The 285,438-nt window shown below is 49.9% G+C and overlaps 5 protein-coding genes and 2 pseudogenes across 8 annotated transcripts; 2 read left to right on the plus strand and 5 right to left on the minus strand.

Annotated features, from left to right (window-relative positions):
* Positions 1-22,829: 22,829 nt before the first annotated feature.
* On the minus strand, positions 22,830-23,457 carry LOC308526313 (large ribosomal subunit protein uL22-like; annotated as a pseudogene). The gene is made up of 2 exons: positions 23,406-23,457; positions 22,830-23,314 (listed from the first exon to the last, which is right to left on the minus strand). The product of its transcript is annotated as a large ribosomal subunit protein uL22-like (transcript).
* Positions 23,458-43,830: 20,373 nt separating this feature from the next.
* On the minus strand, positions 43,831-44,745 carry LOC308526406 (rRNA methyltransferase 2, mitochondrial-like; annotated as a pseudogene). The gene has a single exon. The product of its transcript is annotated as an rRNA methyltransferase 2, mitochondrial-like (transcript).
* Positions 44,746-67,728: 22,983 nt separating this feature from the next.
* LOC308533869 (cytochrome c oxidase subunit 5A, mitochondrial-like) lies at positions 67,729-68,403 on the minus strand. Its single transcript, XM_081112043.1, has one exon. It carries the CDS (start codon positions 68,311-68,313, stop codon positions 67,855-67,857), a length of 459 nt encoding a protein of 152 aa, XP_080968169.1. The 5' UTR covers positions 68,314-68,403; the 3' UTR covers positions 67,729-67,854.
* A 1,814-nt stretch (positions 68,404-70,217) lies between these two features.
* CYP11A1 (cytochrome P450 family 11 subfamily A member 1) lies at positions 70,218-82,758 on the plus strand (the record flags this gene model as incomplete). Its single annotated transcript, XM_081082301.1, has 9 exons — positions 70,218-70,486; positions 74,287-74,442; positions 75,974-76,173; positions 77,151-77,354; positions 78,109-78,266; positions 81,048-81,214; positions 81,468-81,546; positions 82,020-82,217; positions 82,627-82,758. The coding sequence occupies 9 exons, from the start codon at positions 70,218-70,220 to the stop codon at positions 82,756-82,758; spliced, it is 1,563 nt and encodes a 520-aa protein (XP_080938427.1).
* A 1,724-nt stretch (positions 82,759-84,482) lies between these two features.
* On the minus strand, positions 84,483-183,472 carry CCDC33 (coiled-coil domain containing 33; the record flags this gene model as incomplete). Its single annotated transcript, XM_081101617.1, has 18 exons — positions 84,483-84,689; positions 85,523-85,636; positions 86,004-86,090; positions 87,959-88,107; positions 89,048-89,357; positions 89,544-89,632; positions 89,893-90,058; positions 131,542-131,736; positions 144,118-144,189; positions 145,116-145,249; positions 145,822-145,951; positions 151,674-151,794; positions 152,902-152,993; positions 155,633-155,749; positions 157,299-157,408; positions 160,933-161,066; positions 176,742-176,905; positions 183,452-183,472. The coding sequence occupies 18 exons, from the start codon at positions 183,470-183,472 to the stop codon at positions 84,582-84,584; spliced, it is 2,313 nt and encodes a 770-aa protein (XP_080957743.1). The 3' UTR covers positions 84,483-84,581.
* Positions 183,473-251,911: 68,439 nt separating this feature from the next.
* On the plus strand, positions 251,912-273,693 carry STRA6 (signaling receptor and transporter of retinol STRA6; the record flags this gene model as incomplete). 2 transcript variants are annotated; one of them, XM_081099937.1, is made up of 18 exons in its annotated part: positions 251,912-252,021; positions 256,837-256,903; positions 257,230-257,324; positions 258,596-258,699; positions 259,340-259,363; positions 259,536-259,702; positions 261,078-261,200; positions 263,471-263,538; positions 263,711-263,787; positions 264,051-264,112; positions 265,031-265,193; positions 268,684-268,759; positions 270,122-270,255; positions 271,347-271,464; positions 271,547-271,648; positions 272,372-272,535; positions 272,866-273,015; positions 273,524-273,693. In XM_081099937.1, 18 exons carry the CDS (start codon positions 251,912-251,914, stop codon positions 273,691-273,693), a joined length of 1,974 nt encoding a protein of 657 aa, XP_080956063.1. The 2 variants fall into 2 exon arrangements, with proteins under 2 accessions (XP_080956063.1, XP_080956062.1); XM_081099936.1 differs by having other exon boundaries at positions 257,230-257,315; positions 258,560-258,699.
* A 5,693-nt stretch (positions 273,694-279,386) lies between these two features.
* Positions 279,387-282,413, minus strand: ISLR (immunoglobulin superfamily containing leucine rich repeat). Its single transcript, XM_081111240.1, has 2 exons — positions 282,171-282,413; positions 279,387-281,373 (listed from the first exon to the last, which is right to left on the minus strand). The coding sequence occupies exon 2, from the start codon at positions 281,363-281,365 to the stop codon at positions 280,094-280,096; it is 1,272 nt and encodes a 423-aa protein (XP_080967366.1). The 5' UTR covers positions 281,366-281,373; positions 282,171-282,413; the 3' UTR covers positions 279,387-280,093.
* Between the last annotated feature and the right edge of the window lie 3,025 nt (positions 282,414-285,438).

A 285,438-nucleotide genomic window follows, 5' to 3' on the forward strand; every position in this document is an offset into this window, starting at 1 on the left:
TTCCAGAATGACCTTGAATTCTTCAGAAGCGTCCTGGACACCCACCCCCACCCCCCATGCCTCTCCTGCTCAGCCCGGAGTTGGGGTTAGGGAATGGAGCCTTGTGGCCGGTGCATCTAGAATCAGGCCCTGGGGTACAGCCCTTTCCCTCAAGCCCCTCAGAGCCTGGTAGGGGAGGCAGGTATATATGTGGAGCTGGATGGTGGTCATCTGTGTGATGATCCTCTGTGGTACCCAACCCATGGGCAGATCAGGGAAAGGTGGGTGTTAGAGGCTGAGTTCCCCAGGTGGAGAAGGCACTAAAGAATAGAAGCGGGAACAGCCTTTGCCGAGGCCTGGGAGTGTGCAAGAGCTTGGAGCGCTATGGGCTTGGCTGGAGTAATATGAGCTCCAAGAAGGCAGAGAGACCCTTCTCAGTTTTCGTCACAGCTGCAACTCTATCACTGAGAACAGTGCCCGTATAACCCACCCCTCCATTCTTTTAATATTGTTTCTGTAAAAAATGTTTTTGTAAAAGGTGAGTTGTTAGCTAATATGTAACACATAGATAAATAGCATATTTGTGTAAGAGTTCAAAGGAAGCTGACTCCAGTACCTGGACGTTCTGGCTCTAGGAGACTTGTTGATGGTCAATCATAAAAACTAGAACAATTTCAAGATAATCATCAGAATGGACTGTGCTGACATACACATAAAAAATTTTCAACTTCCTTCTCCCCTGATTTTTTTGTTCTGCTTTCCCTATCCCTCCCAATAAAAACCCCACCTGCACTGAGATGTAAAGATGGTCTTTTTTGTCGTTGTTAATCCTCACCCAGGGATATTTTTTCCTTTTTTTTTAATGTTTTTTTTTCTTTCTTTTTTTATAAGAGAGAGTTGAAGAGAGGGAGGGTGAGAGGGAGCGAGGAAGAGAGAGAGAGAGAGAGAGAGAGAGAGAGAGAGAGAGAGAGAGAGACATCAATTGGTTGCCTCCCACATGCTCCCTGACCCAGTATATGCCTTTGACCAGAAATCAAACCACAGACCCTTTGGTGTATGGGTGGATGCTCTAACCATTGATCACACCTGCCAGGGCTGAAGATCTTTAGGACAGGAGTCCGCCATCTTCTCAGGCTGCCGGCATTTGAATAAACTACCTTTCCTTACATCAGAACCTATGTCTCAAGTATTGGCTTTTAAAACAGCAGGTAGTCGAACCTGAGTTTGGTATCATCTGGAATACATTCTTATTGAATGAGTGAATAAGATGAAAGAGGGAAGAGTATCTGGAAGTGAGATTGAATAAGTTTGTTTGTTCCAGCTCCTGGGAACTAAGGCCCTAGATCTTTATCCTGCCAGTTATAGGGCACCATTAAAGAGTTTTGAGCCCTAACCGGTTTGGCTCAGTGGATAGAGCATCAGCTTGCGGACTCAAGGGTCCCAGGTTCGATTCTGGTCAAGGCCATGTACCTTGGTTGTGGGCACATCCCCAGTAGGGAGTGTGCAGGAGGCAGCTGATCGATGTTTCTAACTCTCTATCTCTTTCCCAGGCCCGGAGGGTGGGAGGGGGGACTGGGGGCGGTGATGATGACAATGCTAATATGGATGATGGGAGCCTGAGATCCAATTTTTCTCACACCTCATCCCTGCCTGCCTCATTGCAAGCTCAGCCCCTCCCCCATTCTCAGGCCTTTCCGGCTGCCTACACAGTCCAATTTTAGCCTCATTGTCTGGAAAAGCAAATGGAGAATCTGGGTTGGGCCATTCCAGTAAGGGTTCTGGCCAGGAGGTCTGCAGATGTGGGTTGGTGAAATGGGGCTGGAACCGCTAACTTAGGCTCAGGAAACACTTTTATGTTGGTATTGGTTAACATTGGGAAAAAAGGCCTTGGGGAAAAAACAAAAACAAAACCAAACCCACATTCCCAGAGTGAAGGAAGGAACATGGGACCACACCCAGAAGGCACTTGCCCTCTCAGTGTGGTGGTGACTTTCTGGAGGATGGTGCCCATGCCAGAACTGACTCAAGACCCAGAAGTCAGACTGGCAGTTTTTTTCACATTGGGCAAAATGAATGTGCTCAGAAGGGCTCTGAGGACTCTCCTGATACCCAGGAGAGGGTTCCTGGAGGAAGAAAACACATGCTTGGGGTCAGCCCTGTAATACAGGGGCAAACACATGGTCTGCAACTTTATCCAGCTCCAAGACATGTCCATGCTCATAGCAGACATCACTAATCAATCGTCCTTTCTCAGGTGAGTGATTTCCTCCGAAACTGCATTCTCCAAGGGCTACTGATTGAGATTTGAAGACGTAATATGAAAAAAAGAGTTTATCTTATTAATAAATGGTTATATTGATTACACAGACATTAAAATGTTTTTGACATAGTGGGTTAAGTAAACTATTGTAATTGTTAATCTTATTTGTTTCTTTTCATTTCTATGTCATGTGGCTGCTAGAACATTTAAAAGTATCTGTGTGATTCACATATCTTTCTATTGGCCAGCACTGCTGTAGAAATATGTCCCACCAGGGCAGAAAATTTTGTCCTTTTTTTTTTTTATCTCTCTTTTTTAATATATTTTATTGATTTTTTTACAGGGAGGAAGGGAGAGGGAGAGAGAGTTAGAAACATCGATGAGAGAGAAACATCGATCAGCTGCCTCCTGCACACCCCACACTGGGGATGTGCCCGCAACCAAGGTACATGCCCTTGACCAGAATCGAACTTGGAACCCTTGAGTCCACAGGCTGACGCTCTATCCACTGAGCCAAACCGGTCAGGGCAATTTTGTCCACAGCTAAATCTCCAGGATCTAAATAGTGTCTGGAACATAGTAGGTGCTCAGTAATTATTTCTGTAATGAATGAATGAATCCTCATAAACACTGCTTTTCAGGGATCCCCCAGATGGACTGTCTTTGCTACTCTGAGCCTATGTAGTAGTTCCAGCATCATGCAAAAATCCCCTGTGTGTGCTTTCTGATTTTAGAGCTGGTATCACCCTCTGGGGACTCTCCTGATACCCAGGAGAGGGTAGCTGGAGATGGACTCTGGTGAATACACTGCTCCCCAGAGGGTCCTCTGAAAGGGGACTTTCTGTTCCTTCTCATGAGGAAGCAGGGCAGCATGGAAATGATATAGAAATCACCTCTCATGTGCATTTGCATGCCTGGGGGTTGCTGGGGATGTTCCTGTTCACATCCTGACCCTAACCCTTGATCCTAAGGACAAAATAAGAAGTTCTGGAGACCTTAAGCTCCTGGGGAAAGCAAGACCACCTTAAGTCTTTCCCCAGTGAGCAAGGGCTGTAGCCCACAGCATCCTTGTCTCACCCATCCAGCAGGAGCCTAAAAATACTCTGCTGTTCCAGCCTCCCCCACAGCTGCCCTCCCTGAGCTGGGCCCTGTGCCTGCCAGCTCCTACAAAGCCCAGACTGTCTGCATAGTCCTGTCTCAGCCACCAACCCCGACTCTTCGCTCTCTGTCCCATCCTGGCCCCTGGGGACCCTGAACTCAGTGCTCCCACTGTAAGGCCTGCTGAGGGTCTGCCTATTGCCCTGCCCTCCTAAGGAGACTGGGCTCTGATCCCCTGGACCTCCAAATCCCAGGCTCTGTCCACTCTCCTGTTCTTGAGGGCATACTAGCCAGATGCAGAGGTAGGTGAGGGAGTTCCAGGCAGTGGAACTCAGGCCATTAAGCCAGGGCAAGCAAAATAGGGAAACTGAGACAGATAGCTGAACTAACCAGCTGAGCAATTTACAGCAGACACAGAAGGTCCCCTCCCTAGAGATAAATCTAGGCCTCAGTTGTATTTCAGCTCCAGGCCCAGAAAAGCAGCAAAATCAGGTGAGTGAAGCCAGGACCAGCTGCGATGACTAATGACTCCCTGCCCTGGAATTGATCCATCAGTGGAGACCATGACCCTCAAAGGAGCCACCTGGGAAGCTATTGAGATCCTCCCCTGGGACCTCCCCTAAGATCTCAACCCTTAAAAGCTTTTAGGCTCTGGCTGGTGTGGCTCAGTTGTATACCAAAAGGTGGCAGGTTTGATTCCTGGTCAGGGCGCATACCCAGGTTGTGGGTTCAATCCCCAGTCGGGGCTTGTGTGGAAGGCAATTGATCGATGTTTCTCTCTCATATCAGTGTTTCTCTCTCTCTAAAAATCAATAAAATTTAAAAAAAAAAGAAAAAGGCTTTTAGGATGGAAGACACAGCATGTGGAGCACTCTTGCTCCATTCCCTTCCCCCTCCTCTTCCCCCACTTCTCCCTCCACAGGCCTACATCTCCAAAATTCTAAGGGTCCCCACGAGATTTGCAACCAGAGCAGCAACCTTGTCCCAGGCCAAACCCCAGAACCTATCCCCAAGGCCCCCTTTTCTCTGACTCCCTAGCGAGCTAAGAGGGGCAGCCCAGCCTAGGCTGTCCTGTTACTTCTTCTATGCTAAGCCCTTCCTTGTTTTATTGTTCCCAGCTTTAATAAATGTACCCTCATAGTCACCTGGACGTGTGTTGTGAAATCTTTCCTACACGAAGTCAAGAATCTACATACTACTGGCTGGCCCTAGACACACCCGCTCAGAGCTAGGTCCCTTGTATGGGAACAGAACCAGCATATGCAAAACCAAGTGGACAGACCATGGCAGTTGGCGAGTCCTTTGGAAGGAATTGTTGAACAGGATGGAGTGGTGGGACCAGGCACAGGCTGGAAGGCAATAGGGCAGGTCTGCTGGCACATGCATGGGTCCTCTAGGCATCTTTGTTGTGCTTCATGGGAAGGGAACTGCCATTCTCAGATCTGAACCTCCCTCTCCCCTTCCCTCCAAGGTAGAGCTATTGCTGTTCTGTCCATACCGCCTATAGAACCAACGGGAACTCTCAGTGCCAGGGCTCCTCAGTTTGGGCCTTCCACACCTCTGATTTGTGGGCAGCCCTGGTGCCTTCCAGATCTGAGCTTTGGGACTTCCTGTCTGCTCATCAGGGCTGCGGGTAGGCAAGCAGGGCTACTCACTGGACCCTTAGAAAGAAGGTCCTCAAGGCAACATGGAGCATCTGGCAGAGCTGGGGCCAGAACCTCTAAGTCCTGATACCCAGCTGGGACCCAGCTCCTCAGCCTGAGGTCGGGCCATCACTGTCGGAGCCACATCCTGGTCTGAGTGAAGAATGGAATTTGGGGACCCACGCTATGGAGAGCTTCCTGGTGGCAAGAATGAATGTACAGGTGACACCGCTAACCCATGACAGTTTCCCCACTCTGAACTGATCAGGGTCGCAGCTGCAGGAAGTGAGGGCATCGGAAATCATACTTTCCTCTTCTGGGGGGTGACTTTGGAGGAAACACTGAGTTCATGGGGTGGTTGTTTCCACAGCTGGTGCTGGAGATTCTATTACCAAAGCCCCTTCTAGCCCCAGCATCTCCTGGTAGGCCAGCCATAGTCCTTGGTGGCAGAGTGCCAGTGTGAGCATTATTGTCCCCATTGTCCCCAGTAGACAGATGGGGGATGAGGCCAGAGGAAGGGAGCTTCTTGCCCAGAGCGACCTGGCCCATCAGAATCTGGCCTAGAACCCAGGACTCTTGCCTCTTCCCGTCCCCACACAGCACCTCCCCCAAGGAAGTAGCTGTGAACTAGATGCTTCTTGGCCGAGGTGTAGGTGTTGGGGAGGTTTTCAGACTCTTGAGGTTTTCTCACCCACTAGACCCCTCATTTCTGAGCACATAGGAGCCCTCCTCAGAGTGCACATTGGCCACTGTGGAGAGTTAGACAATCTTAGGACATTTGGTTCTGGCTCTGGGGCCTGTCAGAGGTGGCTCCCCCACCCCAGCCACCTCAAAGCTCAGAGACACCTGGAGCTCCTCTGTACCCTGGATAGCATCCCTGGGACCCTAGAGCCATTTCTCAGCACGAGGAAACTACAGCCCTTGGAGGAAGCCCAGACTGGCTGTGTGAGCGGGGAGGTTCGGGTTGTGAATTCCTGGACCTGATACAGCCCTTTCTGCTGCCTGATCACCTCCTCTGTGCCCAGCTCAATCATGGATAGAAACACAGGTGTAGGAGGAGGAGGGCTTGTACCAGGGAAGATGGAATTGTGGGGTTCTCTATCTCTACCTATGCTTTTCTGTATCTCAGTCTTATTTCTTCTCTGTTGGCCTCTTTGTCTCTTCATGTCCCTCCTGATTCTCTCTGTGACTTGTTCTCTTGTGTTCACTCACATGGAACTATGGTAGGCAGTTAGATAGACATGAGCAAAGCCAGGACGATGGACCAGGTGGACAGCCCCAGGTGCCTAGCAAAGGACAATTGTAGGGTGAGACCTCACCCCGGGGTGACCTTTCCTCCCCTAGCAGATGACTGGTCATGGGGTTTGGACCCCCTGGCCTTTCCTCCCTAGAGACAACATCTAGGTCTCAGTTGTATTTCAGCTCCAGGCTCAGAGAATCAGCAAAACTGACAAGTGACCCCATGGCTGACCTCAGGACCAGCTGCATTGGATAATGACCCCCTGCACTGGCACTGACCAGCCAATCAGTGGAGACAGACCCTGAAAGGACACCTGGAAAGCTGCTGAATACTCTATTGAGATTTTCCCCTGGGACCCCCTTAAACTCTCCACCCTTAAAACCCCTAGGACAGAGGACCCAGACCCTATCCCTCCCAGGAGAACACCCGTGCCTTTCCTCTCCTCCTTCCCCTCCCACTTCCCTCAGGCCTGCATCACCTTTACCTTCTTCACTCCTAAGCTCTAGGGCCCTTCCTTTATCTCTATAACTTGCGTCCTAAGCCCATTTCGGCTACAAATTACTTTTACCTCTTTGATTTTCCAAATAAATGTTCTTTTATAGCTTGAGTCTTGGCTTTGAATTCTTTCCTAGCCAGAACTCAAGTACTGAGGCTGCTGACCCAGGTCCAGTCTGACCCCACCTAACACCTGGTGCCGTTCCCACCACCCACAACAGAACAAGCATGTATACACATAACACACAGGCACAGAGGACCACACACATGACCTGCTCACACATATGCACATGCAGGCATGCACATCTGTGCACATATGCACTCCCCACAGAGTTTTCACTCCCAGGTCCTGACCACATATTCAGAGAAGGGAGGCTATGAAACTTTCTGTGTCCACAGGCTCAAGGCAAACCCACAGCTGATGTCCAGGCTGTCCCTGCCTCCCTGGCACTGGCAACTGGGAACTTGAAGGCCTAGGCTGAAACCGCCTCTGGTATCTGAGGAATCTAGTGGGGTCACTGGGCCAATAGGAACTGCAGAGAAAGAAGGAGAGAGAGAGAGAGAGAGAGAAAGAGAGAGAGAGAGAGAGAGAGAGAGAGAGAGATTGCTCTTCAGGTGAGCGCAGAGAGTGGAACATGAAGATGTGATGTGGATTTAATGATGAACTAGCCCAGGTCTCCAGCCCCTGCCCCATTTGATGCACCTTCCCTGTGGTCCTGCTGAGACGCCCTATGACCCGCCTGGGAGCTGGGAACAGGGGTGACTAGACCACGGGAAGTTCTAGGGGAGATGGCTGTAGGGAGGAAGCGAGACTGTATTCCTAGGGGAGGCCATGGTCATAGGGGCAAGGCCTTGTTCTTTTCTTTTCAGGACAATGGGCCGGATGAGGCCCTGCCAAGTACTTAAATTTCCTGGGCGTGTTGGAGCTTTCCTGGAATGCCCAACTTTCCTGGTCTCCCCATGTCAAAATCATATAACACATATAACAGGGGTGCAGGGAAAGAGGCTGTGCAGGCAGGAAGCCCTAGCATCTGGACTAAGCCTGCCTCCATCGACCACCCTCAACGCATGGGCCCGTCTCTGTCCAGACCAGCCTACTTCTGAGCACCTACCTCTTAAGTGCAGGTTCTGAGTGCAGGAGGCTTGCAAGGGGCAGGAGGAGTCATGGCTGAGCACTTGGGAAAGGGCACCTCTCACTGCTGGCGCAGAATTCAAAGCCCCTCCAGGGACTGAGGCTAACCCAGCAGGAGCCCAGAGGTCTTTCTGAAAGGTGTCACTATCTCCACCCTCTTTGTCAGAGATTCACATTGGCTTCAATGGGCAAGACCATAAAGACAATATCACAAATAGTGATAGTGGTGGCTGTACAGCATATATCCTGTGAGTGTCAGGACTGTTCTAAAAGTTTCACATGAATTATTTTAGTTAATTTTCTCACCATCCCTATGAGGTTGATACCATTATTGTTTCCATTTTATACTTAAAAGAAGTGAGGTGCAGAGAGTGTAATCAGTTTACCAACATTTTGCAGCAAAAAGATTCTTCTAATCTTTGTCATCAAGAAACTGGGGTTTGAGACCACTTTATTTGATCACATTCACTCATCTTACAGGTGTTTAAGCTCCTCTTCTTTGCTGGCTCTCGGTTGACACGGGTTATACGGGGAGAGGTAAGCAGACAGCGGGATCACTCTGATGCTCGGACCTCTGAGAAAGGTCATGGAAGCACCAGTCCCAAGAAGCTCAGATAGGAGAGGGCCACTTGCCAACCTGTCTATCCTCTTAGTGATCAGAAGCAGGCTGGGTGGTGGCCCAGCCCCTCTGCTCTGGCTGGGAGGTGGGGTGGGTGGGGAGGGGGTGGGGAGGATGGGGAGGGGACAGCCTTCTCCTTTCACTGGCTCCCGCCAGAATCATTCAGGGAGCAACTGTTTTGGGGGTCTGAGGGAGCCCACCTCCTGCTCCATCACTATGAAGTGAGCATCCAAGGACAGGGATCCCCACAGGGAATGAATCAAGCTGACTCGGTGGAAACCTCTCCAAGCCAGATACCGCAGTCAGACCAAAGGATGAACTTCCCAGTTGTTTGCAAATGAGAGGCCTTTGGGAGGATCCCAGTGCCCAGGCTGTGTCACACTCATCCTGTCCTGTGAGGCACATTGCTGATGGAGACACGGAGGGCGGGGCAGGCCCTGTGCCAGAGCCGAGACCAGAGCCACACCTTGGTTTTACTTGTGGGAGCACCTGCCCTGAAGCTGAGGGTACAGAGGGGGTTTCATCCCATAACAAGGCCCAAGGTTTCCTTGGGGCCCTTCCCCTCCCACTACTCCTCACAGGCTACTCTGGAGGCAGGATTGGGTGGGAGGTGGGACCTCCCCAGGACAAAGAATGCCTCCTGTGGGATGATGTTTTCAGAGACAGAAATAGACAAGCAAACCAACCAGACAGACAAGTTTGGCCTTCTAGCTCTTTCCTAGAGGGAGGGAGGTTGCCTTTATTTTATTTTATTGAGATTTTTAAAAATCACCATTTTAAAATGTACAATCCAGCCCTGGCCAGTATGGTTAAGTGGTTAGAACGTTGGCCCGTGAACCGAAGGGTCTTGGGTTCAATTTCTGGTCAAGGTCATGTACCTGGGTTGCAGGTTTGATCCCCAGCCCAGTCAGGGTGCCTATGGGAGGCAACCAATTAATGTGTCTTTCTCAAATTGAGGATGTGTGTGTGTGTGTGTGTGTGTGTGTGTGTGTGTGTGTCCCTCCCTTCCTCCCTCTCTCCCTCTGTTCCATTCTCTCTAATAATCAATGGAAAAATATATCCTTGGGTGAGGATTAACAAAACAAAACAAAACAAAACCTAAAATGTACAATCCAGTGGTTTCCAGTTTATGCATATTCACCACTATCTACTTCAGTGCAATTCATCACCCAAAATAAACTTTATACCTGTTGTCCGTTCCTCCCTCTTCCCTCGGCCCCCACTACTTTACTCTGTCTCTGGATTTAACCATTCTAGACATTTAATATGAGTGGAATCATACACTATGTGGTCTTTGTGTCTGGTTTTCTTTCACTTACCATAATGTTTTCAAGGTTCATCCATGTTGTAGTGTCATGTATCAGTACTTGCCGTCTTTTTATTGCTGAATAATATTCTATTGTGTGGATATCAGTCACTGTTCATAGACCATGGGGTTGTTTACACCGTTTGGCTATTATGAATGATGCTGTATGAACATTGGTGTCTGTGTTTTTGTGTGGACATATATATTTTTTTATTCTTTTGGGTCTATCTATCTAGGAGTGAAACTGTGGAATAATATGGTAATTTTATGTTTAACTCGTGGGGAACTGCTTTCTACCTCCTCACCAACACTTGATTTCTGTGCCTTTACTCTTTTAACACACATTTTGTAGAGAACCTACTTGGTGTGAAGCCTGCGCTTGGGGTAGGGGATGCAGAGGGACTGAGATTCAGGCTGCTCGTGCAGGGTCAGGGGACATAGACAGGAAACAGTGGCTGCTGGTTATGAGTGAAGTGAAGGATGGGGAATGGGCACCTGATCCATGAGGGATGTAGGGCGGACTTCAAAGGAGGCAATGTTTACGCTGTGGTTGCTGGTCCCTGCCGTTGCTCCCTTCCCAGCACCCATGGCCCTGGGAGGGCTGGTGGCCAAGGTGCCAAGTATTGCCATCTGAAATGTCCCATCCTTTCCTGAAAGCCACCCATTAGAGCCTGTTTCTTGGTGTTGAAAAGATCATATGCCAGCAGCACAAACCAGATGAGGAAACTGAGGCTCAGAGGGGATGATGTGCCAAAGGTCACTTGAGAAGACCAGAGCTCTGATCTCCAGAACCCAGCCTGGGGTCCTTTGAACTCTGATGGGGTGAGCCCCAAGGTGGATGGAATGAGGCTGGTGGTAGGGAAGGGGAGGCAGCAGGAGGCTTAAAGGAAGGGGGAGGGGAGGCCCGGGTAGGAGGAAGCCAAGCTTCAAAGACTTTCCCAGGCTTGCAGGAAGGGGTTCTGGGCAGGGTGTGTGGGGAGAAGGGGTAAGCAATAGAGGCTCCTGGGGCCTGTTCTGACCTATTTCTCTTCTGTCCAGTTTCAGTTCTGCCTCACTTGCCCCCTGAGGCCCCAGGGTTGGGGTGGGTTTGGTGTATGGGGGATGGCTCTTAGTCAGTCCCATCTTGGTCCCTAGAGGGTGGGAATGGAGGGATGAGCCCAACACTAGTCATCAAGCCACCTCCCTCAGCCTGCCTTGTCTCTGACAGGTCTGAGGGAAGAGGCTGGAGGCCTGGCTGGGTTCTATCCTCACGGGGTAAGAGTGAGCTAGGGCTGGGACAATGTCAACGGCCTCTCCTATTTTGGAGATTGAAGCATCCAGTGGGTGGTGACTGGCCCCAAAAGTAGACTTGGGAAATGTTTGTTCAATTAACTAATAATATATATATATATATATATATATATATATATATATATATATATATAATTATATATAACTAATAATATATATTATTATATATATAACTAATTATATATATATATATATATAGTTGATTTCAGAGAGGAAGGGAGAGGGAGAGAGAGACAGAAACATCAATGATGAGAGAATCATCAATCAGCTGCCTCCTGCACCCCCCACACTGGGGATCAAGTCTGCAACCAGGGCATGTGCCCTGACCAGGAATTGAACTATGACCTCCTGGTTCATAGATTGATGCTCAGCCTTTGAGCCATGCCAGTGGGCAATGAATTAATACTTCATAGGACTAAGTTGAAATTCACTCACTCACTTACTCTTAGTGACTCACAGGTCCTCAGGGTACGTCCCTGGCCACATCAGTTGCGGTGAGTATGTGGGGGAGGGGTAGGATGCAGCCCCTGCCTTCCTGGACAGCAGAAGAGGTCCTGATCCTCCTATGACCAGTGTGCTCAGTGGCAATGGCTCTGATGGGGTTGCAGATAGGAGGGAACAGCCTCACCTGGCGCTCAGGTGGGTGGGCTGGCAGCCCCAGGCCCTGTCTGAGCCTGGAGGAAGACTTTCTATTCCACCATGGAGTGTGAGCTCAGAGATCATGCACCAGATTTACCAAATATGGTGCCAATTCAAGGTCTTGGACCACCTTTGGGTTTGCAGGGGTCTTTGTGGCCCTGTGGGGGAGGTGTCTGTGGCTGCTTTCATGTCTTTGGTTCACTTGAATCTCTCCAGGGTTGGGGTACTTCCTTCAGGGGCTCTGGCCACTGACAGAAAGAGCTCAGACCTTCCTCCTCTGGGGCTTAGCTCACTCAGGCTGATGTTATCTTTTGATCTTGTTCCCTGGTAGCCTCCAGGCCTGTCCCAGCAGCTGCTGTGAAGAAATGTGAGTAAAACTGGAGTCGTGGGGGGAAGTCCAGATGACGATGTCCTTGAAGTGCCTCTTGCCACTCTGGCCTCCTGAAGGCCTCACTTCCCCATCATGTGGGGCTTTGAGGGCACTTTTTAGATCTTTAGCAAAGGGCCTCTGAGGGACTGGCTTTTCCTTGGGGCTGCCCTGGTGTGTGGCACTGTGGGGTAGGGGATTTTGGTAACTCCAGGGGCTCAGTGTGGCTGAAACTCCTGGAGATGGCTTAGCTGCCCAAGTATAAGCCTTCATGCTGTGCCAGCCAAGCCTGTACCACTGTGAGGACAGATATCAGGACATCATTCATGCCTTTGGGCCAAATCCAGGGAGAGGGCATTAAAACCAACTAGGTACTGTAAGTACAGGAAGTGATTCTTGCATTCTATTCTTGTGTAAAAGCAGGACTTAGCTGGGCAAAGAAAGAGCTGAGGGAAACTACATGGTCAGAGGCACAGAGGTAGGGAGTGTTTCCATAAGACTGGAGAGGAGTGGATATAGGGGGGTAGGAGGGCAGGGCAGCTCAGAGGGGACCCTGAGGGCTCAGGCAAGGAGCAGCAACCTTCCCTGAAGCCAGCAGTGGGGTGAAGAGCTGGGAGGCCTCCCGCATGAAGCTGGCATGGACAGCCCCACCCTGTGGCTGATGGCAGCCAACTCAGCTCTGCCTCTGTGAGGGCCAGGGGCTGGTGGCCCACATGAGCAGTGGGATAGCCTGGGCTGGCTCCACAGGGCTGCCCTCGGTCCCTCCATGGCTCAGGCCCTACTTCTGAGGGAGGTAGGTTGGTACAGAGGGGAGGGCATGAGTTTGGAGTTACCCAGCCCTGGGTCCAAATCTGGACTCTGCTGGGATACACACCAGGTTGGTAAGGCTGTGGGAAAGAGGCACCTCACACCTTGCTATCCCACTTCTGGAGTCTGTCCTACAGCAACACCTGCATGCATACGCAGTAGGCAGAAGTATGTTCACAGTTATCTGTATTGAAAAAGGCACGTGAGTTATGATTAATACAATAGCTTTGCTAACTCAGAAGAATGTCACCCACAACTGTAACCCTACTTGCACCCTGTATGCACAAGATGATTCACAAGATTGGAAATGCCCTCTATACCCATCCACATGGAACTGGTTTAGACTGTGGTATATTCACATGATGGAATACTACACAGCAGTAAAAAATATAGATGCTTTCTACGTATGAACGTCCAAAAAGCCCTGGGATTTTTGTCAAGTTAAAAAGCAAATGTGAGCCCTAGCTGGTTTGGCTCAGCGGATAAAGTCTTGGCCTGTGGACTGAAGCGTCCCTGGTTCGATTCCGGCCAAAGGGCACATGCCTGGGTTGCGGGCTCAATCCCCAGTAGAAGACGAGCAGCCAATCAATGATTCTCTCTCATCACTGATGTTTCTCTCTCTCTCCCTTCCTCTCTGAAATCAATAAAAATATATTATAAAATAAAATAATAAAATCCTTTCTGCTTTCTGTGAGATGCCTTTCGCTTAAAAAAAAAAAAAAAGAAGCAAGTGTGAGTTTGTGAAGAGCAGAGAGCAGCTCATTCCAAGGCCAGGCTGGAAACTCAGGAGACTGGGGAGTTCAGTGACGGAAAGAAGGAACGTGCCAGGGCGGTGAGATGGAGACCAGCTTTGGGGGGCCCCTGGCTCAGAGAAGAAACTGGAAACTACCAGGAGTGAAGCAACAGTGTTCAGCAGGTGCTGACTGGCTTTACATGGCCCAAGATCCGGCATCAGTAAAGCAATAACCACATGTGAACTGTGCTCTGTGTGCACTGTCTCACTGAACTTCTCGACAGCTCCAAACCCCACGAGGGAGGTGCTGTCCTTATCCTGCTGGGCAGAGGCTGGAGGTGGGGTGAGCGGCTCTGAGAGGGCTCCTGACGGCTGCGAAGACATGAAAAAGGGTTTGATGTTAAGAGGCAGCAACGGAAGGTCGAGGAGGTTGGGACATGTGAGACAGGATGAACGTCATTTTCTCTGGGGCCTTTCTGGAAGAAGGTTGAGGTGACTTCCTTACTCCACTCTGGCTCCTGAGTCCTGAGTCCTGAGAAGAGGAGACTATGGGAGGGGAATGTGGTCAGAGCTAAAGGAGGGACAAAGGCCCAAAGGCAGAAGTGTCAACATCTCTTACACATAACCTGATGATTGTTTCCACTGCGGTGAGAAGACCATACAGGAAACCCATTTAAGGAGGGGAATCTTTTGAAATACTTTTCTGAAGTGAGGGTGTGAATCCCTTTCCCAGCCTGGCCCTACCTTCAGGCCTAACCCTGGCTGTTCTCAGAGGACCCCAAACAGAAGGGCCTTCGAATGGGGCAACTGTGCAGGCACAGAGGTGGGAGGAGCCTGGCAGGGCCAGAGGCAGTCTGGGTCAAGACAAGGAGGCAGGGAAGCCAGATGACATCTGGGAGAGAGGCTGAGGCTTAACTGCAGAGACCAGCTGGCCAAGTAGGGGCAGGTGGGTGCTGCTCGGCAGGCGTGGGTGCTGAGAGTCTTTGCTGAGTGTGACTTGACCGGCGATGCCTACAGGCGCTCAGCACCCTCTCCAGGTCCTGGGCGGAAGGTCTCAGGAGAGAATGGATGTCTGGAGGCGGGGCTGGGGCCCACCGGAATTTAGCAGACAGGTGCTGGGTTTGCTAGCTCCTGTCTGGTCACCTGTTCCTTTCTGGGACTACCTGGACCTCACCTATTGAATCATCAGAGCTAGACACTTGCCTGGGGGTGGATATTCCCCTCTGGCTTATCATTTCTCAGGAATCCACCTATTTCCTCTTTTCTGAAAATCGGAAATGACTTTACCTTCAGAAAGAGGAATTAATCTTTGTTGACAGCTCTCCCCACACTCGCCCCTCCCCCCGACACACGCACTAACACATGGTGTGTGAGCAGGTACCAGGCCTGAGCTGGTACCCACCTGGTGTTATCCTCATAAAGCCTCACAGAGAGGACACTGTTGTTGTCCCAGGTGGGGAAGCTGAGGTCATGCATAGGAGGTGCAGTGACACCCAAGGCTGCACTATGTGGGGAGTCTAGTGAGGCCGTTGTTGTGAGTCGAGTATGGAGAGGCCTGGCCATAGCATTATCTGTCCCCTGCGCCCCATGTGGCCGGGTAAATTCCTACTCTTCCCTCCTATCTGGAGTGCTCATTTCATGTATGCCTGGGGCTTCTCATGGATGAGAGTTCCTCCATCTCTGGTGACAGGCACTCAGGGCCTGAGAGAGGCTAGAAGGGGGGACTTGGTCCACAACCTACTTCCCAATAAACTGAGGGGGCTGGCGGCCAGAGCATGGGGTCCACGCATAGTGGCTGGACCTGGCTCCCCCGTGGTGACCCACAGATCCTGCTCTCTGCTTCTACCCAGCACCCTACAAACGCCCCACACTTCTCTCTGCCTGCTCAAGTGCAAAGAGCACAGGTCCTGGGCTCAGAGATGGGGCTTCAAAGCCGCCTGTGTGCCTTGGGCGAGTCCTGTGAACCTACAAAGCAGGCCTCCCCAGAGGGTTCCTGAGGGCTGCGGAGCCCGTTAGAGCCTGGCTAATTGGAGGTGTGCAGTAAGGACTACTTCCTTCCCCTCAGACGCCCAGCCTCCTGGGACCACCCTGATTGTCAGCCCCTTGGTGCCTAGACAGCCAGCTCTGAAAAGAACTGCGGACTAGAGCTTTAGGACTGCCTCTGGTTGCTGGGAGTTTTGGCATTTACATGCCTTCCAGGGCCTCACAGGAGGCCACGAGCTTCAGAGCAAGAATGAGGAAGCACTTGTGATGGCGGGCGTCAGGCCCTGCCATCAGGCACCTGCACTCCAGGCATTTGTGGGGCTCAGGGCAGAAGTACAAATGGACGCCCACATAACAAATGTGTAGATATTTAAAGGCTATAAATCAAGCAAGTAAAAGGCTAAATAGAATATGTTCTAGCCCGGCTGGGGTTGCTCAGTGGTTCAGCATCAACCTATGAATCTGGTTCAATTCCCAGTCAGGGCATATGCCTGGGTTGCGGGCTCGATCCTGGGTGTCCAGGAGGCAACAGATAGATGATTATATCTCATCATTGATGTTTCTATCTTTCTCTCCCTTCCTCTCTCTGAAATCAATAAAAATATATTAAAAAAAATAGAGTATGTTCTAGCTTCCCACATTGACAAGTCTACTTTCACAACCTGGAAGGCCAGGTTGCATTTAGAACTCTTGGTCTCCTGGATTCGGTGCTGCAATGTGGCAGCACAGAGAGAGCCATCTCCAGCCCCTCCTCCAGGTCAAACCTTGGGAAGCACATGTGGCCACCTCAGGCCATTTGTCCATGGTCCATTCACACAGCTGGAGCAGCTGCCCTTGGTCACACCGTAGCCTGGGGTATGCACACCAGCCACAGGCCCAGAGGAATTGGGCTCTGGACCTTGTGGGCAGGGAATTCTGGGGTCCTGCATTTGGGTAGGCATGCACCCTCCCCACCATGAGAGAGTGGCTGAAGCCAGAGGAGGGCCAGAGTGGGTTCCTCTACAGTGGGGGGTCCAGAGCAAGGACGCTTCTTGCCTGGGTCTAAGTTCTATGCCCTGGGGGTACTGCCAGGATCTGGTTCCAGAGTGAATGCCACCCCCTGCCCCCTGCTTACACCCCAGCCCTTGAGCCCCACTGGGCCATGGTGACTCAGGCCACATTCCTTGCTGAGCCCCCAGTCTAGGGAGCTGCCCCTCCGTCCCCTGGACAGCAGGGCTTCTCTCCAGCATCAGTCATCCCCTTCCTAACCAGGATGACTCACTTTTATCATGGAGGGGGGGGAGGGGTTTCCACTACCATCTGCTCCCCACCTCTCTGGAACCCTGATATTGCCCTGCCTAGTCTGGCTCTGCGGACTGCTCAGTGCTGGGTGCTGCAGCCAGTGGGCAGCTCTCCCTAGCTTCTGCCAGGAAAGTGGGGCACCAACTACACTTTAGCCAATGTTTCTTGCTCACTCAGCTGAAAAGCTACAGCTTTCTAACCCTCAGGCTCCCAACCCTCACTGGGAGCTAGCTGCTTCTTCCCTGATTCTGTGTGACAGTCCCAGTCAGGGCTCCTGCCCCTGTCCTGCTCCTGAGTGCCTCTCTCATGGGGGCACATCTGCCACAAGGCTATTGGTGCCTGCACACCCTCTCCCACTGGTGCTGGTGGCTCTTTCTGGGCTCCCTTGCCACCACCCTAGAGAGTGTGGGGTGGAGAGGGCAGGGGGGGGCGGTAGAGGTAGTGAGCAGATTCTTCTGTCAGGGTCGAGAGGAAATTCAGAGACCTTTTCCATTGAGAGAGAAAGGCCAGGGCTCTGGGCAGGTGGGGGGCGGGGGAGTGTTGACAGGGTTTTCCCAGAAGGCTGAAGCGTGCCCCAAACTTCAGCCATGAAGGGCCTGTACCACTATTTGATCAGGAACACACTGAACTGAACACCCAGGGAGAGTCTATTTTGTGCATCCTTCCAGTGTAGCCACTGTCCTGTGGCTAACACAGCTCCCATGGGGTGGGGGCTCCCTGTTGGTGGGGACCAGACCTGGAATCTGGTGAGAAGGTGCCAACCCCATCCTGCCAGGTAAAGGAGGGAGAGCACCTGTCACCCTCTGGGCGGCGGAGCCACCCTGGATGGTCTCTTCTCCTTTTTCATCGGCTATCCCTTGTCTCCCTCCTGGCAAGCTGCCCCCTTCCCAGCTGGCCTGACAGGGACCAGTAGCCCAACCTGTCAGTCAGTGAAGAGACTTCAGGATGAGGGGAAGTGCCCAGGACAGTTAACACAGTAAGGGGGCGGGGGGCATTCAGGCCAAACCTGTGGTGGACCATGTGCCCAGATTCTTCCCCTGTGGGCCAGCCTACCTGGATGAGATGGGACATGGGCCAGGGTACTCTGATCTGAGTGGGAACCACTGAGCCCCTCCTTTCCTCCACACCTTTACACCTGTGGTGTCCCAGCCTCCATGCCATCCTCCTGCCTCACTGCCCTTGAGGTCCCCCAGCCCCTTTCTGAGAAAACCTCCCTACTGCAGAGCTCCCAGCTGAGGTCCAGACAAGGACCCAGCACAGGCCTTTTTTCTGTGAGCTGAGACTCCAGGGAACTGGCCCAGGTACCCTCCTCAGCAGGTGCTGGGTCCCAGGGCTCAGCGCAGGCGAGGGAGGGGTTCATGGTGCTCACCAGGTTCAGGGGTGAGTCTCAGTGTGTCACACACTGGCTCACCTCATTTCCTTGACAGAATAGCCCAGCTGCATCCGGATGGGAAGCACCTCCCTCCTCTGGGAAGGGCTCAGGAAGCAATCCAGGATCTGACCTTATGTTTGTGTCTATCCAGCCTTGTTGGTGCCACAGGATATCCCAGAAGCTTGTGCAGGACGGGGGGCAGGGGTGGGGGGAGGGGGGAGGGGTTAGGGAGGAGGGTAGGGAGTAGGAGTTGGGGCTGCAGGATTAGGGACTGGACACAACCCAGGCCCGTCCTGGGAAGAAGTTGTCCTCCATTCTAACTAGGGTTCCAAGTTGAGGGATGGCTCAAACTGGGCTGCCATGCCTCCTTGCCCTGAATTATCCTGGCACATCCTGGAGACCTTCAAGAAAAACCACCAGCAGATACCAGGCCTCAGGGCTGCCTGAGGCTCAGGAGCTGCCAGGGGCAGGGAGGGACCAGAAGCTGCCTTTAGCTGGGTGGGTGGGGTAGGGGACCCCCTGAGGAGAGCAGACTACCTGAGTGAGAGGCTCTAAGCCAGGCCCTGGGGAGGGGAGCCTCTGGGACACTGCATTCCTCTGGAGCATCGCTGAGTCCCGCTGGTGGGCTGGGCTGGAGGACTAGTCACTTCCTTTTTCTGGACCACACCTTTTGAATGAGATCACCTCCTACTTCACTACTAGACTACCTGGCTATCGCAGGATCAAATAAGGTAATGAAAAGGCTAAAAAGCATAAAGGTGGTATTATTAGCAGGAGTCATATTTGACTTGCTAATTAGCTTCCTAAAAATAGCCACATTTATTATAGCGCAGGGAGAACCGTAAACGAGCCAGCGCCTGGATTCTTGATGTGGTGCTGTGGCAGCCTTGCTGTGTGAATTTGGCTTGGACCCTGACCCTCCCTGGGCATCTGGTTCCAGATGGACAGGCTCTGAAGGCCATAGGCCTGAGTCTAAAACAGTAGCCAGATGCAAACTCGGGGAGGAGGTCTCCTCCCATCTGGGGCTGGGTTCTGGAAGACTGGCTTCCTCTGAGTCACTAGGTCAGAGCAATTGGTGACGCTGAGGCTGGCTATCCCTGGCACCTGTTAGGGAATCTAAAGGGGTCCTGAGTCTGGCCTTGATCTTGGAGTCTGGGGGCAGGCTGCCCACTTTCCATTACAGAGCCCAACCATTAGCAGGGGCTGCAGACAAGAGGGCTCACAGAGAGGAGTGGGGCCTGGGGAGGCAGGGTTAGGGGTAGGAGGAGAGGGGCTGCAGACTCAGTGGGACATCTAGCTGGCTGGATTGCTTCCTGAGCCCTTCCCAGATGAGGTAGGTACTTCCCATCCGGATGCAGCTGGGCTATTCTGTCAGGAAAATGAGGTGAGCCAGTGTGTGACATACTGAGACTCACCCCTGAACCTGGTGAGCACCATGAACCCCTCCCTCGCCTGCGCTGAGCCCTGGGACCCAGCACCTGCTGAGGAGGGTACCTGGGCCAGTTCCCTGGAGTCTCAGCTCACAGAACAAAGGCCTGTGCTGGGTCCTTATCTGGACCTCAGCTGGGAGCTCTGCAGTAGGGAGGTTTTCTCAGAAAGGGGCTGGGGGTCCTCAAGGGCAGTGGGACATCCAGCTGGCTGGGAAATCCATTCACTCAGTGCATGTTTATTGAGCACCTACTATGTGCCAGGTACTGTGCCACATGTTACAGAGATAATATAAGGCTAATTAGATCCAGTTTCAATCTAGTGGGGGAGGCAGGCACTCATTGCTAAGCACTCAAGTAAACCTCACAAAATACGTGCAGCTCTGACAAGGGCTACAAAGAGGCATGTATGGTGCCAGGAGCATGTGTAATGGGGAATCTGACTTAGTTGAAAGGTCAGGGAAGGCTTTCTGGAGGAGGGGACATGGGTTGAAACCTAAAGGATGACTACGCACTCTCTAAGCCACGCAAGAAGTGGGAGGGGAATTCTGAGCAGAGGGTGCAGAGGAGCAAAGATGTTGGTGAGCAGGTGCATTCAAGGGGCTGAAGAAGAGCTGGGGTGGCTGGAGTGGAGATGGGGGCACCAGAAGGCCTGCTTTTACCTTTAGTGTGATGAAAGCCCCAGACGGGGGGAGATTTCAATTTGAAGAAGTCTTACTGTGGTCGAGGCCAGAGGTGGTGGCGGCTATGGGACCGGGTGGGTATTCAGGCGGTAAGATCGAGAGCACTAGGACATTGCCAGACTCAGATGTCAACATAAGACAGCAGGAGGATGTCACATTGACTCATCAAAATGCTGCCCTACAAGTACACCTGGGCGGACAATGGCTGTGGGATGGGTATTCCTCCCTCCCAGGCTTCCCTCTGTGATTTCTTAAAAAACAAAACAAAACATTTTTATTGATTTCAGAGAGGAAGGCGAGAGATAGAAACATCAACGATGAAAGAGAATCATTGATCAGCTGCCTCCTACATGCCCCCACTGGGGATTGAGCCTACAATCCGGGCATATGCCCTTGACCGGAATTGAACTCCAGACCCTTCAGTCCGAAGACCGACGCTCTATTCACCAAGCCAAACGGGCCAGGGCCCCTGTCCGATTTCACTGCTGAGAGGAAATGTCCCCTTTGTCAGTACCTGTGAATCACCAGCCCCTCTGGCAGTGTAAGCTGCATCCTGCCGGGATGCTGCACCCTATGTGTTTCCATCTCCATTTACCTTGCCCTTGTGTCCAGGGAGCCTGATGGGACTCCCCAGCCCCTTGCACCTTGGTGTCTGCTCTCTAAGGGTGGAGTTTGTGAGAACTGAAAGGCTAATGGGGACAAGTGGCCCTTACGGAGGGCAGTCCTACAGACAGTGCCTGGACTTTATTATACGCGACATCAATGGGAACCCGAGGAGGGTGATGAAAGGGTCTCTTAGGAGGCCATCTGGTTTGACCTCCTGGGGCACAGCCAGATGAGTGCTGAGGACCAGGGCGGGTCTGACTTACCGCAGCAGAGCACAGCACACCTGCATGAGAACTCCAGCCTCCTGGGCGTTTTAAATCTTGGGGCAGGCAGGGCTGTGGGTTCTCTCTGGGCCGAGGGCCCCCAATATCCTCAAGGCCCCGATCTTGCATTGCTTCCTGCCCTGGAACTTCTGCCCCTAGAAGCTGGACCTCTGAGACATTGAAGGGAGACTCAGGAAATAGTGAGCTCCCAGTCAGAGCAGGGATTCTTGCTGCAATCAGAGTCTAAAAGACTGGTTATAGGAAACCTCACCAGTGGGAAGGGTTGTAGGGCTGCTGGGAGTGACATGAAGACCCCTCACCTGGGGAGGCCAATTGCCCTGTACCGGGATTTCTCCTGGGCCCTGGGATAGCTCATCCCCAACCTCCCCGCTCACCTAGGGGAGGTCTGAGACAGCAGCAGACACCCAGCCCCTTTCCCACGCAGCTTGACCATCCTCCTCACTTCCTAGGGTAGGATTTTGGTAAAAGAACAGTCCTGGAATCCACCAGGGACACTCAGTGTGGAGACCTCACAAAGTTCCTCCTTAGGTCTAGCCTCTCTTCAAGACAACTTTCTGTGCAGGTCTGTGGCCTGGGCTGCATGCGCTTTTCCAGGAAGCAGAGATTGGATGGAGCTGAGTTCATTTCCAAAATGTTCTTTAAGCTGATGGGCATGTAAGGGAGCGGGTAAGAGTGTATGAAGACCCCTCACCTGGGGAGGCCAATTGCCCTGTGCTCGATTCCTCCAGTGCTCAGGTGATGGAGTCCTGATGTTCAGCCTTGTGTGCTCCCCCTCTCCCCCTCTCCCCCTCCACACACTGGAAATCACTTCTGCCTTTCCCCCAGACCTTGGGTATTCCCACCCTCACACCTCCCTGAGACCTTGGGTATGACCTAGGGCAGTGGTTCTCAACCTTGGCTGCACATTAGAATCACCTGGGAATCTTTTTAAAATCCTGATTTCTGGGCCTCATCCTCCGGAAATTCTGTTTCTTTGTTATGGGGTGGGGCCACAACATTAGTAACAAAGAAACAGAATTTCCGGAGGATGAAGCCCAGAAATCAGGATTTTAGAAAGATGCCCAGGTGATTCTAATGTGCAGCCAAGGTTGAGAACCACTGCCCTAGGGAGTCTTACTGGTGAGAGCTCTCACTCCTGGGACAGCAGTGCCCCATGTGGCCATCCAGAGAAGCTCCGGGGAATAGAAGTCTCATCCTGTGCCCAATGTCAGTCAGTTGTGAGGCGCCCCCCCCCCCCCCCAGGGCCTGGATCCTTGTTTCTCCCCAGGTTGGGGGCACCCCGGGACACAGCCTCTGCCTGGCCCTCCTCCCCATCAGGCCCCTGTCTGGTTCAGGACACAATGAGAGTGGAGTTGAAGCTGCTGTGGGAGAGGAGCTGGATCTCTCGGCTGCTGCCTCAGACCTCCTTTAGGGGAGGTCCCAGCTTGGCCTCTGGCAGGCTGAGTGATCTTGGGCAAATTTCTGTTCCTGCCCGGGCCTCAGTTTCCCCATCTGTACAATAAGTAGGGTGACTCAGGGAGACTTCCTCCAGACCTTAGGTTTTTTCCCCACTTTTACTTTTATTAATATTTACTTTATGCTGAATTTACTCCAGGGCCATAAGTTTTTCTTTCTTCAGGTTCTTCTGGGATATCTTTTTCTTTTGTGCAACCTCCTGCTCTGGTTTAGGAACAGTCTGCTCCTTTGTAGTGAGGATCAGGTCAATGTGGCAGGGAGAGCTCATGTATGGGTTCATCTGCCCGTGAGCTCCACAAGTTCTGGGAGCTTTGTTCACCTGGTTGTGCTCAATGACCGGAGAATGGACATCTAAACCCTGAAGTTCAGCATCAGTCCCTGCATTTTTAAGCTTGTGCAGCAGAAATTCAGCACTCTATTTGGGCCACTCACCCTGGTCCAGCCCCACATTTGGCCTGGGCACACCTGCCAACTGCACCACTGTAACAACGAAATGGCACACATTGCTTCTGTAAAGTGACATCGTTCAGATACTTGGTGGCTTTTCGAAATGCATACGCTTGATGGCCTGGGAAGTCCTATGAGTGTTCTTAAAGTGGACACAAAGGTTTGAATCTCTCTTTCTCTCTCTCTCTTTTTTTGTTTGTTTGTTAATACTCACCCAAGGATATTCCAACCACTGAGCAACACTGGCCAGGGCTTGCACCTCTTGATTTGCATGATTTTGTGAGGTTTTCTGGGTTATGTGAATATCGAACAATTTTCAGAGGTCACCTCTGGCTGTGTTTGGAAAGAAAAGACCTCAGCTTTAAAGCCCTCTCTCAACCTACCTCTCATCCTCTCCCTGTTCTGACCCTGCCCCAGCTCTCTCCCCTCGGTGTCTGCCAGGCCCCACTCTGGGAGCCCTTACCAAAGGAACACCCATGCTCTCCCACCTCTCTGTGACCCCTCTCCTGCCCACAGGCCCTCAGCACTTGGCTTCTATTCTGTTCTGGGCCTGGCTGGCCCTGCTGGTTCTGAGCAGACTCCTGATGGGCACCTAATGGGACCATAACATTCAGTTTGCCCACAGTAAAATGAATAATGACACCCAACTCCCAGAGCTGTTATGAGGATTAAAAAAGCTAATAATATGTTTGTGAAAGAGCTTGTAGGTGGTGGGCCTGTGTCAGAAGAAGGGCAGTAATTCTGGAAGGTGCTGTGACTGGTCCCTGAGGCCACTCTTCCCCAGACCACTGCATGCAGGGCCATGCCAGCACGAGTGGCACTCACTGGCTGGGTTGAAATTCAGGTCAGACCCTTGTTGTCCAGTCCTGGCCCCCTGGAGTGAGACAGGACTGTAGTCTGGTGAGAGGAGAGGACAGCTCCATTACCTACTGGTACAAAAGTACACATGATGGTTGGTGGGGGCTGAAGCCATACCTCCAGCACCCGGGCGGGGGGGGTGGGGAGGGGGGCGGGTGGGCAGGGCAGGCTCTCAGCTTCTGCAGAAGTTAGGACATGCCCTAGGCACCATTTAAGATATAAAATTGATCAGAGCAAGGTCACGAGCCTTAGTTGAACACTGAAGGTCTCAGGGACCTGGCCCCCATGCCTATTTCTGCCTCATTTTATCCCCTTGCCCTCATCTACTATTGGCCATTCTGAATTTCTCAGTAACCATACTGTTCACACACAACCCTAGGAGTGGGAAGACCAGCTAGGGAACACTGCAGGGGTCCAGGTGACAGAGGAATGGTGGCCTGCGTGGGGCAGGGCTGAGGGCCTTGGGAAAGAGATGGGGTTTAAATACACTTGGGAGAAGGACAAGGAGGTGCTGGAGTTTGAGGCTTTAAAGGCTGGATGAAGAGGGGCAGGGCTGAGGAAGCTGGCGGGCGGGTTTGGGTATAGTGAGAGTGCAGGCCTGAGGCTACTAGGAGGCATGGGCCGGGCTCAGGGGTGGAGCCACCTGGGAGTTAGGAGCCCGTGCTGTGGGACTGGATGCAGGCACCCGGAGCATGTGTACAGGGAGAAGTCCCAAGGAGCCGCAAATCAGGTGCCTCTCACACTGGCAGGGTTGAGGAACAAGACAAGGTTCAGGAGGCCGGACAGCTGCCAGGAGAGGAGCAGTGAGTATCAGGCCCAGTGTGTTTCCAGGACACAGGAAACAGCAACTCTAGGGGATGAGAGGGGGTCTGGGGGTAGGAATTGCAGAGGGAGGTTCCCCATGGTTTGAGGAAGACCTTCTCAGAAAGGGAGCCCCCAAAGATAACAGGCTTCTTCTTGAGGTCCTGAGCTCCCTGTCCTAGGAAATGTGTGAGGCAAAGCTGGATGGCTCCCTGAAGAGTAACGGTCATTGCTGAGGGGATTTCTGCAGTGGGTGGTGATAGGTATGAGGCCAGAGAGTCTGCATATAGTAAAGGTTCTGGGGTGGTGGTGGCGGCATTGCGTCCTAAACAGTAAACAGCCCCCTTCCTTGGCTGCAAAGCTCTGACTTGCACTGACTGGCCCGCCTGCCGCCTGGCCTGCCGTGCGAATGGCAGCCTCCTGCCTCTCCAGAGACAGCCTCTTCTTGGGGCACTTCCCCTTCCTCCCTTCTCCCTGCACCACTCCAGGCAGGTCTCTGAACCAGGTCTCCTGCCTGGAGAGCCACAGAGAAAGGTCCAGCAGCAGCCACCAGCCTGCCCTGCCCCCATGACATTCTGGTTGGCCTGGGGGCTGCAGTGGACAGGCTGGGTGGGGAGGGGCTCCTGAGATGTTTCCTTAGACACGTGATTGGAATTGCACACACAGCTTGGTAATTAGGAGGCAGCGCTTTACTCTGTAAATGACTGTAATTACAGTTACTGTCTGCTGCCAAACCAGGAGTTTTGGGGATCACCTGGGATCTGGGTGAAAGGGGGAAGGGAGAGAGGTAAAGACTTGGTTTCGGAGGGCCAGCTTTATATAGTCACGAGGCCCCTCCCTAGATGCCTGATTGCTCTAGAACATCAACAAGCTTGGAGACCCAATTTGACAAGGGAGAAACCTTGAGAAGGACAGAGTGCCTCAAGTGACAGAGGTGTCTACAGCAGAACCTGCACTGGAAACCAAGCTTCCCTCAGCCAGACTGAATCTCTCATTTTTTATTTGGTCCATGCTTTCTCCTCTCCTGGTCTTTCCTCAGTCTTCCCATCAGCCTGGCACATTCCCCACCTACTATCTGGGACACTTTATCCTTCCCTTGGTCTCTGTGTGACACTACCTCCTCCAGGAAGCCTTCCCTGACTCCCAGGTTCTCCATCCCTCTGTCCGCCACCAATGACCTCACAATGAATAGGCCTGTCTTCCTTAGAAAGTGTAATCTTGAGGTCATGGACCACATTCAGTTTCCATTGGGGAGCTGGGGTTGGCTTGTACTGGCATGTGAGAGCTGATGATTACATTCGCAGGAATTTTGTGAACTGGTTGTTAAACTCAGTCATTGTTAACAATTAAATTACATAAATTTACAATCAAATACTTTTTGTTAATGGGCAATGGACACTAAAAAACATCACTTCCTAATTATTTTGTTATCTATGTTCATAAGGTTATTTATGTCTATCAGATCTGGTGGTAAAGATGTACTTTATAATGGTGCAAACCAACTCAGCCATATATATATATAAAATAATTTATTTCAGAGAGGAAGGGAGAGAGATAGAAACATCAATGATGAGAGAGAATCATTGATTGGCTGCCTCCTGCCAATCCTACTGTGGGGGATTGAACCCGCAACCTGGGCATGTGCCCTTGGCTGGAATCGAACCTGGGACCCTTTAGTTCCCAGACCAATGCTCTATTCACTGAGCCGAACCAGCTAGAGCCCAACTCACTCTTAAGAGACATTGCATTGGTGGCGTGATACTTGCCATGGTAGAAATACTGACACCAGAGAAGTGGGCAAGTGCCACAGATCAGAGCCCTTCACTGCATCCCAGAGTTGGTTGTTAAACATTCTTCAGTTCACTGATGAATTCATTGCTGACCTTGACCCTTACAGCCAAGCCTGGCACACAGCAGTGCTCAGCAAAGGGCTGCTGGAGAGAAAGAACACAGGTATTGCCTTGGGAAGTGGGGTTACCTGCTTCCAACATCTGCCACCAATACTGGCTCCAGCCCTGCCCACTCCTCCCAGCTCTCTTGGGGCACAGATAAGGCCGCTGCTGGGGCCTACATTTGTGGGCACTGGGGTAGAGGGGAGCCACCTTTCCCAGGACAGGGCTGAGGGGCGCCAGAGAGTCAGCAGGTGTGGGCGGCCTTGGCAGGGCACACAGAGACCTGGGTTGGAGGAGGTCCTGTTGCTTCCTCCCCCATGGCATCGTGCCACCTTTCTGCACCCTGGCCAAAGCAGGAGGAGCCGTGGAAAGGTTGTCTAGCTGGGCTGGCTTCAGAAAGTCCCCCTCCCTTAGAACTTTGGGTAAGAAATGGGTCCTCTCAAGATCTTTCTTAAAAGTTGCACCCCCCTCTTTGGGTAACAGACCTTTTAAAATCCGGGAAGGTCAGGGATAAGAAAAGAGAGGGAGACCAAGATGGCGGCATAGGTTAACGCCAGAGTTTGCTGCCTTGAACAACTGCTTCAAAAGTGAAACTAAAAGACGGAACGGACATCACCCAGAACCACAGGAACGCTGGCTGAGTGGAAGTCCTACAACTAGGAGGAAAGAGAAACGCATACGGACACTCAGAGGAAGCGCAGTGCTGAAGTCAAATTCTGAGGTGCGGAGTGCGCAGAGCGGGCTGGCGGCGGAGGGCGCAGTTGGCGCTTTCAATCGGGAGGGAGTCGCAGACTCTGAGCTCCAGACACGGGCGAGTCTTTAGGGACCCAGACTCAAACGGGAGAAGTGGGACTGACTGGCTTCGGTCAGAGAGAGTGCAGCTTTCTCTCCGAGGTTTGCAGCGGTCACTGGGACTCAGAGAGGCAGAGCCCCTGGGGACAGGACTGAGAGCCGCCATAACTGCTCTCTCTGGCCCACCCTGTTGATCCTGTGCGACCCGCCCCGCCCAAGCCCTGCACAGAGGCATTTGCCGGATAGCCTCAGGCAAAGGCTAGATTAGCACCTCCCTAGAGGACAGAAGTTCTCTCACTGCAGACACAGCTGATTCTCATAGCCACTTGGCCTGGAGGTCAAACCCTCCCTGGTATTAGCTACAACAATCAAGGCTTAACTACGAGACTGCGCACAAAGACCACTAGGGGGTGCACCAAGGAAGCATAACAAAATGCGGAGACAAAGAAACAGGATAAAATTGTCAATGGAAGATATAGAGTTCAGAACCACTCTTTTAAGGTCTCTCAAGAACTGTTTAGAAGCCGCCGATAAACTTAATGAGATCTACAAGAAAACTAATGAGACCCTCGATGTTATGTTGGGGAACCAACTAGAAATTAAGCATACACGGACTGAAATAACGAATATTATACAGACTCCCGACAGCAGACCAGAGGAGCGCAAGAATCAAGTCAATGATTTGAAATGCGAGGAAACAAAAAACACCCAAACGGAGGGGCGGAATGAATAAAGAATCCAAAAATGCGAGGATAGTGTAAGGAGCCTCTGGGACAGCTTCAAGCGTACCAACATCAGAATTATAGGGGTGCCAGAAGATGAGAGAGAGCAAGATATTGAAAACCTATTTGAAGAAATAATGACAGAAAACTTCCCCCACCTGGTGAAAGAAATGGACTTACAGGTCCAAGAAGCGCGGAGAACCCCAAACAAAAGGAATCCAAAGAGGACCACACCAAGACACATCATAATTAAAATCCCAAGAGCAAAAGACAAAGAGAGAATCTTAAAAACAGCAAGAGAAAGAAACTCAGTTACCTACAAGGGAATACCCATATGACTGTCAGCTGATTTCTCAACAGAAACTTTGCAGGCCAGAAGGGAGTGGCAAGAAATATTCAAAGTGATGAATACCAAGAACCTACAACCAAGATTACTTTATCCAGCAAAGCTATCATTCAGAATTGAAGGTCAGATAAAGAGCTTCACAGATAAGGAAAAGCTAAAGGAGTTCATCACCACCAAACCAGGACTATATGAAATGCTGAAAGGTATCCGTTAAGAAGAGGAAGAGGAAGAAAAAGGTAAAGATACAAATTATGAACAACAAATATGCATCTATCAACAAGTGAATCTAAGAATCAAGTGAATAAATAATCTGATGAACAGAATGAACTGGTGATTATAATAGAATCAGGGACATAGAAAGGGAATGGACTGACTATTCTTGGGGGGGAAAGGGGTGTGGGAGATGCGGGAAGAGACTGGACAAAAATCGTGCACCTATGGATGAGGACAGTGGGTGGGGAGTGAGGGCGGAGGGTGGGGCGGGAACTGGGAGGAGGGGAGTTATGGGGGGGAAAAAAGAGGAACAAATGTAATAATCTGAACAATAAAGATTTAATTAAAAAAAAAAGAAAAAAAAAGAAAAGAGAGGGAGACTGAGCACTTTCTACCCAATGGCTCATTTAGCAGTCGCACACACAAAGCCACGTACTCTACCCACTCACTCTACAGAGGGGCACACTGTAGAACTTACTGTTCAACCAGCCCAGGTGTTCCTGCAGCTCTTTTACAATGGTTCTCAATGAAGGGAACATTTAGCAATATCTGGAGGCATTTTTATTGCCTGGCATCTAGTGGGTAAAGGCCATGAATGTTTTTAAACATCTATAATGCACAATATAGGCCCCCACAAAAAAGGACTGTCCAGGCTAAAACATCAAGTGTCAAGGTTGCCCTAGCTGGTTTGGCTCAGTGGATAGAGCGTTGGCCTGTGGACTGAAGGGTCCCAGGTTCGATTCTGGCCAAGGGCACATGCCTGGGTTTCGGGCTTGATCCCCAGGAGGGGGCATGCTGGAGGTAGCCGATCAATGATTCTCATCATTGATGTTTCTCTCTTTCTTGCTGGGAGCCGGTCCATGCTTGCTGTTTCAAGGGACCTGGCATATATGGCATACTGTTCTTAATATGTTTACTCACCTTCTTGGCACTATGTGTTTTAACCAAGGTCACCTCTCTGAGAAAGGTTGTTTCCCCAGGTAGGGATTTTCCCCTGAAGTTAGGGAGGCAATAAAACTCCTTAACTAAGTGCCAGGCGGGTAATTAATCACTTTAACTACGAACAATCATGCTTAAGCTACATAATCTTTACTCCCTGGAATGGAGACAAGAAACACCCTAACCTTTGGAATAGAGATTGATAGGATTGGAATCAACTGGTATAAATACAGATGTAACAAGACAACAGGACACAGAACCTAGACACAGAACCTACACAGAACCTAGAGACAGAAGAACTTCGCTGGAGAGAACATGGCAAAAGATCCTGGACAGAAACTGGCCACAGAACCTAGAGACAGAACCTAGTGAGAGAACATGGCAAAAGATCCTGGACAGAAACTGGCCACAGAACCTAGAGACAGAACCTGGCTACAGAACCTGGATAGAACATGGCAAGAGAACCTGACTAGAAACTGGCTACAGAACCTGGCTGGATAACCTGGAGAACCTGGCTGGAGAACCTAGCAAGAGAACATGGACACAGAACCTGGCTGGAGATCCTAACCAGAACTTCGCTGGAGATCCTGAACAGAACTTGGCTAGAGATACGGGCTAGGCTGCTGATCAACTGAACGCTGTCTCCGTGTCATTCCTTCTTCGCCGACTCTGTCCACACCTTTGGGGACCCAAATTCAGTCCTCTTGCAACCTGTGCTATCAGCATAGTGCCTGCACAGGAGCAGCAGCTCCGTAAGCGGTTATTAAATTGGGAAGAAAAGCAGTACAAGGCTGGGCTCTTGCCTAAAACTCCTCTCAAGGTTTCCCTGGACAGGATGCTCACCAGTGTCCTCTTAATCCTCATTGGACCCCAACCTCTCAGCAGCAATCGCCACTCCTGATTAGTCCCTTCTTTTTTTCTTCATTGATTTTACAGAGAAAGAAAGTGGAGGGGGGCGGGGGCGTGAGGTGGAGGAGGGGTGATTTATTCTTGCATGGCCCTGACTGGGGATTGAACCTGTAATCTTGGCATATCAGGATGACACTAACCAACTGAGCTACCCAGCCAGGGTACAATTAACCACTTTTGACTTCAGAGAGAAGGTCTGAGCTAATGGTGGGGGTAGGTGGGGCTGCCTACTGGGTGAGGGAGAGGGAGGGTTGTAGCCTACTTCACAATCTGAGCCCAAGAGGCCGAAGCAATTGGAAGGGTACAGCATGGTGGTGGGTACCCAAGGGCATTGGAGGGCTGGGTCCAGTTGCAGGTGCTGATGGGGTGGGCTGGTGCCATCTCCCCCTGGCCACATCTCTTTGAGGCATGTGGGGTATATATTCAGGGAAGCTCACTCAATAAATGACCACTGAATAAATGAGAACTATTACGGGTATTTTTTTATTAGGTTCTTCACACCCTCTGGGCGGGTGGGAATTCACCAAGGTTCTTCTTGCATCTCCACTTCTTTGCTGCCCTCTAGTGGTCCCTGGCTGCACTGTCCTGAGGGAACGGTTAACTTGATGTGTCCAGTTATTAGTTAATTAATTAATTAATTAATTAATTAATTTATTTAAATCCTCACCTGAGGATATTTTTTCATTGATTTTCAGAGAGAGTGGAAAAGAGAGGGAAAGACAGAGAGAAATATCAATGTGAGAGAAACGCATCAACTGGTTGCCTCCTGCACGTGCCCCGACCAGGGCCTGAGACAGGGAGGAGCCTGCAATGGAAGTATGTGCCCTTGACTGGAATCGAACCTGGGACCCTTCAGTCCACAGGCTGAAGCTCTATCCACTGAGCCAAACTGGCTAGATTTCAAAGGAAGTTTGCCCTGTAAGGAAACCTTACGGTTGATTCTTGGATAGAGTCAAACAACTAATTTATTTACCTTCTTCCCCAAAAGAACTCACCGTGGATTGGCATTTGCATGTTGGTTTTCTTTCTTTTTCTAAAAATCCTCATCTGAGGATATGTTTCATTGATTTTTTTTTTTAATTTTAGAGAGAGGAAGGGAAAGAGAGAGAGGGACAGAAACATGAATGATGAGAAAGAATCATTGATTGGCTGCTTCCTGCACGATACCTACTGGGGATTGAGACCACAACACAGGCATGTGCCCTGACTGGGAATTGAACCGTGACCTCCTGGTTCATGGGTTGACGCTCAACCACTGAGCCACAATGGCTGAGATGTTTTATTGATTTTTTTAGAGAGAGAAAGGGAGAGAGAGAGAAAGAAGCACTGATGTAAGAGAAACACATTGATTGGTTGTCTCCCATATAGGCCCCGGCTGGAAATCGAACCCCTAACCTTGTGTCCTGACTGGAATCAAACCTGCCACCTTTTGGCGCATGGGATGACATTCCAATCACCTGAGCCACCCGCCTGGGCTGCAAGTTAGTTTTCTTTTCTTTTTTTAAAATATATTTTATTGATTTCAGAGAGGAAGGGAGAGGGAGAGAGAGATAGAAACCTCAATGATGAGAGAGAATCACTGATCAGCTGCCTCCTGCATGGCCCCTACTGGGGATTGAGCCTGCAACCCGGGCATGTGACCTTGACTGGAATCAAACCTGGAACCCCTCAGTCCACAGGCCGCATGTTGGTTTTCTTGAAGCAGCACCCTGTTATACAGGAAAGGCAAGGGGGCAAGTTTTCTTTTAGACATTCATGGTAATTGACCAGTTTAAATTTTACCTTTAACCCTAACATATTTCTGCAAACTTCTTTACCACCACTGTTTAAGCCAAAGGTTGCTCACTCACATCTCCAGCGTGGGAATAACATGTTAGTTGTCTCAAATTCTGTCTCTCTTCTCTCTCCTTGTCCTACAGTTTGTTGTGAAAACTGGGAAACAGCAGTGACCATTTCTGTTTTGCTCCCAGTTATCTCTGGTACCCATCACAGTGCCTGGCACATGGCAGGTGCTAGTACATTTCTGGGGAATGAATACTGCACGCATGGCATACAGGTAGCCATGTGGCCCCCTAACCCCCCTCCCCTGCTCTCCAGACACTATGAAAAGCGGGGGTCTTTGTGCTGAGCATTGGTTGTACAAAGGTAAGTGTGATGTAACATTGGGCTCTGGAAGAGATTTTACAAAAAGGAAAGATGAAGGTAGAGGGTGTGAGAATAAAAAGTAATCTTTCCTGTCAAAGAAGGTTTAGGCACCCGCCATTTTGAAAGTGCAAAGACCAACCCTTCCCCTTTTCCTTTAAATTAGCCAATTGCGCAAGAATGTGAGCCTAAACTTTGACCAATCAAGAGTGAGGGACAGCCCTAGCCAGTTTGCTCAGTGGATAGAGCATCAGCTTGCGGACTGAAGGGTCCCAGGTTCAATTCCGGTCAATGGCACATGCTCGTATTGCGGGCCTGATTCCCAGTAGGGGGCCTGCAGGAGGCAGCCAATCAATGATTCTCTTATTGATGTTTCTATCTCTCTCTCCCTCTCCCTTCCTCTCTGAAATCAATAAAATATATCTATTTTTAAAAAGTTGCCCTGACCTGTTTGGCTCAGTGGATAGGGTGTCGACTTTCGGACTCAAGGGTCCTGGGTTCGATCCCGGTCGAGGGCATGTACCTTGGTTGCAGGCACATCCCCGGTGGGGGGTGTGCAGGAGGCAGCTGATCGATGTTCCTCTCTCATCGATGTTTCTAACTATCCTTCTCCCTTCCTCTCTGTAAAAAAATCAATAAAATATATTTTAAAAAAAAAAAGTGAGAGACAGACAGCATGCGCCAGGGATAAAAACCCGAGCGGGCGGGCAGTCCGTGTGCGTGTGCTCCCAGACCCTGTGTTGGCTGCATACCCTTCTGCAGGAGTAAAGATATTTGCCGTGCTGTCTGGCTCCTGAGTATCTTTTGTGTTCTGCCAGGATCCGTTTTGGGGGCTTGCCTTCTTTCTAACAAGGGGACAGGTTTTTGGTGAGAGGAGGTGTGGGGCCCTGACCAGAGTGGTCAGAGGTTCAAGGCCTACTCACCATATGCATGCGTGCAGGCAGGACACAGAATTATTGTTAAAAGCCCCTTTGCCCCAGGCATGCTTGAGGGCAATGACTCAGCAGTAGCACTGTACGTACTGCGCAAGCGCACCCTTATATAACCTGCTTATATTAACGTAGCACAGCACTAACTGGCACGAGGCCTCTTGTTGGAGCGTGTATATAAGTTGCCACTGACCAGCCAGTTTGGGGCTGCTTTGATTGTAATAGAGCATGTCCCACCTACTGCTGTCACCCCTGTGTTCTTCCAACTTCCTGCACTCAGAGGGGTCAGGTCCCTGCTGAGGAACTTACCCCCAAGAGGGGCTGGCAGACTGGGGAAGGAGTGGACCCGCACCTGGCTCCTCTGGTGGGAGGTCAATGGTTCCTCAGGGCGGGGCAGGCAGAGTCCTGGATTGAGGACTGGGAAAGGAGGGGCCTGGTGCTTCCTCTCAGCAGCACCCTGTCCCTACAGACCACAGGCCTGGTGCTTATCCCAGCCGCCGGCTCAGCTCCCCAGCTCAGGCCGGGAAGCCAAGGAACGCATCCCCACTGCGCCCACTCCGTGCCTCCGCACGCCGCGCTCTTTCCCGTCTTTAGGGCTCTCAGCCCCGCCCCCGGTCCCGCCCCCTCAGCCCCAGCCAATCCAAGAACTCCAGCAATTCTCACGTCCAATGCGGAGCCACTAGGCCCAGGCCCCACCCCGCCGCCCCCACTAGCACTCCCGGAGTGAGGGCACCTTCTGAGCACGCTCGCCGGCGCCGGTTCTCTCAAGTCCGGACCTCCGCTCCCCCCACCCCCGCCCCACCCCTGCAGGTCCTGGAGGGGACGGACCCGGCGCCGGGGGGCCAGCGTGCACCCCGGCAGTGCCCGTTCCCAGGGTCGCCCTTTCTGGAAGCGGCACCTTCACTTGCGTCCCCCCCACGGGCAGAGCCTGGGTCCCCTGAGTGGCGCGGGCTCTGGCCTCAGCCCTGTCCTGGGTCCCCTTCGCACCCTCGCAGGGCTCCAGGCTCCTCATCTGATAAATGGGGGTTTGCGGCTGCCGGGGTTCGCTCTGGGGCCACTAGCCATACTGCTGGGACAGACTTTGTAGGCCAATAAGGCCATCCTGGGCCGGGCCGGGCTGGCAGTCCCGTCTCCTCCCCGTGCTCCTGGGTAGGGCTGGCTCAGCCCCTCCTCCCCGGCCGCCGCCTCCGGAGCCCGCCTTTCTCACGCCCAGCCCGACGCTGTTGCCGGGAGTTCGGCTCCACCTAGTGGCACCGGCGCTGGCTGAGGCTCTGGAGCGAACCAGGCGGCTGGATGCGGTGAATACCTGGATGCCTCAGGGAGGTCCCGCAAGAGCAGAGTGGCGTTTCTCTGCTTCTGGTTCCGAGGGAGGCCGGGGCGGGAGAGAGCGAGAGCACTGTTACCAAGCATGGATGTCTCTCCAGGCTCCTCTGCCTTCCAGAGGGCTGGGGCACCCGAAAGCCCTGCCAGTGCTCGCCACCCCCACGCCCGGGCTGGCCCTGCACCCGCTGCTGCTGCTGCTCTCCCAGGCCACGGGGAGATCCTGTTTCCTTTCCCCTAAGGACTGTCACACAACCCTGCTCTCTTCCTGCCTTTCTCCTGCCCTCATTCCAGTTTCTTATCAGCCACTCGCTCTCCCCACCCCCTTTCTTCTCTCCTTTTTGCCCCACCCTCTGCCTGACTGTCGCCTGTCTGTGTGGCTGTGTCAACATTTCCACATCCTCCTTCCACTGCCCTCATACCACAGAGAAGCCGCTCACAGCCCTCCAGCCCCAGGGTCCAGCTGCTGGGAACAGAGGCCATAGTCCCCAAATAGGTTCAGACAACTGTTCTGTGGCTGACTGTGAAAACCAGAGTGACTGGTCCCTTCCTCACTCTCCCTGGGAGGGAAGAAGTGCCCATGCCAACCTCCAAAGCTGGGTTGTCTCAGCCTCAGTGTCCTTAGCAGCTCCAGCCACCTTACAGGTATAGGATTCGTGTGCCCACTGCTTCAAAAGAAAGGCCAATATGCAATACATTAGAGTTTGGAGTAAGGAAAGGTTTATTGAGAAGGCCCAGCTGAAGATGATGGGGGTGCCTGTGCTCCCACAAATCCATCTTAAGAGTCTAGAATTCAGGTGTCTTTTATTGTCAGGGGAAGGGAGGAGGGGAGAGGCAAGAGGTGGGTGAGGGCTGTAGACGTCTAGTCAGGCGTAGAAAGGGATCCAAGGGTGAGCTCAAAATTTCTGAATCCTTTTGTTCCTGGTCTGTTGACCCGCAACTGACCCGGTTCCGGAGACTTCTGTAAATTTTTGAAAAAGTCATTCCTTTGTGCATAATTTCCCCACCTCTGACTAGGAGCTACTCAAGCCTTAAGCAGAATTCCTCTGGTTAATTAGCGTATCTATAGCAGGAACTAACAGCCTTAAGGCCATCAGGAAAAGGAGCATTTCATTCTGTCACACACTATCTTCCTCCTCTGGAGCTAGTGTCTCCACAGTCCAGTCAAGGTGATATTTTTCCTCAGTATGTTTTTATGTGTGAATGTGTATTTGTGTGTGTGTATGTGTGTACAGGGGTGTATATTTTGTGAGGAGGATAGGGAAGACCTATTGGCTGTTAATGTTGTGGACGAAAGGGGCCACACGCTGACCTGACAAGCTCAGGGAAGGCCTGCGTGGCAGCCTAGCAGACCCAGAGACCTAAAATAACCACAAAGGATGGTCTGAAATTAAACTTTAACTAAAAGCAGTTATGGTGGGCAGTTATGTCCTAAGCCAGTATCTTCACTGACAAGATCAACTTTGATCCTTACTGAGCCCATTTGCCTTTTTGCCTCTAAGATAACATTCCCTTGAAATGTCTGGGTAACTTGTAACTTCCCTTTTTCTGGAGCCCCTGGGGCACAACCAAATGTTCTGGGCACCAGGACAGATACTACAAATTCCTTCATTATCATGTTAATTGATCCTGCACCCACCTAAGTATGTGTCCATCATTTTACTTTTTATCCTATCACAGAGGTTTCCCCGCTTCACTTAATTCCACCTCCTTAAATCTGTCACCAATGAATTTCATGTATAAATACGGATGTAACCCTGCCATTCTCCGGAGCACTATCTCAATTCATTGAGGTTCTGCTTCCCAGCATACGTCGACAGTTTGGCTCAAATAAACTCACAAAAATTCTTTACAGGTTTCAATGGTTTTTTACGTTAACAATGTAAAAAAACATTCAAACCTGTGAAGAATTTTTGTGGGTTTATTTAAGCCCAATTGTCGACAATTGCCGGGAAGCAGAATCTCAAAGTATTGGGATAATGCTCCAGAGAATGGTGGTTTTTCACCTATTTTTATAAATTATCATCAAAGGAGGAGACATAAGTGGGTTATATGAAATCCATTGGTGATAGATTAGGGAGGTAGGAGAAAGCAAAGCAGGGGAAACTGGGATTGGATAAAAAGTAAAATGATAGACACATGCTTCTTTTATATAGGTAGGTATAGGGTAGTTAACAGTCAACAATTAACACAATAACAATCACAATGAGTAAATTTGTGGTCCCCCCCACCATTTGTTGTGCCCTGAGGGGTCCAGAAAAGGGGAATTTCCAAGCTACCCTGACATTCCACAGGTATGTTATTTTAGAGGCAAAAAAAACCACACAGTAGGCTCAGTAAAGATCCAAGTTGATCTTTGTCATGGGAGATCCTGGCCTAGGACATGACTACTCACTATAAACTGCTCTTTAACGAAAAGGTTTTAATTTCAGACCATCCTTTGTGGTTACTTTAGGTCTATGAATTTGCAAGGCTGGCATGCAGGCCTTCCCTAAGTTAGCCAGGTTAGCATGGGGCCCCTTTTTGTCCACAGGCCCAGGTTACTTATGTGCTGCCCACTGGAGGAGTCCATGGCTTAGAGCCTGCACAGGGGCCCAACTTGAAAATTTGACAACTGGAAAAAAAAAATTACGGGCTCTAAAATAAAAACACTGCAAAATTGAAATCAATAGATTGTTAATCAAATGTCCAATTATAACATATTGATTAATTGTTAAATTTACTATTCATAAAAATTTCATTACATTTTTAAAAAAATGTATGGGCTAGGTTTTTCTCATTTTACAAGAATTCCAGATTTAATTCAATTAGCCAAATGGTTTTGAGTTAGACAGACATGAGCAGAAGAAGGATGATGGGCCAGGTACAGAAGGTCACCAGGGTGGAAATCCTAGGCACCTAGCAATGGACAAAACTGGGAAAACAAGGACTGCAATCCCAGAGGAACCTTTTCGCCCCTAGCATATCACTGGTCAGATGGTTTAGATCCCCTGACCTTTCATATCACTGGTCACGCAGTCAGACACTCCCCTGACCTTTCCTCCCCTGGCATGTTGCTAGTCATGTGGTCTAACCCCTTGAAGGAGGAACAAGGTGGAGGGGGAGAGGAAGAGTGGCCTCAAGGGACTCCCATGTGGGCCCTGTGTGACCACTCCCTTTGCATTAACCCCTAGGGATTAATCTAGGCCTCAGTTATGTTTCAGTTCCAGGCCCAGAAAAGTAGCAAAACCAGACAACAGACACCAAGGTTGACCTCAGGACCAGCTGCATTGACTAATGACCTCCTGCCCTGGCACTGACCAATCAGTGGAGACCACCACCCTGAATTGACACACCTGGAAAGCTGATAAATACTCTATTAAGATCCTCCCTTGGGACCTCCCCTAAAATCCCCACCCTTAAAAGCCGTTTAGATGGAGACCCCAGTGCACTCTTCCTTCTGGAGCATACCTAGCCTTTTCTCTCCCTCTCCTCTTCTGTCCCCCTAGCCCTTATCTTTACCTTTCTCTCTCCTAAGTTCCAAGGGCCCTTTTGCCTCTAACTTATTTCCTAAACCCATTTCTTCTATGGCTCACTGTGACTTTCTAAGTAAACTTTCTCTTGGCACTGAATTCTTTTCTTTTTTAACTCTATTACTGAGAGTATTACAGATGTTCTTCCCAATTCCCCCCTTCCCCATTGTCTCCCTCCACCCAGATCATGCCCTGCCCCAGGTCTTCACCAACTTTTTTATTACCTGTGTCCATGGGTAATGCATGTATGCATATAAGTTCTTTGGTTAATCTTTCCTGACCCCTCCCCACTTCCCTCTGAGATTCGTCATTCTGTTCCAAGTTTCCATGCCTCCGGTTCTATTTTATTCATCAGTTTATTTTGTTCATTAGATTTTGTTCATTTATTTTGATTTTTAGAGTCAATTGTTGATAGATATGTATTTATTGCCATTTTATAGTTCATATTTTCTCCTTCTTCTCCTTCTTCTTCTTCTTCTTCTTCTTCTTCTTCTTCTTCTTCTTCTTCTTCTTCAATTCTTCAAGACTCTTTAACATGTCATGTAATACTGGTTTGGTGGTGATGAACTCCTTTAGCTTTTTCTTGTCTGTGAAGCTCTTTATCTTTATCTGACCTTCAATTCTAAATGATAGCTTTGCTGGGTAGAGTAATCTTGTTTGTAGGTCCTTACTACTCATCACTGAATATTTCTTGCCACTCCCTTCTGGCCTGCAAAGTTTCTGTTGAGAAATCAGCTGACAGTCATATGGGTGCTCCCTTGTAGGTAATTAACTGCTTTTCTCTTGTTGCTTTTAAGATTCTTTCTTTGCCTTTAACTTTTGGCATTTTAATTATGATGTATTTTTCTGTGGGCTTCTTTGGGTTCCTCTTGTTTGGGACTATGTGCTTCCTGGCTTGTATGTCTATTTCTTTTACCAGGTAAGGGACATTTTCTATCATTATTTCTTCAAATAGGTTTTTAATTTCTTGCTTCCTCTCTTCTCCTCTGACACCCCCGTAATGTGAATGTTGGTACGCTTGAAGTTGTCCCTGAGGCTCCTTACACTGTCTTCATATTTTTGGATTCTTTTTTCTTTTTGCTGTTCTGATTAGGTGTTTTTTTGCTTTCTTGTATTCCAAATTCTTGATTTGATTCTCAGTGTCCTCTACTCTAATATTAAGCACCTGTAAATTATTCTTTGTTTCAGTTAGTGTGATAATGTAAGAAACATTCAAGCCTGTGAAGAATTTTTGTGAGTGTAGTTGACTGGGAAGCAGAGTCTCAATGGATTGAGATAATGCTCTGGAGAATAGCAGCTTTGCACCTCGTTTTATACATTACAATCAAAAGAGGAGACATAAGTGGGTTACATGAAATCTGTTGGTTATAGATTAGGGAGGCAGGAGAAAGCCAAGTGGGGAAACCTCTGGGATTGGATAAAAAAATAAAATGATAGCCCTAACTGGTTTGGCTCAGTGGACAGAGCGTCAGCCTGCAGAGTTCGATTCTGGTCAAGGGCATGTACCTTGGTTGCAGGCACATCCCCAGTAAGGGGTGTGCAGGAGGCAGCTGATCGATGTTTCTCTCTCATTGATGTTTCTAACTCTCTATCCTTCTCCCTTTCTCTCTGTAAAAAAAATCAATAAAATATATTAAAAAAATAAAATGATTGACACATTCTTCTTTTACTTAGGGATTTGTTATCTCTTCAGAGTAGTGCTGTGCTTTGAGGGATCTGGAAAAAAGGAAAATTACTGTGACATTCCAATGATATGGTGCTGTAGATGCTAAAAGACAATAGATCCGCTCAGTTAAGGTGAAGATTGAGCTTTGTCAGGGAAGATACCTGCCTAGGACATGACTACCCACCATAAACTGCTTTTAGTTAAAAAAAAAAAATTTTTTTAAAAAACCTTTATTGTTGAAATTATTACAGATGTCCCTCTTTTTTACCTCCATTGCCCCCCTAAAAAAGTTTTAATTTCAGACTGTCCTTTGTGATTACTTTAGGTCTCTGAATTTACAAGGCCACCGCATGGGCCTTCCCTGATCTAGTAGGGTTAGCATGTGGACCCTTTTTGTCCACAGTGTAGCCTTCATTTCTGGCTGGTTCTTTTTTATGTTGTTGATGTTCTCACTAAGTTCCTTGAAGTTCTCAGTAAATTCCTTGCACATTCTTATAACCATTGTTTTGAACTCTGTATCTGGTTGTTTTCTTGCTTCTTTTTCAGTTCTTTTTCTGGAGATTTCTCCTGTTCTTTCATTTGGGACATGTTTTTTTTGTCTCTGCATTTTGGCTGTTTCCCTGTGTTTGATTCTATATATTAGGTAAATCTGGTATATCTCCTGGACTTTGTAGAGTGGCCTTCTATGGTAGGTGTCCTGAGGGGCCCAGTGGCTCAGCCTCCCTAGTCACCTGAACTCGGCATTCCAGGTGCGCCACTGTGTGACCTGCATGCACTGACCTATTGTAGTTGAGCCTTGATGTTGGTGTCACTAGGAGAATTGACCCCCAGCCAATAAGTCCAGAGGAGCCCCTGCATCCCAACTTGAGGGGTGTGGGGCCTATCTGTGTCCTACCTCCACCCCATTGGTTCTGTGATTCTGCTCCATGTATGGGAATAGGCTGCAACTACAGCAGAAGAGCTGTTGTACAGGAGCTGACCCTATGGAACAGGACTTGCTTCAGTGGGGCTTTTGTGCTCACCAGGTCCACCCCTTGAGTGTGTCATTCCTGGAGTTGGTATGGTTGTAATTCAGTGTGGTTGAAGCTGACTGCCAGGTTCACTGGCTCTGGGGTCTCCTAGGAGCTGCAAAATCAGCCTCTGACTGTGCCTTGCCCAGGGCCACCCAACATGAGCTACAAAGCAATCTGCAGGTGGCTGCTACCTGTGTTGGGCTTAGAGGTGCCCAGGAGAGGCCAAGCTGTGAACCTTGGCAGGCTGCTGCTAGTGCAGGTCTGGGCCACTTATTGAGAGGTACGTGGCATGCTGAAGCCAGCTCCTGTTTGTTTGAGAGATTTTAGAAAAGTCTGAAGAGACCAGTTGTATAGAAAAGTCACTGGAAATGGCTTGGATGAGCCCTGCTAGAGAGGGGAAGGGCCTCAGGGAATCACCAGGGCCAAGTTAAAAGTGTGAGCCAGGTTGTTTGAGATTCAGATATGGTGCAGCCTATCAGCTCTGTGGTGGAGAGGGCTCAGCAAAGAAACACTGGCCTCTGCCAGCATTTTTGACTAGGAGAAAGCTGCCCCTCCAGCCCTTGCCCTGATTGCAGGCAAATTAGTTCCTCCCTTAATGTCCCAGGTTCCTTTCAAGCTGCTGCTCTAGCAATGGAGCTCAGAGGGAGTGAGTCTGAGTAAGTCTGTGCGCCGGACTTTTAACTGCCTGGGATTCCTGCAGCTTCCATGTCCCTCAGCCACAAGTTGTGCGGACTTCTCTTCCTGTAACCCTGGGCTGGGAGTCCTGGTGTGGGGCAGGGACCCCTCGCTCCTCAGGGAAACCTCCACAGCCAAGATATTCCTCTTGATTTTATACTGCCACATGGGTGTGGGACTGGCTGGTTCTGTGATTCTGCTCCGTGTCTCCACCTCTCCTACCAATCTCCATGTGCTTCTTCTTTGACTCCGTGCTTGTAGGACTTCCATTCAGCTAGATGTTAGGTGGTTCTGAATAATGGTTGTTCTGTATTTTAGTTGTAAATTTTGATGTGGCTGTGGGAGGCAGTGAAACCTACATTTACCTATGCCACCATCTTGACAGGAAGCCTAAAATCTTTCTTAGCCAGAACTCAAGTACCATGGTTGCTGAACGAAGGTCTGGTCTGACTCCACCAGTCTAATACATGGTACCATTTTCATCACCAAGTTTCAAGAGCAAAATTATAAATATCCATTCAAAAATTTTACAGCATATTTTAAATATTTTAGTATGTTTTCACTGATGTAAGGTGAAGAGATCCTAAAGCAGCCCTTTCTCTCAGGGTGAGGCAAGAGCCTGGAGACTGTGAGGTTGCTGGAGTGGGATGGGGGTGGGACACAGATACGCCTCAGGGGATAGTGGGGACAGTGGTGATGATAGGGAGAAGAGGGGGGTGGTGTCTCCTGCTCACAGGGAGTGCTCTAGGCTACTCAATCACCCCTCAAGTTGGGGTGCAGGGGCTCCTCTGGACTTGTAGGGTATGGAAGAAAAAAGGTTCTATGGAAAGGGTGAGCTGATCATAATAAATTCCTAACTGGGCAGGTGACAGTGGGTAGTCTCCCCCCAGGCATATAACTTCTTCTTTTTTAAAAAACAGAGTTCTGGTTTCTTTATTAAATATTTTTATTGATTTTAGAGAGGAAGGGGGAAGGAGAGAGAGAGAGATAGAAACATCAATGATGAGAGAGAATCATTGTTTGGCCACCTCCTGAATGCTCCCTACTGGGGATTGAGCCCAAAACCTGGGCATGTGTCCTTGACTGGAATCAAACCCTGTACCCTTCAGTCCTCAGGCTGATGTTCTATCCTCTGAGCCAAACCAGCTAGGGCTATAACTTCTTAAAAAAAAATATATATATATATATATATAATTGATTTCAGAGAGGAAGGGAGAGGGAGAGAGAGAATTATTGATCGGCTGCCTCCTGGGGATTGAGCATGCAACCTGAGCATATGCCCTTAACCAGAATTGAACCCAGGACTCTTCAGTCCGCAGGCCAGTGCTCTATCCACTAAATCAAACCAGTGAGGGCCATAACTTCTTTAGTAAAAGGTTTATCTTTGCCCTAAGCAAGCCCTGTCCATTGTTTCTGTGTATCCAATTTAATGTACCAAAATTTTATTTTTTCCAAACCTTTAAAAAAAATATATATATATATATTTTTAAATAAAATATATATATATTTTATTTTTTTTAAAAAAGAATATATATATATATATATATGTATATATATATATATATATATATATATTTTGGCAATGACCTTTACTGTCCAGGGAGCCCGGAGTATTACAGACCCTTCTTTCCAGCAAAACCCAAAGCACACCCGCCCATGCACAGTTCACAGGAGTGTCTCCCCTCACTGCCTGGGGACATCGCTGCTTGAAGGGTGGATGCATCTCCGGATCATTCACCAGGAGGAAATTAGTCCCCTGACGGGAATTTCAGATTTTCCTGCATGATGCTGTAGAGCCAAAATCTCAGCTGGAAACCTGTGCTGTTCCGGAGCCGAGGCGGAAGCTGTTCTCTGTCGCTGCCTCAGCCGGTAAGGCTCGGCCTCCGTGTTTGCTTCCCTCCCCAGCCCGTCGGTCGTCCTTCCATCTTTGTCTCTCTCTCCTGATGACGTCCTCTTCACAAGTCACGTGACGGGCCGTTTTTATCATGGCCACTGAATACAGCCGTCCTCTTTTCAGTTAGAAAGATCCCCACTTGTCCTGCCCGTTGCCTCCGGGTCAAGCCCGGCCCCCCAGCCCCGCAGAGTGAGTGCAGCGACGTGTGCGGTGACCCGGCCCCGAAACGGAGGGAGCTCAGGCCCAGGCCCCCGGCTCTGCGGTACCGGTACCGGCATTGGTACCATGTGGCCGAGAGGTAACCTCTGGGGACTCCCTCCTGCTGGCCTCAGGCTTCAGGGTCCTCACGCTCTGGAATTCCTCCGTCAGTCTCTTCTGTAACCGCTGGCTTTGACCGCCAGCCCAGGTTTTACAGAGAAATGTGCCCCCGGGACGCAGCAGGCCCGGAGCCATGTCCAGAAGCGACCAGCACAGGCCCGTGAGCCTGTCGTGGTCCAGGCCCCGGATGCCTGTGGCGCTGGGGCCATGTCACTCAGAACCACATCTGCTCTCCCGCCAGGAAGCCCCTCTTGGATTCTCTGCAGGGTCCGTGGGTCCGTCACGTCAGCGGGGCGCACGGAAGTCGCTCCTCCCAGGGGGGCGATGTGAAGAAGATCGCCCCGGAGCACAAAGCCCACGGGACTGCTGGGATCTGTGCCTGCAGCGTTGCCTCCCTGCACCGCCACCGGCCCCACACCCCAGGGGCCGCCCCGCAGCCTAACACCCGGAGGCCGGGCCGCAGGATCCGGTGCCTGTGTCCACCTCCGGAAGCTTGAAGGCGCTCCGACACCGGTAACTCTCCACCTTCGCCGCCTTCACGAATGGGTCCTTCAGGTGCCGCGTCAGCCACAGGTGCTCGGTGCCTTGCAGTGCCTCGCCCCGTGTGGAGCCCGTGGCGCTGCAGGGACGCACACACCGGCCTGCAGCACCCTGCCATGGGCGCCGACCCGCTCCCGCCGCCGGAAGTCTATATATATTCTTATTGATTTCAGAGAGGAAGGGAGAGAGAGATAGAAACATCAATGATGAGAGAGAATCATTGATTGGCTGCCTCCCACAGGCCCCCTACTGGGGATCAAGCCCAAAAGCCGGGCATGTGCTCTGACCTGGAATGGAACCATGATCTCCTGGTTCATAGATTGATGCTCAACCACTGAGCCAGCTGGCTGGGCAGTTTGTTTTGTTTTATTACATCAATTAACCCACCTATTATAGGCTAGCAATATTCCAAATTGTGGAGTTCCTACTGGTCTTTCAATTCCTTATCTTCTGATAGCAAACTTTATTGTGATGGCCGAAGTGGTGTTTTAGGTCCAGGCACCAGCAGCTTCTGTTTTCATGCAGGAACCACAGTGCCAGATCCCCACAGCTCATCTCTTCATCTTGGAAGGGACCTTATCAGGTGCCTAACCACAAAGGGATCTCTACCCCTATTTCTGACACTTGCCTCAGTCTACAACAGACATCAAAGATTCCTCAAGGAGGAGGAGATGCTGACATCAGAGGTAGACTGCTATCTGAAGACGTCAACAAGGCCTGTGTACCAATGGAAACTAGTTGTTTGATTGTCTTTACCTGTTTGCTAATGACATTAGTTATTGTAATAGTTATGTTTGTTCTTTGGGCTTTTCAATATAGTCCAACTGTTTATGGTGACTGAAGATGTATAACATAAGTCTTTTTTAGGCTTATGTAAATGTTATAATAGATACCAAATACAGAAAAATGAGACAAAAGGCAAGACTCAGGTTATGATAGTTCACAGATAAAAATGATCCAGAGTGTTTTGTTTTGCAATGAAGACCATAAGACCTGGCTGCCTTCCATTTACCTGCTCTTCCCTTTTTGGGAAAATTCATCTTCAACTCACATCCCATGGTTACAATATTGCCCCATCCCAGTGGTCCACCATTTCAAGAAGACAATGTTGATACTGAGACTTGCTAGGAATGAGCCTTCCTAAATCCTGTGAGACCACATATCTGACCAAAAGGCTGGTCATAAATCAACCTGAAGGATGCATTGATGACCAAATCAGGGAGCTGTGAATAAAGTGATCTGGTCATAAATTCCTAAGTGGGCAGGTCATGGTGGATGCTCTCCCTTGCAAGCCCATAACTTCTTTGGTAAAAGGCTATCTTTGCCCTAAGCAAGCCCTGTCCATTGTTTCTGCACATCTAAGTTAACACACCTTTGAAATGCCTCTTTTCAGACCCCTCCTTCTAATATGTAATCACCCTTTTACACCCTTTCTTCTAAAGTGGACCATCCTCTAGAGAGCACAATCTTAACTATCCTGCAATCCAGTGATTTCCAACTGATTGGACGCAGGAACTTTTAAAACATGCAGTACCTGACTATTTAGTCAAGGGCACTGATCTCTTTTCCCTTAGATTGTCAAATAAAAAAAATGACAACGGTTAATACAACAATAGCCATCTAGTGTAAATAAATCAGAATTATACCTATTTTTTGTCAGATCTGAAAAAATTAGTACTTTTTTGGTGTGCTGCAAAATTTTAGTGATTAGTTTATGAGTGTCATGAGATGAAAATTGCTGCTGTAATCCAATTCGCACTCACCTTCATATAGTCTTCCTTACGCTCCCGCCTTAATTTCAAATGCATAAAAGAAACTGCAAAACTGTTGTTCTCTGGAGCATTTCAGATGTTGCTCCCTGGCATATGTCATCAGTTTGGCTCAAATAAACTCATAAAAATTCTGTTTCTTACATCAACAAGAGGTCATGGAATCTTATGGGATCAGAGAGAGGCCCATAGAGTAGTTGAGTGAAGATAAGGGCCAGGACTTGTGTCCAGCCCAAGTGGAGTAAGTTCTCATAGGAGACTGTGATGGGGACGTGGGCCCGAGTGTGTAAATCAAGTGCTAGCATGCATGGAGCAGGAAAGTGGAGCCTGGGTTTCCCACAGGACTGATTCAATAGCCCCAGACTGCCTAGTTTGGGCTCCTTTTACATGAGAGAGAATAGGCTCTTATCTTGTATAGGCTTGTGATTTGCATTTTCTGTTTATCCAAGTCAGATCCCAGTCAGTATCACCTTCTCAGTCATAGACAACATTTTAGATGGACCTCAGTGTGTACGAATGCCACCCTGAGAACTGCAGGAGGGTTACAGAATGCAGGAGATGGGGTGGGGGAGTGAGCACAGGCTCTGTCAGCACTGGCTGACCCTCCTGAGAGGGCCAAGAAGGGTTCAACATGCCTGCTCACCAGTACAGCCTCACCCATAAGAGAATTTAGAGTCCCTTCCAGAAGAGAAGGGCTTGGTGAGGGTGAAACCCAATTTCCTATCACTTTTGAGAGTTGAAAATTTCAGTTTGGGCACTGGTAGGACAGAGAGAAAGGGAGGGAAAATTGTAACATACATTTGTACATCATATATGATTTCATTACTTCCAGCAATAGTTTGATGAGGTGGATACTAAAGTTTCTGTGAGCAGATCAGAAAACAGCCCAGGGTCCCACAGCTGATAAGGAGTGGATATGAAACACAACCACATACTCTTTAGTCTCTTAATATTGTTTACTATTTTCCTACTACACACAGGGGTTTAACTGTCTGAGTTGGAGGTTGAAAGCATAGGGAGGCGTATCCGGAATGACATTTTGGAGTTTGGAGAGTGTAGGACCCAACAAGACCTGAGTGCACAGACCTGGTCCTGTTGCTGAGACCCAACTAATGTGTCTCCAGGGTTTGGTTTTGATCTAAAAAGTCTAGTATACAGGCATTCTGTCTGGGAAGCTGCTGGGGTCCAACCCCAGCAGGTCCAGGGGTCCCCAAAGGTGTGGACGGAGTCAGCGAAGAAGGAATGACATGGAGACAGCGTTCAGTTGATCAGCAGCCTAGCCAGGATCTCTAGCCAAGTTCTGGTTAGGTTCTCCAGCCAGGTTCTGTCCAGGATCTCCAGCCAAGTTCTGGTTAGCCAGGTTCTGTAGCCATGTTCTCTCACTAGGTTCTCCAGGCAGGTTCTGTTTTTTATTATCTTGTTACATCTGTATTTATACCAGTTGATTTTAATCCTGTCAATTTCTATTCCAAAGGTTAGGGAGTTTCTTATCTCCATTCCAGGGAGTAAAGATTATGTAGCTTAAGGGTGATTGTTCATAGTTAAAGTGATTAATTACCCACCTGGCATTTAGTTAAGGGGTTTTATTCCCTCCCTAACTTCAGGGAAAAATCCCTACCTGGGGAAACAACCTTTCTCGGAGAGGTGACCTTGGTTAAAACACATAGTGCCAAGAAGGGGAGCAAACATATTAAGAACAGTATGCCATATACGCCAGGTCCCTTGAGACAAATGCTGTGCAGATGTTTCTTCCCTGCAGCAACTGTGTCAAGCAGCAAGGATGGACCGGCTTCCGGCAGGAAGCAAAATGAGAAATATCAGATGTGTGACTATCCTGGAGATTCTTTTAAACTGAGTCTCTTCATCAGATGCAGGGCACTCCCAGGCTGATTGTCACTTGAGTAAGAGCCCACTGGCCCCTCTGTGCAGAGCAGCCCAATGAGTGGGTGGGCAGTGCCCTGGACACCCCTGCTGAAATGGGTAGGGTTGCCCTTGTAATATGCTCTGGTGATTGCACCATGTGACTCTGTGCCGCCTTCTTCATCCCTACGAGGGGATCAGGAGACATTTGATTCCAAGCAGCAGAAATCCCAACACAAACTGGCAGAAACTATAAAGAGGACTCATTGGCTCATATAACTGGAAAGTCTCAAAGAAGGCCCAGTTTAGGGCTGGTTTAATCCAGCATCTTTCCAGTGGCATCAAGGGTCTTGTTTCTTCACATCTTTCTAAAAACTGGCTCCCTTTTCTAATTGCTAAATGGCTGCCAGAAATCTCTGGGGCTGCAGGCTTCATCAGTGCAGATTAAAATATATCCATGAATTCCTGGATAGTTCCTTTAAAAAGTGGAGCCTAATTCCCTTCTCCTGGAGTGTGGGAGGGACTTAGTGCCTAGCTTCCTAACAAACAAACAAAAGCGAAAGTGGCAGCGAGTAACTTCAGAGTCTAGGCCACAAAATAGAATGCAGCTTCTTGCTTGCCCCCATCCAGATCACGTGCTCTGGGGGAAGCCAGCTGTCGTGTTGTGAGGACACTCAAGCAGCCCAGGGAGATGCCCATGAGGTCTCCAACCAGTAACCAGGGAGACCTGAGTCCCCTGACAACAGCAGCTGAAAGCAGGGCTGATCTAATCCAGTGAGAGTGGAAGCTGACCCTCAGCTCTGGGCAAACCTCAGGTGACAGCAGCCCCTCACAAGAAAGCCTGAACTAGAGCCACAATGCTATTCCTGGATTCCTGGCCCATAGAAGTTGCAAGGTAACATTTGTTGCTTTAAGCCACTAAGTTTTGGGGCAATTTGTTAAGCAGTAATAGACAACTAACATCTTCAGCCTCATCCAGAGAGAACAATGTGCTTCTAGAAGCTCTTTCAGAAAAGTGAAGAAGCTCCTTACTTGTCCTGGAGCCTTAGGCAAATCCTTCCTCACATCCCATCCTTCAGGTAGTGACTGGCCAGTGAGTGGGATGAGGCCAGTAACTCCTACCTGGGCTACTCTTGGTGGTCAGTGCCCTGCACACATGGGCTGAGGAGGAGGTGTGGAGGCTGGACCGAAACTGGGGCGCTGCCAACAAGAGGACCACAGGTCTTCCAGGCCACACCAATCAGGGCTCTTTCCAGTGAGGAATGTGGAGCCACTTAAAGAAATTGGCTTTAAATCATGAATTTACAAATTTCACCTTGGTTCTGAGATTCTATGAAGAAAAACAAGTTGACCGCTTTTCTTTGTGGAAGCTCATTGCCTTGGTGCTGCCTAAGAAATGGCCTTCCCTGGCTGATGTCATTCTAGGCTCGAGGTCATCAGTGAGGCAAAACAGGCTCCCTCTAACTCTCTTTATCAGAGAGCCCATGCCTGGGAGGGGCAGTGGTCATTCTCCTAGGGAGAACAGCAACCACTCTTGATAAGTGCAAATAATTATTTTATTTTTTTGCTAAGAAAACAGCTGCTTTAAATTTGTATTGGAAGTGGTTCAACACTATTGGAATCCTGGGTCAAGTGGCTGTGCGTAGTGACAATTTTCACTGTCATGGGTGATCTAGTGGCTGATAAACACCACGGAAAAGGTGGGAGGATGTCAGCTTCTCCATGCACATGATGTGTGCGTGTGTGTGTGTGTGTGCATGTGGGATAGCAGCTTTATTGAGATACAATTCACATGCTACACAATTCACCCATTTAAAGTGTACAATTCAATGGTTTTCAGTTTATTTGCAGAGTTGTATAAATATCACTACAATTAATTTTTGAATATTTTCATATTCATCACCCTAAAAAGAACCTCCAAACCCTTTAGATATTATCCCTTCAACGCAAAGCTACTGCCACTCTACTTTCTGTCTATATCCTTTATTTGCCAGCAGGTAAGATTTTGGGGAGAAATAAAAAAGGAGTCATATTGTCCAATGTAAAACATAAGAAATAGTGTAGATTGTTGTTAAGAGATATTCTACATGGCATGTGTGTGCTTTCTGACACACACACTTATCAAGAGGGCTGTAGTTCTGTTGAAACTATATTATGATGGATCCTGTTTTCCGGGAAGGTGGTGGGTTCAGGGAGGGCTGTGTGGGGGATGATCTCCGCTGGCCTGGGTCTGTGGGTGTATGGTGGGAGGGGTTGTAGAAGCAGACCAGAGAACCAGTGTGTGGGCAGGGAGGAGCTGATATCCTGGGTTGGGAGGTGACCTGATTTGTCATGATCTTGGAGTGAGTCCAGAGTAGTCTGACTGCAGTCCTCAGCTCTGGGGGCCCCGGGCTCCTCCTGAGTCAGCCATACTGACCATGACCCAGATCAGTGTCAGCTGGGAAGAGATGACGAAGATTGGGGTTCAAGGTAAAATTCCTTTGTTTCTTCAAGTTCTTCCAAGGCCTGGGGATGAAGGTCTTCTCATCACCTTCACTTCCTCCTCTGGCTTTCCTCTCTGTCATCAGCCAGGCTCCTACTCTGTGGAAGTCACGCAGGCCAGGCTACAGGGAGGAACCAGGCACACTTCTCCAAAAGGCCACTCTTCACTTGGACCCCTGTGGGTCTTTGTGGGTGTATGTGTGTGTGTGTGTGGGGGGGGGGGGGGCGGGGCTCAGGCCTGCTTCTGCTCCTGCTTTGCTCTGGTAACTCGATGTAGGTCTCTGTTCCTTCCTTTCTTTTAAAAAAATATTTTTATTGATTTCAGAGAGGAAGAGAGAGAGGGAAAGAGAGATAGAAACTTCAATGATGAGAGAGAATCATTGATCGGCTGCCTCCTGCACGTTTCCTACTAGGGATCGAGCCCGAAACCCAGGCATGTTCCTGATCAGGAATCGAACCATGACCTTCTGGTTCATGGGTTGACGCTCAACCACTGAGCCACACTAGCCAGGCTCTGCTCCTTTCTTTCTTTTTTTTAAAAGTCTATATTATTGAAAGTATTACATATTTCCCCCATCCCCCCCCATTGACCTATTCTATCCCACCCCTGCCTCCCGCCCCAGGCTCTGCTCCTTTCTTGACCTCAGTCTTCCATCTTTAATGGGAGACCAAAGAAATGATACCTAAGGGCCTTTCTAGGTCTCTCAGCCTGTGTAACCTAGTTCAGCCATCACTTTACAGTTTGCAGGGCATGCCATAGCATTGTCAATGCCCTCATTTAGTGTTCTGGGCCCACTTCTCAGCAACATGGTGAGGGGTCAAGAGCCCAGCTCTGGGAGTAGGTCTACCTGGATTTTTTTTTTCTTAATTAAATCTTTATTGTTCAGATTATTACATTTGTTCCTCTTTTTTCCCCCCATAACTCCCCTCCTCCCAGTTCCCGCCCCGCCCTCCGCCCTCACTCCCCACCCACTGTCCTCATCCATAGGTGCACGATCTTTGTCCAGTCTCTTCCCGCATCTCCCACACCCCTTTCCCCCCCAAGAATAGTCAGTCCATTCCCTTTCTATGTCCCTGATTCTATTATGATCACCAGATTATTTATTCACTTGATTCTTAGATTCACTTGTTGATAGATGCATGTTTGTTGTTCATAATTTGTATCTTTACCCTTTTCTTCTTCTTCCTCTTCTTAAAGGATACCTTTCAGCATTTCATATAATACTGGTTTGGTGGTGATGAACTCCTTTAGCTTTTCCTTATCTGTGAAGCTCTTTATCTGACCTTCAGTTCTGAATGATAGCTTTGCTGGATAAAGTAATCTTGGTTGTAGGTTCTTGGTATTCATCACTTTGAATATTTCTTGCCATTCCCTTCTGGCCTGCAAAGTTTCTGTTGAGAAATCAGCTGACAGTCGTATGGGTACTCCCTTGTAGGTAACTGAGTTTCTTTCTCTTGCTGCTCTTAAGATTCTCTCTTTGTCTTTTGCTCTTGGCATTTTAATTATGATGTGTCTTGGTGTGGTCCTCTTTGGATTCCTTTTGTTTGGGGTTCTCCGTGCTTCCTGGACTTGTAGGTCCATTTCTTTCACCAGGTGGGGGAAGTTTTCTGTCATTATTTCTTCAAATAGGTTTTCAATATCTTTCTCTCTCTCATCTTCTGGCACCCCTATAATTCTGATGTTGGTACGCTTGAAGCTGTCCCAGAGGCTCCTTACACTATCTTCGTATTTTCGGATTCTTTTTTCATTTTGCTTTTCCAGTTGGGTGTTTTTAGCTTCTTCGTATTTCAAATCTTTGCCTTGATTCTTGCGGTCCTCTGGTCTGCTATCGGGAGTCTGTATAATATTCGTTATTTCAGTCCGTGTATGTTTAAATTCTAGTTGGTTCTTTATCATAACATCGAGGGTCTCATTAGATTTGTTGAGGATCTCATTAAGTTTATCAGCGGCTTCTAGACAGTTGTTGAGAGACCTTAAAAGTGTGGTTCTGAACTGAATATCCTCCATTGACAGTTTTGTCCTGTTTCTTTGTCTCCGCATTTTTTATGCTTTCTTGGTGCACCCCCTAGTGGTCTTTGTGTGCAGTCCTCCTGTAGTTAAGCCTTGATTGTTGTAGTTAATACTAGGGGGATTTGACCTCCAGGCCAAGTGGTTGTGAGAATCAGCTGTGTCTGCAGTGGGAAAACTTCTGTCCTTTAGGGAGGTGCTAATCTAGCCTTTGCCTGAGGCTATCTGGCAAATGGTTCTGCGCAGGGCTTGGGCGGGGCGGGTGGGTCACTCGGGCTCGGTATCAACAGGGTGGGCCGGAGAGAGCAGTTATGGCGGCTCTCAGTTCTGTCCCTAGGGGCTCTGCCTCACAGAGTCCCAGCAACCGCTGCAAACCTCGGAGAGAAAGCTGCCTTCGAGTTCTGACTGAAGCCAGACAGTCCTGCTTCTCCCGTTTGAGTCTGGGTCCCTAGAGACTCGCCCAGATCTGGAGCTCAGAATCTGAGACTCTCTCCCGATTGAAAGCACCAACCGCGCCCTCCGCCGCCAGCCCGCTCTGTGTGCACTCCGTACATGAGTATTTCACTTCAGCACTGTGCCTCCTCTGAGTCTGGGTATGATATTCTCTTTCCTCCTAGTTGTAGAGTTTCCACTCAGCCAGCCTTCCTGTGGTTCTGGATGATGTCCGTTCCGTCTTTTAGGTGTGTTTTGATTTGGTTGTTCAAGGCAGCAATCTCCGGCGTTAACCTATGCCGCCATCTTGGTTCTCCTCCTACCTGGATTTGAATACCAACTCTGTCACTGGTTAGTACTGTGACTTCAGGCAAATGCCCCACTTTATTTACATCTTAGTTTCCTCATCTGTAAAACAAGGAAAGTATATGAACTTACTTCACAAGGTATGTGTGAAGATTAAGTAAAATAATGCATATAAAGTGCCCTGCAACATTCCATACAATGCAGACATGGAAATTTAGCGATCTTGCCAAGACACAGTGTGTTAAACAGTTGCTCCTTCTACCATACTGCGCCACCTCTCCTAGGTGCAGAAGTTGAGAAGCAGAATCTCCTTGATGTTCCCAAATCCAGATGCTTGGGAGTGGTCCCAGGCTCTCCTATCTGGCCTCTTACGACCACACCTTAGCCTGGGAGCACATCTCTCTACTACCACCGAGCCCTGGTCTGGTTTGCTCCCAACTGGCAACGTGTTCAAGGGGCTGTGGAGGATTCTGGAGCCTTGCACCAGAAGCCCAGAATGATATAGGGATACAGGTGGCCTGTGGGGTGAGCTTCAGGCAGCTGGACAAGGCTGTCTCCTACTCACTGGGGGCTGCGTTCTTCACTCTTGGAGGGGTGCTATGAGGTGAGAGACACTGCCTAAGGAATTGTTTCCTGTCTTGCAGTCTGTTTCTCCCCTTCCGCATCCCAATCCCTGTTCATCATTTCCTGACATGGTGTTACTCAGGAGGAACTTTCTCTGGAGCCGGTCTCTTTCCTGTCCCCACTGGCCTTGCCACCACTCCTTCGGTCTCCCTCCACCTGGGCTCTGGCTTTGCCTCCTCCTGGCCCCTCCCCTTCCCTCTGCTGCTCTCTCTGCATAGATTCCCTTATTTTGCCCAAAAGAAGGAAAGTAAAAGGTACCCTGGCTCAACCTGTCTGCCCCATCCAGGTACTTCAGGCTCCTTCCCTGCATCACTGTACTCCTCCTAGGGAGGGTCCACACCTTGATTCAGAGTGTGAGGCCTATGTGGAGGGTTCAGAGGACAGTGTTCTCCAACTCCCAGTGGCCCTGTCAGGTAACTCATTTGAAAGAGGTGGATATTCACTCTCAGAGAAGATGGGAACATTTCTCAGGGTCACCAACTAGTATAAGGCAGAGCCACAGCCGTACCCAATAGGTACGGGAGGATTCTGAGCTGTGACCAGGCTCCTTCAGGTTATTGCCTCCCACTCCTTTCTCACATGTTTTCTGGAACTGGTCCTTTACCTGTTGCCTTGGGGAAGCAGGAAACCAGGAGGCTGTGGAGGGTCATTCTTTTTTTTTTTTTTTTAAATATATTTTATTGATTTTTTACAGAGAGGAAGGGAGAGGGATAGAGAGTTAGAAACATCAATGACAGAGTAACATCGATCAGCTGCCTCCTGCACACTCCCCACTGGGGATGTGTCCGCAATCAAGGTATATGCCCTTGATCGGAATCGAACTTGGGACACTTGAGTCTGCAGGCCAACACTCTCTCCACTGAGACAAACCGGCCAGGGCAGTAGGGTCATTCTTAACTTAGGCCAATCGTGCCCTGATCTAGCCCTCTGAAAAGCATCTCAGTATCCAGGACACAAATGCACAGGAAAGAAAAATGCCCACACTGACTGACCTGGACACATGCATTGGCCTTGGTCAGTCTGACAACCTCGCCTGCTCTTCCCTGAAACTCAGGCCTCTTGGCTCTCTCCTGGTTCTCTTCTGCCTTCTTTAAGTGCTTTTTCTTTGTCCCTGAGCAGGGTTCTCATCTCTCAGTTCCACCGTGGGAGCCACCAAGGCTCAACCCTCAAACACCGCTACCTCCCTGTCTGTGGAGTCTGGAATCCTTCCAGCCTCCCTTGATTCATGGCTTTCTTGCCATCTCCCCACACTGTACCACTGAGGGCAAGGCCAGTGTGTCCCTAGGGCCTCCCCTCTCTGCCATCACCTATCCCAGTGCCTGGAACAAAGGTGTGGAATGCTGTAGGTGTAGGAATAAATATATGCACCTGTCCCATGGTTGTTACCTCAATTGGGCTGGCCCCACCTACCCATCCAAGTTAACCTCTGAATTTCAGAATTTTGAACTTGAAAGAATAAGGCACAGATAACCTCCCTCACAGAATGTGATGCAACTTTTCCAAGAGATACTTCAGGAACATTTAATAATAAATGAAAAATGCTTATGATAATTAAAGTAAAAAATGCAGCAGCACACAAAATTGTGTGAACATGATGACCATAGCTGTGGGCTCAGAACACCTGGAGGGCTTCTGGATCAACATGATGAGGTTTGCTCTCCAGATTCATTGAACCAAGAAGGATCTGGGCCTGGGGACATCAGCCATAGTGAGACAAATGAGAGGCCCTGCACTGAAAATGTAGAAGAGTCTTCTTTAGGAAAACGATCAGCTTAACTGAAGTCACATAGCTATTGACACTGGTGATCTGTCAGAGTCTTACTTCATGGCCCTTCCCGAAAGCCACAGCTGGACAAACCCCACTGACATGCTCCAAACTGGCCAGGCTTTTGGGTCTCAACTCTTAAATTTGGAGTTCAGACAGGACTCCTAATGGACTGCCCAAAATCAGTAGATATTTGAGGAAACTTACAAAAGACAGAGACCAAAACAAACAGAAAATAAGACTCAGAGGAAACAGGGACGGAAGAACCAAGATAGCGGTATAGGTAAATGCCAGTGCTCACCGCCTCCCACACCACATCAAAATTACAACTAAAATACAGAACAACCGTCATTCAGAACCACCTGAAAGCTGGCTGAATGCAAGTCCTACAACTAAAGAAGTAAAGAAGAAAGCACATTGAGACTGGTATGGGGGGCAGAGGTGCAAGCCGGGCTGGTCCAGCACCCACGTGTGCAGCTTTTTTTTTTTTTCAAATCCTCACCAAAGGACATTTTTTCCATTGATTTTTAGAGAGAGTGGAAGGGAGAGGGAGAGACAGAAACACTGATGTGAGAGAGACACATCGATTGGTTGCCTCCCACATGCCCCCAACCAGGGCTGGGAGCTTACAATCGAGGTACGATTCCCTTGACTGGAATCGAACCCAGGACCCTTTAGTCTGCTGGCCGACACTCTATCCACTGAGGTAAACCAGCTAGAGCTACGCCAGTTTTTTAATTGGGAGGGAGATCATTCCTGCAAAGGCCACCTATGAGGATCAAGGGGTCCCAGCCTCACAGCAGACCCCATAGCCCAGGGTTCCAGAGCTGGGAAGAGAAGTTCCTGTAAAAATCAGCAGGAATTGTGGCTGAGTGACACGGAGGTTGCTGGAGACTCAGTTGTTCCTTTTAAAGGGCCAGTGCACAAACGTACTTGGACTCGATACCTCTGAGCTTCCGCACAAGCAGCTCTGGGGGACCCAGACACAAAGGGGGGGATTTTGGACTGTCTGGAATTGGGGCAGGAACCCAGGGGTGGCTTTCTCCCAGAAAGGGTTGCTCTCAAGGTCACTGTTCTTGTGCTGGAACCTCCCCTGTAGCAGGGCTGATTGGCAGCCATAGCTGAGTCTCAATCAGCCTGGAGACCCCTCCCCATCCAGTTTGCAGCCCTGCCCAAGCTGTTTGCAGCAGATCTTCCATATGAATGGCCTGTCCTGGCTCAGGCTTCAGACTTTTCTAAAATCTCTCAAATAACCTGCAGCTTGTGACAGCTTGCCCCAAACCGATCAATAAAAGGCCCAAGACTCTGCACAAGCACCAGCCTGCCTTGCTTTACATCTGGGCCTTGTCTTCTGCATAGCAGCTCTCCCACTGTAGTTGCAGCTGGTCATCACAGCCAATTTGGTCTGGGGGTCAACTCCTCCCAGAGATGCCAACAGCAATCAAGGCTCAACTACAAGACTATGCACACAGCTCACACAGGGGTGCACATAGAGTGCCCATCTCAGGTGACTAGAGAGATTGAGCCACCGGGCCCTACAGGACACCTACTATACAAGGCCACTCTTACCAATTTCAGCAGACGTGGTAGCTCAACCTAATACATAGAAACAAACACAGGGAAGCAGCCAAAATGCAGAGACAAAGAAACATGTCACAAATGAAAGAAATGGAAGAAAGCAAACTACTGGATATAGAGTTCAAAGCCATGGTTGTAAGGTTACTCAAGGATCTTCATGAGAGCTTCAAGGGAGTTAGTGAGACTTTCAAGGATTTTAGTGAGAATTTTAATGACATGAAAAAGAACCAGTCAGAAATTAAGCATATATTAACTGAAATAAAGAATAATTTACAGGGATTCAATAGTAGAGTAGAGGATTTTGAGAATCAGGTCAATGATTTGGAATATGAGGAAGCAAAAATCACCCAATCAGAACAGCAAAAAGAAAAAAGAATCCAAAAATATGAAGATAGTGTAAGGAGCCTCTGGTACAATTTCAAGTATACCAACATTCACATTATGTAGGTGCCAGAAGGAGATGAGAGAGAGGAGAGAAAGAGAGAGCAAGAAATTGAAAACCTATTTGAAGAAATAATGACAGAAAACTTCTCCTACCTGGTAAAAGAAATAGACTTACAAGTCCAGGAAGTGCAGAGAGTCCCAAACAAGAGGAACCCAATGAGGCCCACAGCAAGACACATCATAATTAAAATGCCAAGGGCAAAAGACAAAGAAAGAATCTTAAGAGCAGTAAGAGAAAAGCAATTAGTTACCTACAAGGCAGTGCCCATACAACTGTCAGCTGATTTCTCAACAGAAACTTTGCAGTCCAGAAGGAAGTGGCAAGAAATATTCAAAGTGATGAATAGCAAGGACCTACAACCAATATCACTCTACCCAGCAAAGCTATCATTTAGAATGAGGGTCAGATAAAGACAAAGAAAAAAAAGCTAAAGGAGTTCATCACCAACAAACCAGTATTATATGAAGTGTCGAAGAGTATTATTTAGATGAAGAAGAGATAGAAAAAAATGTGATTAATAAAATGGCAACAAATACATATCTCTCAACAATTAAATATAAAAATCAAAATAAACATATAAGAAATCTAATGAACAAAATAAACTGATGAATAAAACAGAATCAGAAGCATGGAAGTGTGGAACAGACTGACAAATCTCAAAGGAAAGAGGGGAGCAGGGCTGGAAGAGATTAACCAAAGATCTTACCTATGGACACAGACAGTAGGGTGGTAAAGGGTAAAGGCATGGGTGGGGCAGGAACCAGGTGGAGGGGGGCAATGGGAGGAAAAGGAGGACATCTGTAATACTCTCAACAATAAAGATTAAAAAGAAAGAAAGAAAGAGGAAACGGACAATACAGAGGTCAAAGAAAACTGGAAAAATAATCTCCAAACCAACAACAACTAGAAAACAACCCTATGATTTATATCTTCAGGGAATTTTGAGAAGCTATCATGTCTATATCCTGTCTCTACCCAGATACAGGAAAAGTCCCTAGGAAATAAAAACAAAAAAGATAGTGGAAATAAAAACTGCAACAGAGGGACTGGAAGCTGAAAAGACAAATGTAATATGGGAAAGAAAAGAAAGAGTAAATGAAAGATAAATCCAGGAAGTTCACATATAAATAATTGGAGTTCCAGAAAAGATAAATGGAAAGGAGAAATTTTTTTTCTTTTCTTTTTTAATTAAATCTTTATTGTTCAGATTATTACAGTTGTTCCTCTTTTTTCCCCCCATAGCTCCCCTCCACCCGGTTCCCACCACCCCCCTCCGCCCTCACCGCCCCCCCTCCACTGTCGTCATCCATAGGTGCACCATTTTTGTCCAGTCTGTTCCTGCATCTCCCAAACCCCTTTCTCCTCCAAGAAGAGTCAGTCCACTCCCTTTCTATGCCCCTGATTCTATTATAATCACCAGTTTATTCTGTTCATCAGATTATTTATTCACTTGATTTTTCGATTCACTTGTTGATAGATGTGCATTTGTTGTTCATAATTTGTATCTTTACCTTCTTCTTCATCTTCTTAAAGGATACCTTTCAGCATTTCATATAATACTGGTTTGGTGGTGATGAAGTCCTTTAGCTTTTCCTTTTCTGTGAAGCTCTTTATCTGACCTTCAATTTTGAATGATAGCTTTGCTGGATAAAGTAATCTTGGTTGTGGGTTCTTGGTATTCATCACTTTGAATATTTCTTGCCGCTCCCTTCTGGCCTGCAAAGTTTCTGTTGAGAAATCAGCTGACAGTCGTATGGGTGCTCCCTTGTAGGTAACTGACTTTTTTTCTCTTGCTGCTTTTAAGATTCTCTCTTTGTCTTTTGCTCTTGGCATTTTAATGATGATGTGTCTTGGTGTGGTCCTCTTTGGATTCCTTTTGTTTGGGGTTCTCTGCGCTTCCTGGACTTGTAAGTCTATTTCTTTCACCAGGTAGGGGAAGTTTTCTGTCATTATTTCTTCAAAGAGGTTTTCAATATCTTGCTCTCTCTCTTCTTCTGGCACCCCTATAATTCTGATGTTGGTATGCTTGAAGCTGTCCCAGAGGCTCCTTACACTGTCTTCGTATTTTTGGATTCTTTTTTCATTTTGCTTTTCGGGTTGGGTGTTTTTGCTTCTTCGTATTTCAAATCTTTGACTTTGATTCTTGCAATGCTCTGGTCTGCTGTCAGGAGTCTGTATAATATTCTTTATTTCAGTCAGTGTATGCTTAATTTCTAGTTGGTCCTTTATCACAACATTGAGGGTCTCACTAAATTTCTTGAGGATCTCATTAAGTTTATCAGCGGTTTCTAGAAAATTCTTGAAAAACCTTAAAAGTGTGGTTTTGAACTCTATATCCAGTAGTCTGCTTTCCTCCATTTCTTTCATTTGTGTCCTGTTTCTTTGTCTCAGCAATTTTTATGCTTTGCTGTGTCGATAGAGTGGCTTTCTGTGCTAGGTGTCCTATAGGGCCCAGTGGCTCAGCCTCCCCAATTACTTGAGGTAGACACTCTTGGTGCACCCCCTTGTGGGCTTTGTGCACAGTCTTGTTGTAGTTAAGCCTTGATTGTTGTAGGTATCACTGGGAGGAATTGACCTCCAGGCCAATTGGCTGTGAGAATCAGGTGTGTCTACGGTGGGAGAACTTCTGTGCTGAAGACACCCTTATGGGGCAAGACTTGCTTCAGTGGGGCTTTTGTGCTCACTGAGTCTCCCCCCTGAGTGTGTCCCTTATGGATCTGAGGAGTTGTAATCTGGATGGTCCCACTATGACCACTGGGTACACTGGCTCTTGGATCTAAGGAGATGCTAATCTAGCCTCTTCCTGAGGCTACCCAGCAGAAGCCAGCTGTAAAGCAATGCAAGTTGCCCTGGGGCCTTGGGCCAGCTGCAGTTGGTTAAGTAATTTTCGGATTACAAAGGGCCGGGGCTTTCATATGCAAAATCCTCCGTGCACGGCTGGGCTGGGCGGGGCCCCAGGGGATCAACAAGGCTGGCTGAGTGGAAATTCTACAACTACAAGGAAAGAGAAAAGCATACTGAGACTCAGAGGAGGCGCAGTACTGAAGTAAAATACTAAGGTGCGGAGTGCATGCAGAGCGGGCTGGCTGATGCCAGACAGTCCCGTTTCTCCTGTATGAGTCTGGGTCCCCAGAGACTCGCCCGGAACTGGAGCTCAGAGCTTGAGACTCCCTCCCGATTGAAAAAGACAATCGTGTCCTCAGCCGTCAGCCCTCTCCACATGCACCTCCTTACCTTTGTATTTTACTTCCGCACTGCACCTCCTCTGAGTCTCGGTATGCTTTTCTCTTTCCTTGTAGTTGTAGAATTTCCACTCAGCCAGCCTTCCTGTGGTTCTGGATGATGTCCATTCTGTCTTTTAGTTGTATTTTTGAAGTGGTTGTGCGAGGCAGCAATCTTCGGTGTTTACCTATGCTGCCATCTTGGTTTCTCCTCACTAGATTTCTTGAGGGTCTCACTACATTTATTGGCGGTCTCACCAGTCTTTTTGAGGGTCTTACTAAATTTATCGGTGGTTTCAAGAAAGTTCTTGAAAAACTTAAAAGTGTGGTTTTGAACTCTATATCCAGTCGTTTCCTTTCCTCCATTTCTGTCATTTGTGACCTGTTTCTTTGTCTCTGCATTTTTTATGCTTCCCTGTGTTGATAGAGTGGCTTTGTTTGGGGTTTGGAGGGGCCCAAATGGCGCCCATCTGTGAAGCAATGCAAGCTGCTGTGGGGCCTTGGGCCTTCTCTTGGAAGTTCTGGGTCTGTCTGGCCCAGCTGCAGTTTGTTAGGTAATTTTCAGATTGCAAAGGGCCAGGGCATTCATACCAAAAGCCTCTGCTGAAGCTTTGGATGGGGCGGGGTTTCAGGGAATCAACAGGGCAGAGCAAGCAGCTATGGCTGATCCTCAGCCCTGCCCTAAGGGGCCCTGCATCTCAGTGTCCCAGTAATCGCTGCAAGCACCTTTGAGAGAAAGCCTCCCTCGAGTTCCGTGTTCTGCCCGCTGACAGACAGTCCAGTTTCTCCCTGAATGAGTCTGGGTCCCCAGAGACTCACCGGGAACTGGAGTTCAGAGCAGTCAGGGGCTTGTGACTCCCTCCCGATTCAAAAAGACAGCCACGTCCTCAGTTGCCAGCCCTTGCTGCGTGTGCCTCTGTACCTCTGCACTCCACCTCTGCAGCTCCTCTGAGTCTCAGTGTGCTTTTTTCTTTCCTTCTAGTTGTAGAATTTCCACTCAGCCAGCCTTCCTGTGGTTCTGGATGATGTCCGTTTTGTCTTTAGTTGTATTTTTGAATTTGTTGTGGGAGGCAGCAATTTCCAGTGTTTACCTATGCCGACATCTCTGAACTCCAGTTCTGACATCTTGGTTTCCTGTCGGAAGGGAGAAATTTTAAAGTAAGTTATACAAGAAAATGTCCAGGAATTTCCAGAAATTTGAGGACATGAGTTTATAGGTTAAAAGGACTTACCAAGTATCCAGCCCAAGGACTGATGTGGCAATTATGCATTGTGAAATTCGAAGCAGGCAAAGTAAAGAGGAGATTCTAAGAGTGACTGGAGGGAATAAAAAGGAACAATGCAAGGTTTCAGGGATCAGAATGGTGTGGACTTCTCAACAGCAGCTCCAGGAAATGGAAGACAATGTAGCGATGATTTCACACATTATTTTAAAAAATGGAAATTATTTCCAACCTAGAATTCTATATACAGCTAATGGCTCAGTCAAGTGTGAAGGCAGAATAAAGACATTGTCAGGTAAGCAAGGTCTCAAAATTTCACTTTTCATGTACACTTTCTAAGGAAGGTACTGAAAACAGGAGAGACATGGGATCCAGGAAACAGGAATGAGAAAAAGGAAATTTCCAAGATGAGGGTGACTATGAGCATGGACTGGGGAAAGTGAATGGGCAGAAGTTCCCAGAAATAGAGAGGAATAGGAACCTGATTGTTTTGAGGAGATGTTTTCATTCCCCTCTGGGAAGTGGCACCAAGAGTAGGGAGGGTTAGAGCAGACAGTTAATATTTTTCCTTATAAGCTTAGTAGTGCTTGATGGTCGGTTTTATATGTCAATTTAGGTAGGCTATGGTCCTCAGTTATTCCAACACTTATCTGTGTTGCTGTGAAGGCACTTTTTAGATGTGATTAATGTGCATAATCAGTTGACTTTAAGTAAAGATTATCCTAGACAGTCTGGGTGGGCCTGATTCAATCAGCTGAAAGGACTTAACTGCAGAACTGAGCTTTCCCTGAAGGAGAAGAAATTCCAGGTGTGGACTGCAGCTTCACCGCGTGCCTGAGAACCCAGCCTGCCCTTCCTGACCACCTGACCTATGGGTTTCAGACTTGCCCAGCCAGCCCCCTGATTGTATAAGCCAATTCCTTGAAACAGCTCATACTAGGACTACTTCTCTGGTTGAACCTGGACTTATACAAGTGCTATTTGGATTAAAAAAATTTTTTTTTGACAGTGTATTTATTGAAGCTGGGGATGGTGAAACTAAGAAGGGCCTAGGATAGAAGAAACAACAGGAGAGAGACTAGGCAGGACTGCTGTTAGCTCACTGGAGAGTCAGAGAAAAGGGGGCCTGGACGATAGGTTCAGGGGGTTAGCCCAGGATGAGCTGCCGCTGCTCATTGCTCCCTTTGTTGAAAGTCTCGTAGGGACTCTTAGAGTTCAGGAGATGCCTGTAGGGGAAGAAGAGGGGGAAGGGAAAGCCCAGAGCATGCTCCCAGAAGGGAGAGAACTCAAGTACTATTTAGATTTTTAAAACATCTAGTGTTTGGATAAAGCTGTGATAGGCAGTTAGACAGACATGAGCAGAGCAAGGACCATGCCAGGTACAGAGGGTCACCAGGGTGGAAAGCCCTGGGTGCCTAGCAAAGGACAATTGTAGGGTGGCACCTGGCCCCCAGGATGACCTTTCTTCCCCTTGCATATCGCTGGTCACGTGTGGTTTGGACCATCTGGCCTTTCCTCCCTAGAGACAACATCTAGGTCTCAGTTGTATTTTAGCTCCAGGCTCAGAAAAGCAGAAAAACCAGAGAAGTGACCCCATGGCTGACCTCAGGACCAGCTGCATTGGATAATGACCCCCTGCACTGGCACCAACTAATCAATCAGCGGAGACCTAGACCCTAAAAGGACACCTGGAAAACTGTTGAGATCTTCCCCTGGGACCTCCGCTAAACCCTCCACCCTTAAAACCCTTAGGATGGAGGACTCAGTGCCTTCTCCCTCTTGGGAGCACAACCCTTTCCCTTACCCCTCCCTGAGCGCCCCCTATCAGGTGTTACTATTACCTTCCTCACTCCCAAGCTCCAAAGGCCCTTCCTTTACCTCTATAACTTGTTACCTAAGCCCATTTCTTCTATAAATTACTTCTTCCACCTCTGTGATTTTATAAATAAACTAGAGACCCAGTGCACAAAAATTTGTGCACTTGGGAGGGGGATCCCTCAGCCTGCCCTGTGCCCTCTCACAGTCTTGGACCCCTTGGGGGATGACCATCTGCTGGTTGAGGCCTGCTCCCCAAGGGATTGGGCCTAAGCTGGCAATCAGACATCCCTCTGGCAGCCTGGCAGCCCTTGGGGGATGTCCACTTGCCAGCAGGGAGCAGACTTAAGCTGCAGTTGGATATCCTTAGCGCTGCTGAGGAGGCAGGAGAGGCTCCCACCACCACTGCTGTACTGGCAGCCATCAGCCTGGCTGTGGCTGAGCAGAGCTCCTCCATGTGTTACTCACTGACCACCAGAGGGCAGCTCCTGCATTGAGCGTCTGCCCCCTGGTGGTCAGTGTGTGTCATAGTGACCAGTCATTCCCAGTCTTTCTGCTGTTAGGATCAGTTTGCATATTACCCTTTTACTATATAGGATAGAGGCCTGGTGCATGGGTGGGGGCCGGCTGGTTTGCCCTGAATGGTGTCCCGGATCAGGGTGGGGGTCTTGGTTGGGTGCCTGGCCAGCCTGGGTGAGGGGCTGATGGCTGTTGTCAGGCTGCCCGCACCCCCTTCAGGGTGGGGGTCCCCACTGGGGTGCCTGGCCAGCCTGGATGAGGGGCTGAGGGCTGTTTTCAGGCAGGCCAAGCCTGCAACTGAAGCTCCCAGTCTCTCCTTTTTTTCTTTCTTTTTTTTATTCTGGGATTTATTTACTTTCTGTAATTGAAACTTTGTTGCGGCTCCAGCTCTGAGGCTGGCTGGCTGAAAGCAGGTACCTGGGGATTGTTTAGCTTCTATAATTGCAACATTGTTGCTTAGAGTGCAGCTCAGAGCCCAGCCGGGGCAGGCGGGGAACCTTGGCTTCCTCCATCGCTGGGGCAACCAAGCCTCATGTTCTCTTCAGCTGCCTGGCTGTTGGCCACCATCTTGGTTGGCAGTTAATTTGCATATCACCCTGATTAGCCAATGGGAAGTGTAGTGGAGGTATGGTTAATTACCATGTTTGTCTATTATTAGATAGGACAAGAGGCCCAGCGTGCAAAATCACGAGAGACCCAGACCTGCTGCGCCAGTGGAACCCAGACTCCCGCTGAGCTGTGAGACCCATCAATGCACTTCCTGGTGACTGGTTGTTTGGTTGTGACAACATTACAGTGCCACAGCCACTGGCTTTTTATAATATAGATGTTCTTGTATAGTTTGAGTCTTGGCTCTGAATTCTTTCTTAGCCAGAACTCAAGCACCAAGGTTGCTGAACCCAGGTCTGGTCTGACCCAAGGGTCTAACACCTTGGTGCCATTCCTGCCACCCACAACAAAACTATACATTGTACTAAAAAATAAATAAAATTTCAACCAATCAGAAAATAAAAGAAGAAAACAGAAAATAGTCTGGCTGGCATGGCTAAGTGGTTGAGCATCAACCTATGAACCAGGAAGTCATGGTTTGATTCCTGGTCAGGGCACATGCCTGGGTTTCGGCTTCCATCCCCAGTGGGGGGGCGTCGGAGGCAGTAGATCAATGATTCTCATCATTCATGTTTCTATCTCTCCCTCTCCCTTCCTCTCTGAAAACAAACAAACAAAAACAAAAATCAAAACAACCAACCAGAAAAGAATAAATTAGAAAAGGACTAAAAGAAAATATATGAGAATATTTTTAACAGGGTTAATATTTATCTCAGGGTGGTGGGGCCACAGGTATGACAACGGCAGTTTCCATAATAAACTTTTTTGCCCCACTGTTTCCATCAAATAACCACCTTGTCATGAGATTTTCTCTCTGGTTCCTGGAATGTACCTTTAATGAATTAAAGCTTATGGGGTATAATTTAAAAAGACTGATAAAATGACCCAACTTAGCTGCATTAATTTAGATGCAAGCAATATTTGAAGTGTAAGAGTGTGATGGACTTTTAGCAATATAATTAGCTGTTTACTGTACACAACAATATAAATGGAGCCATGGAACCAGAGCTGCCATCCCAGAAGAACTATACCAAACCTTGGAATGTTAAAAACAAGGCAAAATAACCTTTGTTCTGGGCCTAGGATGACATTATGTCCCAAAGAACTGTTTGCAAAGATAAGAGAGCAGTTGACCACTGGACTGATGACTACTGGACTGAGAATTAACAACATTGTTTAGAATTAACATCACTATGTTATCTGCACCAATACAAATGCCTTCTTTCTGTTGACGTAATTGTGACCCTCCCTTCTCAAATGTACTCATTACCTGTTTCCTAATCAGAACACTGTTTGGCCTTAGCTATTCTTATTGATCTCTTACTCTGAAAGGTCTTTTATTTTTAGATTAACATTACTTTTGTATCATTCAGAGTTCTTAGTTATCAAGAACAGAATTAATTTCAGCTAATATTTTCAGGGAAAGGATTTATCAAGGAATATTATGCATGTTCCACAAAATCTCTAGGAGGGTAAGATAATCAGGCTTATGGAGCATAATGTAAAAATAGATTATTTTAAAGTTATGTATGTCAGGCCCAGGCTGGTGTGGCTCAGTTGGTTGGTGTGTGGTCCTGTACACTAAAAGGTCGGGAGTTTGATTCCCAGTCAGGGCACATACCTAGGTTGTTGGTTCAGTTACTGGTTGGGGCACACACAAGAGGCAAACAATCAGCTTCTCTCTCTCTCTCTCTCTCTCTCTCTCTCTCTCTGGAAAAAAAAAAAAATCAGCCTATGAACCAGGAGATCACGGTTCGATTCTAGGTCAGGACATATGCCTGGGTTTTGGACTCGATCCCCAGTATGGGATGTGCAAGAGGCAGCCGATCAATGATTCTCATCATTGATGTTTGTATCCCTCTCTCCTTCTCCCTTCCTCTCTGAAATCAATAAAAATATATTTAAAAAAATCATGTGTCAGGAATATTGCCCAAATTACAGCTAGGGCTGCTTTGGTGGCCACTTATTGGCCCCCACACGCCTGACATGCTGCAGCTGGCCCAGGCTAGAGGTCTCTTGCCACCACATGTTCCAGGCAGGGTTTCACATGGGGCCTGCTTGCTCATCTCAACCAAAATGTCACTAGAGGGTATCTGATTGGGGGAGCCCAAGTTATCTGCCTGATTTCCAGTTGCAAGGGATTCTGGGCAGTGAGTTCGAAAAGTATTTGTTAGAAAAAGATGATTTTTCTTTTTTGCATTTTTACTGCAGTAACTTGTATTTCATAAAATGCAAATAACACGTTTATATTCAGGTGAATTTTTACATATGTACACATACAGACCAAGAGAAAACATTTCTAGCACCCCAGGAAGTTCTCTCATGTCTTCTCCCAGGCAACCCCTCACGAGAGAACCACTTCTAACACCATAAATTCATTTGCCGATTTTTTTTTTTTCCAGTTCAAACTCATTTCCTTTTTATTAAAATTCAAGTTACCATTACATGGTTTGGTACTCAATAAAGGAAAACTTGTTCAAATAAGGTAGTATGTTATCATCAGTATTTCCAGGTGATTGTTTACACTCAAGTAGTAGTATCAGTAAATCCTTGGGAATCCTATCGATGGGGTTTATACTTTGTCAAGGCCCAGTTCCTCTGGAGTGGAGATTCCCAGTTCATTTAAAGTTGGTCTAAGTTCCTGGATGACATAAGGGTAGATTTCCTTATGCGGTCCTGCTTTGTCCTTAACAACCTCTAGGATGCGAACAGCACTAGCAAAATCATTTAACCGTCTGCATGCCCGCAAAGCAGCATCAACGATTTTGGGTTCTGGAACCAGATCATAGCCAACAAGCGTGTTCATCCCTTTACGCAATGCCCAGGCATCAATATCTGGCTTGTTGAAGTATGTCACCCAGCGAGCATCAAATTCCTCATCTGTCTCATGTGACCCATGGGAGTAGCAGCGAACTGACTGGATACCCGCGGCGGGGCCGGGGGCCGGTGCGGGGTGCAGGAGGCCTCGAGAGCTGGCTCGGGAGGCTGCGGCCGCTGCTACAGCGCAGCGGCGGAGAGCGGCACCCAGCATAACGGCGATGGCGGCGCGCGGGCTGAAGCTGAAGAGAAGCCGCCTGCGAGCTCACCGGCCGTTCCGGAGCTCCCGGGGCCGGACTGACGCACCGACGCACAGTGGGCGGAGCACGAGACCCCACCCACTGCGGCGCTGCGCCTCGGCCGGAGGGAGCCGCACGCAGCGGGGCGGGCGGGCTACGGCGGCGGGTTGTGGACAAACTGGGCGCTGGGTCCCGCCGCCGCCATCATGAAGCGAAGATCCATTTGCCGATTCTTGAACTTCGTCAGAATGGAATCCAACATGTCAACATGGAAACATCCAAACCTGTAGAGAATTTTATAAATATTTATTTGAGCCAAACAGAGGATATACCTGGAAGCAAGATCTCCACAGACTGAGAAAAATGCTTCTCAGAATGACAGTTTACAGCAGGGGTCCTCAAACTACAGCCCATGGGCCACATGCAAATACAAATATTGTACTTGTTCCCGTTTTGTTTTTTTTACTTCAAAATAAGATATGTGCAGTGTGCATAGGAATTTGTTCATAGTTTTTTTTTAAACTATAGTCCGGCCCTCCTACGGTCTGAGGGACCTGTTTAAAAAGTTTGAGGACCCCTGGTTTACAGCTTCTTTTATGCATTTGGAATTAAGGAGGGAATGTAAGGAAGATTACATGGAGGTGGGAGAAAGCAAGGTGGAATTGGATTATTGGATATATGGGTGCTGTCCTCTGAATAGAGGCATTTCAAAGGTGTGCTAACCTAGATGCACAGAAACAAAGAACAGTGCTTGTTTAAGGCAAAGCTAGAACTTTTTAAAGAAGTTATAGGCTTGGGGTGAGATTAGCCACCAAGACCTGCCCAGTTAAGAACTTCAGGTCAGATCACCCTGTGAGGTTACTTCCATAGAACCCCCTTTTTTCATTCACAACCAGTATTTACTCTTTTGTGTCTGGCTTCTTTCACTCAGCATTCAAGACTCAGGAGATTGTAATTTGTTTGTCCTTTTCCTCAGTGTTCTGCAATGAACAAATAAGACTAATTTAATTTACTTTTGTAGTTAGTAGTTAGTATCTTTAAAAATAATAATAGCAATACCTGCCAATTATAACATCTTCAGAAAACAGTATTTTTTTCTTTTTGCAAGCAGAGAAAGTAGAACTTTAAAAATCAGGGAACTAGCTATAATAATAAAAGTGTAATATGTAAATTGACTGAATGACCAAACAGCAGATCAACTGTCTGGACAACCTTCCAGAAGACCTTCTGCGAAGTCAGGGCTGCAGCTGCTGTGGCTGAGGGATCGAGGCAGCCGGCAGGCGCTGGGGCTGCGAAGGCCTACTCTTGCACAAATTTTGTACATCAGGCCTCTAGTAGAAAAATAATTTAAATAAAGCAAAATCAAGGAACTATACAAAAACAGTTTATAATCATATATATATATATATAATGGGGGTCACAGTAAGATGTATGCTGCCCCAAGGCTGCAAGGTGCCTCCAGCCTCCTCTCAGGCCCCGATTATTGTTCCCAAGCCCCAGCTGTTGGCAGGTCCTGATGGGTGTCTTCCAGTAGCTGGGCCCACTGCAGGGTCAGCAGGAGGCCCCAGCAGAGGAAAAGCACAAACCTGCACCTTTTCCAGGGCCCGCTGTGGCTGGCACTGAGGACAGAGACAGAGGGTCTTCTTGTGCTTGGGGGAGCCTCTTTGGCTGCAGAAATTCCAGACTGAGTCTTGGTACCCCACTCTGGGAGGGGCCGTGTGCAGGCAGGAGCCAACCAGAGGAGGAAGAAGGCAGGCCACTGCTTTGTCAGCTTCTCCCTTAACCTTGAGCTGGCGGATATAAGCTGGGCCCCGGGGCCAGAGTTCCTTGTCAGGCCTTGCTGCAGTAGGAGCAGGAGCAGTGGCAGTCTGGCGACAGCATGCTGGTGAGGGGGCTTCCTCTGCGCTCAGTCCTGGTCAAAGGCTGCCAGCCCCTTCTGAGTGCCCCACAGGAGGGACCAGGGAATCCCAGGATGCCCACTGGAGAGGGAGCCCGGATCTCCACTCGCATGCCTCGCCCTTTCAGTGAGATCCCCTCCCCGGGTGACAATGGCTGGCTAAACCTATACCATTTCTGGAGGGAGAAGGGCTCACAGAATTTACACTATCACCAAGTCCAGAACTTCCAGAAGTATGGCCCCATCTACAGGTAAGCCTGGTAGAGGGAGGGGCTGGTGGGACAGGCAGGGAGAGGGGCCTGGGCAGCCTTGCTGTGCTCCCCCTCCCCAAATTGCTTGCCCATTGCAGGCTCCCGTCTACCTTCTGACTTTGTTTCTCCCATGCCTGGCGATGGTGGCAGGAGAATGGATAAGGCTCCCAGACTGTGGGTTCAATTCCCAGACTCAGCCTTTGAAACTTTGTGGGGTGGGTGGGGGATGGTAAGAGAACAAGCCCCGGTTAACTGGTTAACTGCCCTCTACATCCATTATCCCCAGGACCCTGTAGAAGGTACGTTTTCCATACCCATTGTCAGAAGGGACTAAAGCTCAGAGAGGTTAGGGTTTTTAGTCACCCAGCTGGATCCCTGTCCTGTTGGGGTGCTGGGCTCACCCCTCAGCCCTGTGCGTCTCTGGAGCAGCTGATTTTGTCCCTTCCACTTGGCCTGGCTAGGCCCGCCTTCCCCAAGCATCTGTCTTGCTTCCTACCTGGAGGAAGGGACTTTGGTCTTTTGGCCTCAGCACTGCCACTCCCAGGGGGTGGGGGTGAGGGGGAGCAGGTATCTGAGGGCTGCCGCTGGGGGCAGGCCTTGCTTGTTCTGGTTTAGCAGTTTCTAAGGTGGGTCATCTTTAGGCCAAGCCTGGGTTCTTTTCTGAGAGCATAGTTGAGGAGGATGGGAGGTGGTGGAGGTGACTGTTGGGAAGGGAGGGAACATCAGGAGGGACAGTGCCTTTTACTTTCAGTGATAGGGGAAGAGCATCCTAGGGCATGCTGCTGGCTGGCTGGGTGGGGGTGGGAGGGCAGGCTTGTTTGTGTAGGGGTCCAGCTGCCCACTCAACTGGGCCACTTCCTCCCTCTCCCACAATCCATTTTGAAGTCTACAGTGCCTTTCTCACAGCAGGTTGGAGGCCGGGAGGCCCTAGGCTGAGTGTCAGGTTTGGGAGAAAGTTGTTCCTGAGCCTGTCGATCTCTCTCCTAGGCCCGTCAGTGCCTCTCCCCCAACCTCCCTTCAGAGTGATCCCTCGCTATCCCCTGCTTCCTGTGCCCCAGTAGAACTTTTTACCAAGCCCCTTTCTGTTTTCTGAGTCACTTTTACCTGAGCCTTGAAGCATTTCCTTTACGTTGGCGTTATAATCCCCATTTCACTGTTGGGAAGACTGTGGCCCAGGGAGCAGAGTCTTGCCAACATCACAGAGCTCACCAGGGCAAAGCCAGTGCTGGAGCTGCCGCTGCCTGATTCCAGGGCAGTGCCACCTTGCTATTCACACATACAGCCTGGCACAGTGAACTTCTGAATAAATGTGAGGAATTTAAAATACTACTTTGGTAGATTTTTCCTTTTTGTTATTTTTTAAATTGAATTTATTGGGGTGACATTGCTTAATAAATTATATAGGTTTCAGGGGTACAATTGTATTGTGTGTTCACCACCCCAAGTCAAGTCTCCTTCCATCACCATTTATTACCCCTTTCCCCTCTTCTATCCGCCCCCCCCCATAGGTTTTTTCTTAATACAAAGGCTGTTCTAGTTTATATTTATAGAACAATTTGGAAAATATAAACAAGCACAAATGAAAAATTGAAATCAGATACAATCTCAATTTTGATACTATGTATGTGCCATTAGAAATGTAAACGTTATATACGCTGTTTGGTGTTGTCCCACAGAAATATATCAAAGACTTCGCTCCTCTTTTCTCTTTTCCATATAGTTTAGAAAGACAGCATTGTAGCCCATAGTATGAATAAGCCACACTTTTTTAGCCAGTTCTTCAAAGTGGACTCTGGGATTTTTGCTGTTACACAGATGCCGTGATGAACCTCCTCATCCATTAGGCATCACTGTCCCCTGTGAGGTCATTGCCTTGGGCTAGATTCCCAGAAGCAGAATTGATAATAATACTAGCAGTTCAAGGACTTTGCTGAGCCAGGGTGGGGCTATGGAGCTAGTGGTGTGAAGACAAATGGTAGTTGGAAAAACACTGAGGGGATTTTCTGGGAGACTTGGGAAGGCAGGTCCAGGGTTTATAGGTCAGCGGTTAAAGCTGAATTCTCTCCCTCTCCCCTCTCCTCCCCACCCTGTCCTCCTCCCACTATTTTCATCACTGCAGGGAGGGAGGAGGGGCAGAGAGGAGGTAGGAAGGGAGGGAGAGAGAACTCAGCTTGTACCTGTACTAGTATGTATTTCTAATATTTTGCCTTAAATATATCTTGAATTAACTTTATTATGCAAAAGGCAGATACCCTGCTCCCCGCCCCCCCCCCCCCCAAAAGGCAGACACACTCATACCACACACACAAAGGACAGAAGCAAGTGACAAGTGTAATTTTGACAGAAGCAAGTGACAAGTGTAATTTTCTGCGGTTTTGAGAGAAGTTAACTTTAAAAGCAGGCAGGCAGGGCAGGGATTCAGTGGGACACAAAGGCAGGTGGGACATAGGCGGGGGCAGACATGCAGTTTGAGCAGCCTAGTCACAGGAACCAACCAAGCAGGAATAACACAATGTTTCTGGACTCAAAGCAGGAAGCATGGGAAACTAGGGAGAGCCTGCAGCAACAGAGAAAGTTCAGATCTGTTGCTGGGCAAGAACAATGAGGGAACCAATCAGGTGGTAACACAGGTGGACATAGAGCATTTCAGATCTTGCTTCCCTGCAGTTGTCCTCAAATCTTCTAAAATTTCCCACGGGTTTAGACATTTCTTATGTCAACAATCTGTACCTGTGTCAGTGTTTATTTTTATTTTATTTTTTAAATCCTCACCTGAGGATATTTTCCTATTGGTTTTAGAGAGAGTGGAAGAGAGAGGGAAAGACAGAGAGAAATATCGATGTGAGAAACACATCGATTGGTGCCTCCTGCACTCGCCCTGACAGGGCCCAGGCCGGGGAGGAGTCTGCAACCAAGGTACGTGCCCTTGGCAGGAATCGAACCCAGGACCCTTCGGTTTGCAGGCTGACGCTCTATTCACTGAGCGAAACCAGCTAGGGATGTTTGTGTTCTGTGTTTTTTTAAAAAATTTTATTTATATTGATTGTAGAGAGAGAGAGGAAGAGAGAGAGAGAGAGAGAGAGAGAGAGAGAGAGAGAGAGAGAAACATCAATTTGTTGTTCCACTTATTTATGCACTCATTGGTTGATTCTTGTATGTGCCCTGATGGGAATCAAACCTGTAACCTTGCGTGTTAGGATGATGCTCTAACCAACTGAGCTACCTGGCCAGGGCCAGTGTTGTTTTAATAGAGACAAAGTGCGTTGCCAAGCCTATGATTGACTAGCCCTACACGGAGTCATTCCAGTACAGGGTCACGCCAGTGGTGACATGAGGGTTCCGTGTTTCTGAGCTATGCAGCGGTGAGGGAGTGATGAGGGTCTGAACACTCAGGAAGAATAAGCATGGAAGGAACTTGAAATGAGGACTTGATGGTCCATGGAAGGTGGGTGGGGGCGAGACTGGTCCTGGAGGACATGCTGTGGCATGACAGCAGCCAATGGATAATGTGAGGAGCATAAAACTGTCACTTAGAGAATGCCTAACAGGAGCCATCTCACTCTCTCGCAGCCCTGTGAGAAAGGTGCTGTATTCATCTCCATTTTATAAAAGAGGAGACAGAGACTCAGGGGGGATGAGAGACAGAGAACCCTGTGGAAATGGGATCCGCTTCCAGGGCCCTCTGCTCTGCACTCTCAGCCATGATGTGGTTGCAGATGCGCCAAGCTCCTGCCTGATTGCACAGGGTCTTCCAGGCTCTCCTCGGATCCTTACGCCATAGCCCTTCTCCTTCCCTCCAGGGAGAAGCTTGGCAACATGGAGTCCGTGTTCATCATTGACCCTGAAGATGTGGCCCTTCTCTTTAAGTTTGAGGGTTCCACCCCAGAACGGTATTGCATCCCGCCCTGGGTTGCCTATCACCAGCATTACCAGAGACCCATCGGGGTCCTGTTCAAGTGAGTCTGGAGACAGAAGCTGGGGAGAGGGGCAGAGGCCATGCTTGCTCTGCGCTGTCTGGCTGGGAACTCTAGGCACATCCCTGTCATCTTCCTGCCTCCATAAAGCAGATGGTAGTGATACTGAACTGCTGTGCCAGCCATCAGGGAAATGGTCAGGCTGAAGATCTGAATGCGTAATTAAAGACCTTGCAAAGTTCTCATTTATTAGTCCATGCATTAAGTCCCATCTTCTTGAGAACCTACTATGTGCCAGACTTTGTGCCAGGCTCTGGGCGTTCAGTGACATGTAAGGCAGGGCTCTGCCACGGTGAGTCCCTCACAGTCTAAGAGGGCAGCGAAACAGGACAAACCGGTGTATTTAGTGTAGTGGGCACCGTTTTCCACCAAATTCCTCATCACAGATTTAAAATGTGACCATCTCAAACGTTGGTGAGGATGTGGAGCACTAGAACTCTCCCAGATTGCTGGTGGGATGAAACCTGGTGCCAGCACTTAGAAGATGATTGGCCGTGGCCTGCAATTGAGTGCACACAACCCTGCGATGCAGCAGTCCTGCTCTCTGGGGTATGCTCTGAAGAACATCCCTGAGGGGAAGGTAGCAGGGTGTTGGCAGCAATGTCATTCATAAGCACAAAACCCAGGAAACCACCTGAATGCCCAACAGGAGTATACATTAGTGAGTGGTGGCATATGCCACTCATATGAACAAACTCAGTGACCCCCAACAGTACAGATGATGCTGAGACAGATAAAATTTTGTTAAAAAAGCAAATCCCCCAAGGCATGACAAGAAAGCATGTTTGAGAATTATATGTAGATCATGTAAAACTATACACAAAAGCAAGGGAGTCAGGTTAGTGGTCCCCTTGGTTGGGGAGGACCAGGTGGACACATATCAATTACTGTGATGTTCCTTGTTTTCTGATTGGGTGGTGAGTTTATAAACCGTTCTTATAAACAAACAAAGTCTCCAAACTAGAAAGAGGGCTTTGGGTGGATCTATTTTCAAGAGTGGGCCATAAGCTAAAGCTTATCACTAACCCTATTCTGGGCATGTGACAGTCCCCACCAACGTGAATAAAGGGACATGCTAGGGTGCAGCGGAGAGGTTGATCAATTATGTCTGTGCGGGGATCAGAGAGGATGACATACAAGGGCCCTTAAATGGCAGGAGGTGAGTGAGCAACAGCCAGGGGGAAGGGGAAGTGATGGGAAAGGCATACCTGTAGCTGAGGCAAAGACTAGGGCACTGAAAGAGACATAAAGGCTCCAAGATGCCCAGTTCCTGGCTCGCAGCAGCAGCAGCAGCAGCAGCAGCAGTGGGGCGGGGGGTCAGGTTTTGTTTTCCTTCATTCACTCTCTTCCTGTCTCTTCCTTAAGGCCCAACAGAAACAGGGAGCTGAGGGTGTTGGGAGGAGTGAAGGCTGGCGGACATGAGTGCTGGACTCTGAGCTGTGGCTTGGCCTCCTGTGCGCGCCAAGCCTGGGGTTTGTGGCCATGAGGGCCCAAAGGGCCTGTGTTTCCACAGGAAGTCAGGAGCCTGGAAGAAAGACCGACTGGCCCTGAACCAGGAGGTGATGACTCCAGATGCCATGAAGAACTTCATCCCCCTGCTGGACACGGTGTCCCAGGACTTCATTAGCATCCTGCACAGGCGCATCAAGCAGCAGGGCTCTGGAAAGTTCTCAGGGGACATCAGTGATGACCTGTTTCGTTTTGCTTTTGAGTGTAAGGGGGTGGGAGAACCCAGCGTCCCACCTTGAGACCCAGCCCGCATAGACCCTGAAGAAGTGGTGGGATTGGTTTGTGGGATGGGCTACTGAAAACATTCCCTGCCATTAGTTACCCAGGGCGTGCTCTACACTCTTACCTAGCATTCATACTATGGGGGCAAGGGTCTTCAAAATGTAGGTCCCCATTGTCACTATCCCCTAAAAGACAGAGTATGGCTCAGCCCTGCATTCTGCAAATCTCTCTCTCTTGGGTCATAGACCTTTGAGGTCTGGGAGGGGAAGGGAGGACTGGGTGGTTAATCTGAATTGGTTATTCAAGAAGGTGTAGCAGTTATTCAGATGGGGTAAAGAGGTTGGGCAGCCTGGACAGAGGGAACAGCACATACAAAGGCACTGTGGCATGATGGGGGTCACGTGATCACTGCAGGAGATCTGGGATGCCCAGACTTTGGTATAAAATCAGCATTCAAATTCCTGACCCCACAGGTGGGAAAAACTTGGGGTTGTTGTGACTTCTTAAGTCTAGCCAGAGTGAGTCCTGGATAGCCAATTACTAGGGCTTTATGTCTTCTAGTCTTCCATCTGGCCTGTTTCAGGAGGTATTTCGCCAATTTGGTCAATTACAGCTAAGGAGTCTCTCTTCCTAGAGAAAAGCCGAGAGGCTGCTTGGGGTGCTGGTGGAAGGGGGGGGGGGTGGAACTGTTTCATCCCAGCATGGGCCCACCCCCAGCTCTGCTGGAGACTGCTTCCCACCCAAGTGATCTCTTTTCAGGGTCTTCTGCTTGCTCCCCTGAGTGGTTGTCAGAAGGGCAGTTTTCCTCAGCCCTGAAATTTCAGCCCCATAAGCCTTAGGTTTCTGTTTCTTTACTGAAGGAGACTGAGGTCAGGTCAGGAGATCCTATGCGTTGGCAGGAGCAGGTTGGTGGGGGTTCCTGGGAGCGGGGGCTCCTCAGCTTGTGCCTCTCCCTGCAGCCATCACCAACGTCATATTTGGGGAACGTTTGGGGATGTTGGAGGAGATTGTGGACCCCGAGGCTCAGCGGTTCATTGATGCTGTTTACCAGATGTTTCAAACCAGTGTCCCCATGCTCATGCTTCCTCCAGGCCTGTTTCGCCTGTTCAGGACCAAGACATGGCGTGACCATGTGGCTGCATGGGACGTGATTTTCAGTAAAGGTGAGAATTCCTCTGGCTATACCCTGTGCAACTCAGTCTGGGAGCCAGGAGCCCCTTGTCTACCTCAGGGGGTGGGGAACCCAGGCTCACGTGGACACACACACACACACACACATAGCTGGAAGCCCCAAGTCTCGGCCTGCTTCTTTGCCCCAGTTACGTCAATGGACACTGACTTGCCATGTGGGCAGGGATGGGTATCAGGGAGGTCCTATAAGCCCTGGGATTGGTGAGTTGAAGGCCAGCTGTTGGGAATGATCAGACTTTTATGGAGAAAAAAGATCTAAGATGTCCATCATGTTCTTCTAAAGAGCGCATGATACCCAACATGGGTTAAGGCCAGTGTTTTAGACCCGGCTACCCTTGGAGATAGACTGGGACTTGGGTGAGAGAGATTAATAAAGTAGGTGGAGAAGGCTGATTGGAGTATGGTGATGATGGGAGACCTGGAGTCAAATCCCTCCTCTGTTCCTGACACCCATCTAACACTGGGCAAGTCACTACCCTCTGTGGGCTTCTGTTTCCTTACCTGTAAAATGGTGATAATATCACTCCATAGGACTATGGTTAAGAATTAAACAAAGAAACAGATAGGAAGGGCTTAGCAGATAGTATGTGCTGAGTAAAATGCAGCCAGAAAGTGCAGCACTCCAGAATCTCCAAGCCCTTAGCCCATCCCTCTCACCAAGGGTCCATCCCTTCACTCCTGCCTGTAGAGAGCCTCACTCTTTTTCCCCCTCCTGCCCACCCACAGCTGAAAAATACACCCAGAACTTTTACTTGGACTTGAGACAGAAAAGAGACTTCAATAATTACCCGGGTGTCCTCTACAGCCTCCTGGGAAATAACAAGCTGCTCTTCGAGGACGTCAAGGCCAACATTACAGAGATGTTGGCAGGGGGCGTGGACACGGTGAGGTGATCGTAGGGCGTTCTGTCCCTTCCTGTGTCCCTGTGTCCCTCCTCCACCAGTTTGCATCATTCAAACCCCTGCCCATGTGGAGTGGATCTCCTCTTGACTCTATTTCCTAAATAATCACCTCTTAGGAGGCTGAGGTCAAGTCATCCCTTGAGGCTGATCCAACATTTTTTTAACCTATGAGAAGGGGTAACTAGGCATAGGTGGTGAGCTCTTCAGTCACAGGTGGGGGACACCGCTCACTGGATTCAGAAAGGCAGGCAGGACCTCAGAAAAGCTGGGAGCCAGTGGAATTAGCCCTGGGCTCTGCCTTCTAGGGCCCTTTTGTTGTCTTCCATTCTCCCTCACATATTAGTTTGTTAGGGCTGCCACACAAAGTACCACACACAGGATGGCTTAAACCACAGACATGTACTTTTCTCACAGTTCTAGAACTGGAAGTCCAAGATCAAGGTGTCAGCAGGGTTGGTTTCTTCTGAGGCCCCTCTTCTCCCTTAGGTCTTCACACAGTCATCCCTCTGTGTGTGTCAGTGTCTTGATCTCCTCTTCTTATAAGGACACCAGTCCTATTAGATTAGGGTCCACCCCAGTGATCTCATTTTACCTTATTACCTCTTTAAACACCTTGCCTCCAAATACAGTCACATTGCGAGGTATTGGGGGTTAGGACTTCAACAAATGAATGTGGGGGAACACAATTCAGCCCATGACAAGGATGACCACCATACCATAGTCATAAAGCTGGATGAGTAGGCCTGGATCAGGTACTGACAATGCTGAGAAGAGGCCCTGCAGGATGGGAAGAAGGCCCCTTAGAGGAGCTAAAATTCAACTTGTATCTTGAAGGCTGTTGCCAGGAGGAGGGAGGGAAAAAATAACATTTCGGGAAGAAATATGTGTCAAGTCCCCTGGGTGAATAACTATTTTCTAGGCATCTTAGGAAGACTTTCAGTCCCTGTGACAGGCTGCAGATGGAGCCTTTGAGTTTATTTTATTTAAAAAAAAATATATATATATATATTTATTGATTTCAGAGAGGAAGGGAGAGGGAGAAATAGAAACATCAATGATGAGAGAGAATCATTGATGGGCTGCTTCCTGCAGGCCTCCTACTGGGGATCGAGCCCACAGCCTGGGCATGTGCCCTTGACTGGAATCAAACCTGGGGCCCTTCAGTCCGCAGGCTGACGCTCTATCCACTGGGTCAAACTGGCCAGGGCTGAGTTTATTTTAAATCAGCAGTTCTCAACCTGTGGGTCATGACCCCTTTTGGGGTCAAACGACCCTTTTACAGGGGTCGCCTAAGACCATCGGAAAACACCTATATAATCACTATGCTTTAATTATGTTCAATTTGTAACAATGAAATTGGGGGTCACCACAACATGAGGAACTGTATTAAAGGGTCTCTGCATTAGGAAGGTTGAGAACCACTGTTTTAAATCTAGTTCTAGTCAGTTATGTAGAAGGGATCTCTAAAAAGTGCGTACCTGCACCAAAGCAGCTATTATTGTTAGGTAATGTTTATTGAGCATGCAGTATATGGCAGACAGGGCCTAAGCTTGTCATATGTATTAATTCATTTAGTGCTCACAAACTAAATTATGAGGTATATCACTATTATCCCCCTTTTCAGATGAGGAAACTGGAGCACAGAGCAGTTAACTTAGTTGACTATCTGAACAAGCAAGTATTTCCTGAGTAGCCACCCTGTCCAGCTTTGGAAATAGTGAGACAAATACACAGATTTGATTTGAGCCGTAAAGGAGTACAGGCTGGCTTCCATGGCTGGGAAGGGAATTCTAGGAAGAGGAAACAGCTGGAGGAAGATTTCTGGGCTTAGGAGCTGCGTGTAGCTCAGTGGAGCTGGAGTATTAGGTGCATGTTGGAGAGAGGTGGTGGCGAGGCTGGGAGCAGGTGTTGGGGGCCCTGTATTTGATCTGGGGATCTGGGCTTGATCTGGAGAGTCAGACAAGGATTTCCAACTGGGAAGTGACTGGATGGCATGCTTTCATGATTGCTTCTGCTGGGAGGAAGGAGAATGTTCCGACTTTTTGGACAAAAATATGATTCTTGGTAAGATATGTGCAACAACCCATGCCCTAACCTTAGGAGGGAGGGCTGCACCAGCCTGGGGTCCCACACAAAGGTATGTGGGCCTGTGGGGCTTGATGAGGGCCACTCATACCTCCAGGGACCAACTAACGGTCATGACTCTGACTAATAATGAGATTAGCAGGTTCATCTCAGTATACACCGTATGCTAATTGCAACACGGATAGGAACCAGGGTGGTGGTTCTGGCTTCATGATCTGAACCTTCTTTCCCACGTCACTACTATAGGTAAATGCTAAAGTCTGTGGAAGTTCTACTGGGGAGACAGCTGCTTGTTTAACAGGCGTTTCAAAAGGAATGGCAGTTAGTCAAGGGAGAACTGTTACAGGGGGTCTTTGGCCTGGAAGGGCTCCGGAGTCCTTTGGAAGAAGGCATTGGTTATGTGGGTGCCCTCTACTGGCTGGGGAGGTGGTAGGCTCTGGTGACATGAGGGATGAAGGTAGGGACAAGTGTTACCCCAAACATTCCTTCCTGCCTGGGCTGGAGAAAGCCTCTGGGACATTTGCCTTTTGAATTGGATTTTGCTTTTGTAGATGATGGTCTCTGGATACTGGGACAAGGGTGGGAAGATGTTCTTGGAAATGAAAATTTAGCACGGGTCTAGGTGCCTCATGAGTGACAGGCCCTCCTGGTCTTCTGCACCTCGACACTCCCTCCCAGACGTCCATGACACTGCAGTGGCACTTGTACGAGATGGCACGCAGCCTGAGAGTGCAGGAGATGCTGCGGGAGGAGGTCCTGGCTGCCCGGCACCAGGCCGGGGAAGACATGAGCAGGATGCTGCAGTTGGTCCCGCTTCTAAAAGCTAGCATCAAGGAGACACTGAGGCAAGCCCACACCCACCCATGCCTGCCTCCACCCCAATCCCGGGTGGGGTCAGCATGTTGCCTGGGGACCGGTGGAGATCGGTAGCAGGAAGTGAGAAGTCTGGGGAGACAGCTGGGAATGGGGAGGAGGAAATAGAGTCCTGGTCTTGCCTCCTGATTCCCCAGGGGTGCTGCCACTGGGCCTGAGATGCATGCTGGGTGTGGGCTTTGTCCTGGCCTCGGGGCATTAGCTTCTGAATGCCTTCCTCTGCAGACTCCACCCCATCTCTGTGACTCTGCAGAGATACCTCCCAAACGACTTGGTTCTTCAAGATTACATGATTCCTGCCAAGGTAGGTATAGCAGGGCTGCAGGACCTGCCAGTCAGACAGGAGGTTGGGGGCTGACTGCAATTGCCTACAGATGGGGGCTTCTGCCTGTGTTGCTGGAGCTGGCTGGTGGGTCCTTGGCAGCAGCAAAGTGTTAAGGGCAGAGGTGGTAGGCATAGTGGGTGATCCCTGGAATGTTGCTGGAGCCCAGAGTTAGGAGGGCAACACCATGGATCACCTGGGTGTCAGGGGGCCTTCTGGTGCTGAGAAAAGGGCAGGACAATCCCTTGGGCCATCCCTGGCCTACTGGCTTCAGTCATGTTCCTTTGATGGGTGAAGCTCAGGGAGAAGTGGGGTCTTGTTCAAGGTCACCCAGTGGGCAGTGTCTTCTGGACAGCTGGGCAGCTGGGCTGGGGAGTGGGAGAGGGGAAGCTGGGTTATGCTCCCAGCTGTGAGGAGGTGAGGCCTACTTAGGCATCTGTTCACCTTGTCCCCAGACATTGGTGCAGGTGGCCGTCTATGCCATGGGTCAAGATCCCACCTTCTTCCTCAATCCGGGCAAATTTGACCCCACCCGATGGCTGGGTAAAAACAAGGACCTCATCCACTTCCGGAACCTGGGCTTTGGCTGGGGTATTCGGCAGTGTGTGGGTCGTCGGATCGCCGAGCTTGAGATGACCCTCTTCCTTATCCATGTGAGTCTAGCCTGGGGACCTCTGGGCACCCTGGGCTGGCTTTGGCCTTAATGAAAGCACCAACCCTCCTACTCCCATCTCTGTTCAGAGCCCTCCCCCACAATTCCCTGCTGCCTCCTCTTTTGGGCTAATACGCTTGTCACCCATTGGTGCCCCTGGCCATCTGTCCCCCCATGGTGGTGATGGGATGGGAGTGGGGTGGGATAAGGTTTTTTAGAAACTAAAGTGAAAGTCTAAATCAAGGGGGCAGCACAAGTGGTATGTTCTCAGGTTAAGTAGGAGCTGGTGTGGACCCCTTGGAGCTCCCCAAATCACACTCAGCAGGCACTGCCTACAGGTGAATGAATCTGGCCCAGGGGAGATGGACCCTCCCCACCTGTCCACTAAGCCCATCACCCCTCTTTCTCAGATTCTGGAGAATTTCAGAGTTGAAATCCAGCATCTCAATGACGTGGGCACAACATTCAACCTCATCCTGATGCCCAACCAGCCCATCTTCTTCACCTTCCGGCCCTTCACCCAGGACCCGCCCAAGGCTTGACTGAGAGAGTGGTGTGAAAGGAAGGCCGAAGTGTGGGGCGGGGGCCCATGGAAGTGTCTGCATCCTCAGCTCCTGGTTCCCCACCCCTGCTCCTTTCTACCCCAACTCAGTGGAGGCACTTCTCTTTCACCCACCTTTCCCCCTCTTCCCCCACTCCATGAAGGCAATAAAGGGCTGAACTATGTGAAGTGTTTTCATTTCCATCTGGCCACTAAGGTATCACTCCTGTGGAGATGCTCTCTGATGGATCAACAGTTGGATCTGAGCACAAATGGGCAGCCACACCTGAAGCCATTTCTGCTGGGATCCACCTACCTACAGGTCAGGAGCCAGCAGGATCAAGCCTCCTGCTGCCTGGGGCTGAGAGCAGATGGAGGGCTATTGCTACTGTGCCCAGGCCAGCAGGCAGAGGGACAGAGGACCTGACGGAGCTCTGCTGAGAGAACAGGGCATCCTGAGAGGTGTGGGCCAATCTTGGCTTCTGGGGCAGGCTCACCTATCAGAGGTGAGTACTGATTGAGCTGAGTACTGATGGCTCGTGCAGTGCTCTGCTTGGCTGAATTTTGGGTAGGAGTTCCAGGTGGGTCATGAAGACTTCCTGCCAAGGTCCAGCCAGAGTCTTGGGCATGACCAGGGCTGAGACCTGTGAGTGAGGGGCTGGTATGAGGTGACTGACCCTGGGGACGGAAGGCCAGTATACTTCCTCTGCCCCACCTGACCCTTCTCTGGGCTTCCCAGGCCTCAAATTCCTGCTCTAGGGGGACTTGCCCACTTTTCTAAGCTCTGGGCAGTAGGCAGGGAGACTTCATCAGAATCTTTGGTCCATTATTTGAACTGGTCCCAATTTTGGGCCCCCTCACCCCTTCTGAGTTCCATAACTCTGACCTGAACCAGGTGCCCGATCCTTCCTGGTCCTTGACTACCCAAGTCTAAGTCCTGCTAGTAGACAGGGGAGCTAGTCCTGCTTGGGATAGCAGCCCAGTTAGCTTGAAGCCTTTTACCAGGATCTGTAGGTTCTGAGTCCACTGTTGGAGCCTTTCTGCTTTTCCCCATCACAATACTCTTTCTTGTCTCTCTCCTTCCTTTCTCTTCTCCTGGCTTGAGTCATTTTTTGACTCAGAAATGTTATAGCTGGAAAGGGTCTTACCATCAGAGAGGTCAAGCTGTGCATGGGATGGATGGGGAAAATGAAGCCTAGAGAGGTTGCTTGAGTGACCCAAGGTCACATTGCATGCTTGTAGTGAGAACCCAGGGCTCCTTTCTGGGGAGGACTCCCTCCTTTAGTCCCATCTGCTTTCCTGTCCCTGGCTACATTGATGGGGCATGTCACACTATTAATACTGATTGCCACAGGCAGACTTCAAGTGTCTCCCTTCCCAAGAAACAGGTAAACTAAACTTGAAGGGATTTTAGTTATGGTAGATGTTTGGGGGCAGGTGGAAATTCCACCCTCCCTCACATCTCCTAACAGAGTTGGTCTCTGGCGGTCTCACTTCTTCCAGAAGCCTGGAAGGAGCTTGTTTCCTTGGCTCCACTGTTGGAGCCTTTCTGCTTTGGAAGGACTTTTCTCCCCACCCTCCTGGGTCCACTCTAGCCTTCAGCTCTCTAAAGATGGGAGGCAGGAGACTATTTCACTGCAGCTGAGGGCCTAGGCCCAGAATGGGGTCTGGGAGGAGGAATCTGGGCACCTCCAGCCTGCCCTGCTCCAGGAAAGAGGCAAATGCTCACCGACTTACAGCATTTAATAAAGTCATTTTGAGGATGTGGTCAAAAACCCCAGCACACAGTGAGGGAGCTGCTCCAGTTCTCAGGTCTGTTGGGACTCAGGTCTGCTGGGAGTTTGAGGGCTTGATGAACTTTGTCTCTGAGCTGGGCATTAAGGGGTCCAGTTTTGAGGGTCGCCCATAGTCCTTGGCATGGGTTGAGGAGTTCTGCATTGTGCAAAGCAAGATGAAGTTAGTTTGCCCTTGCCTCAAGGAGCATGGGGCCCATTCAAATGCAGCTTGCCAGCAAGCCATGTCTTAGAGGGCCATGATTTCCCAAAGATTTCCAAACTCATTTAACCATAGCAGGTTGTATCCAGTTTCTCCGGGAGCCCAGCAGGTGAATTTGCAAAGGAATCCCTATGTTCCCTGTCAGTCCCCCCATCTTCTTCAGACCTGGCCAGGAGCCTTGAATTGAGCTGAGTACTGATGGCTCAAGAGCAGGAGCAATCGCGTTTTGCTCTGGGGGCTGGGTGGCCCAGGCTGAGCTTGAGGGACAGTCGTGAGTAGGTCTGTTTGTTTTTAGGAAACTGCAATGTTTCTGGCAACATGTTCCTATCCCTGGCAGGTCTGCAGCATTGCAGTTGCCCAAGAAGGGTGTGCTCATGGGACAGTCTTAGGCACTATGGAGTTGGGTGATGACCATGTGTGCTTTGCTCATGAGTAAATTCAGTCCTAAAGTACAGCCAGCCCCAGAGCATTCCAGGAGTGCTTGTGTACATACTTCATCCACAGCTCTCTCCCTTTTGATTCTCACCATCACCATGGGGAAGGGGGTAGTTCTGACAAGGTTTTCTATTCCCCTTAGACAGGTGAGGAACTGAGACAAGGCCAGGGCTTCTTCTGTTGGTAATAGAGTAGAAGCTGAGCTTAGGTCCTCTGAATTCCAGCTAGGGAGCTGGCTCCCCTGGACAGTTTTTTTCATGGCCCAGTGACTCCAGGTAGAAGTTGCCAGCTCTACTGCCCGAACCCCAGGGAGCTCTTCCAGAGGGATCACTCACAGGCAGGTCTGCGATGATGGAGTTTGAAGGGTGACCCAAGCCGTTCTCTTGCTCTTGCAACTGCGTGGCCAAGTCCTGCTTCTCTCGTCCCCAGCGTCGAGCTGAGTCCTCTAACTGCCACCATGGGAAGGACAGATGGGGAACCTCTAGGTAGCAGGGCCCATCCCTGAGATCTGAGACAACCAGAGCTTGAGCCTATTCTCTGGGCAGAAAGCAAAACCCTGGGCAATCTGAGCTTGCTGCTTCCCCAAGAGACCGTGGGTGGCAGGGCTGGGTACAGAGGGGCCTGTACAGTCTGGCTAAGACACAGATGATCTTCTTTGAGTTCCAACATCATCCTGAACCCTGACTCTGAGTCCACACTGATCCTTGGCTCTGATCATAGGTTGAGCCTGACCCTGCTCACATACTGAGCTACAACCCTGGTCATGGGCCAAGTGGTGAGCCTGCCCAGTCTGACCAACTCCTTTGCCTCACCTACCTGGCTTTCCAGGGATAGGATCCGGTTCTGAGCTTGTTCCAGCTTGGCCAGGAGGTTAAGCTTGTCCGAAGGGTTGGTAAGAAGATCCTGTGGCCAAAGCAGAAACTCACACATGGCCCCAGCTGAGGCCCAAATCAGCTCTCTGATGCAGAGCCTCAGACAAGGGTTACAGCCTCTTCCTGAAGTTCAGACCTGATATGGCATGTGTTTTTTTCACAGATCTTCTTCCCACAGATTTTGGGTATATGGCTTTTGCACATCATCATCATCATCATCATCATCATCATCATCATTATTACTAGAGGCCCGGTGCATGAAATTTGTGCACTGGTGGGAAGGGGGCAGGGTCCCTCAGCCCAGCCTGTGGCCTCTCGCAGTCCAGGACCCCCTGGGAATCGGGCCTACACTGGCACTCAGACATCTCTTTCGCAGTCTAGGCTCTTGCAGCCCAGAAATCCTCGCTCCTTACTGCCTGTCTGCCCCCAGAAGTAGGAGAGGCTCATGCGAGCCCTGAGCCTGGCTTCTGGCTTCTGGCTGGGGGAAGTGGGGCGGGGGGTGGGGGGGTGGGGGGGAGTGCTGTTCACTCACCAGAAGCTAGGGTCACTGCTCCTTAGCACTGACCCTGCCCTCATCTCCCCCGCCCCCTCTCCCCACTGGTGGAGGGGGCGATCTGGGGTTGGGCTGGCCAGGGGAGGTTGAGGTGCTGCAGTTGCACCCCATCCGGCCTCTACGGAGGCTCTGGGACTGTGCTGCCCCTTGTCCCCCCCACCCCTGCGTCTGAGGAAGGTGTGGCGCCAGGGCCACCATGGCTGGCCTGGCGGCGCAGGCTTGCTGGCCCCACCCCCTGCCCACTGGTGGTTCTGGAAGGTAATCCAGAAGGACGTCTGGAAGGTTGGTTGGCCTAATTAGCATATTATGCTTTTATTATTATAGATTATTTATTATTTTTAATCATCACCTGAGGATATTTTTTATCGATTTTAGAGAGAGGACAGGGAGAGAGAGGGGGGGGGGGGGGAGAGAGAGAGAGAGAGAGAGAGAGAGAGAGAGAGAGAGAGAGAGAGAAAGAGAGAGACATCGATTGATTGCTTCCATTACACACCCTGACTGGAGATCGATCGAACCCACAACCTAGAAATGTGGCCTGACTGGGAATGAGTGCACGGAATGATACACCAACCAACTGAGCCACATTGACCAGGGCTGCACATCAATTTTTAAATGTAAAATGCATGAGGGAGTGCCCATTGGTGCATAGACTGGAATCTTGAACTGGGAGTTTTTGTGGAGTGAAGAATCTGTGAAACAAGGGCTGCACTGTCCCCAGCACTTTCCCTAGATGTCCATGCTTCAGGAATGCTTTCAAACAGAACTCTCCTCCTGTAATTCAAATGGCTGGTCTTTGGGTTTACGTAAAGCAGGGCCCCTATAGCAGCCTCAAATGTGGAGGGGGGCCAGGGCATGTCTGGAGCCTGGGCACCCACCTGTGCAGGCAGGGTTTCTGTGCACTTGGAGGGGCCTGGGCCGTCTGTCTCTCAAAGCCTCTCTGCCAGGTCTCCTGCTCCCAACTCCACAGGGGGTAGGGGAAAAGGACTCTCCAAGGCTATACCAGTCCCAGGAAGTGCTTCAGACTGGAGTTTCTGAGAGGTCTGTGTGGAGTTCAAGAGCAGGCCAGCCAGGTGGCAAAAGGAGTCAGAGGTCAAGGGCCAGTTAGGGGCTTGCTTTCTCCCAGGAAGCTAGGTAAGGGTCAAGGTGAAGCTTTCAGACCCATGTGTGTCCCCCAAGGAGAAAGAGCAAGACTTGAGGGCTGGCACTCCAGGAGATGCCAGGCACATCGGAGACACTGGGAAGCCTCCTGCTGGCCTTAGTCTTTGACTTGGACTGTACTAGGTGATGGCTGGCACCTGCTGGCCTGCACAGGCAGACCCAGGCAGGCCTGTGCTGGTGGCTCTTACCGGCAGGGCCTGCTGCTGCAGAATGATGGGGGCCGACTGTTGGCGGCTCTTATCCAGCTCTGCCCGCAGCCTCGAGTTTTCTGCCAGCAGCACTGAGTAAAGGTCAACAGGCAGGTTCTCTCCTGCAGGATCCTGGGGAAGTCCTGAGGCTGAGAGCATGGGGAAGACGGAAATGGCCACAGATGTTCATGAGGCGGGCTGTCCTGTCTCCATCTCCCTGGCCTGATCTGCTCCAGCATTTTGCTCCATTCTGCCCCTCCTCTGCTCCCAAGCCTTTAATGGCTCCCCACTGCCAGTGGGATCAGGCCCACACTCCTCAGACCATTATTCTCAACTCTTTAGAATCTGTTCCCACCGTTCTCCCTAATCACTCCCCTGCCATTTGTCCTAGGTCTAGCTCTTCATCCTTCTGTCTTTCCTCCCTTCTCTGCTCTTGGTATGGTAATTTCCTTGGCCCTGAAGCTACCTTCTTGTTTCTCATCCTACTCCCTGGTGACCTCAGGGCCTGAAAGGAGAGCCCTACTTTCATTGTTTTCTAAAGGCCTTCAGAAGCACACCCCCACTCCCAGTCCCACGCAGTAAAGGCTGAATGCTGGCTGGGCTCACAGGGGTCTCTGGTGAGGCGGCCCAGACAGGTGCAGGGAAATCTGCTTGGGCTCGCCTGCTAGGTGTGAGCTGATTCTCTCCTGCTCACCAGAGCTACCTCTAAATGGCAGCTCTAGGTGGCTTTGGTTAACATCGATGGAAAAAACAAATCATTGACTTAACCAAAGCATTTTGTTTGTTTTACATAGAAGCAGATTCTGCAAACACGGGAGAGGAGGACATAATTTGAAGGATCCTGGAGTTAAGAAATTGGAAACTTTCCGGGCAGCCCCTCTCTGCTGCTCTGGTCTGCAGGGTTCTCCCCTACGCCTTTCTAGCCTGGCTCATACTCTGTGTCCTGTGGGTTTCCTGGGAGAATAGAGTGCAAGGGCCTGTGAATAGGGGCGTCCCACCATCGGCCACAATTGGGAGGAGCTCCTGGAACTGGGAAGCTCTGGGAGGGAGGAACTCCAGGGCCTGGATGACGCCGGGGGAGCAGCTCACCCCTGCCGGGCTTTCCCTGCAGCCTGTCGGGCAGGGGCTCGCTCCTCTCCTGAAGCTTGCTCTTCAGCAACCCCTCCATCTTCTCAATCACCTGGGGAGCAGAGTGCAGAGGCTGGCCTGGGCTGGGGCTCCACACATTCCCTCCATGGCTGGCCCCTGGAGCCTTCCCCCCTGCACCTGCCTTCTCCTGGTGCCGCACGGTCTCCTCCAGCGCCTTCATCTTCTGCAGCTTGTCCTGTGGCCGCTTCGGGAGCGCAGCCTGTGGCTGCTGAGTCTGGTACAGAAGCAGCTCCTTCTCTCGATCATTCCTCTGATGGTGGGGGACGGGGGCAAGCGAGAAGAAGGAGTGCCCTTGGCCTAGAGGGCTCACCCCAGCCCCGCTGCTGGGTTCTCCACTGTGCTGGCTCCCCTCCCTCTAGGCCCTTCTTCCTTCTGCTCCCAGGCACCTCTCCACAGATTCCCACCCTCGCTCCCCATGCTCTCTGCCCCAGCTCACTCGGATCAGCTCATTCTGCAGATGCTGCACCGTGTCCCTCAGTTTCTTCATGTCCAGCTCACTCAGCAGCAGTTTCCGCCTCATGGACACTGGTGGTGGGGGCATGGGGAGAGGTGGCTCAGGCAGGAAGCATCTTCCAGCTCCAATCAGCACAGTTTGGGGGTGAGGGCAGGCGTCTCTCAGCCCTGAGGTTTGAGACAGGACTGGATTCCCTGTTTCCCACTATGGAGAGGGCCCAGCTGGCTCCTATCAGCCCGTGTCCAGTAACATGAACACCCGGGAAAGGTCCCCACCGCCCTGTCCCACAATTCAGAGCCGAGGCTCAGGCAGGCACCCTTTCTGCCCTCACTCAGCTTCTGGGTCTTGTCAGCATTGTCCTGCTCCTCCTCCATTTCCTCCTGGATCAGGTGCTTCCTCAGCATGCGGTTCTCTGCCTCCAGGACCCTGGCGTGTTTCCGCAGCGACAGGATGTCCTCAGCCATCGTCTGTATGGCCTGTCGGTAGCTGTTTATCTCCTGTGGATCCCAGTGCTCAGAGTTGAGCCTCCGGCCCACATCTGTACCCACACTTAGGAGTCGGTGGGTCAACCCCAAGGCCGATGGACAGCATGCCCTCAACTCTTAGCAACTCCTCCGAGGGGTGGCTATAATTTGATCTGCACCATGTGAGAGAAGTCACACTCGGGTTCTCTCCCAGGGGTCATGCGGGACCCAGGGCTCAGACACTAGGTGGGGAAGATTGTGAGTGATAGAGACTCGACAGGTCCTGGAACCAGGTTCCCAGGGCTACTTCTCTGGCTTCTCCCTGCTCCTTCCTCATGTCACTGAGAACCCAGGGAGAACCTCTCAGAAACTCCACTGACTGCCACTTGGGAACTGACCACAGGCTCCAGCACCCCAGCCAGCTTAGGGGTCAGGAAAGTAGGCCTGGGAGATCCAGCTCCAAGATCTGGGGCCAGGATGCCAGGCTCTGTTGTTAGCTTCAGAGTAACAAAAATCTTAATGTCTGGCACGCATTGAGCTTCACTACATTCCAGGTTAGGAGGAGGGCTTCCCTCAGTTGTCCTCACAACAAGCCTATGGGGGTCAGTACTGTGATCATCCTCATTTTACCGACAAGGAAACCAAGGCCCAGATGGGCAACTAACTGGGTCAGTTGCAAAACTGAGTGGCAGAGCCAAGATCTGAAACCCACACTTCAGCTCACAGACTCCAGTGGCACTTGAATCTGTGTTCTAAGTGCTGTGCAATCCTGCCATGAGGCTCCGACATGGAAACATAACAGTATGTTGAGAAGTGATGCAATAGGCTACTAAAAAGAATCATCAGTGTGATCTCAATGTGGGGAAATTATTTATGTCTGACCTTCTGTGTGCATAGGAGAATTACTAAGCTATATTTACATGCATTGATTTCATAATTAGAAAGTCCCTCTTGTTACTTAGAAAAAGTTTTATAAAGGGAGTTTCTTAAATCCAAACAGCACAAGATATAACAGGGACCCAAAACATGAAGCCAGAAAGGTCCATAGAAGGGGAGGAGGTGGGTGCTCGGTGGGGGGAGGAGCGGGTGAAGACAGCAGGAGTTTGTTAAGCCCTGATTGCTTGGCCTCCCAGTGACTGTTGAGGACTTGCACATGGAGGGAGGGGGGGGGGGCTCCTAAAACGGCCAGGGTCCCAAGTCTCCCAGAAGCAGAGTTCTGCACCCAGTTTCCCCCTAGGCCTCATGCTGACTGGGGACGAGGCCCAGCTCCCAACCACTGCCAACCACCAGCTGCAGGCTGAGCCACTGGCTTCTTGCCCCTCCTGGACAGCAGGGGTTCATCAGACACCACTTGTCACCTGCTGCTGTCTAGGCTTTTGGCTGGATTCCCTCTAACCAGTGCCAGGCCGGGCCCATTTCTCCAGCACCTGCTCCAGTCGAGTTCCAGGTCTTGGCTCCTCCAGATCTGCCCACAGGGTGCCCTCAGACAGCCCGTTAATTAGGAGCCAGCCCAGAGTCCACACAGGGCTTTGTGGTCAGGCTCTGGGCACAGCCCAGCGTGGCCACTGACTCACTGAGTGAACTGAGACAGGCCCCTTCCTGTATGAGCCTCAGATTCCTCAGACAGGATAAACACAGGTGCTGCAGGGCTCAGTCAGAGTGTGTGGGGTGGCTGGCACAGGGCCTAGCCAGGGCAGGTAGGACCTGGAGGTATCTATTCCCATCCAACCCTATTTCTGTTCTGTGGCCGCTTTATCAGCAGGTCAGACCCCTTCCTCTTTTTCCTGGCTGCCTTACTCATCACTTTGGAGAATTGCTTGGATACTGGATACTATTAATGTTGAACACATGCAAAGCCTATGATGTAGCAATTGTATTCCTGAGTATATACCCAATAAACATGCAAGTGTGAATGCATCTAGAAGCAGAGGTAAGAGCATTGCTATCAGCCTTATTTGTAATAACCCTTAACTGGACACGACACAAATGCCCCTCACAGTAGAATGGGGAGATAGTCACACAGTGGAATACTACACAGCAATAACAATGAGCCAACATCAGCTACATGAAACCACATGGAAACATCTCTTTAATATAGCACACAAAAGAAGTCAAACACAAAATACCTACTCAATGATTCCATGTAGATTTGGTTCAAAAATAGACAAACTTAAGCTATAAAAGTAGAAGTCAGGGTATGAGATCCATTTGGGGAGGTGATTGGGAGACACCAGGGAGCTTTGAGGGCGCTGGCATGCTGTACCTCTTGACCCTCACTGAGCATTTGCTATGTATTTTGTAATAATTCAACACAGCGAATACACTTATGTTTTGTGCATTTGTCTGAATGTGTGCTGTACTTCACATAAACAAATTAAAAACATTTAATGAATTAAAAAATAAATGAAATCCTGGCTCAAGTTTGGTTAAGTACGTGAAGCCTCCACACAGCAGCCCTCCTCTGGGGAGCCTCTCAACTCTCCGCAACAATGGGCTCTGCTCAGCTCTGAGCTGTGAATGCTTCTGTGGGTCCTGCTCCTAGGCTCTCACTGCAGCCTCTGTACCCAGAGAGGCCTCCTCCCAGTTTGATCCTGGGGGGCTGGGTGGATTCAGCGATGCCTCCGGCCAGGCCCTTCTGAAAACGAGCAGGCGGGCACGCTGATAGTTGTTGAGGGCTGGCATGATGCCTCAGAACATCCTGAGACTCACGCTGGTTCAGTGACGTAAGGTCACACTGCCGCAAATGTGGAGCTAGCACTGGAGCTCAGACTCCACTCCAAAACCTGTGCTTTTTGCATCTACTTGATTGTGGAAGGCTGGGGCCTCACCCAGAGGGAAGAATGACCGACTGAATCTGTCTACAGAAATTAGGGGCACTGACGGAGGAGGTGGCCAGTGTAGGTACCAATGTCCATCTGATGTCCTGAGGCCCCATTCTGCCTTTTGTCCCTGAGGCCAAGATTGCCTTGGGGCAAAGGTGAAAGAAGGAGGTCCCCTGCCTGCTCTTCAAGGAGCCCCGGCCGCTCTGAGCCAGAAGAGGTGGGTGCAGCTCATCTCACTGTCCCACCTGCACCTGGCCCAGCGCAGCGTGGAAACAGCAGATTTGAATAAGCCAGCCTGATCCCATTGCTGCCTCACCAGCTTCTTCTTCAGGTGAGGCCTGCCCACAGTAGGGGAGGGGGCAGAGGGGCTTAGGCAAGGAAGAACCCTGCTGGACGCTGTAGTCCGGGCACCTTACTCTATGTGTGTGCTGGTGGAGGGCTGGGATCTCTGTGGCTGTGGTTCAGAGTGAACTCCTGAGGTTTGGATCAGATGCAAAGCCTGGCATATAAAAACTCGTACAAGCTTCCCCCTCATGCACACTGACCCAGCCCTCCCCTTCCCACATTCTTATTTCTCCCTTCATACCTCCACTTCTGCATTCCTAAAACCTAATTTGTCCTTTTATATTCCATCCAGAAAAATTTTTTAAATATCTTTTTATTGCCCTGACCGGTTTGGCTCAGTGGATAGAGCATCGGCCTATGGACTCAGGGGTCCCAGGTTCAATTCCGGTTAAGGGCATGTACCTTGGTTGTAGGCACATCCCCAGTGGGGAGTGTGCAGGAGGCAGCTGAATCGATGTTTCTCTCTCATTGATGTTTCTAACTCTCCATCCTTCTCCCTTTCTCTCTGTAAAAAAATCAATAAAATATATTTTTTAAAAAATATCTTTGTATTGCTTTCAAATGGACCGGGAGAGGGAGAGAGAGAGACAGAAACATCATTGATGAGAGAATCATTGATCGGCTGTCTCCTGCACGCCCCACACTGGTGATCGAGCCTGCAACCCAGGCATGTGCCCTGACCTGGAATCAAACTGTGACCTCCTGGTTCATAGGTTGATGCCAGCTGGGCCAGATATTTTTAATCACATGAGGACTGATAGTGTGTGAGTGTGTGTGTGCATGGAGGGAGTCCCAGGGGAAGGGGTTGCCAGGCCCTCTGTCTACTCTGTGAATCTGATCACCCCCTTCCCATTCAGCGTTCATCTTTTTCTAGGATCCCATTGTTCTTCATCCCAGCAGTCTCAGGGGTGAGCAAAGCTCTTTTGTTAACATCCCCCCTTGACAGATGAAGAAAGCTGAGACCCAGATAAAGTGGGTGTCCTCTCCTCAGCCAGATGGGCCCTGCTGGAGGAAGGATCATGGCTTCTTCTGGACTCCACTCCTTGGACAATAACTCTATAGACCTTCCCTGACCCCTGTGCCACCCCAGCCTGGCTGCTCTCTGAGCATGAGGTCTTTCCAGGAAGATGGAGAGGGACCTGGTCCCAGTTTATCCTCCTCAGTCTCTACCCTGGCCAGTATTCTCTGTCCATGGGACCCAGAGACGCAGCCTGGCAGGCCTGTCCTCCTTCCCCAGTTTTGCCCACCCTCATAGCAGAGTGGAAACCTTGGGCAGCACAGCTGAGCTGAGAAGCTGCAGCCTGACCTATGCAAGCAGCCTGGCTGGGCTCCCCACTCAGGGCCACATTCTGCGTCACAGTCCAGCCTTGAGAACACACAGGACACCATGTCTCAGATTTCCTGTCATGATCTTGCCCCTCTGCCTGCTTCCTCCTTCCCCCAGTTCCCAGCCTGCTTGGGCTAGCACACCCTCAGGGCACTGACTTTACTTATGCCTGATCCTGAGTGCCCACTGCATCCCCTCACTCTCTGATACCCCACAAGGACCCAGCTCTCAGCAGTGAGCCCAAGGTCACAAAGACAAGTTAGAAAGCCTAGGCTAGAAGCAGATCAGTGAACACCCAACCACACTTGCTGAGCACCACTTGGGCCAGGTCTGTGCCATGCTGGGGCCATGAAGCACAAAGGAGCCCATATGGTCTCTGCCTATAGTGGTCTCCTCTCTACACTGAGAAGATGGCAAGAAGTACCTGTATCAGAGGAGAGTTCAGAGAAGGCTCTTAACTCATCCTGGTGTTCAGGAAGGCTTCCTGGAGGAGGTCACAATCTGAGCTGACTCTTTATAGATGAGTAGGTGTTACCTGGGGTAGGGAGAAGGCTCTCTGGGCAGAGAAGACACTGTGGCAAAGGCAGGGAGGTGAATGTGTGATGAGGAACAAAGCAGGCAAATTTCTGGAGAGCAGGATGCAGGGAAGAGGGGTAGCAGTATGGCTGGAGAGGCGTCAGGGAAGACAGAAGAGGGCCTTGAAGGTCAGTCTCAGGAGCTTGGACTGACCATTGAAGGGTCTAAGCTGGGGGCAGGGGGTGCATGTGACAAGACCTCTCTGGTTGTTTAACACAGAGAATACGGGGGGATGGAGGCCAAGAGCAGCAGGCAAGGTGACACATCACGGGACTTGCTTCGGTAAAGGCAGTGGGCGCGAAGGCGAGGGCAGGAGCTGCAGGAGGGAGAAGAGTGAGGAGAAGGAGGAGGAAGGGGGGAGGAGGAGGAGGAGGAGGAGGAGGAGGAGGAGGAGGAGAAGAAGAAGAATCTTGGGTCTTGTGAGCGAGGAAGTACATGCAGGAAGTGATGGGGAGAAGGTCCTGGCTTGGGGAGGGGAGGGGCATGTTGAGTGTGAGGTTCTTGTGTGGCCTCCAGGTGGAGGTGGCCACAGGCAGTTGATGGCTGTCAAGCTTGAAGAGATCCTCGGTCTGGAGATGGGAGATGGAGGGGTGGGAGGGCAGCCCTCGGAGGTGTGAGTGAAGCCTTGGGATGGAGAGTTTCCATAGTTAAGGGGAATGTAGAGCAGCGCGGGGAGGGGCTTAAGGACAAAGGGAGGGCGGTAGTGGGAGAGGAGTCTTCAAGATCAGGGCAATTGTTAGAGACCTGGGAGAAAAAGGGCTAAATCAGGCTGGAAAGCAGAGCTTCAAAATGGAGGGACTTCCATGTTGGGGAATAGCACATTGGATAATATACAACTCTCAACCTCAGAGATAACCTAAAACCTGGATACAAAATAAAAACTACACACTTAAAAATATTAAAGAGCTGGCAAGATAGTGAGGAATTATTGGACAGAGATAAGGGACAGATGGGGACCCATACAGTGAAATACTACACAGTCATAAAAAGGAGGGACCACAGCACCAAATAACCACACAGATGAATCTCACACATAAAGTTGAGCAAAAGAACCATACACAAAATAATGCACATGGTATGATGTCCTTTAAAGTTAACAACAGGGACTATTAGGCCATAGTGATTAGGGAAGTACACTTATTCAGTGGTCAGCAAACTGCGGCTCATGAGCCACATGCGGCTCTTTGGCCCCTTGAGTGTGGCTCTTCCACAAAATACCACGTGCGGGCGCGCATGTACAGTGTGATTGAAACTTCGTGGCCCATGCGCAGAATTCAGTATTTTGTGGAAGAGCTACACTCAAGGGGCCAAAGAGCCATATGTGGCTTGCAAGCCACAGTTTGCCGACCACTGACTTAGGTGATGACAGTATAAAGAAGCAAAGCAATACAGTAAGATGACACAGTGATCTTGTCTAGGAAAGAAGGGGTGTGAGGAGCTTCCAGGCACTGATGATGTTTTATTTCTTGACCTAGGTAGTGGTTTCATGGATATCCTATATAATAAAAGCTAATATGCTAAGTATCTGGTTGTCCATTCAACCAATCAAAGCATAATATGCTAATGATATGCTAAGGCTGCTCAACTGCTTGCTATGACATGCACTGACCACCAGGGGAAAGACGCTCTGATTGGTAGGTTAGCTTGCTGCTGGGGTCCGGCCAATTGGGACTGAGCGAGATGGGCCAGACACATCCTGGAACGCTCCCACAGTCCCTCCCTGGCTGGCCAACATCCTGAGTCCCTCCTGGGCCCTGATCATGCATCAGTGGGGTACCTTGGCCTGGCCTGCGCCCTCTCGCAATCCAGGACCCCTCAGGGGATGTCGGAGAGCCGGTTTTGGCCCGATCCCACAGGCCAGGCCAAGGGACCCCACCGGTGCATGAATTTGTTTTATAATAACTTGGTTGTGTTGTGTTTTATTTTTATGTTCAATGCGATTTTTCCATGTGGGTTATGTTTTATAACTAAAAAGGTTTTTTAAAAATATGTTTTTATTATTTTATTATTTAATTTTTTTGTTAATCCTCACCCGAGGATATTTTTCCTTTGATTTTTAGAGAGTGAAAGGGAGGAGGAGAGACACACAGAGAAACATCGACGTGAGACAGACACATCAATTGGTTGCCTCCTGCATGTGCCCTGACCAGGGCCAGGGATCAAGCTGTAATGGGTACATGCCCTTGTCTGGAATTGAACCCTGGACCTTTCAGTCCATGGGCTGATGCTCTATCTACTGAGCAAAACTGGCTAGAGCTGTTTTTATTGATTTCAGAGAGAGGATGAGAGAGGGGGAGAGAGAGAGATAGAAACATCAATGCTGAGAGAGAATCATCTATCGGATGCCTCCCACATGCCCTATTGGGGATTGAGCCCAAAACCCAGGTATGTGTCCTGACTGGGAACTGAACTGTGACCTCCTGGTTCACGGGTTGATGCTCAACCATTGAGCCACACTGGTCAGGCAAAAAATGTTTTTTTGTTTGTTTGGTTTTTAAAAATGTATATTTTTATTGATTTTAGAGAGGAAAGGAGAGGGAAAGAGAGATAGAAACATCAATGATGAGAATCATTGATTGGCTGCCTCCTGCACATCCCCTACTGGGGATCGAGCCTGCAACCCAGGTAGTGCTCTTGGCCAGAATCGAACCTGGGACCCTTCAGTCTGCATGTGTTGCTCTATCCACTGGGCCAAACCAGCTAGGGTGGGCAAAAAAGGTTTTTGAAAAAAGGAGAGAAGGACTTACTTCCAGCCAAGATGGCAAAGTAGGTAAATGTTTTGCTTGCATCCTCCTATGACTACACCTAAATTAGAGAACAACTACTCTTGAGAACCACCTCATGCCTAGCTAAATAAAACTTCTATAACTAAGGATATAATGAAGAAGCCAATGGAGACTTATAGGAGGGGAGAAGATGTGGAACAGGAAGGTCCCATGGTGTGGCAATTAAGAATCAGGAGGTATATCTTGGGTGCAGAGGTCCCCCTGAGGAGAAACGGGTCCCAGCCCCACACCGGGCTCCCCTGCCTGAAGCACCAGTGCCAGGAAGAGGAGTCCCCGCAACACCTGGCTGTGAGAATAAGCAGGGATAGCAGCTAAGTAAGACAGAAGGCTATTGGAGTTCCAGGTGTTCCTCTCGAGGGGCGTCTTCCTGGACTCACTGGCTCACAAACTCACTCATTTGAAGTTTGCAGGAAAAACAACTCGAAAAATGCTAGGGACCTATGGGGGGAACTGAATTGACTAGCCTCAGGGTGAGGGCTGGAGGGGCAGGGGTCAGGAGAGCTGTCTTCAGGGATAGACGTGTTAGCAGTCGCCATTGCTCCTTTGTTGAACTCTTCCCCAACTCAGCCCGCAGGTGCAGGCAGGCACCAAATATAGCTATTAACTTAGCACTGTTCACCCTGCCCTAGTGGTTTCCTGAGACCTTGTCCCACTCAACTCGTGTGCTCAGTCCAAGCCACTTCCGGAGGCTTTTCCACACAATTGGCCTGCCTTAGCATGTGCTGTAGACTTTCCTAAAATCTCTCAAAGATCCCCAAACCCCCAAACAAGCAATGGTTGGCTTCAGCATGCCCTGAACTTCTTGCTAAATGGCCCCAAACCCATAACAAGCAGCAACAGGGCTCAACTTGCATTATAACTCCTATGAGGTGGTCCCAAGCCTGGCATAAGCTACGTTGAGTGCTGGCTTGGAACGAAGCCCAGCACAAGTGATGGCTGGCCTCAGTTTACATCGTGGTGCCCACCAAAAGGTCCAAGCACAGCACTAGTGGCAGCCAGCCAAAGTTTTCAGCATAGCATCTCCCAAACATTTCTAAGCCTTGCACAAGTGGCAAGTAGCTACATATTACTTTATAGCTTCACCAGGTGGACCTGAGCCAAGCACAAATGATGGTTGACTTTGACTTGCACCAGAACCCCTTCCAACAGCCTCCAGAACCAACATTCCTGGTGTCCAGCTTCAGATCACACCAGAGCACCACCCAACCAGCTCCATACATGACACACACAAAGGGTAGACTTAGCAGGCATCAGAAGCCCACTAAAGAGCCTCCTGCTCTATGAAATGCACCCCACAAAACAGTGTCTCTGCTGTAGTCTTAGCCAGTCCTCCCAGCCAATCAGCCTGAGGATCAATCCCACTGACTGATGTGCCAAAAGAAATCAAGGCTTGACTACAACAGGAAGGCATACACAATCCACACAAGGGACACCCCTGGAACACCTGGCTCAGGTGAACAGGGAGACTGCGCTACTGGGTTCCCCAAGACACCTAGTAGGTAAGACCATTTTGCCAAGACTGGGAAATATAGCAGCTCTACCTAATAAATAGAAACAAGCACAGGGAGGCAGCCAAAATGAGGAGACAAAGAAACATGTCCCAAATGAAAGAACAAGATAAAACTCCAGAAAAAAAATTAAACAAAATGGAGAAAAGCAATCTATCAGCTACAGAGTTCAAAACACTGGTTATAAGGATTCTCAATGAACTTAGAGGGGGAAAAAATACAGATGAACTCAGTGAGAACTTACAGAAAGAGATAGAAAACATAAAAAAGAACCAGTCATAAATGAAGAATACAATAACTGAAATGAAAACCACATTAAGGGAATCAACAGCAGAGTACATGAAGCAGAGGATCAAATCAGTGATTTGGAAGACAAGTAGTAGAAAACACCCAATGAGAACAGGCAAAAAAAGAAAGAAGAAAAAAAATGAGGACAGTTTAAGAGACCTCTGGGACCACATCAAGTGTAGCAATGCATGTCATAGGGGTACCAGAAGGAAAAGAGAGAGTGAGCAAGGAATTGAAAACCTATTTGAAAAAATAATGATGAAAACATCCCTAACCTGGTGAAGGAAATAGACTTACAAGTCCAGGAAGCACAGAAGGTCCCAAACAAGATGAACCCAAACAGGACCACACCAAGACACATAATAATAAAAGTGCCAAAGATTAAAGACAAAGAGAATCTTAAAAGTAGCAAAAGAAAGCAGTTAGTTATGTGCAAGGGAGCTCCCATAAGACTGTCAGCTGATTTCTCAACAGAAACTTTGCTGGCCAGAAGGATTGGCATGAAATATTCAAAGTGATAAAAAGAAAAGAACTACAACCAAGATTACTCTACCCAGTAAGGCTAGCAGTTAGAATCAAAGGAGAGATAAAGTTTCCTAGACAAGAAAAAAACTAAAGTAGCTCATTACTACTGAGCGAATATTATAAGAAATGTTAAAGGGACTTCCTTAAGTAGGAAAAAAAGATAAAAAATATGAATCAGAAAACATAGGAAAGAAAAAATTTTCATTGACAAAGGCAGACATTTTAGTAAAAGCAGTGGATCCACCAACTACAAAGCTAGCACGAAGTTTAAAACACAAAAGTAGGATGAGCTCATGTAAGTACAACAACAAATTAAGGAATCTACACAAATACACACACAGAAAAAAAACAAGTAAGAGATAATGGCAAAAACATAAATGTGGAGGGGGTGAGTCAAAATTGCAGTGATTTAAAAATGTGTTCAAATATAATGAACAACATGATGAACAAGGACTGATCCAGAGATGGAGAGGCATTGATTGGACTGTCGGGCCTTGGAGGGAAGGTAGGGGAGGGTGGGGGTAACGGGGAAAGATCAACCAAAGGACTTATATGCAAGCATATAGGCCTAACCAATGGACACGGACAACGGGGGGGGGGGGGTGAGGGCATGAGCGGGGGGGGGGGGGGTAGGGGGTAACGTGGGGATAAGGACACATATGTAATATCTTAATCAATAAAAAATATATTTTAAAAAAATGTGTTCAAATTTAAGTGACCATCAACTTAAAATAGGCTCACATAAACATAGGTTGGTGTATATGATGCACATGGTAACCATAAATCAAAACTCTGCAAGAGACATGGAGGAATAAAGACAAAGGAATCCAAACACAGTACTATAGAAAGTCATCAACATACAAGGGAAGAGAGTAAGAGAATGAGAAAGGAATAGAGAAGAACTACAAAACAACCAGAAAACAATGAATCACATGGCAACAACTACAGGCCTCTCTATCAATAGTTACTTTAAATGTAAATGGACTAAATGTTCCAAACCAAAGACTTGGAGTGGTTGAATGGATTAAGGAAAAAAAAAATACCCATGCCTATACACTGCTTATAAGAGACCAATTTCCTTTCAAAAGACTGAAAGTAAATGTACAGAAAAAGTTATTTCATGAAAATGGCAACAACAACAACAAAAAACTGGAGTAGCAATACTTATATCAGACAAAACAGACTAAAACAATGACTGTCACAAGAGGCAAAGATGGGCATTTAATAATGATAAAGGGATCAATCCAACAAGAGGATATAACTCTCGTAAACATCTATGCACCCAACATCAGAGCATCTAAATATATAAAGCAAATATTTATAGACATAAAGGGAGAGATCCACTACATAGTCATAGAAGGGGACTTTACTACCCCATTGATATCTATGGATAGATCATTCAGACAGAAAATCAATAAGGACACAGTGGCTTTAAAAGACACACTATATCAGATGGACTTAATAAATATTTTTAAAACATTTCACCCCAAATCAGCAGAATATACATTCATTTCAAGTGCACATGGAATATTTCCAGGATATATCACATGTTAGATCACAAAACAAATCTCAATACATTTAAGAAGATTGAAATCATATCAAGCATCTTCTCTGATCACAATTGTATGAAACTAGAAATCAATTGTAAAAAGAAAACTGAAAAACACACAAATACATGAAGGCTAAATAAAATGTTATTAGACAATGAATGGGTTAACAGTGAGATCAAGGAAGAAATAAAAAGATCCTTGAGACAAATGAAAATGAAAACACAATGACCCCCATCTATTTGATGAAGGTAAAGCAGTTCTTAAAGGGGGCACTAGAGCTCCCCTAAAGAGACTCCTGCTCCATGAAATGAGCCCCCACAAAACAGCTTGTCTGCTGTAGTCATGGTCAATCCTTCCAGCCAGGCAGCCTGAGGGTCAATACAGGCCTACCTCAAGAAACAAGAAAAATCTCAGTAAACAATCTAATCTTACACCTAAAGGAACAAGGAAAAGAACAAACAGAGCCAAAAGTGAGAAGAAAGGAAATAATAAAGATCGGAGCATCTATAATAATAAAAGCACAATATGCTAATTAGACTGGACGTCCTTCCGGATGTCCTTCAGGTCCACCTTCCGGACAAAGCCTGGGCTGTGTGGGAAGTCCACGTCCCGGGTGCCTGCTGGCGGCTGGAGGGAAACCCGGGTCCCAGGTGCCTGCAGGCGGCCAGAGGGAAGCCCGGATCCCGAGTGCCAGAGGGAAGCCAGTGCTGGCAGCCAGGGAAAGGAAGGCCTACTCTTGCATGAATTTTGTGCATTGGGCCTCTAGTAAATAAATAAAATTGAGTCTAGCCCTGGCTGGGTGGCTCAGTTGGTTGGAGTGTTGTCCCATACACTAAAAGGTTATGGGTTTGATTCCTGGTCAGGGCACATGCTTAGGTTGTGGGTTTCATCCCTGGTTGGGGCACATACAGGAGACAACTGATCAATGTCTCTCTCAGATTGACGTTTCTCTCTCTCTTTCCCCTTTCCTTTCTCTCTAAAACAAACAAACAAACAAACAAACAAACAAACAAACATATCCTTGGGTGAGGAAATATAATATAGGAAAAAAATGAGTCTAAGATACGTTAGAAAAAAAAAATCAATGAAAACAAGAGATGGTTTTTTAAAAAGATAAACAAAATTGATAAACCACGAGCCAGACTCATCAAGAAAAAAAGAGAGAGGATCCAAATAAATAAAATCAGAAATAAAAGTGGCGAAGTGACAACCAACACCACAGAAATACAAAGGATTATAAGGACATACTATGAACTATCAAATGCCAACAAATTGGACAACCTGGAAAAAATGGATAAATTTCTAGAAACATACAATTTTCCAAGGCTAAATCAAGAAGAAACAAAAATGTGAACAGAGTGATAACTGTTAATAAAATTGAACAGTAATAAAATACTCCCAACAAACAAAAGCCCTGGGCTAGATGCTTTTATAGGTGAATTTTATCAAACATTCAAAGAATTAATAATTCTCAAAAAGTTGAAAAGGAAGAAAAGGTCTGAAATTCATTTTATGAGGCCAAAATTACCCTAATACCCAAACCAGACAAAGACACTATAAAACAGAAAATTATAGGCCAATATCTTTGATAAAAATAGATGCAAAAAATCCTCAATAAAATATTAGCAAACAGAATTCAGCGACACTGGTTATTCTCCATGATCAAATGGTAGTTAGTCCCGGGATGCAAGGTTAGTCCAATGTCCACAAATCAATCAATGTGATACCCCACATAAACAAAATGAAAGTTAAAACTTATCCTATATAATAAAGAGGTAATATGCAAATTGACCATCACTCCAACACACAAGATGGCCACCCCCATGTGGTCAAAGATGGCCACCAAAGAAAGAAAAGAAGACCTTTTCTTTTCTTTTCTCTTCTTTTCTTTTTTTAATGTATTTTATTGATTTTTTACAGAGAGGAAGGGAGAGGGATAGAGAGCCAGAAACATCGATGAGAGAGAAACATTGATCAGCTGCCTCCTGCACCCCCCCCCCCCCCCCACTGGGGATGTGCCCGCAACCCAGGTACATGCTCTTGACCGGAATCGAACCTGGGACCCTTCAGTCCATAGGCCAACGCTCTATTCACTGAGCCAAACCAGTTCTGGCAGAAAACCTTTTCTTCAAGGTCAGGAACAATACAAGGATGTTCACTTGTATAACTTTTAAAATAATATATATTTTATTGATTTTTTACAGAGAGGAAGGGAGAGGGATAGAGAGTTAGAAACATCAATGAGAGAGAAGCATCAATCAGCTGCCTCCTACACATCCCCTACTGGGGATGTGCCCACAACCAAGGTACATGCCCTTGACCGGAATTGAACCTGGGACCCTTCAGTCCGCAGGCCAATGCTCTATCCACTGAGCCAAACTGGTTAGGGCTTATTCAACACAGTATTGGAAGTAATAGCCACAGTGATTAGATAAGAAATAGAAGGCAGAAGGCATTCAGATGGAAAAGAAGTAAAACTGGCATTTTTTGCAGATGACATGATACTATATACAGAGAACCCTAAAGATTCCACAAAAAACTATTAGAATAAGTGAATTTAGTAAAGTAGCAGGATACAAAATAAATATCCATAAATTGGTTGCATTTTTATATATCAATAACAAACTATTAGAAAGATAAGTTTAAAAAATCCCATTTACAATTGCATAAAAATAACAAAATACTTAGAAATATACTTAGTCAAAGAGATAAAAGACTGTGCTTGAAAAATTATAAGACATGGAAGAAAGAAATTGAAAAAGATACAAATAAATGGAAGCATATACTCTGCTCATGGTTAAGAAGAGTTAACATCAGTAAAATGGCCATAATACCCAAAGCAATTTAAAGATTCAGTGAAATCCTATCAAAATACCAATGGCATTTTTTCACAGAACTAGAATAAATAATCCTAAAGTTTAAATGAAACCACAGCCCTAGCCGGTTTGGCCCAGTGGCTGGAGTGTTGGCCTGCAGACCGAAGGGTCCTGGGTTCAATTCCAATCAAGGGCATGTACCTTGGTTGTAGGCTCCTCCCCAGCCCAGGTCCTGCTTGGGGCATGTGCAGGAGGCAACCAATCGATGTGTTGCTCTCACATCAATATTTCTCTTTGTCTTTCCCTCTCTTTTCCACTCTTTTTAAAAATCAATGGAAAAATATCCTCAGGCATGAATAAAAAATAAAATAATAAATAAATGGAACCACAGACCCCAAATAGCCAAAGCAATCTTGAGAAAGTTGGAGGTATCACACTACCTGACATTCAACTATATACTATAAGGCTATAGAAATCAAAACAGCATGTTACTGTTATAAAAACAGACACACAGATCAATGGAACAGAATTGAGAGCCCAAAAATAAACACATGCCTACATGGTCAATTAATATATGATAAAGGAGGCAATGGGGTAAAGACAGTCTATTCAATAAATGGTGTTGGAAAAACTAGAAAGATATGTGAAAAAAATTGAAACTTTCTTAAACCATATACAAAAATTAAACTCAAAGTGGATTAAATACTTAAATGTAAGACCTGGAACCATAAAACTTCCAGAAAAAACAGGCAGTAAATTCTTTGACATTGCTCCCTTTTGGATATGTCTCCTTGGACAAGGGAAACAAAAGAAAAATAAACAAACGGAACAACATCAAACTAAAAAGTTATTTTCCCATCACCATTTATCCCTCTTTTACCCTCTTCCCCCTCACCCAGCCCCTTTCCCCCTGCAATCACCACACTGTTGTCCATGTCCATGAGGTATTTCTCTTTTTTGCTCAATCCCTTCACCAAACTAAAAAGTTTGTGCACAGTAAAGGGAGCTAGCAACAAAATGAAAAACAGTCTACTGAATAAAAAAAGATATGCACCAATGACACATCTGTTATAAAGGGGTTAATATCCAAATATATAAAGAACTTATACAACTTAACACCAACCCCTTCCCCCGCCCCCCCCCCAAATAATCTGATTAAAAAGGGGGCAGAGGGCCTGAAGAGACATTTCTTTAAAGAAGACATACAGATGTCCAATAGACATGAAAAGGTGTTTAACATCACTATCATCAGGGAAATGTAAATTAAAACCACAATGAGCCCTAGCCGGTTTGGCTCAGTGAATAGAGCGTCAGCCTGCGGACTGAAGGGTCCCAGGTTGGATTCTGGCCAAGGGCACATGTCCGGGTTGCAGACTTGATCTCCAGTAGGAGGCATGCAGGAGGCAGCCAATCAATTATTCTCTCTCACTGATGTTTCTATCTCTCATTCTCCCTTCCTTTCTGAAATCAATAAAGAAATATATTTAAAAAACCCCACAATGAGATACCATCTCACACCTGTCAGAATGACTATCACCAATAAATAAACAAGCAACAAGTGTTGTGAGGATGTGGAGAAAAGGGAACCTTCGTGCACTGCTAATGGGAATGTAAATTGCTGCAGCCACTATGGAAAATAGTATGGAGATTCCTCAAAAAATTAAAAATAGAACTACCAAACCCTGGCTGGGTAGCTCAGTTGGTTGGAGCGTCGTCACAATGCACTAAGGTTGTGAGTTGGATCCCCGGTCAGGGCACATGCAAAAATCAACCAATGAATGCATAAAATCGGTAGAACAACAAATCAATCTCTCTCTTTCTCTCTTTCTCCCCTCCCCCCCCCAAATCCATTAGTGAAAAAATAAAAATAGAACTACCTTATCACCCAGCAATTCCATCTCTGGACATATATCCAAAGAGATCCAAAACACTAATTCAAAAAGATATACGCACCCCCCTATGTTTATTGCAGTATTATTTATAATAGCCAAGACATGGAAACATAGAAGTGTCCGCTGATAGACAAATAGATAAAGAGGATTTGGTACGGATACACACAGAAAGAATGAATCTTGTTATTTGTGATGACATGGATGTTCCTAGAGGATATTATGAAATAAGTCAGACAAAGACAAATGCCATATGACTTCACTCATATGTGGAGTCTAAAAATAAATGAACAAACAAAGCAGAAATAATCTCATAGATACGGAGAATAAATTGATGGTTGCCAGATTTCAGTGGGGGGAGTTTGGGGGCTGGGTGAAAAGGTGAAAGTATTAAGAAGTACAAATTGCCAGTTATAAAAATAGTTATGGGGATGTACAGTACAGCATAGGGAATATAGTCAATAATATTGTAATAACTACGTATGGTGTCAGATGGGGACTAGGTTTATCAGGGTGATCACTTTGTAAGTTATATAAATGTCTAGTCAATCTGTTGTACACCTGTACAACATAATATAATATTGTATGTCAACTGTAATTGAAAAAATAATTTTTTAAGAAAATAAAAAGAGCCCTGGTGGGTGTGCTAAGTGGTTAGAGTGCTGGCGAACGACCAAAGGATTGCAGGTTCCATTCCTGGTCAAGGGCACTTACATGGGTTGCGGGTGCAGGAGGCAACCAGTTGATGTGTCTCTCACATCAATGTTTCTCCCTCCCTTCCTTCCACTCTCTCTGAAAAGCAATGGGGAGAAAGATCCTTAGGTGAGAATGGAGGAGGAGGAGGAGGAGGAGGAGGAGGAGGAGGAGGAGGAGGAGGAGAAGGAAATAAAAAGAAAAAAGGAGAGAACATTTAATAGCCTACAAATCTGTGGAGGGAGCCTCTGGGTGTTATCTCCAGAAAGTGGCCCCTGGTGACTTTGGCCAGTGCTCTGGATGCCAGGGTGCAGGAGAGAGAGGACCGAGGGGGACAGTGAGACTGTGAAGGGACAGAGATGGCTGGGGACACAGGTGGATGAGAGGATTTTCTGGAGAATGAGGACACTAGCAGGAAGGGGTGTAGTGGGAGAGGGGCTGCATTCTCCTAGGGCAGTGGCTCTCAACCTCCCTAATGCCGCGACCCTTTAATACAGTCCCTCATGTTGTGGTGACCCCCAAGCATAAAATTATTTTCGTTGCTACTTCATAACTATAATGTTGCTACTGTTATGAATCGTAATGTAAATATCTGATATGCAGGTTGCATTTTCATTGTTACAAATTGAACATAATTAAAGCATAGTGATGAATCACAAAAACAATATGTAATTATATGTGTGTTTTCCAATGGTCTTAGGCCACCCCTGTGAAAGGGTCGTTCAACCCCCAAAGAGGTCTCCACCCACAGGTTGAGAACCGCTGTCCTAGGGGGGAAGGAAAGAGGCCTGAGCCCCAGGCAGGTGGAGGCAGGCGTCTGGATCAGAGGCAGGGTGGGTGTCAGGCCCCTACAGGGGGTGGAGTAGATGCAGGGGGTGGGTGCCGAGGCTGAGCCAGGGCAGAGGATTTGCTAGGTCCCGCGTACATTCTTCCCTCTTTGCCCTACCCAGTATGCCATCCGACCTCTGGGTTTCCAGGCTGGCAGGCTCAGGCTACCTGTCCTGCGGTTTGCCTTTACAGCCGGCAGAGGGCAGCCACCTCCCACAAATGCTTCAGCTTCAACCTGGAGCAGGAAGGAGGCCAGCCTTAGGGGCCCCGCAGCTCATGATCGGGGGTACGCATGGGGGACTGTCTTGCTGACCAGTCCCAGGAAAACATGTCCTCCCTCCAGATGCTCCAGCCTGCCTTTCCACGCCTCCTGTCCCCAAACTCCAGCTCTGAGGTTCTGATGGGTGCTCCTGCTGAGAATCACTTGTGGAGTCCAGAGAGGTGTAGTGACTTGCCTGAAGTCACACAGCAAATCCTGAACCTCAGCTGGGTCCTCTGTCATGAGCCAGCACCAGGGAAAATGATAGGGCTGAGTGGGGAGGGGAAAAGCTTGGGACAAGAGCCATCTCAAAGCACTGAAGTGACCTCATCTGAAAGAACCCTGCACAGCAGCGGACATGTAAGGCTCACCTCTGTGCACAAAGACTGGGATACAGCTTAGAAAGTGTAATAAACACATGCACACCAACCAAAGCCTAAATCTTTGCAAATCAGACAGGGCTCTTCAATCCACTTAGGAAGACACAGTATGGACTCTGCGCCCAGGTAGGGCCTGCAGGGTCCTGGGTCTAATGGCAGCAGCTGCCTTTGTTGAATGCCCACGACTGGCCAGCCCAGTACACTTTCTCTCTAATCCAAGCAATGAGTCTGAAAGGGGGGCCTTTTCATTCATTCCTCGTTTTCTGAGGAGGAGGCTGAGGCTCAGAGCAGGAAGGGCTGGGTCGCTCGCTCAAGGCCGCCCCGTGCCAGGGGCAGAGCAGCAGTTCTGCTTGGGCCTCTGGCTGTAGGTGAGGGCACGTGCTATTAGAGCGCCCACACAGACCAGCTGGTGGGGCCGGAGCTACGGTCTCCCAGGGGACTAAGGTGCTATCATGCCCTTGACCTTCTCCTTGCACCAGTGACTGGGGCTATTTTTCCTGGGCAAGGAGTCTGCTGGGGGAGGGGAGGGTGCCCAGGCCCATCCAATACTCTCCCAGCTGTGGTGTGCTCTTAGGGCCTAGAGGGGCTGTCTTTCTGAGTCAGGGATAGAAATATTCCTGACCCCCTGGGCCTGGCCAGGCTTGTTTCTCCTGGAACTCTACCCAAGGCCAGTTCTACCCAGGATACAACTCTGCCCCTGAGAAATCAACTAATAATGTAATGTATCCACTCTCCCCCATGAACTTCCTCTGCCCAGGGAGCACCTTTTGGTTGAAGGAAGTGCCAGGCAGCAGGATGGGCAGCCCCCTCCCACTGCTCCTGGTTAACTGGTCTGATCTCTGTCGCTTTCTCCTTTAAGCAGGCCTCCTAGTTCTCTGCTTCCCCTATGGTTGGGCTTTCTTTGTGCTGCTTCAAAACACAGTCTTTCTCCCTGGTAGATGGAAGATGGCTGAGAATGCTGTATTACTCCTCTCACCGAGAGGTGGTAGCCCCCCCCCAACCCCTCCCCCCCCCACCCCCCCCAGCCCCGCTGGGCCTTAGAGGCTTGCAGGATGCAATGTTGTGGTGTTCTGGAATTTCCGAGGCCAGGCCACCAGCAGCTGTGCCTTTCCTCCAGGAATGTTAGCTGTTTCCCCCGGGAAAGGAGTCTCCCTACCCTGAGGCTGCCATGCTGTGAGGAAGGCCAAGTGACAGTGTGGGAGGCAGCCATGTCCACCGAGTCCAGCTGCTCCAGCCCCTGCCCTGCAGGTCTGCTCAGCTGAGGCCCCACAAGACCTTCCAGCTGTGCCTTGGCTGAGCTCCTGACCCACAGAACTGTGAGCTAGGATAATAAATGTAAAAGGATGGCCCCGAGGCACATAGTTTTGGGGTGGTTTGTTACGCTGCAGTAGGAAACCGGCACATTCTCCCTGGCCTCTCAGAGACATTCAGTGGCTCCCACATGCCCTCATGATAAACTTCCAACTCTGAATTTCAAGGCAGTCTGTCCCAGCGCCAGATCTCCTTTCAGAAATTAGTTCTTGGTCACTCCTCTCATGAGCCAGCCTGAACCTCCTATCCTCAAAGCCTCACCTACTTCTGCCAAGAAGCCATTACTGACGCATTCCAGCCTGGCATTCCCCATTCCACCAGGGACCACCTACACATTCTCCCCCTTGCTCCCAGGAGATCCTGACATCGGGGAAGGGCCTTGTCTCCTCTCTGTGGCCTCTGGTTGTCCTGAGTTGGGAATAGGACCAAGCAGACCCCCAGGACTGGGAGCCGAGAACCTGCTCCTGCTAGATTTGCTTTCACCTGACTCATCTCCTGCAGGTCCTGCAGGACATCCCAGAGGCCCCTCTTGGCTAATCTAAGGTATCTCACGCTGTCAAGGGGAATTAAGCACATTTCTTTAAAACTGACACATTCCGCTTGTGCAAATTGGAACTGGCCTCCGGCGCTGAGTTCCAGTTGTGGGCTGTCTCAGGGAGGCATGGGAGAGGATGGAGGCTGTGTCTACGATCTGCTGAAGGAGAACAGTACTTTTGGGGGGGCAAGGCTTGCCATGGCTAAGTAGCCTCTTGCTCCTAGGTACACCCAGGCCGCCACCTCTGTATCTGTGGCCCCTGCCCTTAGCCACAGACCACCCAGCCTGGGGCCCTTCTGTCTTGCCCAGGACACTGACAACAGCACCCCACAGTCATGAGAACAAACCATTTTCTTTTTGCTATTCATTCTCATATTCATTCTCTCTCCCCCCCCCCCCCCCCCCCCCCCCACAGAAGGCCAGGGAGGCCTGTGAGCACCGTTGCCAGTGGGGATGTGAGGCCCAGGGCCAGCCACCCCGAGGTCAGGCAGCTGGAGGTGGAGCAGGAGAGGTTCCACTGCAGAGCACAGAGGGCGGGGAGGGCAGAGGACAGGCAGGGGACAGGCAGGGACAGGCAGGGGACAGGCAGTCTCCGTGGTGGGCCTTGGTCCTGGGGATGGGAGCCTGGAGGAAGTGTGACCCTGGAGGATCAGTTCTCCACCTGCCACTGCTCTTCAGGCCAAGCCCAGGAGCTCTGCCTCTGCTCTGAGGCAGTCCAGAGCACAGAAGTCCTGGGGTCAGCGCCTGCTCACCCCAGATCTCTGCTCCAAGGTCCCCTTGAATGTCAACTGAGCCCCCAGCCACAAGCAAATCTGTGCAAATTGCTGTTTCAAAGACTCCCTGAGGGGGAGGCAGTTGCTTCTTTGTTCAGCCCAAGGTTATAGTAAAGAAACAAAGAGAGTGAATTTTCCTTTCTTCTGTTTCCTTTTCTTTCCTGTTGCAGCAGAGATGGTGCCTAGAAACCTTTAGTGCTTAGCATGGTGAATGTGAAGCTCAGAGGGGTGGTGAGATCTTGGCCACTGATCCCAGCCCCTGGTAATTGGCCCCTGCAGGAGCTGGACTGATAATTGGTCTGTGCCTGGACAATGGGGCTGGGCTGGGGCTGGCTTGGGGGAGGGGCTTCCTGAAGGATGCTCTTTCCAGTTCCCCTCCCAGGCCTTCTGGAACCCTGCTCCATCTTCAGGTCTCCACTCTAGGCCCTCCTCCTCCAGGAAGACCTCCTGAGCTACCTCCAGCCCAGCCATCGGTCACTCCACCTCAGGTTTGTGGGTCAGGGTCCTGCCTCTCCTGGACTCACCTTGGAGCTGGCTCTTGCCCTTGGCCCAGGGACTTAGGGTACTGGTGAGGTTACAGATCCTAGCCCTGGCCTCACAGGCCCTGCTTACTCTCCCATAAAGAACCCCCCACCCACCCCCAAAAAAGGGGGGAAAAGAACCTTTTCTGGTCACCTCCTGCCAGAGCACTGCACCCCCCCCCCTCCCTTAGAGCTTTGCTGCTCTGAATGCCCAATGTGGGGTGCAGGGAGAGCTCTGTCCAATGTGCTGTATAACCCTAAGCAAGGCTCTGGCCCACTCTGTGCCTCTTCATCTGCAAGCTGGGGAGATGACCGTTCCTGGGGTGTACTCTGGGGTTCTTGCACAATGAAAAAGCAAATACTTTGGCAACTGTGGCTCACATGGGAAGTTTGTTGTCACTAAGCCAGGCAACGCCAGCCCCAATGGCCTGGGTTAGAAGCACCTCCACTTGGATGCCCCCATCTGCCTCAACCTCTCTCCCTCTCAGTCCTGTGTGAGCTCTACACAGCCAGCAAGCCTTCTGGGCTCTACATGCCAGGCTAGCCCAGGCACAGACCCTTTCTGGGATGTAGGGCTGAACCCCAAGAGACCAGAGCCAGGGTCTGAATGAGCAGGAGACAATGGCCATATTAAGGGATTTACCCAGAAGCTCTTCCCTCTTTCCTCCTGGTTTTCTGGGTTCAGGGGGCCCGGGCAGAAGCTAGAGGCTCCAGAGGAAGTTCCCGTGACCATGGGCATTTGGGGTGAATGTCTGCAGGCCTGATCTTCTCTCCTGACCTTGCTCTGGGAATGCCTCTACTGGCTGCCAGGCAACACACCCCAACACACTTGTCTGCTAGGTTAGCCAACCCATCCTTCCAGAACTGGTGAGTGTGGGGGCAGACTTACAGAGTGGCTGTCAAGGAGGTCTGGGGCAGCCTTGGGGGCTGGAAGGGATGAAGAGCCTGGCTCCCCCATCTTCCCTGCCAGCAGTCCTGCTCCCCAGGATGGGTCCCCAGGGACTGTTGCTACAACAAGTACCTGCCTGGTGACAGAGCCCAGCCCTGAGCTCGAAGCAGGCAGGCCCCTGGGGCCATTCCCCTCAGCTCCAGGGTGGGGTGGCTGTTAGACTCATTCCTTGGCTAGGGAAGTACAGGGAGATGAGGGCCTGGGAGGGCTGTGGCCAGGAAAGGGGCTGTGGCTTGAAGGGCCGTGGCCTTCTGTCCCTCAGCCCGTCAGCATCCTTGCCTGCCTTCTAGCTATGCTTCAGTCTCCCCCACAGCTCCCCCTCCTGCTCCCCTTTCCCTCTGTTACCCCTTAGATCGGCCCCTGTCTCTGCTCCTCCATCACCCCTTACCCCCTCAGCAGCTTGGCTCCTCCTGTACTGTACAGCATGGCCTCGGGCTGCCTGCCCAGAGCCTTCCCATCTCTGCTTTCCTGATCGTCTGGACAAATTCCTTTCCCTTTAGTTCAGTGGGGACATGGGTAGATGTTTTTTAAAGGAACTCACTGGGAAGCAAAGGGAAAACAAACCCAAACAAGGCCGCCCACCACCTAGAGACGGCTCTGGTCACTCAGGCGGGGCCATTGCTTTATCCGTCCTGGGCCCGGCTTGCAGAGACTCGCTCCTAGGGCATGGAAGGGTCTGTCTGCCTTTTTTCCAACTGAGTTGGGTCCAGCCTGTCTGTCCCAGCAAAGCTTGGCTCCAAAGCCTCTCCTGATAGGTGTGCCCCTCTGACTGAGCAAAGTGCCTGCCCAGAGCTGGGGCTCCATAGATAGTCGTTCACCTGTTTAATGAATGGATGGACGTCGCTAATGGCACAATAGTATCCCTGACTGCACAGGCCAGGACAGATAGCTCGACCTGTTTCACAAGCTCCACCCCTAAGGCACCCCCACCCCTGGCTGTTGGGCACTAGCTCAGGACTCTGCAGGGGAGGCCCTGGCCTCTGTCAGTGTTAAATGGGGACCCTTACTCACCTCATTTCAGCCCTAATGTTTTGCTTAATTCACTTTGAGACCCTGGCGAGCTCACTTTTTCTTACTGGGATGTCCTCCTTTGCATAACAGGGACGGGGCAGGGGGCTGGACAGGACAAGCCCACACTGCTCTGGAGGCTCACACCCAGCTGCGGGAGCAGAGGGGACAGTGGGCTTCGAGCTTGCTCAGAGCTGCGTTCGAGCCCCTGCTCCTGCTCATTGTCTGTGTGACTTTGGACGGGGCGGTCACTGGCCTGAGCCTCAGACTCCTGCTCTGTAACATGGAGAGCATGACTGTGCCCACCTCCTAGAGCTGTTGGGGGTTTAGTGAGGTTGTGGGTGTGGAGCTCCAAGCAGACTGCCTGGCCCATGAGTGGCTCTGAAAATGTTACTCCCTCCTCTGTGAGGACCCTGGAGGGACTAATATTCCTCTAGGAAATGAAAAGTAGGCTGATAAGATATCCATCCTCTTTGGACAGCACCAGCTATCCAGATGGCATCCCAGATGTGGGCCTAGACCTTCCCCATCTTGCCCCTCCGTGCCCTCCCTCAGGGGAAAATGGGTTCTGCCTTCTGCTGTGTGTGCCCCTCCTGTCCCAAGTTCCTGGGCTAGAAGCCTAGGGTAAAGGCAAAGTCAGACTGGTGCTCCCTCCCAGCCCTGCCTTTAGCCACCCTCACAGAGAGAGGCCCGGTGCTCCTGCGCCCGCTGGGCTGCCAATCGATTGAATGTGCTCCCATCCTCGGGCGTGCCATGAATTTTTCATCAAAGGCCTGTAGACTTTGGGAAACACATAATTAGAAGCCCCATCAATAATGCACCACGTGGAGGCATTGGCTGTGCTCAGCCAGGCCTGACATGGCTGCCTTCCGGCCCTGCTCTGGCAGAAGGCTGGAGGAGCACCAAGACCCCCCTAGGGGTCCTCACTGAACACAGATCAAGTGTGGGATGTTGAGAGGCAGGAGAAGCTATCGGAAGAGTTGAACCTGCCTCTTGAAGCCCCAGTGGGACCCTTTACAGAAGTTTCAGGTGCTTCATCTATAAAATGGGTGCGAAGAAGCCCTGACCCCTAAAGCGTGATAAGACAAGCGGAGAGCTGCTATGTGAATACGAGGGTTCTTTGTAGGGCTGGGGGACGTCCTCCTTCCAGGGGGCCCCAGGAAGCAGGGTGGACACAGCGATGCCTGGTGACATCGGGGGGCTTTATTCACCCAGCTATCGGTCAAGGTCCCCTGTGATCCAGCCCCACCACCTTCCAGCCTGGAGCCCAGCGCCCTTTCCCAAGCATCCACCCACTTGCTGCAGCTTCAGAACCCTCACGGGAAGAACAGTTCTGTGCTGTCCAGTATCTGCCTTCACAGCTCCTCCACCGACAGGACAGAGGCGCCCTCGCCCTGTCTCTGTGATCTGTTCTTCAGAGCTCGCCTCCAGGCAAAAGCCTTTCCCACTCTCCTGGGCCAGAGGGATGTCCTTTTGTGAGTTTCCAGAGCTCGAACCAGGAGGTAGTAAACAAGTGCTCACCTTGGCAGGAAATGTTCTAAATACTTTATGTGGATCAATCTAACTTCATCCCCCTATGCAACTGGACAAGGCAGACGTCCATTCGACAGAGGAAGAGGCCAAGGAATTTGTCCCAGTGGGGAATCTGCTTCCAGAATCCGTACTCTTAACCACCTCCTCAGACCTGGGGCTGGCACTCCTGTCCTCAACTGAGTCCACAGGGCAGGGCTCGTGCTCCCCACTTCCTCACTCACTAGGGCCAGGATCAGGGACTGAGGCTCCCCTGACGCCAGCTCAGGGGAACACAGGGTGGGGTACACAGGCTATTAATAGCCACTGGCTCTCTGCTTCCCCACCCTCAGGCTCCAGGTCTGGCTGCTGCATGCCCCTTGAACTAAGGCCATCACATGGTGGGGGCTGAACGGGGAGAGAGGCTGGGGCTGAGGCAGCTTGGACCATTGATTCTGGCCATGTCACTAGATCTCTTTGGGTCCTGTCTAGCTGCTGGCCCCTCTGTTCCAGCTTATGTGGGGGCTCATAGGTACCCCGGGTTCTGTGTCTATGTATACGGGCTGTCATGGAGGATTACCTGAGGGCCTACACTTCTAAAACCCTCTCCTGGCAGAAATGCCACCAGTGGGCCTGAAACATAATGGAGGCCATGTCACACCCTCCCCCACATCCACCATCTGGACAAATCCCAACCCTGGCACCCATGCAGGACACATGCTGGGTCTCTACAGTAGAGGACTCACTATGATTCTAACAACAAGGCTCACACAGGTATCCTGGGAGGGACTCGGGGTGGGAGTGGTTGGGGGAGGGTGGGAAGGGACCTGGGTGCCTCCCCAGTTGTGTGCTGTCTTTGGCCTTAATAATTGCCCGTAAGATCTCCATGACTTTATTAATGGGCGGCCAGGGTGGCCGGAGGAGCACCACCTTCCATCTATGGAGGATGGTGAGCACTGCCTCTCCCCCAACCCAGGCTAAGGACACTAGGCCCGTCCATTTTTCTCTCTAGCAGTCCCTTGCCCAGGCCTTGTACTGGTCACTGGGAACACAGATGTGAACAAGGTTTAGTCTCTATCCCCGAGGAGCTTGTACTCTAGTGGATGTGGCAGCAGGCACAATATAGCCCTCAGCCAGGCCCCTCGCCACCCCAGGGTACAGGCAGAGGTGTATGGAAGGGCATTTTAGAGCTGGAATGGGTTTTTTTAAAAAATATATATTTTGTTGAATTTTCAACAGAGAGGAAGGGAGAAGGACAGAGAGCCAGAAACATCGATGAGAGAGAAATATTGATAAGCTGCCTCCTGCACACCCCCAACTGGGGACGCGCCCGCAACCAAGGTACGTGCCCTTGACTGGAATCAAACTGGGGACCCTTCAGTCCACAGGCCGGCGCTCTATCCACTGAGCCAAACCGGTCAGGGCTGGAATGGGTTTTGAAGGGTGAGTAGGAGTTTGTCAGGTGATGCAGAAGTGATGAAGGGGTGCATTCTCAGCAGAGGGAACAGTAGGAGCAAAGGTGTGAGGTGAGAAGCAGTCTGGCACAGTGAGGAGGAGTGGTGGGAGATAAGGTTGGCATGGCTGCAGTCATAAGGTCTTGAATGCCAGGCCAATATCCAACGAGGAGCCTGTTACAGTCAGGTGAAATGGGCTGGGCTGAGCTAGATGCTGGCATCAAGCATGACTATAAGGACCCTCCCGGGATAAGGCCTGGTCACCTTGCAAAGATGCCCAGTCTGGCAGCAGACTATCAGAGCTGGAAAGAGCGGCCCCCAAAGGAGTAGGGGTGGGATGTTGGCCACCAGGAACCTTGGTTGGAGAGATAGCCACAGGCAGGTGACCTTAGGATGCTGCCCTCTCTCGGGTCTTGGATAGGCTACCTGCTTTGGCATCCTAGAGTCACCAGGCCATGCCCACCCTGCGCCCGAGGGCTGTCTGGATCTTGATCCCTGTGCCGCCCTTCACCCTTGCTGTGTGAGAGAAACAGACTTGATAGTGGCTTCTCAGTCCCCTCTGACCTGTAAATCAATGATGTCACTGTTCTTGGAGCAGGAGCAAGAGCTGGGACCAGAAATGGAGACCTGCTTCTCAGCCCCAAGGGCAGCAGCCTTCCAGGGAATTGAGGGGCTTCTTCTGGGGGCACCAAGGCCCTACCTGGTGGGTCAGGCTCTGTGGGGGCCTGTATGGCTCCCCAGGGTGAGGGGCCAGGGGTGAGGAGGGAGATGAAAGAAGTAGGCTTGGCCCCACCTTCAGAAGTCCTAGATTGAGGGGGGAGACAGTACCCACCTTGAGGAGCCCCAGTCTGAGGTGGGACACATGGTTCTGCTCTGGGAGTCCCAGTTTGGGGGAGGTGCCATGTCCCTGGTCTGGAGCACATCTGAGGAGGAGGCAGGGCCCCACACACCCTCGAGAAGGACGCATGAAAAGAACAGATGGTCCCAACAAGTGCAAATTAATTGAGCGAAACCTGTGTACATAGGCGCTGTGAACAGGCGGCTGACAGGCGGGGAGGGGAGGCAGGGCGGGAGTGGGAGGAGCTGTAACGAGCGCTTATCAATGTCTTGCTGGATCTGCAGCTGGGAGCACAATTATTGACCAAACCTGTCTATAAATTTCCCAGCCACGTCTCCAGAAACCTTAATGATGGGGCCTCATTACCCCTCACACCTCCAGGCACAGGGGACCAGCCTGAGCTGGAGTGGCCGGTGACACTGCGGCTGGCCTATGACAGCTTGGCAGAGCCCTGCAGCAAGGGGTGCCTAGCTGGGATGTGGGAAATACAACTCAGGGTCCTGTTTCCCACGAGTGGGAGTGGATGGAGGCTCAGCTTCCAGGCCAACAAGGGCTGAGGTGGGGCGGACTTTGGAAGTAGGGAGTCAGGGTTTACATTCCAGTTTTGCCAGTTACTCGTGACTCCCAAGAGCACTTGGCCTCTCTGAGCCTCGGTTCCATCACGTACAGCGGGGAGAGAGCTGTGGTAAAGATGAAGTGGGCGGTCTGTCAAGGGCTGAGCACAGCACCTGGCACTGGTACGTGTGTAACACATGCCCCTTCTCTCTCCTCTGTCATTATGCCCAAAGCTGTTGAGAAAGCAAGCAGCAGCCCTGGTGGCCGGCAGCAGGCCTGGCATGCACCGCCAGGCCTTGTTCTGTGGAACTACAAGGCCACTCTGACAATCAGGTCTGCACACAGTTGAAACATGAACATTGTCCAAACCACAAAATGACCAGACAGCAGCCTGGATAACGTGAGTGTCTGCTGCTGTTCACCAAGGACAGTTTCAGCCTCATTCCACACCCCTGCCCTCTGGATAAGAATTACAATTCTTAGGGTCCTTTCTGTCCTTTCCAGCACCCTCTTCCTGGTCGGTGGCCCCTGGCTGCAGTGAGTTAATAAACCCAACTTGCTTCAATCACAGGAGTGTTCCTGGTCACCTTCGGCTGGAGAGAATCACGCTTCTACTATTAGAGCATCACCTCTTGAGTGTGCTCTGCAGGCCTGAATTCCAGGCGCTCTGTTTCACCCTCCCCCAGTTCATTATTTCTGTGAAGGTGTGGGATGCTGCTTCCTATTTGCTGTGTCCTCCCCAGGCAAGGAGAAAAGATCCCTGGAGCAGGGCTGTGTGTTGCAGGGGGTGATCCTGGGGCAACTGCTAAATCTCTGGTGAGGGGCAAGGAGCCCAGGCCAGACGTCTGGGCCTCTTGAGGGACCCAGGGAGGCACAGTAGGTGGGGCTGGGGCTGGGCTAAAAGGGGAGCCACAGGTGAGGCCTCCCTTCTCTGTATTTCAGGCTCATCTAGCTCCTGAAAGGCAGCCCGGGGAGGGCCAGTGGAGAGGGTGGGGTCCTGTGCTCCAAATGCCAGGCCTGTGGGCCGGAAGGAGCAGACCCGCAGGGCGTTCTGTGGGGAGGCTGGCATGGCTGCTACCTTAGGGAACGTGGGCCAGGGCATGTGTATGTAGGTCTCCATCCCTCAGCACGCTCCTACCTGTCTCTGCCTCTCTGGCCCCTCTAGATTCTTTTTTAGGGGCTGTGTCCTCTGCCCCTCAAGTGGCTAGACCCTTCCTGGCTGGTTCACCCTCCTGCCTCCAGCCCAGGCCTGCACGGTCTCCTTGCCCTGGGGTCCTCCATTTCCGCAGGGCTCCAGGCTCGCCCCGGGCTGCGCAGTGTCTCTTTCAGATTCCCTGGCGGAGCTTCTGGAAACCTGTGTGACCTGCTTTGTTTCTGGAGGACAGAGCCACCAGGGAGTTGGTCCCTGCAGCGCCCCTCTCACCTGGCTTGTCAGCTGGCCTTTGGGGCCATTTCCCCCTCATGACTAGCTCTCCCCCATCAATCCTTTTGGGCCCAGACCCTCACAAATCCAGTGGGAATGAGGGGGAGGGGTTTCATGGGGGTACTCTGTTGCCTGGGGCATCCTCTCCACTCAGCTTCTCAGGATGCCTGTGCCCTGCCCACCTCAACTCTGTCTCAGAACGCAAATCCTGATACCAAGACCATTTGAACCAAGCCCATCTCCAGTCCTGCCTCAGGGACACTCTTCTGAGGCTTCTGAGCTCCCCTCCCACTTTAAGGTCCAGGCCCCAGGCCTCCTGCTGAGATGCCTGTGAAGTCCTGGCTGGGTAGAGGACTTGGGGATTGGGGATGGGTAGGGCAGAGACCCATATATAGTGGGGGAATGGACTCCCCAAGGGACTGGCTGATGGTTGTCTGATAGGAGGGCCGGGGAGGGGCTGAGAGAGATGGAATCTGGTCTCTAACCCCTGCCCCCAGCTCTCCTACACGGCCTATTAGGCACCGGAGGCCGGCACAGCTCCAAAAGGCCTCTGCAGGCACAGTAGGATTTTTGCAGCCAGCCTGGGGTAAGGAGTATCATTATCCCCATTTCACAGCTGAAAAGACTGAGGTTCCCGTAGGTGCTGGCTGGGAGCTGAGTGGGAGGCAAACATCCTCTCTCTGATGAAGCTCTGTTATTTCTCCGGACTATGTGGCTGCTTAGGAAGGGGCATTTTATGCATTCATTGGACTCATTTACTGAGCACCTACTCTGTGCTGGGCACCTGGGGTGGGATGGAGAAGGAGATATAAGGCAGAGAGAGTCAAGGAGAAAAGGCCTGGAGCTGGGTTAAGTGTGGGTAGAATATTCTGGGTTGGGCACAGGCTTCAGAAGTCACAGGGGCCCCCAGGCTGAGGGGCTCCTGGTACAGGTGAGGGAGTCATGGAAGGGTTGCAAGCAGGGCCAACACATTTTGTGCTTTGGATAGGTCACCTGGTGACTATGCCCTAGGGTGGGGGTGGGGGGTCAAATGGGCAGGAGGGCCCCATCTGGACTATCAGCTCCTGGAACCTGAGCCAGCTTCCTGAGGGAGCCCCTCAGGCCCTCCCCCAGGCCTTCCACCCACATAAAGGAGAAGGTGGGAGGCAGGGGTCTTCACCTTGGCCTCCACAAGACTCTCCCAGCTGATGAAGCAGAGCTCTGAGGGGGCTCCCCATGCAGCCAGAGGCGGGAGGGGGAGGCAGATGCCTCCAGTTTACCACACTCAGAGTGGGTCTAGCTGCCAGGCCCTTGCCCCTGCCCTTCCAAATCCCTGAGCCACTGTTCAAGCCCTCCCCGGAGTCCACCATGCCTCGAGATATTTGCATATCTGACAGTAAAAACAATTCTTCATAGAAGCTTAGCGCCATCAGGGCTGCAAAGCCCCCTTTTGTCTGTCTGAGTAAGAGCTGGCTAAAGGCTGAAGGATAATTAGTCCCCCAAGGGCAACTGCTGCCCACCTCCTTGAAGATTTAAAAGCACAACCCACCTATTCAATCTGCTTCTAGCTTCTCGGCCCCCATGGTTCCCTCTATTTTCTAACCCCTCTCCTGCAGCCCCCTCCCCCATCCTCTGTCCTGGCTTCTCTGGGAGGGGAAGGCAGCCTATGGCAGGAGCCGATGAATGGGCATTTTATCTGATTAAACTGGGAATGAACTGGCCTTTCTCTGTTATCTTTGGACCTGATTGGATATTTAACACCAAATGTAGTGTGTGTGTGTGTGTGTGTGTGTGTGTGTGTGTGTGTGCGCGCGCGCGCCCAGAGTAGGTTTTTCTAGTCCATGTCAGCGGGAAATTGGATTGTGCTGAAAGCATTTAATCTGAGCTCAGGAGTCCACCCTAATAGAGTTACTAAATTGGGGGCGGGGCAATTCTACTCTTAGCCCTGGACAAGCAGAGCCCTGGCCCTAGCCCTGTGTGTTAGTGTCCTGCTCTGGCCTCCTAGGGCTACAACTCTCCCCATGGGGTGAGGAACTGGTGGGCCAGGGGGGGATGCACAGCTAGAGCTTGAGCACCCTCTGAGCCACAGCCCGGCTACCTGGGACCCTGGAACACCCTTCTACTTCCTGGGCCTGTCCTCCTGAAGGTGACAGTGTAGCCTTATGCACCTTATGTGAAAGGTCTCACATGGTCATTGGGTCATTAGTGTGTGGAACTAAATCTGAGCCAGGTGAGAAGGGCACAGAGGGAGGCTAGGGGCTGGGGACTCTGGAGGTGTTAGCAAGGAGATGTTGTTAAGGTGGAAGAACAGACCTATGTAATAGTTTGTTAGCTACAGCTTGGTTTGTCACTTTTCGTTATTTGGAGTTTAGCCATATGGTGTGTAGGCTGCTCAAAGGTTTGGGCATGCCTGGCAGGGAGCCGCAGTGCAGAACTCTGTTTTGGTGTTTACTCGGAAACTGAGGCAGACTGCCCACCAGACAAATGGGGAAGAGCTGAGCCAGGCTCTTGACTTCTGAGTAAGGAGGTGTGGCCAGGGCAGCTGCAGGAGCGGGCACTGGGCTGGTGAGCCCAGACCTGTGCTGGACCAGTGCTCTCCTGTGGCACCGCCCCGAGCAGCCAGCAGTTCCTCTGCCTGTAGATGGGGATAATAGTGTGTTCTTCATTGGATTGGTGTAGGGATGAAATAAGATTTTGATTAAAGCTCTGGGAGCAGAGTAAGAGCTCAGTAAAGATTGGTGGAAGGAATTATTGTTATTGAAAGGAGCGCTAAGTTTGCAGAAGAGGTGGGTCCTATTTCCCAGGTTAGCAGGTCTCTCCCAGTCACCCCTGGCTCTGTTGTCCCTCCTGCCCTCACCAATGGATGATTCCAGCCCTCAGCAATTCATGGCCTCATCGTCTTGGCTTTATTTACTGAGAGAGCTGCACTCCTGCTCACCCACCGCCGCTTAATTGAGGAACCGAGATGGACAGTGATGGGGCAGCAGCAGACATTTTGCTGAGGAGCAGAGCCAGGAGGCCGTCCTACTCCACCTGCCTTGAATGCCAGGGTAAAAGAAGAAATAATCAAGACCAGGCCCCTCACTGCACAGAGCGGGAAACTGGGCCCAGGGAGGGCAGTGGGGGCCGCTCCCATACCAGGCTTTCTGAGCTGTTTTCTTTCCTTGCCCCAGTGACCTGCTCATCCACATCTCCCCGGACCCTTTGGGTGCTTGGGGCTAGGCCCCGATTTGGTCACTCCGCTGTCACACTTACCGCCTCAGTTCTCTCTTCCACACACCTACGACTTCCTCATCCCTCACTGGAGGGAGGCACTCCCCCCATTTACCGATAAAGAGACTGAGGGCCAGAGAGGGGCAGGGGCTCCACAGTGCCTCTGGGTGGGAAAGAGATATGGAAACACACATCTCCACTCCCTGACTCCGCTTTCAGAAACGAGTTCACAGCTACCAGCAAATCAAAGATCTGTCATGGTTTTATGCCAACACCATTGATGACAGTGACATCTGGGGACCGCCCCCTGACATTCTGTATGAAGTGTGCCCCGCCTGGTGGGGTAGGTGAGGGTTAGGATTAAGTACACTTCCATCAGCCCCTGAGCAGACTGCACCCCAGTCCAGGACACAGTCCTTCTCCACTGATTCCCGGAGTCTTTCTGCCGAACGCATCCTCCGGAGGACAGGGCCTTTTGCAGGAGGCTATCTTTATGTTATTGTCGCTTAGCTCGGAGAAGAGCTTCTGGAGAGGGGTCAGAAGGGAAGGCCTGGTGAACTGTGCTGCTTCCCTGCTCCCCCACAGTCTGGAAGGGCCCCATGAATACAGTGACTATAAGCTTCCTGCAAAGTGGACAGTCCTTTGCAGTTTCCAAGGTGCTACCATCCACTCTCTTTAATCCTCTCTAGAGATTTGGGTAGGAGAGAGTGTTCCCTCCACGTAACAGATGAGGTAGGCCCACACAGGTGGGGTAATTTACTCAAGGTCACATAGCTCTTGAGTGGTGGACATGGGACTCAACCTGCTACAGCTGCACAGATGAGTAGAGGTGTCTGTGTGGGAGACCACAGGACGGCACATAGCAGGTGCTGTAAAAGCTGGTCAGATGAGTGAGTGAGTGTACGTGGCAGGCTGTGGCATCAATAAGAACGGAAGAGGCAGCCCAGGGTCCGTGGGGTGGGGGACACCTGACCGTTTTGTTCCCAGTGCCCCCTTCTGGCTCCTCAAGCACCGCTCATAAGGGGCAGAGCTCTTTTACCTTATCAGCCCCTGGGGTGGTGCCCCTTGCTCCCAGGCTGTCTCACTTCCCTTGGCCTTTGCAGACTCCTCCCCAGTGAGGTTGGGGCTTCCTCCATGGAAGCCCGCCTCCTCCTCTCAGGTCCAGCCCTAATGTCTGTGGCGCAGGACCAGAGCATAGAGGGAGGCTCCCAACAGCCATTCCCTGGGCCTAGAGGCACAATCCCTCGAAACCATTCAACCCTTGGGAGAATGGACTTCAGGAGGAGGTTTGCATAGTCCTCACAAGCAGACTCAGGTCCATTTGGACCCCAGAATCTTGGATACCCAGACAGTGGCCTAAAATTGTGGAGTTGGGGCTCTGGGCCACATTTACCTGGCCCTGCGTACCCTTTGCTCTGTGGGGAGAGCTGAGGCTGAAGGAGGCCCAGAAAGAGCCCTCTTAATCATCTAAGGATGGCCTCCCTCCCATCCTGCCTAATACCTGGTCCCATGGGTCCTGGGGCTCTTTCCTGGGCCACTGCCCCTCTGGGCAAGTTGGTCAGGAAGACAAGCCCATTCCTGTGGCCAGTGGCCCTCCACTAGGCTCCTGGGACCAGGTGGGGGTGGGGATGGTGTGGGGGTGGTGAGCCCACCAGACAGAGTGTGTGGAGTGGGGGAGGGGGTATGGAGGCTGGCCTGCAGGGGGCCTTGCCCAACCACTCACAAACACACCAAGAGACAATAAATCCATGAACACTTAATCTCTCTGCAAATTGAAAAGGAGCTGTACATATCTGCTGCACCCCAGCAGCTGAGTTATGAGTCTTGCTTATTAATTTCTTTAGTCCCAGGTGATGGATGAGGAGGAGAACGACCCACCAGGGAGACTCTGGGTTGGGGGGAAGGAGGGAGGTGGAAGTGGGTCAGGGCTCTGGGAAGAGCCCTTCTGGAGAAGGGGTCAAAGAGGGGAGGCTTAGGGATTTGTGCTTCCTCCCTTTTATTCTGTCTGGAAGGGCCCCATGAATATAGCGACTATTTATAAGCCTCCTGCTATCAGCGGTTCTCAACCTGTGGGTCGCAACCCCTTTGGCGGCCGAACGACCCTTTCACATGGGTTGCCTGAGACCATCCTGCATATCAGATATTTACATTACGATTCATAACAGTAGCAACATTACAGTTATGAAGTAGCAACGAAAATAATTTTATGGTTGGGTCACAACATGAGGAACTGTTATTTAAAGGGCCAGAAGGTAGAGAACCACTGTGCTAAGTGGACAGCTCTTTGCAGTTTCCAAGGTGCTGCCAGCCACTCTTGTTAATCTTCCCCCAGCCTCAGAAGGGCAGTACTCCCACCACTTCACAGTGAGAAGACAGGTCTAGAGAGGTGGAGCGATGTATCTAAGATCACACAGCTCTTGAGTGTTGGATATGGGCTCAGACCTGCTAGAGCCACATGGACGAGAGGAGCGGGCAGGAGGGTCTGCAGGAGATGACAGGCACACAGGCAGGATGAATCCTATTTCTTTCTTTCTACCCTTCCGCCCTCCCTTTCTTTCTCAAATGCTAAGTGTCCCCCCACCCCAGGAACTGGAGGAGGTAGAAGAGAAGGAAGTCACAAGAGAAGAGGAGGGAGTTCCCCTCATGAAGGTTCTGAGCAGTGCCCAAGAGCTATGACTGTTGAAACCTCACAAGACTGATTTTTAGACTCCCCAGGGGCACGACGCGGTGCTCCTGCGTGAGGAACACAAGCCTTACTAGTAGGTGGGCCTCGCAGCACATGGACAGGGCAGGGGAGATGGTAGAGGTGACCGGGACGGGAGACTGACCTGGCAAAGTGGGACCACTGGCCCTGGGCAGCGGAGTCAGGGGGACAGAAACTGGGGTGTGGAAGGGAGGAGGGTGTGACCGAGGTGTGTCGGGAATGTATCTGGTGGTTTGTGTGGGTGACCTGCAGGGGGCACTGAGTCAGGGTGTCTGACTGGAGGCTGTTGAGGTGGACACCAGATGACTGTGCTTTCTTTGTCTCTGTCTCACTCTCCATTTCTGTTGTCTTTTCTCTGCCTCCTAAGGCCTTGGACTCTCAGGACCCAGGTGAGCTGCCTCCCAGGTTGGGCTTTGTGTCTCCAAGGCTGGTGGGAGCCAGCCCCAGGCTCCTGGGCCTTGTGGTGCTGGTACCCTGGGCTGCTGTTCCTGCTACTAGTGGCCGCTGATGTGGGTAGTGTCCAGGGTTAAATAACCGCTGCTGGTGCTGCAGGAGGCTCCTGCTCACACTCATCACCTGCCACCAGGCGGTGCCACGGGATCCGAGACTGGGTCTGAGCCCAGCCTCACCCGTCTGCCGACCTCATCTGGGCAGGGGACTGGGCCAGGACCAAGGCCCCAGTCATGGTGCAGGAGCCCCTGGGACTGGGGAACATCTGCTCAACCTCTGCTGACAGAGGAACTGGGACCCAGAACGGGGAAGAGAGTTCAAGGTCACTTCAAAGAGTTGATGAGTACAAGGGGCAGTGTGGAGCTGGGCTGGACAGTGAGCAGAGAGTGTGTATCCTGTGGCTCTGGGTGCTGAGGGGGGCGAGAGTCCGGCAACCTCAAATGGAGGAGGGCTGGGCAGGGGAGAGCCCATGCTATGGAGGGTGAGCCGCGTCCTGACTTACCTGGGCCTGTCTGGTTTTAGCCCTGCGGAACCCCTCAGTCCTGAGCAAACAGCGATGGTTGGTCGCCCGGGAGCCGTGCCAGACAGACACGCAGGACCAGGCTCCTAGGTGCCCCTGCGACACTGCTAGCCCTGTCTGAAGGCCCCGCCATTTGACCCTGAGGGGCAGGTAGGGGGGAAACACCCTGTGTTACAGATGGAAAAACCAAGGCTCAGGGACACAAAGTGCTTCAAGCCACCCTTGGAAGGGGTGGCAGAGCCAGCACCTCTGCCTGCGGGAGGAAAGCGGAAGCGGTCCCTGGGCTAGAGGCTGCCCCCCTGCGCCCCAGCCCCCACCTCCCTGCTGTGTGACTTGGGAGGACCCACAGCTCCTCTGGCTTTCCTTCCTCTCTTCACCCAGGCAGTGAGGTCCTCTTTCTTGGGGAAATGGTGTCCAGAGGAGCTGAAATCAACTTACTTAGGAGCAGGTTAAATAGGGTGGGGCAGCTGGAGAAGTGGACATGAAACCGAGGGATCAGGGGTCATTCTGGAGTCTAGCAGACTCCGGAAAGGAAGAGAAACAAAAGCGTTCTACTCAGAGGGAGTGGCATGTGGGGAGTGGATGGGAGAGATGAAGGGAGGGGGAAAGGCTTTCAAAGAAAGAAAGAAAGAAATGAGTCGTTCTAGTGTCTGTGGTTGCAGAAACTCCACTGAGTCTTTAAACAATCCTTGTCAATGTTCCATCTGCTGGTATGAGGGCCCCCTGGTCGGCCACAGATCTCTGAGTAGCGGAGGAAAAGAGGGAGGGAAAATGAGGGGTCAAGGAGAGGGAGAGAAAATCAGAAAATCAGAAAGAAATAGAGATAAGTAGAGAAAGACAGAGCAGGGAGAGACAGAAATAGAGAGGGGGTGGGGGAGAAAGGAGGGAGGGAGCCAGAGAGAGGTGGGAAAGACCATGCTGGGATTTCCACACTAGCAGCAACACCGAGCACTCTGCCCACCTCCTCCAGGGCATCCTGCTTGCTCCTCTCTCTTTGCTGAGGGCTCGCCAGGTGTGCCCAACAACACTGGGAAGGTGTGACAGCTGGAGGATGCATGGTCTCAGTCATGCCCCTTTGTCACTTGTCCCTCACCAAATATTTACTGGGCGCCTGCTCTGGGCCACTGTCTTGCCTCCCATCTTTCAGGGCATGGCTCAACTCCTGCTGGCTGGAGAACGTCCAGGGCTCAGGGCCTCGGCCTCTTCTTTGCCTCTGCCTTCCCCTGTCCTTGCTCCCTGCACAACTGGACACAGCTGGGCACCTGGCAGGGGATGGGAGTTTTCTGGCTGGTTGGAGGCTTGCTGAGGACTGGGGAATCAGGCACAGGGCAGGTGTTTTTAAGCCCTGTGTGAACAGAACCAGGCCTGTGCACACGGCATGGAGTCCCTCATCTTACCTGCTCTCCCCTAGTGTCTGGTTGGCTGGGGGTGGGGGGGCGTCTAGGGGTGAAGGGGGATGCTTGCAAATTGTTGCTGTTTGGAGAGCTGTCATGGACTCTTCATTCCACTTAAGGCCCACCTCTTTCAAAAGACTTCCTGGCTGCTCAGAAGGGTCGTGAAGGCTTCCTCTAGCTCTGCCTGGGCCCTGCACTTGACTCAAGATCACAACCATGTGACCCTGACCCCAGTGGTCCAGTCGGGACAGGAGCTTTGCACCACGTTGACAAAATGGTACATGACAGACCTGTTTCAAAACCAAGTGTCCTGGATGAAGGGAGCTCGAGATGGAAGAATTGCCTGCATTGCAGTCCTGGAAGGAAGATGATCCAAGGGCATACTAGCGGGTGGGCACCCCAGTAGGGCTTGGTGGGGCTGTAGGGTTAGGACTGGCAGGCCTGGGGCAGCAGAGAGCATCCACAGCCTCCTCCCTAAAGAGAGAGTGCAGCCTGCGTCTCCTGCACTCCCCTCTCCACCCCCAAGGTGCCTCTTTCTCCAGAAAAAATTCAATTTCCCATTTAGCCACAATGGGCTCTGAAGGGAATCAGAGGTGGAATTATTTCTTGTGCTGCGGGGAGTGTGCTATAAGACTAGACATAGACCAATGCACTCTGGGAGTCAGGTGATGCTGGGAGGCTCACAGCCCAGATAAAGTGGCCGAGAGCTCAGGGAGGCAGTTTAGTCCTTAGCTCCCCACACTGCCATGTCACTGGGGCCCAATGCTACATCCTGAGGCTCTGCTGCTGTTGACTACTCCCTGACCACACATTCAGGAGTCACATACCTTGTGGCCATGCCATTGCCACCAGATGTGTTTGAGTGCTAATCAGATATCTGACTCTTCATTCCACTTAAGGAAGAGTCAGATATCTGTAGCTCTGTGGCTTACATGCCATGTTCTTTGCTCATTGCTGTGTCCTGTGGTTGTGCCTTCCTGTAACACAGTGCTGTGTGAAAGCACTGGGTTGCTATGCAGCTGCACTTCGCTGCTCCCTGATTGTGTTCTCTTGCTTGTCACTATGTTTCTTGGTTGTATGAGCGCACCCACTACTGTGTGACTTTGTTTTGTTGCTATGAAACAGTGACCCATTGCTACATAATTATTCATGGACCTGTACTCCATTGCTACCCACCCAAGTTCTATTGCTTGTACTGTGCTTCTCCGGCCTTGTGAATGTTTGTCTGGGTGCTACTGTGGTCCTTCCAGGTTCTGGCTAGTTATTAAGAGCTGGAGCTGGGGGCTGGGTCTTCAGGACCCAATGAGAACAAAGGGAGAGAGAGAGAGAGAGAGAGAGAGAGAGAGAGAGAGAGAGAGAGAGAGAGAGAAAAGAAGAAGAAGAAGAAGAAGAAGAAGAAGAAGAAGAAGAAGAAGAAGAAGAAGAAGGAGGAGGAGGAGGAGGAGGAGGAGGAGGAGGAGGAGGAGGAGGAGAAGAAGAAGAAGAAGAAGAAGAAGAAGAAGAAGAAGAAGGGAAAAAGAGAGAGGGGAGAGGGAAGAAGGGAGAGAGGAGAGAGGAAAGGCAGGGTAAATGAAATGGAGCTGAGTCAGGAACAGGATAGGGGCCTGGGATAGGCTGGGATGGGAAAGGGAGAGGGGCAGGCCCATTGCCTTGCATACTATGTGTCTGAGGCACCCAGTGGTGTCAGGTGGCTGAGGGTCCAGGGCTGGGCATCCGGGCCTCTATAGCCATCTGGTATTCACTTGGCTATATGCTGGGCAACACAGAGTCAGGAGCCTTGACAGGTTGTCCCACCTCGTCCTCATCGCCATCCTTCGTAAAACCAGGAGCTCCGACTAGAGGCTTTCTAAGGTTCTTTCGGAAGTACTTCCTGTCTAGCCAGGGGTTCTAGCTCATGGCCCAGTAAGCATTTACCTACATTTGTGTGGAGCCAGGCCTGGACTGGGTCCTGGAGCCGGTATGCTCTTAGTTCAAAGGCTGAGTGGTGATGGCTGAGTGGTCCTAACCCCACAGCAAGCTGGAGAGAGCAGCAGTGCTTGTGGCCTTGCCAGGTGCCCAGCAAGGGGAGACCAACCCACTGATGGGTGTGCTAGCATGGTGTTCAGAGAAGACATGCTTTAGTTCTCCATCCAGACCCACTCACAACATCTCTGACAGTCTGTGGATATGGGGCAACCCTGAACCTCTTGTTTGCACTCAGAGCCTCACACAATCCATTGTAGTGCCCTTGGGTCACTTATTTCTCCTCCGCCCTGCTGTCACTCACAATGGTTACTCAACCTCTTGCTTAAAAATAGTTCTTCCTCATGACCAATCTTGACTTTTCAATCTGCAATCTCGTCTCATCTCTTACAGTTTAACTCTTAAGGGACGATCAAGACGAACTGCAGGCATTGATTTATTAATACTGTCTAAGCAGCGGTTGCCAACCGGTGGTCCGTGGACCACTCGTGGTCCGTGAGGTCCGAAAGATTGGTGACCGCCGGTCTAAAGTCTCCAAAGACAAGGCTTGAATCTTTATTTACAACCCAACTAATGCCTAAACTGGAAGGTCAGGTTAGATAACTGCTTTCCCGAGGGGCAGAGGTGAGAGGAAGGAGTGTAGAAAGTAGCCTAAGTGCCCTGGCATCTGCCAGGGAGGGGCCTGCACTGGGGTGCCAGGGGCCCTTCATGTGGGAGCACCCGGGACAGACCCTGCGGACAGCAACCCTCCCTATTCATCAACGGGACGTGTTTCAGAAGGCGCAGAGTGCCCGGGGGAGATGCGGAGGCTGTCCGCGGGAGGGGAGAGCCTGGAAGAGAAAACCCAGGGCTTCCCTATTGGCCAGTGGCCTTGGCTCGGGCCTTTTCTCAGGCTCTTCTGGAGCAGTGTTCGCCCTGGGACCCATTGTGGAGGAAGGGAGGAAGCCACACTTGAATTCATCCATGGTCTTTGGTAGCCTGCACTTCAACTCTCTGTAGCAAAGGGCTAGCACCCAGCACTGACCCCTCAACAAATTAAGACACCAGCTTGGCCACCTTCACCAACCCTTTCCCAGCATCTGGCCAACTGGGAACAGGAAGCCATGCCAGCTCTCACCATCCAAGATGGTGTCCTCCTTTCTTTGAGGCTCCTCTGATGTACTCCTCCTCCAATACACTCTCTCTTCACATTATACCATTTTACTGTGTTCATAGTACTTTACCAGAAAATTTAATTTCAAAAAATGTGCTTAGTTGTTTACTGTCTCCACGCTAGAATGTAAATTACATGTAAGCAGGGACCTTGCTTATTCCTCGTCTGCCTCATTTAGATGCTCAATGAACACTTTTAAAAGCATAAACGGTGCCATCTAGGACTTCCATACTCAGTGTAGTAACAACAGCTTCTAAAATCTCCACACGCCGGGGACACCCTTTGCTGTAGACTTATTTTCCATCCCATCCTCTGTCATTATTTTAGAAGCTAAAACGAATCTCTCAGGGGCTTCCCACCACCAGTGACGTGCTCCTCAGGATGTTCCGAGTTGGTGACTAGTTGAGTAAATGGAACCAGCTCATACAGTGCTGCAAGGTTTGTTTTAAAAGAAATCATGTGGGTATTTGATTCAAAAGATAAAGAAACTCTGTAAAATGAAGAATGCACACCTTCCACAGTTTAGATTTGGGGTCACTCACAGAGTGCTCCCAAGGGGAGGTCTACTTGTCACCTGAGGAGTGAACCAGGCCACAGGGGCAGTCAAACCTCTTCCAAATCCCCCCTATCATGGCTCCAGCCCTCCCAGACCTGGGGGTGTGGGGACACTCACCATTTCATGGGACATTTGGGGCATCTGAGGCTCTCCCTCTGCTTCCTGACAGATGGATGTGCTGGAGTTCATGGTGGAGCTCACTGTGGCCTTAGACCAGGACTCATGGATGGAACTCAGCTTCTCATCTAAGATCTTAGGGTCCAGGGTGGGCAGAACCTTGCTGTTGTTTGGTGTTAAGAAGTTTTCTGGCCTCTGGGAAGAGAAAGTGCAAAGAAATTCCTTTGTGCCTCTCTACCATGAGTGCACTTTCCACACCCCAAGCCTCTCCTCATGGCTCAGGAGGCCCTGCATGTCTGGCCCCTGTCTACCTCCTGCCCTCTTGCCCACTGGGCCCTAATCACACTGTCCTTGATGTTTCTCTAACAAGCCCAGCTCTTTCCTGCCTCTAGGCCTTCGCATCTGTTTTCTCTACCTGGAAAGCCTCCTGGGTCTTTACATGGCTGTTCCCTTCTCTTCACTCAGGTCTCAGCCCAAATGTGATTTTCTTAGAGAGTTCTGCTCTTTGAGGTGGAGGCCCATCCTATTAAAAGTAACTCCTCCTCCAATATATTCTCTCTTCACATTATACACCATTTTACTGTGTTCATAGTACTTTACCAGAAAATTAAATTTCAAAAAATGTGCTTAGTTGTTTACTGCCTACCTCCCTTCTCCAATCTGCATGCTAGAATGTAAGTTATATGTAAGCAGGGACCTTGTTTATTCCTTGTCTGCCTCATTGTAGATGCTTAATAAATACTTTTGAAAGAATAAATGATGCCATCTATGACTTCCATACTCAGTGTAGTAACAACAGCTTCTAAAATCTCCACACTCGGTGACACCCTTTGCTGTAGACTTGTTTTTCATCCCATCTCCTCTGTCATTCTTCCCCCTTATCACCCGTTAAACAGCCTCTCTCTCTCTCTCTCTCTCTCTCTCTCTCTCTCTCTCTCTCTCTCCTCTTTCTCCTTTAATGTCTTGTTTCCTATGCTCCTCCTCCTCTCTCAGTATGATTTTCACTCCCTGCTTGTCTAGAATTTGACCCACTCAAATACCAGCCCCTCTAGGAAGTCTAATGGCCTCTGCCCATGTATGCTCAAAGCTTTTCTGGGTTCTTCCAGCCCAACTGCTGGCTCTCTCTGCTCACATTGCTCTCTAACTCCAGGCTTGTTTGCCATTTTATTTTTCTAATAAAACTTTAAGTTCCTTGGACTCAAGGACATGCTTATGCACTCTCTGGTGAGAGGTTACTTTAAAGCTTGGTTGAAAATCTGTAGTTAGCCATAAAAAGTGTCCATTGTTCAAAGAATTATGCAGTATTAAGTTTGTAGGGACCTCGAAGGTGATCCACTTCCACCCTACATCAGCTGATGGAATTCTGTCTTGGCCAAAAGCAGACAAATATGGCATTGTCTAGAGCAACTGTCGCCAACCTTTCAGACCTCACGGGCCACCAGTGGCCCACAGACCACCAGTTGGCAACCACTGATCTGGAGTATTGTTCTAGAAGTAAATAGAAAAATGGGAATAGTGCCAACCAGGACTGGTGTGTTCAGTGTTATAAGTGCTTGATTGTCTGATCCTGAATAAAGTGAGAACCTGGTCCTCTATATGAAAGCCCACTCATGAATCAGATGAATTAGGACAAGGACCCTTCACTTTACCACTGAGATCCTTTATGTCCTTTAAAATAAAGTTGCGTGTGCAGAAATTCCTTAACATGTAGCCTTTTTAGGCTTGTGTCGGTAGAGTAAGGGATAGTCACACAAGTACAGAGGTATATCCTGTCCAATCTAGCCTCACCCTCACCCCCACCTTCCACCTCCATCCCTGGATATAAGGATAAATACTTCCAAGGAGAAAACAGCTAAACGAAGACTCTTGGAATGGGAAGAATGAAGCTTGGGTGACCTTGGGGCTGACTATGGCACCTACTGCTTGTTAAAATCAAGATTTCTGGGACTGTTTTGTCCCTGGGCATTAGGCCTGGCTGCCTCTCTCACCTGCTCCTCTCAGGAGCTCTGGTACAGGGAGGGTGAAATTCACTCAGGGGCTCCTCACTGAACATGCTCAGGGCCTCAGGGCAGCATCTGAGTCAGATGGTTTTGGCATTTTGGGTTGTCTGTTTTATATAGGAAAAAGCTCCATGTCTCTCTCCTGTTCAGAGCGGCTGAACACCAGAATGGCATATTGGATGGATGCAGAGAACAACAGAATGCATATTGGATGGATGGATGGATGGATGTAAGAGAGAACGAAGGAAAGAGTAACCACCCAGGTTAAAGTCTAACTCCCCATTGACAAAGTGGCCCCTGGGGCTGGGGTGAGATGCTGATTCAGGACCCTTAATGACATTTCTCCTCATTTCCAGGCAGCAAGCCAATTTTGATGTCCTGGATTTCATAGACTGCCATCTAATCCAGTTAGAAGAGGAAGTAGAAGTAATGAAATCAAGGGAGAGGTCTCCAGAGGTGCCCTATCAGTTCTGAAAGCAGGGACACAATGCTGAGAAAGTCCCCTCCCCCACAGCCTGTCCCCCACAGCCTGTCCTCCTGACATCCACCCTGTGTGGCCCCAGCACCAGAGGGGTCAACTCAGTGACTCAAAAGCTGACATTTATGGAACTGGGCATTCACCAGATACTTTTATGTGTATCTGAAGCTTGTCATGGATAATTCACTTCATTTCATTATAAAGATAAAATAAAAATGAGACTGACCCCAGTCCAGTCCAGTGCCTTTACCCCATCAGTCTCTGGTGGGTGGGTGTGTTCTGAAAAGCATAGCATCTATTGACTCTAGTCTATACTGCCCATTGCACTCCATTCTGACCTTCAGCTGCTCTACCCATAGCCCCTGTCAGACTCAGGGGTTCTGCACTGCTCTGCCCTCTCCATGGCTGGTCCTGGCCTATATCTGCTCCCACAGCTGTTTCATGCCAGCATCTCCCCGCCCCACCCACCTCCGCAGGTCTCCTGCCCCATTTTCAATCAACTTTGTCAGGATCTACTGTGGCCTGGGGGCTGGGGGCAAGGTGGGTGGGTGGTTTTTGTGGAAAAGTCTTTAGACTTCCACATAGCATAGGCCCCACAGGCAAGGCCAGAGGCAGTTGCTCTTGTCACGTGAGGTAACTGGCACCAGGAAGGCCACAGTGCCTCACAAAGTGCCTACATTCTCCCTAGCGGTCCTTTACCTCAGAAGCCTCAGCTTTAACTGCCCTATTTTGGGGAGGGGCTTGTGCCCTCCCCTCCTTGTTTCTCATGGGGAAGGAACTTGTTTACGAGTACAGGGAGGGGCCAGGCTGCTGGAAGTGGTGGGTCAGGGTGGAGGATAGGGGAAGGGGCAAGGCTAAAAAGGGGGAGAGGGTGAAGCCTGGGGGCTAATTCTTCCTTATGCAGTCCCCGCCTGTCTTGGCTCTCCCCCTTTCCTCCCGATGGGGGTTGGAGTGGGGGCTGCTCGCCCACCCCACAAGCCTGCTTACTTGTTTTTCTACTTGGCAGGTCATACCCTGCCTATTGAGGCAGCTTGGGGCTGACAAGTGGCCCCTCACTCTGTGGCTCCATGGCTGCAGCACGTCCGGCTTCATTAGGGCTGTAATTGGAGATTTACTTTGAAAGCTCAGAGCAATGCATCGCCACGCACTGGCTCAGACTCGGAGCCCAGCCACCACTCCTCGTGCTGCCACAGCAGCTGCCCCACATCACGAGTGCCATGTGGGGAGAAGACACCCTTCCTTATGCCTCCCAGCCCTCCCAGCCCTCACTGATGCCTGCAGGCGGGTCTGTTGAGACAGACCAGGCCAAGAGCATCACAAGCTCAAGGTTTTTTGGGTCACCTGTTTTCCCCTCCTCCACTTACATATTCTGCTTCTCTCCTACCCACTCCATCCCCCAGACCCTGATCATGCAAAATGCAACAGTTCCAGCCTGCCCTGGCAATTACAGACTAGCCAGGTCGCAGCTGCTGTCCTTGCTGCTGAAAGTCCCCCTACCGGACTGGGGCCTCTCACCCCGCCCAGAGCCTTCCCGCTGGAGTGCACGGCTGGTAATTCAATTAGCTGGTCCTGAATCCTCCCCAGGGAGCCTGGAGCGGAAACTGACAAATTCTGTTTAACAAAGACATTTCCCCCCACCCGCCAGCTTTGGGTTCTGCCCGCCTGTATCCCCTCACCTCCCCCTCATTAGGTATCTAACAAAGTGCGTCTCAAGAAATCTACTTCCAATCGCTAGTAATTCAGGGGGCCTGATGCAATTTTCTCCATGATAAGGGTGTCTCGCCTGCTGGCAAACGCCATAATGAGCCCTGTACGGCGGCTCCCCATCAGTCACTCCTTTGTCATTTCCTGTTGCTAAAGTTGTAGGTTCTTATCTCTTCAGCTGAAGGCGAGGCTCAGACAACAGGCCCCCTCCAGGAGGGCTTGCTGCCTCCCCTGCATATGGCAAGCCTCATTTATGGCATTCTGCATGGCCTTGCAGCTGCCGTGGGGTTTGAAGCTCTGAGTCTGTCAGCCAACCAAGCCATGATTCATTCTTCAGTAAATGATGTCAGAGGGTTAATCTAAAAGCCAGTTGTGGGATCAGGGGAGAGGAGTCAGTGATATGGATTTAAAAAAAATCCTGGCAAGAATTCTAATCCTATATAATAAAAGCATAATATACAACTCAACCAAACAGCCAAATAGCCGAACCACCATCCGGACGACCATCCGGGACCATGCTATGACACCCATTTGTGGCAGGCCAGCCAAGGCGGGTGCGATGCAATTGGTCGGGGCCCAGCCATCCCCCATGATCACCCCACAGAGGGAGGCCCAGGCCACTGACTGGTGGGCTGCAGTGGGTGGTGGGGCCTCTCTCTGTGAGGTAAGCCCAGTCCAGGTGCCAGCAGGAAGCCAGTGCCAGCAGCCAGGGGAAGGAAGGTCTACTCATGCACGAATTTCATGCATCAGGCCTCTAGTCCTATATAATAAAAGGCCAGCCACCATAAGCGTAACGACTGGAACGACCAGAGACCAGAACCACCACAGCCCCTCAATGGGCTGGCCCCACCCCCAAGCAAGCAGTTAGGGGTGATCAGGCAGGCAGGCAGAGTGGTTAGGGGTGATCAGGCAGGCAGACCAGCAGTTAGGGGTGATCAGGCAGGCAGGCAGAGTGGTTAGGGGTGATCAGGCAGGCAGACCAGCAGTTAGGGGTGATCAGGCAGGCAGACCAGCAGTTAGGGGTGATCAGGCAGGCAGGCAAGCGGTCAGGGGCAATCAGGTAGGCAAACAACCCCTCACAGGCTGGTCCCACCCCCCAACAAGCAGTCAGGGGTGATTAGGTAGGCAGGCAAGTGGTTAGGGGCAATCAGGTAGGCAGACAGCCCCTTGCAGGGTTGGCCCTGCCCCCCAGCAAAGAAAGAGGGAGGCCCAGGCCACCAGCAGCGACCCTGTGGCAGGTGTGCAGCCGGCCAGCAATCGCCCCGCAGAGGGAGGCCCAGGCCAGCCAAGCCATCACACCCCACACCTGTTGCCTGCAGAAGAAGGCCACCAGTGGCAGGGGAGGGGGGAATCAGAGCTGCACAGATGGCAAGCAGTGGCAGCAGCAGGGGTGGGCCAGCTGCCTGCAGCTGGGGGAAGGAAAGCCCCAATAGGCCCTGATCTCAGGCCAGGCCTAGGGACCCTACCTGAGGGGTCCTGGATTGTGAGAGGATACAGGTCAGGCTTTGGGACACCCCTCTGCCCCCTGCCAAGTGCAAGAATTTTCGTGCACCTGGCCTCTAGTATTAAATAAAACCCTATTTATGGCTCAGTTGATAGGCTCTGGGATCATTCTTATAAGCCTGAAACATGGTCTTTCTGCATTTAATCTTTATCCTTGGGTTCTTCCTATTTATAATTAGAGAGATTTTTCCAATATATAGGTAAGATCATATCCTATTACTGCTCAAAGACCTTCTTTAGTTTCTCATCATTGTATGTCAAAGTCTAAACCCTGTCTTCTGGCTTCCAGGCCCTCCAAAATTCTGGCCCCAACTAACTCTCCAGTATCACTGCCCACACAGCCCCCCTCTGTCCCTGGCACTCTAGACACTGCCATGCCCCACGGCTTTGCACTGTGGCTCCCTCTCCCTGCAGCCTCTTGCCTAGTCCATTTCCAAGATGCTCTGAAGCAGAGCTCCTGACTTTTGGATGCTCAATGCACCGATCTCAACTAGAACAATTAGCAAGAGGGGTGTTGCTGATATATGGGGGTTCTTTACTGAATTCATGCCTGAATGCCCTGGCTGGACCAGGGGTGCACCTGGTTTGGCTGAAGGGAGGTCTAGGCCAGTGATGGCGAACCTTTTGAGCTCGGCGTGTCAGCATTTTGAAAAACCCTAACTTAACTCTGGTGCCGTGTCACATATAGAAATTTTTTGATATTTGCAACCATAGTAAAACAAAGACTTATATTTTTGATATTTATTTTATATATTTAAATGCCATTTAACAAAGAAAAATCAACCAAAAAAACGAGTTCGCGTCTCACCTCTGACACGCGTGTCATAGTTCGCCATCACTGGGCTAGGCTGTGGTAGTCTGACTTTAACATGGGAAGAAACCTAAACACATACTCCACTTTCTGAGAAGTTTGGTCTAGCTCTTGTTCTGTCTCTCTTCCTCCCCTCCCCCTTCTTCAATTCACTAATTAAGCTTGGGGCTCATGGGAGAGCAGAGCAGGTCAGCTTCCTTAGCTATCCTTGCATCCTGACTCAGTTTACTTCATCTATGGGCTGGGAGTCACAGGCCCACATTCTCAAAGCATCACAGGGCCTGTGGTTGGTGAGGCATTTGGGGTAAACCTGCAGTATGACTCTTGGTCCAGCCCGGCTCACACTGCTCTCGAGGCCAAGAAGCAGGTCTTTACTTTCGTCATCTCCTCCATAGCTCCCAGCGCAGGACAGGGTACCCTGGGAGCTCCAGCAGGTCTGGTCTCTGGAGAGATGATTGTCTATCTGTTTTCCATTTCTTCATTCCCTGAAAAATTGCTGTGAGACCAATGTGGTGCTGGTGGCATTTATCTTCAGCACTTGACAAGGCTTCCTGATGTCCTTGTGGATGTGATCTGGTGGGTGGCTGTCATGAGGGGTGGGCAACAAGTGAGGGTTAGCAGGGCTTCACGGTTCCCCTCCCTCAGGATCCCTGCCCTCATCCCTGAGGAGCTCAGCGTGCTTGTCAGCAACCTGCGTGCACAATGAATGTTAAGCACTCCCCTCGCCAAGTGTCTGTAAGCCCTGTGCTGGGCACTCACACATGCTCCTCCTCTCAATTTTTACTACATTCCTGGCTGGTAGGAGTCACAACCCCCTTCTTTAGATGAGGAAAGCAAAACTCTAAGATCAAGTGGAAGATCCAGGATTCAAACCCAGTTCGAAGGATGCACACTTTTTATTTTATTTTTTTAATATATTTTATTGATTTTTTACAGAGGGGAAAGGAGAGAGATAGAGAGTTAGAAACATCGATGAGAGAGAAACATCGATCAGCTGCCTCCTGCACATCTCCTACTGGGGATATGCCTGCAACCCAGGTACATGTCCTTGACCGGAATCGAACCTGGGACCTTTCAGTCCGCAGGCCGACGCTCTATCCACTGAGCCAAACCGGTTTCGGCTGGTTGCACACTTTTTAGTACTCAAAGTGTCCTGACCGCATCCACAGATGATACGAAGGTTGGGGTGGGGATGGAGGCGGGACCGTAAATGTGACGCATGATAAAATCAGGGTCCAGAATGATCGCAAGCCCAGACAATGGCTGAGATGAAGAAGGTGAAATACGGCAGGGACGAGAACCCTGTCCAAGGTCAAAATAGAGCAGCAGAGGTGAAGATATGCTGCTGACAATGGCTCACATGCCAGACTAGACCACAGGCTTTCAATGGACCCCTGTAGTGTTGGTTAGTAATAAAATAAATGACAGACTTTGGCTGTACCAAAGGGGAGAATGTGTTTGGAGAAAGGGGTAATGGTCCTATTCTATCCGTCAATGTTGATCCAGCCCCATGTTTTGGGGGAGTTTTAAGAGGAGTCTTGTCAAGAGGAGACGACCAGGAGGATGAGAAGCAGAAACCAAGTGTGACAAAGATCAGTCAGAGGAAGGAGAGCTGGTCAGGCTGGAGATGATATAACAAGTTTGCAGGCAGCAGTAGAGTTGATGTGGGCCTGGGAGCTGACTTCTGTGAGGCTGGTCTTAGGAAAGAAAAGGTGGGGTCAGGGAGAGGAACTGGAGAGAGACAGAAGGAAGAGGTTTACAAAGGAGTTGACAGATGCTGGAAAGGGCTTCCTGGGAGGTAGTGAGCTTCCTGTCACAAGAAGTGAGCAAGTAGATTCTGTAGAACCCTGTGGTTTGGAGGGAGTGTCAAACTCCCTCCCTGAGGTGGAGAGCATCAGGTGGGGAGTGGTATGATAACCAAGAGACTGTGGGGGGACCAATATTTGTCCCCAAGGCATGGAGCACTAATGGGATGGGTTCAGGCATAGTGAACCCTGGAAAACCACAGGCTCTTGCCTATTACCCACCATTCGCCGCTCCCTTTGAGCCTAGAATCTGAACAGGGAGAGGAGAGGGGTTGTAGCGGTTTGGGGCAGAAGGAAAGATAGGCAGGGATGCTGTGAGGTTGTGGGAGGGGACAGGGTCTCTCTCTCTGGATCCACTGTTGTCCTTATGGTAGTATTTTTAGAGCTGGCATCTTGGGATGACAGACCAGCCAAGGAGGCTACGCTATCTCGGACACTGGGCCTTCAGGCAGCTGTGCTTGTGAGGGTATGGAGGCAAGCTTGCGTTGGGGCTTCTCAGAGAACTAGCCTGTGGCTGTCATGTGTGCTTTTCAAAGAAATTCATGAAAATTCACCAATCAAAACCAGCAGCCTATGTCCTGCCTATGCCCCCACTTTGGGCAGGTCTCCAGAGATAGTTTTGTAATCAGTGGTTTGAATTAAAACACCAGGCAGCATGGTATCAAAGCCCCACCTGCCCCTTTCTGTGAGGGGATCAGGGAGGGGGAGGGCAGACTGGCTGTGGAAGCCACTCCTTCCCCCAAGGGGTGGCAGCAGATTCCTCCTTTCTTCAAGTGTGTCCTCCCTGTGCCCAAATCCATGGGAGCCTGTGGGTTTCAAGTCCTGCCAGCATCTCTCAGGGCTGTGGGCTACCTCTGTCTGGTGCCCTGGCACCCGGCCTGGACAAGACTCTGGATCCCAAACCCCAGCCCTAAGAGGGGACCCAATGACTGCATGGACTTGTCCTACCTCATGGGAGGCTGAGACCACACAGCGAGCACTAATGTGCGCACCAGGCCCCAGTGAACACGGCTGGGCCTAGAAAACCTGGTCAGGGTGGGCCTCACTCAAAGAGGATGTCTGTGAGCTGGAGGGCACCCAGGAGTCTGCGGGAATTTGAAGCCAGTTCATTAAAAGAGGAGGCTGCGTAGCCTGGAGAAGCATAGACTCTCGGAGGAGCAGATCGCACTCTTCAAAGGGAAGAGGCCAACATCAGAGAGGGAGTGGAGGAGACCAAAGGCTTATTCGTATGTGTATTTGGGGAGTAGCCATAAGCTCAGGGGTTCTTAGAGCACAGTGGGCCTCCAAGGCCAACCCCCACAGAATGTGCAATAAGGGAAGTTTTCTTTGTATCTGTGCGTAGCTATACACCTACTCATGTATATACACAGTTCCGCTTGAGGCAGATCACTCGAAGCAGCAGGTCCCATCGAGAAGCCCCACTGGAGGGAAGAGCTTAATCAATCACCAACACAACCAGCTTCAGGCAAAACATCCCAAACCAGGAGACCACCCGTTCTTGCCATTCACTGAAATGGCTGGCTTTGCTGGCTAGTCTGTCCACCAGCATGCTGGGTGGCTGACCAGGTCCCAGTGTCTCTCGACCGGTGCAGGAGGCCTGCTGGCATTGCTCTGCAGCCCCAGAGGGCAGAGTCAGGAGCCTGGGGCAGAGGGAGGGCCCTTGGAGGCAGGGTGGGCTCAGTGGGGGTTGAGTGTTTTTATCAGTTGTAGCTACTGAGCCATGGCATGGGTTGCTTCTAGAGGTAGTGAGTTCCTGGTCAAGGCAGAGCAAGAGGAGTAGCTGGGCTGACCACGCATAGTAGATGTTGTCAAGGAGATTCCTGTCCAGGGTGGGCTGCTGAGTGTGCCTAATTTGGAATAGACCACAGTGCTCTTGTTCCTAGAGCTTTGAGAATGGGAGCAGTGGGTGGGGGGACTGTGTTCACCAAAATGTCAATTAACCAGGATGGTCTGTGCTATCCTGTGGAGGCTCCCAGGAAAGCAGGCTGTGTCCTCACGCAGGAAGGCAGGCATATTTATTTTTCCTGAGTTATTTCCTCTCCACAGCACATCTGACCATGAGCGAGGAGCTGCACCTAAGGCAGAGTTGTTCGCCACATGGACACGGGGCTCTGAGGAGCCCATTATCACAAGCCCCTGCAGCTGGAGTGTCACATGTGCTCTAGGACTGCCAGCCTGCAGGGATGGCTTTGGAACGTGTTTGATTTAAGTGGTGGAAGAGTCAATGGTTCTGGTCCCACAGGCTGGAACGCAGAGATGAAGGCCTGCAGTCCTATGTGTGAAAACATTTGTGTGTCAGTTTGCATGTGGGTATGAGCATGCATATATGTATTAAATGTGGGCACCCTGGCAAAGGTGTGTGTGTGTGCCTTTGTGCACATGTGACTGTGTGGTTATTTGAATGCTATTGTGTGAGTGTATATGTGTGGAACTGTGTGAATGAATTCTTGGCTGTAGAATCTGAATTTCCTCTAGTATTATTTTTCCTGGTACACACCCGATCTCCACCCTCTTTCTTTTCCTTTCTTCTCAGAAATCCATTACTGAAAGGTTTTTACCCACCTCCAGGGGGAGGGGGAGTGGGGGAAGGGAAAGCTAAAATCACAAGGCCAGATCAAAACACTCAGCAGCTCAATGAATTCACAGCGTTTTCCCGCATGACTTGGAGGGATAATTTAGTGAGGTCGCCAGCTGGAAGGAAAAGGATTAATTCTGCACTTAGCACAGCTCCGGTGAATAATTCATCACCAAGATCTTTGTGCCCAGCCCCTGGGCAACTGGGAAAGTGTCCGGCACACCTGCCTGTTGCCTGCCTGGATCCCCCAGTGCCTTGATTGCTTGATGCTCCTTTGGGTCCTCGGAGCACACTTGCCCCAGCGAAAGGCAGGAGGTAGGGGGAGGTGAGGAAAGGGCTGGCAGTGGCCCTTGGCAGACTCTAGACTAGACCCTGAGAAGAAGGTGTGGAGCGCTGAGCTCTAATTTGGGTAATCTGTGACATTTTTCTCCAAGGACTGTCCTTCCCCTTTCTTGGTGTCTTTTGCTGCTTCTGTGTTCTCCCCTCTCAGTACCTTCTGGGTCCTGGTTTGGTAGCGGGTATGTCAGTTACCTAACAAGCTCTCTCACAGGAATTAGAGGATGCTCTAGAAGGCAATGCAGACATTGCACAGCAGGGCATGCTGATGGGAGGTCTCAGACACGCACCAGAGGCCTTGTGGGGAGGCACCTATAGGCTGGTACATTCCTGGTTATACCCCAGAAGGGACAGTGGAAAAATTCCAGCAGGTGGACTGCAAGGTGCACTGGGGCCAAATGACGGAGCCAATCTGCACTCAGAGCCCAGGTATCATTGGCTAGAAAGGAAGAGACTCATCTGTCAGGCAGGGCTCAGCCCCTGGTATTTTTCCACTTGGACCAACCCAGCTGTGGTAGCAGCATCCCTACAATGGGCCCTCAAGAGGCCACACCCTAATTCCCGGAACCTGTGAGCTGTCACTCTTGTGCTTATGTTATACGGCACAGGGCACCATAAGATGGGAACGTTATCAGAGTGGGCATAACCTTTTCACATGACCCCCTGAAAAGCAGAACATTTTCGCTGGCTGCTGACAGAAGAGGAATCCAGAGTTTGGGAGTTTGGGGGGGATTTAGCATGCTGCTGGCTTGAAGATGGAGGAGGCCATGGTAAGAAAGAATGTGGGCAGCCTTCAGGAGCTGAGAGAGGCCCTGGGCTGACAGCCAGCAAGGAAACAGGGACCTCCGTCCTACAACTGCCAGGACTGGATTCTGCTGACGACCTGAATGAGGCGAGGAGCTCAGTCTTCATAGCCTCCAGGAAGGAGCGTGACCCTGCGAGCATTCAGATCTCAGCCGCGCTGTGCAGGACTGCCTACTGCAGAGTCTGAGCTCATCCGTGGTGTTTTTTAAGCTGCTGGGTTTGTGGCAGTTTGTTATAAGCTACAGAAGCTGATGGCCTGGTTCACCCTGTGGAACCTCAAGCCCAGTGAGCCAGGCTTGGCTTAGAACAGGTTAGAGGCTAACTCCCAGGCTCTCTCCTCCAACTCTCCTCTTTCTAACTAAGCGTTCTCTCTGGTTTTCTGGAGCCTCAAGTCACCCTCAGGTGTTTCCATCCAAAGCAGCAGTTTCCTCCTCCCTGAAGCCCTGACCCCAGCCCTGAACAAGGCCAGCAATTGTGAAGGAGGCTGGGACGCACCGAGGGGCTACTGGAGGGGGCACAGGGCTTCCAGCCCCTGACTTCAATCTGACCTTCAGCCTTACCTCAGAGGAAAGCAGCTGAAAGGAGAGATCCACCGTGGGGGCCTCGCCATTTATGGTTTTCAGCTTGGTGTCCTTGAGAGAAAAAGGGAGCAGTCAGGCCATGATGTGCAGGGCGGCTCTGCCTCTGCTGAGCCCACTGTTCTGATGCCTCAGGAAGGTGCCTGCTGAGGGCTAGGTCCCCTTCCTTACTCAGCCTCACTGCTCCCTACACCCCTCCCCACTCCACTGGAGGCCTGACTGGCACCTTCAGACTTGCCTCCTGGTGAGTAGGGAAGCTCCCATTAGTGGAGGTCTATTATGACCATATGACCAGAAGTATTTTAGTGAAAAAGGTGGCATAGAGGTAGACAATGATGATAATAATGTATTAATTCTTATTGAGAACTTATTCTGTTCTAAGTGCTTTATGGGCATTTCCCCCAAAATCTCACAGCAAACCTATGAAAAAAGTACTATTACTATGAACCCATTTTACAGACAAGGAAACTGAGGCGCTGAGACTTTAAGTAATTTTCCCACAGTCATGTAAGCTGGTAAGTAAGTGGTAGGACCAGAATTTGAACCCAGTTAATCTGGCTCTTGAGTTTGAACTCTCAATTCTTATTAAACAGAGAGACTGTATACAAACATGCTCTCATTTTAGAGATGGGCACTCTGAGATTTAGAGCGGTCAAGTAAGGTGGCCCAGCTTCTACCGTGAGGACCAGGGCAAGTCAGGATTTGAACTCAGGTCTGGCTGGACGGAGGCCTGAGCTCTTGCTGCTATCCCATGGAGCATCCCTGTACTCCTCCCCAAGTTGCTCTGGGGCAATTTCATCACAAGCCCAAGGGCAAGACAGACTTCTGGTGTTTGTGGATACTCCTCACATCCTCAGCGTCAAGAGTGGGGGGCCTGCTGGAAGCTGCTGGAGAAGCCAGATTCGCCTGTGTTGGTGAGACATGGAGGAGCAAGGCGGGGTAGGGTGGGGCCGGGTGGACTTGCCAGGTGGCAGACTCACGGTGATGGGGAGCCTCTCTATTCGCAACCCATTCAGGCCTTTCCCTCTCAGCATCTCGGGGTACAAATGGCTCTTTAATGGCAACACGGAGACTCCCAGGGGCTTGCTGAAGGTCCACGACTCACCGCCTTTCACTGTGGAGGGGGGAGGACAAGCTGAGGCTCCCAACAAAGTCCCACCTCAGGCTTTTCAGATCCCAGCCCCACCTGGGCCCCATCCTTTGGTACCCAACCCTCCCATCCCTCACCACCCACCTCCTGGCATTTGCCCGCAAATACCCTCCTCCTTCTCTGCTCTTCAGGGCTTACTGAGTTCAAGGCCAGCTCTAGGCATATTTCTGCCTCTGGGTATTGATATGTATCTCTCTTGTCCCTGTTTTTGGGGGCTTCAGTCTTATAGTGTGGACTGAAGATGGTGGATCAGCTATTCTCAGAATCTGTCTCCTCCCCACTCTTCAGGATGTGAGTCCTGAGGGCCCCACCTCCACCCACCTCACTGATAAGTGCATGGGGAAGGGTGGTGGTGCAATAAAACCACACGGACCCAGTATGGGAATAGGGCTGTACCCCAGAGCTGCAATTTAGACAAGAAAGGCAGCCTGGTGCTCCCCTGCCTGTCTGCGTGCACTGGGAGGTGGCCCTGGAACCACCCCTGCGGGAGGCAGAGGCAGGATGGCCTGAAAACCCTGTCACACATGTGCCCTTACTTGAAGTCGAGGCGTAGTACTCCAGCACCAGGGCGGCGTCTTCTGAGAAGTTGGTGGCTCCGTCTCGGCCTTGGAAGAGGAAGGACTGATTCCACAGGGGCAGCTCTGGGGGTCCCCCGGGCTTGGACAGCTGAAAGGAGAAGGTGGGAGCAGAGGGTCGGCCATAGCTTCTTCCCCAGCAAGGGAGGTCCGAATATTGGTTCTGTGCATGTCTATATATGCCACAAACCTTTGTCTCAATTATAAAAGCAACACACACTTAATGAATAAACTTGGGGAAATATAGAAAAGTAGAAAGATTAAAAACCCCTAAGTTCCTATACTAAAGACAACTGTTCACAAGACAGTATATTTTTCTAGTCTTTTTCTATGCCTCTTTCGTATATGATTGCTATTCTAACATCCCATTTTTAAAATTTACCATGAAAACCTAAACATATCCACAGTCAGAAGTAACGTTTGTCGCCCAGAGTTGGCTGTTCTGTCATGTCCAAGCGCCCGGGTTTCTTCCTTCCTATTTTTCCTGTAGTAACATGCACTGAACGTTCATCGACATATCTCTCTGGATCTCAAATGGTGTCTTTAGTACCGAAAACAGAAATTTAAGTTAAAGAAATTCATTATGGGTAGACTGTTTTCCTAAAGAGTGCACCAACGTTCACACCCATGGCTGCTGGTATCAGAGATGCCAAGTTAGACATGACCTCTACCCTTGTCACAACCCCTCCCTGTCCACACAGATTTCCCAGCTCCTCGCAGAGGCCACACCAGTTCTTCAACGGACTTTCAGGGGATTTGATGACACATTAAGGCAGCAGCTCGTGTACCATGTGAGTACAACTTAAACAATGAAACAAGACAGCATTAACTATAGCTCCCAAATAAGGGCCTGAGATGTCTGGGGGTGGTCAGAAAAGCCATCCGGTAGGAAGAGGGACCAGTGGAAGGCTCTGAAGGGGGACTGGCAGGGCAAGGGAGAAAGGAAGGTCTTCTGGGTGGGAAAACAGCCCAGCAAAAATGTGGAGATGGCTTGGGTGGAGGAAGCCTGGAACAATAGGGGACTCCAGGTAGAGGAGGCCCAGAATGTGGGGAGTGGGGTCTGAGACCTGGGGGTGTCACTCTGTAACCCCAGCAGGCCGTCCTGCACATCCCAGCACAGGGCGGTCACTGGTGCACTCTCTCCCAGTGGCTGTCTTGCCTCTGCCCCCAGCCAGGGGCTGTCAGCAACAGTGGCAGCGGCCCCACCTCCCATTCCCCACTGGAATCAGTCATCACTGGAAAGGTCAATGCAAATGCACCACCAGCTTCAGGAGCTATTGATGCAGGATCGCAAAACATCAGCAGGTCGCTCCCCCCCCCCCCCCCCCCCCCGTGGTGGCAGGACCCTGATGCCTGTCACACTAATGTGCCTGCTCCAGCTCTGAGGCTCAGCTGGAGGTTCAGCTGTGTCTGCCCCTGTCCCTCCCCTTGGGGAGGTGGGTTGTAGTCACTTTGGGAATAGGAACACAGGCAGTGGCTGAGATGATGGCAGTGTTCCTGAGAGCAGGTGATGGGGCAGCACCCAGATAGCCGCTTGGCCATGAGGCCAGGTAGGGAAGCTGCTTCTAGGTTCGGTGGCACTTGGAAGTGACCTTTTAGGATTGATTGCCAAACCATGCCATCCCAAAGCCCCCCATTCTCCTGGGTTCCAGAGGGGCATCCACATAGCCTGGACCATCTGCCAGGCACTGGGCACTCAAGGACCTGTGACCCAGTGCCCCGCTGCCCTATCCCTTGCTTCCGCCCTGGGAGAGGGCTATTGAATGGATGCTGGCTGCCCTCTCTGTGGTCTATTCATGTGTCAGATGAAGTCTACAAAGCCAGAAATGGTATCTGCCTGCCCAGTATGGACAGCTCCTTCCCTGAACGTTTTCACATAATAAGTCCCCAGAAAATGAGTTCCCTTCAGACTTAGAATTGAGGGTGGGGGGTGGGTCAGCCTCTCCTGTGTGTGTTGTGGGCAGGGGACGGAGTGGGGGAGCAGGAATCTAGGAAGGTATCAAGGTTAGACCACCTTCAGAGTCTAATGCTAGGGCCCTGGTGAAGGTGCTGGTGGCATATGTGTTGGGTAGGGGAGGCAGGAGGATGGGGGGTGGAGGTGGGGGAGGGGGAAGGGGAAGCCAGTTGCCGCAGTTGTTAACCGGAAAGACCATGGGGCTATGGAATTAAGGAATGTGATTATTCTTCAGTTGTGACCTTCAGCAAAGCCTTTAACCTCCAGCCACTGAGGCAGACCTGCCTTCCTGGGAGAGAGAGTCTTCATTACATGGCTGTGGTCTCTCCTTCCATTTCCCAGGGCCCATCACACCCACCCCCACACCCACACCTACCCCCGCACCCACCCCCACCCCCACCCACACCCACACCCACACCCACTCCCATCCCCACACCCACTGCTGCCTGTTGTGCTCAAGCATGTGACAGGCATGCTGGGAAGATTAGCTGCCAATAGCTGATGCTGCATGGGGCTTCAAGGGAGCTAGGATGCCAAGAGACCCGGGCCTATCTCATCGTTGCTGTGTGACCTTTGGGAAGTCCTTTCTCCTCTCTGTAACTTAGATTTGTCACCATCCAATGCCTTCTGCTCCATGCCCCGATGAGCTGTTGTGAGGGTTGAAGGAGACAATAGATATTTTGCTGTGAAGGTGAAAGTTCAATTCAATTGTACTCAGCAAACATCGACTGGGCTAGGGGCTTCTCCATGCTAGATGCCTCTGTTGTGTTAAAGGGCATATGGGGGAGCTAGAGCCAGAGCCTGCTCCCCTCTGGAGCTCATCATCTTCCAAGGGGATAGCCCCCCACCTGCCCATGATCCATGCAGAGGCCTAAGCAAATTGCAGGTTGTGGAAGCTAGGATGTCAGAGGAAAAAGCAATGATTTTTGACCTGGGGAAGTGAGGACCTAAGATCATGTAGTCGGTAATGAGGAGGAAGACCATCCAGGCTCAGAGTACAGTAGAGGTGACGACTGAGAGGTGAGAGAGGACAGTACAGGGGTGGAGAAAGCCAGTTACCCAGTGGGACTAGAGAATGCCTGTGAGAATTGGAGCAGTGAGCCAGGAGGCTGGAGGAAATGAGGCCTGTGTATCTGGCTGACAGGGAGGGCTTTGTCCTATCAGTGACAGGGACAAGGGGTCCAGAGGAAGGGACTAGCCCTGGGCAGGAGGCCGCTGTGGCTGCTTCTCACCAGATGGATGGGAGAGGCCTGAGCGGAGGCGTGGCCAGCACTAGGGCAGGATCTGTGGGATGACAAGGGCCCCATGAGGGGTTGGGCACAGACTGGCTGTGGAGGCTGAGGCAGCAGAGGACGCTGGGCGCAGACAGCTGCTCTCACCACTGCTTTTGTTTCATTAGCCAGGATCTGCCTCAGCTCTGTAGGAAGCCAGGCCAACAGGAGCAGCCTGTTGGGCAATGTCCCCCCTCAAAGGTTCTGGGAGGAGGGGAGGAGTAAGTCTTAAGTCTCAGACTTGTGCTGGGTCCAGCAGACTCATCAGAGCTCAGATTTTGCCATCGTTCCCAGGCTCTGAGAGAGGTGAACAGACACTGAGGGCCATCTACCTCTCAACCATTCCCCTCCTCCCTCCTAGCCAACAGAACCCACTTTGGGCCAGTAGGCCCCCTTCTCCTGCATTAGCTACTGCAAGGTGATGTCATACTCCTCCTCAGGAATGGCTGAGAGAAATGCATGTGACCTAGTTCTGGCCAATGAGATGAGAGGGGTGGTCTGCCAGGGGCTGCAGGGGAGGTTTCAAGTTCCTCATTAAGACCCTTTTCCTCTGGTCTTGGTCATATCTAGATGGGATGCTGAGAACATTTTGCCTCCATGAGTTGTTGTCCAGCTGAAGATGGCATTTCAGGGGTGTTGGAAAGACTCTGAGTCCATGAGGACACTGCTGAGCCAGTAGATCAACCAATTCTAGCAGCATCCTACATGGGGGACCCTTTTGATGTATGACAATAAATCTCCTTAGAACTTAAGTCCATGTGAGTTGGGGTTCCTGTGACTTATAGCCAAACATGACAAGGGCAATGTCCAGGCTGGCCTCAAAGGGGCACTTGGCATCAAGGGAGGGGCATCTGTGAAAAGGATGGAGCCCATTTAGCCTCCACCCCAGGCTTGGGCACTCTACATTTTCCTAACAGTCCAATAAGGTAGTAATCAGCAGGTCTAGAGAAATTGGGCAGCTGCCAAAGGTCACTCAGCAAGTCACAGAGGTGGGTCCAGCCTCAAACCCCTGCCCATAGTGCTTTGGCCTGGCGGGCAGCTGGTGGGAAATCACTCCAGCATGTCCGAGAGGCAGATCCTAGGATCATCCCAGCGCCCCAACTAGAGAGAAGAGGGAACTGAAGCTCAGAGTGGGGACAGGGCAGGGGTCTGTGTGAGTTCTGAGCGCAGGGCTGCTGACTGGTGTCCCTTCCAGGTGGGGCTCTGCCCACGAACCCCCTCTTCTCACTTGTACCACAGAAGCTCGCCTCTCACTGCTGGCACCTGGGCACCTCTGTGCTGGCTGCCAGTGAGCTCTCAACCTGGTCCAACTGCCATAGTGCTGGGTGACCTTCAACAAGTGTCCTGCCATCGCTGGACCTCTGGCCTTGAGTCCCACACATGCAAGAGGCACTGCGGCAAGTTTCTGTATTAAGGGTCCCTCCGCCACCCAGACTCGCCAGGCAGCAAAAGCAGCCAGAGAAGGGCTGGGGGTGGGAAGAGGCTCACTCATTAAAGCAGCCATGCTTCCTGCCCCTTGGGACTGCCTGCTGATTGGTTTATAATTTTCTGGGCAAATGCAGGGCCATGTGTGAGATGACTCTGGGGAAATCAGGCCAAGGATTGGCTTGAGTTTGAAGCCTTTGTCCCCAGGGTCCCCCTTTGTTCCACCCCTCCCTACCACCATCACTCTTGTCCATGTCCGTCCGAACCTTCTTCAAATGTCTGCCTTTAAATGAGGGTTGTGGGTCTGAAAGAGTGCCTCATTTTACATTTGCCATGTCAGGCATGAACATTGGTGGGCAGACAACAGGAAGAACTTCCCAAGCACCCTGTCTTCTTTAAGGCCCCTAGGAATGCTGGGACCATCATGTGGGGCAAGCTCCTGCTGAGGTGCAGACCATGGGAAAAGATGGATCTGGCCATTCGCCTGGACTCAGACACTCTGCACATCCCTCCCCAGCATACTCAGGCACACTGGCCCCTCTCCCACCCTGACATGCACCCCCACCTGCATGCCTGTGCTCTTGTTCCCACTTGCCCTGCACCAACACTCCCTACTAAAAACTCAAGTCCCGCAGCTGGATGCCCAGGCTTCACATCCCTCTCACCTCTGATTAAAAAATGTTTTATTGTGGTGAAATATACACAACAAAAATTTACCACTTTAGCCACTATCTACTTTCAGAACTTTTCCAACATCCCAAACAGAAACTCTTTACCATTAAAAACTAACTTTCCTGTTCTCCCTGGCCCCAGTCCCTGGCAACTACCATTCTACTTTCTGTCTCTGAATTTGCCTCTCTAGGCACCACATGTAAGTGGAATCACAATATTTGTCTTCTTTCTGTCTTCTCTCCTCTGATTTTTACAGCCCTGAAAGCCCCTCCTGATTTGTTATTAGATTATCCATTACCTGGTGTTGATGTTTACCCTTCACCAGACCAAGAGCTCCCTGTGGGCCGCTTCTCCGCAGCACAGACGGCACCACCCTAGGCGCACAGCTCCACAGGCAAGTGAACAGCTGCCTGGCTGCGGGAGGGACTGAGGAATGTGGGGGAGTTACTAGGTCTGGACCTGCAGGGAGTGAAGCAGGGAAGGAGCCATACCTGAGGGCACCCGTTCTGGCTGACTTGGGCGACATCGAAGTTCATCACAGACGGAATAGGGAAGGAGAGGGGGGTAAAGGGCAACCCCAGGGAGGCTGGGTCCTGGTTCATCTGACTGACCCTGGGGAGGCAAGGAGATAGGGGTCAAGCACTGCTCAAGGCTACCATCCTTCAGGCCCTGTGTCCAGCACTCTTGACGCTGTGCCCAAGCCTGGCAGCCAAGGGCCCCCAAGTGGACTCAGGGTTGATGTGAGAGAGGAAGTGCAGTGGCCCAACTAGGACAGGTAATGGGTCCTGGTCCTTCTGATCACTATTCAGGGCCTTGGGAAAGCTCATCTTGGTCAGGGGATGGGATGCAGCTCCCACGTTTCCTTCCCCATGACTCACCGTGGCCTTGGCCACATCTGAATGTCCCAGCTGCCCATCTTTAACATGGGTCTTGCATCCCTGCCTCACCTTTGGGAGACCTTGTGAGAATGGCCCACCCCCATGGTGGAATTCTGGTTAGGCTTGGGTGGCACTCCCTGAGCTCATAGGAGGGCTGGGAGTGAGGGCATCAGTTATCTTCATTCCTCCAACCAGCAAGGAGGGCTCATAGTTCATCAGAATTCAACAATGGAGCAGATGAGTCAGGGAATCCTCCCGGACCATCAGTCAGTGGAAGTGACAGAGGCAGATGGCTTCAGGAGATGGTGCTGTCACAGAGGGCACACGTTTCCTGGGGAACTCTCCGCACTGTGTGTCTCCAGGGCCAATCTAGACGGAATGCCCTCCTGAGGACTGTGAATGCCCATACCCAAAAAGAGGTCTGGGGGGAGGGGGAGGAGCTGGGGCTGCGGCCAGGGAGCCCCATGGAGGGCAAAGGAGGGGACCCTTGGGCACGGCTAAAGGTCGTGAAGTTCTGAGATGACCATTAGGCTGCCTTCTTTGGGAACAATCACCAGATAGTGAACCACCTTGGCCTGAACTCAAGTGGTGGGTATGAGATGGAGAGGTAGATTGAAAGGGCTGAGGACCCCCTTTCTTCATCTGTATGCTGACTCCCCTCAGCCTGCTCTCAGGAGAGGTCTGAGGTGCCCCTCTCCAGGGCCTGTGGGTAGCTTCCTGGGTCCTCAGTCCCAGTGGGGAGGCTTGAAGGGCCTCGTGGGGAGGGCGGGGTTCTAGCCACCCCTCTCCTCTGCATTCTGCCCCCCTCCCTTCTTGCTCACACCGCTAGGGCCTTACTCACTTAAACTCCATGTAGTTGGGAACCACCCGGGCAATGACCACCATGGGGCTGGGGTTGTTGATTAGGGTCTCATTTATTCCCCGAACAAAGACCTGGGGAAGAGAGGAGGCAGGTGAGCCCCAAGTGGCCTTTGGCCCTCTCCGGAGCAGGGTTAGCTAGCCTGCCTGCCATCTTTCTTTCCAAAGATGGGCTCATTTCTGCCTCTATACCTCTGCACCTGCTCCTGCCTCTCTAGGGTCTTTCTCTGCTCAAGGCTGCTATCCTTCAGGCCCTGTGCCAGGCATTGGGTGGGCAGCAAGAGAAGACACGGATTCTGTCCCACATACCTCCACTGCCATCCCAGGCAGCTCCTGATCTGGATCTGGGTCCTCACTCCTTGTCCCCCCAGCTGAGATTCCTGCGGCTCCTTTTACTTCTCTGACCCCCTCACTGGCCTCTGCTCTTGTCCCTAAACCATCCCCTTTCCGGGCAATTTGATACGTGGTGGCAAAAATTGCTGTTTTAAAAAGAAATTAGATTATGTATTCCTCTGCTTGAGACTCAGCAGTGACCTCCCTTTCCCCCACTACCCTTAGAATACATGCCATAATTTTTACCATGATAGTCAAGGCCTGCACAAATTGGCCTGTCTGCCCCTTGGCCCACATCTCCTGCTAGCCCCCCAGGCTCCACAGGGGCAGGGACTTATCTACCTCATTCAGTGCTGTATTTCCAGCTTTTAGCCAAAGCACCTGGCTCAGAGTAGAAGCCCCATGTGTGTTTGTGGGGTAAATGAATGCCATCAATGAAGAGAAAAGGGGAGAAAGGGTAGGAAGAAGCCGACTGTGTTTATGAGGGTGAGAGAAACAACCACAGAGACTCGGAGGGGGAAGGAGAAGAATAGCAGTGGCCTCAGGGAGAGCGCTGGGGTTGAGCTAGTCTTGGAGGCTGGGTGGAATCCTTACTATAGGTCTAATCTAGCTCAGCCACTTACTAAGTCTGGGTCATTAAGTCACTGTGCCCAGTCCCTGCTCCACTCTGGGCCTTAATGTCCTAACTTGTACACTGAGGGGTTGACCATAATCTCCCTGGTCCTTTTAGTTCTGATCTTCAATGGGAGGAGAGTGCCTAGGAGTAGGGACTTATTCTGGACCCCTCTCCCTTTTCTCCCCTCCACCGTCAGCTCCCTCTCCTAAGCCCCTTGGTCGGGACCCAACCCTGACTCACCTCAGCTGGCTGCCAGCTAACTCCACACAGTTGTGAGCTGATAAGGATTTAAAATAGTGCTTAGTGGCTTTCAGCTGTGGGGGCCTCTGAAGACTGAATCCCTTCACCAAATTCAAATGATGAAATCTCTGATGATGGCATTTCAAACTTGGGTTGGGGGTGGGAGTCTGGGCCTGGGGTATTTTACTGGAATGCTGTCAGGCTCTATTGCTTACAGGGACTCCAACAGGTCTAAGGGCTAAGAGGGGGGTCTGAAAGGTGAGGGGGGGGGGGACTAATTTATCACTGTTCTGGGCTGAATGGTCGGATGAGACAGCTGCCCAACCACACCTGCTCATGACAACCCTGTGAGTAATAGGAGCAATTTCTTCTCCCACTGTCCTCTCTGGTCTGCCCTCAGGAGCCTATAGGGAGGACATCTATGCAGGGGGAGGGGAGTGGGGAGGGTACTGGAGGGCAGAGGAGCCCAGACTCTAAAGCGGGTGGCTGACCCACAGTGAGCCCCTGCAGGTCAAGGTGTTCTGTGTGCAGGAAAGAGCATGATTGAAGAGGGGGTGAGGGGAGCAGAGTGTGCCTACAGGTCTGACACATGCCAGCATCCATGAGGTGGCTGTGGGGAAGCAGATGTGTGGGTCAGGAGATCTGCACTCCTATACCAGACTGTTCTTGGGGCTCCATGGCCCCAGCTGTGTAATGGGACTGAAGAACACTCCTTGCTCTGTCAGCTCACAGTGTTATGGGGTGGATCAGAGCACCCATGTCGGGGCAGGCGAAGTCTGAAGCTTGGGCCTCCCTGCTTCCACCCTGATCAGACGCAGGTCATGGCTGGATTTGAATCTGTCACTCCTCGGCAGTTTGAAGACTGGGAGGGAAAGGAGAGGAGTTTAAGTATCTGGACTATATCTTCCTGGAGCATTGCTAATCCTCCTGAAGCTGTGAAAGGCTTAGTATAGAAAATAATGGTGGTGGGTATGTGTGGAAATAGGGCCTGTGCCTGGCCTGGCTAATGGAAGGCTCTATAAATAGTTATTGAATGAATGAATGAATACCTAATTAGAAGACCAGCCAAAGCTCTTCAGAAACAGGATTCAAGGAAATATAGGGTGGCCCTAAAACTTTCACTTGGGGGATGTAGGCCCTCCGTCAGGGGTCACTACTCTGGGAGGGACAGAACAGGAGAGAAATAATCAGGAGATGTGAGCCAAGGTGGTGGGCTTTCCTGCCCCCATGAGATTCAGACAGACATTGGACTTTGGGAGCCTCCGTCCTCCCTGTAGCACTCCCTGCATGGTGGTGTGTGAGGATCAGAGTGAGGGAAAACAAGGCTAGGGCAGGGCTGTCTGCCTGGAAAGGCATCATTTATCTTCCTCTCCATCTCTATCATCTCTGCCATCCCACAGCTATTCTTCACAAACCACTTCTGCTATTTTGAAAGTCCCAGTCTTCCCCAGACACCTCTTCCCCACACCATCTAAATTTCACCCCTTTCCACCCTGCCCCAACCCCAAGGGCCCCAGGCTGGCACCTCCAGAGCTCTGTGGTTACCGTCAACTTGGCGGGGGATGAAGCTGCCCTTCCGGACAACAGTTGCGTACAGGTGGGTCTTGGCAGTGTCTTCATTAGCTTTCCCAGTCTTGGTGGGCTGGGAATAGAGTCAGGGAAGAAGACACACAAGAAGAAGCTTGACTAAGCAGCAGACCCTGGCCATAAATCCAGCCCTCTGCAGACAAGCATTGGCATTGCTCCACCGGGGCGCCAAGCTGATAATTAAAGGCTCCCTGTGAGCCCTTCCAAGGAGATCAATATAATAAATCTTCCCTTGTCTATTTGAATATTTCATTGCCCTCCCAAGGACCATGCCTGCCAGCTGTCTTTGTAAAGATGTGATAACTAGTCTTGGACAGAGAGCCAGGAGGCCTGGGTGATGCTCCCAGAACTACAGCTGAAGTACTGAGTCTCCCACGTGAGTCACTAATCTCTCTGGGCTTTGCTTCCTTGCCTCATTCTGAGGTCCTGAGTGTGGGGTTCTCCTTGAGGCGTAGGGAACTTTCAGGCCCCTAAGATCATGGTTGAGGAGTCACTTGAAAAGGATGTCAGTACCAGGGCCTGGGGAAGAGAGGCAGGAAGGGAACTAGCCTGAGCTGGGCACCTGCTATACGCTGAGCACAGTAGGTGCTTTATGCACATTATTGTACTTGATCCTCCAAAAGGCCATGTTAGGAGGCATATTATCTTAATTTTGTTGATGAGGAATGGAGGCCCATGGGGTTAAGCAGCTTCCTATGGATATATAGCTAGCAAGCAGAAGACCTGAGAGAGGAACCCAACAATCCAACTTTGCATTGTTCTTTACTCTGAACCACTGTAGGGAACTGGAATGCACAATGGAGGAGAGAGAAATGATGCTTCTGCTTTTCTTTGGCCTAGTGCTTGGCACACAGTAGGTACTTAATAAGTACTTGAGCAATGAGAGTGTAAGTTCTCCTTTCTACCAATCAGCTCTGGGGAGGGGGGCAGGCAGGGGAGCTGGCCTGGACGTTCAGACCATAAAATGAGTGGCCAGAGGCCCACTAGATGGGTTCATTCCAGGGAACACTTTATCTCCCATGTAACCCAGCTCTCTTCAGGCTTTCTCCTGCCAAGGTAGCATGTGGAGGCAGCACTGAGTGAACTGGGTGGGAGATGGCGTCACCTGGACTCACCCTTGACTCTGCACCTGACTTGCTCTGTGACCCAGGATGAGAGGATTCTTCTCTCCTGAGTCTCAGTCCTATGTATGCAAAGTAGAATTCGTCTTGAGAATTAGAGATGGTGTGTATACCATATAGCCCAGGACCTGGAACATACCAGGTACTTTGCAAATACTGTAAGGCATTGATTTTTAGATATACTCTTACTCTTTCAACATATATGAAATCAGAATGCATTTTCAGTTGGTGTATTCATTTAATGTGGTAGATATTCTATGCCATTTTGGCTGTTTTATGAAGATGAATTTGGAGAATTCCAAATTTTTATGGATATCATTCCTGTCTATTTGCCAGGAGCTGTGTTTCCTGAGCGCCACAAGGTCCTAGACTGGCCACACTGCAGGGTGGGCATGGATGCCCAGAGCCATTCTGAGGGGATAGCTGGGGGCTCCCCACTACCTGTCCCAGGCCAGTGTGGACCAGCGCCCAGGGCTGACTCACCTTCACCAGCTCAAAGTGGTAGGGGTGGAAGACACGCAAGTACTTGATGGGGATTTGATAGAACAGCAGCTCCTCTTTTTTGTTGTTGTCCACCACCTTAAGGATCACATCTGGAGAGAGAAAAATGGAGCACAGAGTTAGGGTCAGGCTTAGCTGACCACTGTCCCTCCCTCTGAGGTGAGAGACATTGCTGAGAGTAGGGGAGCAGGGGCCACACTGAGGAATCTACATGCAGGCACACATGTGGGACACACACAGGCACACTTCACAAGCACTGCCTGAGCCCCTGCACAGGATAACGCTCTATGCTAAATGCTGCTAAACCCAAAGATGCCATTCTCATCTAGCTGGTCTAGAAACTCCCAGCTCAGGGATGGATACATGCAGAACTGAGCTCAGCCCCCATGGCAGAGATATACATGTGCACGCTCAGAGCCACACAAGTAAGCAAGAATAGTGCCCCTTTCCAGGAATAAGGCTCCTTCCCTTGGTCACAAACACTCTCACCTGTTCCTCAGGCAGGGATTATCTCTCACATTTTGCAAAGAGATCTACTCAAGAAATCTTCAATACAACTCTCAGTAAAAGTCTACTCCAACTACATGAAAACTAAACACTAAGAATGATGCACTATTTAGAAAACTCCCTCTAAAGACGCTATATTTTGCCATAAAAATGCATAAACTTCGGATGAAATCCAAGGAGAACACCAATGACCTGAAAACAGTCATGGCAGTACTACTTAGCGAGCACCTGCTGTGTGCCAGGCATGGGGATGGGTGCTCCTGAGCCTATTCCAACAAATCCTCACCCTTAAGTAGGAAGGAATCACCATCTCTGTTTTTTAAGTGTGGTCACTGGATCTCAGAGAGGTTGTATAACTGATCAACATCACACAGCTAGTAAAAGGCTGATGGGAGAGGCTGAGTATGGTGACTCTTGAGACATTTTCTACTCTGGAGTTCTATGATCTGAAGAGGAAGAGGAGCTGTGGAGAGAGGAAAGGAGTGGAAGGGTGGATGAAGGAGTGAGAAGGATTGAGGGAGATGGAGGAGGAAAGGAGGTAAAAGAGAGGCCTAGAGCATAATGGGAGAGAGGGCTGAGGTGGGCAAGTGTACTCTCTTGTGTAGCCCTCTGGGCCTCTGCCTCTCTTCGCTGAGACAATGACATTTCAGAACCAGGTACAGCTGCCTGTTCTGTGGGCGAGGCAGGCTGGAAGCTCAGTGCCGCTGGCCACTGGGAGCTGGGTGAGTCCTTTGGATTAGGGGGTGGAGGTGGAAGCTGAGGGCTTTACTGATTACCTTTACTCTCTTTCTTCTCCCCAAAGCTACCCAGGACACATAGAGAGGGAAAGACACTTGCCACATTCCCTCAGAGCTAGCCATATGGGATCCACACTTAAAGGGAAGGGGGCAACTGTGCACCAAAAGGGTTTGAGGTTGCCTTGAAGAAACTAGAGTAAAACAAGGGAGTTGAAGTCAGCAAATCTGGGTCCTAGTTACCAACATACAAACTTGCTCTGTGACATTTAGCCAGTCACTTAACCTCTCTGAGCTTCATGTTCCTGCTCTGCAAAATGTTAAAACTTTAAAAAGAAAAAACTCTGTCCCTCTCCTAATCTTGTTATAGGGAGGGGAATGTGTTTTTCAAGCTATAAAATTCTAAGCAAGTGCTCCTCATAGCTGTCACTGCGTTCCTTCTCGTTAACCATCTGTAGCGCTCCACACGTTCACCCAGCCTGAGCAGACTGAGAAGACTCAGCTGGGGGATTCCAGTGCTCCAAGCCAAAGCTACAACAGTAGCTGTGGAGGCTGCAGCCCCGCATGGCCATTACCCATGGGCTCTGAGCCCCCAAATCCAGTTGGAATTTGCTGAGGTCAAACAAGGGGTGAGTGCCCTACCTTTCCCCCCAACCCCAATCTCTGTGTGGGCAGCCAGCAGATGAGCTGGAATTGGGGTGAATGGACAGCCATACCTCCCTGTTCCTGTCCCTATGCTACAAACATGCTTCATCAGCTTCTTCTCTGGGCACTGTGCCCCTCAGCCTCCCACTGTCCTTTGTGAGGCCAGCGAGCTATTTCTACTGCCAGCCTGCTTTGCCCTGACACAGGGTCTGAAACCCCCCTTTGCTTTTCATTAACACATCACTGAGTTACCTCCTGCCCTTCCCCCACCTCTTGGCTGGTCCTCCATCTCCCCAACCCTCCCACTGTAGACATCACCACAGCAACCATTTCCAACAAGCATCCAGCTACTTCAATCTGAAAAGAGGTGTCTGTCAATATTCCCTGCCTGCCGGGCAGGGTCCCCACCTCCTGTCCCTCCTACAGTGAACCCTGCTTCCCTCTCTGCTACAGATAGGCTTGAGGCCACTCATCACATCCTTTCTTGTGTTACCCCAGCTGTGTAGAACCCAGGGCGGGATCCCAGTCCAGATTCACTTGCCACAGTCACATAGATGCAGGCACACACACACACACACACACACACACGCACACGCACACGCTGCACACACAGACATGCATGCCTACAGGCACAGTCACAAGCACATTTTTGAACACACACAATGTTCACACATACACATGAACCAGCATGCAGACATGCACAAAGACAGGTACACACCTGCATTTGTACGAAGTCCTAGGTCAATTTTTTCCTCCTTTCACATTTTCTCATGTCATCCCAACAGCCCCACCTATCCCTTTATGGTGGAAAAAAGTCCTCTGGCTTGACCCAAGACTAGCCTCTTTCCCTTTGATTTATGTCCCTCTTCAATCTTTTTCTCTCCCCCCATTCACTGTCTTCACAGGGGCTTTCTGCGCTTTGTGGGGTGGGTGAGGGTGCAAGGAGGAAGGAAAGCCTAAGGGGTGGGAGCCTGAAGTTCTGACCAGATAACACCAGAGAGCAGAGCTCTCGCCTGCTCCGGCCCCAGGGGAGAAAGCGCAAGTGTGCACACGCATGCGCGCTCACGCGCCTTAAAGTGCCGGCAGTGTTCCGTTTGTCAGGACATGGGGACTAGAAAGGCGTCCGCGGGGAGGAGTGAGGACTGTCGGGCCATTTCTGAGAGCAGACCCGCCCCTTGGAAGCACAGGAACACTGCTGTGGACGGCGCTGGGCAGGACCAGGCAGGGTAGGAAGCCGTGTAGGAAAACAGCTGAAACGCTGGACCTGCAGTGAGCTCCTGGATGCTGAGTCCCTCAGCCCTCCGCTCACTGGTTACTGGAGCTTGAGCCAGTTGCTTAAGTCCCCGGAACCTCAGTGCTCCCACCTAGGCAGTGGGCGCAGCATGGTTCCTCTTTGGTGCGACTCCTCTGAGCGAGACTTGGGGTGTGCCAGGAGGCTGTGATGTGCTGTGTCAGTGGGAAATGCAGCGATAACAACCGTGGAAATAACAACAATGGTCATAAAGAAGATAAGCTTCCATCATCTAGAAAATTCATTTATGTAGGACAACTCATTTTTCCAGCAGGCTAGGTAGATGAGGAATGGCAGTATTATGATTTTTTTCTTTAAAGTGCTTTTAACTGAACCCAAGGAGGCATTCAGGTGGCTTCCAGCTGAGTTGAGTGGGAGCCTACTACCACCTCCCACACACACCAGGCCCACCCAGCCCCCTGTCAGCCCCCTGTCTCACCTTCTTGCCCCACATCCTCAGCTTGGATCTCCACTGTGACTGTGTCACCCCAGATGGGGGCTTTGGTAGGCTCTGAGGTCACAGATGTGACTGCCTTGGAGTCCTGGTTCTTTGCTTCCTCAGACGTGGTTTTCCTGGGAGGGGAGGGGCAGGCTGAGTCAGAGGGAGGGCGTCCTGCTTGCTCCTCACCCCTCCTGACTCCACAGTCCATAAATCTGAGCAAGGAGGGGACAGGGCAGGGAGATCTCTTTCCCAGGCAGATACTCATGTCACCTCAGGCCCAGGGGGAGCCAGGTTTGTCTTCTGCTGTTCTGCCTGCTCGGGTGACCACACTGTCTCACCGGCCACCTCTGAGGCTTTCGCATGGACGCAGGCACCAGGGCTCAGGGTGGGGTGGGAGTGGGGGAGACACCTTGCCTGCCTGTCTTCCTGCCTCTGCCAGTGCAGGACTCCCCAGCAGGCACTTGCGTACACAGACTCTCGTATCGTCTTGACATCTTCTCTAGGTTGTGTGGTGGGAGGAGGCCTCTGGGCAGGGTGGCTGCGTGGTACTGCCTGGCTGCCCTTCACTTCCCTAAGCTTCTAGCCCAGCTCCCCCAGCTCTGAAACCTTCCAATGAGCACACGCAGGCCTTCTGCAGCACCCACTGTGTGCTGTGCCCTGGGCTGGGCTCCTGGAGCTGGGCATGGGGCAGGGTGGGGTGAAGAGTTTCTGGCCCTCAAGCACTCACAGGTGGTGCAGTGCCAAGCTGTCCAAGGTGGGCTGGGGCTTGGGCCCTCTGCATCCAGTGCATCTCACAGGTCTCTGGGATGAGTCCCTGAGATCCAGAACCATCAAACAGCTCAGCGAGAGAGTTAATACTTGTTCTGCTGAGGAGGTTTTTATGTCGGAGCTGTAATGGTGCAGCAGTCACAGGTAAGGGGTCATTTGGAGAGTCTGTGGCAGGGGGGCCTTACCACACACTTGGGTGCATAAACAGCACCCTGGGGCGGAGAGCAGAGATGGTGTCCTCACCAGTCTTGGCCCCACTCCCAGAAGTTCCCCAAGGGAGTGAGGGGCGTGGGAGTCCATCTGCCCAGGTGTTAGCAGCACCAGCCTGTGGGCCGTCCCAGCCCAGCTTGTTCCTTTCCTCCAGAAAGCACTCTGCCCCTGGCCCTCACTGCTCCCTCCATCCTCTGGACTGAGTGACACAGTAGCCTGACTCCTTGCTCTCTCCATGTCACAACCCTACTCCTATGGGTGACCAATCTTGTGGGAGCCCCATCTCCAAGCTCCCCTTCTGCTTTGACTGAGGGGCTGTATGAGTCCAAATCAGGGTTTCTGATTCAGACCATCTGGGTTCCAAATCCCAGCTTTATACCCTACTAGTTGGGTGACTTTGGGCAAGGTATGTAACCTTGCTGTGTCTTCCTTCCTTCATGTGAATGGGGATGATAAATGCAGGGTTGTTGTGGGCATGAAGTGAAATATTATGTGTAAAGCGCCTGCCACATTGTTAAATACCATAAAGTGTTAATAATAATAATTTTAATTGTCTCTGGCCTGATGTCTCCCCGTTGTCTAAAAGCGAGGGTCTTTGGCTGAAGTCCTAGAAGGAGTACAAGCTTTTAGCCACACAGAGTTGAGTTTTGAGCCCACGCTCTCTGAGTAGTGCTGCCCTCAAGGGTACTTGGAAGGGCTGGGAGAAAGTGTGATGCTCCTGTACACAGAAGGCCCAGGGCCTGATGGTCCCTCATTTGCGGTATAAACAACCTGGATGTTTCTCCATGGGGACCTGCCTGAGGGCCACATGGAGGGGAGTGAGGGAGCACTGATGGAGGGCTGAGGGGAGCAGGGCTGGGTCTCCCAGAGAGCTGGAGCCTTCCTCAGACTCAGGGCTCACCCTGCCAAGGGGTCTGTCAGGCTTGAGAGGAGAAGGCATCACGGCTGGAGGCCCTGGAGCTCAGCCTGCCCCACCCCCAGGTACCTCCCTCATGCAGAGCAGAGGCTCTATGACCTCTGCTGACTGAAGGGTGCGATCATAACCTTCCTGCTGCCACTCTGTGCTCCGCTTCTCTCCCCCGACAGCTGTCCTCAAAGTCAGAGGCCTCGGACTCAAAGCAGCCTCTTACCCACTCTTGTCCGCCTGCTCTGTGAATTGCCTGCAGGATGCTCGCCTCCACTCTTCCGTGGAAGCACTAAGGGAGGGGGTATTCCAGGAAGTCAGCCCTTCTGCACCCTAAACCAGCCGTGCAAACTACGGCCCGCGGGCCGGATCCGGCCCGTTTGAAATGAATAAAACTAAAAAAAAAAAAAGACCGTATCCTTTTATGTAATGATGTTTACTTTGAATTTATATTAGTTCACACAAACACTCCATCCATGCTTTTGTTCCGGCCCTCCGGTCCAGTTTAAGAACCCATTGTGGCCCTCGAGTCAAAAAGTTTGCCCACCCCTGCCCTAAACACTACTCAAAGCCTCAAAGCTCCTGCACCATGCACAGTCTTTTTGTATCCCCTGGGGGCCTCCCAGTGTACTAAGAAGACAGAACCAAGAGTGAGTGAAGGCCTTAAGTCACAAGCAGTGCAGTGACAGATTCAAGTTGGAACTCATGACCATATTGTCAGCCTGTCTTTCATCCTCCTGTTAGCTTTGGCCTCTTGTCCCCCTTCCCTTCTCTACAATAGCTCCTGTGTGTCTGGCAGGAGGAACCCAGGTGGAAAGACAGGAAGGACCATGAGCAAGGCCAAGGGAGCTGACTTTGGTGCTGACTTCACTCAGGTATAGAAAGAGTTAAGCAAGTGCCTCTCCTCCCTTCCCTCAGACACACACCAGAGAGGTGGGTCAGGGCTAGGTGAGTGGCGATGAAATAACTCTGGAGGGGTGAGGCCCCAGGGGAAGGAGAGAGCTTTTAGCAAGTGGAGGGAGGCTGTCAGGATAATGGCTTTTCCTGGCACAGCTGACTCCTCCAGGTCTTGATGTTATTCTAGAAACTGAAGAGCTAGAGGGGCCGCTGATTCCACACAGAAGTAGAGAAGGGGACCAACTCATTCCCTGCTCCCAACCCCTATTCTGTGCCTACAGCTGGGCACATGGAAGGCCAAGTTCTAGGACCTTCAGGCCCCTGAGGAAACTAGGTCTCCAGTTCAGTCTCAGAGCCCAGGGGCCTGCCTCTCCAGGACCTGCTTCCTCACAGCATCTGCAAGATGATGCCCTCCCTCTCTGTCCTAGTGCTCTGGCCTGGCCTCTAGCTGGGCCTGGGGGAGCTGCTGTTGGCCATGTCACTGTCCTGGCGCTCACTTAACCCAGCCATGGTGGGGAGGGTTCAGAGGCACAGTGCAGCAGCCCTGGGTCCCAAGCTGCTGGGAAATGTAACCCCCCCACACCTGGCTGGGTGCTGGAGGGGTATGTATGTGTCTGACAAACTCTAGCCAGGTGGCCCTGTGGGGGCCAGGCCCAAGCCCACCTGTCAGTGGGAGGGAAGACGAAGGACTTTGCTGTCCTTCTGTGAGGTCATAACTAAGGCAAATGTGTGGTCTGGCTCCCAGGAGCTGCTGCTGTGAGCAGAGGTCAGCGGTGGAAAAGTACAGGACAATGATAGATGGTGCACAGGCTCCGGAGCCACCCTCACTCTCCACTGACCTCTGACCACCCTCCAAGGCACACACCACAGGCATGGAACCTGTGTGCCACTGTCCCTGCCTACACACACACACACACACACACACACACACACACACACACACACGCTGCCCCAGAGAGGTTTGTGTGCCACAATGTACCAGACCCTATCCCCATCTGCCAGCCCTCGAGCTGCCTCCCAGGTCTCTAAGGTCACTCCCAGCACCCGCCCAGTCTGTCCTCTTGGTCTTCCACACGCCTCAAAGCCTCAGAGATGAACAACTGTCAAGGTCTGGCCTCCTCCCGGGCAGGGTTTTGGAAACCCAGGATGCAGGCCACCTGGCTTTTCCTAACTGCCCATCCCAGGCACCAAGCTTGGGTCTGTTCTGGCTGCTGCATTCCTCGCTGGGCAGACCCCTGATTCCTGAAAGACCAGAAGGATGCTCCTAGGGAAGGAGATAGTTAGGCAGACTGAGAAGGATGCATGCCAGGCAGAGCCTTTAGATGGATGGTGGTAAAATGAGAGGTCTTGTGACCTTTTGACCTAGTCCACCATAGCCCTGTTGCTTGCTCACCTGGGGAACTTGGAGGTGGAGATTCAGGTTCAGATTAATATTGCTCCAGCCCTGGTTGGGTGGCTCAGTTGGTTGAGCATCATACTGTGCACCACAAGGTCACTAGTTTGATTCATGGTCAGGGCACATGCCTGGGGTTGCAGGTTCAATCCCCTGTCAGGGTATGAGGCAACTGATAGATGTTTCTCTTACACATCAATGTTTCTCTCTCTCTCTCCCTCTCCTGTCCCCTGTTTCTAAAAAGATCAATAAAAAGATTTTTAAAAAAGATTGCTCCAAGCCATGACCTATATGTCATGATTGGGCCTCATTCTGCCCTAAGAAGGCAGGGTAATTCCCCTCTACCTATACCCTACATGCTGGCCTCTGAGTCAGGAAGGCCAGCCTCCTCTATCCTCCAGGCCAAGAAGCAGCCAGACTCCCAGGCCACAGGCCTACCTCGATCCCTGGAAGGCACAGAAAAAACCAATCCCTGCTCCTTAACCCAATAGGGACAGGATGTGAGAGTTGTCCTGGGCAGGAACGGTCATCTAAGCAGGGTGGGCTAAGGCTGGATTCTTGTGTTTCTGACTCTTCATCTGCTGGACCTGGAAGGGAATGTTTCCTGGAAGAGGCAGGGCTTGAATAGATGAAGAGGAGGGGGCATGAGCTGGCTCATGGGAAGGTCTAGGGCCTGGGGAGGAGCTGGCTGGCTGATCCAGGTCTGTGGGTTGGGAGCAAGGGGTGAGGTAGTCAGAGAGAAAAGCAAAGCTTGTGGTCCTCTCTGACCTGTTCTCTCTCCAGCCCCCTTCTCTCCATGCCCAGGTGTAGTGTTCTCTAGCTTTGGCCAAGCTCCCCTGGGATTGCTGGGCAAGAAGATGTGGCCAGAGGCTCCTCAAAGCAGGAGTGGAGATGGAGGCAGGGAGTGTCTGGTCTCCCAATTCACCAGACAATAGCCCATCAACAACACTCCCACTCCATGCCTGCCCCTCCCCCAGCCCCTAATGCAGTTGGTCTTTGTAGGTTTTGAGTTCTTGGGAGGCTGCTCAAAGGAAAAGAAGGGGTGCCTCTCAGACACATATAGAGGACACATAGCTATGGAGAAGTCACTGGCCCCTGAGAGAAGAGGGAGCAGCGAAGCTGGATGTGGAGGTTGCGTCTGAGTGGGAGGAGCCGGTGATGAGGAAAGGCCTAGAGATCCTGACTGAGCTGAAGCAAGTGGTCTGCATGTAAAAACTGGCCAGTTTTACCCAGCCACCTGGGTTTCAGGTTTATCTTTTAAATTTGAGAGAGCTGCCTGCATTCTTCCAAGGCAGAAATCAGCGGGGGCGACTCGGGCTGCTTTTCGAAATAACCTGTGTGCTCTCCAGTTCGCCACAGTTGCCTCCACTCTCTACTGCATCACACACCTGGCTGACTGGAGCCCTGGAGGCACTGACTTTGCCTTCCCAGGCACCACTCCTCTGACAGAAGCTCACTGTGTGTGTAAGGACCACAGATGACAGAAATGGGGAGAGCACAAGCAGGAGGAACTATATTGGAGCCCAAACACCAAATTCCTGCCCAGTGACCTTCCTCACTTTTCAATAGATGCTGGACCATCTAACATCTGACCTTGAAGCCTATGGGGCCAGACAAGGGCAGAGGGAAGCCAGACAAAGCCTGGAGGGAGGATCAAGCCTCCTGGCTACTCATGGTGTCCTGGGAGTCAGGAGGAGCCCTGCCAGCAGCTATGTCCATGCTCAGAAACAGCCTGGGCAGAATGCCATGAGGACACCAGGAAGGCCCCCTGGCCTGCCTCCCTGCTTGAGATCTCCCCACAAGTACTTACTTCTCTTGGTAAGCACTGCTCTCTTGGACTGCTCCTTCAGGATCCTGGCACTTCCCAGGGAGAGCTCATGCCTTTTGGGTCTGAGTGAGTGTTTCTGGCATGAGAAGATCTCAGGGGCTTGGGCAGTGATGATAGGGGGAGAACTGGAAAGAATTCTTATGACTTCAGTCTGGCTGGGGGTGTCACAGGCCAACCTTTCCTTAACCACTGATGCCAGCTGTGTTTATAGTTCTGGGATACAGGAATGTTCTCACTGAACAAAAATTCTGAAGCTCTGAGTGTAGAGGGACTGACATTACGGGAAAGTCAGACCCACTGCCAGCTCGGGAGCCTGAAAGGGGAATAAGACCCCAGATTCCCAGGCCCTATGCTGGGCCTTCTCCTTCGCCATGTGCCTCTTCCGACAGGCATCCTGCTGGGAGAGGGAAAGAGCCTGGGCCTCTGCCAGAGCAAGTGGCCAGTGGCTAGATGGTCATCTTCATGTGCTCCACTCCCACTGGCAGCCATGTGACCTCAAGTCCATTCATTGCCTGGGGCCTTGGCCTCCTTGGCTATCACATGGAGCCAAGGCAACCTGCCTCCCAGGGCTATGGCATTAGAGCCAGCGTGTGGAGAACCAGGCTCTAAGTGAGTGCAGCCATGATCACTGCCACTGTCATGATGAATAATGATTAATTTCTTTTGCTGAGCCCAACCCTCTGGCTGCTGAGATAAGTCTGTGAATCATGCCAGGCCTCCATCCACTCCACCCAAATCCCTGTCCTCTGAGGCCCTTTGGCTAAGGCCCATGGCCAGACAGGGGAAAGTGTGAGCAATCCAAATCCTAGTGGGGGGAGGGGGGGCATTCTCAGATTTCTCTGGAAATCTGGCTTAGGGCCCTGATGCAACAGGCCCCTTCCAAGTGGGCAACTGCTGCATAAGGATCAAGGCAGGGATGAGGTGGAAAGAACTTTTGGATTCTGGAATCCTGGATCCTGGCTTGGTTACCTACTAGTTCTGTGACTTTGGGCAAGTCACAGAAATGCTCTGAGCCTTAGTAACCTCATCTGTAAAGGAGATAATATTTCACCTAGCTCACAGGACTAAGCAATAATTAAATGATGCAAAACACACACAGACACACTGAGCATGTTTTCCAGGTATATGGTAGGCACTAGATCAGGGGTGGGCAAACTTTTTGACTCGAGGGCCACAATGGGTTCTTAAACTGGACCGGAGGGCCGGAACAAAAGCATGGATGGAGTGTTTGTGTGAACTAATATAAATTCAAAGTAAACATCATTACATAAAAGGGTACGGTCTTTTTTTTCAATAGTTTTATTCATTTCAAACGGGCGGATCCGGCCCGCAGGCCATAGTTTGCCCATGGCTGCACTAGATAAATATAACCCTTTTTAACCTTCCTCCTTCCTCTCTTACCAGGACCTTAGGCAATTGTTCTACACTCAACACCTTCTTCAGTTAGTCACCAGGGTGTGATCAAGGTCAGTCTCAGTCTGGGACCAGGGTCAGGGCTCTCAGGCTCATCCACGAAAACCAATGATCCTTTGAGTATGACTAACTGGCCCTGATCTGTGCCCTGCCCCTCCCACCCGGGCAGGGCCAAGCATGCCCCATGTGACAGAGGGAGCAGCTCTTCTCATCTCAGTACTGGCTCTGTCCCTGCTCATTCGCTCTGGGCAGTTGGCAGTCAGAGAAGTAGCTACCAACTGTCAACTCAGCCATCCAACCTTCGGCCGATGGTCAGAATCCCACAGGCTGTCTCCTGGCTGGCTCCTTTCCCACACCCTGACCTCTGAGGCACCCCACCTGTCAAGGTCACTGCCTTCCTGGCCGCTGCTGTGTTCTGACTGGCAGGTCTCTCTGTGCCAGGATGGGAGGCAGGTTCTAGGCAATGCTCAGGGCCCAGGAGCTTGAGCCAGGTCCAGACCAGTTAAGGGAGACCCCAGGCCTGAGCATTGACCCAGCAGACCTGGATGTGGAATTTGTCTTGGATAGTAGAGTTGTGACTCCTATTCCCAAGAAACTAAGGCTCTTTCCCAGGCCAGAGCACAGCCTGAAGCAGCATGGAGGCCAGCCCTCACATCCTGACCACGGCAAGATTGAAACTCCGAGAGGAGCAGGGACTAGCCTGAGTTTCACATGGAGTCAGGGGCAGTGGGCCAGACTCTGGGTTTTCCTGATCCCTTTCGGATTTTTCTTCTTTGCCCTGAGGCTTTTTTCTGCTAGGTCTTACACGCCCGGTGATGCTGCCAAGGATACCCCTCCCCTCCAGGATACCCCTCCTCTCCAGGATACCCCTCCCCTCCAGGATACCCCTCCCCTCTAGGATACCCCTCACCCCCAGGATACCCTTCACCCCCAGGATACCCCTACCCTCCAGGATACCCCTCCCCTCCAGGATACCCCTCACCCCCAGGATACCCTTCACCCCCAGGATACCCCTCACCCCCAGGATACCCTTCACCCCCAGGATACCCCTCCCCTCCAGGATACCCCTACCCTCCAGGATACCCCTTACCTCCAGGATACCCCTTACCTCCAGGATACCCCTCCCCTTCAGGATACCCCTCACCCCCAGGATACCCTTCACCCCCAGGATACCCCTCCCCTCCAGGATACCCCTCACCTCCAGGATACCTCTCACCCCCAGGATACCCTTCACCCCCAGGATACTCCTCACCCCCAGGATACCCCTCCCCTCCAGGATACCCCTCACCCCCAGGATACCCCTCACCCCCAGGATACCCTTCACCCCCAGGATACCCCTCACCCCCAGGATACCCTTCACCCCCAGGATACCCCTCACCTCCAGGATATCCTTCACCCCCAGGATACCCCTCACCCCCAGGATACCCCTCACCCCCAGGATACCCCTCCCCTCCAGGATACCCCTCACCCCCAGGATACCCTTCACCCCCAGGATACCCCTCACCCCCAGGATACCCTTCACCCCCAGGATACCCCTCACCTCCAGGATATCCTTCACCCCCAGGATACCCCTCACCCCCAGGATACCCTTCACCCCCAGGATACCCCTCACCTCCAGGATATCCTTCACCCCCAGGATACCCCTCACCCCCAGGATACCCCTCACCCCCAGGATACCCTTCACCCCCAGGATACCCCTCACCCCCAGGATACCCCTCCCCTCCAGGATACACCTCACCCCCAGGATACCCCTCACCCCCAGGATACCCTTCACCCCCAGGATACCCCTCACCCCCAGGATACCCCTCACCTCCAGGATACCCCTCATCTCCAGGATACCCCTCAACCCCCAGGATACCCCTCACCCCCAGGATACCCCTCACCCCCAGGATACCCCTCACCCCCAGGATACCCTTCACCTCCAGGAGATCCCTCACCCCCAGGATACTCCTCACCCCCAGGATACCCCTCACCCCCAGTATACCCCTCACCCCCAGGATACCCTTCACCCCCAGGATACCCCTCACCCCCAGGATACCCCTCACCCCCAGGATACCCCTCACCTCCAGGATACCACTCACCCCCAGGATACCCTTCACCCCCAGGATACCCTTCACCCCCAGGATACCCCTCACCCCCAGGATACCCCTCACCTCCAGGATACCCCTCACCTCCAGGATATCCCTCACCCCCAGGATACTCCTCACCCCCAGTATACCCCTCACCTCCAGGATACCCCTCACCCCCAGGATACCCTTCACCCCCAGGATACTCCTCACCCCCAGGATACCCCTCACCCCCAGGATACCCCTCACCCCCAGGATACCCCTCACCCCCAGGATACCCCTCACCTCCAGGATACCCCTCACCTCCAGGATATCCCTCACCCCCAGGATACTCCTCACCCCCAGGATACCCCTCACCTCCAGGATACCCCTCACCCCCAGGATACCCTTCACCCCCAGGATACTCTTCACCCCCAGGATACCCCTCACCCCCAGTATACCCCTCACCTCCAGGATACCCCTCACCCCCAGGATACCCCTCACCCCCAGGATACCCTTCACCCCTAGGATACCCTTCACCCCCAGGATACCCCTCACCCCCAGGATACCCCTCCCCTCCAGGATACCCCTCACCCCCAGGATACCCCTCACCCCCAGGATACCCTTCACCCCCAGGATACCCCTCACCCCCAGGATACCCTTCACCCCCAGGATACCCCTCACCCCCAGGATACCCCTCACCTCCAGGATACCCCTCACCCCCAGGAGATCCCTCACCCCCAGGATACTCCTCACCCCCAGGATACCCCTCACCTCCAGGATACCCCTCACCCCCAGGATACCCCTCACCCCCAGGATACCCCTCACCCCCAGGATACCCTTCACCCCTAGGATACCCTTCACCCCCAGGATACCCCTCCCCTCCAGGATACCCCTCACCCCCAGGATACCCCTCACCCCCAGGATACCCTTCACCCCCAGGATACCCCTCACCCCCAGGATACCCTTCACCCCCAGGATACCCCTCACCCCCAGGATACCCTTCACCCCCAGGATACCCCTCACCCCCAGGATACCCCTCACCTCCAGGATACCCCTCACCCCCAGGAGATCCCTCACCCCCAGGATACTCCTCACCCCCAGGATACCCCTCACCTCCAGGATACCCCTCACCCCCAGGATACCCATCACCCCCAGGATACCCCTCACCCCCAGGATACCCTTCACCCCCATGATACCCCTCACCCCCAGGATACCCCTCACCCCCAGGATACCCATCACCTCCAGGATACCCCTCACCCCCAGGATACTCCTCACCACCAGGATACCCCTCACCTCCAGGATACCCCTCACCTCCGCGTCACTCTTTATCATCAGCATCTCCCCATTTGGCTCTGCCATCTCCACATTCCTTTGAAGCTGGCTCCCCGGTGAGGTATTCAGGACTGAGAGGTGAAATAACTTTCCCAAAGTCACAGAGAAAGCTAGAAATGGGGCCAGATTCACTCATTCACTTGCTTACTCATTCATTCAATATTTGTTGACAGCTTCTTATGTTCCAGATACTGTGTTGAATAGTAGGGATTGGATGGTGAACAAAACAGACCTGGTGGTTGCTTATGGAACTAGTGGGGCACAATGTGGGAGGCACTGAGGAAGAGTAAGCCAATAATCACATAAAAGCACACAAGACACGAAACTATAATAAGTGGGGAGGATTTAGCCTGGCCTGGGAAGTTTGGGAGGGCTTTCTTGAGGAGATGATGACTAAGCTGAGATCCAATGAGGGGAGGAGGGAAAGGAAGAATGTTCTGAGGGAGGGAGTATGCAAAGGCCTGGAGTGGGAGGAAACAGTGTCTGCTCAGAGAACAGAGAGATGTCTGGAGTGGCTGGAGCAGAGAGTGTGTGTGTGTGTGTGTGTGTGTGTGTGTGTGGGCGGCGGGGGGGGGGGGGGGGGTGTGGGGGGGGTTATATTAAGGGGCCAGCAAAGATACATGCATGCTGGGCCTAGAATCCTCTTTATTCTGGGAGCAATGAGAAGTCATTGGAGGGTTCGAAGAATGAGTTCCTTCAGTAGTGTGGTCCCATGGTATCAAATAGCAACCTGCCTTTGAAGGGGGTTTGAAGAGGGGCAAGTACCAAGAGCAGAAGAATAATCTAGTAGCCTAAGGTGGTGGAGCTGATGGAGAGAAGCAGCAAAGACAAGGTAGGAGAGAAATGACACAGCTGGGTGATGGATTAAATGGGGTGAGAGAATGTGATTTGATACCAGGGTGAGGATGAGATCATGTGAGAGTATAGAGAAAGAAGAGCAAGTGAGGGTTGAACCCTGGGGCAGGTCAACATTTAGTGCCAGGAAGAAGAGATAAAGGGGTGGTGCACAGAGAGGAAAATAAGAGAGGAGGCATTTTGGAAACCAGGAAAATAAAGGGCTTCAAGTAGAATGAGTGGTCATGAGGGGCTAATGCCCCAGAGAGATCACAAAAGGTAAGATGACTGTTGGATATAGGGTCAGGCATGACGGTCACTGGTGACTTTAGAGAAAGCTGTTTCAGTGGAGAAGTAGGGTCAGATTGGAAGCAGGCCAATGGCTCAGATGGAAAGAGGCAGAACCTCAAGATGAGCCAAGTGGACCTATTGGCCTGGAAGATGCATCTTATTACTAGACTAGAGGCCTGGTGCACAAATTCGTGCATGGGTAGGGTCCCTCGGGGTGGCCTGTGGGGATCGGACCCCAGCTTGTGCCCCCAGGCTCGCAGCCCCAGCTTGTGCCCCCAGCCTCGCAGCCCTGCAGCCCTGCCTGGCACCCTGCCTGGCGCTAACTCCTCACCTGCTCCACCATCCCACCTGCGGGGTAATCAATCGGGGTGGGAGGGGGGCCACCTGGCTCCCTCAGTGCCTGGGAGCTGGGTGGCTCCCCCCCCGCCACTGGTCGCCATCTGCAGGGTGATTGGCAGGGCAATTGGGGCCCCCACTTGCACTCGCCTTAGCTTGGTGCCGCCTGTTTACCTGCTCCACCATCCTGCCACAGTCCTGCTCTTGGGGGCCCAACGGGGCTGGCAGCGCCTTCACTGCCTTCCACTGCCAGCACTGCATTGTGGATGCCCGTCATGTTCTGCACCGCCCCCTGGTGATCAGCGCACGTCATAGCGAGTGGCAAGGGAACAATTTGCATATTAGGCTTTTATTATATAGGACTAGAGGCCTGGTGCATGAAATTCATGCACTGGGGGGGGGGGGGGGGAAGTGTCCCTCAGCCCAGTCTGCAGCCTCTCCAATCTGGGACCCCTCGGGGGATGTCTGACTGCAGTTTAGGCCTGATCCCAGCCTAAACAGGCGGTTGGACATCCCTCTCACAATCCAGGACTGCTGGCTCTCAACCACTTGCCTACCTGCCTGCCTGCCTGATTGCCCCTAACCGCTTTTGCCTGCCAGATTGATCACCCCCTAACCACTCCCCTGCCAGCCTGATCAATGCCTAACTGCTCCCCTGCTGGCCTGGTCACCCCCAAATGCCCTCCCCTGCAGGCCTGGTCCCCCCCCCAACTCCCCTCCCCTGCAGGCCTGGTCACCCCCAACTGCCCTCCCCTGCAGGCCTGGTCACCCCCAACTGCCCTCCCCTGCAGGCCTGGTCCCCCCCGCCCAACTCCCCTCCCCTGCAGGCCTGGTCACCCCCAACTGCCCTCCCCTGCAGGCCTGGCCCCCCACAACTGCCTTCCCTTGCAGGCCTGGTCTCTCCCAACTGCCCTCCCCTGCAGGCCTAGTCCCCGACAACTGCCCTCCCCTGCCGGTCATCTTGTGGTGGCCATCTTGTGACCACATGGGGGTGGCCAACTTGTATGAGGGTGTGATGGTCAATTTGCATATTACCTCTTTATTAGATAGGATGGCTCAAGGCTGGAGCCTGCATAGTGGTAAAGAGGCCACATGCCAAACTAGGGAGGTTCCTTCTTAGGACCTGAACCCTCACCAACTCTCGTTTAGTGGGCTAATGAATGAGTAGCTTGGGCCCTTGTGCTTCAACCCCAACTCCACCCCCTATCACCATGGGCCTGCCTGCTGGGATGCAGCAAACCCAGAGCGGAGGGCAGAACTGGCAGACACAGGAATCCCGTGTCCCACCTCCAATCTGAGATGAGACAGGTGGGATGGCAGAGAGCGGAAACTAAGCCAGAAGACCAAGCTGAAGGCAGCAGAAAACACAGGCAACAGAAAGATAAGAAAAAATATTTTGAAAGAATATGAAATTATGTTTAATATATATTAATATACTATTTACTATTAGTCAATATATAAAATATATGTAATATATATTTTAAGCATCAAAATTCTCATCATGAGAAAAATAAAAACACTAGTGGACTAAGTAATGCTCATTGTAGGTATGCATTTTACTGTTTTGAATCAGACATACGGGGATACCATGTTCTTTTCAGGGCTTAGGGCTTCTGGAGCTGGGGGCTCAAACTGAAGCCCTTTTCATGTCCCACCAGCTGGGTCTTCCTTCTCTGAAGCCCTCCCTTTGCTTCATTTGCATCTCATTAGCACCTTGGGCAGGCGTAGCCTAGCCGCCAGGAGGCCTGGAACGCAGCTCCCTGCCCCCTCCCTGGGTGCTGAAGGGTGCAGCTAGGCGCTCCTCCCGCCCCCACACCCCACACCCGAGCTCCAGCCCAGCACAGCTCCAACTGAGCGTTCCCATGGCAACCGGGTGAAGGCGCAGGTCGTGATGCCTGTGGAGGAGCAGCGGGCCGCCCAGCTTCCCCCCCCCCCACCCCCCACCCCCCACCCCCCGCCCCTTGCCGCCGGGCTGGATTGGTGATAGGCAGGGCCTCAATCTCCCTAGATGATGGGCGATAATTGGTTTATGGAAATAGCTGAGCAGAGACCGAAAGCTCCCTGCCAAGCCCTCTCTCTGCCACCTGTCCTTCCTCTCCACAGAAATGGAGCTGGGGGAGGAGAGGGCCTGGGAGCTGGCAGGTGGGGATGGGGCTTTTGAGACAAGCAAGTGTTTCACCTGTTGGTCTCCAGCCCACCGTCTAGCCTTCTTTCACTCTATGGGGTGCAGTAGTTGTTGTTATAGTGACCTGGTGTTTGCTTTAGTTGCTCTTTGGCCTCTTAAGTCTGTGCTCAGGCTTATGCTAGGTGCATTGTCAGAGAAATGTTCCCTGTCCTGGGGAACCCTAGTTTGGGAAACAGAGGAGCAGCACTTTTTTACATAAAGTGCATCTGACTGGTTTGATACTGCTGTGGCCTCCAGAGATGGGAGAGCTCAACTTTGGCAGCTGCCAGAGTTGAGGAGGCAGCATGAGCAAGGCTTTGAAGGTGGGATTTCAGCAGGTGTTGGGGAGAAGGCTGGGCAGGCACTTTCCAAAAGAAAATGTGCAGAAAAGCCAATAGGCAGGCACTGAATGATGCTGTTATTGGTGGAGGAGGGGAGGTGGAGGGAGGTATAGCAGGAGGCCCTGGTGGCTCTTAGTTTCTACAGAAGGAGCTAAGGCAGTGGTTCTCAACCTTCTGGCCCTTTAAATACAGTTCCTCATGTTGTGACCCAACCATAAAATTATTTTCGTTGCTACTTCATAACTGTAATGTTGCTACTGTTGTGAATCGTAATGCAAATATCTGATATGCAGGATGGTCTTAGGAGACCCCTGAGAACCGCTGGGCTAAGGGATGGCAAACATGGGGGCGGGGGCGGGGGAAGCATGCAGAGTGCTTTATAATCAAGATTGAGCAGATGTCCAACATCCATATGGAAGGTTGGCTGGATGGAGACTCTGTAGCCCTTTGATGCCATTCTGAGAGAAGTGAGGTCCATGAGCTTGGCAGCAGACATGGCATGGCAGGCCTCGCTCGGATATCAAGCTATGAGAAGTGTGTACCCTGACTGCAGCTAGCTGGAGGGGATATGGCAGTGCATTAAAAGACAAGAACTAGAGAAGTCCCCATGATCGAAATGACCAGAGAGTAGGGGGGCCAAGGAGGAGGATGGTAGGATGGGGCACCGAGAGTCTGGGAGAGGTAAGGCCCGGGACTTCTCCTTCCTTTGACCACCCTCACCCCTCACTGAGCCTAGCCCAGGCCTCTGCATCCGGGGGCCTTGCCCCTAAGGTCAGGTGGTGTCCAAGCCCAGCCCAGTGAATTATGGGATCAAGGAGTGGCCTGCCCTTTCTTCCCTAGCCCTGGCGAGCACCTTCCATGCAGCAGGAAGATGCCAGGCCTCACATTTGCAGAGTCACCCAGCCCCTGTGTGATGCACACTTGGCGTTCCCTCTGGGTATCACAGTCCAAGCCCCAAAGCTTTGGGTGCTCGTATTCTAAATAACCACACTCTGGTTTCTGCTCCAGTGGGCACCAGGCCCCGACCCACTCTCAGCAGCTACTTACACTGCTACGTAGGGCCACGGCTCAGAGCCATCTTTGCAGGCAGGGAGGTTGGTGGCCCCATGGAGGGTGACCGTGATAGTCTCCTTATTAGAAGGAGACAGGTGGCTGGTGACAGATTCCACAGGCTGGGTGGTGTTTGGGGAGTCTTCTGGGCCCTTGGCGACCTGTGGAGAGAGCCAGGGCTGAGTGGCCTCTTCTTACTGCCTCCTGGTACCTCTTATCCTCTCATATCTCCTCTCCAAGTAGCCATTTCCCTCTATCACTCTCCTATCCAGTCTGTAACTATGGTTCCCAAAGGAACCCATTTTCTCCCTACCTCTGCAACACAGCTCACATCTCTCCCAGTTTCCCTCCTGCCTCTCCCCAGGTCCTGGATCCATCATTTCTTGCAGAATGAGAGAGGCCACCCCACCTTTCAAGTCCAGTCCCACCTCCAAGCCCTGACTTTTGCAGGAACCTGTCTGTCATACTCCTCCTGCTTCTGAGGTCCTAGCAGTTGACCTTCTTCTGTCTCTCCTGTAACCCCACCCAGTCCACCTCAGGTCCCCCTGTGCACTGCACTGCACAGTTTACAAAGCTTATCCGTGGAGCCACCCAATGCTTTAATGAAGATGAATGATTTGTCTGTCCCAGATGCCTGGTCTATCTTCAGCCCAGAGAACCCCGTGGACCAGGAAGGAGGAGAGAGGTGCCTACCCACATGTGGCCTCCTGGACTGGTTGCCCCAAGCAACTCATATGCAAGGGTTCAATAACTCAATAGTTTGTGGATTCATGGCCCAAATGATCATGGTGATGAGAGCTGCTGAGAGGAGACAAAAGCCACAGATTGGGGCAGTCAGGGAAGGCAGCTGGAAGAAGAGGCCTTAAAGGGTTGTGAGAATACGTGTGGGTGAAGCAGGGAGGACAAGCGGGAAAGCAGAACAGTGGAGCTGAGGCAGCTGAGTGGGAGGGGGCAGAGCATTCTGAGACCCAGGGCAGGCTCAGAGTGTCTCTGGAGGCTTCAGGGAGTCACAGGATGTGGCAGAGCCGGGCATTTATGGGTGAATAAACAAGAAAGCATTTAAGAATCAAGTGAAACACTGGGGTGGGGAGGGTGTGGACATGGGGCTGCTGTGACTTGGGTATCTGGGTCCTCTCCCTGCACTGAACCACTGACGCTCTCCCAGTGCCTGGAACTGACATTGACACAGTTGACCCAGATTAACCTGGCAGGAGGCCACCCCACCCTTCCTCTCTCTTGCTTATTGATTGGCACCAGCTGATGTGAGGGGCCTTCTGTCTGGGAGAGAGGAACAGTGGACCTCTTCAGGTTGGAGATGGGGCACTAGGGGGCCACTGGGAGCTGACCCTCTTATCTGGAAAACTCAGCTTATCAAAGCCTGCATTTCTGGGCAGCCTGGTAAGGTGGGGGAGTCTTCAGAAAGGGGGGGTCTGTGGAGACCATTGAGAACAATGATCTATTACATAGAGGGGAGGCTGGGGGTCTGGTCCTGGGTGGGCTTTGTGCTGCAGCAGCCCCGGCAGGGTGGGTACTCTGGCTCTGTCCTGATACGTATCAGGAGAGCTGGGTTTAAACCCCAAATCAGTCATTTCTGAGAGCCATTTTCCCCAACTGGACAATGAGGGCTGGAACCAGCCTGCCTGGAACCCACCCGGCTTCCTATGTGATGGCCCAGGTGCCCACACACTGTTTCCACCCTGAGCCTGGGGTCCCAGGCGCAGTGGCTCCTGGTTTCTGGAAGCCTCTAGACTAGGGAACAGGAAGAGCTGTTACTGCATTCAGTTCTCACAATGGTGGTGTGGGGTGACCACATACATGAGCCCCGAGGTACTCCAATCTGTCAGCATGTCCTGCCAGCCCTACCTTCAAACCATGTCTAGAATCGGACCCCTTCTCACGGTCTGCACTTCCAGCACTGAGGCCCAAAGCAATGGATTTCTGTATTTGATTCTTAATAGCTTTCTTGTTCCCCTCTGACTGTCTTCTGCCCTGCCCACCTCACAGAGCAGCCAGAATAAATCTTTACAGATTTCGAACCGACCACATCACTCCTCTGCTCAAATCCTGCAGCAGCTCCTCACTTCACTCAGGGCCTCACAGTACTGTAAGGACCTGGGGGCTCGGGCAGGGGAAACGGACCTCACCTCATCCTGAGGCCCTTGGCCACTCACTCGAGCCACACTAGCCTCCTGGAGGTCTCTCGCACACACCCAGGTGACTCCTGCCTCACCGCCTTTTCCCTGGCCGTCCCTCCCAGGCATGCTCTTCCCTATATGCCCATCCCTGTGGCTTGCTCCCTTACTTCTTGCAGGTCTGACTTACTATCCAAAAGGCCTTCCTGGTACAGGCTGGATCCTGGCCTAACACGATGCCTAATTAGGAGGTGAGAATCCTATCCGCAGCCCCCGAAGTGCCAGCCCTACCAAGAGATCTCGCCCCTTCTTCTGACTGAGGCAACTCCCACCTCAGGACCCAGCAGGCCCCATCACTGTCTGAAGGGTTGTTGAGCTACCTCTCCTCCCCCCCACTATTCCTCTTCCAGGCCAGGATTGGAAGAGGGGGAGGGAGGTCAGCAGAAGGGACCCCTGCCCCATGGAGGGGAGAGGAGTGGGAACAGCCACAGAGCCACCATAGTCTGAGATGCTGCCTATCCAAGGTTCCACCCTCACGGCTACCCCATAGCCCCTCTCCCCTTCCCCTCCCCCCCACACTCCCTAGCAGGTTTGCTGTTCTGGTTTGGTGGTGTAAAAGCAATATACTAGCTTGGGGGTCCAGAGACCTACGTTTTAGCTCGGCTCTGCCCCCAGCTCTCTGCACCACCTCTCTGAGCCTTAATTTTCCCACCTGGTCAATGGGTAAATCTGGAATGGCTTATAATGCAGTCTTCCCAGTAATTAGCCTAAGGTTCCTGCAATGAGGTCAGGAGAGCCAACTAATATCTCTCCCACCCCCAGATTCCTAAGAGCAGCCTATGACGGTGGCCCCAGCACCCTTGTTGCTGTGGGGGTACAGGGCCTGTCAAAAGTTCCCCATGGCCCCAGAAATGAGGGCCCAGCTGAGTGGCAGTTGCCTAAGAGCTCTCACTGACTACCTGGCAACCCCAGAGCCCAGCCAGGCATTTTGCAGACCAGACCTTAAGTTGTGCCCCCTCCCTATCCTCTCCTTCCTCTGCCTCTGCTGTGCCTCGCCCTGGGGACGTAAAGCTTGCAGGGGTTTGGGAGAGAACTGCTTGTGCTTCACTCTGGGCATGAGGCCAACTACCAGGTGGTGCCTGGTGCTGAGGCCTGCGGGCACATGCCCACTGGGCAGTCTGAGCCCAGGGCCAGGGAGCCCTGAGGCCAGGTGGGAGGCCACGAAGGGTGCTGGTGGCCCAACCTTTCTGCCTTCCCTGCTTCAGGAACAATGTCCTCTCTCTACCCCCATCCTCCCTGGCATACACTGAAGAAATTATCAGGGAAAAGAAAATGCACGTGCTGAGTTATATGTCAGGGAGCAAAGTAAACCGTGGGTGATGATGAAATCTCTCTCAGTCTCAGGTCTCACAGACCCATCATGGGTGTGAGATGAATGAACCCTGGGGAGGGAGTTCACTTCCTGAATATACTTCCTATAGGCTGATGGCAGAGCTGGGTACTGCCATTAGCTTACTCTCCATTGGTTAGCCCCCAACATGGCTGGGGTGCAGATAGGGTCTTGGTCAGCATACAAAGCAGCCCTCTCAGCTCCTCTACCAGGGCCTGGCATGCAGCTAGCTCAGAAGGTTCTAATACCAATACCTAATAAGCCAGGATTAGCCTGCAAATGTCCCGAGGGACCAGGGGCTGCCTATTTTGGGATGTATGTGCTGTGGGGAGGAGACAAGGGTGGGAGTAGGAAGACTGCACCAACAGTGAAGGAATTCATGGCTGGTTGCTTTAGCTTCCAGGGCTGGGGCTTAAATTGGCCCTGGTGGGGAGCCAGATCCTTCTGTTCCTCCAGATCCTGCCCGCTGCCACCCCTCTGCCCCAGCAATCTGGGCGGCAGGAAGCTCAGTTACACCTCCAGAAGGGCCCTGCATCTGAAAGCCAGGGGCCAGAGGAGGGATCGCTGGCCTGGGAGACATGAGGTCTGACTGCCTCTGATCAGTAATTTGGACAAATTATTAGACTCCAGGAGCCTCAGCTTCTCCAGTTGTATCACAAGGGCTTTGAGTTGAAAGTGGTTCCTCATGTTCCTTCTATGTGCAGCCTCTAAACTCGCCTGGGAGTCACAGTGGCCACGAAGGCTCTTTCATAGTTGAGGAAGCAGGCGCCGGGCCTTGGGACAGGAAGCTCTTGCACTTGCACCAAGGCGCACAGCAGAGCTCATGGGCAGAGCTGGAATGGGAACGGGGTCTGTCCGCCTGCACTCTCTGCTGTCCCTGCTCTGCGCTGCCAGCCTTCTTCGGGTATAACCTGCTCTCACTGGACCACAACGTATCCATACACCTTCAGGCTCATAACCCCAGTAGCCAGCACTCATTGGCACTAGCAAGAAGTTGTGGTGTTTGGAGAAGGAGAGCCTTTTTAAAAGATGACACAAAAGTCAGAAATAAAGAGAAGGATTAATAGATTCGGTAACTAAAAAAAAAATCTATACCAACTTCTACAATGGTCCAAATTTCACCATAATACAAAGAAAGGACAAACAGGAGAAAATACTTGCAATTTATATAAATGTATGAATATCCCTAATACACAAAGAACTCTGAAATCTATAAGCATCTCTGCCTTGAGTGGAGGATTCACCAAAGAAGAAATATGAACATGTAATATTATATATACATTATGAACATCCTTACAGGGGATTCTGTTTCCTAAAGCTGTGAGTCAAATAAATCCAGCTCTTCCTCGGGGCATTCTTCCTTCCACCCACATTTCCTGAATCTCCCCTTCCTCCCTCATTCAGCTCAGGTGGGCAGGTGGCAATGAGCTTCAGGAACCAGTTAGCAGCTCAGGGCCCCCAGGTCAGGCCAGCCTGGTGCCTGGTGACTGGTGCCTAGTGCGTGACTTACCAGAAGGAGGCTTAAAGGGGGAGGGTGTGGTCAAAGAGAGGAGCCAGCTGTGAGTACAGGGCACCAGGAACCACAGACACTGAAGTCAAGGGTAACCTACATATATAAAGCCTAATATGCAAATTGTCCCCATGGGAGTTCAACCAGGACACCGATCGCTTGCTATGATGTGTGCTGAACACCAGGGGGCAGCGCAGAACAAAGGAAGGCCCTAGCTGGCAGCCAAAGGCCCTGATCGGTCCTGAGTGCCAGCCAGGCCAAGAAGTCCTACCCATGTGTGAATTTTGTGCACCAGGCCTCTAGTCTATATATATAAAAAACCAGCGACCAGAACACCGTACCGTAACGACCAGTTGCTATGATGCCCACTGTGGCCAGTGAACTGGCCCAATCGGGGCGGGGGCCGGCCAGCCACCCCCTCCACCGCCAATCCCCCCCTGTGGCCCATCCCCCCTGGCTGGCCCCGCCCCTGATTGGACGGCCCTGCCCCTGATCACCCCCTCACCCCAATAGGGGGTGGGGCTGGCCAACCACCTGAAGCTCCTCCCCCCCAGCCTGCCCCGCCCCTGATTGCCCCCCCCCCCCCCACTTCGACCAGGGGCAGGGCTGGCTGGCCAACCACCCATGGCCTCTCCCCCAGGCTGCTGGCCTCTGATCAGCTCCCCCACCCTGATCGGCTCACAGCCCCTCCCCCCAGCCAGCCCAACCCTGATCAGGCCCCAGTCAGGGCAGGCCAACTTCCTGCCATCTCCTCCTCCTGATAGGCCTGGCCAGACCCCACTTGTGCACAAATTGGTGCACTGGGCCTCTAGTAGAGTATAAACCACATTGAGGCCTGGGCACTCCTAGCTATTTGGTTCATTTGACCTAAGAGTGTAGCTATGAAGAGGATGTTTCCAAGTTAGCAAATACCTGTGTGCCTTGGCCTTAGCTCTTTCTGTCACCCCTGTTGGTAAGTGACACTTCAAAGGCATGGGTTCAACCTTACCAGTTAGCAGACGGTAGGGGAGCCCTGACATGGAACTATTTGCCTTTCTTCCCACTGAGATTCTAGTCTAGGCAGGGTAGTGCTGCTCTCTCACGGCTATTTATTAAGCACCTACTATGTATCAGGCACTATTCTGAGTACTGGGGATAGAGCAGTGACAGAAATAGACAAAAATTCCTTCTTTCCAGGAATTGGAGTCCCTGTGACCTGGGGCAGGGGCTGGGCCAGGGCTGGGAGGGTGTGGTAGTGGGGCATGAGCACTGAAAGGGGAGCAGCCTGGGAAACCCCTGGAAGAGCTTGAAGGGTGATGGTGAGCCATCTCCTTGGGCTCCCTGAGCCTCTGTGACCCCAGCAACAAGAAGGCAGAAACTCCTTTCCAGATGTGGAGGGTGAGACAGGCAGTTCAAGCTACATCTCACTCTGGGTCATGGGGAGACAGGCAGAAATCACCAGGTAAGTGCAGTAGGGCTTGATAACACTGAGCACGCCACCTTTCAGATCCACCTGGCCCGAGTATAGGACACCTAATCTGGAAGAGCCACCGAGATCACCTCAGTCCCCATTTCACAGCTGCGAAGACTGAGGCAGAGAAGGAAAGTATCTGTTATGATTTGGGAAAAAACACACAAGGGACTTGGAAGAGAAGATGAATACATGTGGTGCATGGCCCATGCCCCCAGGCCTCACCTTCTCCTTCTCCAGGTCCATCCTCTTGGGGGCAGCAGTGTTTGGTCTTGTTTAACAATCTCAGCGACCAGGATCTGGTGTTGGTGGGGGATCAGGCATCAGTCCTCTCTGGCACCTTAAGAGTCTTTCGGGTGGTGAACAGTGTAGAGCATCAGTGTGGTCTTAGGGGTGCTGTATATTGGTCCTGAGACCTCAATGGGGAAAGGAAAGAGGGAGTCAAGGTGGTGGGGGCAGGAGTATGGAGCTTCCTCAGCAGCCAGACATAGTGTGAGTGAAGATGCCGTGGGGAGTCTGGGGCATGGCCAGCTGGCCACGGGTCAACAGCTGGGTAACTGGCTCCTGGCACCCCCAGGAAGATAAAGCCAGGGTGGCCCTCTGTCTGCTCAGACCTGGGAAAGCAGAAAGCCGTTCCACACAGCTGGGTCACCTGGGCAACGCTGTGTGATGTCACAGGGCAAGGCAGAAGTCACACAGAAGTCCAGGTACAGTGGTGGAATCAAGAGCCCTTTTCCCTAATCCTGGAGCTGTGTCCTGCCTGCTCTCTGGAATCCAGTCTTCATCCTTCCTGGTGTGGATACCCCACGCAGACCATCAGTCCACATTCACCAACCACCCTGAGTGCCCAGCCCCTGCTGGTCACACTGCAGGAGAGGAGGAGAAGCTGCCCCCAAGGAACTTGCAACTTGGTTGGTGAAACAGCTATTTCTTTTAAGAAATCTGCAGCCATCCTGCCTCTTTGGGTGTCCATAGCTTTTCATTTGTTTACTAGTAATAATAAAAAACACAAAGTTCAAGAGAATGGTTTCCACTTGGAGTGTGGGTGGGAAAGCAGGGGAGAGAATTGGGAATAAGTAGATCTGTTGTTGTCATGTCTCATAGATTGGGTGGTCAGTTAATGGCTGTTCATTATATTATTGAAAATACATTATAAAGAGGACCATGTATGGGTCAGCAGTGGATCTAGGATATGGACCAAGGTTTATGACTTATCCAATTCTGAGCTCCGTAAGAAATTATTACAAATATAACACTTTTTACCTTTGGCACTACCACATGCTTTTCTGTGTGGTGGGATGGCAGAATGAGGATGACTGGCCTTTGGCCTGGAGTGGGTGGGGTCTGTCCCATGGGGGTGAGGTCTGAACTGGACCTCAAAAGATGATCCAGAATCCTGGGCTGGCAACAGTGAGATTTGTGGGTACTGGGTGAGATTGAGAGGTATCTGGGAGATCCCTGTCTCCTGCCTCCTCCTTCTGTCAGCTGTTTTAGACTCACGTTGAAGGTTCTTCCTATCTTCTTTGGTTTGGAGACCAAGAGTAGGCCCACCCTGGCAGCCAGAGGGAGGAGGCCTCCAGCTTCTGCCTCTACCCCTCTACCCCAGCGAGAGAGGCAGGGAGGAAGTGGTTCTTCCCAATTTAGAGACAGAAAAACTGAGGCCTCACCTTTGTTAGAACGGAAAGACCTGCTGAAGTCACCCAGACATTTGGGGATAGAAGCTGGGAGGCCCACTCCCAGTTTTCCTCCTTCCCAGGCCCCTGGCTCCTGGGCAATACTGTCACAATCCAGCATGCACAGAGAGGTCTCCGTGGGTCCTTCGCCAGTCTCCCTAGCTGGCCCCCTTCCTTTCAGTGCTGAAGGCTGCAGCAGCAGGTGGGGACCTGTGCTGCCCCAGCGCCTGCAGGAGCCATTCATGCCCAGCTCAGGGCCAGTGCAGCAGGACCGGGACAGGCCAGCAGGGCACTTAGGGAGCATACTTTAAGAAGGCACTGGCTCTCAGGGCTATGCTACCACACCTTAAGTTCTGTTCCCTGGCCATCTTTCCTGCCTCACTGTGGCTCCTGCCATGCCATGCCGCTCTCCCAGCACCTAAGCAGCTTCCCTAGGGCCACCCTTGGGTTCTGGGCTCTCACCCAGCTGCCCTACCTAGCATCTGAGATTTCTGCTATTGCAGCCCCCAGCGTGGCCTTCCTGCCTAAGAAGATAATGCAGGGGCTGGTTCCAGGCCGTCTGGCTCCAGAGCACCAGTGAGCCCTGCACACTCAGCAGTCATGGGAAGGGGGCCTTCCTACCGCCTCACTCACTGGCTGCCCAGCTTTCTGGACCATGGACCCCTCCCTAGGACACTCACTCCTGTGCTATAATAACCTTCCCCTGGAATTGCTTCCTCCTCACCAGTGAGAGGGCTGGCAGTCTGGGGGCTGAGTGTGGCTTTCCCACTCAACAATACTGGGAACCCAGCTACTCTACCTGCCTCATTCTCCTTCCCCAGGAGTGGCGCTCCGCCTCCCCCAAACAAGGGAAATGAGCCTGCTCCCCAAAAGTCCAGAGGATACTTCTGCTCCCCTGCCCAGGGGCTGGCCCCAAGCTTTGATGACAGGGAGATTCCAGTGTTGAGGGGAAGCAGAGAATGATTGGTCTGGCAGCTAATAGGTAACCCTGCCTCTCCTCCAGCCCCCTCCCTCAGGAGAAAGCACTTGAAGCTGCCTCATTTGGTGGGGCCAGGGGTTAACACAGCCATTACCAGCCCACAGCTGAGGGGAGTGCGGCAAGCTGCCTGGGTCTGAGGCTGGCTCTTGGGAAGGAGGGGTCCTGCTCCTCTCTGGCTTTGCGCTGGACTGGGCAGACCTGTGGGGCCTGGCTTCTGGGGAGGCAGCCCTCTGGCCTCATTGCACGAAGCAAGTTACAGGGAAATGTGTCTCCCAGAGCCCACAAACTCTTTCCCCTTAGTCCTGTCCCGTGCCCTATAACAATGACACTGCCCCCCATTACCCCTCCCTCCCCCACTCTTACACACACACACACACACACACACACACACACACACACACCCTTCCCCATTACTTTCTCTCCATTTCTTTTGAGCAGCTGAATTGGGAAAGGGAAGGGATGAATGAGGTAGGAAACAGTGTGATTTTGCAGCAAATGGCAGTTCACAGCTGTGTGATCTTGGTTCAAAATACTAACCCTCTCTGAGCTTTGGTTCCCTTCCAGTGGCCGGCAAACTCATTAGTCAAGAGCCAAATATCAACAGTACAACGATTGAAATTTCTTTTGAGAGCCAAATTTTTTAAACTTAAACTATATAGGTGGGTACATTGTTATTAACTTAATTAGGGCACTCCTAAGGCTTAGGAAGAGCCACACTCAAGGGGCCAAAGAGCCACAAGTGGCTCGCGAGTCGCAGTTTGCCGGCCACGGCATACAGTTGGGAAATGAGTGCTGCTCTGAGGACTGAATGAGAAAAGGTAGGCAAAGCACTTAGCACTGACATTCAGCCGAGTGCTCCAAAAATGCTTGCTTTGTCCTGCTAAGCAACCTTGGACTTGGCAGGTTCTCCTCAGCAGAAATGGGCCAAACAACATCTGCAGGGTCCGTCTATACATCTTCACCCAGCTCACTGCAGCAGTGAGTGTGGCTGCAAGTTACAGCTGTCTCCTCTCCTCTCACCTGGGGCTGGGTGTCTCCCATTTGTACTATCTCAGACCATTCTCCCTCTTTTCCACCCTGCTCTGGGCCCCTGGAGGCTGACATCAGTGGGTTCTGGTTGGGCTGGGTTTAAGGGAGGGCACACAGGAATCTAGGAGGCTCCCTTCTAGCTGGTTCTTAAGGTTGGCTGGTCCATCTACGACCCAAGGCTAGCCTGCCTGGCAGGCAGCACTCTCCATGCAGCGCCCCCTCAGCTTGTGGTCACTGTTTCTCCTCATGCCTATCCATGCTTAGGGGTAATGAAGGTTTCTCTCATAGCCCCCAGGGTACTGCACTCTTCCTCTTGTTTTTCCTAAACCTCATGCACACAGTCAGCTTTGCAAAGCTTCCCTCTATTAAGCTTCCGTCAAACGACCAAATTTGAATGCCTCCTTTTTCCTACCAGGCCCCCTGACTGATGCACCTGCTGCATGAGCCACTCTCTGCGGCCTGAGATGTCACTTGATGTCCTGGTAGACCACCATCATCATTGCTACCAGCACCTTCACACCTCACTAGCATTTAGTGATCACTTACCATGTGCCAAGCTCTGCACCCACAGTTTTACCTGGAGCCTCATTTAATTCTCACCTTCCTGCTCCCCAGGAGTTACAGTTGCTTCTTATGAAGAAGAAGGAACAGATGTTCTGAGCAATGAAGGGCCTTGCCTAAGCTTTGAAGCAGCAGAGTTGGGATTTGAATCCAGGTCTCCTGGCTCCAGAGCCTGTGATCACCACCACCAAAGCAACCTGCCTTTTTCTTTAATTCCAGGGGAAGGGGTCACATCTCTCCTTCTTCACTCCTGAAACTGGGGCAACTTGGAAAAGGTCAAGTGCAAAGATGAAGACCCCTGGCCTTTTGAATGAGGCTCTGTGACAATGCAGCCCTCAGGCACTAGTGTCAATGGAGAGGGAAGTGGAGCACCTGGAGGTGCAGCTGGCACTCCTGGGCTAGGCCCCTTTAAGCCAGCGCAGAAGCCAGGGTGTCTAGAAGTCATTCTATTCTGAACAAATGGGTGGTGAGTTGTTTGGTGCAGTAACGGTGCCCTGGAGCTATGACTGAGATTCCAGAATGGGAGCTTGCTTCCAGTTGCACTAAGCCCCTTGGATGCAAGCTGCCTGCAGGCTGACTGGACAAGGCGAGGTCCTGGAGGCACTTGAGGGTGGGGGACTGCCCCTCTGCCCCTCCTTTGGTCCCTTATTGTGCAGAGGTAATCTGATCAGGTCCTGGGCTACATGCATGCGCCTTTATGTTTTGTCATTTGTACTTGATAGTCCTGACCCTGTGCCTGCACCTGTTCTTGTGGTTCCCTGGGAATGACCAGTCTGGCACAGCACCACCATGTTGAGTAACAAAAATGTATGAGCCCTTGAAATCCGCCAGGCTGGGCTTTAACCCTCACTCTGCCAGGCCTCTCAGAGAGTATCTGGGCAAGTCCCTTGACCCCTTGGGCCCCAATTCCTCATCTGCAAAGCAGCAGGGCTAATCCTACCTGGCAGGGGCATGGGGATCAAGTGAGAGAATAGGTACTTGACACGAGGCAGGCGGCACTGAAATGAGCTCCCCTCCTTTATGCCATCTGGAGCCCCTATGGCCCAGCCTTGCTATGGGAGACTTGGGGTGACTATTAATGGACACACTCTTCTCCTTTTTGGCTAACAGCATGCCCATTTATTTGCTCGGCAGGTACATTCATGTTGGAGGAGTCCTCTCAGCATTAGGTAACCAGAGTTCTTGTTTGCAGCAGCCCAGGTCCCATTGTTATGTCAGGAATCACTTTGCTAAAGATACAATATGACTTTTGAGAGTTTTTTTTTGCAAAATTGATAACATTAACAAGGGACTGGCTAAAAGGGTAAGTAATGAAAGCCACCTCCTCTTTCCTCCATGGGGGACAGTGGTGGCGGTAGAAGCAGCACTCTTCCTCCACTCAGGGCAGAGAGGTTTGGGTGGACAGTAGGCTCAACCAGTTCCCTCACCTCCACTATTCCAACCCACAAATCTGACCACGTCATTCCTCAGCCTCAGTAAACACGCTGATAGGCCCCCTGCTTTCAGGAGACTCCTGTAGGCGTCACGATCTGCTCACACAGTCCCTGCAGGCTTTTCGCAGCCAATCCCTGCCTCACACCCACTCTCCAGCCATGCTCCATGCCTGTGGTCCCTTGGATGGCTCTGGCCTCTGGCCTTCACATATGTTCCATCTGCCTGGACTGTCCTTTCTCTGCCAGGCTGATTAACCCATAGTGTTTCTTCAAGACACAACTGGAGCAAATGACAAATCTCCCCTGAAACCTTCTCCCACTGTCCCACCCCACCCAGGAGCATCGGGTCCAGCCCCTGCACTTCCCCTAACCATGGCTCATGACCAATCACTGACTTTTGTGGGAGAGAAAAGTTTGTCTGTCTCTTCCAGGGAGGGCTGTTGACTGGCACAGAGTCTGTGCCATGTGGGTGCTCATTGAGTGAGTGAGGTATGACACTCCCATCAGATGCCTTTCTCCTTGCTAGCTCCCCAGATGTCCCACTTCAGCCTGGGACAGTGATGCCTGCTCCCTGAATAACCTTCCCTCCTCCAGAGTCTTCTCCCCACTTCTAAAGCATCACTAGTTGGTGTGTGCACTACCTGATAGCAGCTATCAATGATCAAGCACTTGTTATGTGCCAGGTACTGCCATATGCATTTTACATGTTAACACAGTTCACAATCACATATGAGGTAGGTACTATTGTAGTCCCCATTTTACAAATGAGAAATGAAAGGCACGACCAGGAGCAGAGGAGTCAAGCTTTGGACCCAGGCCATCCGGCTGCAGAGCCGACCTTTATCATCTCAGCCGTCTCCTTTACTGAGGGCTCTTGTGGGGAGTTCAGGGGATGGGGAGACAGCCCAGAGTACCCCACCCCCGAGACAGGGCCTCAGGGCTGGCTGTGCAGCTGGAAGGAGCCAGCAGGTCCCAGGAGCTCCAGTTACAGGAAACTGCTCATTCAGGCTAGATCCCCATCCCCTCCCTCAGACTCCTTGCTCAGCTAAACCCCTCGCCCACACTGCCTGTCCTTGTCTCTATCAGAGAGAGAGCAGAGCCCCTGGCCCTAATCTTATTTGAGGCCATGAAATCGCATTTGCAGCATATTAATGCAACACTGAGCTGGCCTGGTCCTGACTGTCTCCTGGAGGAGAGGAGCCTGAAAAGCAATCTCTTGGGAAGGCGGCTCCCAGAACACCTGCTGACAAAAAGCAATTATGCTTTCAGAGGAAGATTAAAATAATATCCACCCCCCCCCCTCCATGCCCACCCTGAGGACCTCAGCTCTCCTGGCCCCCCTCCCCATCTGTGATTCAAGAGTCAGGCTTCCTGCTGGGGTGAGTGTTTCGGGCAGGCTCAGCCCTCTCTCTCCCAGGTATGCCCCATGGCCGACCCCTCAGCTGTCTCCATACTCACCGCCCTTTACCTCCCCTGAGTACCACACTCTCTCAAGCCTCTGGGCCTTTGCCTAAGCTGTTATGTCTGCCTAGAATGCAGGCTTCCAAACCTTGTCTATCTGACAAGCTGCTATCCATCCGGCATAATGACCATAGCTAACATTTTGTGAGCGTTAGTATAGTCTTTAAATGTACTACACATTCAACTCAATAATCCTATCGAGGCGGTCTTGTCACCATCCCCATTTTATAGATGAAGAAAGGAGGCACAGTGAGGTTAAATTCCTGATCCAGGAGGTGGCAGAGCAGGAGTGTCACCCTTTCACCCAGGGCAGCCCCAGTTGCTTCCCCTCCTACGTCCAGTGACTGCAATGGTCTCACTGTGCTGTCTGTCTGCCTGAGAACTCTGAGGCCGGGCCTGGCAGAGTCTGGGCTTAACAAACACTTCTTGTGCAGAAATCAATACACCCCCCTGCAGAGTTAAGTATGGGCATGGATGTGTGTCCTATTCCTCCTCCAGGCTGGCTGTATTCTGAAAGTCAGGGCTCCTGAACTACAGTCAGTCTAGCACAGTGGTCGGCAAACTGCAGCTCGCGAGCCACATGCGGCTCTTTGGCCCCTTGAGTGTGGCTCTTCCACAAAATACCATGTGCGGGCACGCACGTACAGTGCGATTGAAACTTCGTGGCCCATGCGCAGAAGTCGGTTTTCGGCCTGGGCAAGTCTATTTTGAAGAAGTGGCATTAGAAGAAGTGGGGGGTGTCGGTCGGTCGGGTGACCGGAGATGCGGCGCAGGCGGGCCGCGGGATACGCAGCGCACGATTCATGCACGAGTTGAGTGAGCCAGTCAGTCAGCAGTCTCATTGTGCAGTGGTTAGTGCTAGTCGCGTCCGCAAATCGTGTGTGACAAAAGTACCTACTTGAAGCATAAAGTTACCTGTATTTTTCCAACCAGCTGCAAATCCTACAGGTATTTTGGTCATCAATTTAAGAATTGTAATTCTTTTGTGTTGGTGGCTTTATTATTATAAAATGAAACATTTTTTAGGTGCCCTGTTTGACATGGCTACAAAGAAGAAGCAAAGAAAAACGGAAGACGAAAACCGTGAATTTAAAGTTGAATGGACCTACCTGTATAGTTTAAGTTTAAAAAATTTGGCTCTCAAAAGAAATTTCAATTGTTGTACTGTTGATATTTGGCTCTGTTGACTAATGAGTTTGCCGACCACTGGTCAGGCATGTTATTTAACCCTCCCAACCATGCTGCAAAGTAGACATCATTATCCTTATCTTCTAGAGGAGAAAACAGAGTGCCAGAGAAGTGGAGTGACTTGCTCAAGAACACCTGGCATGGCCCTGACCAGTTTGGCTCAGTGGATAGAGTGTTGGCCTGCGGACCAAAGGGTCCCAGGTTTGAGTCTGGTCAAGGGCACATGCCTGGGTTGCGGGCTTGGTCCAACGTGCAGGAGGCAGCCAATTCCCTCTCACCATTGATGTTTCTATCTCTCTCTCTTCCTCTCTGAAATCAAGAAAAATGAAAATTTTTTAAAAAAAGAAATGAAATGAGATTTCTTTAAAACAACAACAACAAAAACACTTGGCATGAGCCAGCGCAGGGATCTGAATCCATGTTTATTTACTGAACCTTCTTGACTGTAACTGACTCTTACTCCTCAGGGTGGGCTAAGGCTTAATTCTGGGACTATTTATGCAACTTTTTTTTCTCAGTGCCATCAGCCAACTCCAGTGGGCCACCGGGGTTGCCTGGGGAGTCTGAGCCATTGACAGCCCAAACTCCATCCTCAGTCCTGCTTCCAAACCCCAGGACAATGAGCACTCTTTGTTAGTGTTGGCTTCACATTGAGTGACCTGTCTTGGCTGGACTTGGTGTGATATGGGGCCATGAGGCAGAAATCTGTTTCCCCAACTGCTTCCCACGATCCTGTCTCATTGCCTAGAAAGCCATTAAAACACGAATCTCCCTGGGAAAGACTGCTGCAAGCGATTACACCTGTGCCGACTACCTCATCGGAAAACACACACAATATATGATGGAGACCTCAATTCCAGCCTGGCTTTGCGATTGATTCAAGGGGAAGCTGTTCACCTCCTCTAGGGGCTTATTTCCTGCTTCAGAAAATGGACATCAGCCAGGCTTCCCTAACCACCCACCTCCCAAAAGCCATATGATGCTCCAATGGGCTCTGCAGGTTTCCCCTTGCCAGCCTGGCTCAGAGCAGTTTGGACAAATAGGGGATGGTAGAGGGCTCAGAGCTGCGGAGCTGGCACCTACTCTCCATTCCCTTGGCATCCCCTGCAACTCTCCATCCCACAGACGGTCTCTCTACATGTCATTCTTTCTCCCTGATGCTGTCCCCTCACACATCTCCCAATTCTTGCTTCCATACCATTGTCACACTGTCCTCTCCACCTGAAAACCTCTCTTCTGGAACCCTACCGATTCTTTGAGGCAGGGGTCAGATGTCCCCTGACAAATGTGAGGTGGGTTTTAATGAACTGAGCAATTCCCAGCCTCTTGGTTAGCTGAGCCTCTCAACCTCCTTGTCAGCAGACACTCTCTGCACATTATACAGATAGGAACTTGAGGCCCAGGGAGGTAAGCGATTTGCTCCAAGTCATACAGCTTGTATGCAACTGTGAAATGGCACCCTAAACCAGGGTCTTTTTTTAATTTTTTATTATTAAACCTTTATTGTTCAGATTATTACAGTTGTTCCTCTTTTTCCCCCCATAGCACCACTTTCACCTGGTTCCCACCCCACCCTCGGCCCTTACCCCCCACCCCACTGTCCTCATTCATAGGTGCATGATTTTTGTCCAGTTTCTTCCCGCACCCCCAACCCTTCCCCCTGAGAATTGTCAGTCCACTCCCTTTCTATGCCCCTGATTCTATTATATTCACCAGTTTATTCTGTTCATCAGATTATTTATTCACTTGATTTTTAGATTCACTTGTTGATAGATATGTATTTGTTGTTCATAATTTTTTATCTTTACCTTTTTCTTCTTCCTCTTCTTAAAGAATACCCTTCAGCATTTCATATAATACTGGTTTGGTGGTGATGAACTCCTTTAGCTTTTTCTTATCTGTGAAGCTCTTTATCTGACCTTCAATTCTGAATGATAGCTTTGCTGGGTAAAGTAATCTAGGTTGTAGGTTCTTGCTATTCATCACTTTGAATATTTCTTGCCACTCCCTTCTGGCTTGCATAGTTTCTGTTGAGGAATCAGCTGATAATCATATGGGTGCTCCCTTGTAGGTAACTAATTGTTTTTCTGTTGCTGCTTTTCAGATTCTCTCTTTGTCTTTTGCTCTTGGTATTTTTTTTTATTTTTTTTTATTAAATCTTAATTGTTCAGATTATTACATTTGTTCCTCTTTTTTCCCCCCATAACTCCCCTCCTCCCAGTTCCCGCCCCACCCTCCGCCCTCACTCCCCACCCACTGTCCTCATCCATAGGTGCACGATTTTTGTCCACTCTCTTCCCGCATCTCCCACACCCCTTTCCCCCCCAAGAATAGTCAGTCCATTCCCTTTCTATGTCCCTGATTCTATTATAATCAACAGTTCATTCTGTTCATCAGATTATTTATTCACTTGATTCTTAGATTCACTTGTTGATAGATGCATATTTGTTGTTCATAATTTGTATTTTTACCTTTTTCTTCCTCTTCCTCTTCTTAAAGGATACCTTTCAGCATTTCATATAATCCTGGTTTGGTGGTGATGAACTCCTTTAGCTTTTCCTTATCTGTGAAGCTCTTTATCTGACCTTCAATTCTGAATGATAGCTTTGCTGGATAAAGTAATCTTGGTTGTAGGTTCTTGGTATTCATCACTTTGAATATTTCTTGCCACTCCCTTCTGGCCTGCAAAGTTTCTGTTGAGAAATCAGCTGACAGTCGTATGGGTATTCCCTTGTAGGTAACTGAGTTTCTTTCTCTTGCTGCTTTTAAGATTCTCTCTTTGTCTTTTGCTCTTGGGATTTTAATTATGATGTGTCTTGGTGTGGTCCTCTTTGGATTCCTTTTGTTTGGGGTTCTCTGCGCTTCTTGGACCTGTAAGTCCATTTCTTTCACCAGGTAGGGGAAGTTTTCTGTCATTATTTCTTCAAATAGGTTTTCAATATCTTGCTCTCTCTCATCTTCTGGCCCCCCTATAATTCTGATGTTGGTACGCTTGAAGCTGTCCCAGAGGCTCCTTACACTATCCTCGTATTTTTGGATTCTTTTTTCATTCCGCCCCTCCAGTTGGGTGTTTTTTGCTTCCTCGCATTTCAAATCATTGACTTGATTCTTGGGATCCTCTGGTCTGCTGTCGGGAGTCTGTATGATATTTGTTATTTCAGTCCATGTATGCTTAATTTCTAGTTGGTTCCCCATCATAACATCAAGGGTCTCATTAGTTTTCTTGTAGATCTCATTAAGTTTATCGGCGGCTTCTAAGCAGTTCTTGAGGGACCTTGAAAGTGTGGTTCTGAACTCTATATCTTCCATTGACAATTTTGTCCTGTTTCTTTGTCTACGCATTTTGTTATGCTTTCTTGGTGCACCCCCTAGTGGTCTTTGTGCGCAGTCTTGTAGTTAAGCCTTGATTGTTGTAGCTAATACCAGGGAGGGTTTGACCTCCAGGCCAAGTGGCTGTGAGAATCAGCTGTGTCTGCAGTGAGAGAACTTCTGTCCTCTAGGGAGGTGCTAATCTAGCCTTTGCCTGAGGCTATCCAGCAAATGCCTCTGTGCAGGGCTTGGGCGGGGCGGGTCACACAGGATCAACAGGGTGGGCTGGAGAGAGCAGTTATGGCGGCTCTCAGTCCTGTTCCCAGGGGCTCTACCTCTCTGAGTCCCAGCAACCGCTGCAAACCTTGGAGAGAAAGCTGCACTGGCTCTGACCGAAGCCAGACAGTCCCGCTTCTCCCGTTTGAGTCTGGGTCCCTAAAGACTCGCCCGTATCTGGAGCTCAGAGTCTGCGACTCCCTCCCGATTGAAAACACCAACCGCGCCCTCCGCCACCAGCCCGCTCCACGCACTCTGCACCTTAGAATTTGACTTTAGCACTGCGCCTCCTCTGAGTGTCCGTATGCGTTTCTCTTTCCTCCTAGTTGTAGGACTTCCACTCAGCCAGCGTTCCTGTGGTTCTGGGTGATGTCCATTCCGTCTTTTAGTTTCACTTTTGAAGTAGTTGTTCAAGGCAGCAAACTCCGGCGTTAACCTATGCCACCATCTTGGTTCTGCTCTTGGCATTTTAATTATGATGTGTCTTGGTGTGGTCCTCTTTGGATTCCTTTTGTTTGGGGTTCTCTGCACTTCCTGGACTTGTAAGTCTACTTCTTTCACCAGGTAGGGAAAGTTTTCTGTCATTATTTCTTCAAATAGGTTTTCAATATCTTTGCTCTCTCTCTTCTTCTGGCACCCCCATAATTTGGATGTTGGTACGCTTGAAGTTGTTCCAGAGGCTCCTTACACTATCTTCATATTTTTGGATTCTTTTTTCTTTTTGCTTTTCGGGTTGGGTGTTTTTGCTTCTTCGTATTTCAAATCTTTGACTTTGATTCTTGCAATGCTCTGGTCTGCTGTCGGGAGTCTGTATAATATTCTTTATTTCAGTCAGTGTATGCTTAATTTCTAGTTGGTCCTTTATCACAACATCGAGGGTCTCACTAAATTTCTTGAGGATCTCATTAAGTTTATCAGCGGTTTCTAGAAAATTCTTGAAAAACCTTAAAAGTGTGGTTTTGAACTCTATATCCAGTAGTCTGCTTTCCTCCATTTCTTTCATTTGTGTCCTGTTTCTTTGTCTCAGCATTTTTTATGCTTCGCTGTGTCGATAGAGTGGCTTTCTGTGCTAGGTGTCCTATAGGGCCCAGTGGCTCAGCCTCCCCAATTACTTGAGGTAGACACTCTTGGTGCACCCCTTTGTGGGCTTTGTGCACAGTCTTGTTGTAGTTAAGCCTTGATTGTTGTAGGTATCACTGGGAGGAATTGACCTCCAGGCCAATTGGCTGTGAGAATCAACTGTGTCTATGGTAGGAGAACATCTGTGCTGGAGACCCCCTTCTGGGGCAAGACTTGCTTCAGTGGGGCTTTTGATGCTCACTGAGTTTGCCCCTTGAGTGTGTCCTTTATGGATCTGAGGAGTTGTAATCTGGATGGTCCCACTCTGACCACTGGGTACACTGGCTCTTGGATCTCTAATTAGGTGCTAATTTAGCCTCTTCCTGAGGCTACCCAGCAGGAGCTATGGAGAGATCTGCAGATTCCTCTTCTTTGTTTGGGGTTTGGAGGTGCCCAGATGAGGCCCAGCTATGAAGCAGTGCAAGCTGCTGTGGGGCCTTGGGTCTTCTTTTGGGTGCTCTGGGTCTCTCTGACCCAGCTGCAATTTGTTAGGTTGTAACAAATTTTAGATTGTAAAGGGCCAGGCCATTCATATGCAAAAGCCTCTGCACACAGCTTGGGTGGGGCGGGGTCTCAGGGAGTCAATAGGGCGGAGCAAACAGCTATGGCTGATCCTCAGTCCTACCTTAAGAGGCTCCGGGTCTCAGTGTCCCATGGTAATTGCTACAAGCACCTCTGAGAGAAAGCCGCCCTCGAGTTCTGCTTGATGCCAGACAGTCCAGTTTCTCCCCGTATGAGTCTAGGTCCCCAAAGACTTGCCTGGAACTGGAGTTCAGAGCAGTCAGGAGCTTGAGTCTCCCTCCCGATTGAAAAAGACAACCATGTCCTCAGTTGCCAGCCCTTTCCCCTGCGCCTCCGTACCTCTGCACTTTACTTCCGCACCTCCTCTGAGTCTCAGTGTGCTCTTCTCTTTCCTTCTAGTTGTAGAATTTCCACTCAGCCAGCCTTCCTGTGGTTCTGGATGATGTCTGTTTTGTCTTTTAGTTGTATTTTTGAAGTGGTTGTGTGAGGCAGCAATTTCACGTGTTTACCTATGCAGCCATCTTGGTTTATCCTAAACCAGGGTCTTTTGAACTGGGTTTGTTTGTTTTTTTTTTCTACAGCCAACTGAGTCCTTGATGACCACCCAGCCTATCTTGTCTCCCCAGCCCTCATAGTCAGCTTGAAAAGTAATTGTCTTCCAACTCCTCCTACTTCCTCTTCCAACCCAGCCTGGCAGCCCCATAAATGCTGGGAGATACAGCTACCTGGTTTAGTGCTGAGGGAGTGGATGGATGGATGGATGGATGGATGGATGGATGACCACCCTGAGCTGATGGAGGTTGGGCCTTGGGACCCCAGGGCAGGATGTCTAATCCAGATAGAGCGATACCCCCACTTATCCTCCATCTGTCTTGAGCCCAGGCACTCTGCAGAAGCAGTCCAGGATCCAGGATTGGGTGTTTGAGCTGACTTCTAATAGGCCAACCCTGCATCAGGGCCAGGGCGGGTGCTGGGCACTGTCAGCCCTCCTTCCCTGCTGCCTATTCCATCTGCTCTTAGAGTTTTATTAAAGATCAATGATTAAAGATAGATTTTGCTTGGGTTTTAATTTCACCTCATATATCACATGCCAAGTTCCCAAAGCCTCTTCTAGTAGAAGCTGCACTTGGGGGTTTATACAGGAATGAAGCCAGGAGGCCAGGATGGTCCCAAGGAGTGGGGACCTGTTTGTGGGAGAGTGTGTGCCCCATGTGTATCCATCAGTGAGTCTATCTTTGTGATGGTTGCTCTCGCATGTGCAGGATGTGGTGGGTGTGTGTATAACAACACGTTTGCATCCTGTGTGTCTGCGCATCTATGTTTTGGAGTGTCTGTTGGGCTACATCTGCCTTCCAGGGTTATAAATGAGGAAGAAGAGAGGGAGATGACCTAAAAGTCTATGAAAACTGGACCTTTCTGCCCCTTCTCCCTCCTTTCATTCCCTTGGAGTCCATCAGGTGCTCTTTGGTGCTGGGCCTGGCTGGCTAGGAGGACAGCAGATACAGGCATCCCCCTCCTCCCCATCTCCCTCACCACACACATCACACATTCACACTCACAGGGCCTCTGAGAATCTTGAGTAGGGTGGGGAAGGCAGCCCAGGAGGAGCAGCAGGGCCATCTGTGTGCTCAGTTATAACAATCTGCTAACAGAGCCTCTTTCCAGACTAGCATCCAGGCTGGGCCAGTCTTCCCGACCCCCCAAAACTGCCTCCCACCCCCAGCACCAGAGGCAATGGGGCCCTGAGAGGCCAGCTAAGCAATAAGGACCAACATATTTTCTAGATGCAGAAACTGAAGCACAGACCCATCTGCTTTGCCCAGTGTAGACATCCCAACTCATTACTAGAGTGGCAAGCATTATGAAACATCTCCTGAAGGGCAGGGCTACTCTAAAGGTGCTCATCTCACCCTCCTGGCAATAGAGGACACAGGAACCCCCCCTCCCCACCCCCCGCCCAATAGTGGGAAATGGAGGCTGCGGGACGTTACCTAACCTGCACCAGATCACACAGCTACTAAGTGCCAGAGACTGATCTGAACCCAGATCTACCTGACGGCAATGCACCTGCCTCTCCTTGTAAGCTGGCTAGACCCCAAAGCTCTCCTATCCTCCACCAGGCATGAACCCTAAAATGACTCCAAAGGCATATATGTAGATTGGAAATCAGGCAGGATGGGGTGAAAGAATAGGCTTGGGCAAGGACAGAACTAGGGGACCCCACACGTACATGTATTCAGGTCTTATCCACTATGCCTAGGGACTCAGTCTGAGGTCTCCTTCAGAGGCCTGAGGGGGCAGAAAGCCTTTCAGTGCCTCCGAGGAGGAAGAGGGGGACAGCAGGAGGCCTGCAGGGTCATTGTGATGCATTTAGGGATGGCTTTTCTCTTCCTGATGGGGCTGGCCTTGTCCCTCGCTAGCCGCTAGCTGGCCCTGCCTCTCTAGCCAGCCTCAGCCCTCCTCCATGATGACAGGTCTGCACCCCTTCCTGAGTGGGTGACAGTGCCTTTGTTCCCCTGAAATAAAAGAAAATCGAGCTTCAAAGAGAAGCCTCAGGTAGCTTTTAACAAGGCTCAGCTGCCTGGGGCAGAGTGTGTTCGAGCTGCAGGCAGTTGTCACAGGAGCAGAAGGGGGAGCCACCCACAGTACCACTCCTGCCCTCCTTTGCCCCCATGATTGAGTTTACTCAAAGAAAGGGCTCTTCCAAATAGCAGCAAAGGAGAAAAATCAATGAAAATTGATAGAAAAATGTAAAGCAGCTGTCCACCCGCTGTGGTGTGTGTGTGTGTGTGTGTGTGTGTGTGTGTGTGTGTTGTTTTGCACAGCAAAAGCATGCCGTCTGGACCCAGGCTAGCCTGCCTGGGCTGGAGGCCAAGAGGGTTGGGGCGAGGGAAAGGGGGGGCGGAGGGGGGGAGGGAGGGAAGGAGGAGGGAGGAGCTGGGAGTTGCTCCCGCACGTGCTACCAGAGGGGCACTGGTGGCTGGGGGAGGGGCGGCAGCCGACATTTTCATTCAGTTAGGAGAGAGATTAATATATTCAATCTGCTCAGTAATTGAGGGAACAATTGGAGTGTTTTTCTAAAGCCCATAAAACTGCCTCATTGGCAAGGAGGTGCTGACCCATTCATAGTCTCTGCGTTTGATGAAGCACAGGGAAGGGGGAGGAGGGGTGTACACTGGGGCCCCAAAGCAGAGAGACTGGCGCATCAGCCTGGGAGGGGGCTAGCAGACCTTGTCTAACCTGTCCCACCTCTCACCACTTTGCTGGTAGCAGTCCGAGCACCGCCTTCTGCAGCCTATTACCCTCCCTCCCCCTACCTGGGCTCTGGGCCGGGCATCCCCTCCACAGGAGAGGAGGGGAGCTGCAGAAGAGGATGCGACACAAAACTGGAAGCGAATACCCACAAAAAGGCCAGGCACTGAGGTGAAGGGGCCTGAACGAGGAGGTGCCCAGCTCCCCACCACCACCGGAGTGAACTGGGAAGTCGAGTTAACGAAATCCACATTATATGCCTTTCCCTGCTTGCACCAGTCTAGTCTCCAGGGCAACAGAAATTGTGTGTGCAATAGGAAACAAGGAAAGGCATAATGAATTTAAAGGCCCAGGTGGGAAGGGTGAGGAGGGCGACCTGGAATGGGTTGGCCCCAAGGAAGAAGGATGCCTGGGGCTGGGAGAGTGCAGACCCGGGGCTCCAGCCAGAATTGGGGCAAGAGAGAATCTGAGAGAAGGGTGGAAGAGGGAGTGGGGGATGAGGGAACAAAGGGAGAGAGCCTCAGACACGGAGGTGTAGGGACAGGGCAGAGGGACGCTAGGCAAGCCACTGACGGCTCCGTTCTCCTCCACCTCTCCGTCGGGAAAGTCCCCAGCCTGTTGGTGCCAGAGCCACGTTTGGAATCCACAGGCTTAGAGTCCGGTGCTCAGCGTTCGGTGATTGCTTTATAAGCTTTTCTTCTCTTTTTCTCCCCACACCCCCTCCAGGGGGAAAAAGGGCGTTTTAAATGGAAAGAATAAAAAAGACCCTTGAAAGCGCCATTTAAAAGGCTCCTGGGGAACATAATCATTTCAGTGAAACAAAAGTGTGATTGTTTGGAAGTGGTAAATGCCAGAGGCAATGGGGGAGGAGCTCACCACACTCCCTCCTCCTCCTCCTCCCCCCCTCCCCCTCCTCCTGCTCCTCTCTGAGTGGGAGGGAGCTCCGCCCAGTGAAAGAGCCTCCAAGATGCAAACCCCAGAGTTAAAGCAAGGAATTTTTAAGTCCATGTTTCCAGAAATTCCATCACTGGGAATTTCCAGCACAAGGATTCCCTTTGAAGCAGCTCTGCTTGTGGGAGGTTGTCCTTAAACGTTCAGGATATCTTAGAGAGGCGAGTGAGGTGCCAGGAGGAATGTGGCCCTGGGACCCTGCAGCTCTGCCCAAGGTTGTTGTGGCCCAATTTCCCAGGCTGCCTCATTCACTCTTAAAAGAGTCCTCAGGGACAGGCCACCCTCCTTCTGGGAAGGAGAGCCTCGGGGTGCTGGGGTGGGTCAGCCATGTGTTTAAAACCTGCCAAGAGGTGAGGGAGGCAGCATCAGGGAACTGGATTAATCTGGGGGCGCTCTGCCCAAAGGAAGGAAAGGATGCTGCTGAGCCCCCTGTGCAGCTGGCAGCAAACCTGGAGCTGATGCTGATTCCCTCCTTTGTAGGGTAAGCTTCCCCCTTCAGCTCCTGCCTGCATGCTCAGTACCCTCCGTGGGTCTGGGATGACCTCCCAACACACACACACACACACACGGAAACTTGGAGACTGGAGATGGGTAGGTGTTCACTGTCCATATAATGTTAGCTCGGGTGAATTGATTGTACCAGTGGAATCGCCAGGATTTAGAGAAGGCTGTGACCAGCATTGGTGTGGCCATTTGGGCCTATGTAACCTGTGGGCCATGGCTAAAAAGCAAAGTAATTGATTCAGATTCTAAGCCAGTCACTGAAACTCACACTGAACCTTGCCTCCTGCTTCCTACTCATTTTGGATCATTGCATTCCTAATCCCCATGTCCTCAGCCCCCCTGCTCCACTCTCATCCCATCCCTCATTCCATTACCACCGGCGGTTCTGGTTTTTAAAAATGACGCAAGTTGAAGAACTTGTGAACTTTAGATAAAGTTCTACACCAAATAGATTCACTAGTTGAAATACCTGATAACAGACAGAACAGGATACTTTGGAAGGGACAAGTATCAGTGCAGAGACAGCGTCCTGGAGGAGGTGGCCTTGAGCCTGTCCATTTGCATCTGGAACGCAGAAGTCTGCTCCTGGCCTTGAATTAAATATGGCTGAAGTTGGCTCCTCTCCTCAACAACCCCCCTTTCAGCTCCCTTTCTCCTCCTCTTTATTTTTATTTTATTTTTCCAATTGATTGATTTTGGAGAGGCGGGGGGTGGGGGGGTTGGGGTGGGGGGAGAGAGAGAGAGAGAGAGAGATTTGTTGTTCCACCTATTTATGCATTACTTGGTTGATTCTGACACTTTAAGAGGGAGGGGGATCAAATCTGCAACCTTGGTGTATTGGGACGATGATGCTCTAATCAACGGATCTACCCAGCCAGGGCCTCTTTCCTCGTTAGCTGAGAACTACTAATAAAGAGGTCTAGGCTAAGTCCTTTCCTCCTGGGCCTCTTTTTCCCATCTACAAAGAGGGGAGGGTGGTTTTAAGGGTCCTTGTGGTTCCAGGCCACATCTACTTTCCCAGAGAGCTGGCCACATGCCAGGGCAACCTATGGCCCCATACCTCACTGAGAGCCCTGCCTTGGTCTTGCTGCTGTCCTTCCAGCTGTGTCTTTGAGTCTCCAAGTGGAGACCCCAGGGAAGTGCCCACCTTCTTCAGGGGGAACGGCTGAGCTGAAAGCAGCATCTCCTCTCTTCTCTGAAGGCCCCTTCCCATCGTCTGTCCACCACGGGCTGCTGGCCCTATTGTCAGAGTTGTGATTGCTGACACCTCCTCCCTTCACCCCTCTCCTGCCCAGGAGGGAAGCGATTTTCCTCCCATTTAAAGCCATTTTCTTGTCTTGCTAGCAGCAGACATCTGACACTTTAAGAGGGAGAATGGCAGGGAGATGATGGCATTAAATAACAGAAATGAGAGCTGCCAAGTTGGCTCAGCCATCTCTCAGCCCCCTTCCCTAAAGCAGTCCCCCCCCCCCCCCACACACACACATGCATTCAGAACTGCAGCCTGCAAAGCACTGTCCATGAGGCTCTGGCTCCCGGTGGCCAGGCATGCTTCTCCCTGAGTTCTGCGTATCTAATCCTGTGACAAACGTGGACAAGACCTGAAGTCAGAGCGCTTGTAGTCTGAGGAAACAGAATAGCATACAGGACCAGGATGACATGTGGGCAAGAGAAGCTGGGCCCTGGGCCCTGACCTGTCCTTCCGGTTCTCCTGGTGCATGCTGCCAGGCCACTCTGTCTAAACCACAGTTCAGATCCCGTCTTTCTCCTGCACAGACCGCTCTGGTGTCCCTGCTGACTCCTGAACTGAATGGCCACCTTGCTCTCCTGCCACTGTACCCTGACTCCTTCCACTGTCTCCCACCAACCGTCCCTCTCCCAGCTCAGCTCAGCACACCACCCTGGGCTTCACTTCAGCCCCAGATCAGTGCACTGCTGGGAGACAGGTACTGAAGGAGAGCCAGCCATCTTTCACTGTAAACTTTTGGTTTCAACTTCAGCTCTTTCTCCTGCTGCCAGCCAAAACCTTTCCTTCTCCTCAGCCAGCTTATTCTGGTCCATCCTCTTAGAATACTCTCCCAAAACCCAGAATTGCCATCCCTAAGTGGAGTCTGACAGAGTCAGCACTTAACAAATATTTGATGGATGAATGGATAAGTGAGTGAGTGAACAAATGAATGAAAGATGCATCTCAAAATAAATCTCTTTCCTAATCTTCAAAATCAGACACATCCCCCCCCCTCAGCCCCCCAGAGCTCCCCAGCATATTCTTTCTAGGACCACACGATGTCCACACTATGTCCGACTGTCTTCAAGCCAGCATCACTTCCATCATCATCAACGAATACATCATCATCATCATCATCATCATCATCATCATTTACAATACACTTCATTGATCAGCTATTGATTACCAGGTACTCTAGATGACTCTGTGAGGTTGATTTAATTATCCCCATTTTACAGATGTAGAATCTGAGGCTGGGAGAATCTCAGAAGCAGAGCTGAACTTAGAGATTCTATCTACACTTTCCCCTACTAAACCTGTTTTGTGACTGGCTCAAGGATTTATTTTATTAGAAACTTCTGTACCTTAAAATTGTAGAAGTACAGTTCTGAAGAGAACAGCATAGATTTCATTCAAAAGATTTATTTGAAGTCATCTTGACTGGAATGCATCATTTTTATAAAGTAAAAAATAACCAGTCTGAAGATGGTATTGGCCAGCTCAGCTAAAGGCTCCAGTGTATGTGGTAGTTTCCTCTGCAGTGATTACAATTCAGTTTAAGGCCTCCCAAGGAGAAGCCAAGGCAAAGAGAGTTTAGAAGATCAAGTTCTTGTCACCTGACTAGCAGATGAAGATCCCTTCCCCTCTTTGGATGTCAGTAGCCCCATCTGTGTGATGGGTGGGAGTCTGGTAGACGTCGTCCCACAGTTCTCATGGTCTGAAACTCTGTGATTCATATTGGGAAAGGCCACAGTCTAGCCATTGGAGGTGAAGGTGGGTGGCAGAGGCTGCCTGGAAACCTTTACCTCCACAGCTGGGCCTGGCCAATGAGCCTGGGGCCAGAGGCCGTGGGTTTCCTCCGCCAGGCCTAAGGTCTTAGAGGTTCAGTAGAAGCAGTTTTCTTCCCTGGCATGTTTGAGTAGTCCTCAGAGATGTGTTTTTTTCTAATTTATTGATTGATTTGAGAGAGAGAGAGAGAGAGACATTTATTGTTCCACTTATTTATCTATTCATTGGTTGATTCTTTGTATGTGCCCTGACTGGGAATCAAATGTGCTACCTTGGGGTGTCTGGACAATGCTCTAACCAACTGAGCTACACAGCCAAGGCCCTCAGAGATGTTATAAGGTGAGAGTCAGTCCCTTCTACCCTAGGTCCAAACTCTTTGCACTGCACCCAGCCTCATGTCCCTGCAAGCAGGCCCCATGCACACACTGTTCCTACCACAACACTTCACTCTTCCTTGCTTCTTTCCCTCCCTCCAACCTTCTACAAAGAACCTGTGGCGACTGGGTTTGCCTTAGATTGGTTTGAGGGCCCTCCACTTCTGACCCCCACCGCTCCCATTTCTGGCCCCCTTCCCGTACTCAGCCTCTGGGGCAGGCTCATTCCTGTGTGTGTGTGTGTGTGTGTGTGTGTGTGTGTGTGTGTGTGGTTACTTAAAAAAAACTGTGGTAAAGTACATATAACACAAAATTTACCATCTTAACTATTTTTGAGTGTGCAGTTCGGTAGTGTTAAGTATATTTACATTGTTGTGCAACCTAGTTCCAGAACTTTTTTCATCTTGTACACTAAAACTCTACACCTATTAAAATCCCCATTTTCCCTCCCCCAGCCTCTGGCAACTAGTATTCTGTTGTCCCTGTCTATGAATGTGACTACTCTAGGCATCTTATAGAAGCGGAATCCACAGCATTTGTCCCTCTGTGACTGGCTTACTTCACTTAGCATCATGTTCTGGGGATGGGTCACTCTTGCCCCAAGCCAGCTCTGCCCTGTCTCTCCTCCCCACCTTTGTAAGTGCTTTGTCCTCTACCCAAACTGCAGACCCACCTGATGTTACCCTACTCATTCTCCAGACAGCCAAAGCCTACTTCTCTGGAACCTGGTTAGTGACTCCCTTCTCTGCCACCCTGCACCTTCTCCTGTTTCAAATGATGACTTGCCCACACTGGACTGACAATTCTTCAGGGGCCATGTCTGCGTGCCCAGCACAGGGCAGGGCACAAAGTAGATGCTTGGTGGACCATTAAAGCATTCATTATACAATGAATGAATGAACAAAAGAGTGGAAGGATAAGTGAATTAATGGATAAACTTGACCCAGCTTCTGCTTGTGCATAAAAGAATAAGAAATGGTTCTTTTTGGCTGTTTTCATCCTGATTCCACATGAGAAATGAAGACCATTTAGGGCTTTTGACCCATATTTGGATTCAGAGATGCATCCTGGTGTCCAGGAGGTTGGGTCTAGGGATAAGCGGCAAACCGGAGTCGGTAGTTTCTAATGCTCAGGCCTCTCCTGGCCTGGTCTCAGTCCCACATGGAAACTGCAATGAATTTTAGCAGGTCAGGGCTGGATAGCATTCTCATTTTACAGATAGAAAAACTGAGCTCAGAATAGCAGAGCAGGACCAGATCCCTACTCCCTTCCCAGGATTCCTGCCATTCCCAGCTGCCTTCCTGGTTCAGCCTTCTGTGATTTTCAAAAGGTTTAAACTCCAGGCCTGGCTCCCACAGAAAGAGTCAAGATGAGGTGGGGTGTGGGGTGAGCAGAGGAGGCAACTGCTGCTTTTCAAAAGGCTTTCCTTCCGCAGCCTAGAATAAGAGGCCTTAAGGGCCCTCCAGTCTTCTTCCTTCCCAGGAAGAATGGCTGCTCAGAGGCTGCTGGCTTTGTCTGGAAAAGCCTGGGCCAGTGATAAGCACCCCCCCCCCTTCCTATTTCTTACAATCGCTCCTTTTAGCCTCCCGCCCACCCCCCTTCCCACTGTCAGCCCCCCTGGCTCCTGTGGGTCCTCAGATCCCTATCCTAAGGACCCACCTTCAACTCCTCTCACTCCACCCCACTCCCAGCCTCTGCTCAGAACTGAATTCTAGATTTTGTGAGTTTGCTGGACCCTCCCAAGAGTGGGGGCTGGGATTATTATCCCTTCTACAGATGGGGAAACAGAGGCACAGAGAAATCAGGTGTGAGTGAAGCGATGGGTCTGCACCTCAGGCCTCTGGATTCAAGGCCAGTGTGATCATGTGATCATCACTGCTCCACACTGAGGCGTCAGTACTCAACCTCTCCAGCAGCCTCCCCTCCCCACAGTGTAATCGTCTCGGGCCACACCCCACACCCTCAGAGTCCACAGTGCCAGAGGCTCATGGAGGGGTGGAATCACAGGCTCAGACTGGTGAGGCGAGGCATGGCCGTCAGCCTCTCTCCATTGCGCAGGTGTAAACACTGAGGCCCGAGCAGAAGGGCCTCGTGCGGCCGCTCAGCTAGTACGCGGCAAAGGCAAAACTGGAAACCGGGTCTCTTCCCTCCGCTGGCTGTGGTGCTTAGGGCCAGGGCCTGGTTACCTTGGAATTCTGCCCTCCGAATGGTAACTCTGACCCTGTCCCCTCAGGCTGCATACCCTTCCCCTCCCCTGTTCCAGGCTCCAGCACAGAGCACTATCAGGAGACTCTTGGGTCGTTCCGGAAGCCCTGCAGCTCTGGCCTTCAGCTGACCAGGAGCTGGGCTGCACCCATGGTCCCTGGGCTCAGCCTGTCAGCTGCCTCTGCCAGCTTTGGCTGGGAGGGATAAAGTTCCTGGGTGGCAAAAGGAAGAGGGTGCTAGCCTCTCTGGCAGCATTGATAGCACTGACCTTTGCCTTGCATGTGCCCATTTACCCTGCAGCTCCGCTGGCTCCAAGGACCCAAACTCCTGTTTGGGGGCCCTGCAGAATCTGGGGGTCCTGAGATCAGTCTACAGCATCGGAGACATATAGAGCAGGTAAAGGGGTGGGGGCAGGAGCGGGCAGGGGCAGCACCAAGTGAGCACATAACACAGTCTAAGAAAAGGCACTGCTTAAAACCTTTAGGAGGAGAGACCAGCTTCACAGAGAGGAAGATCAATAGAGAGAAAGGCAGAGACAGAGTTAGAAGGAGAGACTGAAAGATAGGGGACAAGCCAACTGAATCAGAGGAGGATGGGAGAGAGAGACAATAATAAGGATGGAAAGAGAGACCGGAATGGGACAGACAGGAAGACAGAAGGACACAGAGAGAGAAAGAAGCCAAATAGGAGATACTGACAGAGAAACCCACCAGTGGGCACCAGAGGGCAGAAGTTCTGCTGTAATCTCACCAAACAGAATGCTGAGGGGTGTCTCACAGCCTGCCACTTAACCAACTCTGGAGGCCTTTGCCCACCCCCACAGACTGGGCTCCCAGCTACAGAAGGGAGCAGCTTCCAAGCTCTGGGAAGGGAGTTTCTTTCCTTTTCTTATTTTAAAATTAATAATTCTGTATTGTTGAAAGTATTACATATATCCCCCCTTTTCCACCATTGACCCCCTCTAGCCACCCCGCTTACACCCCTCCCCGCCCCGCCCCAGGCCTTCAGTCTATTGTCTGTGTCCATGGGACATGCATATATGCATACAAGGTCTTTGGTTGATTACCTCGCACCCACCCTCCCCCGCCTTCCCTCTGAGATTCCGCAATCTGTTCCATGCTTCCATGTCTCTGGATCCACTCCGTTCATCAGTTTATTTTGTTACTTAGATTCCACATATGAGTGAAATCATGTGATACTTCTCTTTCTCTGACTGACTTATTTCACTTAGCATAATACTCTCTAGGTCCCTCCATGCTGTCTCAAAGGATAAGAGATTCTCTTTAACTGCTGCATAGTATCCATGGTATAAATGTACCACAGCTTTTTTATCCACTCATCTATTGATGGACACTTGGGTTGTTTCCAGATCTTAGGTATTGTAAATTGTGCTGCTATGAACATAGGGTGCATACATTTTTTCCAATTGATGCTTTGGGTTTCTTAGGATATATTCCTAGAAGTGGGATCACTGGCTCAAATTGCAGTTTCATATTTAATCTTTTGAGGACATTCCATACTGTTTTCCATAATGGTTGCACTAGTCTGTATTCCCACCAACAGTGTACTAGGGGTCCCTTTTCTCCACATCCTCACCAGCACTTGTCATTTGCTGATTAGTTTATGGTAACTATTCTGACAGGGTGAGATGATACCTCATTGTCATTTTAATTTGTGTCTCTCTGATGATCAGTGACTTTGAACATTTTTTTAAAACATATTTTTTAATTGATTTCCAAGAGAAAAGGAGAGGGAGGGAGAGAGATAGAAACATCAATGATGAGAGAGAATCATTGATCAGCTACCTCATGCATGGCCCCTACTGGGGATCAAGCCCACAACCCAGGCATATTCCCTTGACTGGAATTGAACCTGGGATCATTCAGTCCACAGGCCGATGCTCTATCAACTGAGCAAAACCAGCTAGGGCTGAATATTTTTTCACTAGAGGTCTGGTGCACAAAATTCATGCACTGGAGGGGGTTCCCTCAGCCCAGCCTGTGCCGTCTTGCAGTCGGGACCCCTTGGGGGATATCTGACTGCCAACTTAGGCCCGGGGCTGCCTGCTGGCTTAGGCCTGATCACCCCAGGCCTAAGTCAGAAGTCAGACATCCCTCTTGCAGTCCTGGACTCTCGCAGTCTGGGACTCCTCGCTCCTTAACACCCGCCTGCAGTGGAGGCAGGAGAGGCTCCTGCCACCACTGCTGCACTCGCCAGCCATAAGCCCAGCTTCTGGCTGAGCGGCACTCTCCCTGTGGGAGCGCACTGACCACCAGGGGGCAGCTCCTGCATTGAGCATCTGCTCCCTAGTGGTCACTGCGTGTCATAGCAACTGCTCATTCCACCTGTCATTCTGAAGTTCAGTTGACTTGCATATTAGGGTTTTATTATATAGGATATGTGTCTTGGCCATCTGTATGTTCTCTTTGGAGAAGGGTCATTTAGGTCCTTTGCCCATTGTTTGTCTTCCTTTTGTTAAGTTGTATGAGTTCCTTATATATTTTAGATATTAACCCTTTCTTAGATGTATCATTGCTATATGTTCTCCCATACAGTGGGTTCGCTCTCATTTTGTTGATGGTTTCTTTTGCTGTGCAGAAGCTTTTTATTTTGATGTAGTCCCATTTGTTTATTTTCTCCTTAGTTTCCTTTGCCTTAGGAAATGTATCCGTAAATATTTTGCTACGAGAGATGTTTGAGATTTTGCTGCCTATGATTTCTTCTAGGATTTTTATGGTTTCACGACTTACATTTAGGTCTTTTATTGATTTTGAGTTTATTCTTGTGTATGGTGTAAGTTGGTGCTCTAGTTTCATTCTTTTTGCATTACCTGTCCAATTTTCCCAACACCATTTATTGAAGAGACTCTCTTGACTCCATTGTATGCTCTTGTCTCCTTTGCCAAATATTAATTGGGCAAAACGGCTTGAATCAATTTCTGGGTGCTCTGTTCTGTTTCATTGATCTATATGCCTGTTCTTGTGCCAGTACCAGGCTGTTTTGATTACAGGGGCATGTAGTATAACTGGAAATCTGGTATTGTGATTCCTCCAACTTAGTTTTTCTTTCTCAAGATTGCTGCAGTTATTCGAGGTCTTTTTTGATTCCATATAAATTTTTGGAGTATTTGTTCTAGCTGTGTGAAATATGCCATTGGTATTTTAATAGGGATTGCATTGAATCTGTAGATTGTCTTGGGTAGTATGGACATTTTAATGATGATGATTCTACCAATCCATGAGCATGGTATATTCTTCCACTTGTTTATATCTTCCCTGATCTCTTTTTTCAATGTCCTGTAGTTTTCTGAGCACAGGTCTTTTGCTTCCTTGGTTAAGTTTATTCCAAAGTATCTTAATTTTTTTGTTGCAATGGTAAATGGGATTGTTTGTTTAGTTTCTCTTTCTGAGAATTCATTATTGGTGTATAAAAAAAGCCATCAATTTTTGGGTGTTGATTTTGTATCCCGCTACATTGCCAAATTCATTTAAATTAAATCTAGTAGTTTTTTTGGTAGAGTCTTTGGGGTTTACTATGTACAATATCATGTCATCTGTGAATAATGACAGTTTTACTTCCTCCTTTCCAACTTGAACAGCTTTTATTTCTTCTTCTTGTCTGATTACTGTGCCTAGGAGTTCCAGTACTATGTTGAATAAGAGTGGTGAGAGTGGGCATCCATGTCTTGTTCCTGTTCTTAGGGGAAATGGTTTTAGTTTTTGCCCATTGAGTATGATGTTGGCTGGAGGCTTGTCATATATGGCTTTTATTAGGTTGAGATATGCTCCCTCTATTCCCACTTTGCTGAGAGATTTTATTAAATATTAGAGGCCCAATGCATGAAAATTAGTGCAAGAATAGGCCTTTGTCCCCCAGCTGACGGCACCGGCTTCCCTCTGGCACCCGGGATCTGGGTGGCTTCCCTCCAGCTGCCGGCCGGCACCCGGGACCCAGGACCTGGGATCAGGGACCCAGGCGGCTTCTCTCCAGTCTGGCTTTGTTGGAAGGACATCCAGTCTAATTAGCATATTACACTTTTATTATTATAGATGGGTGTTGGATTTTTCGAATGCTTTTTCTGCATTGATTGATATGATCATGTGACTTTTATCTCTCATTTTGTTTATGTGATGTATCACATTTATTGATTTTCAAATGTTGTACCACCCTTGCATCCTTGGAATAAATCCCACTTGGTCGTGGTGTATATTTCCAATATATTGCTGGATCTGATTTGCTTATATTCTGTTGAGGATTTTAGCATCTATATTCATCAGGGAAATTGGCCTGTAATTCTCTTTCTTTGTAGTGTCTTTATCTGATTTTGGAATTAGGATAATGCTGGCCTCATAAAAAAAAGTTTGGAATTGTTCCTTCCTCTTGGATTTTTAAAAATAGTTTAAGGAATATAGGTGTTAGTTCTTTGAATGTTTCATAAACTCTCCTGTGAAATCTTCTGGACCTGGGCTTTTTTTTTTTTTTTGCTGGTTATTCTGGTTTTCTGATTCCTCCTGATTCAGTTTTTGGAGATTATATTTTTCTAGGAATTTGTCTATTTCATCTACATTGTCCAGTTTGTTGGCATATAGTTGTTCCTAGCATTTTCTTACAATCCTTTGTATTTCTGTGGTGTTAGTGGTTACTTCTCCACTTTCATTTCTGATTTTATTTATTTGGGTCCTCTTTCTTTGTTTCTTGATGAATCTGACTAAACGTTCATCAATTTTGTTTATCCTTTCAAAGAACCGGCTCTTGGTTTCATTGATTTTTTGTATTTTTTTAAAGTTTCTATTATTTATTTCTTTTCTAATCTTTATTATTTTATTTCTTCTACTAACTCTGGGATTTTCTTGTTGTTCTCTTTCCAGTTTTTTAAGTTGTAGGGATATAAGTTTATTGTTGATTTTTCTTGTTTCTTGAGGTATGCCTGTAGTGCTATGAACTTCCCTCTCAGGACTGCTTTTGCTGTATCCCAGAGATTTTGGGTTGTTTTGTGTTCATTTTCATTTGTTTCCAGGAAGGTTTTGATTTCTTTCTTGATCTTATTGATTACCAATTCATTGCTTAATAACATGCTATTTAGCCTCCATATGTTTGAATGTTTTTGGGTGTTTTTACTGTAGTTGATTTCTAATTTCGTCCCACTGTAATCTGAGAAGATGCTTGATATGATTACAATCTTCTTGAACTTGTAGAGACTTGTTTTGTGTCCTAACATGTGGTTTGTCTTTGTGAATGATCCATGTGCACTTGAGAAGAATGTATATTCTGCTGCTTTGGGGTACATTGTTCTAAAATGTCAATTAAATCCATCTGATCCAGTGTGTCCTTTAGAGTCACTATTTCTTTGTTAAGTTTTTGTCTGAAAAATCTATCCAGTGAAGTCAGCAGGGTGTTAGCGTCCCCTATTATGGCTGTCTTGTTGATTTCTCCCTTAAAGTTCTCTAGAAGTTTTTTTTATATATTTAGTTCTCCTATATGTTTACCAGGGTTTTATTCTCTTGTTGGATTGATCCCATTAGCATTATGTAGTGACCTTTGTTGTCTCTTGTGATGGCCTTCATTTTGAAGTCTATTTTGTTGGAGATGAGTATTGCTACTTCAGCTTTTTATTTTTTTTTCCCATTTGTATGAAAATTTTTCTTCAATCCCTGCAGTCTCATCTCTGTGTGTCTTTTGTTCTGAGATCAGACTCTTGTAGACAGCATATATTTGGGCCATGTTTTTGTATCTATTCAGCTTCACTATGCCCTTTGATTGGAGCACCTAATCCATTTACATTTAGGGTTATTATTGATAGGTACTTATTTATTACCATTTTAATTCTGTATGCCTATGTTTTGCTCTTTGTTTTTTTCTTCTCATTACAGCAGACCCTTTAGCATTTCTTTTTCTTTCTTTTTTTCAATTGTTTTATTTCAAGAAAAATTTAAATATAATAATGTTACATGCAATAAACATTAATATATCAAGAATAAAAGGACCTTAAGTATAATAATATTACCAAAACTATACTAACATAGTATGATAACACAAAAGTTGTAGGAAATATTAAAGATCTGTAAATAACAGGATTACTTCTATTATATTCTAGTATATATTTTTCCCCTCAGGCTCAATTTTTGTTCATGAGTTTATGTTATTTATTATATTCCCAAAATGAGTGAGATCATATAATATTTATCTTTCTCCAATTGGGTTATTTCACTTAGCATGATGCTTTTAGAGTCTATTTTGTTGGATATGAGTATTGCCACTTCAGTTTTTTTTCTTTTCTATTTGTGTAGAAAATTTTTTCCCATCTCTTCACTTTCATCCTGTGTGTGTCTTTTGTTTTGAGGTGGGTCCTTGTAGATAGCATATAGTTGGGTCATGTTTTTGTATCCATTCAGCTACCCTACACCTTTTGATTGGAGCATTTAATCCATTTACATTTAGGGTTATTATTGAGAGGTACTTATTTTAGTCATTTTAATTCTGTATGGCTAGGTTTCTCTCTCTGTTTCTTCTTCTCAGCAATCCCATTAGCATTTCTTGTAATGCTGGCTTGGTCATGATGGTGATGAACTCCTTTAGCCTTTTTTGGTCTGGAAAGCTCTTTATTTGACCTTCTATTTTGAATGATAGCCTTGCTGAATATAGTAATCTTGGTCTCAGATCCTTGCTTTCCATTACCTTAAGTATTTCATGCCATTCCCTTCTGGCCTGTAGAGTGTCTGATGAGAAGTCAGGTGTCAGCCTTATGGGAACTCCTTTGTAGGTAATGGTTTTGTTTTCTCTTGCTGCCTTTAAGATTCTCTGTTTGTCTTTAATTTTTGGCATTTTAATTATGATGTGTCTGGGTGTGGGTCTGTTTGGGTTCTTCTTGTTTGGGGTTCTCTGTGCCTCCTGAACTTATGTGACTTTTTCCTTTACCAGGTTAGGGAAGTTTTCTACCATTATTTCTTCAAACACCTTCTCTATTCCTTTCTCCTTTCTGCCTCTTCTGACACACCTACTATTCTAATATTTTTACATTTCACATTGTCCCATAGCTCCCTTAAGCTGTCCTCCTGTTTTTTAATTGTTTTTTCTTTTTGGTTCTCTAATTGAGTGATATTTTAAACTGTCTTCCAATTCACTGATTCGATCCTCAGCTTCCCCTAATCTGCTGTGTATTCCTTCCAATGTCTTCTTTGTGTTATGTCATTCTTTATCTCAGACTGTTCTTTTTTTATGGTTACTATATCTTTTTTCATACTGTTGAGCATCTTTAACATCATTACTCTGAACTCTGTTTCAGATAAATTTCTTCTTTCATTTGAGGGTTGTTTCTTTGTTTCCTCATTTTGGTTGTCTGTTTGGGTTTTTGACTATGTTTTAGGTCAGGGGTCCTCAAACTATGGCCCGTGGGCCACATGCAAATATAAATATTGTATTTGTTCCCGTTTTGTTTTTTTTACTTCAAAATAAGATATGTGCAGTGTGCATAGGAATTTGTTCATAGTTGTTTTTTTTTAAACTATAGTCCGGCCCTCCAATGGTCTGAGGGACAGTGAACTGGCCCCCTGTTTAAAAAGTTTGAGGACCCTTGTTTTAGGTAGATCCTCTATACCATTCAATCTCTAGTGCAGGACAGTGTTAAAGGCTGTTTCTGACTAATTGGATCAGGCAAAGACTCAAAGCCTCCAGAGACTGCCTCTGTCTACAGTCTAATAGGATTCTGATCTGCATTGCCCACAGCAATCATCCTCAGGTGTGTCAAGAATGTTTTCAACAGGGTGGGGCAGTTGCTTCTACCTGGGGGCTAATAATTTCTTTTAATCTCTTAAGTGGCCTCAGGGCAAGGTGTTTTCCAATAAGGTGTGTCAACTGTCTTCCTCCACCCCTCTACCCCCAGGCAAGGCAGATATCTATGTGGAAAAGATGTCCTCCACTGAGTGAGGGAATGACTCAGTTCAGGAAACTTGGGGTATCTGCCTTCTGAGTTCTATCCCCTGAGTCCACAGTCCTGGGTTCTGCTCTCATAGCTCCAGTCCACTTCACCCTCCCTCTGCCAGGGCACAAGGTGGGTGGCTCCAAAAGGAATTTTTGTGTGTTGACCGTTTAAGAGGGTGCCTGAACTTTCAGCTGCCACTCCCTGGCAGACAGTTTCCCACTGCTTTTCACAGCTAGATGTTATGTGGGTACCCTCCTCAGTTTGGTGCTCTCAGCTGGGGAGCCAGCTTCAGGATTAGACCCAAGAGTTCTCAGTGGCAACCCCCACAGCTGAGATATCTCTCCAGGACTTCACTTGCCATCTGTGGGTACCTGGCCAGCCCTTATGCACCTCCGCACCTCCTACCAGTCTCTGTGTGGTCTCTACCTTCAGTCCTATGGCATCAGGGTTCTCTCCTGTGAGTTTTCCATTGATTATTCAGGAAGCCTTTCCATATTTCAGTTGTAATTCCAGCTTGTCCCTGGGAGCATGTCCGTGCAGCATCCTCCTACTCTGCCACCATTTTTTCTAAAATCTAGCATTTCTTTTAATGCTGGCTTGGTGGTGATGTACTCCTTAGCCTTTTTTTTTTTTTTTTTTTTTTGGTCCAGAAACTCTTTATTTTACCTGCTATTTTGAATTACAGCCTTACTGGATATAGTAATCTGGTTTCAGATCCTTATTTTCCATTACCTTGTGTACTTCATGCCATTTCCTTCTGGCCTGTAGAGTTTCTAATGAGAAATCAGGTGTCAGTCTTATGGGAACTCCTTTGTAGGTAACAGTTTTGTTTTCTCTTGCTGCCTTTAAGATTCTCTCTTTGTCTTTAATTTTTGGCATTTTAATTATGATGTGTCTGAGCATGGGCATGTTTGTGTTCTTCTTGCTTGGGGTTCTCCTGAACTTATGTGACTTTTCCTTTACCAGGTTAAGAAATTTTTCTGCCATTATTTCTTCAAATAGGTTCTCTATCCCTTTCACCCTTTCTGCCGCCTCTGGCACATTTGCTATTCTAATATTGGTACATTTCACATTGTCCCACAGCTCTTTTAAGCTGTCCTGTTTTTTTGTTTGTTTGTTTTTTCTTTACGTTCTCTGATTGAATGATTTTTTCAACCCTGTCTTCTAATTCACGGATTCAATCCTCAATTCCTCTAATCTGTGGTGTATTCCTTCCAATGTGTTCTTTATTTGTGCTATGTCATTCCTTATTTCTGTTTTCATAATTACTATATCTTTTCTCATTCTGTTGAGCATCTTTACCATTATTACTCTGAACTCTGTTCCAGATAAATTTCTTATCTCTGCTTCATTTATGTCTTCTTCTGGAGCATTCGCTAGTTCTTTCATTTTGGGGTTGTTTCTTTGTCACCTCATTTTGGTTGCCTGTTTGGGTTTGTGACTATGTATTAGGTAGATCCTCTATGTCTCTCAATCTCTAGTACAGGACAGTGTTAAACACTGTTTCTGACTAATTAGATCAGGCAAAGACTCAAAGCCTCCAGAGACCACCTCTGCCTATAGACTGATAGGAGTCCTCTTGAATTGTCCCCAAGCAATCATCCTCAGAAGTGGCAAAAGTTTTTTTTTTCTCTGCAGGGTGGGGTAGTTGCTTCTGCCTGGAGGCTAATTGTTATTTTTAGTCTCTTAAGTGGCCTCAGGGCAAGGTGTTTTCCAGTAGGGTGGGTCAATTTTCTCTCCCCCCACCCTCCAGGCAAGGCAAATGTCTATGTGGGAAAGATGTCTTCCACTGTGTAAGGGAATGACTCAGCACAGAAAACCAGGGGTGTCTGCCTTCTGAGCTCTAACCACCAAGTCCTTAATTCTGGTTTCTGCTCACACAGCTCCAGTTCACTCTGCCCTCCTTCTGTTGGAGCATAAGTTGAGTGGCTCCACAAGGAATTTTGTGCATAGGCTCTTTAAGAGGATGCCCGATTTCAGCTGTCTCTCCCTGGCAGACAACAACCCTGCTGCTTTTCACAGCCAGATGTTATGTGGGTATCCTTCTCAGCTCTGGTGCTCTTTTCTGGGGGGCCCAGCTTGGGGATAAGATCCCAGAATTCTCAGTGGCAACCCACCACAGCTAAGATATCTCTCTTGAATTTCAGTTGCTGTCTGGGGGTGCCTGGCTAGCCAATCTCTATGCAGTCTCCACTTTAGGTCCTTGGGTATCAGGATTCTCTCCAGTGAGTCTTCTGTAGATTATTCAGGAAGTTTTCCTGTATTTATTTGTAATTCCAGCTTGTTCTTGGGAGCATGTTCGTGCAGCATCCATTCACTCTGCTGCCATTTTTAATGTTACTTTTTTGGGGAAGGGAGGTTTCTAGAGAAAGAGCTCTGTGGGTGGGGCAGTGATGGTGGTGGGGATCTTGGGCAAAACATCAGTTGCTATCCCTGAAATATCATGTGATCTCTCTGGGCCTCAATTTCCTCTGTGTCTGATGATGAGTATGGATAGAGTAGCGGTCCCTGAGGTCTCCTCTGGTCCTAAGATCTGGTCTTAGCTCAAACTCTGTCTTTGTAACTAACTTACTGCTCTATCCTATTTAACTCACAACCTCCACCTCTTTGGCCAACGGGGCTGCTTGAGATTCAGCATCACAATTGCATGTCAACTAGCTGGAAGGAGGAAGAAGGGAAAGAAAACACCTCTCTTTTAAAGAACACCTCTGTTAGAAGTTATTCTAAACACTTCTTTCTCCATCTCATTGGCCAATACTTAGTCTCAGGACTACATCTAGCTTTGAGGAAAGCTGTGGATGGAATCCATTTCATACAAGTCAGTGATGCCTTTACAACAGGCTTCAACAATCTCATGATGTCTTTCGATTATCACATAGCTAGCTTTTAAATAAACATTTCAAACAAGTGATATCCTCTTCATTTTCCCAAACTTATTCCTTCCCTGGTGTGACCACTATGAACAATTTTCTGTGTGTCTGCCAGATTAATTTTTTATGTATTTACCCCCTCTATCACACCCACACTTGTATACCTAGCTTAGAAGAACATAAAATGGGATTTCAATTTACATATTGTTTAGCAACTTGCATTCTTGGTTATTGCTACTTAGCATTATGTCTTGGAGGTTCTACCAAGTCAGTCCATAAGGAAATATTGCCTCCTTCTTTGTGTCAGCTGAGTAGTACCTACTGTATTAACATAGCAAAGCTTACTGATGTATACTGGGCTTGGTTACAAACAGTCTTGAGCATTTTCTCTGCATATATATGCAGGTGTTCCTAGAGGATAGATTCCTAAAAGTGGGCCAAAGTTTAATTCTCTCTTTGTATTGTGGGTTAACCCTTTTTGTGTAAATACCCTCTCCCTGGGGAAGACAGTTGGCCAGGTCAGAGCCAATGGATCCCTTTCAGCTTGGCTTGGGCTGGTCTCCCATCCCTCCTTCTACTGAGCAGGCACAGCCCTGGCACCACCCTCATTGCTGTGCCCGCTATTCTGGGTTCTTCACCATCATTGGAAGCCAATCTCACGTCTTAAACTTTGGGATCATTGGGCTTCCCACTCTTTCTCCTTCCAGGAGGATAAAGATGCCTCAGGTGTCCTTCTCCTCGGAATTTAGGGCCCCCACGTTTACCCCTTCCCATCCCTCCCACCTGCCCAGCACCACATTTTAGCACCTTATGAGCCCTTTTCCCTTCTCCAATCTTGTTTATACCCCTCTAGGAAGGGGAGGGGAGAGCATGGTGTGCCTAAGCCCATCCCAGGCTCAGTGATGGGGATCAGGGGACTGTCCCTGCAGCTTTGGGGGAGTGTGGTTGGGAGGACAGTTACCCCAGAACTTCAGCCTTCCTCTGGGCACGGACTGGGCTATGAGGGGTTGAAGAGAAAGCTCTCTGAGTGTGCCTTTTGGTCCTCCTGAAATGGATCATACCTAAAATTTGAGCCCCAAAGCTCCATGAAAGTGTGACAAACTTCCCCATCCTGTTCAGGGCCCTCAGCCCAGCTGGGCAGCTAAGGGGCGGTTTGGGATATTAAAAGCTTAGCTGGTGGTTCCCCTAGGCAGTGGTTGACAAACTGCGGCTCACGAGCCACATGCGGCTCTTTGGCCCCTTGAGTGTGGCTCTTCCACAAAATACCGCGTGCAGGCATGCACGTACAGTGTGATTGAAACTTCGTGGCCCATGTGCAGAAGTCGGTATTTTGTGGGAGAGCCACACTCAAGGGGCAAAAGAGCCGCATGTGGCTCGAGAGCCGCAGTTTGCCGACCACTGCCCTAGGGCTTGATGCAATTCTTCGGGCAATACCCTTCCCCTTCTACCCCTCCCCCCATGTGATGGATGGTAACAAATGAGAGTAGGTAGGGGGTTCCTGAGCCCATCCACAACCACAGCTGGGGAACTCAGACATCAAAGTCCTGTGCAGACTTCTCCACGGAGGTGACTCTGAGGGCCAAGGAGATCAAGTTTCCGGCAAATGGTTTGGGAGTAGAGAGGCTTCTCTGGAGACAATCTGTCCTGTGTGTGGTGTGGGGCCGCAGACCTGCTGTGAGCCTGCGCTGGAGAGGTGGGGGTGGGGTCGGTTTCTTTGATTCTGGAATTACAGGCTGAAGGAGGGGCTCGGGCCAGAGCTGGTGGGCTGGAGGGAGTTGCTTTTCTGGGAGGAGGGAATCAAGCACTTTTAAAAGCAGGTGCTGGGGACACTGCTCAGGGCCAAGTGCTGAGACTGCACACCCAGCCAGCCCTCTGGGATTCCAGCCAGAGCTGGTGCTGGCACTCAGAGGAGGCTCCAGTTGTTGGGGAGCACACTGTCTGCCTGAGGGACAGGACTCCCCAGAGTGATCATAAGAAGAGGCACAGAAGGGAGAGGTGGAGAGAGCGCCTAGCGGAGGTGGGTCAGGTAGGACTGAAACTGGTGGGGGAGCAGGGAGAAGGCACAGTGGGGGAACAGCACGTGCAAAGGCTTGGAGGTTGGGAGGGGGCAGGAATTCTAGGGTTGATCAATTCTGAGGGATGAGGTTGAGGACTTGGAGGTGGATGTATTTGAGAGACACTGGAAAGCTAATATGAGCTTCAAAAAACAGGGAGACATCAGAAGAGTCATGTCTGAGTGGTGTGGACGAAAAGGGGCCACACGCTAACCTGACTAACTCAGGAAAGGCCTGCGTGGCAGCCTTGCAAACTCAAGAGACATAAAGTAACCACAAATGATGGTCTGAAATTAAAACCCTTAATTAATTAATTAATTAATTAATTTATTTTTAAATATATTTTATTGATTTTTCACAGAGAGGAAGGGAAAGGGATAGAGAGCCAGAAACATCAATGAGAGAGAATCATTGACCAGCCGCCTCCCGCACGCCCCCCACCGGGGATGTGCCCGCAACCAAGGTACATGCCCCTGACCGGAATCAGACCCGGGACCCTTGAGTCCACAGGCCGACGCTCTATCCACTGAGCCAAACCGGTTCTGGCTAAAACCCTTAATTTAAAAAAGCCGTTTGGCCCTAGCCAGTTTGGCTCAGTGGATAGAGCGTCAGCCTTCAGACTGAAGGGTTCCAGGATGGATTCCAGTCAAGGGCACATGCCAGGTTTCGGGCTCGATCTCCAGTAGGGGGTGTGCAGGAGGCAGCCAATCAAAGATTCTCATCATTAATGTTCCTATCTCTCTCTCCCTCTTCCTTCTTCTCTGAAATTAATAAAAATATATTTAAAAAAGAAGAAAAAAAAAAGCAGTTTATAGTGGGTAGTCCTAGGCCAGGATCTCCCATGACAAAGATCAACATCGATCTTTACTGAGCCTATTGTCTTTTTGCCTCTAAGATAACGTACCTGTGGAAGTCAGGGTAACGTAACTTCCCTTTTTTCCGGAACCCTCAGGGCACAACAAATGCTCCCCCCGCCCCCAACCACAAATTCCCTCATTGTAATTGTTATTGTGTTAATTGTGGACTGTTAACTTATCCTGTACTGACCTATGTAAAAGAAGCATGTGTCCATCATTTCACTTTTTATCCAATCCCAGAGGTTTCCCTGATTTGCTTTCTCCCACCTCCCTAATCTATCACCAGTGGATTTCATATAACCCACTTACGTCTCCTCCTTCGCTGGAAATTTATAAAACTAAGTGATGTTAATGTAAAAACATTCAAACCTGTAAAGAATTTTTTGTGAGTTTACTTGAGCCAAACTGTCGACAATTATTGCTAGGAAGCAGTATCTCAACAGATTGGGATAATGCTCTGAGAATGGCAGTTTTTTTCATCTATTTTTATACTTTGCAATCAAAGAAGGGGACGTAGGCGGGTTACATGAAGTCTATGGGTGATAGATTAGAGAGGTGAGAGAAAGCAAAGGGAGGACCTTTGTGATGGGTAAAAAGTAAAATGATAGACACATACTTAGGTGGGTGAGGATAGTTAACAGTCAACAATTAACACGATAACAATAACAATGAAGGAATTTGTGGTATCTGTCCTGGCGCCCAGCACATTAGGTTGTGCCCTAAGGAGTCCAGAAAAAGGGAAGTTACAAGTTACCCAGACATTTCAAGGGTATGTTACCATAGATGCAAAAAGACAGATAGGCTCAGCTAAGGTAAAGGTTGACCTTGACAGTGAATATACCGGCCTGGGACGTAACTGCCCACTGTAACTGCTTTTAGTTAAAGTTTAATTTCAGACTATTCTCTGTGATTACTTTAGGTCTCTGAGTTTGCAAGACTGCCATACAGGCCTGCCCTGAGCTTGTCAGATTAACTATTTGGCCCCTTTTCCATCCACACTTCCCATTTTGATGGCCAACCTTTAGTTAGATCAAGGGTCCTCAAACTTTTTAAACAGGGGGCCAGTTCACTGTCCCTCAGACCATTGGAGGGCCGGACTATAGTTTACAAAAAAACTATGAACAAATTCCTATGCACACTGCACATATCTTATTTTGAAGTAAAAAAACAAAATGGGAACAAATACAATATTTGTATTTGCATGTGGCCCGCGGGCCGTAGTTTGAGGACCCCTGAATTAGATAATGGGGTCCCGTGGTGCCAGGAAGACTCCTTTCTAGGAAGACTCCGTGTAAGCGTGTCTTGCTGAACAATGGACCATGGGGGTGAAAATCAAGGCAGAATTTTCTTTTCTCAAAAGTGAAAAGCAGGTACATGGAGGGCAATCAGGCCTTCATTAAGAAAAACACTGGGCCATTTTAACCTACAGCTATCACGATCCAAGTTTTGTTGCCTGCCCCAACTTTCTATATTTGTCATCTAGTATAACATTTACTTATAGTTTAAAAGCACACTACACACCTCTTCAGTCTTCATAATCTGACTATTTACTATGGCCCATCTTTTTTCCATTGGAAGCACATAAATGCGGTTCATTATTAATCTGATTCCCACTAGTTGTGCAATTGGAAGCTGTAAACTTATGTTTTAATCAGGGGCCAGGGTATAAGAACACAGTGCTGCAAACTGCAATTGTCATCTAAAAATTCCAGAGGCCACCAGGATGATAAAAGTTTATAAGTAAATGTCCTGTGCCTCAGCAGCTGTTATTAGAGGGCCATGTTTTTACAGCCATTTCAGCTTCTTTCTGAATTGATATAGTTAGTAGTCTTTGCTCAGTAAGGGAGTAAGTACATTGCCATGATTTGGTTCTGGCCTTTATACATTAAGATTCCTTTCTCAATATTCCTTTTCCACCCTTTCTACAACTCCCCTTGTTCTTAGTTTGTCTCTTTCTACTCATTCAGAAATAACCAGCTTATTAGGACAAACTACTTCCTTTTAACTTCTCTTAAAAACACACCCCTTTCCTTCTTTTTGCAATAGCCTGTCTTCTAAATTTCAAGAGAAACCATAAAAAGAGCATTACTAATAATATAAAAGTTATCTTGTGCACCTTCAGCAATTATTAACAGTTGGACTATATACACAAGGTTTGAGAAAAGCCTAAAGAACAAATGTAGCTATTATGATAATTAATATTAGCAGACAGGTAAAGACAATTAAGCTAATAAAGTTTACCATCAATTTGTAGGTATACAGGCCTTGTCAGTGCCTTGGGATAGCTGTCTATCTCTGGTGTCCATAGCTTCTCATCCTTGAGAATTCTTTAATCCCTGCTGTAGGTGGGGGCAAGTGTCAGATATGGGTAGATGTCCATTTGAAGTTACGCACCTGATAGAGGTTCCTTCCAACACTGTTGGAGAGAGTGTTTAATTAATGTCTTTTCCAGTGTACAAATGTCTCCTGGTTATAAGGTCTTTGAAGTCTTTGTCTCATGGAGTGCACTTGTCACTAATTTATCAGTCATCAGCTGGTTAATAAGTCCTTCATAATAATGCAGAATTTCTCCTTTTAGTAAGGTTGGTTCATATGTCCCTTCATCCAGATTCAGAGGACACCTGGTGACTATTTCCTAAGGAGAAAGGCTATGTTTACCAAAAGAAGTAGATTTCAGGTTGAGGAGCAGTACAGGGAGAGATTTTGGCCAGGGGAAACTAAAACCTTCTGAAAATTTACCTAGTTGAGTTTTAATTGTAGTATTTGTATGTTCCACACAATGAAAATACTGTAGAATAAGCCAAATATTACAAATGGATTGCCCAGTAAAACAAGTCCCTCAGTCACTAACTCAGGAGGGAATTCCCCAATTGAGAATTAATTTTTTCCAATAATAATTTACCTACCATTATGGCCATTGCTCTCCTGCAAGGGAATGACTTAACCCAGTGGTTGGCAAACTCATTAGTCAACAGAGCCAAATATCAACAGTACAATGATTGAAATTTCTTTTGAGAGCCAAATTTTTCAAACTTAAACTATATAGGTAGGTACATTGTTATTAACTTAATTAGGGTACTCTTAAGCTGGCCTTTGCTAAAAAACGTCCTCAATCTCCCTTCCAACTCTCCCATCCACACTCCTCTTGTATACTTGTTTCGGATAGACGAGTGTGGATGAGAGAGTTGGAAGGGGTCCACCTCAGGGAACGTACCGCAAAACAATGTATCTCCCCCGAGCTGCATATCCCGCGGCCCGCCTGTGCCTTGTCTCCCGTGGCCCGCCCGACCAACTGACACCCTCCACTTCTTCTAACGCCACTTCTTCAAAATAGACTTGCCAGGCCGAAAACCAGCTTCTGCACATGGGCCATAAAGTTTCAATCGCACTGTACGTGCACGCCCGCACGTGGTATTTTGTGGAAGAGCCACACTCAAGGGGCCAAAGAGCTGCATGTGTCTAACGAGCCGCAGTTTGCTAACCACTGCCTTAACCCACTCAAATCATAACTAACATATTTATATGTTTGTGGTGGTGGCGTTAGGATAAGATCCAATTACTATACCTCAAATGGATCTAAAGGAAGTGAAAAATGTCCTTGAGACGTGTGTTATCTTTTGAACAGATAGAACATCTACTATACACTTTAAGAGCTAGCAGTAATATTGTTTATTTCATGAAATCATATTTTTAGCTCATGTACATGTTTAAAGTATAGATAATTAAACCCCTATAGGTAAGATTGGTTTCTGATTGGGTACAAGTCATATCTGTTTGTCTGAGACAAATGTTCCCCATTTTTGTTGCCATATCCTCTTTGTTTTCTGCAGCTGTCCATTGGCACTATCTATTTATTGATTTAATAGAAAACAAGGAGTATTCCTGGGTCTGGATAATTTGGCTGTTTAATGTTGCCTATCTAGCTGCAGCATCAGCTAAATAATTTCCTTTTGCTTCCATGGTGGTGGCTTTAGAATGTCCTGGAATTTTGACAATTGCCAATTGTTTCACTTTTTGTATGAGATCTAATAACTCTGCAATCTATTTTCCATTATTTATGGGCTTCCCTGAGAAAATTAAGAAGTCTCACTGCTTCAATCATATTCTAAAGTTGTGAACTATACCAAAGGAATAGATAGCTACTATCAATGTAGATATTGGCTATTTGATCTTTGGCCACTTGACAAACCCGATTTAGAACAATTCAGCTTGCTGGGCAGATTTTTTTTTTTTGTAGGTAGATAAGATGACGGAAGCCAGTCCATCCTTGCTGCTTGACACAGTTGCTGTAGGGAAGAAACATCTGCACAGCATATGTTTCAAGGGACCTGGAGTATATGGCATACTGTTCCTAATATGTTTGCTCCCCTTCTTAGCGCTATTTATTTTAACCAAGGTCACCTCTCTGAGAAAGGTTGTTTCCCCAAGTGGGGATTTCTCCCTGCAGTTAGGGATTAACAGGACTAAGTGCCAGGCAGGTAATTAATCACTTTAACTACGAACAATCACGATTAAGCTACATAATCTTTACTTAGGATAATCTCCTTCAGTTACTTCCTTGTAGCTTAACAGAACAATAGAGTAATGACCTTAGAATGGAGATAACAAATGCCCTAACCTTTGGAATAGAATGGATAGGATTAAAATCAACTGGTATAAATACAGATGTAATAGGAGAATAAAGAGAGAACCTCACTATGCTGATCAACTGAACGCTGCCTCTGTGTCCTTCATTCTTCGCCGACTCCGTCCACACCTTTGGGAACCACTGGACCTGCTGGGGCTGGACCCTAACAATAAGAACTTTCAATTATGTCCACCACAGAAGTTATTGCATATCTAGCTAGGTAACATCTCTGTTTATCTTTCAACGATCCATTTGTAAACCAAATTAAGTCAGCATTATCAATAGGAGTTTCCTGTAAATTATTCCTAGGAACAAGCAAAACACAATTGTGGATGTCTTCATCCTGCAAAGAAAGTAGGAGAATTGCTGGGCTAAGACTGTTACATCAAGTTCAAGTATTATTAGTTGCAAGAGCCAGTTGACTGACAGAAGTGTTGAATGTGATGAAAATTCACAGGAGATTCAATGAATGAGGAACATAAACAAAGGATAGCCCATAACTATCTTTTCTGTTTGTTTGCATAACATGTCTAGCAGAGATGGCTGTCATGCAGGAAAGGGCTTTGTGGCTACTGAGTCCAGTTGCTGATAATAATAGTCTGTAGGTCTATGATGATCTCTGTTTTTGAGTTGAACTTCTAAAAGTATTTTCTTTATTTTCATGTATAAAAAGTTAGAAAGTTTATAATTAAGGTGTCTCCATGGGGAACTTTAGGTAACTATTTAGAGATTTTATAGCTGTTCTGGTTTCCACTGAATTGGATCAAGCCAACTTGACTTTAATAAAACATATGGAAGCTGGGCCATTAATGAAAAAGTTGGAACCCGATTGTGATAATATGCAGTCAAACCCAGGAATCCTCTAACCTGCTCTCTTGTGTTTTTTGTGTGCATTATTGTTGTTTGTTTTAATTTTTTTTATTTTAAATCTTTAGTGTAGAGTATTATAGATGTTCACCCTTCCCTCCCTTCTTAGTCCCCCTCCACCTGGTTTCTGCCCCATCCCAGGCCTTCACCACTATGTCTGTGTCCATAGGTAAGATCTTTGGTTAATCTATTCCTGTCCCCTCTCCCCCTTTCCCTCTGAGATTCATCAGTCTGTTCCATGTTTCCATGCCTCTGGTTCTATTTTATTCACTAGTTTATTTTGTTCATTAGATTTCTTTTTCATTTATTTTGATTTTTAGATACAATTGTTGATAGATATGTATTTATTACCATTTTATTGTTCATATTTTTATCTATTTTATTTCTTTTTCTTCTTCTTTCTTTTCTTAAAGAATACCCTTCAACATTTCATGTAACACTGGTTTGGTGGTGATGAACTCCTTTAGTTTTTTCTTGTCTGGGAAGCTCTTTATCTGACCCTCAATTCTAAATGAGAACTTTGATGGGTAGAGTAATCTTGGTTGTAGGTTCTTGCTATTCATCACTTTGAATATTTCCTGCCACTCCCTTCTGGTCTCTAAAATTTCTGTTGACACATCAGCTGACAGTCATATGGGTGCTCCTTTGTAGGTAACTAACTTCTTTTCTCTTGCTGCTTTTAAGATTTGTTCTTTATCTTTAACATTTGGCATTTTATTTATGATGTATCTTGGTGTGGGTCTCTTTGGGTTTCTCTTATTTGGGACTCTCTGTGCTTCCTGGACTTGTAAGTCTATTTCTTTCACCAGGTAGGGGAATTTTTCTGTCATTATTTCTTCAAATAGTTTTTCAACATCTTGCTCTCTCTCTTCTCCTTCTGGCACCCCCATGATGTTGGCACGCTTGAAGTTGTCCCAGAGGCTCCTTACACTATCTTCATATTTTTGGATTCTTTTTTCTTTTTGCTCTTCTGATCGGGTGTCTTTTGCTTCCTGATATTCCAAATCGTTGATTTGATTGTCAGACTCTTCTACTGTTGAATCCCTGTAAATATTCTTTATTTCAGTTAGTGTATGCTTAATTTCTGACTGACCCTTTTCCATGCCTTTGACATTCTCACTAAGTCACTTGAAGTCTCATGAAGTAACCTTATAACCATGGTTTTGAACTCTGCATCCAGTAGTTTGCTTGCTTCAGTTTCTTTCATGTGTGACATGTTTCTTTGTTTCTGCATTTTGGCTGCTTCCCTGTGTTTGTTTCTATGTGTAGGTAGAGCTGCTATGTCTCCTGGAATTCGTAGTGTGGCCTTGTGTAGCAGGCGTTCTGTTAGACCCAGTGGCTCAGCCTCCCCGGTCACCTAAGCTGGAAACTCAAGGTGCAGCCCTTTGTGGGCTGTGTGCACAGTCTTGTTGGAGTTGAGCCTTGATTGCTGTTGGTGTCACTGGGAGGAATTGACCTCCATGCCAATTGGCTGTGAGGACCAGCTGCAACTACAGTGGGAGAGCTGCTGTGCAGGAAACACCCTTATGGAGTAGAACCACAGTGGGGCTTGGGTGCTCACTGAGTCTGCCTTTTGAGTGTGTCACTTGTGGATGTGTAGAAGCTGTTCACTGGGTGTACTGGCTCCAGGACCTCCAGGGAAGTGCAAAGTCAGCCATTGCCTGAGGCCACCTGGCAGGAGCTATAGAGGGGTCTGTAGATAGCTGCTGTTTGTATTGGGCTTGGAGGTGCGACCTAACTGTGAAACAAGGCAGGCTGGTGCTAATTCTGGGTCTTGGGCCTTTTATTGATATGTTTGGGGCATGCTGACACCAGCTGCAGCTTGTTTGAGAGATTTTAGCAAGTCTGAAGCCTGATACAGGACAGGCCATTTGTATGGAAAAGCTGCTGCAAACAGTTTGGGTGGGGCTGCAAATTGGATGGGGCAGGGTCTCAGGGAATCACCAGGTGGAGCAAACAGTTTTGGCCATGCTGATGAAAACTCAGATATGGCTGCCAGTCAGCCCTGCTACAGGGGGAGGTCCCAGAACAGGAACAATGACCTCTGGGAGAAAGCTGCCTTTGCCTCCAAAGTTCCTGCCCTGATGCCAGATAATGCAGTTTCTCTCCATATGTGTCTGGGTCTTCCAAAGCTGCCTGGCACTGGAGCTCAGAGGAAGCAAGTCTGAGTAAGTCCATATGTTGGCTCTTTAAAAGGAACACCTAGGTCTCCAGCAACCTCTGTCTCACTCAGCCACAATCCCTACTGGTTTTTACAGCCTGAAGTTATAGTGACTTCTCTTTACAGCTGTGGAACCATAGGCTTGGGGTCTGGTATGGGGCTGGGACCCCTTGCTTCTCATGGACAGCCTCTGCAGAGACAATTCCCCTCCTGATTAAAAAAATGGAACATGTGGGTGTTGGACCAGCCTGTTCCAAACCTCAGTACCTCCTACCATCTCAGTGTGCTTTTTTCTTTACTTCTCTAGTTGTAGAACTTCCATTCATCCAGCTTTGAGGCAGTTCTGAATGATGGTTGTTCTGTATTTTAGTTATAATTTTGATGTGGTTGTGGGAGGTGGTGAGTACAAGCGTTTACTTATACCATCGTCTTGGTTCTCTACACTCTTGTTTTTGGAAGAGTAAAACATAGGATTCCTCTGAAGTTTTCAGGGTTAATTAGTAGTCCATTTTTAGGTATACTAGTAAGATGGCCAAAATATTTTATTTGAGGTTAGAAAAATTGAAACTTATCCTTTAGACCTTATGTTCTTTTATAGCTAGCTATTATAACAGATAAGTTGTATACTTTTGGGAGTCAAGTAATGTCCTAGAGTATAAAATTATATCATCTACCTATTGGATTAAAGTGTAATCTCTGGAAAATTTAATACCATTCAAATTAGCTTTTAGTATCTAAGACAATAGGTAGAACTCTCCAGATAACCCTGAGGCATTACTCTTTAAGTATACTTGTGACCTTCCCAGGTGAAAGTAAAAAGGTATTTCTCTCATAGGGTGTCTGGAAATAGCTATTAAATTAAATTAATTAATTAATTAATTAATTAATTAATTTTTAAATCCTCACCCAAGGATATGTATTTCATTGAGTCTAGAGAGAGAAAGGAAGGGAATGGAGAGAGAGGGAGGGCGGGAAATCCACATTTATGTGAAAGAGAAACATCAATTGGTGGCTTCTGTTACATGCCCCAACTGGGGATCAAACCTGCAACCTAGGTATGTGCTCTGACAACAAATCAAACCCACAACCCTTTGGTGCATTGGATAATGCTCTAACCAACTGAACCACACTGGCCAGGGATAGCTATTTTACTTATAGCTATGAATTGTGTACAAATCTCCATTCTTTCCCATTGAGTTTCTTTACTGGATGGGTAGGATTACAGGGGCTTGTACATGGAATTATAAGCCCCCTTTTAAACATAATCTTGTATAATGGGCTCAATTCTAGCACATGCATATAGGATATTGGTGACTAGAAAAGGCCTGAATTTGCATTGGAAAATCCCGTAACAAATTTTCAGTCAGTTTTAAGATTAGTTCCCTCTTGTGGAAGTTCCTTTAAAATTATTATTTTTCTAAATTGGTGCAATATGTGATTTACTTACTTCTAAATACATTTCACCCTTCTGGGAAAAGGATATGTGAGCATCCTTAGGTTTCAAGAAAATCTCACCCTATCAGGTGAATTGGGGCAGATTTGATTAGCAAAAATAAATATTTTACATCTTTATCATTTCTTAGTTGGAAAGGGGCAGGTTCTAATTTAAAAACAGTCATTTGGTGCCTTTTCTGGTGTGGGTCGGTTGGTTAAGCATTGTCCCATGCACCAAATGGTTGCTGGTTCAATTCTGGGTCAGGGCACATTCCTATGTTGTGGGTTTGATCCCTGGTAGGGGGTGTGCAGGAGACAGCCAATTGATGCCTTACACTCACATCAATGTTTATTTCCCTCTCTATCCCTCTCTCTCTAAAAACAATGAAATAAATCCATAAAAACAATGATGGGAGGAGATGCTGTCCAGGGTGGCAGGTGGAGGGAAAGCACTGCAGCTGAAGCCACCTCACCTGTGGGGACACAGATACCGGGAGCAGTTGATGTGAGAGAATTCTTCTGACTTGAGATCTGTAACAAGAAGATGGTGGTAGAGTAGGTGAATCCTTACTGCACTGCCTCCCAGACCAAACTGGAAATAAAATTAAATTGGAGAACATTCACCGTGAGTTACCAATGCAAGACTAGCTGAAGAAGTGACTTTTAAAAAGGAAGGGCAAAACCCACCTCAGGGTTGAGCCTCACAACCAGCAGCCTGAGGGGAGATCCCACTCACTAATAGGACAACAACAATTTAGACTCAATTACAACAAGAGAGTCCAACTAACCCACACAAAGGACATTCCTAGAGCATCCAGCTCAGGAGATCAAAGAGACTGTACCATTGGGTCCCACAGGATGCTCACTACATAAGTCCACCCCATGAAGACTGGAAGGCATATCAGTTCTATCTAATACATAGAAACAAACACAAAGAGATAGCTAAAATGGGGATACAAAGAGAAGGGGGAATCTCCAGAAAAAGACCTAAATGAAATGGAGGAAAGCAATTTATCAGATATAGAGTTCAAAGTAATGATTATAAAGATGTTCATAATGAAAATCACAAGCTACTTAGTGGGAACTACAACAGTGTGAAAAAAGAAACAGAGACCACGAACAAGAACCAGTTGGAAATGAAGAATACCGTATCTGACATCAAGAATACACTGGAAGGAATTAAAAGTAGATCGAATGAAGCAGAGGATCAAATCAGTGATTTGGAAGACAGGGTAAGGAAAAACCACCCAATTAGAACAGAAAAAATGAAAAAGAATTAAAAAACAAGAGGATAGTTTAAGGGAGCTTTAGTATGACATAAAATGTAAAAACATCTGCATCATGGGGGTACAAGAAGGGGAAGAAAAAGAGCAAGGCAGAGAGAACCTGTTTAAAGATATAATGACAGAAAACTTCCCTAATTTGGTGAAGAAAAAAGTCACACAAGTTCAGGAAGTACAGAAAGTCCCAATCAAGATGAACCCAAAGAGACTCACACCAAGACACATCATAATTAAAATGACAAACATTAACGACAAAGCAGAAATCTTAAGGTAGCAAGAGAGAGACAGAGAGTTACATACAAAGGAGCTCCCATTAGACTATCAGCTGATTTCTCAACAAAAACACTTCAGGCCAGAAGGGATTGGCATGAAGCATTCAAAGTAATGAAAAACAAGGACCTGAATCCAAGATTACTCTGTCCAGCCAGGCTATCATTTAAAATTGAAGGTGAAATAAAGAGCTTCCCTGGCAAAAAACAATAGCAAAAAACAAACAAGCAAGCAAACAAAAAAAACCCAAACAAAACTAACAGAGCACATTACCACCAAACCAGCATTGCAAGAAATGTTATAGGAACTGCTATAAAAGAGGAAGAAATCAAGAGAGAAAGGAACATAGGCATAAAGAAAAATGGCAATAAATCAGTACCTATCAATAACAACTTAAATATAAATAGATTAAATGCTCCAATCTAAAGCCATAATGTAGCTGAATGGATAAGAAAACATGAGCCAGAGAAAAAATATGGTGGCTGGCAGGACAGAGGTGAGGGATAGGAAGTGAGTGAGTGAGGGGATGAAAGCAGAGTGTATGGATTGTGTGTGGTGTGTGTGTGAGTGAGTAAGGGACAGTTAAATCCGGCAGGAGCAGGAGGGGCTGGCAGACCAGGCTCTCTGAGACAGGGAGAGACTACCACTGCTGCGGACACTCCCCAGTCTGCCGGACTCTGGCACGGAGCCCATGCCATCTTAAAGGGGAGAGCGGCCTCTTCTAGGAACTCATCAGCACCACCACCCAGACAGGCCTTGGACACTGCCTGTGACCCGGCAGCCACTCCAGCCAAAATCCTGCTGCCCCATCCGCAGACTTGCAGACCCTGGGATCTCCACCTCCAAAGGAGCACCGCGCCCACAGCAGTAAATGCAGCCTCCCCCTCCCCAGTGGCAGACCTCCGCATTCACGCACCTCCAGCGCGCAGGTCTCCGAGGCACACCACTCCATAGACTTCTCTTAGGAGTCACTGTGAGCCCCAACTGGGTGTGATTTTGTACCGACACAGGCGCACTGCCCCCCAGTAGAAATTCTGAATTCCTTCTGCCTGAATAACTGCCCCCACACACCCAGCTGCACAATTTCAGTGCCAGGGCCCCTCAGAGTGTATCTGAGCTCAACGCTGGTGAACTGCACTGCCATAGTTGCTCATTCCCCCTAAGCCCATCTATCCACAGGGCACTTTGGGAAGCCGCAGTGAGCCTCTGCTGGGTCCCATCATGGACAAATAGGGACGCACTCCCCTGGGCAGTAGAAATTCTGAATTCACCCATTCTGGATACCTGTCCAAAGACACCTCCATTAAACATTCCAGGGCCCTTCAGAGTGCTTCAGTGTGCCTGAGCTAGCAAACTCACTGCGGGTGCTTCTGTGTGCCACCACTGGGAATGTGCGCCTATCCACCCTAGGTGCATCAGCAAAACCTGAGGTTCCCCACTCCACAGCTACAGAACTCTGGACACTACAGTTGCATGCTTTCCCAGCATGCAGGTCTCCCAAGACCACTGCTCCACAGGAAGCCCTGGGGCACCACTGTGAGCCCCGGTGGACACACACTTAAACAAAAAGGAGTGCACTGCTGGGCTGTAGAAATGCTGAATTCCCTCTTCTGGGATACCTGCCCACAGACACTGCAACACAGTGGCTTCAGTGCCAGGGCCCTTCAGAGTGTGTCAGTACACCCTGCTGGCAAACACACTACAGGTGCCCCTGTGAACTGATGCTGGGTTTGCGTGTATCCAACCACGGAGGCAGCAGCAAAAGCTGAGTGTGCCCACCCCACAACTACAGAACTCTGGACACCACAGTCATGCCTTTCCAGAACACAGGCCTCCGGAGCCCCACCACCCCAGCAGATGGTTCCTGGGTACCATTGTGAGCCTCAGCTGGGCATGCGTGATTTCAACCAAGGGCACAAGACAGCAAAAATTGAGACACCCCTCCATGGCTGCTGACTTCTAGACACCTCAGTTGTGCCTCTCCAGCTCATAGGCCTACATCAAGAGAACCCAAATAGCTCAAGTAGGGAGCTACACTAGACTACCAAGACCAGGAGACCCGAGAGGTCACACCAGTAGCACCATACCCAAAAAAAATTGGGTAGCAAAGCAATCAGAGCTACAATGAAAACATTACAGCAAAACATGGGAAGACAAAAAAGCAATGCACAAAGGAAAGAAAAAGAGGATCATCAGAAAGGGAGTTAAATGAAATTGAGGCTACTAACTTATCAGAGAAAGAATTCAGAGTAATGGTTATAAGAATGCTCAAATGGCTGGATGACAAATACACACAACTCAATGAGAATTATAAGGAGCTGAATGAGAATGTCACCAACATGAACAGGAACCAAGAAGAAATGAAGAACGACATAGGTGCAATAAAGAACACAATGGAAGGCTTAAACAGCAGACTAGAAGAGGCTGAGTACCGCATCAGCGAATTAGAAGACAAGGTAGGAAAAAACACACAAACACAGGAGCAACTGGAAAAAAAACTTAAAAAGCAAGAGGAAAGCCTAAGGGAGCTTTGGGACAACGCAAAACAAAACAACATTCGCTTAATAGGGGTACCAGAAGGAGAGGAGGAGAAGCAAAGAATAGAAAACCTGTTTGAAGAAATAATGACAGAAAACTTCCCTGATATTGGCAAGAAAAAAACTATACAAGTACAAGAAGCACACAGAATGCCAAACAAGATGAACCCCAAAGGACCAACACCAAGACACATCATAATTAAATTGGCAAACACCAATGACAAAGTAAGAATATTAAAGGCTGCCAGAGAGAGACAGAAAGTTATCTACAAGGGATCTCCTATTAGAATATCAGCTGACTTCTCAACAGAAACACACCAGGCCAGAAGGGAATGGAATGAAATATACAAAGTGATGCAAAGCAAGAGAATGAATCCAAGAATACTATACCCAGCAAGGCTATCATTCAAAATAAAGGTGGAATCAGGAGCTTCACAGACAAAAAAGGGTTAAGAGAGTTTATTACCACCAAACCAGCAATGCAAGAAATGCTAAAGGGACTGCTGTAAAAAGAAGAAACAGAAAGACAAGAAGAAACACAAACATTAAGAATAAAAATGACCACAAACAAGTACTTTTCAATAATAACATTAAATGTAAATAGATTAAATTCTCCAATCAAAAGACACAGGGTAGCTGAATGAATCAAAAACCATGACCCATATATTTGTTGTCTGCAAGAGACCCACCTCAGAACAAAGGATTCACACAGACTGAGAGTGAAGGAATGGAAAAAAAATTTTTCAGGCAAATGGAAATGAGAAAAAAGCTGGGGTTCCGATACTTATATCTGACAAAATAGACCTCAAAATAAAGGCCATAACAAGAGATAAGGAAGGCCACTACAAATACTAAAGGGAGCAATTCAACAAGAAGATATAACTCTGGTAAACATATATGCACCCAATACAGGAACACCCAAATACATAAAACAACTTCTGGAAGATATCAAGGGAGAGATCGATAGCAATATAGTCATAGTAGGGGACTTTAATACCCCACTGACACCACTGGATAAATCCTCTAAACAAAAAACCAGAAAAGAAACAGCAATCCTAAATGACTCACTAGATCAAATGGACTTAATTGACATCTTCAGAATATTTCACCCCAAAGCTACAGAATATACATTCTTCTGTAGTGCACATGGGACATTTTCAAAGATAGACCATATATTAGGACACAGGCAAAGTCTCTTCAAATTCAAGAGAATAGAAATCATAACAAGCATCTTCTCAAATCACAATGGCATAAAACTAGAAATCAACTACAATAAAAACATTGAAAAAATAATCAAACACTTGGAGGCTAGATAGCATGCTATTAAACAATGACTGGGTTACCAGAGAGATCAAAGAAGAAATAAAAAGCACCCTGGAAACAAATGACAATGAAAACACAACAATCCAAAAATCTATGGGACACAATGAAAGCAGTCCTGAGAGGGAAGTTCATAGCCCTACAGGCCTACGTCAAAAAACAAGAAAAACTGGTAATAAATGATCTAACCACACAACTCAAAGAGTTAGAAAGAGAGCAACAAGAAAAGCCCACAGTATCCAGAAGGAAGGAAATAATAAAGATCAGAGCAGAAATAAATGACAGCGACCAAAATAAAATAAAATAAAATAAAATAAAATAAAAATCAATGAAACCAAGAGCTGGTTCTTTGAAAGGATTAACAAGATTGATGAACCTCTTGCCAGGCCCACCAAGAACAAAGAGAAAGGACCCGAATAAACAAAATCAGAAATGAAAGAGGCGAAGTAACAACTGACCCTACAGATATACAAAGGATTGTCAAAAAATACTACAAACAACTCTAGTCCAACAAACTGGACAACCTCAATGAAATGGACACATTCCTAGAAAAATACAAGCTTCTAAAACTCAATCAGGAAGAATCAAAAAACCTGAAGAGGCCAATGACTACTGATGAAATTGAAACAGTAATTAAAAAGCTTCCAGCAAACAAAAGCCCTGGACCAGATGGCTTCACAGGGGAGTTTTACTGAACATTCAAAGAAGAACTAAAGCCAATCCTTCTCAGACTATTCCAAAAAAATCCAAGAGGAAGGCACAATTCCAAGCTCTTTGTATGAAGCCAGCATTACCCTAATTCCAAAACCAGATAAAGACACCACAAAGAAAGAGAATTACAGGCCAATATCCCTGATGAACATAGATGCTAAAATCCTCAACAAAATTCTAGCAAACCGGATCCAGCATTACATTAGAAAGATAATACACCATGACCAAGTGGGATTTATTCCAGGAATGCAAGGCTGATACAATATCTGCAAATCAATAAACGTGATACAGCACATAAACAAATTGAGAGACAAAAATCACATAATCATATTGATTGATGAAGAAAAGGCATTTGACAAAGTCCAACACCCTTTTCTGATAAAAATGCTCAGCAAAGTGGGGATAGAGGTATCATATCTAAAAGCCCTATATGACAAACCTACAGCCAACATCATACTCAATGGACAAAACTAAAACCATTTCCCTTGAGAACAGGAACAAGACAGGAATGCCCACTTTCACCACTCCTGTTCAACATAGTACTGGTAGTGTTAGCCAAAGCAATCAGACAAGGAGAAGAAATAAAAGGCATCCAAATTGGAAAAGAAGAAGTAAACTTGTCATTATTCACAGATGACATGATACTGTACTTAGAAAACCCTAAAGACTCCATCAAAAAATTATTAGACCTAATAAATGAATTTGGCAATGTAGCAGGATACAAAATTAATGCCAAGAAATCTATGGCATTTTTATACGCCAATAGTGAACTTACAGAAAGAGAAATTTAAAAAACAATCCCATTTACCATTGTACCAAGAAATTAAGATACCTAGGAATAAATTTAACTAAGGAGGTAAAAGACCTCTACCCAGAAAACTATAGGACATTGAAAAAAGAGATAGAGGAAGACATAAACAGATGGAAGAACATACCATGTTCATGGATTGGTAGAATCAACATCATCAAAATGTCCATACTACCAAAAGCAATCTATAGATTCAGTGCACTCCCCATTAATATACCAACAGCATATTTCACAGATCTAGAACAAACTCTCCAAAAATTCATCTGGAATAAAAAAGAAACCCCGAATAGCTGCTGCGATCCTGAGAAAGAAGAACAAAGTAGGAGGGATCTCAATACCAGATATCAAGCTATATTACAAAGCCACTGTTCTCAAAACTGCCTGGTACTGGCACAAGAACAGACATATAGACCAATGGAATAGAATAGAGAACCCAGAAATCGACCCAAACCACTATGCTCAATTCATATTTGACATGGAGGCAAGAATGTACAATGGAGTCAAGACAGTCTCTTCAATAAATGGTGCTGGGAAATTTGGTCAGACACATGCAAAAAAATGAAACTAGACCACCAACTTACACCATACACAAAAATAAACTCAAAATGGATAAAGGACTTAAATGTAAGACGGGAAACCACAAAAATATTAGAGGAATCCACAGGTAGCAAAATCTCAGATAAATGCCCAAGGAATTTCTTCACTGACACAGCTCCTAGGGCAATGGAAACTAAAGGGAAAATAAACAAATGGGACTATATAAAAGTAAAAAGCTTCTGCATTGCAAAAGAAGCCATCAACAAAACAACAAGAAAATCCACTGCATGGGAGAACATATTTGCCAATGATATCTCTGATAAAGGTTTAATCTCCAACATTTACAGGGAACTCATACAACTTAACAAAAGGAAGATAAACAACCTAATCAAGAAATGGGCAATGGACCTAAATAGACACTCTTAGAAAGAGGACATACATAAGGCTGAGAGACATATGAAAACATACTCCAAGTCACTAATCATCTGAGAGATGCAAATCAAAATGACAATGAGGTACCACCTCACACCTGTCAGAATGGCTATCATCAACAAATCAACAAATGACAAATGCTGGCGAGGATGCAGAGAAAAAAGAACCCTCGTTCACTGCTGGTGGGAATGCAGACTGGTGCAGCCACTGTGGAGAACAGTATGGAGTTTCCTCAAAAAACTAAAAGTGGAACTTCCATTTTACTCAGTGATCCCACTTCTAGGAATACATCCCAAGAAACCAGAAACACCAATCAGAAAGGACATATGCATCCCTATGTTCATAGCAGCACAATTTGCAATAGCTAAGATTTGGAATCAGCCTAAGTGCCCATCATCAGATGAGTGGATTAAAAAACTTTGGCACATCTACACAATGGAATACTATGCTGCTGTAAAAAGGAAGGAACTCCTACTATTTGCAACAGCATGGATGGAGCTGGAGAGCATTATGCTAAGTGAAATAAGTCAGTCAGAGAAAGATAAATATCACATGCTCTCACTCATTTGTGGATTATAATGAACAACATAAACCGATGAACAAAAACAGATGTAGAGACAGAGAAGCATCGATCAGATGCTCAAAACTCAGAGGGAAGATAGGGGAGGGTGGGGGTGAGGGGGAGAGATCAACCAAAGGACTTTTATACATGCATATAAGCATAAGGGATGGATGTGGACAACAGGGGGTGAAGGTGAGGGCAGGACTGAGGGGATGAGGGGACATTGCGGGGATAAGGACACATTTGTAATATCTTAATAAAGGGGATAAAAAAGAAAACATGACCCATATATATATACTGTCTATAAGAGATTTGCATCAGAACAAAAAAGATTCACACACTAAAAGTGAAGGAATGGAAAAAATATTCCATGCAAATGGAAACAAAACAAAAAAGACTAGAGTAGCAATATTCATAACTGACAAAATAGGCTTCAAAACAAAGAACATAAAAGAGATAAAGAAGTTCACTACATAATACTAAAGGGATTCATCCAATAAGGATATATAGCCCTTGTAAACATATATGTGCCCGACATAGGAACACCTAAATATATATAAAAAACTGTTGGTGGACTTTAGGGGAGAGATCAACAACAATACAGTCATAGTAGAAGACTTTAACACCACATTGACACCACTGGTTAGTTCAGACAAAAAAATCAACAAGGAAACTGACCTTAAATAACACACTAGATCAGATGGATCTAAATGATATTTACAGAACATTTCATGCCAAAGCTGTAGATTATACATTCTTCTCAAATGCACATGGAATATTCTCAAAATAGACCACATATTAGGACACAAAATTAGTCTTATCAAATTTAAAAAGATTGAAATCATATCAAGCATTTTCTCAGCTCACAATGGCATGAAACTAGAAATCAACTATAATAAAAAACCTCAAAAATATTCAATTACATGGAGGCTAAATAGTATGTCCTTAAACAATGAATGGGTTATTAATGAGATCAAAGAAGAAATATAAAACTTCTTGGAAACATGCTGAGAACCAAGATCAACAGTAATTAATATAAATGCGAGAAGTCCTGTCAGAGGCTGAATTTGGACTCTTTGATATTCACAGGGTGGATATTTGCATTTTATTACCTACTGCTGACTCAATGGCCTAAAGCAAACTCCCCAACCTGATAATCTTACTGTTTACTAAACATTACCATTGATATGTCTGTTTGCATTCCTAAAAGTCAATTGTGTATTATAGTAAATGAAAGCAGACCGGAACAGAGAATCAGTGGAACTTGACTACTACAGTGAAGCTTTCCCTGGCTCCCCCATCATTTCAAAATTATATTTCTTGTCTTGTGTTTTAATTTGCGCATCAGCTCTTTCTGCAAGCCTCTGAACCTGAAAGCCACACTGGCTGTGGCTTTTCACAGAAATTGATGAAAATGAACACACAACTCAAAATCTATGGGACATAGTGAAAGCAGTCCTCAGAGGTAAGTTCACCGCATTACAAGAAACAAGAAAAAGCTTAAATAAACAATCTAACCTCAAGAAACAAGAAAAAGCTTAAATAAACAATCTAACCCTACAACTAAAATAATTAGAAAAAACAACAAGAAAATCCCAGAGTGAGTAGAAGGAAGGAAATAATAAAGATCAGTGCAGAAACAAATCACATAGAGACTTAAAAAACAACACAAAAGACCAATGAAACCAAGAACCGGTTCTTTGTAAAAATAAACAAGATTGATGAACATTTAGGCAGACTTATCAAGAAACAAAGAGAATCCAAATAAGTCAGAAATGAAAGAGGAGAAATAACAACTGACATCACAGAAATACAAAGGATTGTATGAGAATACTATGAACAACTATATGCTAACAAGCTGGACAACCTGGTAAAATGGATAAATTCCTACAAAATTACAGTCTTCCAAAACTCAATTAGAAAGAATCAGAAAACCTGAATAGGTTGATAACATCTAATTAAATTGAAGTATTAATCAATTAAGCAAACAAAAGTCTTGGATTAGATGACTTCACTGGTGTGTTCTATCAAAAATTTAAAGAAGCACTAACACCTATCCTCTTCAAACTATTCCAAAAAATTCAAGAGAAAGGAAGCATTTCAAGTTCTTTCTATGAGGCCAGCATTATCCTAATTCCAAAACCAGATACAGACACTAAAGAGAAAGAAAATTACAGGCCAATATTCCTGAACATAGAGGCTAAAATCCTCAACAAAATATTAACAAATCGAATCCAGCAGTATATTAGAAAAATCATACACCATGACCAAATGGGATTTAGCCTTGGGATGCAAGGCTGGTACAATATCCAGAAATCAATAAACATGATGCATCACATAAACAAAATGAAGGATAAAAACTACATGATCATATCAATAGATGCAGAAAAGGCATTTGAAAAAATCCAGCAATAATTTGTGATAATAATTCTCAGCAAGGTGGGAATAGAGGGATCATACCTCAACATCATAAAGGCTATATATGACAAACATTCAGTCAACATCATATTCAATGGACAAAACTGAAAACATTTCCCTTAAGATCAAGGACAAGAGAGGAATGTCCTCTTTCACCACTCTTAATCAACACTAGTGGCCCGGTGCACAAAATTTGTGCACATTAAAAGGGGATTAATTAGAGGAAATATTTTAATATTCCTATTTGCCCTTTCTCTATAATAGAAGTGTCAGAGATGAATGAAAATTAGTAAAATGTATATGAAAATCTTCCTCCTGTCAGAGTCTGGGGCACACCATGGGACCCAGAGTCAAGTCCCTGCCCACCCACGTGGGCCTCAAAATTGTGCAAAATCCAGACCTGGCCACCCCCACCCCCCACCCAATTGGGCTAGATCCAGACCTGGCTGGTTCCACCCTTGCCAAGCACTGCTGGGCAGGGGTTGCAGCCTCAGGTACCCTGGCCCGGCGCTGGGGTGGGGTGTGTGGCCTGAGGTCCCCCAGTCCAGGCCAAGGTTGGGGTGCGCCTTGAGGTCCTCTGTCAAGCCCTGCCAGGTGGGGAATGCGACCTGAGATCCCCTGTCAAGCCCTGCCGGGTGGAGGGCATGGCCTGATGTCCCCTGTCAAACTCCGCTGGATGGGGGCTGCTCCTTGAGGTCCCCTGTCTAACCCTGCTGGGCGGGGGGCACAGCCTGGGGTCCCCTGGCCCAGCACTGGTGTAGGGGGATGTACCTTGAGGTCCCCTGTCAAGCCCCACCTGGCAGGAGGTGTGGCCTGAGGTTCCCTGTCAAGCCCTGCCAGGCAGGTGTGCAGTCTCAGGTCCCGTGGCCCGGTGCTGGGGCGGGGAGTGCAGCCTGAGGTTCCCTGTCAAGCCCTGCTGGTGCTGGGGCGGGGGGAGCATCCTGAGGTCCCCTGGCTCAGCACCAGGGCGGGGGGCGTACCTTGAGGTTCCCTGTCAAGCCCTGGCAGGTGGGGGGGCATGGCCTGAGATCCCCATTAAGCCTGCTGGGTGGGGAGCACAGACTGAGGTCCCCTGGCTTGGCATCGTGGGAGGGGCATGGCCTGAGGCCCCTCATCAAGCCCTGCTGGGTGGGGGTTGCGGTCTGAGGTCCCCTGACCTGGCGCCAGGGTGGGGGGCACAGCCTGAGGTCCCCTGTCAAGCCCCATGGGGGTGGGGGGCTCAGCCTCAGGTCCCTGCTGATTGCTAGTTAAGGTTTGTTACAGGAACTCGACCTCCGCTGTGGGTAAAGCCATCTTGTGTTACAAAACCCCTGCCTCCATCTTTGTGGCATAGTGATGGTCAATCTGCATATTACCTTTTTATTATAGTAGGATAGTACTGGAAGCCTGGCCACAGCAATCAGACAAAAAGAAGAAATCAAAGGCATCTAAATTGAAAAAGAGGAAGTAAACTGTCATTATTCACATATAACATAATATTGTACATAGAAAACCCTAAAGACTCCACCAAAAGAGTGAATTTGGCAAATTATCAGGTACAAAATTAACATCCAAAAATTGATGGCATTTTTATATACCAATAATTAACTCTCAGAAAGAGAAGCATAAAAAATCCCATTTACCATTGCAGCAAAACAATTAAGCTACTTAGGAATAAAATTAACCAAGGAGGTAAAGATTTGTACTTGGAAAACTATAGGATATTGAAAATGAAAATAGAGGAAAATACAAACAAGTGATAGCATATACCATATTCATGAATTGGAAGAATTAACATCATTAAAATGTCCATACTGCCCAAAGCAATCTACAGATCTAATGCAATCCCTATTAAAATACCAATGGCATATTTAACAGTTCTAGTACAAATATTCCAAAAATTTATATGGAACAATAAAAGACCCGAATAGTCTCAGTAATCTTGAGAAAGAAGAACAAAGTTGGAGAGATCACAGTACTGGATATCAAATTACACAACAAATCCATCATAATCAAAACAGCCTGTTACAGGCACAAAAACAGGCATATAGATCCATGGAACAAAACAGAGACCCCAGAAATTGACCAACATCAATATGGTCAAATAATATTTGACAAAGGGGGCAAGAATACAATGGAGGAAAGATATTCTATTCAATAAATGGTGTTGGAAAAATTGCACAGGTACATGCAAAAACCAGAAATCAGACCACCAACTTACACCATACACAAGAATAAACTCGAAAGGGATAAAAGGTTTAAATATAAGTCACAAAACCATAAAATTCCCAGAAGAAAATCTCAGACATCTCACATAGCAGTATTTTCACCAATACACACCCTAGGGCAAGAGAAACAAAGAAAAAAACACACAGAAATGGAATTCCATCAAACTAAAAACTGTGGCATAGCAAAAGAAACCACCAAAAAAAAAAAAAAAAAATGAAAGGGAATCCACTTATGGAAGAACATATTCACCAAAGATACATCTGATGAGGGGCTAATTTCCAAAATATACCAAGTACTCTCATACAACTCAACACCTGGGAGACAAACAATTCAATTTTAAAATGGGCAAAGGACCTGAATAGACACTTCTCCAAGGAGGACATGCAGATGCCCAATAGACATGAAAATATGCTCAATGTCACTAATCATCAGAGAGAGCAAATTGAAACCACAATGAGATATCACCTCACACCTGCCAGAATGCCTACCACTCATAAATAAACAGCAAATGCTGGCAAGGATGTGGGGAAAAGGAAACCCTGGTACACTGTTGGTGGGAATGCAGACTGGTGCAGTCACATTTGTAAAAAGTATGGAGTTTCCTCAAAAAATTAAAAATGGAACTGCCTTTTGACCCAGAAATCCCACTTCTGGAAATATATCCTAAGAATTCGAAGCACCAATAAAAAATAATATTTGCACCCCTATGTTTATAGTAGCATTATTTACAATAGCTAAGATCTGGAAACAGCTCAAGTTCCCATCAGTAGGTGAGTGGATAAAAAGAGATGTACATTTACAGCATAGAATACTATGCAGGTGTAAAAAAGAAGGAGCTCTTACCCTTTAAGACAACATGGATGGACCTGGACAGCATCCTTCTAATTGAAATAAAGCAGTTAGAGAAAGACAAATATCGCATGGTCTCACTTATATGTAGAATCTAATGAATAAAATATAGTGACAAAAAAAATATGTCCCGAGACCTGGATGCATAGAACAGAATGACAGGTCTCAGGGTGGATAAGGGTGGAGGGGATGGGAAGAGATGAACCAAAGAACATATTTGCATATAGACATAGCCCATGGACACAGGCAATAGTGTGGGAAGGCCTGAGGTGAGGCAGGGGCTGGGTGGAGTGGGGCAAAGGAGGGGAAATTGGGAGACATCTGTAATACTGTCAACAACAAATTTAAAAAAAACAAACACTGAAAAAAAGTCATTGGTTGATTAGATATTCCTACTATTTTCACAGAAACTTTACTCCAAGGGAGATGGCAACTTAGTTGAGTGTGGTTAAGAATAGATAAAGTAGCCCGAATATCTACAAGGGCCTTAGTAATGTCCCCTTTTTCTGGTAATTTAATTTCTCCTAAACTATTAGTAAGGAGAAGGGCAAACAGCCTCTTATAGCAGGGGTGGGCAAACTTTTTGACTCGAGGGCCACAATGGGTTCTTAAACTGGACCGGAGGGCCAGAACAAAAGCATGGATGGAGTGTTTGTGTGAACTAATACATGTTAACACTGCTGCTGGTGAAGGAGCGGAGGGGAGAGCAAGAGAACCCTCCGCTCTTTTGGCTCCGCAGGCCGGATAGAACAGCCGAACGGGCTGCGGGCCGTAGTTTGCCCACGGCTGCTCTTATAATCATCAGAGGAACCTTATGTTTCTTTCAGTTTCTTTTCTCTTTCTAAATCCCATTTCAGATTTTTATAACTCTTCTTAAGGTGACCTGGCTCTCTACAATAAAATTAGACTCTTCTACAGGAGTTTCCCAGCAAACGCTATTTAGTAATTCTGTTGCTTTTTCTCCCAGAAACCTGTAGGTATATTAATTGGAAAGATCAGATTAGCCAGGATCACATGTTTAACAGTTAAATCCAATTCCTATGTGAACCCATCAGGGTCCTAGAGAAAAATGGTGAAATCTTTAGGTAGATTCCTTAATTTTGTTCTCATCCAAGGGACTTATAGAATTGCTGGTTTCCCTTTGCCTGAGACCAGCTTTTCTCCAAAGAGAGCTGCTAGAATTCCTTGATTGTCCTTGTTTGAATTCTTGTTCTCCTTTTCTCCTAGGTCAGTAGAGAGTGGTAGTGGAGGAGATATAGAGAAAATAGAACGGGAAGGAAGAAAGGAGGAGGCGGGGTTAAGTCTGGACAAGGAAGCTCAGAGAGCAAAGGATATAGTGGAGCTGTACTGTAGAGGGTGTGTTGGCATTTATTAACTTCAGAAGCCTTTTGTTGTTGTTGTTGTTGTTGTTGTTAATCCTCACTTGAGAATATTTTTTCCATTGCCTTTTTAGAGAGAGTGGAAGGGAGGGAGGAGAGAGCCAGAGAGAGACATGAATGTGAGAGAGACATATGGATTGGTTGCCTCCCACATACTCTCTGATGGAGGCTTGGTGCCAGGGAATAGAACCTGCAACCCAGGTATGTGCCCTTGGCCAGGAATTGAACCCTGGAACCTTTGGTGCATGGGCCAACGCTCTAATCACTGAGCAACACTGACCAGGACCATAAGCTTTCTTTAGTGCAAAGACAGTATGTTCAGAGACAGGAATTTATCTGTACACCTCTTAAAAGCTTCTAATTTTTAAATCAACATATATTTCCCATTTTTTCAATTTTATGAATGTATGTATGTATGTATGTATTTATTTATTTATTTTCTGGGGCTGAACAGCAGACCCTGAGCAACAGATGAATGGATTACTCTGACACAGGTTTTTGTGAAAGAGAGGCTAAGGGACTGCTTGGCTATAGGAACAAACAGCCCTGTTCACCTGCTTCCTTAGGCTTTTATTGTAACAACAGCTTGAACTAAAATTAACTAAACTAAGCATCCTTGAGAAAACACATGCATCTGTGGTGTCCTTTAAGCAATGACATTTTGTAGTCTAAATATAAAGATTCTAGTAAAACACCCGGGGGCTTAGACTTGTTTGGAAAAGTCAAGGCAAGGGCAGGTACCTTCAGCCAACTCCCGTCCTATGCTTCGCCATGTTTATTTTTTTGAGCGAGAGGAGCGGGGGAGGGAGAAACATTTATGCAGGAGAAAACATTGATCAGCTGCCTCCCAAACTCTCCCTGACTTGGGATCGATCCAGCAACCTAGGTATATACCCTGAGCAGGAATCAAACCCACAACTTTTTGGTGCTCCAACCAACTGAGCCACCTGGCCAAGGCCATTCAGTTTAATTTTAAAGCTGGCATTCTCTAATTTTACATGCAAAAATTAATTTAGGTGCTCCTCCTCCCAAATTTCATTTTGACCATCTTATATTGATATCATTTCTAGTTAAATCTTTGTATTTCTGTAAGTACTTGCAAGTAAAGGCTTCCTATTTATTGTGTTACTGCAGGAGTACTAATGGAGGCTGGGTGTTTCTGGCCCTGGAGGCATCATTGCCTATGTTAATTCTAGTTTTCTTTGTTTATCTGCAGAGTCGGAACAAATTTTTAAGGATATTGTGTGGTGGTTTGACGTGTGTTGCTTCTGGGTTGACTCCAAGGGGCTGTCAGCACCCAAGTTGCATTCAACCCTCTTATGTGTCTTGGTTTCTCTCCCCAGCTGTGTAATACAGTCATGAGGACTCCAAGCATTAGGTAATCAACCTTTATGTGCCTTTATGTGTGCGTCCCCAGATGAGTCATTTGACTAATTACAGTTGAGGTGGAATTCCCTGTGGGGCTGCTGCACATCATGGGGAAATGCCCCTGACACACCTCCACAAAGATTCGTAGTCACCTAAGAATACCCATAGTGGAGGGAGGAAGTGCCCCTTATTTTTAGAGCCAAACAAGTTCAACCTCTCATTTATGTGGTAAAAGGTTTTTGTTCAGACTCTCAGAAAGCAATTCCAATTGGAAAGCCAAAGTTAAAAACCAGCCACCCATTTTTCCTCCTGTCCTGCCTTAGCCTGGGTTTTTTCGACACTTAACCTTTATTTCTACCTTGAGGATTTAAAAAAATGGCTCAAATAAAAGCAGGACCTCTTACCTTAAATTCCAAGTGAAACTCACCCAAGTTCACCCGAAGTAAAACAAGGATCTGGTGGGCAACAATGGGCCCCTGCTGGTACAAAGCATAGGTCCAAGTCTTCAGGTGGTCCTGGGTGGGAATCCTACCGACTGTGCAAGTAAATGTCAATGTAAGAAACTTCCAGACCTGTAAGTTTTTATGAGTTTAGTTGAGCCAAACTAACAATTGTCGGGAAGCAAAATCTCAACAGCTTGAGAAAATGCTCTGGAAAACAGCAGTTTTACTGCTTATTTTATACATCAGAATCAAAGGGAAAGACATAAATAAGGAAGTTACAAGAAATCCAATGATGATAGATTAGGGAGGAGAGAGAAAACAAAGTGGAGAAACCTCTGGGATTGGATAAAAAGTAAAATGAATAGACACATAATTCTTGTACAAGGTGCGTATAGGATAGTTAACAGTCAACAATTAACATGATAACAATAACAATGAGGGGATCCTGGTCTTTGCTCAGGTGCAGTGGTTGTGTTTTGAGGGGTCTGGAAAAAAAGAAATTACTTTGATATTCCAAAGATAGGTTATTGTAGATGCAAAAAGACAACATCAGACAGGCTCAGTTAAGATAAAGATTGACCTTTGTTAGGGAAAAATACTGGCCTGGGACATAACTACCTGTCATGACCTGCTTATAGTTAGAAAGTTTTAATTTCAGACCATCGTATGTGGTTACTCTGAGTTTGTAAGGCCGCCATACAGGTCTCCCTGAATTGGTCAGGTTAGTATGTGGCCCCTTTTTCATCCATAGTGTCCTAAGTGAGGAAGGAGGGCAGTATGAAGCTACCATGTCAAAGCCAGACTATGGTGGCACCACCCAAGGGAGAATCCATGGCTCTTATAGCTGGGGGAATTGTCATGGCCTTTGGGGCAATCCTCTGAAGGCAGAAAATCTTCTGTACCATCTCTTCTTCTTTTTAAAAAAATATAATTTATTGATCTCAGAGAGGAAGGTAGAGGGAGAGAGAGCTAGAAACATCAATGATGAGAGAGAATCATTGATCGCCGCCTCCTGCAAACCCCCTACTGGAATCGAACCTGGGCATGTGTCCTTGACTGGAATCGAACCCGGGACCCTTCAGTCTGCAGGCTGATGCTCTATCCACTGAGCAAAAACAGCTAGGGCTTACCATCTCTTCTGTATTGCCCCCACCATGGGGGGCTCACTACCCTGTGAAAGTAGGAAAGCTACCTTTGCCCTGAGCAGAAATACGTCTCCCCACCCTCCCTCCTCTGAGTCAGTTCTGGCATAGTCCTCTGGGAAGGGAAGGACATGCCGCTCCCCTCCGCTTCCTCCTCACCAGTGTCCACACTCATACCTTATGCTCTGACGACACTGTTGGTGAGGGTGCAGGAGGGTTCCAGAAAGGGCATGTCACATGATACTTCTGACGCTCCTATGAGACAAGGGAGGTAGGGAGTAGGGAGCTGGCCACATTTTCATCACATGAGCTTAGCAGCCAACAATACTGCCTTACAGGCACAGAATGGGATCAGTCTGGATCTGGGGCGGGTTAGGCACCTGTGTGTGCTGGGGGCAGTTCCATACATGTGTATGAGTGCACTGTGTGGATGTGGGCAGACCCTGAGCTCTCTGGCCTGCATGGGGTTGAACCCACCTTGGCGCCTTATCTCTGGGCTCACAGCGGGGCAAAGCTGCACAAGCAGGCACATGGGCTGTCCCTCCACTCCTGGACCAAAGCACTCCTTGGGGATCTCTGCTGTGCTGCAGAGATGGAGGTATTGATGAGGGCCTGAGGCTTTACAAAGGTTTGGGTGGTGTAGAACTTTTGTAAGATTCAGGGCTTTAAGGGTTAGGCTGGGAGAGTCTCTTGGTTTCTACAACTGCTCATCATGGTTTTGACCATCTTGCCCCAACCCGTGCTTGATTTGCTAGACTTTGCGGGTGCTTGGGATATGACCGAGGTTCTGAGTTGTTTTAGATGTTCTGGTGTGTTTGTGAAGTTCTGGGGATTCATGGGGTGATATTGGTGTTCTGGGGTTCTTGCAATGTTACTAAAATTCTGGGGATATTGCTGAGATTCTGGAGGTCCTCTGGGGAATTCGGGGGTCCTTGGGGGTGTTTCTGAGTTCTGGGGCTCCTCCTGGACTTCCCACTCATTCTGGCTCACTCCTCTTAAGCTTAGCATTTTGCCCTTTGAGAATTCTGATAACCACAGGCTGAGGAAGGCACACACGTGGGCCTCTGTTTCTAGATGCAAAAATTCCTCAGATGTAATCAAGTTGAACAAAAACATGGAGACAAAGGAAACTCTGTCCCGAGGCCTCCATGGGCCAGCTCCGGCCTGAGGGGCACGGCAGCTCTGTGCTAGGCCCAGATGGCACATGGTCGTTGTCTGCTTAGAGCCTGGGAGGTTTTGGGGACCCCTTTCCACAGCGAACAGTATTTAGCCACCCCAATCTGTGCCCAGCTGGGAGTCCAGCTTGGCCTGGGCTGATCCTTGGATATAGTATCAGCCTCATCTGAATGGGCCACAGCTGGGTAACCCTGACTGCTGCCCTGCTCTCTCCCATTCTCAGCTCTCTTAAGACAAACTTCATGCCAGCTACCATTGCTGACTTTATCTGATCTTAGGGCCTTGCTCCAGGCCCCCTCAGGAAGCCTTCAAGACTGCCCAAGCCATCTCTTCACTCCACGCCCTGCCTCCTCCTCTCTGAGCTTCTGCAGTCTGTATCCCAAGTGCCTCCTCTCTCTGGCCCCCCTCTCCTGGTGTCAGGTGCGGGTCTCCTGCTCTTCCAGGTGTGAGTCCCACTGTAAAGCCACGTCTAGATGGCAGGCCCTGGACTCTGCCTCGTGGGTCTGCCTACTGAGTTTGGATGGGAGCCTTTAGGATATTAAGCCCTGTCCCCTCTGAGCCGGGCCCCAAACCCAGGTAGGGCATTTCCCACTGACATAGAAATCCTGCTCTTGCCTCTTGGACCTACTCCTTCCTTTTCCCAGTCCAGCCCTGAGGTGGCCTCTGCGTTGCTCCACTGAAGAGGGAGGGGATATCCTGGGCACTGGACTATCCCTGGGGAGGGGGTGATACCACGGGAAGTCCCTTTGGGGGCACTGCATCAAATAAAGTTCAAGGTTAGCTCTGAATCAGCAGATGCTGACATCGCTATGGGCTGAGGAGGGGTGGTCAGAGCCTTCATCCTGGAAGAGGGACCATTTAGGAAGGAGAGGGAGGAGTCAAGGCCAACAGAGCACTAGGTCCGCATCTGGAAGGCCTCGTGGGTCTGCCTACTGAATTTGGATGGGAGCCTTTAGGATATTAAGCCCTGTCCCCTCTGAGCCTTCACACATGCTATGCCCTCTATTGGGAATACACGTCCTAACCCTCCATCTAACCCTCCACTATCTGCTTCACTCAAAGATTACTTCCTTCAGGACTACTCCCTCCCCCTTGGACCAAATTTAGTTTCCCATGGGACGTGTCAGGGCATTCTGCCTTCCCTTTATGACCCTCAGACACTTGAGGTCATTTTTCTACTCATCTGTGTCCCCTGAACTATAAACACTCACATCCCAGGGCCCAGAACAGTGCTGGCACTTAGTAGGTGTTCAATGAATTTATGTTGAAAGACTAAAGGGATAAATGTCCTTTTACAAAAGCTTGTTGAACAAATGCCTAAGCTGGGTAGGGCCAGGCCCAGGCCCCTGTGGGGTACTGGAAGGACACAGACCCTCAAAGATTCAGGGGTCCTGACCCTCACTCAGGGGTAGGGGCCTGAGAACTAACTGCTCTCTGCATCTTGCCCCCCACCCCCACTCCTACCCCTGCTAGAACAAAGAGTGGGAAGGGAGCAGACAGGGGTGGGGGGCAGCTTCTCGGGGGAGACAGGATGGAGAGATATCCCCAGCATCTGCCCAGGCCCTGTCTTCCTCACCCTCACTCCACATCCTGGAAGGGGCAGGAGGCAGGCAGATGGGGTTCTTCTTGCTGCCCGTGGGTCTGGTTCCTGTTTAAAGGACTAATTTCTGCCTTGTGGGGTGAGTTATCTCCCTTTGAAATCAAGGTGGAAAAAGAAAGTCTTACCAATGAGACACATGTTGCGTCCTTCATGGAAACCAGGGAGAAAGAATGCACAGGCTCCCTCCAGCCTCCGTCCTGCCAGCCCCACCTGTCTCCTTGGGTTGCTAAAATGCCAGGTTGCCAGACTGGACTTGAGTGAGCATGGAGTGCTGCAGATATGGTGGGCAAAGGTGTGGGAGCTTTGGGGCAGGCATGAAGGCAGGTACTTGTGTTTGAAGTCCGGGGCAGGTTCCTCCGGCCACACCCCCTGGGCTGGGAACCAGTGGAGATCAGCGCTATCCCCCTCCCAGGTGTCTTTGTCAGGATCATGAAAATGGGGGTGGGGGAGATTGGGCTGTACCTCCAAGAGCAGGAGGGGCCAGGAATTCAGCTGGGAGGGTCCAGCAGACTTGCTGAGCCCGCCCAGCAGCCCGCCTACCCTTTCATCTCTGCAGCTCCTTCCTCCCTGGCCCTTCCTTGAGAGTGTGTCTGTGGGTCGGTCTGGTGGGTTTGAGGAGGGGGAAGGAAGAGAGGTCTTGATTGGACACAATTTCTTTGAAAATGGTCCTTTGAACAAAGGCCTGCTGGTGGTCAGACAGACAGACAAGAGCTCCAGGACCCCAAGGGAGCACTACTCTCAAGAGCTAGCACCCTGCAGCACCAGGCAAATTTGGGCGGGAGGTAACAAGAAAGGACAAGAGAAGCCCTTCCCCTCCTCCCGTGCCAGCCTCCCAGGCCCACATTCCCAGAGCTAAAAGCAAGAAAGTAACCTTGAGGATTAAAGAGAAACGCTTCTTTGTTTGGGTCTCTTTCTCTTTATTTTTTTTTTCTAAGCCTCTTTTCACATCTGTAGACTTTTTCCCCCCCTCTTGTCTCGGGGTCAGAGGAGAAGAGCCAGAGAATGTCCAGCGCAGCAGGGAACCAGACCTCCTCTGGGGCCACAGAGGACTATTCCTATGGCAGTTGGTACATCGATGAGCCCCAGGACAGCCAGGAGCTGCAGCCTGAAGGGTAAGTGGAGCCCCTGGCTCTGGCCAGCGGGCCGTGTGGCAGAGACAAGAATGGGGAACAGGGAAGAGTGTGCGAGGGCTGCTGAGATGGGCTCTGCCATTCATTCGCTGTGTGACCCACGGCAAAGTGCAGCCTCTCTGGGCTGGAGTCTCCTCATCAGTTACATGAGAACAACAGCCCTTGTCGATGTGTTAAGATACTTGAGGTGGGGAACTGGCCAGGCTAGTCACCCGAAAAACACCTGTGTGGTGCGTTTAAAGTTGATTGATTCCCGGGCCCCATCCTTAAAATGGGTGGCACGGCTGTAGCCAGGATGGAGAGTGCTGGGTGAGTGGTTGAGGGAAGGTGGGCCGGCCTTAAAGGGTTTACTGGGCCCTGTGGTGACCATCTGGGGTGTGGTGTTAGCAAATGTCAGATTCTCTGGGCAGGCTGGGGGAGGGAGAGGCAGAGAACCAAGGAAGAAAGTGGGGGAGGGGAAACAGGCCACGCCTACTTTCTTTGACTGGCCTCAGAATCTGTGAGGTTGAGGAGGTCCTGTTCCTTTTAGCAGGAGTGCTGGGGTCAGCCAGGGGAGGGAGGCTGCCTCAATGCAGCCTAGTGTCCCCTGAGGAGGCAGGCCACAGCTGCCTTTTCCCAGACCATTTCTACATTTGTTTAGTCTGGGCACCCTGGTGGGGGATCTGGGCCTCCCTGTGCCCCCACATGCTGTGCCCCCACATGAGAGCCCCAGAGCCCAGTGGCCCCCTCATTGTTCCATCCCTGGCCCCATCCCCCATCTCCCTGCTCTGAGGGTTGGGGGAACTGGAAAGGTGAGGCTGGGGGGTTGCCGTGCCAGATGTGTGCACATCTGTTTTTCATCAACAAGAAACTGGAGAAGGAGAAATGTTCCTAAGCCTTCTCAGGGGCTGGGCCGTGGCCTGGCCAGCCCTGGGTCACCTGGCAGGAGCGGAGCTCTACCCAGGCCTGGAGGAAGGAGCTGTTTGTGGGACCCTGGGCTCTGCCCACAGGGAAAGCAGCCCTGCTGTCAGCAAGGGTGTGTCCCTCCTCTCCTCTGGCTGACCCTGCTGCACATGTATGGAGTGGGAGAAGAGGCAGAATGGGGAGGGGCCAGGAGCCCCACGAGGACACAGACCCTGACCTGGGTTAAGGCCCTAATCTGAAGCTGTAACCTTAGGTGCCTCCTGGTCTGGTCATTGGCTGGGGCGCGCACCTGGGGCAGCTCTGTGGCTGGGTATTTAGGTATGGCCCTAGAAGACAGTTGGTGTGTGGCAGGGGCTGGGCAGTGGAGAGTATTGCTTCTAATATGGGTGGCATCTAGAATGCAGAGCTCCCTTCTCCCACTGCAGGGAAGAATGAAGAAGTTTGTTTGAACCTACTCACTTAGCCAAACCAAGTCAAGCTGCCTGCTTCCCCTCCCCACCCCCTCAAAGTGGGAGCGGGAAGCAGGTAGCCCAGGGGAATCCCAAGGAAGTGAACTTGGGCTCACCTCGCCACCCTGTGTGAGTCAGACATCCCAGGGGGATGGGGCACCAAAGCTTTGAGGAGCTCTGACAGTGGTTCCCCTCCGTGCCTCCGTGTGCCCCAGCAGGCTTGGGAGTTGGGTTGGTAGGCTCTGGTGACTGTGGCTGGGATGGACTCAATCTCCTATTCACACTTATCCATGTGCCCCTACGGTGTCAGGGCAGGGGTGGTGAGTCTGATGGGGACGGGATGTGTCACTGGGTGTCCCATGGGCAAGGGATTGATCCGCATAAGCTGAGCTGGCCTTTTCCACCGCAGAGGTCCCTCTGGCCAGTCATGTGCCCAGCTTGACGTGTGCCTGCATGCTATCCACCCATCATCAATACTGAGCATCCCAGCCAGAGCCTGGGGACACAAATATGCCTGTGGCAGCTGCCAAGAATGTCATTCACCTCCCCACAGCTTCAAAGGGCTGCCTGGAAGGCGGAGTCAGAGGCTTTCCTCATGGACTTCCTACGGGAGGGGTGAGGCCATGCCAGGGTCATCTGCAGGCCCTTCTGCTGTGAGTGGGGGGAGTCAGGAAGCAGGGCTCCAGGTCTCTTGGGACCTCACAGCCCCAGACCTCCCCCCTGGCAGTCAGCCTTTCCCACTCACCCACAGAGATGTGTTCTGTCCTCCCCTCTGGATGGGGCCCCTTGAGGCTCCCACTCAGAATTGAATTCTAGAAACAGTTGTCCGGTTCTTTCTCTGTCTCCGTGTCCTCACCACACTGCAGTCGGCCTCTGTCCCTCAGGGTTCAAGACCGAGCCTCAGATCCTTGGGCCTCATTTGATTCAGGTGCTCACCACAGTCATTCCAGAAACCTGCCTTCCCTCTGCTTCTCCACAGCAAGGCATGTACATTCCTTCTCCTAAATGCCTCTGAGATACAGCCTGCCATTTCCACTCCCCAGCGACTATCTATGCAGAACCATTTGCAAATGCTGATATTCGACTGTTTCTGATGTACGGAAATGGCAATTTCATATGGTTCACCTTAACTTCTCACCTCCCAGTCAGAGGCAGGTGCCAGAGCCAGGCTATCTCAATTTGAATCCTGACTCTGCCACTTGACTAGCTGTGTGCTTTGGGCAATACACTTAGCCTCTCTGAGACTAGGCCCTCTTGTCTACACAAGAGGGATACAAATAGCATAGACCTCTTAGGTAATAACTGAGTTAATCCATGAAACAAACAGTGCCTGACACTTAGTCAATGCTTAGTAAGTACTAACTACTGTTATTTATATTCAAGTCTAGCAACAGAAATTTCCTAAAATTGTCCTGGCTGAATGGCTATCTTAGCTTGAGCATCATCTGTACACCAAAGTGTTGTGAGTTCAATCCCCAGTCGGGACACATACGGGAGGCAACTGATCACTGTTTTTCTCTCACATCGATGTTTCTCTTTCTCTCTCTCCCTTCTCTCCAAAATCAAGAAAAAAAAACACAAAAAAAAACACAACAACAACACACACACATATTCTCAGGTGAGAATTTAAAAAAAAAAAGAAATTTCCTAAAATCCTGAACACTGTCCTAACTGTCTTTCAAACTTAAAGCCAACACCACTGCCGCTGACACCTGCCCCAAGGTTCTCTCCCTCTTCTGCATCCTGTAGCATCTGCTTGTGTGTCTTCCAGGATCAAGCTCCCCACCCTCCCTGAGGTGGTGTTCCTTGTGTCTGTGCCATTCTGTCTGTCCCACAGCACAAAGCACCGGCCCATGAGCCACTGGCCAAATTTCTGTTGCTCAGACCTCAGTCATTTGAGGGTCCGTGAGCCTAAGCCAAACGGCGCTAAGGGGTAGATGGAAGGTCCAGATGATACAAAAAGGGCCAGGGGTTCCCCAAGATAGGGCCTGGAGAGGATCCATGTGGGGGGCTTTAGGTTTGGGGTAAGTGGGAAAATGGCCACGCTGCTCCAGGGACAGTTTGCTGAGCCCCTGCCTTGGCTAGCGGGGGGACAGGTTTGAGCAGGACCTAGTCAGATGCGGAGGTGCACGCTGAGGGCCTACAAGGGTGGCTATGAGCTCCTGGGCTGAGAGAGGCCATTTCTCACCTGAAGCCCCACCCCATATGCTGGAGTAAGGGCCTCAGAGTTAGAAGTGGGGAGTGTAAGGCCTGAGCTCAGACAGTGGGAACCTGATTCCCTACATGGCACCTGCCCTACCCATGAGTACCGTTCTGTTTTGGAAAGATGCCAGCTCTGCCCTGGCCAAGAAGTTGCACAAAACAGACTTATTCTGTCCCTCCACCCCAAGGACAAGCCCAGCAACCAGGTTCTTTCCTGCTTCTCACCCTCTGGGATTTTCTGAGAGAAAGCAAGCTCTGGGAAGACTAGGCTGTTCCAGAGGAGTCATAGGGCTCTGAGATCACCTGCAGACAAGACCTTGGGAGTCTTCCTTCTCACACAGCAAGAGGGTGCCCAGGTGGTTGGCTGAGCCTCCTGGGCAGGCAGGGCCCAGCTGCAGCACCTTGCAGGCCTTGCCCTCACAGGCATCCTCCCAGGCTCTAGCTGGGTGAACTCAGGAGTCTCCTCCTCCCCAGAGACCAGTCCTGTCTGCTCTGCCAAGTCCAGGGCCAGTTCTGAGCTCAGGAATCCTACCCTTTCTTTGCCATGATCCAGTTGAGGAAGTGGAAGCCTTTCTTGTGCCCATTGATCTCTTTATCTCCACCATGGACCCACCTCTGTACTCAGCGATGGCCAGAGTAGGTCCTCTGCCAGGCCGTGGAAGCCTTTGTGGTAATCAGAAACAGAGACCCCCATTTAGATGAATGCAACTCAGTAGGCGCAGTGCTTGAGAGCAGTGCGGCCTGGATTTCAGACCACACCCATTCCCTTGGCTGGGCATCCTTGTGCAGTGTGCAAACTGCTCAGATTAATGAAAGGGAAGCAGGAAGAGATATAAGTCCTGAAAGGCTAAGGAAGATCATTCCAGTCAGACACAGACCAAACTCAGATACCAGTGAATGGAGGGCAAATTGTAGGACCAAATACGTGATTGTTTGACATAGGCAGTATGCTCAGTCACAGTTCTGAGGTCTGTGATGCCTGGAGCAATCAGGGAGGCTTCCTGGAGGAGGGGGGGGGGAGGATCAAGTGGGCCTTGAAGGATAGGAAGGATCGGGGTGAGAAAGAAGAGAGGTTCAGCCCAGCTGTCCCAATCTGTTTCTTCCGAGTAGGGTAGGCTTGTGTAAGAGAGATCCAGGGGTTGAAGGAGATGGAGCCCCAGTGTAGACAACCTGGAACCCCAGACCTGGTGGCCTACCTGGGGAGTCCCGACTCAGGCATGACCAGCCTTCACTTGATCTGCAGGGTGGTGCCGTCTTGCCACCCCAGTGTGCCGCCTGGCCTCCTCCATACCAGCTTGGCCGTGCTGTCGGTGAGTCTAACCTAAGTCCAAACTGGCTTGCAACCTGCTGCCAGCCTGGGCAACATGACTGGTGTTCCCAGCTGGGGCCGATGAAGGGAGCACCTGGGAGCCCAAAATGTGGGAGGGGGCTCTCGCAGGGTTGGAACCCAAACCAGGATGCAGGCCAAGTCCAACCTCCCAGACTTTTGTCACCTCTTGGCCAGTCCCCAAGATGCCACATGAGTATGCACAGGGGAATGGGGGGGGGGGTTCCCAGGTAGCGAGGCCAAGTCCCCAGACTCAGCCCATCAGGGAAGGCCTGGGCACCCCACACCCTCCACTGTGCTCTCCTTTAGGTGGTTGTGTTGCTGCTGCTGGCCCTGCTGGTGAGGTGCCGGCAGCTCTGGCCCCATGGCGGACACAGCAGGTCCGGACTGCCCAGGTTGGTGCCGTGGCCTGGGCACCCCCATTCAGGGGCCCAGCTTGGGGGGCGAATTTTAGGTACCAGCTCTGGCCTCGGGACACTCCCTCTTCTCTCAGCCTGGGGCACTCCCCATCCCCACCCAGATCTTCAGGTTTAGTCGGGATGATCAGAGGGAGGGGGAGGGACCCACTCAGGTTCACCTGCTCCTGCTCCAATCCCCGAGGAACTGGAACCCAACAGGGCCCAGCTCTCGGACACAGTTTGTCAGGCGATTCATGGTCTGGACAGGCCATGATCACTTCACACCATCATGACCCTCGTTTCCCCTGAGGGTTTCATCTGGATCCTGATGCTAACGGCAGATTTCTGTGGGACTTTCTCCCCCTGACTCTTCATCCTGCAACCCCAAAGCCCGGACAGTGATGACCTCCAGGAAATGACCCTGAGGAGATGACCCTGATCACACTTATGTGGGAGACACCAAAGGGTTGGGGGAGGTGGTGGGTGGGGCCCCAATGTAGGCAACCTTGCACCTCAGGCTGGGGCTGCACGCCAAGGTGGGTCCTACATGCTGACTTTGTGGGGGAACTAGGGTTTCTACCCTGACTGGGGGAGGGTTTGGGGGAGAGTGAAGCAGGATGGAGGTGTCAGGGCATGAGGGCAAGATAGACCATAGAAGCAGAGGGTCTTTGTGGCCTGACCTGAGCCAGGGAGGTGATGCCTAGGATAGCTGTGTCCTCTGTCTGCCCTCTGACCCAGGGTCACACTCAGGCCAGGGCGTTGACATTGTGCAAGGATGTTGTGACTCTTGGAGCTCTCTGAAAGTCTGCCAGCCCAGACAGAGCAATTAGTGTGGAGGCAGCTGTTTCCTGGAGCTGCCAGGGGGGTGGAGGGAGCTGTGCTCAGGCGTGTGTGTGTGTGTGTGTGTGTGTGTGTGTGTGTTATTGTTGTTGTTAGGCTTGTTCCTGTGTGTGCTGTTGTTGTTGTTGTTGTTGTTAGGCTTGTTCCTGTGTGTTGTTGTTGTTGCTGTGTTGGGGGGATGTTCCCAAGTCACTTTGCCACAGGGCCCAGAACTTGATACATAGAAGGCACTCCACAAATGTTTGTGGAATGAATGGATGAAGGGCCTCCAATTCCCTATCTGGAAAGTGGGCTGGAAAGTGGAACTGGCTCTACTTCCCCAGTTTGTGGGACATGGCATGAGGTATTGGGGTACTGGGCCTGAACAACTCCCTCATGTCCTGTCCCTGCCCCTGCCCCAGCCCTGTGGACTTCCTGACTATGGACGGGCCCTGGACTGTGCCTGCTGCTATCTTTATGGTCCTCTTCAGCTCCCTGTGTCTGCTGCCCTCGGCTGAGGCCCCGCTGCCCTTCCTCACCCTGACTTCACCATCCAGCCGAGGTGCCCAGCGGTGTGGGCCTAGATTGATGGGATGGGGTTGGGGTGGGAATCCGGAATATCGGAGCAGGGCTCTTCTACAGTTGCTCCCCGTTCTGTTCATAAGCCACTGCCAAGAAGACACTGTCCCCTTACTTCGCCCACTGTCCCTCCACAATGCCTGAAGTTTCCCTTTGTTGGTCCCAGACATTGGGTCAATACTGTCCTATTTGCTTCCTCTATTCTTGTGCAAACCCCACCTCCAGGATGTAGGGAACTCTCTTGTTCATGGGCACAGGCTGAGTCCCCCGGACTCAGGTCCCCCCCCCCCCACCCCCCAGTGAGAATGAAGGAGGGTGGGGAGTGGCTCAGGAAGGGGTCCAGGAGAATTGAGCTGAGCGCAAGAAGGTGATGGTAACAAGGACAGCTGCCATGGAGAGGCATGTGGCATGACCTCTTTAGATCATCCAGTTTTCACAATGACTCCACAAAGTGTGGACATTAGCCCCACTCTATAGTGAAGGATGCTGAGGGTCAGAGAAGGAGTTAATAATAAAGTAGTAGCTTATATATTTAGTACTAACTTAGATACCATGCTGAGCATTGTATGTAGACCTTCTTATTTTGTCATTACTAATTTAGTACTATTACTTCCATTTTACAGATGGAAAAACTGAGGCTCCAAGAGGTAACTGGCTCAAGATCAGAGAGCTGATGCTCGTCAGCCTGGATTTGAACGCCAGGCACTTGCCTACCTGAGGGACTTGGAAGATGGAGACCTGAGAGAGGTCTGGGTGGACTGGATTCAGTCCACACCTGCCCCTCTATAGATATTTCTTTCTGCCCTTCTTGCCTTCCAGGACCCTGGAAGATGCTGGCTCTGCTCTATTACCCTGCCTTCTACTACTCCTTGGCCGCCTGTGCCACAGTCAGGCATGCAGCCGCCCACCTGCTCGGCAGTGTGCTGTCCTGGGCTCACTTTGGTGTCCAGGTCTGGCAGAAGGCAGAGTGTCCCCAGGCGCCCAAGGTAACCACTGATTCATGAGGGCCTGGGGCAGAGGACATGGAGGAGCTGCTTATACCAGCATGGCTCCTTTCATCTCTATTTGTATGCTGGGCTTTCCTGCCACCTTCCACTGTACACGGGATTCCACTCCTTAAAACAGATGTCATTCCACACAGCCCCTCTATGGGACAAGGTAGCTGGGCCAGCTGACAAGGGCTTCTAGTCTGGAGGCAGTAGGGAGGAGATAGGGGCAGAGGGGATGGAAAAGGAAGCCTGAAATCCCCCCATTGTTGATCCCCTAGCCTTCTGTTGGCCAGGCTGGAGGGGCAATGAAGACAGATGGAGGGCGGCAAACACTGAGAAGGGGATGGTCTCAGAGAATTCCAAAACCTTACCTGGTTCACTGGCCATTGGCTAGGGATGTGAAGCTGCCCAGTCTAGAGCCCAAAGGGTGGAGATGTAGGCTTAGGAGTCGGACAACCCAAGTTTGAATCTGGCTTCATTCATTCATTCACTCATCCATTCATTTATTCAACAAACATTCGAAGCACAAAATCCATACCAGGGACATTTCTAGACACTGGAATACAGCTGTGAACAAGGCAGACGAGGTTCTTGGTATCCCAAGAGCTGCTATTTCAGAAGGGGAGATGTAAACAAACAAATGTACAGAATGTTTCCACATGGTACTAAGTGCTTTGAGGAAACCATGTCAATTTCCTGAGACTCAGTTTCCACGCTGTAAATGGAGTTGATATTATCAATCCCTCAGGGTAGAGGTGAAGATTAGTTGGTTCCTCTGAGAGCAGGGACTTGATTGATTTTTTTCACCACCCAGAACCTGATATATACTAAGCTCACAATAAAAAGGATTGACTAACAAATAAGTGAGTGAATATATGAGAAGTCCAGCCCTGAGACTTCAGGGACAAGTACCTCAAAGCCAGGAGGTAGGGCATGTACTTCCCTGATGACCACGTTGCAAACTGTGCATAGACAAAATTAGGCCTTTGTCTAATTTTCAGGGGCCTGTGTCCAAAGTGTCAGGAACATAGGAACACAGAAAGTGGGTATACCTTTTTCAGGCTCCATTGCAGCTCCCTGGGTCGGGAGGAGGGGGTTATATAGCCTCCTCCTTTCGGTTCCTCTAAGGGCCATGGGAGTCCAAGAGCCTGGGGGAGGGGCAGGCATCTTGCAGGGCTTGAGAAGGTGAAGTGGGAGTGACTGTCCCAAGTGCCCTGGTTGGGGTGGGTGATGGTGGTAGAACCAGAGCCTTTCCATGGTGCCCAGACCACCCGCAGAGTCCTGGGTGAGGTTGGAAGGGAAATGGACCCTGGCCTTCGGTTGGGCAGGAAGGCAGAAGGTAGGTGTGTCTGGTGTCTGTCTGTCCATACAGATCTACAAGTACTACTCCCTGCTGGCTTCCATGCCTCTCCTTTTGGGCCTTGGATTCCTGAGCCTTTGGTACCCGGTGCAGCTTGTGAGAAGCTTCAGCCAGAGGACAGGAGCGGGCTTGGAGGTAAAGGGGCTGGGCTGGGCTCCCCCTGTCTGTTGGTCCCCTATATGTGGTGATACTTGGTGGAGGACCCAGCATAGGCCTCAGAAAAGGTTTTCCAAGTTGCCAACTAACTGGTTAGTCCTCCCTCCTAAGGCAAAGGCTAGGCCAGGCCCTGGGATGGCACACAAGATGCCTGGGGCACTGAGCTATGTGCACAGCAGGAACTCAACAAAGGAGAACTGCATCACTTCTTGGCCTTTTGGCTAAGATCAAGTGTAGTATCTGTTCTTATCCGTTAACAAAGGAGAACTGGGCCAGAGCAGTAAGTCATAGCTCTGATCCTGAACCATTGGGATCAAACCGGAGACATGAGACCAGTCAGGAGCCTTGTCTCTGTGAGGAGCTCGCAGAGACTGCCATGATCCAGGAAGCACGCAGGGAAGAATTGTGGAATGAATCAACTCTCAGTCAGCTAATGTCAGACAAGGCGGCGGGGGGGGGGGGGGGGGGGGGGGGGCGGGGGAGGGGATTAGGAGGGGGATGGCGGGGGGGGGGGGGAGTGCTTCCTGGAGGAGGTAGACCTGAGCAGCGGCCTGAAGGACAGGCAGGATCTGGAATGGGGAGAGAATAAGGAGAAAGCGCTGCGGGCACAGGAGAGAGCATGAATAAAGGGGCAGAGATGTTTTGTTCATGCCTGATTGGCAACACCCAGCAGGTCTTAGTACACAATAAACACTCAGCAAATATTTCTGAAGTTTGGGGTAGATGGACGGGCACATTGTGTCAAGAGATATGATAATCTTATTAAGAAGACTTCTGAGCACCTACCAAGTGCCAGGCCCGGGGCTGGGTGCTGTGGATGCGAAGCTGACTGGCCGCGTCTGACCCCAGGAGCTCCCAGTGAGCGGGGGAGCTGGATGCAGCAGCACCTGTCTACAGCAAGGTGAAAGGAACAACAGAGGCTCATCCAAGTGCATGGAAGCGTGGGTGGAGAGGGTCAGGTACTCTTCCTGGTGAAAGAGGAGGAAGAGGAAATTGCTCCACAGAGGCCCTTGAGAAAGTCTGAGGACACAGAGGAAAAAGTCTGGTTACTTTTCAGGGGGGGGAAGGCTTGAAGGATGGTATCCAGGTCAGAGCAGGGAGGTGGTGGTGCCATTGCTGACATATGGAGCACTGGATGAGAGCAGGAGTGCAGGGGACCATGCACAGTTGTGCCAGTTTGCATTTTGAGGGTCTGATGAGCAGCTGAACCATGACCTGGAGCTCAGGAGAGGGCCTGGGACTGAAGCTCAAGAAGGAGCGAGGTCCTTGAGGAGGAATGGAGGATGAGGGGAGAAGAGGCCAGAGTGGGCTCAGGTTCTACAGGGGCCGCCCTGGGTCCCCATGGGCTCACCTGACTGGGTTTAGCTTTCATAGAGCAACAGCAGTGTCACTACTTCCTCCTTATTCTCTAGGGAAGCCTGTTGTCCCCTCACTCTTACAGCTGGCTCAGAAGAGGGGAGCAGCTCCCCAGGATACACGTGCACCAGGCTCTGCCTTGCTGAATCTGTCCCCCTCCTCTTCCAGGCATCTTCTCTGCCTTGACTCTCCCCCTATTGCATGTGTTTCCTCTTGAGAAGTCTTGGGAGAAATAAAATCCTCTTTGGCCCTTAGTCAAAGAGGTTTAAGCCTCAAAGGACACAGCCAAGCTTTGAGCTGACTCACACCTGTCCTGGATCCTGGAGTTGCTATGGCAACAGGTGACAATGGCCTATATTCTCCTAATAATGGGGGCAGGGATTCACCCCCTGTTCCCATTGGTCTCTGCCACTTGGAAGTCAGCTTAAGGCCTGGAATGTGGCTTAGACAAATCCTGTTACCCTTGTGCTCTCCCTTGAGTAGAAGGAGAGGCCTGGGCATCTGACCTGGAACGGCCCCATCCTGCGCCCTGATCAGGGATGTGCCCATGGAAGATAGGCTCTCTTTGCCCCAGTCTCAGCAGAGGTCTGAGGGCCAAGAGGGAAACAATGATGAGATGTGACTGAGTAAAGCAGGAGAGGGTTGGAGCTAGACCTTAGGAAGAACTTCCCAGCATTGAGTGTTCTTAGATAGGAGACCAATTAATCTTGTATTTATGGAGGAGGAAAGAGCAGTGTTGGGGGATATGGGCCTCATCCCACAGGTTGGCCCTTCTCTGCACTCCACCACAACCAAGAGGTTTTTATGGAGCACCTACTGGGTGCCCACTGTGGTACCTTAAGCCAGGGTCCCAGGGATGGTTCAAGGCAGGTTTCATCTGTCTGTCCCCCCAGAGGCTGCAAAGCAGCTACCCTGAGGAATATCTGAGGACCCTCCTTTGCCTGAAGAAGCTGAGAAGCAGGTGAGGTTCTAGGCACACCCTCTGGGCCAGTGGGCAGGGCTGGCTAGGCAGGCTTGTTTGGGAGGCTGGCAATGGGCAGGCTTGTGGGGCAGAGATGAGGAATTGACAAAACTCTGGGTCTCGGGGCAGGGGCTTCCCCTGAGTCCCCTCCACTTCCTGGGTCTTTCTGCAGCTCCCACACATCCAAGCATGGCTTCCTGTCCCAGGCCTGGATCTGCTTCAGACACTACATCTACACTCCACAGCGAGGTATGGAGTGGGGAGCTGAGGTCCAGAGTAACAGGTGACCTCCCCCTTCCCATGCACAAAGCAGCTACAGTGGCAGGCCAGCTCCTGCCACCCTCAGAACTCTGTCATCAGGAAGAACAGCCCCAAGCCCCTGGCCTGACTTGGCCTTGGTGGTCCAGGGTCCTATAAGCCCTGGCCCTTTTCCTGGGCCTCCGGGGAGGTGTGGGAGCTCCTGGGCCTGGGTGGTGCTAGGCTCACCATGCCCTTCTTTTTGGGCACTGCAGGATTCCGACTCCCACTGACACTTGTGCTTTCAGCCACCCTGACAGGGACGGCCATTTACCAGGTATGTCCTGCCTCTGCAGTGCCATTTGCCTCCGGACTCCCAAGTCTGGATGGCTCAGGCCCAGCTCAGCTCTCCAAAAGCGTGGCCCACAATCCTGCCCAACTGCTTCTGATGTCTTGGGAACACTGGCCTACCCAGAGGGAGAAGGCGTTAGCTCTTGTTGGACTCACACAGAGTCAGAGCATGAGTTTTGGAGTCACATGAACAAGGGTTTACATCCTAGCTTCATTATTTACGTCCTGTGTGACTTGCATAAGTTAGTCAACCTCCTTAAACCCATTGGCTCAGCTAAAAGTGGAAGAAATTACCTTCATCTTTGGGAATTTGAGAAGATTTAGTGAAATAACATGTGTTTGATAAATCCCCACTGCCACCACCACCACCACCCCTTACAAACCAACCAATCAACCCAAATCTCAGGAGGTGGGTATGATTTTTCTCTATTTTACAGAGGGGAGAAATGGAGGCTCAGAGAGGTGAATTTGACTTGGCCAAGTTCCTACAGCTAATATCTCAGGGCAGCCAATGTCTGAATCCAAGCCTGTCCAGCTCCAATGCCTCTGCTCATTTATAGGACACTTTGCCTTCTCCAATGTAGAAAAGTTGGAAATTTTATATTCTGAAATTTAAGATAGATAACTGATATAGACTGACAGACAGGCGTAGATGTACAGTTGTGCCGCCCGAAAGCACACGTCTGGCCTATTAGCTAAGATTGGATCTGTTTGTAACATGCTGACCACAGGCATGAGGACACTGCTCTTGGGGGCAGATCAGAACACTGATGGGTGCCAGGAATGACGCAGCCAGTGTGCTTCCAAGAGTCTTCCCTGTGACTCAGAAAACACTTTTCCTGGAATGGGAGTGCCTGGTTCGGCACAGCCAGGCCCTGGTGCTCTCATTCTGGGGTTCTTCCAGGTGGCCCTGCTGCTGCTGGTGGGTGTGGTACCCACCATCCAGAAAGTGAGGGCGGGGATCACCACGGACGTCTCCTACCTGCTGGCCGGTTTTGGGATTGTGCTCTCAGAGGACAGGCAGGAGGTGGTGGAGCTGGTGAAGTACCACCTGTGGGCTCTGGAAGGTGAGGTCCCCGGGGGAGGAGGGTCCCTGAGGGCCTGGGGGGGGGGGCGGGGGGAGAATGTGAGCTGGGTGGGATAGTGGGATATCGGAGCTGCTCGCCCTTTGACACATTCCTTCCCTTCTTTGGGTCTCAATAATGTCATCTCCAAATTGGGGGGTTGGAGCTTGGGGCTTCCGGTCCCAAGACTCTGAGACCTGAAGGGGTCATCTCAGTAGCCCCTCGTCAGCTTGTGTGGTGTCTCCCAGCCTCACCCACAGTCGCTTTGCCCATCTCTGCAGGCTGGAGATGGGGAAGGCCATGGAGTGTGAGCTGAGGTGACAGCTTGGGGCCTTTGCTAAGGCTGGGGAGGAAGAGAGGAGGTGGAGCTGTGGGGATGGAAGGAGCACCAAAATTTTGACCTCATTCTCATGGTGGATGGGATTGGGCTCAGCGGATGCTTTTTCTCTCCCAATCCCTGTCCTCAGGTCATATCCTTCCTCCCTCCCTTGACAATGAGACCCAGGCTGGGGAACCATACCAGCCTTCCCTTCTGGGGTTAGAAGTTTCCTTCATCTCTTAGCTCTGTTACCCACCTCCCCCACCTTCCAGGCCCTCCCAGTAGCCCTGTGGAGGAGACTGAGAAGTGTCCCCACTTCACAATGGGAAAGGGCTCACCTCAGCTGGTATGTCAGGCAGGAAAGAACTCAGCCTTCTGATGCCCCTGCTGGGACTCTCTCCACCACTGTGAGACCAAAGCCTGGTGGTCAGGAGTCATGGGTCCTGCACTCTCTGCTGACTTTGGAGTCCTTGGCTGGTATGAGTACCCTGGCTTCTGAGGAGTAACATGTGATGTTCGGAGCTTAGGCTGCCACTGTTCCTGACCATCAGTATCCTCATCCACAGATCAGGCATGCTGAGAGCTGGGAGGGGCTGAGAGCGGGGAGGGGAGGGAATGGGAAAGGGCAGGGGTGTGTACGGTACTGCTTCCTTTCCTGACGCCAGCCTCACCACCTTCCTGAGCGATTCTCCTCCCATACCTGAGGCTGCCCTGGATTGCAGCTGAGGCCCACAAGCTGGACAGGTGACAAGTTCTGGTGGGCTGAAATGACATCTCCAGGGAGATTTTCCAACTTGGCTACAACTGGGGCCACAGGCAGGAGTAGACATGACTCACATCAGTCCACATCCAAGCACAGACCTCACAACAGCCCTGTTAGGTTAACATCATTGACGCCATAGCTCAGAATAGGGAATCAAGGATCAGAGGCAGGAAGTGACATGCCCAGGACAATGGATTCTGCTTCTAGTCAATATGCCTGGCGTTTATAATCAAATGCTGTGGTGTCCACACCCAAAGGTTCCCATTTTGAATCTTCTCAGATGCGGGGTCAAACGGCAATCTTTACTCTCCTAGTTTGAAGATGAGGAAAACCGAAGCCGAGGGGGCATTAAAGATATGTCCAAAGCAGTCAGCAAGCCAGAGCGGAATTGAGATTAGATCTGGCTTTGGGACCCTTTGGTGTGTTCTTAGCCTAAGGAGCTAATATGCCATCTGAGCGCTGAGGGCCTGTTTTAGGGCTGCCACCTGGTTAGTAAACCTGGCATTGGTCACAGAAAGTTCACTCTGAGCCAGGCGGACTAGATCAGAATTTCCGCACTGTCACTTACTAGCTGTGTGACCTTGGGCAAGGCACTTCTCTGGACTTCAAATTCCCTGTCTGCAAAACGGTTCTGCAGCAACAAAGGCAGCCTTGTCCTTGAGGCCCTAGATCTGGTGGGGAAGACATGGATCCACCGAACAGGTCCCAGAAGGGAACAGCTGCAGTGTCCCAGAGGAGGCCAAGTGCAGGAAGACCTTATGGGCATCAGGATTAGGAGGGACCCAAGTTTGGAACCAATTGAAAAGATGTAGAGCAGGAGGTAGATGGAGATCAAAGGCTGGGCCTGGGGCCCCGGGATGGCTCAGCAGGCAGGCTCCTTACCTCCTGGCAGAAATAGTCTGAATGCATCTTTGCTGGTGCAGAACTGGCTCCTGAAGGGCAGATGCATGCTCAGAGCTTTCTCCCAACTTCACTTCAGAAAAGTACCACCTCCTGCCCCTGGAGGAGTGAGCCCAGGACAGGCAGGGAGACTCCGGTTTCTGGAGCAGTTTCCCCAAGAATCGCCTGGTAACTTTAAAAACCCCAAGGCTCAAGCTCCAGGCTTGACTTCAGAAACCCTGGTGACTCTGATGTGAGCCTACAGTTTGTTTGAGAACCACTGTCGCAGGCACTCTATACATGTCAATTGGTTGATTGATTTCACTCAATTGCTTATTGAAATAAACCTTTAAGGCTCTATCTTCTGAAAGCCCCCATTACAGTGGTTCTCAATGCTGGCTGCATGTGAGAATCGCCAGGGTTGTTTTTACAAAAGCTAAGGCCTGGGTCCCACCCCCAGAACTTCTGATTGAATTGGCTGGGGGTGTAGCCTGGGCCATGGGGCTTTTACTATCTCCAGGTGATCCGAGCGTGCTGCCAGTGCCTTCTCCAGCACCTGTAGTTAATGTGGGACCAGTGCTTGCCTTTTTCACGTGCATTTGCACTCCCTGCCCCTCAACCACCGGCCCTGCTCTTGTGGAACAGGAAACCAGGAACACTTCCCTGGGCTGGCTGAGGAGAGCAGGGTGCAGGCAGCCTGGCTCTTTCTGGGTCTGCTTGGGAATGGTTACACTTCTGGCTCTACCACTTCCTACAGTGTGGCTGGTGGGGCAGACCTCTCAGAGTCTCAGCCTCTTTCTTGGTTCCATGTTTTCACGTCTTCTCCTGTAGGGCTGCTTTGAGGGTGCAGGGCAAGGCTGGGTGTGGATGTAAGGTGAAAGGGGTGCAGCCTCCATCCTCGCTCTGCTTCATTACCAGGCTTCTCACAACCAGGCATTCTCCCCCAGCTGCTGGTGAGACAGCAAACTCATGATCTGTGCTCATGGCCAGGGGGATGGGGTAGAGATGGGTAGCAGTGGTCACCTCCCCTCATTCTGATGGACTCAGGCCACACTGAAGTGCATGTGCATCCTCGTGCCTGGAACACAGGCCACTGATGCAGGCCTAGATGGGGTTTCATGCTCACATCATGCTGTGAGATGGGCAGCACAGCAGTGTGCCCGGCATTAGCAAGCTAGGCTGGGAGATGAAATGACACCTGGAGGCCACACGCTCAGGGAGCAGTGGAGCTGGAGGCAGATGCCAGGTTGAATGCATCTCTCACTGGAAGTCACACAGCAATGGACAAAGCAAGACCCGGGTGAGGATCAAGTCTACAACCTCAGAGAGGGCCTCTCCTCATCTTGGCCACCCTATGTCACCTGGCACCATAGGCCAGCCGGGCTGTCAGCTTCCACTGGGTCTGAGAACAGGGAATGTGGCAAGAGGCTTCTGCTCACAGTGGGCGGGTGGCACACCCTGGTAGCAGTTTGGAGGCTGCCAGGAGAGCCTCCAGGCATGGCCTCCCACTTTGCTTCTTCTTCACCCTCCAGTTTGCTACATCTCAGCCTTGGTCCTGTCCTGCTCACTCACCTTCCTCATGCTGACCCGCTCACTGGTGACACACAGGTCAGTGGCTGGCTCTGTCCCTCACTGTGGAAGTGGGGAGGAGGTCAGCGTCTATGGCAGGGGTGGGCAAACTTTTTGACTCGAGGGCCACAATGGGTTCTTAAACTGGACCGGAGGGCCGGAACAAAAGCATGGATGGAGTGTTTGTGTGAACTAATATAAATTCAAAGTAAACATCATTACATAAAAGGGTACGGTCTTTTTTTTTTTTTTTTTTTTTAGTTTTATTCATTTCAAACGAGCCCACGACTGGTCTATGGGCTTGTAGGACCCCTGACTCAGAAGGGCTGTGGGGAAAGCCCTGGGACTAGAGGGAGGGAGAGTCTCTGCAGGCCTAGGTTGCCACTGAGTCAGCTGCCCCGTGTTGGGCAGAGAAGCTGGGCGGTTCAGTCTGAGTGGGTAACCGTCTGTGAATGATTCTAGGTCCTGACTGAGAGGGGCTGAAGTGTGAGTTGCTCACACTGAGAGGGGCCACCGGGTGGGCTGGATTTGATAGGAGGCACCTGGGAATGGGAGCGGACGAAGGAGCTGAGGGAGGAAGGGTGCCACGGGCAGGAGAACTGCATGACAAGGGCACAGAGGCTGGGTGAGCCTGATGCTTGTGAGTGTGGGTGAGGGGGTGGTCTGACCGGCACTGGAGAGATTGTTACGGGACATTGAATGTCAGGCTGCCCGCCTTGCCCGCTCATGTAAATGATAAGGAGCACTGAGGAAATGTGAGCAGAGAGAGAGGAGGTTCTAGTTGGGAGGGAGGGTGGTCCATGTCAGAGAACTGGTTCCCACGACCTGCTCATTCATCGGGCCTCAGAGGTTGTCCCACAGGGATCTTTCCTCACAGGGGTAGCCCTGCTGAGGCTGGCATTCCAGGCCCTCAAGCTTCTGTATTGCATTATGTTCAGCACATTCCTGCTTGAGTGCCAATATGGCTGTCTCAGTAGGTCTGAGATCCATGTCACTGGAGGTATGCAAGCAGGGTTCCATGGCCATAGATGGGGAACCTTGCCCCCCACTCTGATGGCCAAGCTGTGAGTCACTTTCCATCTCTTCTGTTGTTTCTCACTTTTCTGACTTGGCTCACATTGAACCTTCGGCCTGAATTTGTTTCCCTAGATCCCCACCTCACCAGCTTACTCTTACTCTTATTTATCCTTTAAGACTCTCTAGTCAGACCTTGCCTCCTCTGGGAAGCCCTCCCTGACCTCCCATGGCTGGCTTAGTAGCCTCCACTGGGTTCCCACAGCCCTGAGCTTCCCTGCCTTTGGGTTGTAATTAGACTGAGAGTTCAGCCAGTGGCTAGCCTAGAGGAAGAATTTAGGGAGTATATGTGCTCCTGAGATCCCTGCCTTCTCACCCTCATCCCAGGGCCAATCTGCAAGCGCTACACCGAGGGGCTGCCCTGGACCTTGGCCCCCCGCCTCAGAGCCCTCACCCGTCTCGCCAGGCCATATTCTGTTGGATGAACTTCAGCGCTTACCAGACTGCTTTTTCCTGCCTTGGTGAGCCCCTCAGCCCACCCTGCTGGGCCTTGACTGGCCCCAGACCCTGACCCCAGTGAGTGAGGGGAGAGTGGTCAGCAGTTCTTGACTGTCTGCCTGTGCTGGGGCAAGTTCTGGGATAAGAGTGAAAAGAGGGACTCGCCTGGCCTTCCCTGCACTCAGGAAGCTCACTCAGGTGGGGCTAGGGGACACAGGAGCCCTTGGGGAAAGGATGCCCCTAACATGAGCATGGTCCCGGGGTGCCACCAGCTGTTTACACAGGGGGTAGACCCAGGGCTGGAAGGTGCTTGTGTGAGGGAGGGCTATGCCATGATGGGCTGTCTCAGGAGGCAATGAGATCCATGTCACTGGGGGTACGCAGGCAGGATTCCATGGCCATAGATGGGGATTGCTAAGGGGGTCTGTTCTTGAGGGAGTTGGACTAGATTAACTCCCAGGACGCTCCCAGCTCCTAACTTTCTGGTTCTCCCCAGGGCACTGTGGTGAATAAAGCCTCTGACGTTCAGGGAAGATGGGTCAGTGTTGTGAGAGCCAGGGCAGCTTTCTCTCCCTGCTGGTTCCTTCAGTTCTCACCCTGCACTCCAGAAGGAGGGCAGAAGGATGACCAAGGAGTAGATTTGATCATCTCAGTGGACTTTGTACCTCCCAAGCCCTCTTGTACACATGTCCCCACATGAACCATTAGCAGTTGTTTCATTAGACAACTGTGGGGCGCCTACTGTGTTCCGGACTCTGGCCAGTAAGAGCGCAAGCATTACTCTAAAATGTAGTACGCTTCCCAAGGACTCAGCGGCAACGGAGGGAAAATAACATTGACAAAGCACCTACTGGTTTTCAAAGGGTTGCACAGGCATAATCTCATTGGGTCCTCACAACAGCCCTGTGTGGTAGGGGCCACTCTCCCCATTTTACAGAGGGAGAAACCAAAGCTCAGAAATGTAAACTAACTTGCTCAAGGTGGCACAGAGAGGCTTCAGAGCAGGGATCTGAAATCAGGTCTGCCCAATTCCAAGGTCTATGGGCTCCTGGGAGTGCCAGGGGTGGTCTGGATCCTGCAGAGGCTGATGTCTGTCCCCTCCTCATCCTGGCAGGGCTCCTGACACAGCAGATCATCTTCTTCCTGGGGACCATGGCCCTGGCCTTCCTGGTGTTTATGCCCGTGCTCCATGGCAGTAACCTTCTGCTCCTCCAATCACTGGGGTCCTTGTGGTAAGAGAGGCAAAGGGCTGAGGGCTCTAGGACCCCTTCCCAGAGGGCTACTAACAGTGACACCCTCCCACTCTGCCTGCAGGCCTTTCTGGCTGACTTTGGCCCTGGCTGTAACTCTGCAGAACATGGCAGCCCACTGGGTCTTTCTGAAGACTCACCATGGATGGCCAGAGCTGACCAACCGGTAAGGCAGCTCCTGGGTTTGTGGCTCTTTCAGGTCCTCAGCCTCTTCTTTGTGTCTTTAGCTGTGTCCTTCCTCCTCCACTGCCATCTCTCCCTTCTCTGTCAGGGAGCCCAGTGGGTAGTAAACAGAGATTGCCTTACCCACAGAGAATGGGGCAGTGGCCCAGCCTACTCCACATACATCTGTCACAGGGCCAGCATCACCCCATAGCCTTTCCTGCTTCGAGATCAACATTGCTCTCCCCTGTATCCTCCATGCCCTCCACACCATGTGCCTCCCTCTTTGCAGGAAGGAGATTAACAGAAACATTAATTCCCTGTTAGATGGTAAGGCTGTGGGCGGAACTTGGCCCCAAGGGAGACTCGGAGTCAGTGGACAAGGGAACCAGAGAAGGGAGGTGGGAGACACTGGGGTCATGGAAAGATCCAGGTGGAACTGAACTTAAACCCTAACTCTGACACTGACTAGCTAGGCAGCTTTAGCTAAGTCACCCAATTTCTCTGGGCCTCAGTTTCCCTTCTATAGGAGGGAGTACATGGCCTGTCTCCCAGAGTGGTGAGGAGGGCCAGCTGGGTTGAGTTGTTCCAGCACAGGATGGGGTGCCTACAAAGTATACTCAATAAACAGCAGGTACTCAATAAGTACACATCAGCTGTGGTCATCAGCTGAGGAAGGGGCTGGGGTGTGGGGGCCTGACTTAGCCTTGCTTCTCCCTCACCCTAGCTGCGCACTCTATGCAGCCACCTTCCTTCTCTTCCCCATCAACGTGCTGGTGGGCGTCATGGTGGCCATCTGGCGAGTGGTCCTCTCTGCCCTCTACAATGCTGTCCACCTTGGTCAGATGGACCTCAGCCTGCTGCCACCTAGAGCTGCCACTCTTGACCCTGGTAAGGTCACAGGGCAGGGCCAGGGTGGGGGTTTGCTCAGGCTGCCCAAGCTGTAAGGGAGGGTCTGCCCTGATGCCCTGACCTGGTTTATGTTCAAATCTGTTCTCTGAGGATGTCTGGGACTGCCACATTGGTGTGTGCAGTGGGCCCACGTGCAGTGCATGTGCCATGTGCTCAGGTGTGTCTATGTGCTTTCATGCAGAGTGTGCAGGGTGTGTGTGTGTGTGTGTGTGTGTGTGCACGTAGGTGTGTGTAGGTGTGTGTAGGTGTGTGTGTTAGGGACTGTCTGGGCCCTTCTGTCTGAGCGCCACCATCCCCCGTCCACCCCAGGCTATCGCACATACTGCAACTTCTTGAAGATTGAAGTCAACCAGTCGCATCCAGCCATGATAGCCTTCTGTACCCTGCTCCTGCGAACACAGAAGCCCCAGCCCCATCCGGCCCCCCAGGATGGCCTCAGACTCGGAATGGAAGAAGAAGGTGCTCCTTCCCTTTGGGGTTGGGAGAGTTGAGCCCACCCACAGCTTCTCCCAGGAAGGCGGGATACACCCCTCCCCAACATGCACCACTGAGCAGGAAAATGCTCACTTTCTGTTCCTGAGCTGCCTGTGGGAGAGAGGAAGTGAGAATTTTCCTGGTCCATTTTGGTAATTTTTCCACCATGTACATGCATGTGTGCCCATGCACATCCTTTCTCCCTCTGCATGCTCGCACATCCTCTCACAGAGAAGGAGATGGCCATCTTGCCAAGGAGCTCCGTCTTCCCCCACCATGGGCCACCCTCCACCTCTCCCTCTCCGGCAGTCTGTCCTCCCCGCTCCTCCCATACTGTCTGGGAAGTGTGTAGTAGGGAGGGGGACACTAAGCTGGAACTCCAGTCTTAGCAGCCTCCTCCACTCACCCAGGGGATTTTCAGACTGTTCAGGACTGGGTGCAGGGGGCTTGGCTGGGTTTGCTGTGTGACTCACAGAATGTCTCCCCTTCTCAGGGATGCAGCTGCTGCAGATCAATGACCCTGTGGCCAAGGGAACAGGGCCCAGAGCCCGCCAAGGCAGGGCTCGCTGGGGTCTGACCTACACGCTGCTGCACAACCCAGCCCTACAGACCTTCCGGAAGAGGGCCCTGTCAGGTGCCCGGGCCAATGGCACCCAGCCCTGAGGGGAAGAACGCCAAGGCATGTGTCCCCATCTGTACGCTTGCTTCCCCTCTTCCCAGCCCATCCCTTCCCTGGTTCTCCCAGCATTGCCCCAGCCATGGTAGGCTCTCTGCTTAGCACTAGCTCTGCCAGCAGGTCCCAGGATCAGGATCCCAGTGACCAGCCCCCGAGGCTGGAGGTCACTGTGGTTGAGTGGAGGTTGTCTACATTGTGAGCCTTGAGAGAGGGCTCTATTCTGCTCCCTTGGCCTTGGGAAGCTAAGTGCTCTGAAGAAAGCGATCAATGGTTTAGGCCCTTGGTCCAGGAGCCAATGCAGCCAGAAAAGCTACATCCAGGTCCCTCCCCTCGCTGGCCCTGCTGCAGCCTCCAGGGCCTCACTGAAGCCTTCTGCTGACCTGGATTGGTGATTCTAGCTGGGACAGCCTCGCTCCAGCAGCCCAGGAGAAGGCGAGTGGGATCCTACTGGCAACAAAGTCAGAGCTCGCACAAGGCCCCACACCAAGCTGCCCACACTTGAGAGCTGATATTTTTGTAGTTGGTATGCCTTTAGATATTATAAAAGAGGTCAGTGTGCTCCCTGCAATAAACTTGTCCTTGAGAAATAGTCCTCCGTAGGGGTGGGTCACGTGGGGAAAATGCCCACACGGTTTTATGGGGCTTGGGTGGGGATGGGTATTCTGGTCACATGCTGGGCTGGGCCCCCTGGGTTGGGGCAGAAAAGACCCTCCCACTAGCCGCATCCCTTTGGGTGGTGGAGAGATTAGGAACCCTGTGATGCCGCCCTTGAGCCATGGGGGCATTGGCTTTAGAAAGTAGGACTTATTCAGGGTCCTCAAGAATGAGCAGGACTTGGGGCACAGAAGAGATTTAAGGAAGATGGGGACAATGTGAATTAAGGTGTGGAGGTGGGGGTGTGCAGTGAGGGAGCTGCCCTGATGGTGGAAGATCAAGGATGCAGAGGGGAAGGGCAGTGGGGGGTCGGGAAGTGGCCCTTTCCCTGCTGGAGACTGGTGGAGGTCGGAAGCTGTGTAGGTGAGGGTGTGGGTCCATTGTGGGCTGGGGCTACAGAGGGTGAGGGAAATGTGGCCACTCCAGAGATCAGTATCAGTGGGGCCTAAAAAAATATCTGCACAATTAGTGGAGGCCAACTCCTCCTCCACGTTCCTACACCCCAATACAGCCCCAAACACACATGAAACCAGGGGCAGGACCAGGGAGCTGGGACCCACCTTCAAGGCTGCCTGTGAGGAGGGCAAAGAAGGCAGGCTCTGACCCCACTGCAGCCGTGAAAAATGTCTTCCTGGCCCTGTGTCCATGACTGACAGGATCACAGGGAGGAGAGGGCAGACAGGGTCTCAGCCCTTAACAAGGAACCAGTCACAACAGAGTGTGATCAGGCTGGGACACTGGACGCCCAGCGCTGTGGGAGCCAGAGGAGGGGGCATATTGTGCACTGGGAAGCAGGGGCAGGGCATCCAGGAAGGCTTTCTGGAGGATGTGGTACCTAAGCCATCTCAAAGGCTGACAGCCAAGTAAGGAAGAGGGGAATGGTGTCCAGACAAAGGGAACAGCATGAATAAAGGTGCAGAGGAAGACTCATCACAGAACATTTAGAGAACAAGTCATTAGTTCTAAGGGAGGCCAGGAGAGAGGGGGGACCTGGGAGAGCCAGTCAGAGTGGCCATGAATACGTGGCTGGGGAACTCAGAGCTTCATCCCAAGGCAGTGGGCGCCGTGGGTGACTTTAAAGCAGGAGAGCAGCCAGTTCATTTGGAGCACAGCTGTTCCCCAGTCACCCCTGACTCAGGTCTTGGGCCCACATCCTAGTCCAAAAAGCCAGGCCTGCTCAACTGTGAATGGAGCCAGAGACATCAGAGGTCCAAGTCAGGTTAGGGTTATCAAGCCTTAGCGAACCAGAGTCAACTGGACTCTTAAGCACTACCATGTCCTACCTCATTTTTTTTAAAAATATATTTTTATTGATTGAGATATTACATATGTGTCCTTGTCCCCACGTTACCCTCTACCCCCCCCCCCCCCCCCCCGCTCATGCCCTCAACCCCCCCATTGTCCGTGTCCATTGGTTAGGCCTATATGCCTGCATGTAAGTCCTTTGGTTGATCTTTCCCCCTTACCCCCACCCTCCCCTACCCTCCCTCCAAAGCCCGACAGTCCAATCAATACCTCTCCGTCTCTGGATCAGTCCTTGTTCATCAGTTTATGTTGTTCATTACATTCCACAAATGAGTGAGATCATGTGGTATTTATCCGCTCTCCAGTTCCATCCATGCTGTGGCAAATGGTAAGAGTTCCTTTTTCTTCTTCCTCTTCTTAAAGAATACCTTTCAGCATTTCATATAATGCTGGTTTGGTGGTGATGAACTCCTTTAGCTTTTTCTTATCCGTGAAGCTCTTTATCTGACCTTCTATTCTGAATGATAGCTTTGCTGGATAAAGTAATCTTGGTTGCAGGTTCTTGCTATTCATCACTCTGAATATTTCTTGCCACTCTCTTCTGGCCTGCATGGTTTCTGTTGAGAAATCAGCTGACAGTCGGATGGGTACTCCCTTGTAGGTAACTGACTGTCTTTCTCTTGCTGCTTTTAAGATTCTCTCTTTGTCTTTTGCTCTTGGCATTTTAATTATGATGTGTCTTGGTGTGGTCCTCTTTGGATTCCTTTTATTTGGGGTTCTCTGTGCTTCCTGGACTTGTAAGTCTATTTCTTTCACCAGGTAGGGGAAGTTTTCTGTCATTATTTCTTCAAATAGGTTTTCAATATCTTGCCCTCTCTCTTCTTCTGGTCCCCCTATAATTCTGATGTTGGTATGCTTGAAGTTGTCTCAGAGGCTCCTTACACTATCTTCATATTTTTGGAATCTCTTTTCTTTCTTCTTTTTCAGTTGGGTATTTTTTGTTTCTTTGTATTTCAAATCTTTGACTTGATTCTTGGGATCCTCTTGTCTGCTGTTGGATCTCTGTAGATTATTCTTTATTTCAGTCAGTGTATGCTTAATTTCTAGTTGGTCCTTTTTCATATCCTCCAGGGTCTCACTATACTTATTGAGGGACTCACTAAATTTATCAGCGGTTTCCATAAAATTCTTGAAAAACCTTATAAACGTGGCCTTGAACTCTACATCCAGTCATTTGCTTTCCTCCATTTCTGCCATTTGTGACCTGTTTCTTTGTCTCAGCATTTTGGCTGCTTCCCTGTGTTGATAGAGTGGCTTTGTGTGCTAGGTGTCCTGTAGGGCCCAGTGGCTCAGCCTCCCCAGTTACCTGAGGTGGACACTCTTGGTGCACCCCCTTGTGGGCTTTGTGCAGAGTCTTGTTGTAGCTATGCCTTGCTTGTTGTAGGATCACTGGGAGGAATTGACCTCCAGGCCAATTGGCAGTGAGAATCAGCTGTGTCTGCAGTGGGAGAACTTCTGTGCTGGAGACACTCTTCTGGGGCAAGACTTGCTTCAGTGGGGCTTTGGTGCTCACTGAGACTGCACCCTGAATGTGTCCCTTATGGATCCGAGGAGTTGTGATCTGGATGGTCCCCCTCTGACCACTGGGTACACTGGCTCTTGGATCTAAGGAGGTGCTAATTTAGCCTCTGCCTGAGGTTACACAGCAGGAACTACGAAGAGAACTGCAGATTCCCCTTCCCTTTTTTGGAGTTTGGAAGTGCCCTGATGATGCTCAGCTGTGTAGCAATGCAAGCCGCTGTGGGGCCTTGGGCCTTCTCTTGGAAGCTCTGGGTCTATCTGGCCCGACTGCGGTTAGGTAATTACAGGTTGCAAAGGGCCGGGGCATTCATATGCAAAAGCCTCTGCCGCAGCCTGGGCGGGGCGGGGTCTCAAGGAATCAAAGGGCGGAGCAAGCAGCTATGGTGGAGCCTCAGCCCCGCCCTAAGGAGTCGAGAGTCCCAGTGTCCCGGCAATGGCTGCAAGCACCTCTGAGGGAAAGCCGCTCTCAAGCTCGCCCGCTGCCAGACAGTCCAGTTTCTCCCCGTATGAGGCCTGGGTCCCCAGAGACTTCCCGGAACCGGAGTTCAGAGCCGTCGGGAGCTTGTGTCTCCCTCCGGATTCAAAAAGACAGCCGCGTCCTCAGGTGCCAGACCCTTTCCGTGCACGAGAGCCCCCGTACCTCTGCACTCCACCTCCGCAGCTCCTCTGGCTCTCAGTGTGCTTTTCTTTCCTTCTAGTTGTAGAATTTACACTCAGCCAGCCCTCCTGTAGTTCTGGATGATGTCCACCTTGTGTTTTTGATGCATTTATCAATTGTTGTGGGAAGCAGCAATTTCCCGGTGTTTATCTATGCCGCCATCTTAGTTTCTACTCTACCTCATCTTTTTTTAAAAATTGTACTCATTCATTTCTTTTATTCAGAAATATGCCTTTTAAATTTTCACCTGAGGATATGTTTTTATTGATTTTTTTTTTTTAGAGAGAGAGGATGGGGGAGAGAAAGAGAGAGAGGGAGAGAGGAACACTGATTGGTTGCCTTTCCCTGTATAGGACAATACTCCAACCAACTGAGACAGGGCCTGTCTTTTTTTTTCCCTAAGGAAACTAAAGTCCAGAGATGGGTAGTGACTTATTTAAGGTGGCACAGCACAGGGGCTCAGCTTTTTCTTGCTGTTTTTTCCACCAGATACACAGTCCTTGACATGTGCTGCTGGTGTCATCTGTTCAGTGGGAGCTGCAAGTGAAGAGGGGGTGGAGAAGTGCCCAATGCAGACCAGGAGGAGGGGAGAGGGAGGCTGGCCAGCCTCCAAGGCTCATAGCTGCTACCCCAGGCTCCTTGGTCTCCCTGCCTCTACTTTGCTGCGCTCAGCAGCCCTGAGAGCTCTGGGCAAAGGTGGCAGAGTCTCTCCCATGGGGTCGTCCTATATGTAGCACCCTTCAATTTGGAAAGGGATGGGGATGGAAGCAGAGGGGAGATACATCTGACCCAGCACAGAGACAGGGTTCTTATCGTCCCCAGGTCCTGACCCCATCTACCTGCTCCCCATTCTAAGAGATCTGCAGGCTGTTCCAAGCCCTCATCCTACCTGCTCCCTCCCCCAAGACAGTTACTGGTCCATCTGTTCTGTGGGGGAAAGACTCCTACGAAAGGACTTTCCTCCAGAAATGCCGTTTCCTCTTCCTAAAAAGGTGGGAGGAAGGACATCCATTTCCTTTGGCTTCTCCCTCAAATCTGTTCTCCTCAGTCTCCTGGGTCCTTTTTCTCCCCTCCGCCCTCTCTCCTCTATGTCCTATGTCCCCCATCCCCTCCCTTCTCTCACTCCTCCATCTTGCATAGCCTGTCCCCCTTCCATCTACACTCCCTGACATCTCTTCCATGGACTGGACCAGGAAGAGGACCACAATCCAGGCTCTTTCCCCGCCTCTACAATGCCTCCTCACACCCTTACTGCATACAGCACCACTCAGGGTCCCAGGGAAGCCTCAGTAGCTAGTGTTCCCATTTGTCTCATGGGCTAATTTGGGGGGAGGGACATCTGCAACTCAGCTCAGCTGGGGACCCAGCCTCTCACCCACCACTGGGCCACCCATGCTACCGCCTGCCGCATAGTCAGTGTGTGTCTCACAGACCCGCCCCATGTGGACAGGCCGGCTGGCCATCCTGGCTCTCCAGCTCCTGATCCTACCCCTGACAGGGGCTTCTAGATCAGATGAAACTCCAGGCAGACACAGGGAGCATCAGAAATGCTATTTATTCCTCCGCTGTTCCCAGGCTGAGGCCGCCTCAGAGGGCTAGGCTACAGATGCACACTTGGAGAGAGAGGCAGAGCAGATGTCCAGGATGGCAGGGCAGAGGCTAAAGGAGGAAGGGTGAGAAGAGGAAGGCCCCCAGATCCTCCAGTCCTGTCTGAGACGGGGGCAGAGAATTTGGAGCCCCCAAGTCATTAGGGGACGCCCCAGGGCAGCAGGAGCTCAAGCAGGTCACTGAGAGTTTCAAAGCCACACCAGCCTCTGCCCCTATATCCCATTTCTTTTTCCTGTGCCCTGTCTACTTCAGGCGATTTCCCTGCCAAGTCCTAAGCCCCCAGCCTTCACCAGCTGGTCAGTCCCAGTCCCTGGATTCCATCAGCGAGGCCTTGCCCAGTTGTAGGGTGGTACCCTGTTAGCAGGCTGCCTACACGGGGGCATGGGCCATGTGGTTAGCAGCAAGGAATACCGAAGACCCATGAGTTATGGGATCCAATTCTGACCTAGTCACCAGCATTGAGCGAGTCTAGAAGTGGATGTGGCGAGTGTCCCGGAAGAGAATAGAAGGGGAGGTAGGAAGATGTGATATCCCTCATGCAGGTCTAGGGAGCTGCCAGCCCCAGACCCCTGCCTGGACATCCATGGAGTCAGGGGGAGGAGTCAAGAGGGCTGCTGCAGCTCAGCTGGGTGGGGGCGGAGCTAGAAGGAAGTGAGGAGGAGGAGGAGGAGGAGGAGGCTCTGGCCCAGCAGAAGCAGACCTGGAGGCTGCTGCCCAGAGACCCCGCCCCCTGCTTCGGCAGCCTCCCGGCCTCCAGTGCGGCTGAGGTAAATGATGACCACGTTGTCCTCAGGACCTGATGGCTGCACCTCGTTGTCCACCGTATAGCAGCCCTTACCCTCCGCAGCTTTGCCATGGAACCTGCGCCGCAGCACATCCTCGCCCGGAGTAGCTAGTGCCACGTTCACCGAGCTCTCTGCACTGCCCAGCTCATTGGTGGCCAGGCAGCTGTAGGTGCCTTCCTCCGGCTTGCCAAAGTTAGGGATGAACAGGCTGCCATTGGCAAAGGCCTGGAAGCGTGGCTGGCTGCTGGCTGCCAGGGCATGCCCATCAGCACCCACGTTGGGGCTGGTGATCTCCGCCGTGCCACCAGGCGTCTGGATGTGCCAGTGAAGCTGCGGGGCCGGCTGCCCCTCCACAGCACAATAGAGTGCCAGCATGAAGCCAGGTCGCAGCTCGGCACCATCCTGGCTGGGCTGGTAGGTGAGTTGCACCAAGGGTGCTGAACAAGGCAGTGGCAGCAGGCGCGTCAGCGGTGTGCCCTTCAGCACATCGGGTGAAGTGCAGGTGATGTTGTCCTGCTCTGGGATGGACACGGCTGTGGTCAGGGCCCATGTCTTGAACCACATGATGCCGCAGGTACACTGGAAAGGGTTGTTATTGATCTGCAGGTGGGACAGCACAGTGAGCGGTGCAAAGGTGCCCTCAGCCAGTGTGTGCAAGCGGTTGTGATTGAGCTGCAGTGAGCTCAGGGCATGAAGACTGCGGAAGGCATCTCGGGGGATGAAGGTCAGCTCATTGCTGTTCATCTTGAGTAACTGGAGGGCGCTGAGGTTGTGCAGGTTGCTCCAGGCAAAGTCAGAGATGAGGTTGTGGCTGAGGTCCAGGCTCTTGAGATGGCCCAGTGAGGTCAGAGCGCCAGCAGCCACTGTGCGAATCTCGTTGTGTGCCAGCCACAGAGACCGCAGCAGGGGCACCTCCCTGAAGGCACCCTCTGGCAAGCTGGGCAGCCGGTTGACTGACAGGCTCAATGTGGTCACGTTGGCTGGGAAGCCAGGTGGCACAGCCTCCAGGTCGCGGTAGGCACAGTCGGCGATCCGGAAGCCGTACTTCTCCCCACAGTCGCAGGGCTCAGGACAGGCCTGCCCCAGGCCCAGGAGGACCGCCCAGCACAGAAGACACAGCTCCTGCATCCTACCTCCTGCCGGGGAGAACATGACACTGAGGCGACTCCAAGGACCCATGGAAGGCAGTCGTGCCAGCGCAGAGCTCAACCCAGAGCTCTTCCCCATCAGAAGGGCCTGCCCCACATAAGCCAGCTAAGACCCAACACCACTTAGCCCAGCACCCTTATTTTACAGAACGGCCAACCGAGGCCCAAGGAGGGTCCAGGACTTGCTTTAGGTCATGCAGCCAGGAGAGGTGACAACAGGATAGAAGAGAACCCTAGCTCCTCCTCTGAGTGGAGAGCTCTCCCTGCTTTGGCCAGTTCCTAGCTGACTTTCTGGATTGAAATGAGTTTTCCAGTCCACCCCTCCCCCAGCACTCTGCAGACCCTCCCTCCTGCCGTCAGTTCGGCATCCTGGCCGCAGCCCCTTCCACCGGAGCCCCCCAAGAGGTATGCTTTGCCCTAGCCCAGACAAGGCCCCTGTGCAGTGCACACACCCCCGTCCGCCCCAGCCCCCTCTTGCTCCTACTGGCCCTGACCACAGCGGACACCAGGCCCTTTCTGCAGAATCACCCCCAGGGCCTGTCTGTTAAGTCTATGCCAGGCAGCTGCCTAACTAAACCCTGCCGGGACCTCTCAGCTGGCTTGGGCGAGGCCAGAGGCTCCGCCCAAATGCTGCTGGGATTTCCGGGGCTGTGGTTGTAGGAGGGGTAGATGTCCCTGGACAGGTCCAAAGCACCCTAAACCACAGGGAAATGACCAGGGAACCCCTGGGCCCAGCAGCCCCCCTTCTCCTGCTGGCCCTTGGAGCCCTCCTCCCACTGGCTTACCTTCAAATACTCTTTCTTGATCAAGGAGTGTCTCTCAGGATGGAACCAGAAAGCAACAAAGGCCAGAGTTAGCCAGGACAGTCTTCAGGGCCAAGGGCGCACAAGGGAAGAGGGGGCTGCTGGAGGAAGGGGCAGCCTGGTCCCTGCACCCAGAGTCCGGGGCCAGCTGCTGAGAGGAGGCTGCAGGAAGGGAGCCCAGGCAGCCTGCACACTCCCTTCCTCCAGCAAAACAACTGCTTCTCTGCAGCAGCAAGGACCTCTGTTTCATAAGTGACACCAGAAACTTGACGGGGAAGATGCCAAATTTTTTTGGCTTTTTTTTTTTTTCTTTCTCTCTCACTTTTAGCAGCTTCAACTTCCTTAAAGGCACACACTAGCTGGACAGGACCCAAGAAAAGATGGGACAGAAGGGTTTTTATGGTGGGAAGGGTAAGAAACTGAATCTCAAGGAAAGTAAGAGACTTCTAATCTCACTTTAAACAAGAAAAAATGGGAGGCCGTTTTCTAAGCTGGGCCCGTATGAGTGGTTATGTGTGTATTTATATGTGCATGTACATGTGGGTGTGACAGCTCAGTGTGGGAATGAGTTTGTATGTGTGTTTGTGTGGGTGTGGGTGTGAGACTGTGTGTGAATTTGTGTGTGTTTGGGAATGTTTGAGTGTATTTGTGTTTGAGTAGGTGTGAGACTGTCTTCGTGTGTTTTGGACTGTGTGTGTGCATGTATTTGGGCATGCGTGCGTGTGTGCGCGTGTGTGTGTTGAGAATGAGTAGGAATCTCTGCATCCGTGTGCCTGTTTGGGTGAAGGGTGTGTCTCAATGAAAAGCTGAAAGCCCCAAATGTATGAAACACTCACCGGGCTTCGAGGCTTCAGTGAGAACCAAAATAAACCTGTTTTTGTAAGAAAACACATCCTTTTCCCCTGTGTCAGGCCTGCCTGCTGGGTCTGCAGTTGGGCTGCCCTAAACACAGGCTGCTGTCCAGGGAGGTCCCCAGTCTCAGCCCCAGCTCCCCATCGCACAGGGTGGGTAGGGCCAGGGAGGCAGACAGGGAAGTGACTTTATGTGTTTACCTATGTGTAAACACCCTTCTAAGCTTCTGTCTCCTTTGCTGGGACTATGAGATGACACCCAGGTTCACAGAGGTGGTTCCATCGCCCAGGACTGCCCACCTGGCAGGCAGAGGTGAGGCTGAGGAACTTCACACTTTCTGGAATATTCTCTGTAGCCTCCTTGGTGCTTGGAATCCCTGAGCTCCACTGCCCAACACTACCTGTAAGAAAGGGGCATATGCCTTCAGGGTGAGGGTATCTGACCCTTTTTCTCCAAACAGGATGCCCAAGGGAAGAGGGAATGAGGATAAGAAAGAGGCCCCAAACCAGAGAGCTGGAAGAAAGTTAGAAACATGAGGGAGCCCCTGAAAACTTTCTAGATGGGATATTTTTGCTTTCCACAGCACAAGTCTACTCATGTCCCTCATCCTCCTCCCCGTTTCCTTTCCTTCTGTCTGTATACCTGGCTGAATTCTCTTTATGCCTCAACTTACCCTCTTGGCAGGGCCAAGGACAAACAGGTATCATCTTTGGCTGAAAGCATCCCCAGAGAGCCCCATCCCAGCTCATCACATTCTCATTCCCTTGCCACAAAGCCAGGCTACAGAAGTTCTGGGAAGCAGTGTGCTGCCTGAAAAACACCCTGGTCTGATGCTGAAGATATTCTTATAGTCTAATGGAGCTCCCTCCCACTGCAGGTGAAGCCCTGTCTGGCATCATCACTATTGTGCTAGAGAATTTTGGGAAAGTCCTGAATTTGGTGGGTCAACCAGAAGCTGGAAACACACATCCAGAGTTCAGCAAATTAGCGACTTCTGTGCCAGTCAGGGAGGGCTTCCTGGCAGGGGGGCTTCGCTGTGCTTCTGCACAGCCCATACACCATCTCACTCATGCAAGGGCCATGCCCCCTCCCAGGTGCTGAGGAGCTCACAGTCTCACTGCACCCCCTCCTCTAAAGCACACCAGGGCTTCAGAATGCAAGGTCCTCCCCAGACCTCAGCCCCTTCTGCTGCAGCTGGTTCCTTCTAGCATTTCAGGCTTCCATTACACATCACCTCCTCAGAGCATCCCTTCTGATACCACCAAGGCTAAAGTAGGTCCCCTCTTAATTACCTCCCTGTTTTTTTCTTCAGAGCCCTTACTATCATCTTTTTTTTTACAGCTTTTGTTTTCCCTGGACTTACTACTTGTCTTTTTCTAGAAGGGTGTGTGTGGTGAGGTGGTGGTGGGGGCTTAGCTTAATTTATTTTTTAAAATACCTATCACTAATTCAGTCTAGGCAGGGGCCTCCTTGGGTGAATCTCCTCTGGTCATAGGTAAACACATAAAGTCCTCTGTCAAGGGAAGAACTTCTCTCCTATTGCCTTCTGGAAGAACTCTCTCGCTGTGCCTCTGGCCCGCTCAGCTCGGATTCTTTAGAGGCCTGTGTCCCGAAGCTCGTAGGGATGGCCTCCTCCATTACTCAGGCTCCCTGTCACCTCTTGGATTAGATTTCTTGCTTCCTGGATCCCACCTCATCCCTCCTTAGTTTATTCATCTGTTCAACAGTCAAACAAAGGTGTACTGGCCACCATAATGAAAGGTATCTTCTTCAGACCAAAAGACGAAGTTGGCAACTCCATCCTTTATAATAAAAGCCCCATCGGGGCGAGCTGGCCAGACCCCAACTGTGCACGAATTCATGCACCAGGCCTTTAGTGTTATAATAATGAAATACCACCATACAGCTATCAGAGTGACTGAAAAAGAAATCTTTTTAAAACTGAAATGATCAAGGATCCAGAGGAACTCATACATTGCTGGGGGAATGCAACATGGTATAGCTGCACTGGAAAACAAGTAGGGAGTTTCACAAAGTGAAACATGCATTTATCATGCAACCTATCAATTTCATTCTTGGGTAGTCACTGAAGAAAATAAAACATGTGTTCATACAAAAACCTATATCTACACATTTATAATATCACTAGAGGTCTGGTGCATGAATTTGTGCATGGGTGGAGTCCTTCGGGGTGCCTGTGGAGATCGGGCCCCAGCTTGCAGCCCCAGCTCGTGCCTCCAGCCTTGCAGCCCCGGAGCCCTGCCTGGCACCCCGCCTTGGCCTGGTGCCGCCCCCTCATTTGCTCCACTATCCTGCCCTCAGGGTGATCAATCGGGGCTGGGCCCTCTGCCCAGCTCCCTCAGTGCCTGGGGGCCAGGCAGCAGCCCCTCCCCTTGCC

This window comes from Myotis nattereri (genome assembly GCF_964212035.1).
Source record: "Myotis nattereri genome assembly, chromosome: 1".
Taxonomy (NCBI): Eukaryota; Metazoa; Chordata; class Mammalia; order Chiroptera; family Vespertilionidae; genus Myotis; species Myotis nattereri.

Coding starts and splice junctions, on each gene's coding strand:
- LOC308533869 (XM_081112043.1), bottom strand. CDS start 68,313: ATGCTGGGTGCCGCTCTCCGCCGCTGCGCTGTAGCAGCGGCCGCAGCC.
- ISLR (XM_081111240.1), bottom strand. CDS start 281,365: ATGCAGGAGCTGTGTCTTCTGTGCTGGGCGGTCCTCCTGGGCCTGGGG.